Here is a 212,827-nt window from a genome sequence, read left to right as displayed (position 1 = left end):
AGATCATGGTAACATGCTCTGAATCGAGGAGTGTCCTCTCCTGAGCATGAAGCCTGGGTAAAGTAATATGGAGGATAGGCTGTTACCCAAGCAGCAGATCCCCCCTCTCCACATTGCTGAAATGGTCCAATGGAAAGGCAAGAGCCAATACAACTGGTTCCAGCAATGTCGCAGGAGTTGGCAGAACGACACGAACCGCCTTCGGGACTCCAGCTCCGGATTTTGCCTCTAGGTTAGCTCCTGAAGCCTTTTCCATGAGTGGATATAGCCACAAGGCAGTGGAGGCTTGAAATCGGAGTTTTCATTCTCCTAGATGGGCTGCCTTCCATGGCTGATGAGCCCCACCTACCCGGCCTGCTCTTTAATAGTGCGGAAGTATGATCCAACCCTTAGAACTTTCCTGCCTCCCAGGTGTATGCAAATCTAATTGGCTTTCCTATTTACAATATTAGGGCCAGAGATAGAATCAGAGAATTTGAGAACTGAGGTCATAAACCATTAAAGGTTTTATAGGTCATAAGCAGCACCTTGAACTGAGCATGGATACTGACAGGAAGTGAATGTAGATGTGCCAAGAATGGGGATATATGATCAAATTTACTAGTCTTGGTAATCAAACTGGACACATAATGCATTTTAGACCTGTTGAAGTTTCCATACTGTTTTCAAGGGCAATCCTAAGTAGAGAGAATTACAGTAGTCTGTTTTTGAGATCACTAGGCATTTCTTACCCAGGTAGAGGCACAATTGGACAATCAACCAACACTGGTCACGGCAGATATTTGAGCCTCCATAGAGAGTGCTGCTTCCAAGAGTACCTCCAAGCTGCAGACCTGATCCTTCAGGGGGAATGTAACCCCATCAAGGCCAGGTAAATTCCTGTCTATCTGATCTGATGATCCTCCTTACAGTAAACTCTCTTCACCTTACCTGGATTAAGTTTTAGTTTACTGCCTCTCATCCAGTCCATTGTCAAAGTCAGGCAGTGTTCAAGTACCTGTAGAGCCTCACCAGTAGATGAAGATAAGGAGAGAGTGAGCTACAGTCATGTGAAAAAGAACGTGAATTCGATGGTTTTACGTATCAGGACATAATAAAAACCATCTGGTCCTTAGCAGGTCTGAAAATTAGGTAACTACAACCTCAGATGAACAACAACACATGACATATTACATTGTCTCATGATTTATTTAACAAAAACAAAGTCAAAATGAAGAAGTCATGTGTGAAAAACTAAGTACACCTTATGATTCCATAGCTTGCAGAATCACCTTTAGCAGCAATAACCTGAAGTAATTATTTTCTGTACGGCTTCATCAGTCTCTCACATCATTGTGGAGGAATTTTGACCCACTCTTGTTTACAACATTGCTTCAGTTCATTGAGGTTTGCAGGCAATTTGTTCATGCACAGCTCTCATAAGGTCCAGCCACAGCATTTCAATCAGGTTGAGGTCTGGACTTTGATTAGGCCATTGCAACACCTTAATTTTTTTTTCTTTTTCAGCCATTCTGTTGTAGATTTGCTGGTGTGCTTCAGATCATTGTCTAGTTCCATGACCCAATTTCGGCCAAGCTTTAGCTCTTGGACAGATGCTCTCACATTTGAATCCAGAATACTCTGGTACTGTATACAGAGGAGTTCACTCATGGTCAACTCAATGACTGCAAGGTGCCCAGGTCCTGTGGCTCCAAAGAAGTCCACATTATCATCCCTCCACCACCATGTTTAATAGTTGGTATGAAGTGTTTGTGCTGATATGCTGTGTCTGGTTTTTGCCAAATGTGGTGCTGTGCATTCCTTAGACAGCACAACAGACAAACCAGGTAGGACCTCTCTGTTATAGTAGCAATTAGATTTAGGTGCAGTCCTGCTGTTCAAGAGATGAGTTCTGTGTTAGAATTATAATTGTTTTATTAAGAAAATAAGATAGTTCCATTAAAATACAGTTGTAGCCTTAAAAGCATAAAGCATATACATATCCAAACAGTTACTAAGATTCAAATAAACTTACTATTTTTAGGCTAAAATAATAACAACTAAAAATTATGCTATGTAATCATCTTGACAAACATTCTACATATCAGCACACTTGAGAAGCTGGGTGAATCTTTCTCCCTCCCTCTCTTTCAAAAGGCAACCCTCTCTCTTCTTCCATCTTCTCACATACATGAAACAACCATTTTTCTACTCGACTCCAGTGCAACATCCTCAGGCCTTACTGAAAATGAACCAATAATCCATCTGATCCGCTAATATAAGCAAGGTGTCAGCATCCCAATGGAAGCATTCAATATTGGCTCTGAAATGGGCTGCCAGTTGGTTACAACTCTCTACATTTAGCTGTAATGTTTGCATCTGTCTGGAATTTGTAGGGCTGCAAACAATCTGAAAGAGTTCTGCCTGTTAACTGGAGGCCTCTTTAATCAAATTAGTATTTCAGCTTCTTTTTGTATTCTTAAGTAGATTACAATATTTGCCGGACATCATCTTGCTCCCTGAGGAGCCTCATGACACAGTGGTTAAACTACAATGTGCAATGAAGACTCTGCTCACACATCGAGTTCCAGCCTGTGCTCAGGTAGCTGGCTCGGGGTTGACTCAACCTTCCATCCTTCAGTAAATTGAGTACCCAGCTAATGTGAGAATGGGGGCAATGTGTAGCCTGCATAATGAAATTGTAAACCACTCAGAGAGAGCTTTAAACACTATGGGGTGCTATATAATCAGTACTCTTTGCTTTTGCCGCAGCCAGGTTGCATTAATTGGGAGCTTTCCTCCCTCTGCTCTCTAGTGGACTTCATAACAGCTTAACCCTTAATTCTTCCATAAACCATAATGAAGATCAGGCTCTGCACTAATGAGGGTCTTTAGGAGTGATCATGTCTACTGCCTGGGTCACCGCTGAACACTAGTGAATGACCTGGGCTTTGACAGGAGCACTAACCAAATCAATGGAATAATTCTCAAGAACATTCTGGAAACCAGATGGACTCATCAGTCTTCAGTGGACCATTCTAATAGGTCCAGCCAGCCAGCGGAGGGGCATTGTTGTGCAAAGTCCAAATCTCAGCAGGTGACAATCTGAGGATGACAGGGCAGAAGACCCAAGGGTGCCCCCTTCAGACCTCTCTGCCCAAATGTAAATACCAGGTTCCAGGTGTGACCTGCTACCTGTGTAGGGCCTGAAACATGCTGGGACACATCCATGGATGCCATGGGAATCCATGAACTCCAAGGCCACCTGAGCAACCCTATGACTCTGTGTGGATGTTTAAGTCCCCCAGGATTTTTTCAAAGTGACTTTTCAAAAGACCCTTGCTATCCATAAAATATGCATAAAATATGCCTATGCAATATAGAAAGAAATCTCCTGAAGAATTGCATATTTTCCAACATTGCCCCCCCCCATTTTAAAATGTTTTTCTCCCTTTCACTTCATTAAAAGGTAGCCACTCTTAGTCCTTTTATTAAAGCAAAATCTTTTGTTTGCTATTAGAATAAATGTACATAAATAAATTCAAAATAATGACTCTTTGCCTTGGGTTATGGAGGCCAGGTCATGTGGAAGACAGATCTGTAGATAATGTTGAGATTCTTTTCATAAGAAGATTTTAATAAGGTGCCCTAGTTGCACCACAATAGCTAGGCAGTGGTGGTCTTTTGAGATTTTAAGGAGGTTAGACCCTGTGGTATTAAGTAAAAAGATGGGGTATAGATTATGGGCCAAAATGTATTGTTATGAAACTCACTGTGATAATATCAAAAAGTCACTTTACCCAACAATAACCAAACCATTTTATTAGCAGAAATGAAAGAAAAAAATACGATCATGAAGTTTGTCTGAACATTCATTCACACTGACAGTGACTGACTCCGACTTTCTCTTCCCATGGTTTCTGACTGCCTTCGCAGTAGCAAGAAATGTCACGTGCTGTCTCTCAGCCACTCAGCATCATTCACTTGCATGTTCTTGCCCTGTGCAGAAATATCAAACAGTTATTTCCTATCAGTTACTTTCATAACCGAAAATACCCATTTTACTTTGTTTTTAATGGAGGCCATAGATTAGAAAAACCACATTTTACACAAACAAGTCTATGAGACAATAAACAGGATGGTTTACATCTTGCTGCTTCTAAATCTGTTTTTAGTATTGTTTTCACCTCAAATTTTTAATACAATGTAATTAATACTTTTTTTATCAGAACGGATCTTGGAGGAGGAAAGGAGGAAACATGAGATGGCTGAGGATGTGTCTGTGCCAAGTCTACACAGACAGAGGCGATCCATGAAGGATGACAACAAGAGGGATCCAAGAGAAAGTCCTAGCTGTAAAGAAGAAGAAATGTTTCCATGTGGCAGTGAAAAACCTTTGGCTAAGAACTGTTTACATTGCAGTGAAGATAGTCACAAGGACAAGGAAAAATGTGCAAGACTACAACAAAATTCAAAGTATGTGTCAATAGTTAATGCTGTAATGCTAATGACCCAAACAAGCAAGATATCTGGCTAATCGACTCTGGGGCCACACAATATGTCTGTAGACAGAAAACATGGTTCAGAGTTAACTCATTCTGCTAAGAAGCAAGTAGATGGAAACAACATTGAAGTTTGTGGGACAGGCAATGTATACGTAAAAAGCCTGAAGGAAACTTTAAAAAATGTATTGTATGTTACAAAGATTAGCCATAATATAATCAGTGTAGCATGCTTAGACAGAGAAGGTTTTTCTGTTAAGTTTGGAGGAGGAGTTTGCAAAGTAGAAAAGGCAAATGTCCCAGTTGCTACAGGACATTTAAAGGACAATCTCTATGTTCTGAATGTATCAAAAGAGATAAAATGTTCTACAAATGTGTTAAGTGACGTTATGCCACGTTTTAAATGCATACATATGTTACACAGAAATTTAGGATATGTAAGTTTTGATGTGTTAAAGAAGATCCAACAATGTATAAGGAATTTAAATTTAAAGAGTTGTGATACGTATTTAGATTGCAATGTTTGCAAGGCTTCTAAGTCAAAAAGACATCCAGTAAGCAAGAAAATAAATAGAATAAGTGAAAAATGCTTTAGTCTTGTTCATATGGACATCATGGGTCCATTTCAGGAGTCACTTGGAGGAAATAGGTTCTGTTTAACAATTACAGATGATTTCTCCAGGTATACTTATGTTTTCATTTTGAAACATGAGAGTGAGGCATTCCAAAAGTTTAAGGAATGGGTGGCTATGATTGAACGTAGATTTCAAATGCACATAGCCACTATTCAGACAGATTGTGTGTGTCTGTTCATGTGAGTTCATGAGTAAGCAATTTAGAAAGTGGCTGAAGAAAAAAGGAATTCACCACAGGATTGCTAATGTTCAAGTTCCTCAAGAAAATGGTGTTGCAGAAAGAAAAGGAGGCATACTAGAGACAGTGATGAATTCTATATTAACTGATACAAAAATGCCTAAAGGTTTTTGGGGTTTGGTTATGCAATGAACAAACTACATAATGAACAGAGCTTGGAACTCAGTTATCCAGAATACCCCATACTTTCTGTTACATGGCAGACAGTCAATATTAAACCATGTAAAAACTTTTGGCTGTCATGCATGGGGAATATACCTAAAGGTTCAAGAAGGAAAAATTCTCTGAAGGCAAAAACTCTGATATTTATTGGTTACCAAACTGGATGTAAAAGTTATAGATTTGTGACCAGTTTGGAAACATTACAATCAGTAGATCAGCAAACTTCTGTGAAAATGAGAACTGGTCTCACATTCATGCAAACGGCATATACTAATGTCCAGGTCTATAGAGCCTGTGTCCTGAGCACACTCCTGTACTGCAGTGAGTCCTGGACCCTTTGTGCATGGCAGGAGAGGAAGCCGAAAACGTTCCATACGCATTGTCTCCAATGCATTTTTGGTATCAGCTGGCAGGACAAAGTTTCAAACAGAGTAGTCCTAGAATGAGCTGGGATTTTTAGCATGTATATATTACTGAAACAGTGACCTCTACGTTGGCTTGGGCATGTTGTGAGAATGGCTGATGGTCGGATTCCAAAAGATCTCCTGTATGGAGAATTAATGCAGGGAAAGCACCCCAGAGGGAGACCACAGCTGTGATACAAGGATATCTGCAAGTGGAATCTGAAGGCCTTAGGAATGGACCTCAACAGATGGGAAACCTTGACATCTGAGCGTTTAGCCTGGTGGCAGGTGGTGCAGCATGGCTTCTCCCAATTTGAAGAGACACTTGTTCAGCAGGCCGCGTCAAAGAGGCAGTCATGAAACCAGCAAAATCAGGGAGCTGGACAGGAGACAAATTGTATTTGCCTTCAGTGTGGAAGAGATTGTCACTCTCGAATTGGCCTTCTCAGCCACACTAGATGCTGTTCCACGTCCTCCATACAGAGCACATTATCATAGTCTCTCGAGACTGAAGGATGTCGAATCAACTGAATCGTTTAGAGAATTTTTTAAAAAAAATTATTTACCTTGTGTTTAGTGCTAGTCGAGAAACTGCCTGCAATCACTGTTTCAATTGGCACATCACATAAAAACATTCTTTTAAATTTAATTTAATTGATTCAGCACATCAGTGATGGTCCAGCAGAGGCAAAAGAAAAAAAATTCACTTTCTCTGCTACTTCACAGAGAAACAGAGGAAGTGCTGATATTCTGAAGTGGCTCATTAATTAAGCCCCTTCACGATTCCAGAAATAGGGTTTCTTGAGATCAGTGTACCATTAGGATATGAGGATCACACCAAAGGGCATATCACTCCTCCCCACAACCTCAAACAACCCTATTCAGACTGCACTACCCCACACCAAAAGGGCCATTGTGGTTGCACCCCAAAATGCATTCAAAGGGTAGCATCCCCAATGCAGTTCCTTTGTGTGATCACCATTCATTTCAGTGGGACCCATTCAAGGGCCCATTATAGGTTGTCTATAAGATTACAGGGCCCTGAAGACCTGATGTGCTCTGGTCCATGGGGTCATGAAGAGTTGGACACAACTAAACGATGAAGACTACTTGAAGGGGCTCAATCCTGAGCAAACGTCATAGAGAAGGGAAGTTCTGTAGTTCTAGGGATGTCTCCCAAGGCAGGAAGATGCTCCCTTGGTGGCTTCTCACAGTAGTGTTGATTCCTACTTCAAAACTGAGAAGCTCACGGGAATTTAACAGGGCACCAACTGAAACTAGGGGTCCGAGCACTTGGATGCAGCTGGGTGCCCTTTTCTCATCTGAGATCTTACAAGGGCCTGCATTTCTCTTGGTATCTAGTGAGGCTGCAGTTCAGGGGATTTGTGAACAAGGACCAAACACAGTCAAGCATTTCCCAGTAAACTGGGAAGTGCTTGACACATTGGTGGTGAGGGGGTTAGCCATTGAGGACCAAATCAGTTCTCTTAACTGCTCTGTCCTTCTGACACTTAAGGATGAAATCAGATGAATGCCACTCTTTCTTTAACCTTGTTTCACAACACTAACACAATGATTGGTGGTCAACTGTCAATTGATCTCACCGGTGTATTTAAAGAAGATCAGCCAAAGCTCTCCACTCCTCTTCAGCAGATTGTAGCAGCTGATTTGATGTGTCATAATAATAATGTGCTATCAGTCAAGTCAATTCTGACGTATAGCACTCCATTTCAGGTAGAGAATACCCACAACAGGTTTACCATTCCCTTCTTCCGGGGGCACTCAGGAACTGAGCATGAGGCAGTGGGGAATTAAACTCCCAACTTCTGGCTCTGCAGCCAGATACCTAAACCACTGACTTACCTGGCCAGCTTTGATACCGATGTGTCATGGACACTGTTAATTGCTTTCATTTTCAGAGAGTGCTTACAAACACAGAACAGACTAGTTTGAGAAGCAGACATGACACTTCTCTGAAAATACAGAAAATCTTAAGACTCTTCTAAATAATGAGCTCAGAAAATCATTGCCAGTGTCACCCACTGCAAAGAGAGGAAACACTGATATAATTTATATCTGTGAGTGTCAACTCCAATGTCTCTGCAGAATGCAGCTTCAAGGATGAGGTGTTAGCTTGAGACTTTTCTCAGCTGACTGCACTTTTAATAGCCTGTTAAGCTCCAGCCTAAGGACAATTGGCCCATTTAGCAAATGCAAATGGGTTGGAAAAGGAGGCTGTGCTTTGCTTTACAGCATATGATTCCTCAGACGTCTTGTGTCCGACTCTTTGTGACCCCATGGACCAGAGTACCCCAGGCCCTCCTATCTTCCACTGCCTCCCAGAGTTGATTCCACAGAGGTACATTATAATTTTAAAGCAACCTTCTGCCTGCCAGATATTTTGGACTGAAGCTTCCAGTTGTCTCTGACATTTGGCCATGCTGAATGAAGCCGATATGAACTGGAGCCCAAGGCAACTGGAGGTCATCAGCCTAGAGATTATTAAACGTATTTTAAGAATTGCCATTTTAAGATATACCCGTAGTATCTTCCCCCAAAGAGAATGAGTAGAATGTATAATATGGACAATATACTGTGTTGGAGATCTGAAGATGAAAGATCCTATTTCCTTCATATAAGATTGACTTAATAAAAGAGCAAGAATTCTGGACAAGAGATTTCCAAGCAGTTAGCACCCAGTTGACCATGTAATTTCTAGACCCAGCTGTTATTAAAGATCACATTTTAAAAACATCTGCATTCACTTAATGTTATTTAAAAGTCCTCTCAAATTCCATCCTTCCATTAAAGCAAGAGTTTTACTGATTTTGTTAGACCACAACTCCCATCAGCCTAAACCGGTATACTTTAGGTTGAAGAGCAACAGAAATGACAGTTCTACAACATCTAGTAGGCCACAGATTCTTTATCACCACATTAAATAAACAGTGAAGTACCAAAAAGTGCTTGCTTTAATCCATCTTCTTAATATTAGGCAAATTCCAGTCAGAAAGAGCAGGCGTTTTATTAAAATCAGCTTGGCTGTCTTATTTTTAGAACCTACTTGTTCTGAATTCTGCAGAGATGTGTCTATGACAAATGTTTCTACAACAAAACCCCAGTTAGTCCACCATCATTATCTATTGCCCTCCTCCAGCAAATTCTCACAACCAGTTTTCATTTCTTCTTTGAGGCCAGCAAGAAAGTTCTCTTAAGTTAGAGGAAAGCTAATAATATCATCTTGAAAACACTGATGACATACAATCTATAGATGGAATGCAGAGAGCAAAAGACACTATCCGTTGGGGGACGTCTGGCTCCCCAAAGGCTGAGAAGATTAATTTTATGTAGTATGATCAAACAGAAGCAAGTAGACAGTATGATATATATGGCCCCGTTTTTTGATAAATCCATGGAGAGAAAAATGAAAGGAAGGATTCACAAGGCTGCAGACTTTCTTTGCAAGAAGGAATTACTTGAGATCCACAAGGAACTCATTAAAGGAGTCAACTATGCATTTCTCTCTCAAAGAAGATACAAAGTATGCAGGTCCTAAATGTAACTTGAGTTAGCATTATTCCAATGTGTATATGCCTTCCCCCATCTGGTAGAGCATCTCAGAAAAGTGGGCCTGCAAATATGGGTCATCATTGCACCACAATTACAGTGGAGGGAGGGAGTGTGTTCTAGTGGTTAAAGATAGAACTGGGGACAAGAAAGCCATGTGTGCCAACTCAAGCTCTTTAGAGGAAAGGTGGGATAGAAATGAAATGAAATAGATGCCAGCCTTCAAAAGCAACTCAGCTCTGCCATAGAGAAGGGGCTGGGGGTAAGAGCTAGACGAGAGCCCACAGGAAAGTTACTGCACTACACTTTATCACTCCAGGAAGGTGACACAGCAAGAAGACTCCTGGGACTCCATATACAACAATGAGCTCCCAGATGGGATATGATTGCTGGGATGCGCCCGCTGATACCAAACCCTGATAAGGACTCTAATCCTATCTCTACATTCCATTCCATTCCATCTGTCTAGAGAAGGGAAAGTAGTCTGTTTCTCAGCTGAAGTGATGGTTGAAAACATTCCCAGGCCTAGGACCAGAATGTTGGCTTTACTTGGGGCCAGACCAGCCAGACCATGATAGAGACAGGTAACTCTCCCACCACTACTCTAATATACTTTCCAGAAACATTAATCAAATGACAACAGAGAATGATAGTGCTGGAAATGGGGTGTCCGACTCTTCCTGACCCCATGGACCAGAGCAGGCCAGGCCCTCCTGTCTTCCACTGCCTTCCGGAGTTTGGTCAAATTCATGTTGGTCGTTTTGATGAGACTGTCCAACCATCTCGTCCTCTGTCGTCCCCTTCTCCTCTTGCCCTCACACTTTCCCAACATCAGGGTTTCCTTGTAGAGGAGAGGGCAAATGCCCTTCAGAGCAACCAACACTTTAGGTTATCAGCAGCAAAGATAAACCGACGTATCTGCCTTGTCTTGCCTTAGAGATTACATATTTGGTCCTGGGTCTGTGATGTTTCTGAACATTTGCCCTTCTTCTCCCAGAGTGGGGATGAGAACCAATGGGAGAACATCAGAGCCTGGGAAAGTACTGTATGCATGCATGCATGCATGCATGCATGTATGCATACATGCATACATGCATGTACACATGTTACCATCTAGTAATATTTATATTCCTAAAATTCCTGGAATCCCCCAGTGAGCATGGCTATGATTATGGGCAATCCTGGCAGCTGTGAGCAATTTCTGCCTAATTACATCCCCCCACCTCACACCTGCAAGTTTGTGCCTGTCTGGAAAGAGAATATTGAAAAGCAGCAAATCCTGACTCAAAGTAAGCTCATATATTTAACCATAGCTTAATATTTTCAGCAACAATAGTAAAAGTGTGGTGTATTTGTCAAGCATCCCATATGCCATTGCATCCTTGACAAAGACATTGAAAGTAGGAACAAATTTACTGAGTAAAATTCTGACTGCATCAGATACTTTTAAAAAAAAAAATACAAAAACAAAGAAGGACAGGGCTTGGGTTCCCACAGGGTCCTTGATGTGTGAGCCCCACCCGGGGAGACAGCAGTGCATGTGCAACAGCAATCTTTCCAGAAAGTAAGAGACACTCCATTGCCCCCTTTTATATGCAGCATTAGAGATGAGTCACCATTTAATCCTGAGCAGCCCTTGGAGCTAAATCTTCTCTGTCAATGCAGAACCAGAATTTCAAGGAGAAAATAAAATTACAGCTTGTCACTTTTCATTCCATCAGGGAGCACTGACAGATAAAAGGGGCAAGCAGAGAGCGGGGAGAAAAGAAAATAGTGATTAACGATGTGGGGAGGGGAGGTTTTAAATTATACATTGTCACTTGGGGAAAGCTCATTGAAATGCAACATTGCCATCTTTCTGGCTCAGGACAAGAATGTTTTTTTCTAAAAATATTGATTTGTTAAGGGACTCATATTCAGTGTTTTATGATCACTGCTAAAAGCTGTGTTGTATAACTTCACATTATACAGTAATTCTATAAGGCAGTGATGGTGAACCTTTTTGAGCCTGAGTGCCCAAACTGCAACACAAAATCAACTTATTTATTTCAGAGTGCCAATACTGCAATTAAAACCTGAATGCTGGGGTTTTAGTTTAGAAAAAACAACTGTTCCCTGCACTGCAAGGGTTAAATGCTTGTCATCGTCCCCCAATGGGCGATATTAACAAATGAATACTTACTGATGGGCAAATCTGCTTTCCAGTGGGAGGGAGTTCCAAAGGCTGGGAGAGTCTTTGAAACACAGCTGCATCTTTGATAGTGCAGGGATGGTGTTAAAATACCCGTGTGTGTTTCAAAAACTTAGGTTGTTTTCTTAACGGGCTCCTTATAATATCTTTTTCATGGCAAGGGCAAGAAAAACTGTCCAAAAAGAGGCAAAAAAAGGGTCAAAGGCTGCCCATCCTTATTCATTTATTACTTTCATTTTTCCCCCTAGCTCAGGGCTTAGGAAAGTTCCTTTCGGTGCAAATGCTGGAAGATAACTTTTTGGAGCACCAGCCTAGAATCCTGTCAGAAGGCCAACATGGGGAGATTTAACAATCAGAGGGATTGGTGACAGGGGATACATTAATAGGCCACAATTTTTAAAAAAAAAAACATGCAAAATGCAAGCTTTTGTGGGTGAATCACATATCAGAGGGACTGTTGACATCATCTTCAGGACTCAGCCAATCTCGAGGGTGCTGCTGCTGCCTTGGGAACCCAACCCACTTCTCCTGGGTCTTGTGACCTCACAGAGACCCACCTCTCTGCTAGCAGATAAAAGGGGCTTGCTGGGCAGGGCAGGAGACCAGAAGGGAGGCCAGTGGCAGAGAGAGCTGCAGTGGCTGCAGGGGACCCAGCCCTTCTGCCCAAGGCATGTTCTCTCGCAAAAGCAGATGAATTTGCTAAGTGGGCTTGCGAGTTAACAGTTTGAGGCTGGCAGAGATCCGTGGCTTGAAGCTGGCTGATGTCGGTGATGGACCGGGGGGAAGTCGGTGGACGTTGGCAGACAGAAGCTGGTGGAATCTCCCTGCGGAAGCTGGCTGAGGCTGCAAGGCGGAGGCCAGCATAGGTTGGTGGATGAAGCCGGGGGACGTTAGCCTCCTGAAACCAGCTGGAGGAAGCTTGGTGGATATCAGTGGATGGAAGCCCTGGCATGTGTGTGAATGGCTGGTGGAGTAAAGGTGTGTGTGTGTGTCGGGGGCGGGGTGGTGTGTGTGTGAATGTGTGTGAATGGGCTGGCTGGTGTTCCATGGGGATGTGGCCGGGGCGTGTGTGTGACCCAAGCATTTGGGAGCTGGCGGAGGCTGGCTTAAGAAGCAGAGTAGAAGAGATGAATGGGTGAATATTCCTGGTGGAAGCCAGTGGATGTTGGCAGGCAGAACGTCATGATGAAGTTGTCAGAAGATTGGTCGGTGGATACGCCTGGGTTGAAGCCGGTTGATGGCAGTGGACGAGCTTGCCCCTTAGTTGTTTTTTTCTCTCTCTCTTTCTCTTGCAGGGCCCGATGCATCCTGTTCCTCAGGGGAATGTGAGGGACCAGAAGGCAGGCGTCTTGCTGGAGCTGAACCAGTCCCTTGGCTCCACTGAGGATACCCGTTTAGCTTCTTTTCCAAAACCAATAAAAGAATTTTCTGGAATGGTTTTGAAGTGTTGTTTGTCAGGGACTGTCACGGGATTATCTTTCCAATCCCTTCATTATATCTGGGGCCCAATGGCTGGGGTGGGTCTTTGTGAAGTCATGGTGTGGGGCCTTGTGATGTCACAGGAATTGGGAACATAATATTTCTTCATGCATGTATGAGGGAGTGAGCTAGGCATTGTGGGTTCCCTGTCTGAGTTCCTAAGCAAGTATATTATGTGTCGTGTTGGACAGACACAGGAAGCCCGTGAGCCCTGGTGCCATTCGGAGAGGGCTGGAGTTGGGTACCCAAACACTATGGCTACCCCATAACAATAAACGAGACTCGCTCCTTCCCTTCCACCACTGCTCCTCACATTTGTTTGCCTGGCCTGGAGATTCAGGGGAGCCCAGACTTTTCCTGGCACAGCAGCTCATTCTCTGAGACCTGGCAAGCCTCTTCTTCATCATCAACACCACGAGTACTCCATGGACAGCTCCTTGCAGAGTACAAGTGGGGAGAAAATATGCCACTTCGAAGAAGCTTCCAGTCCAACCTCTCACACCAGTTGCCACAACCGAGGAAATGGAGATGGGCAATGATTTGGAGATGAGCGTACATTAAAATTCATGTGGATCTATGCCATGGATAGATGGCAAAAATACACCGGTACTGCAAAATCTGCTGCTTGAGGGCAGTTTCTGCCTCTGAGTGCCAAGTGCAGTGATGGTGAACCTTTTTTGAGCCTGAGTGCCCAAAATGCAACCCAAAATCAACTTATTTATTTCAAAGTGACAATACTGCAATTAAAACCCAAATGCTGAAGTTTTAGTTTAGAAAAAACTGTTCCTGTACTGCAAGGGTTAAATGCTTGTTTCCCCCCCCCCCCTCTATGGGCAGTATTAACAAATACTTACTGGTCCTCCAATGCCCCGTTGGGCTAGACTGGTAATGGTTGCCATTGCAACCCCTCTGCTGGACCACTGCACCAGCAGAGGGGAGTGCAGAAATCCAGGATTGGAGGACGGGTAAGTATTTCTCTATGGTGAGTTATGGCTTCTGTGCCAACAGAGAGGGCTCTGTGTGCCAGCTGTGGCACGTGTGCCATAGGTTCGCCATCAGTGCTATAAGCACTAACCAAAATTGTATCTGTTTGGATACCAAGAGGACAACATTCTGATACTTGATATGTTTAGGCACCCCTTCCCCTGACTTCACAGAGAGCACAAGCATAGACAGAGGGCGAGGCTATGCTGGTTCAAACCTGCCTCATCCAGCACCCTCTTCATACAGTGGTCAACAGAGTTGGTCAAATAGCATCCCATAGTTTAAGAGGTCAGAGCCAAAAGCTGATGTCAGAGTATGGACTCTTGTGATGATGTCACAAGTGCAGGTCCTTGTGATAAGGCAGGCAAGGGTTGGAAGTCGAGGAGAGGTAGAACTTCTTCTGGACCAACTGGTTATATAAAGGAGCAAATGAGTCCAGAAGCTTGTTAAAATCTGGCTAACCAGAAAACAACTTGCAGTGAGAAGAGAAAAAACTGGGTAGGGGAGGAGGGAGAGAAACAAGACGTAAACATGGGCCTGATGTGACCAGTTGTTCCTGCCATTCACTTTCTGTCTTACCTACAGCACACACAACATATGGGAAGTTTTTCTGAAACCCTACGCTGCTCTCTCAACTTTTGAAAGAGTCATCACAACCCACTAGGAGCTTTTTCCAAGGGCAATACAATTAGAAGGCCCAATGGGTCATGCTGCTGCTGGTGCGCTCTGTGCCTTGCTCCAAATGACAGAACTGGCCTGAGTATTTCTATCCACTTGCTCCCTCCAGAGTCTTCTCCCTTGCTCCTGGCTTCTGGTGCATTAATTTAGCTGAAATGCAATAACCGGACACCTTTGCACTGAACCAACAAACTGTGGTGCCACTGTGGCCACTGTGGAGATGGGTACTTTAGGTAAGGTAAAGGTTCCCCTCGACATCTAGTCCAGTGGTGTCCGACTCTAGGGCGCGGTGCTTATCCCCTTTTCCAAGCCATAGAGCCCAGCATTTTGTCCATAGACAGTTTCTGTGGTCACGAGGCCAGCGCGACTAGACACAGAACACCCTTACCTTCCCACTGAGGTGGTACCTATTTATCTACTTGCATTTGCATGCTTTCGAACTGCTAGGTTGGCAGGAGCTGGGACAAGTGACGGGAGCTCACTCCATTGCGTGGATTCGATCTTACGACTGCTGATCTTTTGACCTTACAGCACAGAGGCTTCTGTAGTTTAACCCGCAGCACCAGCACGTCCCCAAATGAGGTACTTTAAAGCCCTCTAAATCAAACATTCATCATGTGGTCTGTGCCTCCATCTGGAGAAATGTATCAATTTCTTGAGACTTCAGCTAATACCCTGAGATCTGGCAACCCTCATGGGCAGCCACTGGCATACAGGAGGCCTCAGGGCAGGGCAGGGCCGCAGGGACACATATGACAGTTTTGCAGCCCACAGAGACTGCCCAAGGAAGGAATAATCTGGCTGTGGTAAAATGTGGAGCCAGCATGTAACTGCTGTAAGAAAGACAGATTCTATATTTGGAATAATTAGAAAATAAATTGAAGAGGAAATATGGAGGCTGTGGCATTGTAGATGTGGGGCATGGTGTAGTATTACTGTGTTTCTGCTCCTTCCTGCTAGAATGTATGCAAAAGACAGTGTTGAGGAAGCACTGTTCAACACTACAGTGCTTGGTGAGAACCCACAAACAATAAGAACAGCTTTGTCCCTGTGTTACTGCATAGCAGAATATGTTAGTGCCACATGGTATAAATCAGCACATTCCAAACAAGTGGAAATAGCTTTTAATGAAGCATGCAGAGTTATTACTGGCTGCCTGAAGCCCATCTCCATTGAAAAAGTATGTTATTTAGCTGGCATTGTGCCTCCAGAAGTATGTTGAGAAGTGTTAGGAAATAATGAATGTAATAAGTTAGTACAGCACCAAATCCATCTATTTCATGGACACCAACCCCCTAAAATTGGGGGAAAGTTTTCTTCACACATCTCAAGCTCTAAATATTAAACCTGAAGAAGTTAGGCTAAATCTATGGAAAACATAAACAACATACCTTGCCAAATGGATGAATGCTGAAGAATGTCTCCCACCAGGACAAGATTCTGGCTGGAAATTTTTTAATAGACTTGGAAACAAAGTGGGACAATGAAAGAACCATCAAGTAAAATAGAGATACTTGGATACGGGACAAATTATCTGGGAATGTAGAGACACTAAATTGATGTAGCATTTATGTGCATGCAATTTGTGCCTCATCAAGTGTACTAAAAAGATCAAACAAAAGGCCAAGATAACACTATTGAAGTAGCCAGTCTCTGGTCAAAAATAGTCTAATCATATTAACATTTTAAATTTGTTTGAACTTTAACTATAATTCATATTCCTCCATAACTTTAAATTGTGCAACACTCTGATACGAATTAAGAAAGACTGTTCAACACCATGGCCTTTGGCCTGTGGTGTTCCACAGCTATTCACCATATCCCCAATATTATTGAGCACCTATATGAAGCCACTGGAAGAGGTTGTCAGAGCTTTGGAGTTAGGTGCCGCCAATACGCTGATGACATCCAGCTCTATTTGCTCTTTGTCACCCAACACCGAGGAAGCAGTCAGGACCCTTACACATTACTTGATGGGCTGGACAAGCTGAAACTATAGCCTAAGAAGATGGAAGGAGGAGTTGCTGGCTAGTAGAAAGTCAGATTTGGTAAATGGGTTTCAACATGTTCTAAAAGGTGTTACGCTTCCTCTGATAGGTTAGGTTCATCATCTCAGAGAGCTTCCTGACTCTGCACGGTTGCTGGACTCCTAGGTGGCAGTGGCAACAAGGTGGGCCTTTGCATAACTCTACTTAGTATGCCAGCTATGCCCTTTCTTGTGTTGACCGGACTCAGCACCAATTAGCTATGCCTTAGTTACATCGTGTCTTGAGTACTGCGGTGTGCTCTGCATGGGGAACCCCTTGAAGACTGGTGCAGCATGTGTCATCTAGGCTGCTAACTAGTGCATGATGTCGTGTTCCTATGACCCTGAAAAATATCCACTGGGTTGCCCATTGTATAAAGGGCCCAATTCAAGGTGTTGGTTTTAACTGTTGACGCCCGAAACGATTTGAGCTGTGGGACTGTTTGCCACATTATGAGCCTATCTAAACGTTAAGATCCTCAGTGGAGTCCTTCTTAAAGATACAACGATTGTGGAGGCCCACCGAACAAGCGTGTGGGAAAGGGCCTTGTTCTGTGTGGCTCCCAGGCTGTGGAATGATTTTTACAGTTTTTTACAACAGGGCTAGTTTTGCCTGGTTTTGCTTTCTCTGCCACAGCTAGCACTCTGGTCCTGGAGCTCCTTCTCAAGGGAAGCCGGTTGGCCCGGCTCTACCTCTAACTCTATCATGCTGTTCCAAATGGCCTTGGGCCCATCAGGGCCACGTTTTTCTTTTTCTTTTTAATTAGGTTTTGGAGAATGATTTAAATTTCTTTGTGCATTTATAAAATCCTGCTTTTTATTTTATTTTATTTTTTAAAATTGTTAAAATTCTTTCAAAATGTGGTGTTGGATGAGACCTGAATGGACTCTGCAGAAAGACCAATAGGCAGGGGCTAAATCAAACTAAGCCTGCACTCACTCAAAGTTAGAATGACTAAATTCTTTTCTTATTCTTCCTATTCTTATTTTATTGAAGTTATTGTTCTTACTATTTATGTATTTGTTGTTTTATACTGTTTTATTTTATATTGTAAGCCGCCTAGAGTGGTCTATTCATCCAGATAGGTGGGATATAAATCAAATTAATAATAATAATAATAATAATAATAATAATAATAATAATAATAATAATAATAATAATAATAATAATAATAATAATAATAATAATTATTATTATTATTATTATTATTATTATTATTATTATTATTATTATTATTATTATTATTATTATTATTATTATTATTATTATTATTATTATTATTATTATTATTATTATTATTATTATTATTATTATATAATTATAATTATAATTATGGGAGCTGTTGCACTTTTCATATACCATAATTAATTAAGATTCCTTGGAAAAGATATGAAACCTAGGGAAAATGGAAGCAGGAAAAGAGGGAAACATGAGTTGGATTTACTCAGTAAAAGAAGCCACAGCCTTGAGTTTCTAGTGTCTGATCTAGGCTGTCAATGATTGGACCTTTTGGATGTAACTGATTCGTAGAGTTGCCAGAGATCAGAGATGATGGCATATAATGACAAAAGGGATGAGATGAGATGAGATGACAGAAGTTTATAAAATGATGCATTGTGTGGAGAGAATGGACATTTTTTTCTCCCTCTCTCATAAACCTAAACCCCTCTTTGAATGGTGGAGAAATTCAGGACTAATAAAAATAACGTTTCAGTCAGTTGTCTTTTTATTTGTCAGGTGGCTATTTGTTACCTTCAGTATCAGAGGAAATATACCTCTCAATACTAATTACTGGGAAATTTAAGATGGAGTTGCACTCATTTTCTGCCTGTGGGCTTCCCATGGGCAACTAGTTGGCCATCAAAAGAAGAGAAGGGAGGCAAAGGTGGCAGTGGGGGGAACAGGAGAATGCTTGACTAGATAAGCATTCATTTTGATCAAACATGATGATTTTTATGTTCTTAAAACCTTGACTTCTCGGGGAATCTCTGAAATCAGGGCATAATAGGAACTATTCCAGCCGTTGAGCATCTTCAAGAGTTTTCCAACTGTCCAAACAGCCAAGTTTCTTCCACCAAATGTTGCTTTTTCTACCCCTGACCTTAGAACATTTCCCTACCAGTTTGTGTTTAAAAAGTATTTATATTGCCTGCACATTTAATTCAAATGTGCAGATAACACCTGTTATCTTTTGACTTTAATTTTTACCTGTATGTTAGCTGTGAAGTTTATTTTTGTGTACTTGCTAACATACACTTGATGTGTGTTCACTTCACTCCATTAGAGGCCTCAGATAATAATTAACACACTCTTCATCAAAATATAAGAATGGCAATTAATCCATCTGTTTGCACTGTGAGTGGCATGCAAGATATCTATTTAAAATGTGATTCACTTTTCCAGTCCTCAGCATGTCTGCAAACTTTGGCACATAACTACAGTAAGGCACCCAATTACATTACTTCTGTACAATGCCAATTAAGTCAGTTAATTGTAGCTGGCATCTCTTGCTACTGCCTAAGTAGCAACAAAGAATACAGGAATAAAACCATTCACAAGAAAGAAAGGACATTGCAGCAATTTATTTATGGGCCTCTCCACACTGCTCCATAGGCCTGGGCTTCATATTTTGAGGAGGTGGGGAAAGAGATTAATCCCAATGGAACAGAGCTATTAGTTGTTTTCTGCTTTGTTATATCTTGTTAAACTAATACAAATTGCGGAAAACTAATGGGATGATTATACCCCTTCACGGATTGCTGCCTTGTTGTGGCAAAGGGGCTTGAGTAATTCAGAGAAGCTATAGGCTATGCTGTACAGGGACAGCCAAGACGGACAGGTCCTAGTGGAGAGTTCTGACTAAACACGATCCACCTGGAGCAGGAACTGGCAGGAACTGCAGTATCTTTGCCAAGAAAACTCCATGAACAGAAACAAAAGGCTAAAAGATATGACGCTGGAAGATGAGCCCCTCAGGTCGGAAGGCGTCCAACATGCTACTGAGGAAGAGCAGAGGACAAGTACAAGTACCTGCAGAGCTAATGAAGTGGTTGGGCCAAAGCCGAAAGGATGCTCAGTTGCAGATGTGCCTGGAAGTGAAAGGAAAGTCAGATGCTGCAAAGAAAACTACTGCATAGGAACCTGGAATGTAAGATCTATGAACCCTGGTAAGCTGGATGTAGTCAAACAGGAGATGGCAAGAATCAACATTGACATCCTGGGTGTCAGTGAACTAAAATGGGTGGGAATGCAGTTCAAACAGTTATCCTATCTACTATTGTGGGCAAGAATCCCATAGAAGAAATGGAGTAGCCCTCATAGTCAACAAAAGAGTGGGAAAAGCTGTACTGGGATATAATCTCAAAAATGAATGATTTCAATATGAATCCAAGGCAGACCTTTCAAAATCACAGTAATCCAAGTTTATGAACCAACCATGCTGAAGAGGCTGAAATTGACCAATTCTAAGAATACCTACAACATCTTCTAGAAGTTACACCAAAGATGTTCTTGTCATTATAGACTGGAATGCTAAAGTAGGGAGTCAAGATATAAAAGGTGCAACAGGTAAGTTTGGCCTTGGAGTTCAAAACAAAGCAGGGCAAAGGCTAATAGAGTTTTGTCAAGAGAACAAGCTGGTCATCACAAGACCTGGAGCTGATTGTGGCTCTTGAGAGTCCCCTGGACTGCAAAGAGAACAAACCTATCTATTCTAAAGGAAATCAACCCTGAGTGGTCACTGGAATGACAGATCCTGAAGTTGAGGCTCCAATACTTTGGCCATCTCATGAGAAGAGAAGACTCCCTGGAAAAGACCCTGATGTTGGGAAAGTGTGAAGGCAAGAGGAGAAGGGGACAACAGAGGATGAGATGCTTGGACAGTGTCATCGAAGCTACCAACATGAATTTGACCAAACTCCGGGAGGCAGTGGAAGACAGGAGGGCCTTGCGTGCTCTGGTCCATTGGGTCACGAAGAGTCGGGCATGACTAAACAATTAAAAAACAACAACAATGGGATGAAGAAAAGGAAGCCCTTTTAATACTTAGTATACTTTAGTATAAATTGTAATTTATGGTAACACAGATGCTGGCTGGATAGCTCTGTGACCTGTGGAGCCAGAGACTGGGAGTTGGATTCCGCACTGTGCCTCCAGGTAGAAAAGCCCAGTTGTGTGACTGTAGGCAACCTATACAATCCCAGAACACCTTTAGAAGAGAGGGAGTTCCCCAAACCACTGACATCGAGGCTCCCCATCCATAGGAACTCAACCTTAGTCCATTCGACTGCATTCATTGCAGAACAGTCTCCAAGCAGCACCCTAGTGACAGAAGGGCATCCACTGCAGATGGAAAAAAGGAGATGTAGAGCTGGGTGTCATCAGCATACTGATGACACGAAGCTCCACATCCCCAGATGGCGCCCCGCAACGGCCTCATATAGATGTTAAACAGCATTGGGGAGATGATCGAACCCTGTGGGACCCCACAACTGAGGGACCACGGGGCCAATACATTCTCCCCAAGCTGCACTCTCTGGGGACAGCCCTCCAAGAAGGACTGTAGCCAAGGGAGAGCAAGGCCACTGTAGCGTTCACCCTTATTATGTTAAGTAGTCATGCATATTCATGTTGCAGGCTAATGTTGCTAAGAGGCAGAGCTGAGAGATATGTAATAAAGAGGCGGAGTCAGAGAAAGTCAGTCAGAGTCAGTGAGTCAGAGTGGAGACTGAGTTAGAGTGTGGTATTTGGGAGATTTGAGGTTTGATTAGAGTGAAGAGTGAATAAGAACTGTATAACAAATAGAATGTTGAGACTGATGATCAATAAACCCGTAGAAGTTACCTATGACTAATAATAAAACATCTGTAATCAATAAACAAGTTTTATTTAAAAGACAGTGAAGTTTGGACCTGCATCTTCATCCTTCCATAAGTAATGTTGATTTAGTGATCAACTGGTGGCAGCGGATAAAATGTTCCTTTTCTCAGCAAGGTAGTTGAGAGGGTCGTGGCCGACCAGCTTCAGGCTCTCTTGGATGAAAGTGATGCCCTGGATCCATTTCAGTCAGGCTTCAGGCTGCACCATGGCACAGAAAAGGCATTGGTCACCCTGCTGGATGACCTACTTAGGGTGGCTGAGAGGTGCAAAATGTCCTTCCTCGTCCTCCTTGATATCTCAGCTGCCTTTGATACCTTTGACCACGGTATCCTCCTGGGGAGGCTCTCCAAGTTGGGGATTGGTGGCTGCGACGTTTGCCCCTCATGGCCTCTGCCTGACTCCCCAAACACAGAGCACACAAAGGCAAACCAATACTCCTTTGGCAAGGGGCCTATAATTGCCAATGATGTCTGTCTCCAAGCTCGGTTTCTTTCTAATAGGCCTAATGAGCGTTTCCTTAAGGGCAAGGTTGCCCTCAAGAAGAGACCCATTTATTATTTCAGTGGCCCATTCAGTTATCACCAGCCTGACAGCTTTGATTAGCCAGAGCGGGTAAGGGTCAAGGGAGGTGGTGGTGGCTCGGCAGTGATCAAGGATCACTTCTGCAGACTTCACAGGTTGCAAGTGAGTAATTCTCAATGGACAAGATGCTGCACTGGATGTCTCAGCTTGATCCATTGTTTTCAAATAGGGTGCAAGATCCTGGCAGATGGCCTCCACTTTTGATTTTTAAAATGCTGCAAATTGGTCACAAGAAATGCTAGATGGAGGCCAATTGTTGTGGCCAATTCCGGATAGGTTGCTGTGACATTGCACCCAGTGTTCCCTGTTTGTTTCCTCCAAACACAGGTTCACCCTCTGGATACGTTTACTCTTTCTTCCGCTACCACCAGTGGATCTCTCATGCACACTGCACCATATATGCATCAGACACGTGCTGCCAATATAAGTTGTTTACTTACCATTTGTTTGTTAAATCACAGATGTTCTTTTATTATTGTTTAGGATCACTGATTAAACTTTTTATATTTGATTACATAATTGCTTATTCAAGTGTTGTATTTACTTATTCACATTAACGAACTCATTAATATTCTCTGACTACTGTATCTATTTAGCTTTACTATTCCATTTATCTCATTCTCATTCTCTCTAACTCTCCAACTTTCCAATTCTCTTTTCTTAACTCTCTCCAATTCCCTCTCTAACTGCCCTTCAACTCCTCTCTAATTCCCCTCTCTAACTGCCTCCCTCGGTCTAACTGTCCCTTTGACTCTGCCCCTCCTGTCATCTCATAGGCTCCTGCATTTGAGCTTCAGCTATGATAGACAGGAGTGGGCATTCCGCCACATATTGACAGCACGTGTTTGATGCATATATGGTGCAGTGTGGATAAGAGATCCACTGGTGGTAGTGGAAGAAAGAGTAAAAGTATCTAGAGGATGAACCTGTGTTTGGAGGAAACAAACAGGGAACACTGGGTGGAACATCACAGTTGCGTACTATAAGGAAAAGTTCTGCCTGCTGATTGCATGCTTCGCTTATTTGGACAGCAAAGCAGGCTTTCCTATGAGCCTCTACCTTAGCAAGGTAGAGGTTAGATGTGACCTTGGCAGTTTTAAGTTATTATCCGCCTCCAAATGCTCTCTAGCCTTCTCCTTTATCTTTATTCAAGATAAAGTTCCAGAGGAACTTTTATTTTATTGCTGTTTCTTCCATCAACATTCACTCCTCCATCATCTGAATCTAATTCAGCATTCCATACAATATGTTCTGCATACAAGTCGAACAGGTAAGGAGGTAAAATAAACCCTTTTCTGATACCTTTGCCAATGGGAAACCATTCTGTTTCTCTGTATTGTGTCCTAACTGTTGTTGTTGTTTAGTTGTTAAGTCATGCCTGACTCTTTGTGACCTCATGGACCAGAGCATGCCAGGCTCTCCTGTCTTCCACAGCCTCCTGGAATTGGGTCAAATTCATGTTGGTAGCTTCGGTGACACTGTCCAACCATCTCATCCTCTGTCGTCCCCTTCTCCTCTTGCCTTCACTCTTTCCCAACATCAGGGTCTTTTCCAGGGTGTTTTCCAGTCTTAACTATAATTTTTGGTTATATATCAGGACAACCAAGTGTTGGGAGACTTCATTTTCTTTTAGAACAATCTATAGCTTTTCATAATCCATACAGTCAAATGCTTTGTTGTCATCTATAATGCATAGACTGATATTCTGAAATTATTTGGTATCCTACTCTGCCAACACATATTTGAGATATAATATCTAGTGCCTCTTTCTTTTCAAAATGTCAGCCACATCTTCTTTCATATATGGTAAAGGTCTTTGTTTCATAGGAAATGAATACAATGGTCCAGTAATTACTACACTCTTTGGCCTCTCCTTTCTTGTGGATTAGAATGTACTGTATATTGAATGTTTCCAGTCTGTGGATGATTGTTTTGTTTTCCATATTTGTTGGTGTATTTTTATGAGGATTTTGACAGATTCTGTCTCTGTTCCTAGAAATATATCTATCGGTATCCCTTCTACTGCTGATGTATTTCTTCCAAATGCTTTGAGAGCAGCTTTCATTTCAAAGGAATCTGTCGTCCTTGTGCCCCTCTTCTGAATAGTTCTTCAGTATATTTTTTCCACCTTCTCTTTATTTTATCCTAAGCATATAGTATGTATGTTCCCTGTTGATCTTTCAGTACAGTATCTCTTATCTAGGTTTAACTTTCCCTTTGATTTCTTTGATCACTTGTTTTTTCCCTTTTGTTGGTCTCTCCCCCCCCCCAATTATTGTAATGGTTCTTTTTGTCTATTTCAATTGTTGCTGAAAAGTCACATTCAGGATTTCTTTCACCTTTTACTTTTGGGTCTCATCTGTAATTACAACTTTTAAGTGACTCTTCTGTCATCCAACTAAGCTTTTCTTTTCCTTCAATTTACAATGTGAAAGTAAACCTGTTTTTAGTCATGAGGGCCTTCAGTTTTAATACAGCAGCTATTAAAAGTTTGGGAAATATTGCCCAGTAATCAAGTCAACGCCACCCACCTCCAATTGGCAAAATTTTCTCTAACACAGGGAGCTGGTGATCTTGAAAGTTTATGCATTTCCTTAATCTTAGCCTAGTAAAGGTATTGTCCTCACAAGGATTTTTTTTAAAATCCCCCCCCCCCGCATGTTCAACATTTACCTGCATTTACTTTTTATTGTAAACGTACCTTAGAATCTGTTGGAGGGAGAACAGACACTAAGGTAAGTCTACAATAGAAACTATTGTAAACTGTTGTTGTATAGTAAGACTGCAATTTGCCCAGCAAAGCTCATCTCTTCTATTAATTCATTAACCATACCCAATTGCCATTACATGGAATGAAGGGAACTAGGGAAATAATGAGGGCTTTAGTTGTAAGTAGTGAATAATTTTTTTCTGGAAACCATCTCTATCTGCTGTGATAGAATAGAAGAGTGAATCTGGGGTCAATTTCTCAGAGACGGAGTCTACCTATCTTAATAGATCCAGAAACATTCTGGTGAATGCCCACATGGAAAATATTTACTTCCTCTGAGGTCTGGACCAAGACATTTGGTGACCTGAAGCAAACTAGCAAATGGTGAGCCTAATCCACCCAGTTCAAAGGGCGTCATGCCAGCCAATGAAGTGTCTCTCTGCAGTTCTGTTGTTACTGGTGTTTGTTCACTGTCAACTTGTTTCTGACTTGATGACCTAGACATTAATGTCTTCCCAAAGATTCTGGGGCTAACAGCACTGCTCAGTTCTTGCAAACTTCCCCACCTCTAGCAGCACAGTAACAATATAATAATAAACATTCACATAACTAACCATTTGATGCTCTTTCATGCTATCCAAAATCTATTACAGAGGCAGGTTGCCATATTTTACCTAGATGATTACACTGGCCTTGTTTACTCCCCTCTTCCATGTGGCAAAGAGTTTACAGTAGGGCTAGTGAGAGGAACTTTAATAGGGTAGGCAGAGGTGGAGGTAAAGCTTTTGAAAGCACTCCTGTATCAGTGAGAAACTACCTCTCTCTGCTTTTCTCTTTTCTTCTTTCATGTAGTAACTGGCTCCCCAGAGCTTCTAAATCCTGACAGTGCCATTAGGGGAAACATATGTCCCAGGAAAGATTAAATGAAATAAACTATACTGTACATTTAAGCTGTCTAATTGATATGCACACCCTTCAAATCGTATGCAGAAAGATTGCAACTTCATGACAGCTTGCACTATGAGAACGAGGGAGATCACAGTTGCAACAGCCCCTAACTCCAAAACTGGCAACTACTACTCTACTCATTTGCTCTGGAACTGACATAATTAATTCACAAAGATAAAACAAGCATTGTTTCCACAATGTGAAACAATTTCACTCCCGTTTATGCTGTTTTCCTATCCCTTCTTTAAAAAAAGGGGGGGGGGAAGGAATGTGCCTAACAAAGTTTTTGTTACACAACTGTCTTACCTCATTCATGTTATTTTACGGGGAATCCAGACACCATCTTCTCCCTGTAACCCTCCCATATTTTACTGCTACTTCTGTCATCTTTTGATTAACTGGCAGGGGTGGTGGTAGAAATCTGTTAGGGAGGGGGAAACAGTGTAACTGCACTTATGCCTTTTACTTCCTAGCTCTAGGAACCCTCCATCTGAAAGCATCCCTGGTTTGTACTAATTTTTCCTGACTCCCAATGTAACTGTGGCCATGTCCAGAGAGGCATTTGTCCCCGTTTGGTGCACTGCTGGAGTGGATTGGACCACTCTCTTTTTTTTACCAGCATCCACAGAACAAGCAAACCATTTTGCCCCCATTTGCCTCCAGGGCACTCCAACTCACATCTTTTGAACCCCTGTCAAGGGTTTCTACTTTTTCGGGGCGGATTGGCATCCTCTAGTTTAATCTGTGTGGTTGCTGGGGATGGACTAAAATTGAGCCCTGCAGCTGCCGAAAGTGCCAGGGCTCCTTCGGATTTGAATTTCTAGTATCACAAAATAAATGACCTGTTTCAAGATATTGACATTTGGTACACTTAAGAAAACAAAGAAAGACACCACCACCACCCCTTTTTTCCCCTCCTCTTTTTTTATGGAGATTTGTGTGTTGTATGCAAAAGAGGTGTAGAAAAGGTGAGCACAGCTGGAAGCCAACAGAGAGGAGGGTGTATGGATCCTGCAGCAGAGCGTTAAGAGTCTTTTATTTTTACATGGACACAGAGATCCTGTTGGGGAGGTCGCTTGTTCAGATGTACAAACACCCTTTCCTTTTAATCTGATTTGCACACTCCAAACGATCCCTGTCTCTTCTCTTTTCTCTCTCTGTGTGTGTGCAATACAAGGTACAAAAGGGGGGTCCCTTTCTTTTGTCTCTTCCCTCCCCCCATTCTCCCAAAAACCAGCTTTGGATAAACTTGCCACTTTGAGATACTGGAAATAGGGTTGTTTGGAGGTGATGCGCCATTTGGATGTGAGGCTTGATCCAAACCACATATTTTAATCATTTGCACCCTCCTGCCTGCCCCTTCATCAGCCCACACCAAAAGGGCAAATCTGGACATGGCACTGTATTCAGTGTGGACTAGCAAAATGTGATTGATTCATCTTCCAAGAGAGATCATCCATGAAGCAATTAGTGATGCTTAGCTTTTCTGAATTTTCCCTGTGTGGCTGAAATCCCATTGTGCAGTTATGCAGACAAAGTAACTTTTAGAATTGAATTGCCATTACATTAAGAAATATCCATATTTATCTGTTGCTCACCTAGTCATGTCACCTAGTCAAAACTCACCGGAGTATCTGAGTCACAGCACCATGTGTTACCGGCCAAATCTGAATTCAGATTAGACCAGTACTGGGTTCGAGTTCTCCGGCAAGGACCACAGGCTAAGGCACAAGACAGCTGAACAAGCCAATTTTATTAAAGTACAAAAGTACAAACGTTCAGCTGGGCCTACCATCTTAAAAGCAGAGGGAGACCCTGAGGAGATGCATTACAGACATTTTTATAATGGTACAAACAAAGAGCCATAAAAGTACTTCATTGGTATTGGTCATCTGTCGCCCAACTTTTGGATCACAGCCGTGATTGGACTTCAGGTGTTTCTGCAGTTGACCTATTGGTCATCTGCACCCCAACCTTGGATCTTGCTCCTCATTGGATCTGAGATGCTAATTTAGCCAGTCAGAAGTCAGAAGAAAATATCAATTCTGTGCCCTGATGTTTCTTTGACCTGTGCCCAAGATGGGCCTGAAAGTCTGGGAACAATTCCCCTTATCGATATGTTTATGTTGCATTTCCTGGGCCCCGGTATATGGCCTTCAGGAACAGTAATTCTCCTAGTGGTGTCAAAATATAAATGGCTTGCTTCCTCCCCCAGATTCCGATGGGCCATCTGTGCCCCTTTGTCTTCTAAATTGCTGTGTTCCTTGAGGGAAGAAATGGTACCTTGTTTATGTAAACAAAACTAAACTGCTATCTCATTGTGGTGTTTCTTGGGTCGGAGAGGTCAATGTGTTCTGCAGTGCAGGAATGTTACTTGAAATCTTCAAAGTGGTAAAATACTGAGAGAGGCCCAATGCAGTGAGATACAGAATACAGTTGCATAGTCTATATAGTTACTTACACACATCAAGAATTGGTTACAGAAGTCACGTAAAATAAACAGAGAATGCCTTTCTAAGTGTGCATAGCTAATAATATTGTATGTTAAAATGGAGTTTCATCCTGTCCCCCTAACAATCCCATTCTCCTTCATCTCCAAGCATATCCAATTCAGGGCAGCCATATTGGCATATTATGCAAATTATTTGTTCATTATGCAAATCATGTGGGAGCCATGAAAGTGTTGGTCAGAATGCACTCTCTCACAAACCTCATTTCCAGCTTTGAATCTATTCTTTCAAAACCGCTTTACAAAGAGAAAATAGAATGTTGGGTTTTCTTATTTTCTTTGTATGTTTTGGGGGAGTCCATAACTTGCAGCCCAGGGCCCTCCCTGTTACTTCTTTCTTCCCACAGACTGTAACAACTGCAGAAGACACAAATGTTCAACAACCATAGCTGTTCCAAAAACAGGGATTCCACAAAGTATAGAGGCCTACTTGAAGCACTTAAAATTGTCCAACTGTGTGCATGCTCAACTTCACGCTCACATCTAATCTGCAAAATTAGAACAATCACATTGATCTGGTCACAGTTAGACATGCTGTAAGGATTTCTAGCTAACGTACAGAAAGGGTATGTATGCTTTTATTAGCAATAGTAGTAGTAATGACATAAGAAAAGGCTGGAGTTATTACAGCCTTGCAAGCTGCCTGGAAAAAGTGTGGCTAGAAGGAACTTTCCTGGGCAAGAGTGACAGTCAATCTATCCAGCACTAACCAATAGTTCTCTTGTGTCTCTGATTTCAAAGAGAGACCCACCTCTCTGCTGTGAACTTTTTCCTCTCCAGAGTCTGTTGCTGAGAGCAGTGATGTTTGTCACTTTGCTGTGTTTCTAGGGAATCTGAATCTTTTCCGCTCTGTAAATGCTTGCACTTCTGCTGTGCAACTAGAGGTATTTAAATAAATATTCAAAACTCTGCAGCAGTAACATGCAGCAGTAACAATAGTTCTTAAGCCTCTCCTGGCTGAGTCATCTTCAGAAGGGGAAGATTTCTTGCATTTGGAGGAAATTGGTGCACAAGGAAAGTTGCTGGTCCAGTTAGCAACACCCTCGCAAAAACGTAAGAGAGGAGAGCATAAATCAGTCCTGCCAGGAATACTCAGAGGATAAAGAGACCCTACAAGTTATGTGTGCTGTTTGTCCAAAAGAGCATCAGCAGCTTTAGCTATTGGAGCAGAGACAAAAATGGCATCTCAAGATGAAAGATATCAGGCAAAATCCAAAGGAAAAAAACAAAAACAAGCAAAAACAGAGAGAGAAAAACAAAAAGACAAAGGCATGTGGCACCTTTAAAGACTATCATATTTTAATGTGAGCTAAAAATATAAATTTGACCCAACTCCAGGAGGCAGTGGAAGACAGGAGGGCCTGGCGTGCTCTGGTCCATGGAGTCAGGACAACTTAACGACTAAACAACAACAACAACAACAAAAATAAAAGCTCACATTGAAATATGATAGTTAATATTTAAGGTGCCACATATTTTTGTATTTTTGTCTTGTTTTGTCTTGTTTTTATTTTTGTTTATCATTTGGATTTTGCCTGATCCGCTTGCACAGATGAATAAGGGTACCTCTTCCAAAACTACAAGATTAAAGAGGCTCCTGAGGAGGAATTGGAAGCAGCTGGACACTAAAGAAAGACATGCTGAGAGCTATAAATTTTGGTTTCTCGGGTATCTGAGTGTGGAAGTGCAATGTCATTTAGCCTGTCTGTGCAGTGTATGAGACAATGTACTGCTTTGAATGTCTAAGGCCTAAGTGGCAATTTCGCTCCTTGGCTAAACACACCAGCTGAACTCTTGTTGCTTTAATGTATGTCAAGGAAGGATGATAATGCCATCAGTTCCATTTTTAATTAAACATTTCTGATCCCACCACCACCCAAGAAACCCTCGAGGCTCCCCTGACATCCCTTGACAGTCCCATTGGGGGCTGCAGGGTGGGGGGAAAGTCCTTAATTTCTAAAAGTGATGCTGATGGGATAATTTTACTGGCAGCAAGCAATTTTTGGAAATCGACTTCCCAGGATGAGAGTGCCTTAGGACCTTCGAGGGGAAATGGAAATGCTCAATTTCTGGAAAAATTGCAGTGGCTGTTGATGATACCGCTGTACTGCAGCTAAAACTGTGCTCACGACCTGGGGTTCAACTCCAGGTAGCCGGCTCAAGGTTGACTCAGCCTTCTTTCCTTCTGAGGTCGCTAAAATAAGTACAGTACCCAGCTTGCTGCGGGGGCGCAATGTGTAGCTTGCATAATTAACTTGTAAACCGCCCAGAGTGTGCTTGAAGCACTACGGGGCGGGATATAAGCAGCAGGCTTTGCTTTGCTTTGAATGGCAATAGCTGGTTTGTTTCTCACAAAATTATTAGGAAGAATACAAATTGCTAGTTTTGCATGATACAAAGGGATCTACAAAGGCTAGAGACATCAATTTTATTTACACTTCATTTTTTTTGAAATCTTTAAAATCTAATATATGTTTACTATATTAGAAATAATTGAAAATACTTAAAGATTCATAAATAATAGTTTGGAAATCCAGCAGGGAACAACTAAGAAGACCATATGGACAACAGCAAGGGTAGATGGTAGAGTTAATGCTCCTCTGTCAATATAAATGGTAGAATGTTGATAAATCAGTTCTGAGTACTTTATACCCACAAAACCCTCAAAAGAATTGCCATGGCTTGGAATCGACTTAGTGGCACATCATCATTATTACCATCATCATTGCAGAGTCTCTGCTGTGAGAGGCATGAGAGTGGACAAGTCTCAAATGCAATGAGTATACAGTGCCACCCATCATCACACTGGCTGCCTCTCACACCACATGCTGCTGCCACTGGAAGTGTTATTTTTAATATTTGTTTTTTAATTATTGTTTCTTTCAAACTTGGATAGTGCTAGTTCAATCTTACAGACAGAAAAAAACCCCACCAACAACAGATTGGACTGCAAAGTTTCCCAGCAGCCTGAAATCCATGATTCTGACATCCATTACTTGGTCAACTCCACACATTCAAGCACACATACCAGTGCAATGGTGGGCGGGTGGACATAGGACAAAACCTCAAATGCAACCATTTTTAAAGCCCCCTTGACCAATATACAACATAACTTAAAAATGGATTAAAAGTTGTCCCAAGAGGACACACAGACTGACCCAGAACCCACAGGACTCTTTTGTAAGCTGTGTTTTCAAAAAGACTACCTCAGCTGATGCTGTTTCAAAAAATGATGTGCCTCAAAGCACCCATGTTAATCACAAACATTTTGCCGATATGAAGAGTACAGTTTCTGGAAATAGGCTGCCAAAGGGTATGCAAGTGAAAAGAAGCTGTGAACCACTGATGCAGTGAATAAAATTATGGACGGGGAGACCTCAATTCCAATCCCTGATTAACCACAAAAACTCACTGAGGGGTGGGGGAGAACTAATAAAACCACTCCTTAAATATCTCATTTACCTTGAAAGCCTGATTAGGGTCACTGTCCATCTCTTCTGACATCACATAACACACAAACATGTAAAACAACTCTGTCCGTACATCTATTTTAACTGAAGGAGCAATAATAGAATGCATTGTAATTCAATACCTTTAAGCAAGGCCTGCTGCAGTTTATTAAGTAGTCTTAATTTGTCCATAGTTCAAGAATTAGGTCAGACTTGAAGTGTGTATTTGTCTGTTGGAGAAAAGATTTCTTTAAAAGACAAGTGAAAATAGAATCATTGATGTGAGAGATTTAGTGCCAACAGGAACATTATGTGGGTGTTCTGTCACTGGAAGTTCTTATGTAATTTTTTTACTTTCCAAAACCAGTCTGGGTGGGATTTGCTTAGTGCTGCAGGGTGGGGGAGGGGACTACAACTTTTTACCTGGGCTGCCGATTCATCAACTTAAATCATATCACCAAAGCTGCTGGAAGACAGGAGATTTGGATCAATTGATCAAAAATTTGCAAAGGGTTAAATACCCCCAGCTGCCTCCCCCCTGCTTTTAGTGGGAGGGAAAACATTATCTTAGAACAGGCGTCTCAAACTCAATTTACTTGGGGGCCGCTGGAGGAAGAGTCTGGGCCACATCAGATTTTCTGCCAAGCAGAGCAAGAGCCCAAGGAAGCTGCCCAGGAGTTTCCTTAGCCCGGCTGGGGCTCCAAGGAGGAGGAGGAGGAGGGGCTCGCAAGCCCTCGTCGCCAGCCACGACCCCCTCTGGTTCTTCTTCACTACCGCCAGCAGCAGCAACAGGACAAAGAAGTGGAGAAGGGATGAAGCGCCAGCGACCGCCTAGCCGGGGTGGCGTGGGGTGGAGGGCATGTCAAGGAATTACAGGCCTGAGCAGAATGGAGTGTATTAATGAGAATCCATAATGATCAGGTGTGCTAAAACTGAGTCAAGATGACTCAGCAGTGCTGATGCAACCCATGGATGATGCAGCTCAGGGATGATGCAACATGGTTATGTATATATATGTGTGTGTGAATTGTACAGTCAGTTGTATCTTCCTGCTTGAAAATCACTTCTACACGTTATGCTGCCAGAACTGCTGTAAATACTGCTGTAAATACACGTTGCTGAAGGAAATGCTGCTGGACTGTGCATGTGTTATTTCTGGACTGCCTAAACCGCGATTTCCGCTGCTAAAACGCTGACAGGGCACGACATAAAATTTTAAAAAACCCTCACAGAATCGCCTTGCCAAAGGAGAAAAGCCCCCACTGGTACCCGCAAAATTAAACAGAACTGGGCGGGGGCCACACAGGTGTGCGCACATGCACAAAAACACAAACATACACATGGAGGTCCGGCAACCTTCCGCTGAAGTGGCCACTGGCTGGGCTGGTGGTGCCAAGAGAGAAAAAGGACCAGAGAGCCACTTCCCTGGAAGAGGTGTCGGCGGTGGCAGCTGCTATTAGTGGCTTGGAGGCGCTCTTTGAGGACTGGCTGGGAGTGAGCTCCGCTCTCAGGCATTGCTCAATGGTGGCTCGGGCACTCGGGGAAAAGGGCCAGCAGGCTCTCCCCCAAGACAGGACCTCTTGCACCCTCCATCCGGAACTGCAGCCTGTCAGCTGGCAGACAGGTGGGCGGGCTGGCAGACTGCAGTTCCGGAAGGACAGTGCAAGAAGCGCTGTCTTGGGAGACATCCAGCGAGCGAGGTGAGGCTTTTTTGACTCTAGACAGCAGAGGACGGGTGGGCGCTTTGGGGGGGCAGGCAAGGCGGGGGCCACAAGCTATCATCCGGCAGGCTGCAAATGGCCCCGGGGCCACATGTTTGAGATTCCTTGGCTAAAGTATTGCAAGAAAGTATAACATGCAGATTAGCTTTCAGAAAGTCCACGAGCAATCTCTGAGCGATCCACTGGCCAAAAATCTAGTAACAAATCTAGCCCAGGAAAATTAACTCTGTGTAAAAATCACAAGAGAAACCTGATGAGGGAGGTTTAGATTCTCCCCGAAAAAGTAAATTAACCCACCGTAAAAAGCAGAACTTCTCTCAGAGTTCTGGCAAAAAGGGTAAAGTAAAGCCTTAAGGCTCCAGAACAGTCAAAATCTGCAAAAAAGTAACATTAACAGGAGAAAAGTGAGCGGGGAAAATCCACATAGCCTCCAGCAAACAAGCGATTGTCGTGCTCCCAACTTTTCCTGCATTCCGATTGGCCGTTTAGGCCTCATCACTTAAACACAGCTGTGTTTGGATGGATGGGGACTTAAGAGGAAAAGTGCATGGCACCTCCTTTCTGGGCCTGCCAGGAATTCAAACATCCCTGTGTCTCGAGGCAAACAGCATGACTGTAGTATCTCGTCAGGATACGCTCTGGGCAAGGAGCCTCTGGAAGTATCCAGCTTTATAGATTATGCATGCAGTTCCATTTTCTTGACCTTTGCCACCAGGGTGACTATGTATCGGGTTTTTTTGCTGCTTCCATAGGGCAAATGTCCAGGCTAAGAGAAGGCCTCTGCTCTCTTTTCCAACTGGAGACGGTCAATCTTGCTGTTGGTGAAGCAAGCCAAGAATTTCCCACTTGATAGCTAGTCCATTCCATTGGGTAGGTTTGTAGCCCATGCTGGAGGCCATAGATGTCATCCAGTCCACTCCAGATGTCCAGAGGGTGCCACCCAGTGCATCTCAGCATCCTAAAAGTAGGGCCTGGTTTATGTAATCGGCCACTGCAAGTCTGTTTTGGAGGCCTCCTGAAAACAGTGTCAAAATTCAGGGGCAAATCCCAGCTCTGCAACCAGGGCGAGAAACACTGAAAACATGCATAATGCTTGCTTTGGAGAGCTTGTAGCAGTTTTGCCGCTGAAATTCTTATGCAATTCAGCAGCAAATCAAGTGAAGCCCATTTCAAGCGAGCAAATGCTCGCTTCGAATGATGTGTCGCCGTTTGCCACCGAATTTCAGTGGCCAGCCACTCAGAATGCCATTAAAAGTAAGGCACCCTGTTCTCAACGTTGAATAAATGAACAGCAACATTCACACACACCGAAACAAGAAGGACTGAAGCCATAGAGGGATACCATTGACTGGTGGAACAAGTCGATGTTATCCATGCATCGTGTGAGCAGAAATTTATAAAACCATTTAAATAATGACAGAATTGATGTAACTGGGGTTCTTTTAGCACATGTGACTGTACCCTGAGCAAGTTTAATGATGGATTTTTAGATGTCCATGTACCATTTGAGGGTAAGGTTTTTGAAACACCCTGTTGTGCCATTCTTAAATGTCTCATTTTGCCTTTTGCTTCAAAATGTGAAATGCCTAGGTTATCCGCGTGAGCCCAAACACTCTCCCCTTGGAGCTGAGGCCGATGGGAATGGCCACTCTTTCTTCCTGGTTTCTTCTGTTGCTGTACACACTCCCTCTCTTGGGGCCCATTTCCTTATCCAGGAGGCAACAGATTCCTCTTGACAAGCTCTTTCATGCCTTTCATTATCAGAATTCTGCAAAAAACCTGCATGAGAGAGAAGAACATGCCAGGAGGCTCATAATAAGATACTGGAGGGGCAGGGTGGTTGAGGACAGTCACTGTGCCATCAGGAACAAATTGTCTACACTTTTGTCAGGAAGGTACTCCACTGCCTTCCCAATAAAAATAGAGATGGTTCTGCGTGTTTCTAATTTCCCCATTCTCACACCATGACCTTAGCCCTTTGATTGGTTTTCTTTGCATGAAGACATCACTGGAGGCTAAAATTATTTTTGTAATAATTACCATTAAACCAAGTTTAGCAGGGCAGCCAAGAGCTCATCTCCTGGGAAGAGCAGATTCTGCTGCCCTGGATCTCCCAAGAAGCAGCCCGAGAAGGGATGTCTTTGAGTGACCTTGTCAGAGGTCTGGATGCTGGACACGCGAGCCATGCCTTTAGATCAGGGGTGTCCAACTTTTCACCTTCCCTGCGCCACATTAGAAGATGAAAATTTGGTTTGGGCCACACATAAATTTGGTTTGGGCCGCATGGGGAGGCAGCCCTAGCCATCCTCCGCAGCCCCGCTCCAAGCGCTCTTACCGGCAGCTGCAGTCTCAGACAACAGAGGCTGCCAGCTTCAACTCCGGTGGCTTTATGGGGCCAGGAGGGGGTCCACCTATTGACGGGGATGGCGCAATGCAGTCACGCAGCACCCCTCTCCCCTCCCCTCCTGCTCCTTCCTTCCTTCCCTCTCTCCCCCCCCCCACCGTTGTGACATTCCCCAGCTGAATTCCGGCCGCAAGTGCCGGCACTGTAACTTGAAACTTTGGAATTTCTTTTAAAATAAAAAATTGCACTGGGCCGCATTATGAGCCGACCTGGGCCGCGTACGGCCCTCAGGCCGCAGGTTGGACAAGCCTGCTTTAGATGGTAAAATACATTATTTCAACATTTGCTCTCCCACCCTCCTTGTTCTTCAAAGCCCTTCTGCTCTTTCCCCTGTGTTGAGGTGCAGAAGGACTCTTTTGCACAAATCCTGGCAGCTCAAAAGTTATTTTGAATGTCAGCGTGCTCTGCCACACGGAAAGGCCACCTGCGTTTCTGTGACAGTCTTTGTGAACCGGTGACAAAGAAGAGGAAAACTCAAAAGCCTTGTTATCACCCCATCCCTTTGTTAAAGCAAGGAGGGGCCACTCATTTAAGGTGATCTCCTTGTTCTGGCTCTGAAGAGGATCCCCCAAGGTGGCACTACCTCTAATTTGCTTTAACCTAGCATTTTAAAAGTATGCAACTGCACGTACAGTGGTGCCTCGCATAACGATGAATCCACAGAGCGGTGATGTTTTTGTGATTGTTTTTGCGATCGCATAACGATGTTTCCTATGGGGGGAATCGCTTTGCGACGATCGGTAAGCTGTTTCGCTTACCAATTTTCACATAGCAATGTTTTTCCCCAGCTGATCAGCGGTTCCAAAATGGCCACCGGGTAAAACAGGGACGGATTCCTCGCATACCGGGCAGCTAAAATGGCCACTGTATGGAGGATTTTCGCTTAAAGGGTAAGTTTTAAGCCCATAGGAACGCATTGAAGGAGTTTCAATACATTCCTATGTGCTTTTTAATTTCGCATAGCGACGAATCCGTATAGCGACAATTTTTGCAGCACGGATTATCGTCGCTATGCAGGGCACCACTGTAGATAAATAGTCACCACCTCGGTGGGAAGGTAACAGCATTCCGTGTCTATTTGCGCTGGCCACATGACCACGGAAACTGTCTTCGGATAAAACGCTGGCTCTACGGCTTGGAGACGGGGATGAGCACCACCCCCTACAGTCGGACACGACTGGACTAAATGCCAAGGGGAACCTTTAACTTTACTAATGCCACTGCCCCTCATGAATAGCTACATAATCCTATGCATGCTTAGGGTGCCTATCTGTTAAGCAGAGGTCCATCCGCTTGGTCCCTGCAGTTAGGACAGATCCAGCAGGTCCCAGCAGCAGCTGGCCAGATCACCTGAGATTAAAAGAACTCTTTTGCTCTTCCTTGTTTCAGCTGGGAGCCAGACTGGGAGATGAAGTAAAATTTCTGCTTTGTTTTTCTTCTTTGAAGGGTAGGGGACAAGTGAGTTAGTCAGAAAAATGAAGCCCGTGAAGCAGACAGGGAAGTAAGACCATTCTTCTCTTCCTGTTTCGGTTGAATCCAGGAGCCTCTTCATTTGTGGGTGATATGTTTTAAAGGACAAATACTTTCTCAAAAGGCTAGGGTTACTTCACTACCATCTCCAGAAAACAGCGGAGAATAGGAACTGCTTAGTATTTCCTCCCCTTCTATTTAAAAAGGAAATGGCTTTACTTGTAAAGAACATTCAGGGAACTTCACTTCCTCCTTCTGCTTGATTGTGTACTTTCTCTGTAGCTGACCTCTCATCTTCTCATTGCACTCAGAGTGTCTATACAAGAGCCTGGGAATGTTACTTTTTAAGACTCCAACAACCAGAACCCCCCATGAGCCATAGGGGTTGTTATCACCTAAAAAACTCTCCCCACAACACATAAGAATACTATGTGCATTGAATCATACAAGCCGTTTGTTTATTTTATTTATTTATTTATTTACAATATTTTTAGCCGCACCATTGCTAGTGGCTTCTGGGCGGCGCACAACATCAAAACACAAAAACATTAAAAACATTTTAAGAAACAGTATAAAATACCATATATTAAAATATTTCTTAAAACAATTAAAACATTAAAATTAATTAATTAAAATGCTGGGTGAACAGAAAGGTCTTTGCCTGGCGCCGAAAGGCCAAGAGTGTTGGAGCCAGGCGGATCTCTCTAGGGAGGGTGTTCCAAAGTTGGGGGGCAACAACCGAGAAGGCCCTATTCCGACATGCCATCCCCTTCACCTCTTTCAGTGATGGCACCTTCAGAAGGGCCTCCTGGCCTGATCTTAGAGGACGGGCAGGCACATATGGAAGAAGGCGGTCCTTTAGGTAACCAGGTCCTAAGCCGTTTAGGGCTTTATATGTCAAAGTAAGCACTTTGAATTGGGCCCGAGCAGCAACCGTCAGCCAGTGTAAATTTTTCAGAACTGGCGTGATATGAGTCTGTGCGGCGGCACCACTTACCAGCCGCGCAGCCCGGTTCTGTGCCAGTTGCAGTCGTCGGACCATCTTCAAAGGCTGCCCCACGTATAGCGCATTGCAGTAATCCAGTCTGGTTGTTACCAGTGCATGAGTGACTGCTGCCAGGCTCTGCTCATCCAGGTAAGGGCGAAGTTGATATATTCTCCACAGCTGTAAGAAGGCACCCCTGGACACCGAGTCCACCTGGGCTTCCAAGGTCAGACTGGGGTCAAGGAGCACCCCCAAGCTGCGGACCCTATCCTTTAGGGGGAGTGTGATCCCATCTAAGGTAGGGAGATGGCCCTGTAACCTATCTGGCGGGGCACCTACCAGCAGCACTTCAGACTTGTCTGGATTGAGCCTCAGTTTATTGACCCTCATCCAGACCATTATCGAGTCCAGGCACGAGTTCAGAACGGTGACTGCCACACCTGGATTGGTAGAAAAAGAGAGGTAGAGCTGGGTGTCGTCAGCATATTGCTGACTCCTCAGCCCAAACCTCCTAACGACCTCACCCAGCGGTTGGTCTCCTGTTTCTTACATAGAACTTATGACTGAATTTTATCTTTGTGTTTAAGATGCTTCTCTCTCTCTCTCTCTCTCTCTCTCTCTCTCTCTCTCTCTCTCTCTCTCTCTCGTACGAAGCTTTACACATCCATCTGGAAATAAACATCCATCTGTAGAATAAACTATACAAGTTGACTTGTATAGGAATGCATTGTTAACCAGGAGCATAGGAGTAAACATGGCAATATAGGTGCTTATCGTGACTGCCTCCAACTCTCCTCTCATATAAGGAGAATCCAAACGTACAGGTAGATAAAACAGTATATGTCAGCAAATAAGGAGCAGGTCTTAGGTAAAGCTAATGGCCCTTAATTGCCTGCTCCAAACTGAACTACTTTGCATTAACACAAAGATAGCTTGCAACATTATACTGTTTCTGGGAAGATCTGCTTCTTTCCCAGTTGTTGTGAGGATTACAGCTAAACTGAAGGGGAACGTGGAAGACTGGTGGTAAATAATGTCCTATACCATGCTACTCAGAAAGTCATCTGGCTTTAACCCCGTGAGCCCTGAATCCACTACACTGCAAATGAAATGTGTGTGATTTGTGTTACATGTTGTTATATTGGAGTTCGCTGGAGCTTCCAAGCCCCTGATTCAATCAAACCACAAACAGTTAGCTTTCAGTGATAAATCATCTTCTTCAGGCTGTGTACCAAGTTCTTGCAGGGATTTCAGAAAATTACATACGTTTATTAACATCTGTATCCATCTCAAGAAGCTAACTGGCCCCAACAATGGCCATGAGACTTTGGAACTTTAATGAAAGTACATGATTTTCTGAACTCCCTGCAAGAACATGATGCACAGCCTGAAGATGAATTATCATTGAAAGCTAGCAGTTTGTGGTTTGTTTGATTTTTTTTTAGTGGTCTAATAAAGGTATCACCTGTATTGTTTTGGACACCACACAATCCTTTTAATTTTTTTTCTAAACATTCCCCACCCCATGTTTCTGACTGGGCAACCGATGTACATGTGACTCCCCTTATCGTTATACAGACAGTCACGGGCATCCACCAAAAACAGAGACAGGCAAATACTTCCCCCTTCAGCAACACTGGGGGCTGAGCTTTGCCCATCTCTCAGTGACCTCAACATAAGTGGATGATGCGTGAGCTTCCTTCTATGATGCAACTATGGTTCTGTAGCCATAGGAGAGGAAGACAGGCCTGTCCATGAGTCATGAGGAGGCTAACTGCCCAAGGCCACAGATTTGACTCTCATGAGAGGGCAGCAAGTCAATATTTAATTATGGTTTTTTTCTGTTCACTGCCTGGAAGAGGAAAGGTATTTGGGGTGGAGGGGGAGGCTGTGAATGTCTTCTCTCCACTTCCAACACAACTTGGTTTTAGATTCCATCCATCCTGGGGGTGGCAGTTGTTGCTCTGCTTCAGGCTGAAAAATCGCTTGGACCACAATCGCTTGGACAGGCAGAAGAACAGAAGAAGCTGGGTGAGAGGAAGGACAACGTGAGGAAAGACGAGAAGAGTGGAATGGAGAAAGAGGACAGAGACGGCCAGGGAGAAAGTGGCAGAGAAGACACGTGAACTCAGAGGGCAGCTGCAAAAAGATTTAAGATAAGGATTCAAGAAAAGCATGTCTTGTAACTGGGGTCGTCCTTTCTGGTCAACTGGGAGGGCCTGGTTTGGCGCATCACAGATAGAAGAGTAGCCATGGCTTCTGAGCTCCGAAAGTTCCAGAGCTCAACTGTTTTAACAGTTGTCTTTGCTAGAGGCCAGAAGGGAAGAAAAAAAACCTGATATATATTCCCTTCCCCATAAGGGAAGAAAATATATATTTTTTTCTTCCCTTCTGGTCTCCACCACAACCGTTCCCACTCTGAGTTTCCTTTTCTTTCAGATTAGGGAAACAGAAAACAATTGGGAAAACATAGAGAAGACTAGAAGATTAGAAAGTCTCCCAGGCAAATATATTTGGTGCTCCTAGAAAGATCTCAAATGGATAGATACAACCTAGCGCTATGGAAAAAAATATTGACCTACAAAGATTTTACATCCTAAACCGTTAAGGGATTCAGAGCACATTTCTAGCTTTGTAACATCACAAGCTTTCTGCCTTTAAAGTCTAAAAACAAGATTCAAATCATCCAGTGCGGATGAAACCCAGCTTCTTTTAGTTCTGATGATTTTAGTGAAGTTTAATTTTCTGACAAAACCAAGATCAGACCAGCAACATTTGAGTGCCTTCCTTTGTTCCCTAGCTAGAAGTAATGCTCTTACTGGTCAAAAACTGGTTTTACTGTTGTGACAAGGCACTTACTGTAATAATTACCTGAGATGCCAGTTTTATTGTTGATAAAAAGTATCCACTGATGTCATAAGGAGGTGAGCAGCAGAAGGAAGGAGGAAGCTAAAGTGGAGGAAAAACAGCTTTCCATCTGGGAAGAGAAAACAGAAGAGGAAGGAGCCTACAAGAAGAAAAGAAAGTGAAGGATGAGAGGGGAGAGTGAAACTCCAAATGTGGAAAATGAGAGTGAGGGCAGAAATGTGAATATCAAGACGCCAACAGAAATGTTGGAGAAAGAAGTCGAGTCAATGGAAAGGAAGCAATTATACGGTATTGCTTTGCCCAACTGTTTCCTTCAAGCAGTTTGGCCAAGAATGGAGTCAGAAGGTGAAATCCAGCATGCCAGCGAACCAAGCAATTCGTTCAATATTCTAATGTAAACCAGTATATTTGGAGGCCTTTTGCAAGGCAAAACCCGCCCGCCCTTCCAGATCTTTGGGGTTGCATTATGCATTTGGCCAGTGTGTCTTCTGAAACTGGTATTAGGACTCCTGAGGTAAGTAAGAAATCAGCCGTGCTCCATTGGCTGGCTCTTGCAAAAAGAGGCCCGAAGAACTGGCCACCCCAGGGAAAGCCAGAAAGGGTAGGCAAACCTACTGTGAAGCTACCAGGTCAGGCTTGCTTGTCGATCTGCTTAATGGGGAGATGGGCTCTTGTGGGATGCCAGCCTTGTTGACTTGGTGCTGTCCTAAACTGCATGAAAGGTATGTCGGGTTGCAGGAGGTGGGGTGGATCTGCCCAGCACAGGTAAGTAGGTCCCCTCTGAGAACCGGTGGATATAAGCAAGCAGGGCGGCTTTATTCACGTATGGCAAGACTCTGTCGTCCAGGTTGGTCCAGACGTAAGTATTCCCCAGTCTCGTGCAGTACGACTCCGTCCTGTTTATTTGCTCATCATCAATTACGCAGGAGATGGTCATACCACCACATCGAGTCAAGGCAGATGAGGACAAGGGTGATCCAAGTTCAAAATCAGTACAAAGATTGATTTCCAGAATCTTGCAGATGACTCTCTAGCAGGTAAAAGAAAAAACACTTGGACTCCCTAAAATGCATTTGCAACCTCGCTTTTTCTAGCTCTCGTAAATATCAGATAATAATTATGTGTATGTGATGGATCTATTGTTACAGAATGTGTGAAGTTTTGAGGTTTTGAGATCAATCAAAGGCATCTGCAACCTTTTTTTCCCGGTACTAAAATGCTTGCATAATAAGTTGTAACCTTTCTCAGACTCTAACCAAGAAAGGTCCGTACGTTGTTCTATAAGCCTGTATCAGATTGGGAATGAAATGGGAAAAGTCTCACCAGATATGAGATCTGGAGGGGGAAAAAACCCCATGAACACAGAATATTGAGCTGGTACATCTCAGTCAATGGCTGCACCAGAAGCACCAAAACCACAAACACCGAATCATGGCTTTTATTCCAGTTCTAATGATGAAAATGCTGCAGGCAGACAATCTACCAAGAGGAGTGAACAGCCTCACATCACTCAGACTAAAAAAGTCTTAAAAGCCCCTGAAGATATTCTTAGGTGCCTCTTCCCTTTTGCAAATTTCTCGTTCTCCTTTCCTTTTGCAAGCCTGAACTGACCACCAGTATCCTTGTTTAATTTGTTAAACCTGTTTTGCTCAGAATATGAAGACTTCCTTCAACCCATGTTCTTCATAAAAAATGAAGATTTGAAGGACACAGCTGGCCAGAAAAAAAAAGTGGCTCTAGAATCCAGCCTTCCTAAGTCTCTTTCGTTCACTCCCTCGGCCACATTGACAGTGAACTAATTTTGCTATGGAACAAGAAAGCAATGACCCTTTGTTTGAGAGAGAATGATTTCTGGATCATTGTTTTCCTTTCTGGCTTTGCCTGGTGAAAGGCAACAATGGATCTATTCAATTCTACATCTGGAACGTGTTGGGTGTGCAATGAACGTGCGGCAAGTAGAACCTCTGGTATTCATTGAGATTCATGAATGTCACTACAATTGGATGTCTTTTGTCACTTTGGGGAGCACTGCTTCAAGATGCAGGATCAGCCTCTCCTTTAGTGGGGTCTGCATGTGGCCCAGTTGAATTGACTTTGTCCTGGAGAAAGATTTATACTGCTACACAAGTGAGTATTCTTTAACCCACAGGAATCTGTTATATAGGTGAGTATCTTTAGGAATGCACTGAAAACCATTTAATGCGTTCAGGCTGTTTTTCGTTCGTATCTCAAGGCGCTGTTCGTAGGTGGAGGCTTTAGTTCCTGTAAAAACTAATGCAAAGCCGGTTAATCCATACCCTACCACTAGGGGGAGAATATTTTTTTCTTCTTTTGACCTATGATGAACTTAGGTCAAAAAAAGGGCAGGAAAGGTTTTTTCTGGGTTTCTTTCGTTCGTAAGTTGAGGCTCCGTTCGCAAGTTGAAGCAACTTCTTGCGACCGGGGACATTCGTAACTCAAGATGTTCACAAGTGGAGACTTCGTAAGTTGAGGTACCACTGTACCCAAAAGCTTCTTGGTATGGTATTAGAGCAAGCTGAAACTGTCCGGAAAGTATCAGGAATACCGATCATTTAGCACGAATGCCCTGAACTGCACAATCATGAAATGAACCTCATGTCACTGGCCCTTCGCAACAAGTTCCTAAAGGTGTGTCAATCATGTTCCAGATATTATCTTGAAAGAGACCAACACTGGGTAAGTAATTTCCATGAATTCCAAAGATGTGGCAATGAGGGTGCCTTTGGAATCTCCCTTTGGAAGAGGTAAAAGCACGGCATAACTAAATTCGCCCTCCTGCTCCAGATGTGGTCCTCCGGAGTCGCCTGTAAAGCAACATTGCAAAAGACAGTCTCAGGGGCTTTCGTTGTGCACCCAAAGGAGCCCCATCCCCAGGATATCTGAAGAGGAGTTTGTTTTCCTGAGTGGAATCTTTGTTTCGGTGTCATTCTCCTTTAGGCTGAGTAACCTGAGAGATGTAGCGTGGAAAATCTTGCATTTCTCCCTAGTTTCATTGTAGGGTTTACAGAGGGAGATGAGAGGCAGAAGACTGGATTGCTGCAGGAGAGGAAGAGGAAACGTAATCATTTACAGGAAGGATGTTCACAGATTTCCCTCAGACATCTAATTAGTCCTCTTATTTCTGGATCATTGTTTTCCTTTCTGGCTTTGCCTGGTGAAAGGCAACAATGGATCTATTCAGTTCTACATCTGGAACGTGTTGGGTGTGCAATGAACGTGCGGCAAGGAGAACCTCTGGTATTCTTTAAGATTTATGAATGTCACTACAAATGGATGTCTTTTGTCGCTTTGGGGAGCACTGCTTCAAGATGCAGGATCAGCCTCTCCTTTAGTGGCACCTGCAGGTGGCCCAGTTGAACTGACTTTGTCCTGGAGTAAGATTTATACTGCTACACAGGTGAGTATTCTTTAATCCACAGGAATCTGATATATAGGTGAGTATCTTTAGGTGTCAGATCCTGATCAGGAAGCCTGACTGCTTCAGGAGTCCTACAGATATTTATAGAGCGCCCAGGCAAAGAACAGACTTTCTAAAAGTTTCATTTCTGAAAAGTCTCCAGGTTCCATAATTCTAAAACAGCAAGTCTCAAGTATATTGAAGACGGTCCTACAGTTGTATACTTGCACATTCTATTGACCCATTTTTCCTGAATATTGACTGTGTTATTGAGGTGAGTGTTTCTCCATTTAGGGATGTGGTGGCGCTGCAGGTTAAACCGCAGAAGCCTCTGTGCTGCAAGGTCAGAAGAACCACCATCATAAGATTGAATCCACGCTAAACAGGGCACTCCCATCGCTTGTCCCAGCTCCTGCCCACCTAGCCATTCGAAAGTGTGCAAAAATGTGAGTCGATAAATAGGGACCACATTGGTGGGAAGGTCACAGCGTTCCATGCCTAGACGCGCTGGCCACGTGACCATGGAAACGGTCTATGGACAAACGCTGGCTCTACGGCTTGGAGATGGGGATGAACACCGCCCCCTAGAGTCAGACACGACTGGACTAAAGGTCAAGAGGAACTTTTTTACCTTTTATTTCTTCATTCAAAGGGCTAGCTGTATCCCTTCTTCCAGCTGCTGTGCTTTCCAGCAACTGTGTGTGATGCTTCATGACATCAAATGAACGTAGGAAGATGATACAGTGGTACCTCGACTTATGAACTTAATCTGTTTTGGAACGATGTTCATACATCGAAAAGTTCATAGGTCGAGGCAAACTTTTCCATAGGAATGCACTGGAAATTATTTAATCCATTCAGGTTGTTTTTCGTTCATATGTCGAGGCGCTGTTCATAGGTAGAGGCATTAGTTCCCGTAGGAACTAATGCAAAGCCGGTTAATCCGTACTCTACCCCTAGGGGGAGAATATTTTTAATTTTTTTCTTCTTTAGACCTAAGATGAACTTAGGTCAAAAAAGGGCAGGAAAGAGTTTTTTTCAAAAAAAAAATGTTCATAAGTCAAGGCTCTGATTGCAGGTCGCAGCAACTTTTTGCGACGGGGACATTTGTAACTTGAATCGTTCGCAAGTGGAGACGTTCATAGTTCTAATCGTTCACAAATGGAGACATTCGTAACTCCAATCATTCGCAAAAGGGGACGGTTGTAACTGGAACCGTTTGCAAGTGAAGACATTCGTAACTAATTGATCGCAAGTGGAGACATTCGCAACTGCAATCATTGGCAAGTGGAGACGTTTGTAACTCCAATCATTCGCAAGTGAAGACATTCATAATCCGAATTGTTCGCAAGTGGAGACATTCGTAACTCGAATTGTTAGCAAGTAGAGACGTTTGTAACTTGAATTGTTTGCAACTGGAGACAGTCGTAAAACGAATCGTTCACAAAAGGGGACGGTTGTAACTCGAACCATTCGCAAGTGAAGACATTCGTAACTCTAATCGATCGCAAGTGGAGATGTTTGTTACTCCAATCGTTTGCAAGTGGAGACGTTCATAACTCGAATCATTTGCACGTGGAGACATTCATAACTCCAATCGTTTGCAAGCGGAGACGTTCGCAAGTGGAATCGTTCGCAAGTGGAGACATTTGTAACTTGAATAGTTTGCAAGTGGAGACGTTTGCAACTGCAGTCGTTTGCAAGTGGAGACGTTCTCAACTGCAATCGTTCGCAAGTGGAGATGTTCGTAACTCGAATCGTTCACGAGTTGAGATGTTCGTAACTCAAATTGTTCACAAGTGGAGACATTCATAACTAATTGATCGCAAGTGGAGATGTTCGCAACTGCAACCGTTCGCAAATGGAGGTGTTCGTAACTCAAATCGTTCGCGAGTGGAGACATTCATAACTTGAATTGTTCGCAAGTGTAGACATTTGTAACTCGAATCGTTCGCAAGTGGAGATGTTCGCCACTGCAATCGTTCACAAGTGGAGACGTTCGCAACTGCAATCGTTCGCAAGTGGAGATGTTTCTAACTCAAATCGTTCGAGAGTTGAGACGTTCGTAACTGCAATCGTTCGCAGGTGGAGACATTCGTAACGCGAATCGTTCGCAAATGCAGACGTTCACAACTGGAATCGTTCGCAAGTAGAGACATTTGTAACTCAAATTGTTTGTAAGTGGAGACGTTTGTAACTCGAGACGTTCACAAGTGGAGACTTCGTAAGTTGAGGTACCACTATACCCGAAAGCTTCTTGGTATGGTATTAGAGCAAGCTGAAACTGTCCGGAAAGTATCAGGAATACCGATCATTTAGCACGAATGCCCTGAACTGCACAATCGTGAAATGAACCTCATGTCACTGGCCCTTCGCAAGGTGATCATTTACAGGAAGGATGTTCACCAATAATATCACATTCACCCAGAAGATGGCCTGGATGCGAGCTGTTGCTAATTGCATGGAGAGCGTCTCTGAAAATCCACAGTAGCTGTTGTAAGGTTTCAGTTCAGAAACAATCACAAGGGAAAGAAGATTCAGTTCACCTTCAGTCAGAGCTGGGCCTTTTGCAAATCAGTCGCAGACCGAAGGAGAACCAATCAGCAAGAAATGCTAAAAAAGAAGGAAGAACTCAAACCTGGAGGGAGAAGCTGCTGAAACACAAGGAGATGTCAACCCAGATGTGGAAGAGGTCGACCCAAATGTGGAAATGTTGAAAGGCTTAGGAAAAATTCAAGGGTGATGCGTCTCTTTTGCCCAGATTCTGTAATGTGATGCCTAAGGGAAAGATCTGGGCTCTTTGGAAGCCAGTAAACCAAGACTTCAGAGCCTTAGTGGCAAGGCAGATTCTCCAGTACAGTACTAGAGATAAAATTGTTTAACTCAAGTAAGTACCATCTGGCTGGGAGGCTCTGGCGCTTGCTGGCATGCCCAGGGTAACACTGATTGCCACTTTTGGGGTCGAGAAGGAATTTTCCTCCAGGGCCAATTGGCCCGAGGTCCTGGAGGTTTTTCGCCTTCCCCTGGGCATCCAGCAGGCGTCACACAAATTTGACTGTGGGATCATTTCAACTAATGTTGTAATTGAAACATACTTGGGAACTAGCCAGGAAAATAAGGACTATACTCAAAATGGTCACTAATTATAAACATGAAACATCTACCCTTTTTAAATTAAAAAACATGCCGTACTCCAGAAATCAGGAAGTAATACACTTCATAAAATAACATACTTCAGAAATCAAGAAGCCTGACTGCTTGGACAAAAGATATTAGAATATATCAAATGCGGCTTGTAGCCAAAGAGGAAATAATAGGAGTCGGGTATTTGCTTACATGGTTTTTACGCTGCACACATAATTACGAGGGTCAGCTAAAAGGTCTTCTCTGTTGACTCAAGACTTAATAACATACGGCAGCATTTCTTTTTAAAAAGCAAAAAGGTAAAACAGCTGCAGAGTTTCCTTCTCATTTTGCATCACCACTGGTTTCCAAGTTATGCTTCGTCAGTGGGAAGAAGTGGAAACCAGAAGGTGTGAAATCAAGGTTGTCAGGAGCAAGGTTCTGGTTTGGGCTGGGTTTAAAGTGGGATTGGGGTTTAAATTTGGGGTTTGGGGCTCAGTGAAGGTTGCAATTATCTTTGGGGTTAGTGTGAGGTTTAGAATTGGGCAGACATGTGCTTGGGTTATGTGGTGATCAATGTGAAGCATGCCGTTCGTCAATGCTTCGTCATCAAGACACCTATAACCACAAGCGGCTTTCGTTGACCAAGCAGAAATAATCGTGTTTTACTCTGAAAAACTCATTAACCACACATTCGTTTGTACAGGTGGACACCTTTCACACTTTCGCATTGGCTACCAATCGAATTTTCATTGCAACATTGAGCCACAGTCATGCACATGCACAGGGCAGGAAGGGGATGATGTGCAATAATACTACATCGATATTGCAGAATATCAAACATTTGGACAGTCAAACAGGGAAAGCTTTTCAGCTGATTCTCGTGATTGTTGGACCTATATGCCTGCTCACCTCTGTAGTTACAGCACCAATGAAATTGTTGAGTAGAAGGTGGGAGAAAGGCGTCTGCTTCCCCGTGGCCCTTGCTGGCATGCCCAGGGTAGCGCTGATCGCCACTTTGGGGTCGGGAAGGAATTTTCCTCCAGGGCTGACTGGCTGGGAGACCCTGGAGGTTTTTTGCCTTCCTCTGGGCATCCAGCACGCGTCACACCTTAAGCCTCTTGGGATACCTTAAATAAATGTTATATTAAAATGAGCTGAAACTTGAAATTAAGGAAAGAAAATATGGTCTTATTGGAAAACCAATAAAAGCCACAAATTTAGAAACAGAGATTGTGTCTTTCTCGCTTTTTAAAATTGTTTCAATAAGTGTTTGGTTGGTTGAAAAAAACAAAACCCTGGGGAAGGTCAGCAGATCAACGAAAACATCGTTTCTACCCTTTCCCACCTGCCGAATTTGGAGGACCCGCAAGGTGTGGAGTTTGTGCCCATTAAGTCATCCGTCTATAGAGGAAAGAGCAGGGCTTGGAAAAGTTACTTCCCCAGAGAACAGCTCCCAAAATCCATGGTGGCCATACTGGCTGACGTGATGTGAAAGTTTTAGCCCAGAACGCTTCCAGGTTTTGCATTTTTCACCGTTATAAGTGAAACAGCCCGTTCTTGGCCTATTCTGCTAAGGGCTTACAAGACATTCTGGGGCAGCATTTTCCCAGCTCAGGCATCAGAAGGCAGGATGATGGAATCAAACACTACCAACCATCTATGTCCAGACACAAAAGATACAGGCAGTCCCAGGGCTCTCCCCAGAAGAAGGGGATGGGAAACCACACCTGAGTCTCCTCTACCTGGAAAACCCTGAAAAAGGTCACCCTAGGTCAGAACTGATTTGATGGCACATAACTATTAATTATATATTACCCAAACCTCAGGCTTGCCTCTGGAACAGAAGTAAGAGACCTTTAGTAGAACCTCCTCCCTCTCATCCGTTAGCTTCCTAGTGACTAGAGATTAGGATTAATATTTATTTCTGGAATCTGGTGCCTTTTCCCCAGACCTGGGACCTCAGGTAGCTTAGAAGAGAGTTAAGAACAACAGCCAATTACAAAGGCATGCAATCATAAACATTAAAAACAATGTTCGCCGTTTCTATTAAAATGCAATTAAGACTCTAGGGTTTGTTTGTCCTTAAAAGAAGAGAAATCCAGTCCTTGGCTGCAGTTTTATGGTTTGAGGCTGGCCAATGGCCAGCAGAAATATAAGGTCATTGCTTGCCACTGGATGGAGTGTCATGTTAGCTTTTTCATCCAGATGCTTCAGAATTTCTCCTTTGGACACCAGTCCATCACCCACATCTTCTCAGACATCCCCAATTGGTGTCTAAGGTGGTTTCACTTCCTCTGTCCATGGCTTTGAACCACGCAAGTCAATCTGTTTCAAGCAAAAGGCAGCCTCCACATGGTTTTCTTTTGTTTTTGCTCCGCTTGGCTTTTTGCCTCCTGTTCCCAGGATCCTTTTCAATATTTAAGCACACTGAATTTCCTTTGCAGGAGCTGGTTCTGCAACCCAACAGGGTGTCCGCTGGGCGCCTTGCTTACAGCTTTTTAACTTCTCTAATGAAAGTGCCGCGATCCCCTTCCTCTTCACTCAGCAATTTCTCAATTTCAGAAGGGGCAGCCGTGTGGGTCTGTGCGGGCCTTTCAGGCAAAATCCAAAGGCACTAAAACAAGACAAGACAAAACCGTGGTGGCACCTTAAAGACTAACGGTTATATTTTAATGTGAGCTTTCACGGACATGCCCACTTCGTCAGACATGCGAAAAAAGGACTGAAATGTTGAATGAAATGTGTGTCGCCCATTTCCATATGTCTGACATTGTGGATGTGCCTGGTGATGATTATTGTCTTTCCTCCTCCATGGGACTTATCTATTGGACACTCCAGAAACATTAGAATCAAGGCTCTCGATTGTGTTCTCCAGAAGTACTTCTTTCTGTTTCAGGGAGAGATGGTTGCATTGAAGTGGTTTTGCAGGGACAGGATCCCACCCAATGCTCCTCCTCAACCTCTGTGGGTTGGCTTGGAGAAGACTGCTCTTGGAAATTCTGGAGCACTGATGCGACTTGACCTGTCTGTGGAGATCAGCCGGGGGGGGGGCAAGCTAAGGGCACTCTCGGGATAGCCTGCAATCCCTTTGCTTCAACGACGGTTTGCAAGGCCATCAAGAACGAATAAAGAACTTGGCCACTTCTTCTCATGTAGGGCAGGGAGGAGTTTGGTTCTTCGTGGCCATGGATTCCATTCAAACGTCATGGAAAGCTCCAGAAAGATTATCTGCCAAAGAAAAGGGCCAAAGCAAAATGGGTATTTGATTCAAAAGGCTAAATCCAACAGAAGAGACCCATTAAAACAAATGGGATTTCTTAGTCACATTGATTTCAGGAGGCTGGCTCTAGTTGAGACTCACATTGGATTGAGGAACCTGGGGTAGCTCAGTGGGTTGGAGCGCTGAGGGCCAGGAGTTCAAATCCCGACTGTGCCTCCTGGGGGAGAGGACAGGTGAGATCACCTGGAGTGTGTGAGGATGATGGGGTTACATGCTTTTTCACCCATGTAGCAGGTTGCACTGTCCCAGAGCACTACCAGAAGAGTTGGTAACCCCCCCCATGATTTTATACTTTCCACAAACCAGTTATCATCAACTTGGTAGCACATTGGTATTATTATGAGATTTGGCCAGGATGAATTCTCAACATTTCTGTTTTCAGCTGCCCATTTTTCTGTGAAGTTTCTGGAGGATTAAAAAAAACCTCAATTTCTTAGTCTTTGGGGGGAGGGGGATCTTAGTGGCCCAATAAAAGAAAAAGGAGTTAGTTAAAGCATTACCAACTGTGCTTTTAAAATATTTCTCATGGCTCACGTGGCTAAATTGCTTTCTTAATCTTAGAATTATGGATTCTAGGAGGCCTCTTAAGGCCATCTAGTCCAACTCCCTGCTCAATGTAGGAATTCAGACTAAAGCAGATCTGACTGAGGGTGGGCCGATTTTCTCTTGATGGCCTCCAGAGTTGGAGAACACATCACCTCCCGAGGTCATGGGTTCCATTGGTTAAACCTGCCCTCCAACACACTGATCAACCTTGTTGTGGGATGGGTGATTAACGTCAGAAGTGATTACACCCTTCCTAAGAACCACTGTGCTAAAAAGAAACCCTGGTGTCTCTTTATGTATGTACATGTGGGCATGTGTAGATTATTTATGCAGGTGGGTTTCCCAGCGAGGTGGCCAATTGCACAAGGAAACGGGGCTCCTCTCCTGCATTCCGAACTGTTCAAAAGAGCAAGCGCAGCCTCATATAAAGGAAGAGGATGCTGTGACAAACCCAGACCTACTGGGATATGTCACACAGTTACACTAAGCTGCCACCAACCATTCCCTTTAAGAAGTCACACAGACCAGGGATGGATTTTTAAACAATAAAACGAATAAGGTTTATTTAAATACACACAGGGAAAAATAAACAATCAGGTGAATAGGATAAAGTAACGTGGCTTATTCTCACTCATACAAGCATACAGTTTGGTTCACCCAGAACCCTTAACTTGAAGCACAGACCCTGAACCTATCAGTTCTGGCTAACCAACAGACACCTGAACCTATCAGGTTGGTACTCTGACACACAGTAGTACCCTGTCTGACACACAGACTCCCACAACAGCTTCTTCTTCCCAGCTGCTGCTTCGTCACATCCCAGTGTCTCACAGTGTCTCTCCTCTTACCACACAGGTTTCACATTTATATACAGTACAGCCCCTCCTCCTGATGTCCCGCCTTCCACTCCCCATAGGATGGAACTTTCCCTCCAAACCCATGACAGACAGGTAACATCAGTGCTGTTATGTAACACCTCCCCTCTTTATAAGTTGTTTTGTAGGGGGAAAGCTAAAAGTGCTTTTCACCAAAAAACAACCTGTATAAAATACACAACAACAGTTATACATACCATATTATACTTACTCATACTTACATTCTAAGTTAAACCATAGCAAATAGGCATTTAAACATTTACCATATACATTACATCAATTTACCTTTATTCATACAAACCAAATTCAAAACCAGGTACATTTAACTTTTTGTCATCATTATATACACATAGTCCATGTTCTTTCGCCGTCTTCATTCTTCAGGTCTTCTTGATAAGGCGTCAGCAACACAGTTCACTGACCCTCTGACCACCTTCACTTCAAAGTCATAGTCCTGTAGGTTTAAAGCCCACCTCATAAGTTTGCTATTGTGGGTTTTCATTGTCTTTAACCATTGCAATGGTGAATGGTCAGTACACAGAATAAAATGTCTTCCCCAGATGTAAGGCTTGGCCTTCTGGATCGCGTAGACTATGGCCAAACACTCCTTCTCCACGGTTGCCAAATATCTCTCACCTTTTTGAAGTTTCCTACTCAGGTAGGACACTGGATGCTGGTCACCATTCTCATCCTCCTGGCACAGAACTGCTCCTACCCCGCTGTTAGACGCATCGGTGTAGATGATGAACTCCCGGTCAAAGTCTGGAGCACGCAGGACAGGATAGTTGATTAACGCCTCCTTCAACCTCTGGAACGCCTCCTCACAGTCGCTGGCCCACGGGATGCGGTCATCAGCCTTCTTCCTCGTCAGATCGGTCAGCGGAGCCGCAATCTCGCTAAACCTCGGGATGAACTTTCTGTAGTAGCCCACCAACCCAAGACATGATTTGACCTTTTTCTTGGTGTTGGGTCTAGGCCAATCACGAACAGCTTCTATTTTGGCCTCCAGGGGTTTTATCATTCCTCCCCCTACCATGTGACCCAAGTATTTTATTTCTGGGCTACCCAGCTGACACTTGCTGGCCTTTACTGTTAGCCCTGCTGCACTTAACCTCTGCAGCACTAACTCCAGGTGTATCAGGTGATCTTCCCAGGTATTACTGAAGATCCCTATGTCGTCAATGTAGGCCACTGTAAAGTCACTGAGCCCTGCCAAGGTCTGGTCCATCAGCCTCTGGAATGTGGCTGGTGCATTTCTGAGACCAAAGCTCAGGACTCGAAACTCATAGAGACCAAAAGGGCTGCAAAAGGCAGTCTTTTCTTGATCCCTGGGATCAATTCTTAATTGCCAATATCCCTTTACCAGGTCCAATGATGAGATGAACCGACAACCCCCTATGGTTTCAATCAGGTTGTCTAGCCTGGGCATTGGGTAGGCATCAGGAGTGGTTACACGGTTTAATTTCCTGTAATCGACACAAAACCTAATGCTCCCATCAGGCTTGTCCACAAGGACTATCGGAGAGGACCAAGGACTAGAAGAGGGGACGATTATGTTCTCCCTCAGCATCTCGTCCAGCTCCTTCCGCACCTTGTCCCTATAGGGTCCCGTTACTCGGTATGGGGATACTGCCTGCGGGGGTGCATCCCCTGTGTGGATCCGATGCATCACTCCCTTCACTATCCCCGGCTTGTTGGAAAACACCTGTTGATATTTACCAAGCAGCATTTTTAGTTCTTGCTGCTGGTCTTGGGTGAGTGCAGGACTGATCTTTACCTCCTCTGGGTTGTATTTTACTTCCCCTCTACCCTCCCAGAAGGGTAATTCAGCTTCCTCACTCTCAGCTGCTTTTATCGCGAATAAAACCCTCTGTTCCCCTCTGTAGTAGGGTTTTAGGGCATTCACATGAACCACCCTCCTTGCTTGGTTCTCCTCCTGCTCTATTAGGTAGTTCAGGTCTGACATCTTGGAAATGACCCTATATGGTCCTGCCCATTTGAGCTGCAGTTTATTCTCTCTGCAGGGCCTAAGCCAAAGCACTTCCTCCCCTGGGTCAAAGTGCCTCTCTCTAGCTTTGTGGTCATACCATGTTTTCTGTCTGACCTTCTGAGCTTGCAGGTTTTCTGCTGCCAGCTCTAGATTTCTCCTTAGGTCATTCATCAAGGTGTCTATGTAAGTCACAACGTCTTGTGGGTCATCCTGGGTGATCTGCTCCCAATTTTGTTTGATCAAATCAAGGGGCCCTTTCACCCTTAAGTGTGCAGCAAACATGTCAGAGTGACCCCTTTGTAAGATCATGGGGCGATACTTTTCAGGTATCACCAGCTGACTTCTGATCCCATCTCCCCCTTTTGAGATATTCCTCAGGGTTTCTCTATATAAAATCCCCTTTTTCTCCAGAAACCTCACTGGGGTTTCAGGTGTTAGCTGGGCGTCAGTCACCTGTTCAAAACACTTTTGGAGAGTGGCGTCTGCCTTTTGCTGCTGTCCAAATCTGCTGTCTGTGGTTAAGGTTTCCACCACAGCTTCTGAACTCCCCTCTGCTTCCGTCTCTGGCTCATCATTACCCCCCTGAACTGTCCCTGTGGTGGCTTGTGAGCGTGTAATCACTAGCACCCGTTTCACATGTTCAGCCAGGTCATTTCCCACGAGCACGGCTGCTGGCAGAGTCGATGAAATCGCTAGCCGCCAAGCTCCCCTCCAGCCTTGAAAGTTGACAGGTACCTCTGCTACTGGCAGAGAGATTACCTGCCCCTCAATCCCTGCCACCTTTATGCTCTCATTTGGGATTATAAACTCCCTAGGGATGATATCTGGATGGCACAGGGTTACCTGGGAACAAGTGTCCCGCAGCCCCCTATACTGACGGTCAAGTATTCCTACGTCCACTCCTGCTGTCTCAAACAACTGAGAATCTGTTTTTATCAGCAAGCATCGCTTTACCTCCACAAGAGGACCATTTTCCTCAGCCTGATCAGCAGAGGTAGCTGTTCCAGACTGAGTAGCCATTGCAACAGGCTCCCTCAGTGACAAAGAGTCTTGCTCTTTCTGGACACAGAACACAGCTTTTGGCTTGGTTCCACTAGAATTCTGAGGCACCATTCCTTTTAGCTGCTTTAATTTCTCACAATCTGAGATTAGATGGCCCTTTCCCTGACAGAAATAACATTTCCTGGTGTATTTTGATTCTCTCTCATCTTGTTTTGGTTTTCCCTCCAAAATCTGAGGTCTTTGTTTCATGTCTGAGGGCTTCCCTTCACCATGGGCCCCTCCCCCTTGCTGGCTTTTCCCTGGTCCCTGAGAGTACTTGCTGTAGGTTTCTTTGGGTTTACCTACAGATTTCCCCTCACCCAAGGGCTTCCTTATTTGGGAAATAAAATCTGCGATCTCAGCGGCTGCTGCCACAGATTTCGGTTTCCTTTCCCTCACCTGGAATTTCAGTTCCCCATGCAGGACTGAATAGAACTGTTCCAGTGCTATCAAATCTTTAAGCTGTTCATAGGTCTCTGTCCCCTCCTGCGATAGCCATTTCTCAAGCAGCCTCACCAATTGGGCCCCCACTTGGGTAAAAGTCTGCTCTGGTTTTTTGGTTAGGGACCTGAATCTTTGTCTCAGCTGCTCTGCATTTATCCCATGTCTGGCAAACACCAGTTTTTTAAACTCTGCAAAATCTTTCATCAGTTCCTCAGGCATCTCGGCATAAACCTCAGCCAGGCTACCACTGATTAAAGATCGCATGATGGTCATCTTCTCAGTTTCCCTCACTGAGAAGTCCACAAACGCTCTTTCCACTAGGGAAAAGAACACCTCAGGACAATCTCCCTTGTGGTACACAGGGAATTTCTTCAGATCAGCCTTAGACAGTTGGCCTCCCTCAGAATCCCTATTATTATTATTGTTCTGGTTCATCATTTCCAGTTTTCTTAATTCAAACGCCATTCTTTCTTTTTCCAGAGCAATTTTCTCTCTCTCCCTCTCCATTTCCATTCTCTCTCTCTCCAATCTTTCTTCTCTTTCCAATCTCTCTGTTTCAAATTGCCTCTGCCTTTCCCTTTCCCTTTCCTCCACTTCAAATTGCCTCATCCTCAGTTCATGCTGTTGGGCTATGAGCATTTTTCTAAGTTCTGGGTTCTGCTCTCCTGTGCTGTCACCCTGCACTGAGCCAAATTCATCCTCAGAACCTTGGTCAATCTGGGGGTCTTTCACTTCACTCATTTCGGCCATCTGGCTTCGAGTCAAGGGCATAATCCCCCCTCAGAACAGGCTGCTTTAAAAAGTCAAGCCTCAAAATAAAACGACCACTTTTTTCCTTCTTGCCTCAGAACCAGCTCTCCCTAGAGATTGCTGCTGTTCTTCAGCACTAAACTTGCAACAGTATCGAGTCAGAGCCTACCCCCCTCTGCTGGGCCTCTCAGCTGGCAAGCTAGCTCACTGTTGCTACGCAGTTTTGCCTCAGCTTTTTCCCGCCAAAACTAGGCTGCCTCAGAGCACCTTAATCTAAGTCTCCCCAGTTGGCACGTTCTTCTACTAGCGCACCTCCCCGTGAGGTACACCTAGAAGATTACCTACGCGCCTCAGACTGTCCCTGACTAGACCCCCCCTTGCTCTGGGCACACGTGCCAAGGCTTTGCTGGACCACTGGACAACTGGACCAGTCGTATCCCACACGCTGGACACCAATCAATGTGACAAACCCAGACCTACTGGGATATGTCACACAGTTACACTAAGCTGCCACCAACCATTCCCTTTAAGAAGTCACACAGACCAGGGATGGATTTTTAAACAATAAAACGAATAAGGTTTATTTAAATACACACAGGGAAAAATAAACAATCAGGTGAATAGGATAAAGTAACGTGGCTTATTCTCACTCATACAAGCATACAGTTTGGTTCACCCAGAACCCTTAACTTGAAGCACAGACCCTGAACCTATCAGTTCTGGCTAACCAACAGACACCTGAACCTATCAGGTTGGTACTCTGACACACAGTAGTACCCTGTCTGACACACAGACTCCCACAACAGCTTCTTCTTCCCAGCTGCTGCTTCGTCACATCCCAGTGTCTCACAGTGTCTCTCCTCTTACCACACAGGTTTCACATTTATATACAGTACAGCCCCTCCTCCTGATGTCCCGCCTTCCACTCCCCATAGGATGGAACTTTCCCTCCAAACCCATGACAGACAGGTAACATCAGTGCTGTTATGTAACACCTCCCCTCTTTATAAGTTGTTTTGTAGGGGGAAAGCTAAAAGTGCTTTTCACCAAAAAACAACCTGTATAAAATACACAACAACAGTTATACATACCATATTATACTTACTCATACTTACATTCTAAGTTAAACCATAGCAAATAGGCATTTAAACATTTACCATATACATTACATCAATTTACCTTTATTCATACAAACCAAATTCAAAACCAGGTACATTTAACTTTTTGTCATCATTATATACACATAGTCCATGTTCTTTCGCCGTCTTCATTCTTCAGGTCTTCTTGATAAGGCGTCAGCAACACAGTTCACTGACCCTCTGACCACCTTCACTTCAAAGTCATAGTCCTGTAGGTTTAAAGCCCACCTCATAAGTTTGCTATTGTGGGTTTTCATTGTCTTTAACCATTGCAATGGTGAATGGTCAGTACACAGAATAAAATGTCTTCCCCAGATGTAAGGCTTGGCCTTCTGGATCGCGTAGACTATGGCCAAACACTCCTTCTCCACGGTTGCCAAATATCTCTCACCTTTTTGAAGTTTCCTACTCAGGTAGGACACTGGATGCTGGTCACCATTCTCATCCTCCTGGCACAGAACTGCTCCTACCCCGCTGTTAGACGCATCGGTGTAGATGATGAACTCCCGGTCAAAGTCTGGAGCACGCAGGACAGGATAGTTGATTAACGCCTCCTTCAACCTCTGGAACGCCTCCTCACAGTCGCTGGCCCACGGGATGCGGTCATCAGCCTTCTTCCTCGTCAGATCGGTCAGCGGAGCCGCAATCTCGCTAAACCTCGGGATGAACTTTCTGTAGTAGCCCACCAACCCAAGACATGATTTGACCTTTTTCTTGGTGTTGGGTCTAGGCCAATCACGAACAGCTTCTATTTTGGCCTCCAGGGGTTTTATCATTCCTCCCCCTACCATGTGACCCAAGTATTTTATTTCTGGGCTACCCAGCTGACACTTGCTGGCCTTTACTGTTAGCCCTGCTGCACTTAACCTCTGCAGCACTAACTCCAGGTGTATCAGGTGATCTTCCCAGGTATTACTGAAGATCCCTATGTCGTCAATGTAGGCCACTGTAAAGTCACTGAGCCCTGCCAAGGTCTGGTCCATCAGCCTCTGGAATGTGGCTGGTGCATTTCTGAGACCAAAGCTCAGGACTCGAAACTCATAGAGACCAAAAGGGCTGCAAAAGGCAGTCTTTTCTTGATCCCTGGGATCAATTCTTAATTGCCAATATCCCTTTACCAGGTCCAATGATGAGATGAACCGACAACCCCCTATGGTTTCAATCAGGTTGTCTAGCCTGGGCATTGGGTAGGCATCAGGAGTGGTTACACGGTTTAATTTCCTGTAATCGACACAAAACCTAATGCTCCCATCAGGCTTGTCCACAAGGACTATCGGAGAGGACCAAGGACTAGAAGAGGGGACGATTATGTTCTCCCTCAGCATCTCGTCCAGCTCCTTCCGCACCTTGTCCCTATAGGGTCCCGTTACTCGGTATGGGGATACTGCCTGCGGGGGTGCATCCCCTGTGTGGATCCGATGCATCACTCCCTTCACTATCCCCGGCTTGTTGGAAAACACCTGTTGATATTTACCAAGCAGCATTTTTAGTTCTTGCTGCTGGTCTTGGGTGAGTGCAGGACTGATCTTTACCTCCTCTGGGTTGTATTTTACTTCCCCTCTACCCTCCCAGAAGGGTAATTCAGCTTCCTCACTCTCAGCTGCTTTTATCGCGAATAAAACCCTCTGTTCCCCTCTGTAGTAGGGTTTTAGGGCATTCACATGAACCACCCTCCTTGCTTGGTTCTCCTCCTGCTCTATTAGGTAGTTCAGGTCTGACATCTTGGAAATGACCCTATATGGTCCTGCCCATTTGAGCTGCAGTTTATTCTCTCTGCAGGGCCTAAGCCAAAGCACTTCCTCCCCTGGGTCAAAGTGCCTCTCTCTAGCTTTGTGGTCATACCATGTTTTCTGTCTGACCTTCTGAGCTTGCAGGTTTTCTGCTGCCAGCTCTAGATTTCTCCTTAGGTCATTCATCAAGGTGTCTATGTAAGTCACAACGTCTTGTGGGTCATCCTGGGTGATCTGCTCCCAATTTTGTTTGATCAAATCAAGGGGCCCTTTCACCCTTAAGTGTGCAGCAAACATGTCAGAGTGACCCCTTTGTAAGATCATGGGGCGATACTTTTCAGGTATCACCAGCTGACTTCTGATCCCATCTCCCCCTTTTGAGATATTCCTCAGGGTTTCTCTATATAAAATCCCCTTTTTCTCCAGAAACCTCACTGGGGTTTCAGGTGTTAGCTGGGCGTCAGTCACCTGTTCAAAACACTTTTGGAGAGTGGCGTCTGCCTTTTGCTGCTGTCCAAATCTGCTGTCTGTGGTTAAGGTTTCCACCACAGCTTCTGAACTCCCCTCTGCTTCCGTCTCTGGCTCATCATTACCCCCCTGAACTGTCCCTGTGGTGGCTTGTGAGCGTGTAATCACTAGCACCCATTTCACATGTTCAGCCAGGTCATTTCCCACGAGCACGGCTGCTGGCAGAGTCGATGAAATCGCTAGCCGCCAAGCTCCCCTCCAGCCTTGAAAGTTGACAGGTACCTCTGCTACTGGCAGAGAGATTACCTGCCCCTCAATCCCTGCCACCTTTATGCTCTCATTTGGGATTATAAACTCCCTAGGGATGATATCTGGATGGCACAGGGTTACCTGGGAACAAGTGTCCCGCAGCCCCCTATACTGACGGTCAAGTATTCCTACGTCCACTCCTGCTGTCTCAAACAACTGAGAATCTGTTTTTATCAGCAAGCATCGCTTTACCTCCACAAGAGGACCATTTTCCTCAGCCTGATCAGCAGAGGTAGCTGTTCCAGACTGAGTAGCCATTGCAACAGGCTCCCTCAGTGACAAAGAGTCTTGCTCTTTCTGGACACAGAACACAGCTTTTGGCTTGGTTCCACTAGAATTCTGAGGCACCATTCCTTTTAGCTGCTTTAATTTCTCACAATCTGAGATTAGATGGCCCTTTCCCTGACAGAAATAACATTTCCTGGTGTATTTTGATTCTCTCTCATCTTGTTTTGGTTTTCCCTCCAAAATCTGAGGTCTTTGTTTCATGTCTGAGGGCTTCCCTTCACCATGGGCCCCTCCCCCTTGCTGGCTTTTCCCTGGTCCCTGAGAGTACTTGCTGTAGGTTTCTTTGGGTTTACCTACAGATTTCCCCTCACCCAAGGGCTTCCTTATTTGGGAAATAAAATCTGCGATCTCAGCGGCTGCTGCCACAGATTTCGGTTTCCTTTCCCTCACCTGGAATTTCAGTTCCCCATGCAGGACTGAATAGAACTGTTCCAGTGCTATCAAATCTTTAAGCTGTTCATAGGTCTCTGTCCCCTCCTGCGATAGCCATTTCTCAAGCAGCCTCACCAATTGGGCCCCCACTTGGGTAAAAGTCTGCTCTGGTTTTTTGGTTAGGGACCTGAATCTTTGTCTCAGCTGCTCTGCATTTATCCCATGTCTGGCAAACACCAGTTTTTTAAACTCTGCAAAATCTTTCATCAGTTCCTCAGGCATCTCGGCATAAACCTCAGCCAGGCTACCACTGATTAAAGATCGCATGATGGTCATCTTCTCAGTTTCCCTCACTGAGAAGTCCACAAACGCTCTTTCCACTAGGGAAAAGAACACCTCAGGACAATCTCCCTTGTGGTACACAGGGAATTTCTTCAGATCAGCCTTAGACAGTTGGCCTCCCTCAGAATCCCTATTATTATTATTGTTCTGGTTCATCATTTCCAGTTTTCTTAATTCAAACGCCATTCTTTCTTTTTCCAGAGCAATTTTCTCTCTCTCCCTCTCCATTTCCATTCTCTCTCTCTCCAATCTTTCTTCTCTTTCCAATCTCTCTGTTTCAAATTGCCTCTGCCTTTCCCTTTCCCTTTCCTCCACTTCAAATTGCCTCATCCTCAGTTCATGCTGTTGGGCTATGAGCATTTTTCTAAGTTCTGGGTTCTGCTCTCCTGTGCTGTCACCCTGCACTGAGCCAAATTCATCCTCAGAACCTTGGTCAATCTGGGGGTCTTTCACTTCACTCATTTCGGCCATCTGGCTTCGAGTCAAGGGCATAATCCCCCCTCAGAACAGGCTGCTTTAAAAAGTCAAGCCTCAAAATAAAACGACCACTTTTTTCCTTCTTGCCTCAGAACCAGCTCTCCCTAGAGATTGCTGCTGTTCTTCAGCACTAAACTTGCAACAGTATCGAGTCAGAGCCTACCCCCCTCTGCTGGGCCTCTCAGCTGGCAAGCTAGCTCACTGTTGCTACGCAGTTTTGCCTCAGCTTTTTCCCGCCAAAACTAGGCTGCCTCAGAGCACCTTAATCTAAGTCTCCCCAGTTGGCACGTTCTTCTACTAGCGCACCTCCCCGTGAGGTACACCTAGAAGATTACCTACGCGCCTCAGACTGTCCCTGACTAGACCCCCCCTTGCTCTGGGCACACGTGCCAAGGCTTTGCTGGACCACTGGACAACTGGACCAGTCGTATCCCACACGCTGGACACCAATCAATGTGACAAACTCAGACCTACTGGGATATGTCACACAGTTACACTAAGCTGCCACCAACCATTCCCTTTAAGAAGTCACACAGACCAGGGATGGATTTTTAAACAATAAAACGAATAAGGTTTATTTAAATACACACAGGGAAAAATAAACAATCAGGTGAATAGGATAAAGTAACGTGGCTTATTCTCACTCATACAAGCATACAGTTTGGTTCACCCAGAACCCTTAACTTGAAGCACAGACCCTGAACCTATCAGTTCTGGCTAACCAACAGACACCTGAACCTATCAGGTTGGTACTCTGACACACAGTAGTACCCTGTCTGACACACAGACTCCCACAACAGCTTCTTCTTCCCAGCTGCTGCTTCGTCACATCCCAGTGTCTCACAGTGTCTCTCCTCTTACCACACAGGTTTCACATTTATATACAGTACAGCCCCTCCTCCTGATGTCCCGCCTTCCACTCCCCATAGGATGGAACTTTCCCTCCAAACCCATGACAGACAGGTAACATCAGTGCTGTTATGTAACACCTCCCCTCTTTATAAGTTGTTTTGTAGGGGGAAAGCTAAAAGTGCTTTTCACCAAAAAACAACCTGTATAAAATACACAACAACAGTTATACATACCATATTATACTTACTCATACTTACATTCTAAGTTAAACCATAGCAAATAGGCATTTAAACATTTACCATATACATTACATCAATTTACCTTTATTCATACAAACCAAATTCAAAACCAGGTACATTTAACTTTTTGTCATCATTATATACACATAGTCCATGTTCTTTCGCCGTCTTCATTCTTCAGGTCTTCTTGATAAGGCGTCAGCAACACAGTTCACTGACCCTCTGACCACCTTCACTTCAAAGTCATAGTCCTGTAGGTTTAAAGCCCACCTCATAAGTTTGCTATTGTGGGTTTTCATTGTCTTTAACCATTGCAATGGTGAATGGTCAGTACACAGAATAAAATGTCTTCCCCAGATGTAAGGCTTGGCCTTCTGGATCGCGTAGACTATGGCCAAACACTCCTTCTCCACAGTTGCCAAATATCTCTCACCTTTTTGAAGTTTCCTACTCAGGTAGGACACTGGATGCTGGTCACCATTCTCATCCTCCTGGCACAGAACTGCTCCTACCCCGCTGTTAGACGCATCGGTGTAGATGATGAACTCCCGGTCAAAGTCTGGAGCACGCAGGACAGGATAGTTGATTAACGCCTCCTTCAACCTCTGGAACGCCTCCTCACAGTCGCTGGCCCACGGGATGCGGTCATCAGCCTTCTTCCTCGTCAGATCGGTCAGCGGAGCCGCAATCTCGCTAAACCTCGGGATGAACTTTCTGTAGTAGCCCACCAACCCAAGACATGATTTGACCTTTTTCTTGGTGTTGGGTCTAGGCCAATCACGAACAGCTTCTATTTTGGCCTCCAGGGGTTTTATCATTCCTCCCCCTACCATGTGACCCAAGTATTTTATTTCTGGGCTACCCAGCTGACACTTGCTGGCCTTTACTGTTAGCCCTGCTGCACTTAACCTCTGCAGCACTAACTCCAGGTGTATCAGGTGATCTTCCCAGGTATTACTGAAGATCCCTATGTCGTCAATGTAGGCCACTGTAAAGTCACTGAGCCCTGCCAAGGTCTGGTCCATCAGCCTCTGGAATGTGGCTGGTGCATTTCTGAGACCAAAGCTCAGGACTCGAAACTCATAGAGACCAAAAGGGCTGCAAAAGGCAGTCTTTTCTTGATCCCTGGGATCAATTCTTAATTGCCAATATCCCTTTACCAGGTCCAATGATGAGATGAACCGACAACCCCCTATGGTTTCAATCAGGTTGTCTAGCCTGGGCATTGGGTAGGCATCAGGAGTGGTTACACGGTTTAATTTCCTGTAATCGACACAAAACCTAATGCTCCCATCAGGCTTGTCCACAAGGACTATCGGAGAGGACCAAGGACTAGAAGAGGGGACGATTATGTTCTCCCTCAGCATCTCGTCCAGCTCCTTCCGCACCTTGTCCCTATAGGGTCCCGTTACTCGGTATGGGGATACTGCCTGCGGGGGTGCATCCCCTGTGTGGATCCGATGCATCACTCCCTTCACTATCCCCGGCTTGTTGGAAAACACCTGTTGATATTTACCAAGCAGCATTTTTAGTTCTTGCTGCTGGTCTTGGGTGAGTGCAGGACTGATCTTTACCTCCTCTGGGTTGTATTTTACTTCCCCTCTACCCTCCCAGAAGGGTAATTCAGCTTCCTCACTCTCAGCTGCTTTTATCGCGAATAAAACCCTCTGTTCCCCTCTGTAGTAGGGTTTTAGGGCATTCACATGAACCACCCTCCTTGCTTGGTTCTCCTCCTGCTCTATTAGGTAGTTCAGGTCTGACATCTTGGAAATGACCCTATATGGTCCTGCCCATTTGAGCTGCAGTTTATTCTCTCTGCAGGGCCTAAGCCAAAGCACTTCCTCCCCTGGGTCAAAGTGCCTCTCTCTAGCTTTGTGGTCATACCATGTTTTCTGTCTGACCTTCTGAGCTTGCAGGTTTTCTGCTGCCAGCTCTAGATTTCTCCTTAGGTCATTCATCAAGGTGTCTATGTAAGTCACAACGTCTTGTGGGTCATCCTGGGTGATCTGCTCCCAATTTTGTTTGATCAAATCAAGGGGCCCTTTCACCCTTAAGTGTGCAGCAAACATGTCAGAGTGACCCCTTTGTAAGATCATGGGGCGATACTTTTCAGGTATCACCAGCTGACTTCTGATCCCATCTCCCCCTTTTGAGATATTCCTCAGGGTTTCTCTATATAAAATCCCCTTTTTCTCCAGAAACCTCACTGGGGTTTCAGGTGTTAGCTGGGCGTCAGTCACCTGTTCAAAACACTTTTGGAGAGTGGCGTCTGCCTTTTGCTGCTGTCCAAATCTGCTGTCTGTGGTTAAGGTTTCCACCACAGCTTCTGAACTCCCCTCTGCTTCCGTCTCTGGCTCATCATTACCCCCCTGAACTGTCCCTGTGGTGGCTTGTGAGCGTGTAATCACTAGCACCCGTTTCACATGTTCAGCCAGGTCATTTCCCACGAGCACGGCTGCTGGCAGAGTCGATGAAATCGCTAGCCGCCAAGCTCCCCTCCAGCCTTGAAAGTTGACAGGTACCTCTGCTACTGGCAGAGAGATTACCTGCCCCTCAATCCCTGCCACCTTTATGCTCTCATTTGGGATTATAAACTCCCTAGGGATGATATCTGGATGGCACAGGGTTACCTGGGAACAAGTGTCCCGCAGCCCCCTATACTGACGGTCAAGTATTCCTACGTCCACTCCTGCTGTCTCAAACAACTGAGAATCTGTTTTTATCAGCAAGCATCGCTTTACCTCCACAAGAGGACCATTTTCCTCAGCCTGATCAGCAGAGGTAGCTGTTCCAGACTGAGTAGCCATTGCAACAGGCTCCCTCAGTGACAAAGAGTCTTGCTCTTTCTGGACACAGAACACAGCTTTTGGCTTGGTTCCACTAGAATTCTGAGGCACCATTCCTTTTAGCTGCTTTAATTTCTCACAATCTGAGATTAGATGGCCCTTTCCCTGACAGAAATAACATTTCCTGGTGTATTTTGATTCTCTCTCATCTTGTTTTGGTTTTCCCTCCAAAATCTGAGGTCTTTGTTTCATGTCTGAGGGCTTCCCTTCACCATGGGCCCCTCCCCCTTGCTGGCTTTTCCCTGGTCCCTGAGAGTACTTGCTGTAGGTTTCTTTGGGTTTACCTACAGATTTCCCCTCACCCAAGGGCTTCCTTATTTGGGAAATAAAATCTGCGATCTCAGCGGCTGCTGCCACAGATTTCGGTTTCCTTTCCCTCACCTGGAATTTCAGTTCCCCATGCAGGACTGAATAGAACTGTTCCAGTGCTATCAAATCTTTAAGCTGTTCATAGGTCTCTGTCCCCTCCTGCGATAGCCATTTCTCAAGCAGCCTCACCAATTGGGCCCCCACTTGGGTAAAAGTCTGCTCTGGTTTTTTGGTTAGGGACCTGAATCTTTGTCTCAGCTGCTCTGCATTTATCCCATGTCTGGCAAACACCAGTTTTTTAAACTCTGCAAAATCTTTCATCAGTTCCTCAGGCATCTCGGCATAAACCTCAGCCAGGCTACCACTGATTAAAGATCGCATGATGGTCATCTTCTCAGTTTCCCTCACTGAGAAGTCCACAAACGCTCTTTCCACTAGGGAAAAGAACACCTCAGGACAATCTCCCTTGTGGTACACAGGGAATTTCTTCAGATCAGCCTTAGACAGTTGGCCTCCCTCAGAATCCCTATTATTATTATTGTTCTGGTTCATCATTTCCAGTTTTCTTAATTCAAACGCCATTCTTTCTTTTTCCAGAGCAATTTTCTCTCTCTCCCTCTCCATTTCCATTCTCTCTCTCTCCAATCTTTCTTCTCTTTCCAATCTCTCTGTTTCAAATTGCCTCTGCCTTTCCCTTTCCCTTTCCTCCACTTCAAATTGCCTCATCCTCAGTTCATGCTGTTGGGCTATGAGCATTTTTCTAAGTTCTGGGTTCTGCTCTCCTGTGCTGTCACCCTGCACTGAGCCAAATTCATCCTCAGAACCTTGGTCAATCTGGGGGTCTTTCACTTCACTCATTTCGGCCATCTGGCTTCGAGTCAAGGGCATAATCCCCCCTCAGAACAGGCTGCTTTAAAAAGTCAAGCCTCAAAATAAAACGACCACTTTTTTCCTTCTTGCCTCAGAACCAGCTCTCCCTAGAGATTGCTGCTGTTCTTCAGCACTAAACTTGCAACAGTATCGAGTCAGAGCCTACCCCCCTCTGCTGGGCCTCTCAGCTGGCAAGCTAGCTCACTGTTGCTACGCAGTTTTGCCTCAGCTTTTTCCCGCCAAAACTAGGCTGCCTCAGAGCACCTTAATCTAAGTCTCCCCAGTTGGCACGTTCTTCTACTAGCGCACCTCCCCGTGAGGTACACCTAGAAGATTACCTACGCGCCTCAGACTGTCCCTGACTAGACCCCCCCTTGCTCTGGGCACACGTGCCAAGGCTTTGCTGGACCACTGGACAACTGGACCAGTCGTATCCCACACGCTGGACACCAATCAATGTGACAAACCCAGACCTACTGGGATATGTCACACAGTTACACTAAGCTGCCACCAACCATTCCCTTTAAGAAGTCACACAGACCAGGGATGGATTTTTAAACAATAAAACGAATAAGGTTTATTTAAATACACACAGGGAAAAATAAACAATCAGGTGAATAGGATAAAGTAACGTGGCTTATTCTCACTCATACAAGCATACAGTTTGGTTCACCCAGAACCCTTAACTTGAAGCACAGACCCTGAACCTATCAGTTCTGGCTAACCAACAGACACCTGAACCTATCAGGTTGGTACTCTGACACACAGTAGTACCCTGTCTGACACACAGACTCCCACAACAGCTTCTTCTTCCCAGCTGCTGCTTCGTCACATCCCAGTGTCTCACAGTGTCTCTCCTCTTACCACACAGGTTTCACATTTATATACAGTACAGCCCCTCCTCCTGATGTCCCGCCTTCCACTCCCCATAGGATGGAACTTTCCCTCCAAACCCATGACAGACAGGTAACATCAGTGCTGTTATGTAACAGATGCTCCTGCACCTCGTCACAGAAACCTCATCCGTCGGAATTCCCCTTTCCACCCAGTGGGTTTGTGGCGCAGGAGCCCTGCACCCGGATTCATGTGGCCCCAGGCACAAAACACAGGAGCACAGCTGAGGGTAGCGATTGGAGGGGCGGCAACCCCTCGTGTTAATTATGTGGTGTAAGACAGATCCTTCCCCCCCACCCCCTCTTACCTCAAAAAACCTCATGCTTCCTGCTAGGTAACTTATCTATAGGGTTGTTCTGTACCAACCCTAATAGGGATTTCAAGGTAAATATATTTAAGGAGTGGTTTTACCAGTTCCACACTCCCAGTGAGCTTCCATGGCTGAGCAGAGATTCAAACCCAGACCTCCTCCATCATTGTTTCCCCTAGTACACCACACTGGGTATCCTTTATATAGTGTAGTACTGTACAATACTAGTGATGAGTTCAAGGGGTAGACTATCTCTTGGGGCAGATTCGATTCAGTCCTGATGTTGTACTAAAAGCACTAACAAAACCGACTGAGCTTATCACACATCGCAGGAAGGCAAGATTCACCGGAAAAGTTAATAAGGCTGGGAAAATTTAAGACAGTAGGAAAAGAGGAAGGCAGAATGCATAATGGCTTGACTCAATGAAAGAAGCCATGGATTTGTGTTTGCAAGAGCTGAGCAAGGCTATTAACCGACAGGACGTTTGGGAGGGAATTAATTCATAGGATCTTCATAAGTCAGAAATGACCTGGTGGCACATAACAACAGATAACAAGGATGTAGAGGGCATCCTCCCATCCATTTTTCATTAACATGTGTTCCTGAAAAAAGTATGACACCAATACTTAGGCTAATACATTCGTTCCTCAGCAAACAGAAGGTCTGCCTCTTCTCTTTTTTAAGCATTAAATAGCTAAAAAGAAAACCTAAAAGGATTAACTACTGGACAGGAATGGTCTTATTTCCAAGTTATTGCAACACTAAAAATTTGCTAGTCCTCAGCCAGTGTGCTTTTACAGTTTTGGTGCATTTTGTGTCATCATAACTCAAAAAAAGAAAAGCACTGTTTCTTCAGGTCAGATTAGATTACTTTTCAGTTAGTTTTCCGAAAGCAGCTGCCGATTCTGAATATGCTATTTAAAGCCAAGCAGGGCAAATATTTCTTACACCCCTGTGTACTGGTGTTCGTTTTTATACTTTCTCCAATATTTGTGTTGATAATTCCTGCCGGCAACCCTCTAAATGCACATCCCACCATGATTAATAGAGCGATAAAGTTGTACAACCCAAGACTTTTCTGATAACTTTCCATGCCCCTTTTCCTTCTTTGGCCATTCCTGCCTGGCTCATGATCATTATTCACTCCACATTCTTGTGGAGACATTTTCCAGACCATTTTGCCAATTATTTCTTGGCATCCATTACCTGGGATTTACAATGGGCCAGCCTGTTGAGGCTTTGCGTGTCATTCTTTAAGCATCAACATGTCCACATTTTTCCTGTTCTTTTGCTGAGCATTTTTAAGGGCTCTTAGCTTGACGTTTCCTGTACACATGTTCATGCTGCTTTGATAAAGGTGAGCTAACAATTTCTCAGTGTCCTTATCTGCAGCTCCAGTGACCAAAACACAATTCATTCTCTGTTTCGACCGAGGAAAAGGTTTCTGATTTTTCCCCCTTTATAATTTCTATAGATCCTTTAATATAATAAATCTATTTCTAGAAAGTTTATACACGCGCAACATTATATAACGAATAGCTAAAATACGCATCAAACTAAAATTTGCAAGCAAAAGAGATGTTTGTAAACACAAAACTTCTGGAAGATGTTTAAAACTTCTTGCATTTTCTTTATTTCAAGCCACCTATGGAGATTGTTCCAGAGGGAGGGAGCCACTGGATAGGGTCCATTCTCATGATATCCATGTGTTATGTGCTGCCAAGTCAGAGCTGTGATGCTTAAAGGGCTTTCGAGGTACAGCCCCGTTGCTGGGTATTTTTAAGACCCAATTAAAAACCTGGATGTTTAAGCAGGCCTTTCCCCCAGATAATACTTAACACTTCTTTCTTTTCTTATTGTTTCCTATTGTTCCATTTTGAAGAATTTGTTTATTTTTATTATATATTTTTAAAATTTCGCTATATGTATATGTCATTCTTTTTATTTGTCTAGAAGCCGCCTAGAGTGGTCATAATGACTAGATAGGCGGGGTATAAATGAAATCAATCAGTCAATAAATGAGATGCTTAAAGAGTGGTTTTACCACTTCCACACTGTCAGTGACCTTCCCTGGCAGAGTAGGGATTTGAACTCAAGCCTCCTACGTCCTAGTCCATCACTCTGGTCCACTGCATCACGCTGGGTATCCAGCGATATTACCTGGGGAGATTTCATTATCCTTGACATGGCCAATAACGTTCTTGTTGAGCATCTCAAGAGTTTGGTGGGTGCCTATAGGGGCGGTACTCTGCCAGACATCCTGGTCCAACTTTTTAAAAACTCAGTATATCAGGAACAAAACTTTGGATATATCAAGAACAGAACCTACATCTAGAGGGAATTGTGTGAGTTATAGTATAAAAAATAAAATCTTGCAGCTCTGTTGAGGATTGCATTTGTCTTTAGATGCCATCAAACAGAAGGTGCAGGGTATGGGATTTTTCTTTTCAAGAAGCTACCCACACTGCTGAACGTATCCCGAGGATTGAGTTCCACCCCTTGGGTATCTCTTGCCAAGTTCGGACTAAAATCCACCGTGGATTAGCTGTCCCCGTATCATCAAAGTCACCATGGTGCGCCGGATGACCCTTCTGCCAATGTTTCTGGGTGCCTAACCACCCTGGCTCAAGGGAACACTGGTGTCATGCTTGCAGATATAGCAAATCGTATTTTGTCCAGTCTGGGAATGATGTTCACCTTTTTGTAGTAGCAATGAAGTTAGTTTACTGCTGCGGACCGTTAGCCTGCTTCCTAGTTCTTTCTGTCCTGTCAAGGTACCGGGGTGTGTGTGTGTGTGAGGGTTTGGGTTTATTAAGAAAGGGCCTGACTGTGAAAAAAGTGTCTCTTTTTCTTTTTGGACTACAGCATTCAAAATTCCCCAGCCGGCGTGGGTACTGGCTGTGCTTGGTCCCGCGTTCTGACAGTTGTGTCCAGAAAAAAAAGGATTTTCCAGCAGGGATACAATGGATGCAGCAGATATAACCCTGGCGGACCCATGCCCCAGCCTAAAGAAAAAGGCCCAGTGAATTTAAAAGGGGACTTTGTGGCTTTGAGCTCACTGCTAGAGAATTCAGGCCGACTGCACACGGCAAGGGGTTTTCCCCACTGCTAGGTTTGCCTTTCAAAATTCCCAGGACTTCCTCATGGAGGGAAGGAAGAATGGCCACAGGAGGGCAATATGTACTGCACGAACTGAACTCAGCAGAAGCCGGATCCTTCTTACCATCGTCTTACTTTACAGAATAGATGGATGCCAGTGGTACCTTTTGCTATACATTAATCTGGGGACTGAGTGGGATTTAAAGCCCAAAGAGAATGGGACGGGGACCAGTGAGCCATGCAGAAGAGAAAGGAGTGCCAAAAGAACTGTGATTAAAGCATTAGAAGGCAGGGAGCAACGAAAAATAGTGCTCTGTTTTCCTTATTTTGGTCTCCTGGCAGTGGGAATTCCTGGGGGTTAAAAGCAGAATGGGCTACCGGCAGGACCCGAGCTGCTGGCATGTTTTTGTTATTGTTTTAACTCCCTTTGGTCTCCTGGCTGAGTTAGAGTAAACCTTGTCCCCTTTCCCCCAGGGATTTTCCCACCAGAGTCCCTTTTTTACAGTTTGTTGGAAATCAGGAACTTGTGACTTTGGCAGAAACTCTCTGCTAGATTCGAAGAAAAAATTTCTTGTGTCTCTGTAAAAGGGGACTGTGTTTTAGAACCACCGGGAAGGTCACAGAAAACCTCAGTTCCTGATTCTCTAGGGCATGGGGAAAGCTGTCACAGAAAGCCCTATCTGTGCGGGGCTCGCTCCTGCTAAAAGCACAGGAGAAAAGCTCATTCTACTCTTAGCAAACTCTAGCCTGCTCCTCACCACAAGCTAAGATCTTCAGTGACAAGCTTCACTGACTTAAAAGCAGATAATTTGTTGAGATTATGACCAGCAATGGCTAGGGTACAGTGTTGGCCCCAATGGGTGGTGCACAGTGCAATTGGCTTGAACATTTATCCAAACGACAACAAATAAAGAGGGAATCAGGTCCAAAAAATGAAAGTACAGTATAGAAGGAATCAGAGGGAAAGGAATGGATTTCAGGCAAAATGTAATGCAATGGTTAAAGAGAAAGTGTAACATGGAATGCCTTGGGCTAAAGCAGGGGTCTCAAACTCAATTTACTTGGGGGCCACTGGAGGAAAAGTCTGGGCCACATCAGATTTTCCGCCAAGCGGAGCAAGAGCCCAAGGAAGCCGCCCAGGAGTTTCCTTAGCCCAGCTGGGGCTCCGAGGAGGAGGAGGAGGAGGAGGAGGAGGAGGGGTGTGTGAGCCCTTGTCGCCAGCCACGACCCCCTGTGGCTCTTCTTCACTACCACCACCACCAGCAGTACGAAGAAACGGAGAAGGGACGGAGCGCCGGCAACCGCCTAGCCGGGGGGGGGGAGGAGGGCACGACATAAATTTTTTTAAAAAAACTCACAGAATCACCTTGTCAAAGGAGAAAAGCACCCACTGGTTCCCGTGAAATTAAACAGAACAGGGCAGGGGCCACACAGGTGTGCGCACATGCACAAAAACACAAACACACACATGGAGGTCCGGCAACCTTCCTCTGAGGGTCCCCCTCAAAAAAAGGCGCACACAGCAGCAGCTGCTACCCCCACCATGACAGGGGAGCAAACTTTGCGAGACGAGCCCAGGCAGCCTCCAGAGCTGAGGTGGCTGAAGCAGGATGAAGCGGAGGAGGAGGAAGCACCGCCGGGTGCTGAGGCGGCCACTGGCCAGGCTGCTGCTGGGGGTGCTGAGAGAGAGCCAGAGAGACGCTTCCCTGGAAGAGGTGGTGGTGGCAGCAGCTGCTATTGGCGGCTTGGTGACGCTCTTTGAGGACGGGCTGGGAATGACTTCCGCTCTCAGGCATCGCTCAGCGGCGGCTTGGGCACTCGGGGAAAAGGGCCGGCAGCACGCCGTGCTCGCCAGCTTTCCCCCAAGACAGCGCCTCTTGCACCCTCCATCCGGAACTGCAGCCTGCCAGCCACCAGACTGGCGAGCTCACTGGCGGGCTGCAGTTCCGGATGGAGGGTGCAAGAGGCGCTGTCTTGGGGGAGAGCCAGTGAGCGAGGCGAGGCTTTTTTTTTTTTTTTTTTTTTACTTTTAACAGCAAAGGACGGGGGGGCACTTCAGGGGGGCAGGCAAGGCAGGGGCCACAAACTATCATCTGGAGGGCTGTAAATGGCCCCCGGGCCGCATGTTTGAGACCCCCTGTCTTAGGGCTTGATCAGATGTACCGAAAGAACTCCAGTTATACTTCTTTGGCCTTTTTAAAAGATTGTTTTATAAATTTCTGGTCATACAACATACGACCATGATCAACATGTTTTCCTGGCCAGCAGTTTGTTTCCGATTTATTTCTCCCTTATCGGGAGGATTGTTTTATTTTGTACCAATGATGAATCACTTCATTCCTTATTGTTTCAGCCTGTGTGAACATTGCTGTTGATTTATTTCCTTTGCAAAGGGGTTGGGTTTCTGGGCTCTGTGGCCACTTCACGGCCACTGAGCTTTTATCCTTTTGCTTTTTTGTTTGTTTGTTTGTTTTAAAAGGTATGCCGACAAATTGGTATTAAGATCCACTGGTGCCAGCACCACTGCTATTGCCACCACAAAACTGAACATGAACACATTGCTTAGAAAGAGACATGCTCCCCCCCCCTTGCGAGTGAAAGAGGGCTTCAGATGTCCTGCTTTGAATTGTAAAGAAAGGAGTGTTGCCTTGCAGAGAACTGAAAAGGACAGATATGCAGGGAGGAGGGACAGGGAAAGGGAAGAAGAAAGAAGCCACATAGCACTGTATTTCTTTAGCAATATACCAGCTTTGTTTTTGTTTTTTAAAGGACGGGGGGGGTGATCGGCCAACAAACAGTAGAGAAAATGAGTTGATACAACATGAGAGAGCAGCGTAGTGCTGCAAATAGAAAGAAATGAATCAATGGAGTTCAAAACAATGTGAACACTCCCACCTGTTTATATATACAGTGGGGTCTTGACTTGAGAACTTAATCCGTATTGGAAGGCGGTTCTCAAGTCAAAAAGTTCTCAGGTCAAATCTGCATTTCCCATAGGAATGCATTGAGAACCATTTGATCTTTTCCGTCCATAGAAACTAATGGGAAGCTGCTATTCTGCCTTCGACCACTAGAGGGGGATATTTTGTTTCTTTTTCCTTAGGTCAAGAAAAGGTTCAGGGAAGGCAGGGAAAATACAGTCCAGGCAGTCCGAAGACTGTCTCCCAATCCACTCTCTAAACGCTGGGAGGAGTGAGGAAGCAGACAGGCACCCTTTTCACTGGCCAACAGTTAACTGAAAGTTCAAATTTTGCACTTTCCCTGCCTCCCACGTGGTTTTTTTTAGTTCTTAACTCAAATCTAAGTATGTAAGTCAAGTCAATATTTTCCTATGAGAGTGGTTCTTAAGTCAAAATGTTCTTAACTCGAGCCGTTCTTAAGTCAAGACCCCACTGTATGTACGTGACAGCAAAAATAAATCTATTGATACAGCAGAGGTATGGTGTGCTTAGGCCTTCAGAGTCAGATAGCACATTGTACCAGGAATGTAGCCCTCCATGGCTAGAAACCTGTTGATGTTCACCTAACATTTGTGTAACTTGCCATCATTACTCACTGCAGCTAACTTATGAGGGGCAGAGTATGTAACAGTTGCACTATCAGGCACTTGAACAGGACCTTCCTAGATAGCTGCAATTAATTATGGCCCATAATTTTTTTTGGTCGTACAACTGCCAGGAGGCTTAGCCAGCATATCCAAAGGAGAGTAATTATGGGAGATGAAGTTGACGTTTGCACTTGCCCACTCCTGTATAGTTCAAATGTACTGTACTTAGGATTGGGTACTTGTATTTCTTAAGAAAATAGCTGCTGCAGGACACACAGACACTGGATCCAGATGAGGACTATGATGCTAGGAGAAATAGCATCATGGCTTGATTATTTCGGTGTACATTGTCTCTCTACCAAAAAACATCACTTGGAGCTCCTGTTTTGCTGCTTAGTCCTAAGCATGACATGTCATTACAACAGCTTATTTATTAGCAATGTGCCTTTGAGCCTTGACCTGTTTTATTTTTCTGTAGAATATTTGCCCTCTAGTGTCAGAATCCTGTCTTTGCAAACAATGTCATCCTTTTTTCATTATGAACTAGTACTGTAATTGTCACATACATGTTGCAGGGAATCTAATGTAGAGGATCTGACACATAATGTGAAAGAAAGGTACTGTACTGATTTTTAGATCTCATTGTTCAGGGTAAAACAAAGGAGGAGGAAGTGCAGGAGGGTGAACAACTTACAGGCGGAAAAGCCTTGGAGACTGGTTTGGATGCAAAATGGAATCATTGTTTACAGTTACCAGATCCAGAGAAGGGAGGGGCATGGGGATGTCTAACCTCTGCTATGAGGGGAATGAGGAGGAGATAATTGCCCCACTATTCAAAAAATGCAAAGTTTTATGGCAACCACCTTAATTGGTGGACAAAAACACAAATAGATTCAAGATATACAAGAGATAAAGCAGTAGGCTTTTGTAAGGAACAGACACCACTAGATAAGATACTTCTGAATGTAAAGGAAAAACTGATTAAAATGTTATATAATTATCTACTAGAATTTAAAACTCAAGATGAAATAGTTAAAGAATATATGATAAAATGGGTCCAAATTGTGGGCCACAATATTAACTTAAAGCCATGGTCACAAATATGGGAAGGTAATATTAAGCTAACAAAAACAATTAATTACAAAGAAAAAATGTATTAAATGTTCTATAGATGGTATATGACACCTGAAAAATTATTGAAAATACAGTGGTGTCTCGACTTATGAACTTAATTGGTTCTGGAACTCCGGTCATACCAACATGGATTTGACCCAACATGGGTCATACCAACATGGATTTGACCCAACTCCGGGAGGCAGTGGAAGACAGGAGGGCCTGTCATGCTCTGGTCCATGGGGTCACAAAGAGTCGGACACAACTTAACAACTAAACAACAACAACAAAGTTTTTATCAAATGTGGTGAACTTGTAGGGAAGCTAAGAACTTTTGGAAACTAATCCATGAGTTTTTACAAAAAATGTTATCCTCTATAATTCCATATGAACCTAAATTGTTTTTGCTGATACAAAAGAAAGAAAAAGATATTTGATCATACATGTAACTATAGCAGCAAGAATTCTATATACTGGGGGGAAAGAGGAGACTCCTAACAATCCAGGAGTTAATCGAAAGGTTTTTTGAAGCCACAGAGATAGATATTTTAACTGAAATATTAAAAGACAAATAAATTGCTAAGGCTAGAAAAAAGTGGGATGTATAATTGGATGAGAGATGAGAACATGAATAGGTTAAAATTAGAAGAAAGAAAATATAAGATATAATTTTAGATTTTAAAGACATAGAAAAAGTGGTAAGATAAGTGTGAAGTAAGCTTAGTAAGAAACATATAGACAAATGTAATAATGATATACTGTATTCTGTTCTCTATCACATTCTCTATTTTCTGTTTGCCCCAATATCCTGATCCAAATCCCCTTCCCTATAATCTTCCCTTACATAATAGAAAATGAATAAGAAAAGGGAAAACGGAAGAAGAAGAAAGAAAGGATCCTATGGAACATCAAGTCCAGCCCCTGTCAAAGAGGCACCGCGGGGGCTGTTGCAGAGAATGGAGTGGGGAGAATCATATTCTCTTTTCCAGACACTTACGTACCTCTCTTTCCCTCCAGCAATGTCTTATGTGTAGACAGACACACACACACACCCCTTGAGGCTTGGGTTTTTTGTTGTTGTTTTTAACTGACTGGAATGTAGAAGTTGATTGATTTTCCTACCCTCTGGGTGAGCGTAGAGCCAAAAAGGGCATTTCTCTGCAGCATGGCCATTGTCACCCCTTATGTGGGGACAGGATATGCCACTGCCACTGGATTGGGCCCCGCCAGTTTACTGGTTGATTGCTGTAGTATTCGTTCTTGTTGTTGTCTTTTTAAGCATTTAATGTCCCTGAACTATTAATCTGTTCCCTTGTCAGTTCAGGCTCTTGGTTGTCAGACTTTTGATGCCTAAGCCTAAAACCCTGAATTTGCAGCCACACAGATTTAGAGCATTGCGTAATAAATTCTCTGCAGGAGTTTTCAGTGAAGATGTGAGGAGGGGGAATGTATGTTAGACAGGTATTAGTTTTCGAGGCCCAAAAGTACCCTGGGAATAAGCCTGTGGATTCAATTCCTTTATTATGATCAGCCTTGTGGACACATAGACTAGATTAGACTACACAACTATGGAAAGAAACTGGGAAATCTTCCATTTTGTGTATAAACAGCATGACTATTTTTCTGTTGGAAAACAGAGCGGAATGTTTCTGTCAGCTTGGAGTTCTGGATTATGAAATGAGTGAAAAGATAGATACATGGTTGCTATGGTAACATGGCCTTGTCTAAACTGAATAGCAATTGAATAAATATTATGAAGTTACGGTTATACTACGAAAAAAAGAAAGGAGATGGATCAGAGTATTTGAAGTCGGTTTAAAGTCATGTATTAGTCACATCCTTTTTGGGTCACTGTGCACATCCTCCTGGGAGGACTTTAAATATGTTCCCCCACCCCACTCCTCCAAAAGCATCCTCCAATATCACTCCCCCCCCTTTTGGGGGGAGCTTACCATTCAATCTCCAGACAAGGTGTTTTTGTCCAGCTCGCCTTCATGCTTCTCTCCCTTTCCCTTTCCCCTCGGAAACAAGCTGATCCACAAAGAGTCAGCCAGGGAATTAACAAGTTCCTCAAGTCCCCACTCCCCTACCCATTTTCATTTCCTTGTGCGTGCACATGTGCGTGTACACACATATACACAAGTTTCGTGCTTCTCGGCACACAGAGAGCCACTCAGCAAAAGAAGTTACAGAAACAGACTTAAAATGGTTGTATTTACAGCTCTGGTGTTTGGCTCCAACGGCAGGGAGTGAGGCAGAGAGCAACCGCCGCCTTCAGCCAGCCTCTCAGCTCCAGAAATATGCTTACAGTACTGGCTTCTTTGGCTCACTCTCCATCCTTCGCCTGCTGTAAGCAACATTTCCGGCAGCCAATACTAGACAAGCCATGCAATTTCATTAATTTTATCTTCTTCTTTTTTAGGTTTCAAGTGGCATTTCAGTAAAATGATGCAGCACTGGGGAAAAGAGAGAGAAGCAGCAGCAGATTTTTAAAGTGAATTATTTCCTAACCTGTCAAGAAACCTGTCATCCTGGCAGCCAATATTAGACAAGCCCTACAGACACAGCGACAATTTATGCTGACACAAGCATTCACAAATGTCAAAACATTTTTTAAAAAAGTGGGACAAAAATCAATGCAAAACAAACAACCCACTTGCCCCTCTTGAAAATAACACTTTCCAACCAAAAGTCCTGGACACCCCACCATCACCCCAAAATGCACACTTAACTATAGCTGGTGTAGGCTGATAGGTGCAAATTGATTTCAAGTGTGTTAAAACCAATGCAAATACAGTGGTGCCTCGCTTAGCGATCACTCCGTTGAGCGATGAATTCGCATAGCGAGGGGGTCCGGGCCATCGCTGGAACGTTCACTCAGCGATGGCCCCTATGGCGTTTTTTTCGCTGTGCGACGATCGCTAAGCGATTCGCTTAGCGATTTTTGCACAACGAAGCGGGGGAAACAGCTGATCGGCAGTTCCAAAATGGCCGCCGCAACTTTTCCCGCTGCGCCCTCACTTTGCGAGGGCCCGAAAATGGCCGCCCCTATGGAGAACCTTCGCTCAACAGTAAGTTTAGGGCCCATTGGAACGCATTAAACCAAGTTTAATGCGTTTTAATGGGTTTTTTGGTTCCGTTGAGCGATGGTTTCGCATAGCGAAGGTTAATCCGGAACGGATTAACCTCGCTATGCGAGGCACCACTGTATAAGATTAAAAGGATGTGTAACCACACTTAGAATGATAAGCTACAAAGATGGACACTGTTAGTGGCTCTGTACTGAGTATGTGCCCTGGTAAGACCAAAGTAGGTGTATCATAATATTTGTGACCACAGAAAAAGTGGCCGTTTCTGTGCAGTGAAGCGAGATAAAGGTGGGTTAAGAAGGGATAAAAGAATGAAAGACTTCTTTAAAGAAGAATACTATGATGAAGAACATGCAGCTCTCGAAAGCAAAGTGAAACTGCTCTGAAAGCTTTAGGAAGAAATAAATCACTCTGGTAGATGGAAATACTGATAGAACTGTTTCAAGGCAAAGGGATTCTGTTACAATACTTACAAGAACGTGCCAATAAATCTTGGAAAACAAAATAAAGGACCACAGACTAAAAGTGATCAATATACATTCCAATCTCTAAGAAAAGAGATGTCAAGACGTAACTGCGGGACCATTGTTTTAATTTCCCATGCAAGCAAAGTGATGCTCAAAAGCCACCCACTCAGACAAAGAGGTGGGGCAGGAAAGCTCACAGCACTGCCTTTGAGAGGCCCACTGGTCAAAGGAGACAGAGGAGGGAAGCACTTATTGTTATTGTGACTGGGCAGTCATGCTGAGGAGGTGGGGAGGGAAGTGTACAGTGCCAGCAGAACACCTGTGCAGATAAGGCATCCTTCAGTCTCGAGAGACTATGGTAATGTGCTCTGAATAGAGGACTTGGAACAGCGTCTAGTGTGGCTGAGAAGGCCAATTTGAGAGTGACAATCCCTTCCATGATCAAGACAAATACAAACTGTCCCCAGTCCAGCTCCCTGGTTTTGCTGGTTTCGGGACTGCCTCTTTGCCTCGGCCTGCTGGACAAGAGTCTCTTCAAAATGGGAGAGGCCATGATGCACCGCCTGCCTCCAGGCTGAATGCTCAGATGTCAAGGTTTTCATCTGTTGAGGTCCATCCGTAAGGACTTCAGATCCCACTTGCAGATATCCTTGTATTGCAGCTGTGGTCTCTCTCTGGGGCGCTTTCCCTGAAATAATTCTCCATACAGGAGATCTTTCAGAATCGGACCATCGGCCATTCTCACGACATTCCCTAGCCAACGTAGACGTCGCTGTTTTAGTAATGTTAAAAATACTAAAAATTCCAGCTCATTCTAGGACTACTCTATTTGAAACTTTGTCTGCCAGCTGATACCAAAAATGCATTGGAGACAATGCGTATGGAACGTTTTCGGTTTCCTCTCCTGCCATGCACAAAGGGTCTAGGACTCACTGCAGTACAGGAGTGTGCTCAGGACACAGGCTCTATAGACCTGGATCTTGGTATATGCCGTCAGCTTCTTATTAAGCCATACTCTCTTTGTGAGTTTAGAGAACATGGTAGCTGCTTTGCCAATGCGTTTATCCAGCTCAAAATCTAGAGAGAGAGTGTCAGAGATCGTTGAGCCAAAGTACACAAAGTCATGAACAACCTCCAATTCTTGTGTGGAGATGGTAATAAAGGGAGGTAAGTCCACGCCCTGGCCCATGACTTGTGTTTTCTTCATGCTGATTGTTAGTCCAAAGTCTTGGCAGGCCTTGCTAAAATGATTCATGAGTTGTTGGAGGTCTTCAGCAGAATGGGCAACAACAGCTGCATCACGGGCAAAGAGGAAGTCCTGCATATATTTCATCTGGATTTTGGTCTTCGCTCCCAATCTAGAGAGATTAAAGAGTTTTCCATCTGATCTAGTCTGGAGATAGATGTCTTCTATTGCAGTTCCAAAAGTGTGCTTCAGCATGATAGCAAAAAAGATCCCCAACAGGGTTGGCGTGAGGACACAGCCCTGTTTCACTCCACTTCAGATGTCAAAGGGATTTGATGCTGAGTCATCAAAAACAACACTGCCCTTCATTTCCTCATGAAACGACCTGACGATATTAAGGAGTCGAGGTGGACATCCAATCTTGGGAAGTATTTTAAAAAGGCTGTCCGTGCTAACCAAATCAAAGGCTTTTGTGAGATCCATGAAGGCCACAAAGACTGGCTGTCGTTGTTCCCTAGATTTCTCCTGCAACTGTCTGAGGGAAAATACCATGTCAGTGGTGGATCTATTAGCTCGAAATCCACACTGTGATTCTGGATAGACTCTGTCTGCAAGCACCTGGAGTCTCGTCAGCACAACATGGGCAAGCAGCTTCCCTACAACGCTGAGAAGAGAGATGCCACGGTAGTTAATGCAGTTGTCCCATCTCCTTTGTTCTTATACAATGTGACGATGTTTGCATCCTTCATGTCCTGTGGTAGTCCACCTTCCCTCCAGCAAAGAAAATATTTCATACAGCTTGGTGGTGATGATCTCTTTATAGCACTCCAGCAGTGATTATATCCTTCCTGGGTGACTTGCTAGAAGTGAGGGAATCCACGGCTGCTTTTATTGCTGGTAAATTTGGTTCATTGTCCAACTCTTCCAAGACAGGCAGGCACTCAATGTTCTTTAATGCCTCTTTGGTTAATAGATTCTCTCTGGAATATAGCTCAGAGTAGTGCTGCACTGTGGGAATGTGCGCCATAACTTACATGTTTCTTATCACGTATTCATGTATTGTACCATGTTAATGTTCTTGTGAGGCTTGTTGCTGGGCAGAATAGACACGACACCCTATTGGTCCAGACCATTTTAGTTATGTAACTGACAGTTATGTTATGTAACTTACACCTCAATAAAAGGAGGTGCCGGGCATGGCTGAGGACAGTGACAGCATGAGTGAACAGTGAAGAGTGATCCTGTACCTCAGCCAATGACCCTGAACACACTTTGAACCTGATTCCTAGACTGCAGTCTCATCCTTTTCAGAGATCTCTCCCTTCGGGCCCTTTCAGGGATCTCTCCCTTCATTACAGATTGCCGGAGAAGGATTCCGACACTGCACCCAGCATTCCATCTGCTGTACTCGATCCTGGATGATCACACCTGTAGCAGACTTCAAGGGAGCAGATTTCTTCTGTAGTGGACCTAAAGCCTGCTTGATACCGCCATACATTCCCTTGATGTTACCTGTGTCCGCTACTATCTGTACTAACAGAGCTGAAGCCAATAATCATTGGAACATCTCCTGGCAGCCTGTTGGACTTGGCTACGAGCAGCTCGAAGAGGCTGCAAGTTGTACTCACTGGGACAGGCTTTGCATGCTACTAGAGCTCTCTTCTTTTCCAAGATGGCTGGAATCAACTCCTCTGAATGGGCTTTGAACCAGTCGTCCGTCTTTTTGGTCTTCTTGCCAAATGTGGACAAGGCGGTGTTATAAACCATGTTCTTGAAATGTTTCCATTGTTTAGATGCATTTGCATCAGTTGGGCCTGGAAGGGTTTCCTCAAGCGCTTGGGCAAATTCCTCCACTTTTTTTTGATTGTGAGTCTTGCTGATGTCAATAGGTGGTCTTCCTTCCTTTTTCATGTGATACAATCTCTTTGTTTGCAGTTTTACTCTACTACACACCAGGAAATGATCAGTATTACAATCAGCACTCTGATAACTGTGTGTGATCATAATACTAGGAAGACTAGAATGCCTAGTGAGGATCTAATCGAACTGATGTCAATGCTTCAATTTTGGATGTCTCCAGGAAACTCGGTGAAGAAGCTTCATATTAAAGAACATGTTGCTGACACAAAGACCATAATAACAACAAAACTCCAGCAAGTGTTGGCCATTTTTGTTCATCTTCCCAATGCCAAAACAGTCTAGACAAGTGAGCAAATAATTGTGATCGCACCAATACTAGCGTTAAAGTTTCTGAGAATGAACAGCAGCTCTCTGGTGGGGATCTTTTTGATAATAGCTGCCAGATTGTCATAGAATTTGTCTTTGACTTCTGTTGTAGATGACAGTGTTGGTGCATATGCACTAATGAGGGTGACCGGTCCTGCCAATGAGTGGAGCTGCAGAGACAGGATTCTTTCATTCCCCACAGTAGGTGGAACAATGGATCTCAGCAGAGTATTTCTGACCGCAAAGCCAACACCAGAAAAATGAGAATTTTTTTTCTTTGACAGATCCCATGTCTTGCAATCTTGTCTCTTACAGGGCAACTATGTCCATTTGCAGTCTACTCAGTTCCATGTCAACGACAGCTGTCTTGCGCACATCATCTATTTCCTGCAGGTCATCAGAAAAGCCAGGGGTTATTGTCCGAACATTCCAGGTGCCCAACTTTAGGGCAGAAGTTTTCTTATGATTGTTGCATGGTGCAGGGTTATTGATCTGCTTGTTGGCTTTCACCCTAAACCCCACGCACCCCGTGAGGTTAACAGACTGTAGCAAGGCAGCACCTTACTGGCTGGGGGCTGCCCAGTTTAACTGGGGTGGTAGCTACCTAGTGAGGAGCAATGATCTCTCCCACCATCAGAAGTAATCCCTGGTGTCATGCTCTATACCAATCGAGCAAAGACTTATAACCAGTAACTGCTACTTCCCGTGTTATTTTGATGCTGTATGCGAAGCTTGAGTGTCCTCTCCAGAGCATGAAGCCTGGGTAAAATAATATGGAGAATAGGCTGTTACCCAAGCAGCAAATCCCCCCATCTCCACGTCACTGAAATAGTCCAATGGAAAGGCAAGAGCCAATACAACTGGTTCCAGTGATGTTGCAGGAGTTGCCAGAATGGCACAAACTGCCTCTGGGACTCCGGCTCTGGATTTTGCCTCAAGGTTAACTCCTGAAGCCACAAGGCAGTGGAGGTTTGAAATCGGAGTTTTTCTTCTCCTACATGGGCTGCCTTCAAAAGCTGACAAGCCCCACCTACCTGGGACTACTGTGGAGGTGCCACGCCAAACTGTGGTTTGTGTCCACCTCTACCCTTGATTGCCATAAAGATGAACAAGTGAGTCCTAGATCAAATCAGGCCTGAACTATCTCTGCAGGCAAAAATGCTGAAGTTGAGGCTGTTCTGTTTGGGACACATAAAGAGAAGGCAGGATTCTCTGGAAAAGACAATAATAATGGGAAAGGTTGTAGGCAGCAGGAAAAAAGAAAGACCAAATATGAGATGAACTGACCTCCTGAAAGGAATCCACAGGCTTGAGTCTAAGAGCTGAGCAGGGGGCAGTTGAGGACAGCACATTTTGGATAGCACTCATTCATAGGGTTGCCATAAATCAGAAGTGACTTGACAGCACATAACAACAACAACAACAACAACAACAACAACAACAACAACAACAACAACAACAACAACAACAACAACAACAGGAGAGGTGGCATAACAATTTCCAACACACAATTCAAGTGATGAGCCAAAAGATGCCAATCAGAGGACAGGAAAATAAAGGTTGTGGGTGGATCAAAAAGCAGCTGCATCCCAAAGCAGCTCACTTCTTTTCTTTTTCTTTTCTCATTTCATTTTACTTTTTACAAAATCTGACTGTTCTGAAGCCTTTGGGTCTTAGCTTATCTCTTCGCCTTAACCTTTGAGACCCTTTACACTGATCATGTTTTTCAGCTTTCCTTGCATTCATCATATGGTACTTCATGGACTAAAATTAATCTCAATGAAGCAGGATAAAAAACCTTGTCTTCTGGATTTTCTTTCACCACTGTTGGGTGGTGGTGTATTTTTGTTCTGTTCTGCTCTGATTTACTCCAGTGCAGATTTGCTTGTGTGGACCCTAGTACATCATTGTTCTGTGCTGACAAATGGATCCAAGTCACGAGTCCGGTCCCAAGTCACCCCCAAACCCTCTTAGTCAAGTCTGAGTCAAGTTGCTGGTGAGACTGGAGTCAGATCCAAGAGCAAGCTGCAATACAAATACCGATCCCTGATTTCTCCTTTTATTTTTATTCTGTTCTACCCATTACCCATCCCTGCAGGTGAGGCTTAGATTTGACTTCCTTTTTTTTAACATTTAAATTCATATTGTACGTATCTAAACTTTCCTGAACCAAAGCCTTCTCTGCATTCACTGAATCTTCAGCAAGCTGTTCGCTGACATATATAGCTATAAGTCTTTCTCAAGGCCAAGATCAACTAGCTATACAAGTGGAAAAGGCACATAAAATTGGGACATGGAATGAGGGAAGCATGAAGGAAAGCTTGAAACATACAACATTTTAAGTTTACAAGTTTAAACACTGTAATACTTGGTGTGAGCAAACAGACATGTGACATTTTCAGTCAGATAATTACAAAGAGCTTTTCTCTGGAGATTACAAATGTAGAAGAAACGGTGTAGTTGTTACGATGAGGCAAGATATAGAGAAGCAGGGTCTAAAACGCAAAACCTGAAGTCTTATCAATGTAACTAACATGTATGCTCCAGCTATAGAAATGGGACCCAATCTGGCTGGCCCATTCACCATTCTTCACACATTGCCATGGTCTCAGCCTACCCCAGCAGCCAAGTACTTCAACAAGGAGACAGGATGGGGATTTTCCCAGTGCAGCTGACGTGTGGTCGAATGCCGGGGCAGATGAGGATGGGCAGCCCAGACTCTTGCCCGGATTGGCATACTGCCAGAGTAGAACAACCCCAGCGACCTACGAAGAACGGTGATTGGGCCTGCTGTTCATCTGAAGGTTTGGGCCCCACCTCTAGTGCTGAATAAGAAGGAACTGCAAGGTTTTATGTAAGCATCCAAAAGGAAGGTGGCTGCACACTAAAACAGGATGTGCTGATAATAATGGGTGATTGAAATGCAAAGCAAACCCAAATGTTGTCAGAGCTTTTGCCTAAAATAAAGCAAGGGAATGACTCATAAAATTCTGTGAAGTTAACAGTTTGTTTATTGCAAATATTGACTTCAGGCAATCAATAGATAATTGTACACATAATTGTACACATGGACACTGCTGGATAGCCAATACAGAAATTAAATAGAATGTAGAATCAGAAGTGAAAAGTGGAGAAGCTGTGTTCTCTCTCTCAAACAAGACCAGGAGTAGACTCTGGTACATACCATGAACTGTAGGTATCCAAGTTAGAGTAAAGTGATGAACACTCAAACAAACATAGTGCCAACATTTAAATAACATTTCTAATGAATGTAAAAAACAGATGTGCATTACTGAATGCAACTGACTGCAAACCAGAAGAACTATGCAATGAAACCAGAGATATTGGCCAGAATCCTCTTGGTGATTGCTTAATGTTTATGTAAGTTGAAGGGTTAACTGCGACTGACAATGTGCTGGGACACATCTTGGTCACATACGTAGTCATGGAATCATTTATGCAACTGAGGTGTATCCCAGCACCTCGTCAGTAAGCTGTAATTAGCTACTGCTACTGTGTTTCCCCGAAAATAAGACAGGGTTTTATATTAATTTTTGCTTGAAAAAATGCATTAGGGCTTATTTTCAGGGGCTGTTTTATTTTTTTCATGTACAACAATCTACATTTATTCAAATGCAGTCATGTCATCTTCTGGTTGCTGCACAGTGATGGAGTACAGGATTTCACTTGGCTGGGGCTTATTTTTGGGGTAGGGCTTATATTAAGAGCACCCTGAAAAATCATACCAGGGCTTATTTTTAGGTTAGGTCTTATTTTAGGGGAAACAGGGTAGTTATGTAGATCTTGTGTGTGTGTTACATGCCATCAGGTTCGAACCGCCTGATAGGACTTTCAAGGTGAGATACCGTATTTAAGGAGCGGTTTTAACCAGTTCCACTCCCCCAGTGAGTTTCCATGGCTGACTGGGGATTCAAACCCTGTTCTCCAGTCTGTCAAATCTATCCAGTAGTACACCACATTGAGAATCAGGAAGCAGATCTCACTTGAACAATAAGTGGATTCTAGCCATGATCGGGGAGAAATGTAAATAGAAGTATTCCTTAGTCAAAAGAAAAGTCTTGATGGATCACTGTGGAAACTCTTAAAATAATTTAATAAAACAGGAGGAACAAAAGTAAAAGGTGATGGAAATGGGGTCAAAATCATACTGCAACTTTTCAGAGGCTTACACATAGGGACTCAAAAACAAGAATTGTATTCCAGAAGATCCAAGCTGTCAAAGCAAAGGATGCTTAAAGATCAAGAGGGAAATATCTGCTTAGGATTAAACAAAAAGAAAATGGAAACATTTCCAAATCGGGAAAGTGTCTCCCAGTCCCTCCTTGGGCACGTAAAGGCCAAAGGTGTGCAGATTTATGTTTCTGGACTACAACTCCCACAGTTCCCCGGGCATCCCGGCCACAAGTTTGCCCATTTCTACGAAACAGCTTGATTACTTCCCTTAGGCGTAAAACCCTCCTTGCATCCAACCTCTGAAGGACAAACTTCCGGCTCTCTGTTGACCCGCCCAGTTTAGGGCAGCGGGAGTCGCATGCTCCTTCTGAGCATGCTCAGAAATACAGGGCATGCGCCTTGATTTAAAAGCCGAGAAAAGGAGAAGGGAGCAAACTAGGACGCTGGTAGAAGCTTGTGATAGGAGGGACTGTCTACTCTCGGGTAAGTGTGATGCGTTTTGGTGTGCCTTATGGGGAGGGGGATAGATCGTAAAACTCCAGAGAGAAATCGATAGAAGAGGGAACTTCTCCCTTCTTTAAGGAGAAAAATCGCTTTGGAAGAACACTGGAAGGATTTCTGTTGCGCGGTTAGGACTGACTTTGGTATGCAAAATCTGAGCAGCGATATTTGTGATGGGACCCCACATTTGAGGGCGCATCCACAACAGTGCCATCGGCCCGGGCAAAAGCTAGTGGCTGGGGCGGGCATGTCTCATTGATAGGTAGTGCTGTCGGGGTCGGATCCGGTGTTCCATCTGAAGCAAGGGATGCAGGTGCTGGTTGTGTGCTAAAACGGGGCTCCCCGCCTTGTGAGGACAAACTGCCCTGAAATATCGATGTTCGTTGTGGTAGAGGGAGCCAAAAAGCCGAGTTTGTTCACAGAAATCTCAAAGGGCATCTGTCGATGGGCAAGGGCAAGGGGAGGAAGGAAAAGATCCAGACCATAACGCAGTAATTCAGTAGTAGCCTAAATTGAAGCTAGCTCAGTGGAAGGCACTAAAGCAGTGGCTTTGAATTTCGCACAACTTTGCAGCAGGCTGGTGCTGTTTTGTTGCGGGGGAGTGCTTTCAGAGCCTGAAAAAGTTTTTCTGGAGGTCAGCTCCAAGAATCTCTGCCTGTCATGTCCACTGGTTTCGGGTGGGGAGGGAGTTGTAGCCCAAAACTAACTTTCTCCAATGTTAAATCTTGTGTTTTTTCAAGGGTGGGGGTAGAAGAAGTGAAAGATGTTACTGGTAAAGGGTGTGGCAGAATGTGCCTCAGTAACATTTGTAACCTTGAGGGTGATTTAGGAAGCCTTGCAGATTAAGTCAGTTGGTGTGCCCTAGAGAGCAATGGTCCCCAATCTTTTCTGAGTCATGGGCCAATTGGGGGCGTGCGGTCCGTGGGATTGTATCAGATTTGACTTTTCTTCTCCGTTTTTTTGTGTTGTTCCAACGGAAACCAAAGAAATGAACATGTGAGTACCGAAACATTTACAACTGCAACAATCTTCTGAGGGAAGGGTTGCATTTTCTGACAGAATTGCAGGGGTGCCAATATTTTTGGCCATGGCTGTAGTTGTCTTTTTAAATAACCATCAAAGCGACTGCCCATCTCCATGTTTCTGGACCTAACCCTGGAAAGGTGTGGAGTTAAACAATGAAGGTATTTAAGGCTGAGGGACCTTACTGTTTATGGCTGCACTGCTTATTTTTGTCATTTACAAGGGGGTACTGATAAGTATTGAGCCTCTCCCAGAAAAAAATTGAGCTAGGAAGCTGTAACTGCCACACTATTCTACAGATGCCCCCCCCCCCAGGAAGTCAACATACTTGCGACATCTGTCCTGCAACTTCTTAAGTCCCTGCAAATAAAATTCTTCCGACTGCTGGTGTAACCATTCATTTGTGGCATTAGTTGCTTCCAGAACACTCCCAAATTGTTGTCCCTTCAGGTAGTTTTTTGAGTTTGGGGAACAGATAATAGTCAGAAGGAGCCAAGTCGGGAGAATAGGGTGGATGGGACATCACTTGAAAACCTAAAGATGTCAGTTTTGCCATTGTTTCACCTGCAGTGTGTGATGAGGCGTTGTCGTGCAACAGGATGACACCTTTGGAGAGCTTTCCTCGATGTTTTTCCTTGATGTTTTGCCTCAACTTCATCAATAAAGCAGAGTAATATTTTGCATTGATGGCTGAACCCTGTTGAAGGTAGTCCACCAGCAGAACTCCCTTCTTATCCCCCCCCCCCAAAAAAACTGTTGCCATTTGCTTCTGCACCGACCTTTGCACTCAGAAGTTCTTTGGCTTGGGGAAACCACTGTGCCTCCATTCCTTAGACTGTTCCTTTGTCTCAGGATCATAACAGTAGATCCATGTCTCATCACCACCACTTTGCCCAGGAAATGTGACTCATTTCTTGCAAAATGTTCCAAAACGGCCACTGATGACTCCACACGTTTCCTCTTTGGTTTGGTTGTCAAAAGTTTGGGGATCCACTTTGCTGCCAGCTTTCTCATTTCCAAGTCGTTGTGGATAATGGCACCAACTCTCTCATGTGATATTCTCAGATATATAACAATACTTTTGGCTGATATTCGGCAGTTCTTCATGACCATGTCATGGATGGCTTTCACATTTGCAGGCACAGAGACAGAAACAGGCCTTCCACTGGGTTTCTCACTTTCAACACTGAAATGGCCAGTTTTAAAATTGTCAACCCAACGTTTAACTGTTGCATATGAAGGGCCACTGTCACCCATAGTTTGTGACATTTCATCATGGATCTGCTTTGCACCTTTCCCTTGCAGAAACAGGAACTTGATAATGGTCCTATGCTCTTCCACATTGAACTTTTCTGGAGCTGCTGCCATGTTCACTTTGGACCTAAACATGAAAGATAAGTTAAAATCATAGGTAGTTGATTTTTGCACCATTGAATACAGACAAATTGGCCAATACACCCTGCAATTTATAGCTTTTTAGCTCAATTTTTCTGGGAAAAGCTCAGTACTTATCAGCACCCCCTTGTCCACCTTGTATAGGTTCTACATTAATGACTGTAAAAACTAAATGTGTTTTTGAGAGGCATTTCCAAATTTTGGACAAACTGTGGACTTTGCATGTAAGGTTTGGGTATTAACAGAGGTTAACATGTGTTTTCCTATTCAGGCCAGGTTTCTTCCTGTTCTTTGGCTTTGCCTGGTTGCTCTATGACATCCCAAAAGAAACTACAGGGCCTTGTGGCAGCCACTGTCACTCCAATGACTCAGGATAGGTAAATATTTCCTTAACCCCAACAATGGTATTACAATTGTTTGAGCTCCTTGATTACGCATTGATATCTAGAATCATGATATGATAGTGTATCATTTTCTTCATTACCTATATTGCAAATCTTTAAAAGAAGGTGAAACTGGCCTTCAATAAAGCAATGACTAACTAACATATGAGATGTTAGCATCACAATCTTTAACTTATTGGAGCAGAAACCAGGACAAGAGACATGTACATATGTGTAAGTGAGAGGAAGAGTGAGGCAGAAGGAGGTTTTTACTCCTGGCATAACTTACATTGGCTGAAAACCTGTTGTCTACTGTAGTCAGTCACACTACAGTAAGCCCATTGAATCAGTGGGGTTTGGTGAGTCAATTTCTTGTTAAGTTCCATTGATTCAAATGAGTCTACTCTACTTGTGACTTACTATGCTAAAGTAAGTTGCAACCACAGTAGGACCATTGAGCCTGCTCTAATGTGACTTGGCATGCTAAGCAACAGGATTTTTACCCAGCCATCATCCCCAAACCTTGGTTAATTTATTTTTATGGTTTTGGTTAATTTATTTTAATTTTTCACTTTTGTGCTATGATACAAAAGTGGCAACAGTAAAATGAATTTAAAAGGAGTATGCAGAAACAGCTGATACCCCAAGCAAACTACACAAATGTAGCAGTAAGACATGTAGGGGTGGAGACAGACCGGCAGACAAATACCCATAAGGAAAAGTCATCCAATGGCACCCACCCACAAAGACCACCAATCAACACCCCTCAGTACAGCACTGATGTCCACATGGGCAAGTTGTGCACTGGAGCAAACTGGTTTCAACCTTTTGTCCTGTGGGGTGTGGTGTCATGGGTGTGAGGAAAGTGGGACAAATGCTCCGTTCGGACAGCCCCAACATGAACCTTGTTCTGGGCCTATGAGGCCCTTCTGTTCTAGAGCAAGCATAAAGACTTGGAGTTGTTAAAATAAATTAGTTAATTCTTAACTCTGAAGAATGTGTATGGGGGATATCCTGCCTGTTAGAGTTATAGTTTCTAATAATAATAAACCCTGAGGTATTTGCCACTGTAGCAACTCACAAAGGCAGGCCTCCCTGCTGGATGGGGAGAAAAAAACCCCAGACAATTGCAGATTCCAGGGCTTATCCTCCTGGAGCTCCTGCACAATGAGAAGAACTAAAAGGGCTAAAAGCAGCATGGATCCTGTTTTAGAGGGAAGTAACAAAGTCACCGATCAGCCATGTTATTCTCAAGGATGTGTTTAAATATCTTCTTGCTCTCCTCCAATAGAGAGTGCCTCACTCTTCCTCCTTAAGCCAAGATTGTGTGTCTCCGCGGATTAATAAGTTTGCTTCAGTCAGGCAGCGGTGAAACACTGAAAATTGCATATTTTTGAAATGAATTGAAGTAAACAAATCTAGGAAAACTTACTTTTTCTTTTCAAATCCCAAGACTTCTCTAGCCAGCATGGCACATGAGTATGCTAGCTGGGAGATTCTTGAGAAGTAATTTTTCCAATTTCTGCAGGTAACTGTGGAGCAGGGGGGAAAACATGCTGAGCTAAAGATTTGATTAAGGGATTCTTCATGTGTCTATGGGATCATGTACAAAACATACATAGAACACCAAACGTCTCCCAGCCGGAACTGGATGCAAAGTGGAAAAACAAAATACCTTTTTTTAAAATTCCCATAAAATTTATCCAATTATTATTTATCCTTTCTGCACAGGAGGGTTCCTGAGGCTTTTCTTGGTGTCTTTCTTCCCTAACATGAAGTGCTGCTGAAACACAAAGCTGTTGTTATGTGCCATCAAATCACCTCCAAATTATGGTGACTCTGTGAATCTCCAAAATGTCCTGCCCTGCTCAGCTGTTGTAAACTCAACCCTATGGCTTCCTTGAGGGAGTCAGTCCATCTTATATTTGGCCTTCCTCTTTTCCTGCTGCCTTCCACCTTTCCCAGCATTCCAGAGAATCTTGCCTTCTCATGATATGCCCCAAGTAGGACAGCTTCAAACTGAACATTTTTGCCTGCAGAGAGAGTTCAGGCTTGAAGTGGACTTCTCAACAAAAGCTCACATTATAATATGGCAGTTGGTCTTTAAGGTGCCACAACATTCCTTTTGAGTGGGAGAATATGAGATAGTAACCAGGACTTGAATGCTTTCTATTTGATAAAACAAAGCAAAGAAAGTTCTGGTTGTTTGAAGCCTGTTTTTCTTTAGAAATTCAATTTATAGCATGTTAATTGTAAAGGGATTTTAAAATAGTAATGCCATGTCTTTTTTTTTTCCTTTCCTTTAGAGAAATCAATCTCGCCGTGATTGGCCAGTATGTGGACTACCTGGTAAATGAGCAAGGTGTGAGGAGTGTTTTTGGTAAGCTTTGACTTTTAATATCTTTCCCAGGGGGACTGATCCAGGGTTTTTTTTTTAATGGCATCACCTTTGGATCATCAAAAGGATTCTGGAACCCAGAGGTTTTTGGGGGGAGGGGGTGCAAGACTAACAAGCAGGTCCTGATAAACAGCTGTGTTTTTATTCTTTCTTATGAAGTAGACTAAAAAATGAATATATCTGTCATACTTCGTTCCATGTTGTTAAAATGGGTATCAATCAGAGGCCAGAATTATTTTTTGGTTAGTTATACTGTTGGGTTTGTTTGTTTATTTTTTGATCCAGCCTGTTCACGAGGATCATCATTATGATCATCAAAGTTATGGGACTAAAAAACCCAGAAACAGATTATAGTAATTAACGTTATCAACTTCTAAGCACAGAAAAGGCTCTCAGAATAAAGTCATCTTACTCTGTTCCTTAAAAACAAAGGAAGCAGTCCAAGGGGGTCTCTCCATGGATTGTTCTGTTACCAGGGAAGCTCTGTGGTTTGCTGCTATCTGGTCTATTGTGGTAGACTGTGGAATGAGAAGTGGGGCTTCCTCTGCTCAGTGAGTAGCTCCCCCCAAAAAAGATTCATTCCATCCTTCCTGTATGTGCTGTCAATTTTATTTTTTCAACCACAGTGAATGGAACAACAGGAGAAGGCCTGTCCCTGAGCATTCAGGAGAGGAAGCAGCTGGCAGAGGAATGGGTAGCAAAGGGGAAGGAAAAGTGAGTCACTGTGGGGGAAGGAGTGCTTGTTTTGTGAAAATGTATTCCCTATCTATGCAAAGACATTTGATTATGAAATCTGTGTTTTCTGTATCCTTTCCCCCCGCACTTTGTCACTTTAAATGCCAGAATGCTGCTGAAGGAACAAGTTAGAGTAACTGAGGTTATCTCCAGAGCTCCTCTCACTAGCATTTAGAAAGCCCTGTGCAGGCATTCTGCTTTTTCTCCCTGACAGATGCTCTGTAGTAAGAAGAAGAAGAACGATGGGGAATGTGGTAGAGAAGCAAGGAAAGGTCAGAACTGCAGGTTATTACCCAAAGTCCCCATCAAATTCAGTGAATAAGGCAGGGCAATGGTGTGTTAGAAGCCTGTTCTGGAACACTGGCACAATGTCTGACTAAATTATAAGGGGAATCCTAATTTCTCTCCATTGCTCTATGAGGAGACGGATAGAAAGTGATTATTTACAGAAGCACAGTTTTCTAACATGTTTCTCACTGGCTGAAAGTTAGGAAAGAAAGAGAAGGGGGAATGTTCCTCTCATAATACCGATTGTTATACTATTGTCACTCTGGCCCAGAGACAGAAGACTCTGATAAGAACTGCTGAAATCTAACTACTAGATTCTTAACAGTCAAGGGTCTGCAGCAGCATTTTGGTCACAGGCATCCCACTCTGCCATTTCTCAGCACTTGAGACTTGTGGAAAAGATGCTGCTTTTGATTTCTTTACTGTATGGTGTGCAGCTTTAGAAAAAAAGGCTCAGCACACTTTGCAGATGTCAGAAATAAGGAATGCTCTTTTCCAGCATTCTCATTTTGTTCTTCTTTACATTCTCTTCTTAACTCTTTTTCTTTTTTAAATGTACTTTCTGAATGACTTGATATGTATCAGAAGCCTCTTTACTGAATCTCTGGATTTCTTTCCTAAACTTCCCATAAAATAGATAAGGCATCCTCCAGTCTCGAAAGACTATGGTAACGTGCTCTGTATGGAGGACTTGGAACAGCGTCTAGTGTGGCTGAGAAGGCCAATCCGAGAGTGGCAGTCCCTTCCACACTGGAGACAAATACAATCTGTCCCCTGTCCAGCTCCCTGATTTTGCTGGTTTCGGGACTGCCTCTTTGCCTCAGCCTGCTGGACAAGGGTCTCTTCAAATTGGCAGAGGCCGTGATGCACTGCCTGCCTCCAGACTGAACACCCAGATGTCAAGGTTTCCCATCTGTTGAGGTCCATTCCTAAGGCCTTCAGATCCCGCTTGCAGATCTCCTTGTATCACAGCTGTGGTCTCCCTCTGGGGCGATTTCCATAATACATATTGTGAAATACACAGTGTGTTACTGCAAACTCATTATTGTGACATCATCCCCTATATTTTTCACTGCCTGCCCATCAAAAGCAGAAGGCAAAAAAATAACTTTTTTTCTGCAGGCTGGACCATGTGATTGTCCATGTTGGAGCACTGAGTTTACCAGAATCAAAGGGATTGGTGAGTAGGCCTGTTAATGTATTTCCTGCTTACATTTTGCATATAAATGAGCTACTGCACAAGGAGACAGCTCTTCTGGCTATTACAAGAGACAGTTTGGGGCAAAGAAGCGGTGCAGTCCAAAGTATCTGAGGATGCTGGCTCTTAGGTTAGCTCAGATGATTGACTTCAGTACCTTAGAACTGGCTCCCATGGCACATAGACAGCAGTTCTCTTGTGCTTAGCAAGAGTGGCCACATCATACTAGTTTTGATCATGTTAATTCAACTCATACAAGGCCCATGGAGGGGATGCCTCCCTAAAGCTTTAAAATTATATGCAGCTCTATGGAATTAGGCCATATAGGACTTGGATCCAAGAAAGAAGGGATACTATCGAATCTATAATTGGACCTCCCTTGGTGTTTTCTCTGGCTACAGAAGCCCCTGATCCCATTGGAAGGTCCTTCAGTCATCTCCCTGATCTAAAATCAGCCCCCCACATTAAGTCTCTCATCTGCATGATGTTGCATGTCAACTTTTAGTTTAATAAATAAATAAACTCTAGAGATTAGATGGCTCACTTAATTTGACTTTTAGGGCGTATAACCTTAGCAATCATAGGATCAGGCTCTGTGTAGCTAATGAACAGAAAGTGCTATTGTTTGGCGGGCTTATTGAAGCATTTGGCCCAGTAGGGCTTATTCCTGATGGCCTTTATTTATTTGTGGCTTGGTTGCCATTATTCTTAAGGTGGATATTTCTGTGAAATACCTCCTTGAGAAACGGCATTTTTATTAGCTAGGGCCAATGTTCCCTCTAAGTTTCTGTCCCACTGTCCAGGAGCCTCGCTCCGTGTTTGTGGGGCTTCTTTCAAAACAGGAAGTAAACAAACCATCTGCTGGCTGCCCCTGTGCAACTCTGACAGAGTTCTGGGCAAGCGTGCGTGCGCATGCAGCTTAGAGAGAACCCTGGCTAGGACGGATGCACAGCCATTGCTAGGAAGGAAGGATAAGATAAAAGACTGTTGTTTTTCTCCAGATGGGTCAGGAACCCTAAGTATGCTTTATGTGCTTGCTTCCTTTTGGCCGCTTTAAAGAGGTGGAAATGGCAACTAAAAGTACCCAGGTAGGGAGGCTGTTGCTCTTCCTCTGTAAGTTTGTTATCTGTGTGGGAAGTAACAAAACAACTGGGGCCTTTTTTGCAGCTTGGAGGTGCTGAAAATCTTGAATAGAACAGCATCCACTATAACTAGTTTCTGAGGTATTTATATATAAGTTTTCTGGAAGTACCATATGGAGTATCTACGTGAGAAAAGCTACAGAATTGATTCAGCTTTCTGGCTGTTTTCCTGCCTATGCTGTAATCTTGTCCCGATTAAGAGTGATGTGAAAAAAGAGTCTGTAAGTTTGGAAACACTACAGAAGTAGCCCCAGCCCAATGCCCAGCAAGTCTGTTTGACTGCTAGCCCTCTGTCTCAAATCAGCCCACGTGATCCAGGCTGTAGGCAGGGAGCCAAGGGGAAAGGTCCTCTGGCCCAGTGAGAGGCTCAGAGAGGTTACTGTTTTGTACCACAGTTCCCAGAATGACCCAGCAACCATGTCTAAAAATGTAACTTTTCCAAACTGGCTCACCAACTTACATGATCTGGATGGTACCATCTTCCCCAGTGATCATCTTTCCATTTCCTTGCTTTCCTAAACTGTAGGTAGTCCCACAAAAAATTCTGTGGGGACAGTTTCCCTCTGAGGACTATGTATAGGGAACTTTGGTTGTGGTGTTTTACAGATATACAGGCTGGGTAAAAGCATAGCTGAGCAATGCTATGGTGCATGTGTGAGGGGATACTGGTGATGGTGGCTGTTCATTCTGTAATCTATAAACATAAAGGTAAAGGTTCCCCTTGACAATTTTTGTCCAGTCGTGTTCGACTCTAGGGGGCGGTGCTCATCCCTGTTTCCAAGCCATAGAGCCAGCGTTGGTCTGAAGACAATCTTTCGTGGTCACATGGCCAGTGTGACTTAGACACGAAACGCTGTTACCTTCCCACCAAGGTGGTCCCTATTTATCTACTCGCATTTGCGTGCTTTCGAACCGCTAGGTTGGTGGGAGCTGGGACAAGCGACGGGCACCCACTCCGTCGCGTGGATTCGATCTTACGACTGCTTGGTCTTCTGACCCTGCAGCACAGAGGCTTCTGCAATTTAGCCCGCAGCGCCACCACGTCCCTTAATCTACAAACATAGGACACAATAAATATGTAATGTGCTGGATTTTAAAAAAATCTGTTTGTTTAGATTTCTCTAAGCTTTTGAGATGTTCTGTGTAATTCAAAAGCTTTCATACTGCTACCCCAATATAAGCTGTTGTCATATAGTTTCCCATTTCCCGTTCTCTAAACAGTAATGGTCTTGCTTAGTATAAATGGGTGCCTTCAGTTCTTCCTTTTTCCTCCTGTTTCAGGCTAAGCATGCAGCAGAAATAGGAGTGGATGGCATAGCCGTCATTGCTCCATCCTTCTTCAAGCAAGTGAATAAAGGTGAGTACATCACTTGAGCCCACGTAATTGTTTTCCCTCTTGTCATTCATTGGCCACAGAGGATTTTTGGCACTGAATGTACAGCATCATAAGCATGTATAACAACCTGTTTGGTCAAGGTATGTGCAGTTTTTGCTAATTAATTGCTCCAAGACCAGCACTTTTAGTGGCAACCATTTTCCAGTTTATATCCCTCCCTTTCCATCCCTAGTGGCAGGGCTCTATTATTTTCCCCAGTGATAGTGTAGGCAGGCCATAGAGTGTGATATTGGGTACAAATCCTTTTTCCTGAGCATCTCTGCTTCCATTTGAAAAAGGAAAGTAATATTGTAGCCCTCATTACTGAAGTGTCTTGCTTGAGAGTGAACAGGCCATGCCTTGTGAAAACTTAGAAGCCAGGCAGATGATGAAATTGTTGGAGTTTTTACAACCTTGCATGCAGCTTGTAATGTGAGTGACTGGGAGGGACTTTCCTGGAATGGGTGATTGTTAATCTGTCCAGCACTAACCAATAGTTCCCTCCCATCTCTGAATTCGAAGATGGTCCCACCTCTCTGCTAAGTATCCCTTTCCCTCTTTTTAGTCTATTGAAAGCAGAGTTTGTTAGTTTCCTGTTGATCTGTACGCAACTGTAATGAAACTTCTTTCTGTAATGAAAATTCTTTCTTCTACAAATGTCTCAGAGTGAGTAATTAAAACCTTAACTGCTAGTTAATGAGAAAGCAGTGGACTATTGGGGAAACTTTTGACTATTCTTTTCTGTCAGTCTCTGTACCAGAAATTCAAAACTCTGCAACAGAAATAAGATTTTCATGGCTCTATAGATAAGGCTTGAGTGCCCTCCACAGTTCCTTGATGCTTTTCTTGACTTCCAGAAGCAGAATAAACTATGCAAGATTATCATGATTAGTTAGGCAAATATGCATCAGGTATACAGGTTACATATATGCATACCTTTTCTTTGAACAGAATTCAGGCCAGATTAACGCAGTGGGTTATGTATGTGAGAAAGAGAGTGAGGTCTTTAAGTAAAAAGTATGTCCTGTCTTGAATATAGAACAGCAAAAAGTAGCCAAGGGTATGTCTCTCAGTCTCCTGCAAAAGGTTTTGTAAATGTCATGAAGTTTTCTGGCACATCTCCTGGAGTTATATCTGTTGTTATGCCTCCTACATTCACACTTGGTCATTCATAACCTCTTCTTTTCTCACTTCCAGCCATTTACAGTGGGTGACTCAGCTGGGAAGATATGGGGTAGATCATTTCAAAGCTAGAAGGAAGGGCCTTGTTTGTTTCTTTGTCTATTACATTTATACCCCACCTTCCCACTAAAAGATAGCACTCAAAGTGGCTTGTAAAGGTTTTGAGCATTTCAGAAGAGAAGACATGATGGTGCAGGCTGTGTTGGAGCTGTCTCCTGCCTGTTACATAGGCCTGCGTTGTATTGGATAACATCAGTTTTCGAACACTACCCAGGCTTCTAATAAGGTTGCTTGCCTTCTCTTTTTTAGATGCGCTTCTTGCCTTCTTGCGGGATGTTGCATCTGAAGCTCCTGGCATCCCATTCTATTATTACCACATCCCTCCCCTGACTGGTATTCAAAGTAAGTGTTGATCATCCACAGCTTTCTAGATAATCCAAGAGAAAAGCCAAAAACCTTGTTACATCCATAATTGATTGATTTTTTTTTGTCATGTGGAAAGTCTCCCTTTCTGCCAGTGAGCTCAGGGCGGTGCCTGCAGTTGTCCTCTTCCTCACTTCATCCTCAAGACAACCCTGTGATGCAGGTCAGGTCAAGAGAGAATGACTGGCCTGAGCTCATTCAGGGAGTTTCAGGAATTCAAGTCTCGTAGCCCAGAATTCTAAACACAACACTATCCTGGCTCTTGTATTCAAATCAGCTGAAAGCCTTTCTGTATTATTAAGTGATTGTTAAGTAACAATTCTTATTTAAAGTATTTATAACCTGTCATTTAGCCAACAAGGCTTCCAGGACAGATTGTAAAGTACAGTGGCGCCTCAACTAATGAAATAAATCCACATTGGAACGGTGGCCGGAACTCGAAATTTTTGTAAGATGAAGCACCATTTCCCATTGAAATGCATGGGAACGGGATGAATCCGTTCCAGCATTTCAAAAATAAATAAATAAATAAATAAATAGTAAAGCACACAGAAAGCCCCATCGGAAGGCGCTGGGGCTTTAAAAAAACAACTGCAGACCTGCAAAAAAAAAACACCAAAAACAACACAGCACAGAAGCATAACCCCCCTCAGCCAAGCCCCCCCTGCAAAACCCACCCAGAAGTTTCTAAAAAGCAAAAAGTAGCATCTTACCAGGCAGACTGAAGCCTCCTCCGATAGCACTCACTCCCCGGTGGATGGCGGCCAGTGACAGGCCCTGGCCAGCGCGTAGGGGGCCCTTACTCATGAGTAGACCCACGCCAGGGAGCGCACCCGCCAGTGAACTGGAGCTGCCCTGGTTCTCCTTCCTCCTCTTGCGCCGCCGCTGCACGCCTCGTCCATGGAGGAGGCCCTCCCACCTCTGCGCCTCAGCCCAGCGCCTTTGGCTGCCCTTACTCATGAGTAGACCCATGCCTTCATTGGACCTTACTCATGAGCAGACGCATGACAGGGATGGGCAGGGAGCGTGCTGGCTTCCCGCGCCTGGCAGCGAACTGGAGCCGCCCCCACCTCTCCTTCCTCCTCCTGCCCCACAGCAGTAAAAAGTTCCCTGACCCCCTGCTCTAACCATTGGGGCGAAAGAGCTACAAAGAAGCAGTCTCTTCGTCATCAACGGTCTGAATTTCCCGCCCTTTTCCCCTGCCTTGTTCTGTTCTTACGTTGAAACTCTGCTCGCAAGTTGAAGCTCCTGGGGTATTGTTTTTTCCAGTTTTCCCCTTCATAGAAAGACCCAACTTGTATTACAATGCTGAAGAGAATCTCGGCCTTCGTTGTTGTCTGTATCGGTGTGTCTTCCATAATAAGACTTGAAAATGTTTTTTGCTGTGACTTTTTCTGCACAGTTAATGCTGAAGAACTGCTTGATGGGATGACTGAGCAGATCCCCAGCTTTCAAGGGGTGAAGTTCAGTGACAGAAATCTGCTCGATTTTGGGCGGTGTGCAGCAAAAAACAGTAGTGGCCAATTTGCACTTCTTTACGGCGTGGATGAAGTAAGGATGTTGTATATTAATAACTTGGCTGTAATTCCTTTTCTACTCTGCTTGTTCCCAACTAGAACGGCTAATGTGGTGCACAGAATTTATTATCTCTGATCACTGATTGGAAATATTGAGGAGAGTCCTTCCTCCATGTAGTGAAACCTCAATACTTTTCTTTAAATGGAGAAAAGCAAGAATGAGGATCAGGGCAGATGATTTCATGGGGAAGAACTAGGGTGGAGTTGCCCTGGTGTCATTCAGCTTACTGGCTTCATTTGGAGCAGGGAACAATGCAGACCCCGAGACTGAAACTGTCCCCTCTTGCGCTGCAGTAGAATCCATTGCAGGGGACACCAGGTAGCCTCCTAAGCTGATGCAACCAAGGACTCGCTTTTTTGTGCTAGAGCCCACCAAAGGCATCCCCGGCCACCTGGGTCTCACCAGTTCTTGTCCTGACCAAATGAAAAACAAATGTGCTTCTTGTCATGTGTTGGTTGAAAAGGAAGATGAAAGTGAAAATCTAGTGAGCAGCACAATACAAGAAAGGAAAGGATGGCCACGCTAGCCTTGGAAAGCGCTGGCCAGCGCTAGACTGGGAAGGAGATGATACAGACTGAATGCAAGGGAAAAAGGTAGATGGGTGCAGTGGCGATTGGTGGCTGGAAGAAAAGTGACAGAGCTACTTGCATCTCTGCACTAGGCCCTGTAATTGTGAAGGGCTTCCACATGCCAAAGCCGGGCCTGCTGTTATTACTTTGCATGGCTTCCACCCAGTGAGAGTGAAAATAGCTCTGCAACAAGTCCTTCTATGTGAATGTCTTCATTTTGTTGAAATTCTGTGGAAATGAAACCCATCTCTTTGTTTTTCCCTAAGTAGCAACTCCTGAGTGCACTGGTGATGGGAGCAACGGGGGCTGTTGGGAGGTCAGTCCGTCTTCTCGTTGTCCCGTCTGCATGGATGAGAGAGGGGCCTCTGTGGATTTCTGTGCCATGCCTCCTGGAGGAGAGAGGATTCTCATGCAGGGCATGCCTCCTCCTCCTCCTGTCTTTGGTCCTATACTCATCTGTTTTCTTCTACAGCTTAGTGCCAATTACTCAAACTTAAATGTGAGGGGTGAGGCAGTTATTCTCCTCATTCTTACGGAATCTCCTTGTCATATTTATGGCATCAAATTCTTCTTACTCTTTCAGTTTCTTTCTGTTCTCCAACTGCCCACAGTGGAATGAAAATTGTTGTGATCATAAACTAGTTTTTCACATGGACAATTAACTCATTGCATCAGAAACTGCTAACTAATTATTACTCAACTGTCACTTTTTCTCCCCCTCTTGAGGTTAATGTAAATATCCAGTCTTCAACCCACACCATGCCCCTCTTCCCTCTTCTTTCTCCTCTCTCATCTTTGCCCAGGCTTTGTGTCTGTTTGCTGTCTCTTGGAAGAATTTTTACAACAGAGCCCCCAAAACAACATAAGCCATAATTTACTACATGTAAATGTACCACATAGCCAAGACCCAGTGAATATTTAGTATATTCACTTATGAAACTGATATTTTATTCAAAATTTCATTCTGTTTCCACATGTCTGATGAAGTGGATGTGTCCATGAAAGCTCACATTAAAATATAATAGTCTTTAAGGTGCCATTTGATTTTGTCTTGTTTTGTTTCTTTGGATTTTGCCTGACATAGATGGATATGGTAATTGATCAGCCATATCAGATCCACAAATGTGAGCCATTTGCTCATTACAGAGTTGTGACAGTCTGTGTGTACCAGCCAAATGTTAGATGCACCTTGAATGACCTAGAAGGAGCATCTTTTAAAATTCATGGCTAGCCTTCCAACACTTTAAAAAAAACTTGCACAGTTGCAGGGTGGCTACGAATATGATCCAAATAGCACTGCTTGGTTGGTTCTTTCCCTTCAGGCTACAGTTTTTCTGATCAAATGTCTTCTTATGCAGACTTTAAAATAGATGGGATCATTGTGGGGTTTTTCACTGATGGTATTTCAGCCCTCTTGCCATTCCATTTGAGGTACATAGACAGGCGGACGGACACAGACACACAAAGTAGTGTTCCTCCACACAGTCTGGCCCCAAATTTGTCTTGTGATTGAAATGTGAATGCCCTGGGTGTAGGATTGCTGTTCGACTTATGTGGAACATAGTTGCACAAATGCCAAAGGGCTTCAGTTCCTTATTACTCAAAATCATGAGCAATGAATGGTCATCTGTTAACCTGTATTAGTGGGAGAGCTCCCGTCTTCTGAACTCCAGTTCTTTACATACAGCATTTCCCAATATAGGCGAAGCCTGTTTGGCGAGAGCATACAATATTTTTAAAGTAAAGAGCAATAATGCTTATTCTCTACCCCCCCCTTGTGCCATACAGTACACATGCAGCTCCACACATATTTCTGTGAACATCTTTGCTTTCATATATAATTTGATTTCTTGCAGTCTGTCTGTTCTGGAGTTCTTCTTATGTGCTGAAATATGTACTGATCCACTTTTTTAAAATTCAGGGCCAGTTTTTTTCTTCTCCTGGTTCCCAGAATATTGGTGTGGTATAAACTGCAGCTGGGATGCATAATTTTGGTCACAAGGACCGGCCTCAAGGAGATACCATTCCTGAGTGCAAAATATCTCCAGGATTTTATGTGTTTCTTGTGAACCAGATAGAATGCCTGAGACACCTAGGTAATCTAATCCTAACAGTGTCAGGGACAGTATTGGGGCCCTGATAACTATAAAGGAGCTGGGAGTCAAGACTGGACTGTTGATACCTTGCCATAAGTTCTTCTGCTAAAAGGCAAGTGTAGAAAATACCTGGGGTGTTCACCATATAGGGGCCCTCTATGCAGTAGGACAGCCCACTTCTGCGTTGGAAAGATTGGGCCAAAAATGCTACCTCTGTTCTAATGTCATTAGCAATGCTGATGGTTACTTAATGTTAAACCTAGCTGTTTGTTGGTGTTTTTTTCTACAGCACATATAACTATTTTGGGAAGGCAAATAACGTAATGATGGAAGCGTTTGCCAAGGGTGATTTCTGCACAGCACAAAAATACCAGGTACGACATGTCTAACTGAAGCTGTTTACAACATTATTATATGATAAGATATTCATAAACCTTACCGCTCCATTTGTGCCAAGAGAATGCTCTCTACATAGAAGCGATGTATATTTCTATCTAGTTCTTTTAAAAAAATGCCCTTGAGTTTATGAATGTGGGACATCTTGTTTCTCATCCATATTCGAAAAGCCAGGAAATGGCTCAGTAATAATGCACAATATCGGGCCCACGTTGTGAGCAGGAAAAAGAATACCAAGCTTTGCATAGCAAAGAGCAGCTTGAATATTGACAATACTAAAAGCAGCAGTCGAGATGATTTGTAGGGTACCCTCTTGTGATCACTGCCATTTCAAAAAGTGACACCATGCAAGGGAAAGTCCCAGAAGCTGACTCCTTTTTTTCATCAGTTTACCACTTCCCACCCAAACACAAAGCAGGGATGTTTTTCAACAAGTGGGAATGGCAGGATCAAAAGTTCAGCTCCCCTTCCACTCTCAAGCTTATAACAATGTTTATGTTTATATTCAGAATGTTCACCTTTATAAGAAAACCAAAAATTCAAATTCCTCCCATCCCCTTAAAATAGCTGTTTTCAAAGTCAGTATTAGAGCCATGGATGCCTGGATTCCTTCCAGATTAAACAACAAAAACATCTGAGACTAGCCATTCTCTTTCAAAAATAAGTTTTCAGTGTATTTGATCTGTTTTAAATCTGCAGACAATGAAAGTCACTTGTGTCTGCAATTGGCGGGGGGTGGGGTGGGGTTACTTTTTAAAAAATCAAAGACTCCAAATTTGACACAGATCAAGAACTGGCTATCTGCTATATCTGTGCCAAATTTGGTGTTGATCCGATGTCTAGTTTTAAAGTTAGAATTGCCTTGTGGAAGGCTAAATTGTGCTACTGCACAAAATCACTGCACTGCTCTGCAGCAATAATACCATAGCTTTAAGGGTATAAGTAACAGAACTGCTGGATATCTCAGTGACTTAGGTATCTGGTTATAGAGCTTTTGGTTGGGACTTTGATTTCCCCCCACGCCTCCTCGACAGGGTCCCTTCCGGCTCTGCAGTTCTAAGATTATTGTTGTTGTTGCCTTTAATTCATTTTTTTTAACAAGATCATAACAACACCTCATAGCAACAACTGAGCAGTCGGAGTATCCATCAGTAATATCACTGTTTTTACCAGGACTGTGATTCAGCTTGTTTGCACTCGCCTAACCCGTTACTGACCTAAATACTGATTTAGTGCCTCCACAGCTTCAACTGAATTGAAGTTAAAACATAAAGTGAGAGAATTTGGTGTTAGCTGTTCAGTGATGATATCTCACTTCAGACCCTTCAATGACTTTCGAGTGGATGTCTAAAAATCCTAGTGGTAAGACAGAGCCAAAGCTGTGCATAGACTATGGAGATGACTGCTGTTGCATACAGTATCTGTGTAGAATTTGCTCCCCAGTAACTCCAGCACTTTGGCTGGATAACCCAGTGGTTTAGGTGTCTGACTGCAGAGACTTGGGAGGTCACTGTGCATCTCGGGAGAAGAGCCACTCTGTATAGCCTTGGGCAAGCTGCCGAGTCTCAGAAATGCCTCAGAAGAAGGAAACTGTAAATGTCTTCAAAATATCCTATACCTAGAAAACCTTGAAAAGAGTTGCCATAAGTCAGAAATATCTTGCTGGTACATAATTATTAGTAACTCCCAGCAGTGGTGTCATTATGTGACAGATGAACTCATATAAAAATGATAATTTTTATTTTGTTTCTCCTAGTTCTGTATTCAGGAATTCCTCGGCTTTGTCATTGCACAGGGTAAGTAATAACGGGAGACTTAACCTGTCTTGTTCCCTTCTATACAGTTTATCTAACAATAATTAAAGCCCTCTGAATTCCACAAAAGTTTGAGATTCTGATTCCTCAGAAGTTCCAATATGCACTGAAACACTCAATTCCAACATGTCTTGCTTCCTTTTGCCTTTGTCAGTTACACGTGTTATGCATTTATTGTTTCGTTGTTTTGAAATCTGAGCCCATTGTTTTGAGATTACATTAGAGCTGCTGGATACCTCAGTGGTTTAGGAGCCAAAGGCTGAGAATTTAATTCCCCACTGTGCGTGGGCTTGACAGTCCATAGGGTCCCTTCCAACTCTGCAGTTCTAAATGTATTATTATTTATAGTTTGCATATTTAATTTTTTTATTCTAACATGTCAAGCCTATTACTGTGAAGACTGATCTTGTTGTTAACTGAAACATGGATTTTACTTTTTATTTTTTTAAAAAATACGTTTTTAAAATTAAAAACTCTTTCCTTCTAGTAAAAAATTTAAAAATAAATAAATTCAGGGATGTGGGGAGGCACATGACAGAATTGCTCCCCATGCCCCAAGAGGGCACAAGGAGATTCTTTGAGTAATTTTTAAAAAACAAAATTTTAAAATGGGGGAGGCGGCATGCAGCCCACAGGCCACATTTTGCCCACCGCTGGTTTAGCTGAATTGCAATTTTAATTTTAAAAACTAAGGAATTTTTAAGTGATGGGGATTGAAGTTTTAGCAATCATGATTGTCATGTCACTTAAAAAATACATCTAGAATATTGAATTTCATGACCTACCAATGCTCTGCCAGCATGAAATAACTGAGTAGGCTGAAGCAATGGAAGAAGGTGATTAATGCTGAGGAAGATGAATGTGCTCTGTGCTTTAGTCCAAATCTTACAGGAGATATCTTAGGTGTTGAGCCTTTTGTAAGGACTGGCACTTTAGATAGCTACTGTAAAATCAGGACTAAAACCTAGCATGGATTCAAAATATCCTATACCATCTCCACAACATTAGAATTACCAGCCTCCGCTGGGCTGAAGCACCCTACTTTCCTTCTCATCTGGAAAAGGGTAAACCATTGCTCTGCATTTTATAAGGCTAAAGTAAGGAGTAGAACAATATAATGTACACTTCTCCTTTCAAAACGCTGGGGTCAAGAGCACCGGACTCCTGCGTAGTTCAAAATCCATGTATAACTCTTATGCCCCCCAAAATGTAAATACAAACAGTTGATTAACAGTTTGTTTTATGGTGTTATGTGAACTGCCCAGAGTAGCCTGGGTTGCTAGATGGGCAGTATAGAAATTAAATAAATAAATACACACACACATATGTCCCTCTCCTCATCCGTGTCAATCTCTTGGCTTGCCCCTCCCTGGTTGCTGCATGACAGAAGAGGGGGCTGGCTAGGCTGCCACCACTGGACTGGGGGCTGCCATGCTGCCCACAACAGTGCCCTAGGGAAGCCTGAGACCCACCTTTTTCAAGCCACTTCTTCCAGTCAAATAGCAGCACAGGACTGGTTGGTTGGTTAGTAAGTGTATAATCCAAACTGTGCTGCTTAGGATCAGTGAAATTCAAGGGAGAAGTGTATATTGAAAAGCTTGAAATATAGTATAAAACAAATGGAGATTGGAAAGGGAGTGAGAAAAGTGCTTTTGCATTTGTACCCATGTGACTGTTAGAAATTTTACATTTTGATAAATAAAACCATTGCATTTGGATTTGCACAAGTGTGTAATTTTGTTATAGTCTACCTGCCTTCTCCAGTTTTTGTACTATAAGATGTGTATTTCTCGTATATGGGTTGTTGTTTCTTCTTTGAAAAGCCTGAAAACAATATAAACAATGGGGAATGTGTCGACTTCCAAATTCTACCCTCCTTCACCATTGGCTGTGCTGGTGAGGGCTGATGAGAGGTATGCCTCCCCCAAAGGTTTCAGGGAAACAGGTTTTCTACCTCAATAATATAAATGTTATCTATTAAATAGTCTTTCAAAACTATATTATATGTGTCCTATAATGAAAGACTATGAACTAAAAAGTTAGTTATAAGCTGAGTGCCTCATTTCTTTAGAACCAGTAAATCATCAGGTACTTTCTTTTTCAAGAAAGAAAATGACTTCACATCATAGACTGTGTGATGGCAATGATGTGGGATAATGTTAAATGATGTCTTTTAAGAATGTTTTCCCCCATGAATTGATTTCTGCTCTGTTTCTAATTTTTCTGACAGGCTTTGGTGTTCCACAGATCAAAGCAGTGATGAGCTTGGTTTCAGGGATTCCCATGGGTCCACCACGGCTTCCACTCTCAAGTGCCTCTGAAGAGTTTGTGGCCAAAGTAAGAGCCAAACTGGAGGGCTTAAAGAACTGCTCTTACCATTTACTCTAAACATCCACCTGGCCAATATGGTCCCATACTATTTGGACACCTGGTATTGCTTGGAATGTAATACTCAAGGTGAATGCTGACTGCAAAACTTACATGAAAGAACTGGATAAAGAGTCCAGATTGAGTAGCTTCTTGCCAGGGAGCATTCTTTGACTTTGTCTAGGTAGAAATCGGGAGCAAGCTTCCTGCTTGGTAAGGCTGTGGAAGAGCAGAAACTCATTTTGAAAACCCCAGAAGCTGAGTCTTTTTTTAATTGATTAACCACTTCGTACCCAAACACAAAGCAGCTGTCAGGGCTCCTTTTCAACAAATGTGAATGGTAGTGAACAAAAGAGGGTATCCTGTAGACCATCTTGACTGCTGCCATGGGTGTTGTCCACATTCAGGCTGCCCTTTGCTATGCAAAGCTTGGCATCATTTTTCCTGCTGGTAACATGGGCATGATATTGTGCAGTAATAACGGGCTGTTTCCTGGCTTTTTGAATCATGGGTATAGAAGCACAGTGTCCCACATTCATAAACTGGATGGTTTTTATAAAGAAATGAATTTCCTGGCTTTTTAAATCAAGAATTTAAATATACATACGCTACACACAAAATGAGAAATTTCCCTCATATTGAATAAAATTAAATAATACAGGATTCCAGAAAATGAGCATACGGTCTGTACTATGATTACTGGGAGAAGACAGAAGTGAGAGCAGCTAGCATGTGACCGTAGTCCCTCTGTGCCAAAATATTTTGATGGGCTGTTTTGGACTTAATGGAATGGTGAAGCAAAGGTGGGTGTAGGAACAACACATACAATGGAGAAACGTACAAAACCTTTAACCTCTCAGGTAAACTAATGCTGCCATGCCCACTTGACCAAATGCAGACTGGAAAGCTATGTTCCAGTTTTCAATCCCTTTGAGTTAGGCAAGCTGAGGAAGACAAGCTGTGTTGGACTAAACGCTCTAGGGACATGTGTGTATGTATTCCAAAATATGTCCCTTTGCTCTTTAAAATAAAAAAATGAAAAGTTCGGAGTTAGTAAAGAATGTCACTGGAAACCGAGGTCAAAATCATTCATACTATGTAAAAGACAGTCAAGAAAGACTGTTACTTTAAAAAAATCATAACTCAAAAAACTCTTTGCCCAAGTGTCCCAAAATGTGGCACAGAGCAAGAGCAGAGTTTCAGCTATATCCCTATTGAGAGTATTCATCCCTGTTTTAGAGATCAGAAATTTGGCTGAAATTAATCTTAATTACATTACTCCAAATTTATTTTACATTTTCCAATCTTTATTGCATTTCCCAAAAGAAAATGCCAGTGCTTGTAGTGACCATAGCTTTATGAGCCACTGGCTTAAAGTTTTCTTTAAATAATACATGGCATTATTTTCAAGAAGTGCAAATAACAGGGCCGGGGGGAGGAGACATGCAGATGAAGTGCAAGGGCTGCTGGAACATGTATGTGGATATGTACCCTTGCTTTATTGACTATAGTAAAGCCATTAACCAAAATGAACATGGCAGGGTGATGAACATCTTAGTAAACAAAATATATTGATTCCAGAGTTATTTATATAATTAGGAACCTCTATTGCCAGCCAAAGTCGCAACGGAAGTTGAAGATCAGAGGGCAGAGGACCTAGATTGATGAAGGGGTGTATGAGGCAATGTGTATTCTTGCAACTTTTTTTTCAATTTGTGCTCCAAATTAATTTTTAGAGCAGTGGTCCTCAACCTTGGACCTCCAGATGTTCTTGAACTACAACTCCCAGAAGCTTTCACCACCACCTCTGGTGGCCAGGATTTCTGGGAGTTGAAGTCCAAGAACATCTGGAGGCCCAAGGTTAGGGACCACTGCTTTAAAGACTCCACTTGTCAATTCAAATGGCAATACCTTTGATTTACTATCAAACCTGGTTTGCACAGATTACTCAGCAAAATCAATAAAGTAAATGATGGACGCAACCTAAAATTGAATATAAAATCATATTTATGGTCATAAGAAGCAAGCACTCCAAGTAAGGTAGTTAATAGTCCCTCATGAACATGTGCAATATGTTGGCAAATACAAGTACCTCAGAACTTGACTGAATTAACAGTGGGACCATAGCCATATAATAAAAGTCAGATGGCCTTGAATAGCTTCTTTAAAATGAAGAAGATAGCAAGTGATAAAACCTGAGCCTTGGCTCTTGAGAATGTACAGTTCTAAATTGTCTCAGTCCAACTGTATGGCATGAATTTGTGTACACAGGCAACTATAAAAAAGAAAGAAGCATTTGAAATTTGACTTTATTGCAGGATGTTAAGAAATTGGCTTCTTAGAGTGACAAATTAAGTAGTATTAAAGAGAATTAGATAAAGACAAATCATAAAAAAGAGAAAACATGGAATACTTGGATTATGTAATAAGAAACAAAAGAAACTGATGGTTATGGCTGACCATTCAAGACAACTAAGTCACAGAAGAATTGCAGGAAAAAAGAGCTTCCTGACTGAAAAAACACTAGGCATGGGGTTTTGTTGTTTTGTTTTTTCAGTACAGCTCCCAGCATTCATCAGGAATTCCCACAGCCAGTAGTCTCTCTTGGTCACTTGGCCCTGATTGGATGCCTCTCAGAAAACTACAAATCCCTCAATTCCTTGCAGCTAGCATGGAACTGGGATGGTCCCACCCGGTTGCTGTCTCCTCAGTCTGATGATCAGAGCTGCAGAGGGAAATGTTGGGCCACAGATGTGTATGCCAAAACCCTTCTAAAGATTTGGATTTTAATTTTTTTTATTTTGTTTTATTTTATTTTGCTATCGCTACCAGAATTCTGGCTGGGGGAATTCTGGGAGTTGTAGTGGAAGAAATCTGAAAAATCCAGTGCCTACAAAACACAACATTGTTGTTCAGAGCTGCTACCTCTCAAGTTGGGCAAGCCATGGTACCATTTAATTCCCAGCAGAAGAGGAACAAGAATCAATGCTTGTTTCCTGGATAACCTCCTAGCATTGCTGTCCAGCATGAATAAAAAGCTTATTGCCGCCTTTTGGCTAAAGCAAATCAATGGAAAAGAAGATAACTTTTTCTTCCTCCTGCTAGGGAAAGGTCCCAGACTGACTGGGAGAAGTCTCTCACCCACATTTCCTGTGGCTGGAAGTGGCACCCGCACCAGTAGAAGGATGTATCCTGCCAGGCTTCCCCTGTTAGCCACACTCACCCATGGCTAAGATTGCTTGCTGAGGTTGCTTCCTATGCTAATTACATCTATGCAGAGATGCCACTCAAACTCGGGGGGGGGGGGTGAGCACTGCAGGATTTTCAGTTGTGCAAATGCTGCCCCTCTGTGGTAGAAAGGCGGTATAGTTGCAGGCATGAGCGTCAAGAGAGACATCAAAACCTTGTTGATTTCTCTATAAACGGTAGCAGCACGAACCTGCCCTACACAAAATAGGACAGGAGCTGAGCGGTACTGCACCCATCCCAAGAATTAAGGCTCTGGAGAGGAGCAGGGCTAGGACTCCTCGCCTGGAGTCCTGATCAGAGAAAGAGCTAGAGGTGGGAGAGCCCTCCTTAGGGGAGCTCTCATACAACCCCATGCTTGCAGGGAACCTTGCATGCCTTCACCAACGCCTCTCCCTCCTCAGCCTGCAAGCCAGACAGGAGGATCAATGCTCAAGAGAAGGGGAATGCCATGCACCGGAATGCAACAGGCTCTTTCCTGCAGGAAAAACAGTTTATATATATATAAATAAAGAATAATTGATAAGCAGATTTTTGACAGAGAAGGGAACATCTTCACGCAGCCAGGTTGAGGGCTGTGTAATGTAATTGCTATTCATGTGTGGCTCAGGGGTAAAATGGCCCCTAAAAGGGACAAGGGAAAAGTAAAGGAAAACAGCTGGCCAAACGCAAGGCACGCAGACCTTCCCCCTCAGCTTTGTCATCATCTTCTGATGAGGAGGCCTGGCCAGTCTGGGAAGAGCTGTGTCTTAAAATAGCTGTGCTAGAGAAGCAAAGGGCAGAAGGTTCAGACAAGGAGACTAGGGGTGACCAACCTAGGTGATCGGTGAAAGAATTTAAGGTGCACAAGAGAGCAAAACCCAAGGGTCTAGCTGATGATCTCTTGGCATCCCTAGAGGCTAATAATCAAAATTCATCTGGATCAGATAAAACTACAGCAAATCGGATGACAGAAGAACCAGAAGGTCCATCCATGGGGAGAAGGGTCAATCAATTGCGCACATCCACAGCAAGGAAAGAAGACTGGAGAAGTGACGCAGGTCCAGAGGCCAGATCAGAATGGGAGTTGCCCTTCACAAGCAGGGATAAGGCTGGAAATCCCGTACTGGGTGAGCTTGCCATTGCACTGGACACCAGTGGAGCTCTGCCAGTATGGCCTTGCAGTATAGGCACACAGTGGTTTGATCAATTGGCTGCACAAGTAGGCTCAGGCATACAAAGAGGGCCAATGGGTCAGGGGGCACACCTAGTTGGACTAGATTTCAGTTGATCTGCAGTGATCGTCTCCATCCAATTTGCTTTCAGGCCTGAATATGATTCAATTTGGAAATTTGGATTGCCAGTCCACAATTGACCTGCATATGAAAAACAAAAGGGTTTTCTCCCTGTGTGTATTTTTGTTCCCTTGCTATGAAATATAAAACAAAATGTAAACCTGCCAAATTTCAGAAAGCTACCTTCAGACAAAAGGCACTTATTAAAACGTCTATGTTTGGATGCTCAACTGTGAGCAAGGTCCTAAATGGTACAGCATGACTCAGGATACAAGGCAGATCATAATGGAAGTTAAAGTTGCCTTCCTTTCCTTTTTTTTTGAGGGGGGGGGAGGTTCTTGTAGCCAGTTAGGTGCTTCAAGGATCCTTACAATATTCAGGCCTTCCTTCTGCACACATTCTATTTCCCATAACAATAAATATTATCAAAGTTCTTTTGGAGGTCTGGAATGCAGATCCTAGTGAATGTAGTGGGAGAGGCAGCCCAGTCACACAGGGCTTTCAAATATCATTTCCTCTATTTCCAATTTTCTTCTTTTAAAAAGAAAATAATACTTGTAGAAATAGTGACATTTTCATAGATATGTGAAGTGTGGGCCACTTTATAGTAGAGATGGAAGACATTTGAATTATGATTTTTTTTAAAAAAATGAATTTAACAGATTCCTGGCCTACAAGGTTTCTAATGGAAATACATGTAAATATTTTTCAGTTTACTGTCATGAGAAGGGAAACATCAAATTCCCCATTTTCCATTTCCAATAATGTGTGAATAAATCAGCCCACTGCTCTGAAAATTTCCCTTCCTCTGCTGGGCCTGGTAGGAAGATTCCTCAAACTGAGGGCCAGTCTCTCTCGTCCTCTGTCTCCATTGCCTGCTCGGCCCACTGACTGCAGAAGTAAAAAGTGTCCATCTAAATAATGCACTAAAGCAGGTGTACATGCTAAGAAAAATGCATCCAACTGCATACAGTATGCAAAAGTGCATCCCAACATATGCTCATGCATGGAAAAAAGTTGAACAGAGTGATATAGAACTTAGATGGGATGTGAATACTGATGGAATGCTGAGAAATGCAATGGAATCTAACACAAATGATTTTCACAGCCCTGCCTCTCTGGTGGTGGTGGTGTTTTTGCTGCGCCAGTGCACCACGTCCCTGCAGTAAAAGAGGCCGGTAACCACTATGTGTCCCCACCCACCCACCATACTTATGTCCCCAGTGCTGGAAAGAGACCACGTCCCCAAGTGTCCCCCCAAGAGCCACCCGAGGGTCTGCCCCAGTCCCTCCCCTTTGCTCTCAAGGTCGTCCAGAAGGCCCTGCTTCAGCTGGGTGCCACCGCCCTTCTAAGTGAGCAGGCTGTCGATCCGTTCCACCTCAGGGCAGTGCCTAGATGGCTAGAGGAAGCCAGAGTTAGGCTGAATGTCAGGAAAAACATCCTAACTGTTGGAACAGTGTGACAATGGGGCCCATTGCCTTGGGAGGTGACGAAGTGCTCCAACGCTGGGGCCATTCAAGAGAAAACTGGACAACCCTCTGTCAAAATGGTTTGGTCTGGATTCCTGCATGGAGCGGGGGGTGGTGGACCCAATGGCTTTAGAGGCCCCTTCCAACGCCATCATTTTGTGATTCTGTGGCTGCCTCCAGCAACCGGCTTTGCACAGGTTCCACCCAAGCCAGGAACTCTGCTGAGGCAATCTAGAAAAGAACAGCATCAAGGGCCCCGACTTGCCTTCCAATGGGGATGGACGGCACCTCCACCTACCTCACCTTGCTTTGTCGTCACACAGATAATTTTCTGCACAGGAAGGACAGGATCTTACGATTGTTGTTCTGTGCATGGTAAACAAAAAAGGATAGTGGCCGCTGCTTCTTTTTTGAAGAAGGCCTTACACTCAGTTAGACCAGTGGTTCTTAACCTTTGTTACTCGGATGTTTTTGAACTGCAACTCCCAGAAACCCCAGCCAGCACAGTTGGTGGTGAAGGCTTCTGGGAGTTGACGTCCAAAACTCCTGAGTAACCCAAGGTTAAGAACCAGTGAGTTAGACCACTGATCCATCGAGCTTAGGATGGTCAAGGCTAACTGGCAGCAGCTCTCCAGCCTTTCAGGCAGGGGCCCTTCCTTTGCTGCAAGCAAAGGAAAAGCCTTGCAACAGAACATCCTTTGCTGCCCCAACAATACAAACAGCAACCTGGAAATAAGTCCCCTCTGATAATTTACACATCTTTTTTTTTTTTACATTAAGAATATAGTCTTGGAATTGTATCTATTGAAAACATTGAGTTCTAAACTATAGTATAAAAGAAACTAGTTGAATAAATCAAACCATTTTCCTCTTTGGATTAAAAATACTGCTTACATAGATAAACTGAGATTTTGTGAAAGATTGTAGATTTTGGAATACATATGCATTCATCTTATACAGTATTTTATATCAATATATGCCTGCATCGTTGAGCTTTTATATACATGCTTGCTAAATACATAAATTTTGGGAAAGAAGATTCATTTTTTGGTCTTTTAAGAGGAAAGAGTTGGATTACTATAAGAAAGGATGCAAAAATCTTGAGGCTACAAATACAATCCTTGCCAGTTGTATGGAAACAAACAAGTCTGTAAGTCTCACAGGAAATCTGTGCAAGGCTTAGCAGCTGTCTAAAGACACGTTGATGTCCCCCCATAGTATCTGACAATAATATGTGCTCAAAGGTAAACTGTGAAATCTTGACTGAACTAATTCCTAGAACTGCTGCCTCTGAATTGAATTCTACAATGTACCTTTAAAAACAATGCAGGTAAGACTGCAAATATGGGATTTAAAAACTGATTATTTATTTATTATACTTTATTTTATTTAAATTATATGCTGCCTTTCTCCACAAGGCAGACCACAACAGGTAAAATAAGAATTTTTTAAACATTATATAAATATCACAATTTAAAAAAAACCAATTATAAGCATACAGTAAAATCAAAACAATTAGGTATAAAAACAATTTAAAAACATTTAAAACCTCTAAGTTAAAAAAAAAAACCAGTGTTCCTAAGATAACTTGTTGCTTAAAGGCCTGCTTGAAGGTTGCCTCTGCTTGGTGATGGAAGGGGCCAACCTGGCTCTGTCTGTATGTCTGTGTGTGTGTGTGTGTGCACACGTGTGTGTGCAGGCGGGCGCATTCCAAAGCCTGGGAGCAGCTACTGAGAAGGCAGGCCTTCTCTTGTGGCCTCTCCAAGCACACTTGGGAAGGTGGTGGAAACAAGAGAAGGGTCTCCCCAGAAGACCCCAAGAGCCGAGAAGACATAAGACATAAGAAATTTATTTGTCATTGCGCTCACAAGTGGGTGCAACGAAATGTGGTGCTCTTCCCCAAGGTAAAACTGGACAACACTACAAAAAAAGTTAAAATATACACAACTTTCACCATCCAAATATAGATACCCCGTTTTCTCTCAGCAATTAAAATTCCACCAAAAACCTATGGCCCCGCATTTAAACTCAATACTGCACTTGGGTAAAAACTGTTCTTGAATCTGCTTGTCCTTGCTTTCAATACCCTGAATCTCCTTCCTGATGGTAATAGTTTAAAGAGCTGATATCCCGGATGAGAGGAGTCTTTCAGTATGTTAGATATCTTCCTCTTACATCTGTTCTTATACAATTCTTCCAAAGAGAGGAGTGAACAGCCAATGATGTTTTGGGCCGTCTTAATCACCCTTTGAATTGCCTTTTTCTCTGCCACTGTGCAGCTCGTGAACCATACACAGAGACAGTAGGATAATATGCTCTCAATCGAACTCCGATAGAAGGTGATTAACAAACTCTCAGTCAATTGTTGCTTTCTAAGAATCCTTAGAAAATACAACCGTTGTTGTGCCTTCCTGATTAACGCAGCGGTGTTTGCACTCCAAGTCAGGTCATTTGTTATGATAATCCCAAGAAACTTACATTCAACCACCTGTTCCACACAAACTCCATCTATATACAGTGGCTGAATGTCTGCTCTTTTTTTCCTATAGTCCACTATGAATTCCTTGGTTTTTTGGATGTTAAATAAAAGATTGTTTTTTTTGCACCAGCGGGATAGCTGTAATACCTCATCCCGATACGCAGACTCATCATCCCGAGATAAGTCCTACTAGTGTAGTATCGTCTGCAAATTTGATAATCCTATTACTGGGATGGTTATTGGTGCAATCCGATGAATAAATGGAAAACAGTAGTGGACTAAGGACACAGCCTTGTGGAGTGCCAGTGCTGAGTATCTTGTCAGCAGAGATGTAGTCATTCAGTTTAACCCTTTGTGGACGATTTGTTAAAAAATCCAAAATCCACAGACAGATAGAATCTGGAAAATCAAGATCTTTAAGTTTGTTTATTAATCTGTGGGGTATAATGGTGTTAAAAGCAGAGCTAAAGTCCGCGAACAGCATTCTTACATAATTCCCTTGTGTTTCCAAGTGGGATAAAGCCATATAAAGCACAGTATTGATCGCATCCTCGGTTGATCTATTTTCTTTATAAGCAAACTGAAGCCCATCAAAGGGATCAGGAAGGCAGGAGATAATATATTTCCGAACTAACTGCTCAAAGCACTTCATTAAGATTGAAGTTAGTGCCACCGGCCTGTAGTCATTCAGACTGTTTGTAGGCAACTTTTTAGGCAGTGGAACAATGACGGAAGCCTTGAGACAGACGGGAACTGCGCATAGTGTCAGGGATCGATTAAAAATTACAGTCCATATCCCGGCTAGCTGATCAGCACAGTCTTTTACCACCCGACCAGGAATTAAGTCGGGTCCAGCTGCTTTTCTGGAGTTAACCACTTTCATAGTCTGTCTCACATCCTGCTCATTCACAATGAAGGGGGGACTCTGCTGAGTAAATGATGGCAAACGAACAGTTTCAGTTTGATCGATCTCGAATCGAGCAAAAAAGTTGTTCAACTCCTCAGATGAGGCCATACAAACCTTCACTTGGCTCCTATGTTATACAAGAACTGCACCAGCCTCAACTATAGGATCTGTCCAACTACTTTCCTTGTACCCATTCTACGGGTGCTGCATCCCACTGCTCACAGGTACAAGGATGAAGCTGGTTTCAGTAGGCAAACCGGGGCCAAAGCAAATGCTGCTCCGCGCAGTTTGTGGGATCGTGCCATTCATTGATCACCCTTCCTTATGGGCATGCTTCTGCAGGTCTGTCTCCTGCCTGCTCCCCCCCCCTCAATTCTTTACTGACGGTGCTGTGTAGTTTTCTTGAGATAACCAGCTTTCGAGCATTCTGTGCTTTTTTAAAATTAATGTTATCATTTTTACATCATACCACAAACATGAAAACTAAACATGTAAAAAAGAAAATTAAAGTGCTGTGTCAACAGGCTGCATGGGGTAAAAATCTGAAGTTCTAAGAACAGGTAAATAAGGGAAGAGAAAGTAAAATTGCTGCAGAGAGGACGGAGGAGGTACCACTTATTCCTGCTTCTTTTTTTTTCCGATTTTTCCCCCCTCCAAAAATAGTTTCATAGCACAGAAGTGAAAACTAAAAACCATTTTAAAAATTAAAATTAGAAATTCGGGGCAAAACCCTGAAGATCTAGGAATGGTGAAGGGAAGAGAGTTGGGGAGGAAGCAGAGAAGGAAGGTACTGTATCTGCTGGTGTGGCCTTCTGCTTTTCAATTTTTTTTTTCTTCCATACTACCGCTTTTGCACTACAGCACACAAACGAAAGAAAGCACTGCAAGAAAAAAAAAGTGAAGGGTTTAAAAATAGCAGGTGGCGGACACAAGGAGGGGAAGGAGAAAAGAATGAGCAGGCAAGGAGACGGCGAAGAAGAGAGAACGCTGGGCAGGCAAACCAAAGAGGGGAGAAAAATTAGACGAGAGAAGATCCCGGAGAGACAACCTAAAAGCCGAAACGCGCTCATGGACGGGCGCGCTCGCCAGCCTCTGGGGCGCAGCCGCAGTGGACGCCGCTCCCCCGGTGTCTCCACCTCTTTCCTATCTGTGGTGCTTGTGCGAACGCCACCGGAAGTCCTGGCCACGCCTCCTCCCACCAGAGGGGCGGGGCGCCCTTGTTTCTCTTCCGCCGCTGTTGGCGCCGCTCTTTCTCGGGGTGGATTTTACGACGTGAGGGAATCGAGCCTTCGGGGGCTGAGCTGCGCGTGAGTGCCGGGGGGGGGGGGCGGGGGGAGGGAGGGAGGGGTACCGGATAGATGGGCTTCTGGAAGCTCCTTTTTTTCTCTCTCTCTCTTTTTGCCCTAAGCTGTTAAAATAGGGACGTTAAAATAGGGTGAGCAGCGGCCTTCTCTTTTTTTGCGATATGGAGGAGGCTAATTTTTACAACCTGTCCATCGTTTTTGTTGCATTCAGTGGCATTTTATGCTTGTATGTGGAGCGGCCTGTGGCCTGAAAAAACGTGAACGCGTCAGAGGCCATTGTTCCAACCTGGTATCCACCAGATGTGTTTCACTACAGCTTCCATCATGCCCAATGAGTGTCGACCACAACCCCCATCCTGCGCAGCCAGTTTGCCTGTAGTCAAACACATCTGGAAAGCAGCCGTTAGTCAAGGTTGCTTAGAAGGCCATTTTAGGGCGTTTTCTCTGCCCCCTTCTCTCCCCCCCCCCAAGCCTTGACTTAGATTTTAGAGACCATAATGGGTTTGCTTGATCCTTCGTGAATTTCCTCACAAGTCAGTTACAGTTTTGAAAAAACGGGAGATCCTGATAGAGGAACATAGTATTGTAGCTTTTGCAGCACGAAATAACTGCTGTTCAATTTGGGAGAGGACTTTGAAGTCTTGAATGTTTGAGGAATAAGAAAAGGAGTATTCTACGTAATTAAAACTATCGAAAATGGAGAGTGATAATTATCAAAACTGTCACAGTGTTGCTTTGATTATTAGATCAAAGTATTCCTTGTAGTAATCTAGCTTTGATAGGTTATTTGTTTTTGTTATTTATTGTTCAGTTGTTTGATGGCATCTGATGAAGTAGGGTCTACAGATGAAAAAATTAGGGTTTAATAAAATACGTTGGATTCCCAGGCACCAAAAGATTACTGTTATCAACTTCTAGTAAATTCTGTCTCCAAAGCTTCCGCATTACTAAAGAAATATAAATTGGTTCAGTAAGCCATGTTGTTTAATTTATTTAAGCTTTCTAAGTCTGCCATAATCAATTGTTACTAGAAGTGGGTCTGGGTAAAAGCAGATCCATGAAATCAAGAATGGGTTTCCATGATTTCATAGGATTTTTACATGGGATCCTTGCCAAATCACCACCATCATCTATGCCCACAAAGTACACCACAGAAATTATTGATCTTTTGGCACATGGTTTTGCAGTGGTGCAAAAACATGGATTCAGGACACAGATCCACATGAATTCATTTTTAGATGGAATCCCCTCTAACTCACTGTCATTTCATAGTTACATAGCTCCTATCTGTGCCCACAGACTACAACACAGAAATTACCTGAGGCAAGTATTAAAACTAGAAGACATTAATTCCTCTTGGTCCATTGTATATCATGCACTGATGGACCCATGAGTTCTAGATGTTAGTCTGTCAGCACAGATGGGGTGTGTGATTGTAGAGAGTGGTTTGGGGATGATCTTACATAAAAATCATGTAGATTGTTCTTTTTGTGCCACTGCAAAGCCATGCACTGAAAGACCCATGATTTCTGGTTTTTAGTCTGTGGACAGAGATGGTGCCTATGGTTGGAGACTGGTTTGGGGAGAATCCTACATAACAGTCATGTGGATCCATGAAGCTCCATGCCTCAGATCTATTTTTTGCACCACCACAAAACCATGTAGTGAAGAACCCATAAATTCTGTGTTGCAGTCTATGGGCACTAATGGCCCCAATGATTGGAGAATGGTTTGGGGAAAATCCTATGTAAATATCAGATGGATCCATGAGGATCTGTGCCTTGGATTGGTGTTTTTGTGACACTAAAACCATGTGCTGATGGACCCATAATTTCTGTCATATAGTCTCTCAGCACTGAGGGCATTTGTAACTGGAAAGTGGTTTGGGGATGATCCTACATTAAAAAAATCATGAGAATCCACACCTCAGATCCAAGTATTTGTGTCACTGCAAAGCCATACACCGATGCACACGTGATTTCTGTGGTGTTGTCTGTGGGTATAGAGGGGCTCTATGATCTGACGGTGATTTAGGCAGGATTTAATGTAAAAATAATATGAAATCATGTGAATAATATGAAATCATGTGGAGCCTCAGATCCATGTTTTTGTGCCACTGGAAAAGCTATGCACCAAAGGATCCAGTCTGTGGACATAGATGGAATCTTTGATTTGATGGTGATTTCACAAGGTTCCCCCGTAAAAATCATATGAAATCATGAGGATAGGTTCTTGATTCCATGGATCTACCTTTTACTGTACTTTCTTCCCTCTTTTGTCATGTGTCCTTCATATAAGCCATTCTTCCGCATGACAATCTATATAGACTTCATAACGTTTGCAGGACTAAAAACGGTTTAAGTATTTAAGAAAGTCAAATTTCTGAAGTAGAGGGAGACCTGATCTTGCAATATTGTGATTTCCTGCCTTCTCTATCTTGGTTGCATGTACGAAAAAGATGGACAGCTAACAGCCTGCTACTGGATTACATCTACAACAAGAAAAAAAACTGACATAAGCAATTAGAAAGGCTTTCTCTCTGATAGACCAAGAAATTCTTATATTAGTACTGTATATCTGTGATTTTATTTTTCCCATAAGACTGCTGCAGCCATGGGGGATGTCAAGAATTTCCTGTATGCCTGGTGTGGCAAACGGAAAGTCACACCAGCTTATGAAATTCGTGCTGTGGGCAACAAGAACCGACAGAAGTTCATGTGTGAGGTGAGGACCCCAAGCTTGTGAACAGCTTGAAGCATTTATTCATTAAGTATCTTACTATAGACATGTATAAATTTGCCTAGGAAAAAGAAATCTGCCAGAAGAGTGAAAAGTAGTATTTACTTGGTCACTAATGAAGTTTGGCTGTATAAGTATTTATTGTTTATTCAGGGCATGACCTAGTCACATTTAGCTTCATAGATTTGTGCAAGAGTGTGTGGAACATTTAATAGTTTGTTTAATATATTTTTAATCCTCCATTCTCCTTAAAAAGGACTGGAGGTGACTTACAGCAATTAAAAGACAATGTTAGTAACAATGAGTGTACAGTATTAAAAGGATCAGTGCAATACAGTACCAAAAAACGTTAGCAACACGGAAACCCATTTGATGCAGTAAGGTAGAACAACCTTTAAAAAAAAAAAAAAACCAAACCCTGACAGCCATTCACTCAGGGAGAGCTTGACTGAAGATTTGCTTGCTTGGTTAAATTAATATGTTTGGAGAAGTGAATTTCCTTTTGAAAACAAGATTCTCTTTGTCCCAAGAGATAACCAAAGGCTTCTGTCTGTGACGGAAGTCACCATTGAATGTTTTACTGTGGCAGTGTAAAATGTCATTATTTTTCTTTCAAACAGGTGTTGCAGGGGGCTTTTTTTTAAAAGCTGAATCATCATCCTAGCTATGCATTTTTGTTTGAAAACAAAGAGTATGCTGCCTACAGGTCTTGTTTTAAGAGCAAATGGGAGTAGGGGCTGTTACTACCATTGCTGAAGCAAATTCAGCATTACAAAAGCTGGGTAGTTTGGGCGGCATATAAATTGAATAAATAAATTGAATAAATAAATAGTATTGGTACCCTCTGGCAGTTACCATTCTATTTGACATTACAGCATGACAACAGTATCTGTGGGGGATCTGTCCTGCAATCTACTGCAGATACCTGAAAACTGCAGATAATTGTGAATCATACATACCAGTGGTCCCCAGCCTTTTTACCTCCACGGAACGGTTTAATGGGGCTGTGTGGGAGGGGTTGTGTGTGTGTTTGTGGGAGGGGCCCTGCGTGCGTGGGAGAGGCTGTGCATGCGTGGGAGGGGCATGCATGCATCTGTATGTGCGGGGGAGGGGTGGGCAGGAGATTTGTCTCCGCGGCCTGGTCCTGGTAAGGCCTGGGGCCTGTGGACCGGGGTTGGGGAACTCTGGTATATGCAACATTAGAGATGGACATGAACTAAGAAATAAACAAAAAAGTTTGTTAAAAATTACTTGTTTGAGTTGATCAAAACTGATGAACCTGAATTCACCTGAACCACAAACTTTTTAAATGATTTAATGAACTTCCTGGTTCGTCCCCCACCCCGTTTCCACCACCCCATCGCCGCCCTACCTGGTTCTGTTGCCTTCTCCTCTTCGTCCTCCACCGCCATCTTCAGATGCATCAGGCCTGGCTCCCCTTTCAGGAGCTGAGCCTGCAGTCTGTGTGCATGCCCCACTTATCAACTGATGGGCTGATGCATGTGCAGAGAAGCAGACCCAGCTTCTGGAAGGAGAGCTCTGCTGCCACCTCAAGATGGCAGCCACGAATGAGGAAGAGGAGGAAGCGACAGGGCCTGGTAGGCAGTTCGTAGAGACAGGGAGCGAGGGCAGGCTGTAGAGCTGCAAGTGGGTGATCCGGCACCGTGTGGCACCAGGTTGAGGCTCCATGGCACCAGACTGGGGTTGTGCAACACCAGTTCTCACATGTGCAGCGATGGAGGAGGAGGCAGCAGAACCAAGAACGGAGGTGATGAGGCAGTGGGAAGGGGGCAAGGGTAGGATGTAGGGGGTTAGTTTTCCCTCCCCCTCACATGAACCTTTTAAAAAAGCAAAACTGGTTTGTGGTTTATTTTTTTAAACAGTTTAGATGGTTTGTGGGTAGCCATGACCCATAAACCATCACAAAGCACTGTTTTTGTGATCTTTGCCCATCTCTATACAACGTATAGGGAGGTCGGACAAGGGCCAGGAGGCCTGCCCCCTTATATGCTGTATATTAGAGGTGCAGTAAACCATGGATAACAAACTGCCAATACTGATCCTGTAGATACAGGGGTCCTGTTGTAGTTTAGTTATAAAACTGTATGCAGGGCAAGGCAGTGATTTGGCTCTACTGTTGGTTTTATTATTTTCTGAAAAGCCCTTCCACTTTTTTCATTTGACTTAAGTACTTGATTTTAGTTGAACCCCATTTTTTGTGAGATGTTTGTTATACTTATGAGAGAGGAATGAGTTGAAAGTAATAGTAGCACCTCTCTGAAGCAGTCTTGATTAACATTTTCAGACAGAAGAACCAAAAATTAAGCCCAGAGAAGATAGCACTAGCACCAGGCCCTGAGCACAGGGCTTGTTGGCTTTCTATATAATATGCTCACTTTCAAGAAGACTGATTATCCCATATTAGACTGTTTTGTGCTTCTGTATTCCTCAACGTGAAGGCAGTTGGAAATGATTTGCACAGTGTGGTGTTATGCTGCGGAGAATTGTGTGGTTACTTGCAGTGTTCATGTGACAGGTTCGTGTGACAGGCTTCAACTACATTGGCATGGGCAACTCTACCAACAAAAAGGATGCCCAGACGAATGCTGCAAGAGACTTCCTCAATTATCTTGTTCGAGTGAATGAAATGAAGAGCGAAGAAATTCCAGCCTTTGGAGTAAGTAGATGTGCCACAAGTAGGATATGTGGTTTATGTGGCCCAAGTTTGTGTTCACGGTGGTTTTATATTCAAGGCTACATTTATTTTGCACTTAGCACACCCACTCTGGTCTGCTATAGACTTGTAGTCATAATATACAGTGGGGCCTCAACTTACGAACATCCCTACTTACGAAAATTTCGAGTTACAGAAAGCTCTGACTGCAACATTTTGGTTCGACTTGCGGCTGGAGCTTCGACCTACAAAAGGAAAAAGGCAGGGGGAAAGGGCGGGAAATTCAAAGGTGTCCCCGCTGCCCTCTGCCTCCTGTCCTCGCTGCCCTCTGCCTCCCATCCCCGCTGCCTCCGCTGCTGCAGGAGGCAGAGGGGACAGGAGGCAGAGGGCAGTGGGGATGGCTTTGGAAACCCGGCTTCCTGGGCTTCCAAAGCTTCCCTGACCACCGCATCGAGTGCTGGTGCTTTGGAAGCCCTGAAAGCCTCCGCAGCAAATTTTGGGTTTTTTTTTTTTTTTTTTTTTTTTTTTTTTTGCAGCCCCAAGGGCTTGCATTGTTTTATTTTTACAGCATTTTTTGGTGTTTTTTTTTTCCTGTGGCTGGAACGGATTAAATGGTTTTCAAGGCATTCCTATGGGAAATGGTGCTTTGACTTACGGAATTTTTGAGTTGTGGCCACCATTACAATACAGATTAATTTTGTAAGTCAAGGCACCACTGTAGTTGTGTGCTGTTGTGGTTTGTTTTGACATGGTTTGTTTTTACACATCTGTGAATGTTGTATAGTGCCTTGCAATGGAGATGTTTGACAGATTGCATGGCATAGAATTGGTTTTGAAAAGGATTGACGTGGGGAACAACAAGGAGACATCATGAGAACCAATAGGTTATATATATATATAGGAAAATATTTTGTCAGTGTTTTCTTTCACATTAATTTATGTCCAGTTCTGTGAAAATACATTAAAGGTAGTAATTTAAGCACTCCTAAATTATTCAAATTTGACAGCACACAGCCAACAATATTACAGTATTGCAGCATTTATACATCTATGGTTGGAGTGTCCCCCTATAGTACAATACTGTATAAAGAACTGACAGTAATAATATTAGTAGCTGCAGGAATGGAAATTTCTCAGAAGTGGAAAAATGTGAATGGTTTGTCAATAGATTCTTGAATTGATTGGGTATGGTCAGTTGCATTCAGTGAAAGATTGATGTTAGAGATGGGAGTATTCGTATATGAATATTCCCACGCAACTGGACTTAATGAGGGTCCAGCTCCTTGGGCCAGACTGTCCACTCACGTGTCTGGCCTCACTTATCTTTCCAATCATTCCTGGAGTGACACTCTCTTCCTGCTCGGCTAGCCACTCCAGGCAGGGGGACAGAGCACGAGTCTCCTGCACGGCTGCCACGTGGCCAGCCAAGCGGGAAGAGAGCAGTGTTCTGAGGGTGATTGGAAGGATAAGCAAGGCTGCTGCTGGCGGACACGCGAGTGGATGGTCCAGCCTCATTAAGTTCAGCTGCGTGGGAATATTTGTATTCGTACATGAATATCCCCATCTCCAATTGATATGCAAAATATGAGAAGTAAAAGGAATAGAAGAAGACTGATTTATGGACATCAGGTCACCTTTTTTTCTTACATGTATCAGCAACAAGTTTACATTTATGGGACTGTCACAAGACCAGTTTAGATTCTGGAAAGATGTTTTGTGAATTATTGTGAAAATAACTTCGTTTCATGGAACAACAATTATTGGTTATTCAAGAACTGACTTTCGGTTGCAAACATTTTGTTCTTGCCCCCTTCCTAGCTAAGAGAATGTTACTGATGGTTATTGTTTATTTTTCCTATCTATATATTAAAAAACACGTATGAAGTGTATTTAGGAGTCTTTATGAAGCACACCACCAGGGACGTGGTGGCGCTGCAGGGATGTGGTGGCGCTGCAGGTTAAACCGCAGAAGCCTCTGTGCTGTAAGATCTGTACATCTGCAGCTGTAAGTTCGAATCTACGCAACGGAGTGAGCTCCCATCGCTTGTCCCAGCTCCCGCCAACCTAGCGGTTCGAAAGCATGCAAATGCAAGTAGATAAATAGGGACCACCTCGGTGGGAAGGTAACAGCGTTCCGTGTCTAAGTCGCACTGGCCATGTGACTACGGAAGATTGTCTTCGGACAAAACGCTGGCTCTATGGCTTGGAAACGGGGATGAGCACCGCCCCCTAGAGTCAAACACGACTGGACAAAGATTGTCAAGGGGAACCTTTACCTTTACCTTTATGAAGCATACATCTTTAAAACATTCAGCCACATTCTTAAGGGCTGGGACATTTTATAAAAAGACAGTAAAAAGAAAGAGCCGTAGGGATGCACAATCTGGAATACAGAATATCTGTAAATATGTTCATGTGGTTTTACTTATCTAGTTTTGGAGCAGTATTTTGGTGGGTATGTTATGTGTTGCCACATCACATCCAACGTAAAATGACACAAAGTTTTCAAGATGACAGAGATATTTAAGGAATGATTTTACCAGTGTCATCCCCTCTGAGTTTCCACAGCTGAACAAAGATTCAAATGCAGGTTTCCTTTGTTGCTCTGTCCACTGTACCACACTTGGGTACCTTAGTGTATTGGATACAGAGGGGGAAAAGACTGAACTAAGCTTGGATCACTTTTTTATTATCCATCGTATTGAGCTACATGAGGGTTTCTAATGGTTGGAGAAAAAGTTCACTCCTTCTAAGATGTTATGGTTTGTGTAATCACTTGTTTTTGTTTAGGTGACTCCTGGTGGAGGCATCACTGGAGTAGAAGGCACAGCAGATGAGTGTGATGCTCCCACCGGTGGGCCGGTTCCTCCCCATCTGGCAATCAAAACACAGATGGGTAAGGTGATGGTCTTATAGGCCCCTTCTAACTCAATTATTCTATGTTTCTATAAGACCTCAAGCAGCTGCTGCCTGTTTGTGTTTCATTGTTACAAGAGATTTGTAATAGCTGATTTTGTAATCAAGTGCTAGTTATTAGCTGTGAAGGCCACTTCCACTGCGATAACACAATATATTACTATAGGTACACACAATCAGTGTTATTATTATATTTTTTTACTTTAAATCTGATATTTATTCCATTTCTTTCAACCTTTTCTTTCACTTCCAGTGTTTAAACACTTAGATCCAGAAATAATTGGACACTGACATGAATTTTGTTATTTCGGCTTTTTACCAAAATAAATTCTTTGTGTATTATTCATGACATATGTTTTATCTCTACTAGAAAATATTTGGGTTTCTCTTTTCCTTGTGTTAGATGGTGCTTCACCTTCTGAAATAGGAAGCTCTGGTTACAGTGGTGCTCAGTGGGACCGTGGAGCTAATCTCAAGGATTATTATTCAAGGAAAGAAGAGCAAGAGGCCCAGGCGGTAAGGTTTCCTCCTCCTTCCCTCTTGTTTACCTCTATTCATTTAAATTTTAGATTTGATCTTTAGTTAAGCACCTTCCCTCTTCCTTCAAGTAGGATAATAGTTATGCGTTTTGAAAGGAGTGTGTGTGAAGTGTTTCAGGGTAAGCAGTTGGATAATTCTGCAAGTAAGGCCCCCAAATTTGATTTTATATTCCTCTAAATAAACATCAGAAATAAAATATTGGTTACCCTTGTGAGCTTTCTAGTCACAATCGTATTGCAGGACATTGTAGAACAATCTTATTGTCCCAGCCCTCACAATCTTATTGCAGAACATTGCAGAACAATCTTATTGCAGAACTCTATGTAGTTTTCACCATATGCTGGGTGCTGTCCCTTGCCTAGTTACACAATTGTTTACATACCCCCGGGGCATTCATAGCAGAAGTTAACCAGCAAAATTTCTACTGATGTTTGGTTATTGCTTCTTCTTTACAATGGCATAATGCAATAGGATTCTGGCTAGCATGTTTGAAGATGGTAGAATAATCATTATTAATTTAATGAGCTAACCATGTCCCACTGGAAGTTTAAATTTTTAATACTATATGCATGCTATTAGAGTTTCACTGGAAACTCTTAACACAAGAGTAGAGACAATCCTTAAAATCTATTTCGTAAAATACTTGGCATTAGTCTACCATCTTCCAAACATGCTGGCCAAAATCCTGTTTTACTTATTAACTAGATAGGGAACTGTACATATTACTGTGTCGTACAACAGGATGCACCCATATTAAGAGAGGCATTTCTAATTTCTAATTACAAAGTGGTTATTTCTTACACCTAGACCTTGGAGTCAGAAGAAGTAGACTTAAATGCTGGCCTTCATGGGAACTGGACCTTGGAGAATGCCAAGGCACGCCTGAATCAGTTTTTCCAAAAGGAGAAGATCCAAGGAGAATATAAATACACCCAAGTGGGGCCTGATCACAACAGGTTTGCACGTTTTTCCTCTAGTGTGGCAGATAATACTGAAAGGGGATGGGACATTTGCAATTTTTGAATTGCCGCTCTCAGAATTGTCCCAGACAGAAGTTTGGAGATGCAACCAGAAGTATGCAGAGCAGTGTTTCTTGCTTCCATTGCCCTTATTAGCCTTTCAAGAAGATGGAAACTGTTCAGGTGAGGGCTGGGAATGACAAAGCTCCATGGAGTTGCAAGATTTCATGGAACAAGTAGTTCTTTGAGAGGTTCCCTGTGAAGAGCCTAATGAGTAATGAGGCTCCTGGAAATGGATGGCAGAAATTCAATGGAGTGGCTCCTCAGGTACTTTTAGGCTTTACTGGGGTCACAGCATGTCTATTTGACCCTTACTTGAAGGTGCTAAGTCGAGAAATATTTCTTAGTGCTCCTCCTTTCACTCCAATATGTTCTTCTGTGCCCTGATTGTTTGGATTAGAGGAGGAAGTCTTCAACAGGAATTTGTATTTTCTTTATTGAAGACTCCTGTTTCCTATTAACCCAATTTAGAATTATTTAGGATTCAGAGAACCAGTGAGCTTTGATTCTCAGATAGTTGTTAACCGTTGTGACAAGTAGTAGTAGGTGTCAGACGTTCTCCAGATAAGAGAAGGTAAATATTCCAGATGAAAATGTCTTTGTCTAATTTAAATAAGGTGCAGAAGTGTATTTTTGGAGGAAAAGAAAAGCTGTTGATTGACTTAGCAAGTTCAAATGAGGTAAAGTAAACAAGTTGTGACATCAGCAGAGCTTGGAAAGCTTTTACTAATTATTATTTTGGGGGATCTTGTGGGCTTTTTGCTCAAGGGTTTGTTTGGAAAGGAGCAGTTCTACCAAGAGGAGAATACATAGTAATTAGCGTTCAAAAGAAATTTGCAAATCGTGGTCGTCTGTGCTTCCCTGTTCTCAAACCTTTCCTTTGGCTGCCCCTGCTTCAGCAGCATAAGCACAAGGGAAGTATAGCCCTGAAGGTGGCAATCAGATAGAGATGTTGATTTTCATGCTGCTGTACTTTCTTTGCCTGGAAAGAAAATGCTCTATTTTGAGAGCTGCCATCCCCACCCCTCTCCTCTGTGCCTTTGATGCCAAGGTTTAAAAAGGGATGCATGCTTCAGATGGGGCTAATGCCTGTACTTGTGGATTGCTGCTTTTGTTCTTAAAGTTTCAAAAAGCCAGGTAATGGAGGCAGAACACCAGTGGCATTAAACTATTGCTAGGCAGAAATGCAGTTTTAGTTCCCTTGTTTCTGAGGTTTCTGACTTATTTCAGTCAACAGCTATGTTGCTTGATTTGCGTGTTGTTAGGTGTTCTGTGAACTGGTTGGTCCAATTCAGAAAAAATATTTGCAGTCCAACAAACCACAGCTTTCCAGTTTTCACATCACAAACAGTCTGTTGCCTAATTATCTAGAGAGTCTTCCCTGTAGCCAGATATGCAGTTAGGATAGAATGGCGGGGGAATAGGAAGGAGGACTTCATTAGTCCATTGTTGATAGAGTGAGCATGTTATAGCTAAACTATGCAATTCACAGTTGTATTTAGTAACTGGGTTCAAATTATCTCGCTTTTTTTTCTTTCAGCATCCATTGGAGATATTTATTTGTGCATTATTTTGATTATGAAATGTTATGTTTTTTTAAAACTAGGAGAGCACCTCTGTATTTTATCAGCAAATTGATGTGCAGCAGTCAAGCAGTTCAAGATTCTCCCATCATTCAGTTGTTTTGCCAGGAAAAACTTCACCTGCTTAACTTCTGCAAAGTGAATTTCTTAAGTAACAAGACAAGACAGTTGAAATAAAGCTGGCAGCTACAATTGTGCATGCTTTGGAATGTTGGGAATAATTTTTTTCTCTACAGCTCTGGAAGTTGTAGTTGTTTAGAATGAAGCATTTCATCAAGTACAGGCTGTAAAATCTATCTGCTTAATGAAGAGAGGTGACAGTATGTTTCTCAGCCTGCTTGTCGTTTTCCAGAGAGCATTCCAGGGTGTAGGACTTGTTACTCCCAGGAAGGCTCAGATGGATCATTTGTGTTCCGGGAGAAAATATGGTATTGGAAGCATGTTGTAATATGTGTCTTGGTTTAGATTTCTCCAGAACTTACATTTGCTTAACAGAAGGAAGGAAAAATGAATACTCTGTGCACAATTTGAACATGCAGCTAAACCCTGCAGGGTCACCTCAGATCTAACTGTTGAAAAAGAGTAAGTTCTGCTGTAGTGATAAATGTTCACATTTTACTTGGTTTTATTAGTCTTACAACTCATAGCAAGTGAGTTTGTATTTTTCTACTGTAGTGTTTTTATTCTTATTCAGTTCAACAATAGATTTTCATTTTGCAGCAATACGGATTTTCTAGAAATTTTGTGACCAGAAAATTTTCCAGAGCCTCATATATCTGAAAGATTTCCAGAGGAATTTTCCCCTCAGAAATATATCTATTAGATTGAACGAACTGATAAATTTAACTAGGTTCATAAAGTCATGAAAGTGTGATTCTGTGGTACATTTAAATAAGCCATATATTTGGTTCAAAATAGTAGTGTTTGCATATTTGGAAATATGGTAATATACTCTCCCTTTACTTGGTGCCCTCTCAGATGTAACATTAAGATATAATTTTATATGGACTTGTGTGGAAGCAAGTCCCATAGACACAGTGGGATTTTGTTCTGCAAAAGTTTCCTCTCCAGGTAAGCAGGATTTGGATACCCCAATAAGCAAGCAATGGTTGCAATGTTCAGAGTGATTAATCCTTCTTATTTGCTTTAGGAGTGATTGGTTAGCATGCCCCAGTGCACTGCCTCATCCATGAAAACCCAGAATTCTTGCTTTATTGTTATGCTGAACATACCCACAGATTAACAGACAAAATCTCAGATGTAGTGGAGAGCTTTATTTAAGGTAAACATGAAAGTGAATGCTTCTGATGTCCTCTGGTGGTCATCAGAAGAGAAAGGAAGTTTATACCAGCTGATAGGCTTTTTAAAAGAAGTTAAAACACTGTCGCCATAGAGAATTTAGTGCAACAGGAGATCAATGCATATCTTTCCATATATCTCAAGTAAAAATAAATATTTTTCCTGGAAGTAGTCATCTGAAAAAAATCAATTATAACTTTGTAACTAGCCACTCTGGCCAGTATTTTCTCCATTGTCCATGTTACAATTAATTTTTGTGAAACAGTACTATGATTTTCTTCTTTCTGTAGAAGAATTCAGTAGTGGACATTGTTCTGCTCCATCATCACTGCTTTAGGGAGGACACTGAATTTGTAACAAGAGATTGTTTGGCAGAAACCATACTGCAAGTATGTAATTCTGAAGATGATCTTTTCCTGGTGCGCAAGCTGGGTGCTCTTGTCCAGTGGTGGGATGGGAGAGTGGCTCCATTGCAACAATGCTGTTTAAATTCCACACCAAAAGGGGTGGCCAACTGCGACACCAGAGATTTTTGCTCATTCACACATGTGCTGCTGCTTAGGCTGTACTAAGCAATCACATGGGAATCTATTGTAAACTGATTTCTGGTGTCGCTGTTCCCCCCCCAGGTGGAGGAGAATGAATTGAGTGCTGAATATAAGCCTGGCTGAGAAACATACTGGCATCGGTGTCATTAATGAAAGGGTGGCTGTTGTGTCCCTGAGAGCCAGTGGCCTTTTGACTCATGAAGCCGCTGTGCCTGAAGGTCAGTTCACGGGCAGTTTAGGAAGGGGCCTGAGGTTACCTTCTTATCATCACCTGACATTTCTTTGTTTGCAGCCTTTGTTAACAGGTTCTTGTAACAGGTTCTTTCTGCAGTGTTGTAGGAATATAAGAAACCTAGCTTAGAGGAGAACCTTTTGCTCTTAAATCTAAAGAGGCACTTTGGATGGTGTTAGAATGCCATTCATAACGCTTCCCAAGGTGTTTAGGAACATTGCATTAGAAATAATTAACATTCGGTCCCTATGCATGACTTCTGTCTCCATGTCCACAGACCTCCAAAAGTCTCCATGCCCATAGACCTCCATACCGGGTTTGGTCTTAATCTCTTTGTTGTTAGCAGCCTACATTGTGAAATAGATATGCTACACCCTTCTTCCTTAGAGTCACTTTAGTAATTTCCACAGTATGTGGGATAACTAATTGCCTTGTTAATTAACTCTGCTCAAATCCCCGAACAATTTGAAACAAGAGCCACTTAGACCTGTCTTTGAATATCATTGTATTGGAACCTTGTCCCAAATTTAGGAATATTTTTCTGGGATATGTTGTTCACAGACCTGCTGCGTTTTATTGAAAGAGAGGTGTGTATATTACCCATCTTGCCCAGTGTAGTCATACTTAGTCTCTGGTTGGGGCAGAAAACTGCTTGAGCAGATGTTGTAAGACTGAGGTATGCAATATGCTACATAAGGTATTTGTAATATGGTTCCCTTTGGGATTTGGGTTCCTTAAAGTGTGCTGCTACTTTGCAAAGTAATCCTGTAAAGTTCTGAATCTCGATTTAATTTTTATTGCCAGATTATTCTTTTTACCCTATATACTGTATTCGTTCAAGAAATTTGTTCCTCAGCCCTACTTCATATCCATTCTTTGTAAAATGATGGAGCCCAGATTAGTGAGAGAATATTTTGCCTTTAAGGCATTGTAAAATCATATACGCTTAAGAAAAGGTGGCTCTTTTTCCAACAGCTTCAGAGTAGAACCAGTTTTAAAGCTTGGGTTTTTAGGTCTTCATGGGAAGTGTGAATGTTTGAATTTTGATGGAAGGCCCAGTTGTGTGGAAGATACATAGTTTGTTTCTTTACAAAAATGAAAGTGATACTTTTTTTCTAAATGTGTTGCAGGAGCTTTATTGCAGAAATGACCATTTATGTCAAGCAGCTTGCCAGAAGTAAGTTGTTTTATTTTGCGGGAAATGAACATTATGCAGAATATCCCAGCTGGAATGTTTTTAAAACATCTGGAACATGCAAGGTGCTTTGTCCTGGTTCTCTAGACTAGAAGCCTAACTATTACTTATACATACGTCTATCTCCATATCTAGAGGCCTCGAAAACTTACTTCAGTTGGCCATTTCCTTCCTGCCAATACACAGTCTAAGAATCTAAGCTTGAGGACCAAATGAAAATGAAGAAAACATGCTAAGTCTCTAGTTTTGCTAGAGTTGTATTATCAGGTCTGTCCAGTCTTTGACCGTCTAGTTATTTATCCAAGTTGTAAACTTGTACTTTTCGTGTGGTGGGTATTCACTGTACAATAAAAATTTGGAAATGTCACATTGAAGAAAGGAGGGGGAGACTATTCAGTAGAAAACTATGCAGCCATACATAACGATAGTGTAGCAAAACATCTTACGTGAAAGTTGTTATTGCCTATTTGAAGCAGAGCTGGAAGGGGTCCTGTCTTCTGTCAATTGAAAAAAAGATGTTCTACCAGTAGAGTGGTACTAGTAATGAGGCTGTCGTGCAAAGCCATTCTCTCTGAATGTGATGATGCCAGTAAGTTACAGGCAGATTTGTACAGATTGAATAAACAAGTCTGCTAACTGACTAAATGAAAATCTAGAGATGGTACCCCACAAATAAAGTTGTTTGTTGTATAAGCATGTCTTGCTTGAAGTACCCTTGACAGTTGTTTCTTGGCATATGTTCCTTGACAGTAATTAAAGACAAAAACAGATGGGATTTCTGCCCTGCTAATCTTCAAAGCTTGCACTGGAGATTTTCAGGGAGTTGATCAATCTGCTTCTGTTCTTCAGCTTTTCCTTTCTATGAAATGAGAACCAGAGATGACTTCTTTGACAGCTGTCACACACATTTATTACTTTTGTGTTTCAGGAATCTTTGCTCGTGAGCATGGCTCAAATAAAAAGCTGGCAGCACAATCTTGTGCCTTGTCTCTAGTCAGGCAGCTTTATCATTTGGGCGTCATTGAGGCTTATTCTGGGCAAACCAAGAAGAAAGAAGGTGAATCGGTGGGTTCAATGAAAAATGTCCTATAATTGCTTCTTGTTTATATGTTTCAGCAACTGGCAAGCGTGGGTTCCTGATGCAAAGTCTTCTCCTTCCAAGATCATACAGCCCTAATAACCAAAGTATTGCTGTGCTGTTCTGGAAAAATGATTGATATTTGTATAGTTGGATTAGAGCAGAGATAAACAACATAGAGCCTCAGTGGACCCCTGTCCCAAAATATTAGTTAAATCAGAGGAGTAGTCCTCTACCTAAAACCTGTGGTGTAGGTCCTCAACCCTTTCCTGACTGCACAGTGGCAATTCAGCACTAAATTGATCTTTTTTTTTTTTTTTGCTTAATCATTGCCTTAATTGTATAAGGAAGTTTTCATGTTGTTACATCTTAGAATATGGTTTTCTTCCCTGTTTGTTGGAGTGTTAGTTCCTTTTATATGTTTCTGTGGCTATATATTGTTCAGGCACCAGAGAACTACGGGGTGGCAATTCTATGATGGTGAAACAGTCCTGGGGACACTGAGAAATGCAAAACAAAAAAACAACTAAACAAACAAACACAGTCTCTAGTGAACATGGAAGGAAGCCATAATTCAGGAAGAAAATAAACCAGTTGGAGGCTGCATTGTAGTGGTAAGAGAGTTGAGGTGCAGTATCAAAACAGTAAGCATGCTCACGTTTTAGTGAGAGTACTTCATTTTGGCAGTATTCTAAATGTATCATTCGTTAAATCTTGTTTTCTTAGTATCTAGAAGTATTTATACTTCCCAATTTAATTCTTCTGTGGCAGAGGTCCCCAACCTTTTTAACTCCACGGACCAGTTGGGGAAGGCAAGGCACCCCCCTGCACTTGTGCCCATAAGTGGGCTCGCACGTGCATGCGCACATGTGCAGAGGAGTGGGGGTGCTTGCATGCACATGCGCAAAGGGTGGGAGATGCTATGGGGCACTCTTGCGCATTCACAAAGGGGGTGCTCGCTCATATGTGCGGAGGGGCTGTGAGTGGGGCAGAAGTGTGTGATGGAGGGCGGGAGATCTGTCTCTACAGCTCGGTCCAGCCCAGGCCACGGACCGGGGGTTGGGAACCCTTGCTTTGTGGGATAAAGGAATGGTTTAGGATGCTGCTGCAAGCAACTTAAGAACGTTTTTTAACCACTATTGTGGATTTTCTTGTCACCTTGACAGCTGTTTCAGAGTCCTGTTTGACCTCTGAAATACAGAAAAGATTCAGGAGTTAACCTAAATGTTCCTGAGTGTTCTCTCCTGCTTACTAAAACCTAACAAGATCGCCTGTTTTTCCATGGAACTGGGTTGATGTACTAGAAGGAGAGTGACTAGAGCAGTGTTTCCAGAGAAGTTGGAGCCCATTTGACTGAATAGAGGCATGTCCCTGTGGTAGCGATGGCAGAGTGATACCATGTTGTTTCTTGTCTGTGGTCAAGAGACCTGTTATTTATCGGTCTGTGAGAAGAAAATGGAGACCGTCTTGTATTGTGGCCAGCACAGCCTCCAGTGTTGGAGCTGGCACTTGCTGGATAAGAACGCTCTGATCCATTCTGACTTGGTGCTGTAGTTAATGCAGGTGCCATGGGTGTAGCTTTGGTCCTGTTTATCCATTTATAATGGATCCTTTAAAGTTTGCGCAGCCTGAGGATGTGGAAAGGAATTTTGATAAAGAGAGATGAGATCTACCGCTTGTGCCCTGGGCTCTTGCCCTTCCTGCTTCATAAAAATAGCCAGGTGGAATAGCAGACTTGGTAACTGTAGATGTGAACATCTCTTTGCATCAAATCATTATTTCTGTTATGTGGGGAAAAGATGGTGTTCAGAACTCTCCTATAACCACCTTGGATCCCATTGTAGTGGATGATTTCTGACTAATTTCCAAATGATGTTTGTGGAAAAGAGAGATGGTTTAGATGCATTTCAGTCTGGCTGAATTGTGGGCCGGGGGTGGGGAATCCCAGGCCTTCTAGCTGAGTTTCTGGGCCCCAAAGGGCAACCTCTTCCTCCTCATGGTGTGATGTTTTAGTGGATTCCCAGCTTTCCTGTGAGGTTTTCCTCATCTAAAAGATTGAAATACTTCTCCCAAGCCTTAAATAGTACCAGGAAGTGCATTAATCTTGGCATCCCACCACCACCACCACTGTGGCTGCTGAGAATTTTTATGAAATTCCTTTTAGCTCCTAGATGGAAAGAGCTTCTCAGCTGTTGATCTGAATCCAAAGGTTTGTCTTCTAAACAAGTGTCTGATATCAGTAATGGCCTGGATGAGGATAGACAAAACCAGAATTTCATCGAGAGCGGTGGTCCCCAGGTGTTCTTGGACTAAAACTCCCAGAAGTCTTCACTGCTAATTGTGCTGGCCAAGATTTCTGGGAGTTGTAGTTTAAGAACCTCTGGGGACTCAAGGTTTGAAACCATAATTCTAGACAAAGATGCTTTTGATCAGTCAAACAGTAGATCAGAGACTAGAGATTAAACTTGAGGGTAAGATCATACAGCACTTACATAGTTCACAGGTTGGATTTATCTTAAATTCAGTCCTGAACAAGGTGACCAGATTTTGTTGGCATCCAGGGGTGCCTTTGCACAGCTGAAATTAGTGTACCAATTGCTTTCATTCCTTGTGATCTGGTTTACTGTGATATACTCTTTGTGACAGTACCTTTTAGTAGCGTTTGGAAACTTCAGCTGGTCCAACAGGCTTTGGCAGTTTTTAAAATATTTCTGTGTTTTTTGTATTTTTTTTTTATTACTTGAGAAATCATTTTTGGGTGTGGGTGCATATAAACTAGGCTTTGTGGTATATGAGATTGTTAAATATGTTATGTGGGTTTTTTAAAAAAATAGAAACTACAGTATTAGAATATTTTAATGTACCTTCTTTCCTCTGTATGCTTTAAGTGAAGGGTTATTTCTCAAGAAATTGATTACTTCCCATATAAATTTATAAAGGTAGTTTCTTTGGCTGAGCCCCTTATGTAATCATTTTGAATTTTCCCATCCTAATGCCACAGGTGGAGCCTTATGAGGTCAACATCAGTTCTCATTTGGAAGGTCAACTACAAAGCATTGTAGAGGAGATGCAGCTTGAAATCACTCCGCCGGTGGGTGTAGTCAGGAGATGTTTTCTTTCCTAGCTCATTGGGTTTCTACCAGTTTTCATACAGCAGCTTCTTATTTTCCTGATGCAGCCTGAAGACCCCAGTGTCCCTGTGACGCTCAACATAGGAAAGTTGGCCCATTTTGAGCCCTCTCAAAGGCAAAATCAAATGGGTGTTGTGCCATGGTCACCCCCACAGTCAAACTGGAATCCGTGGACTAGTTGCAATATCGACGAGGGCCCTTTGGCCTATGTAAGTCTACTAATTACTCATTCTCTTAAATTGTCTTAAGATTCCTGCTGTAGCCTTTCTCATTATACCAAAGCTTTTTGAGCAGCATTAACTGTCCATTTAGTTGGTGTCAGCTAGAGCAATTTAAACACAAAATTGTTTTTTTTTTTCATTTCCTGTGTTCTTTTTCAAGGCCACGCCAGAGCAGATTAGCATGGACCTAAAAAGCAATCTTCTTTATCAACTGGAAAATGATCAGGAGCTGCAGAAGGTAGATCTGCTGACATTTCACTTTATGAACAGTCCTAAATGGTTAGAAATATTTGCTATGACAAGGATTGAAAACATTGACTGTATGTTATAGTGGTTATTAGTATACCAAATAAGGAATTGCAGAACGTCTGTAGATCTGGTTAAGTCTGGACTGGAGAGCCACACCACCCAGAAGTGGGTTGCAAACAAGTTGAACTGACAAGATGATTGACCTTCATGTATTTATTTCTTTTTGTCAATTTGTCACTCCAGTGATCATACTGGATATTGTTTGTTTCAGTCATTGTGAGGCATAGTCTGTAGAGATACACTTGGCTGGGATTGGCCGTAGGCGCTTTTTTCTCTAGACAGAGTCCTCTACTCGTATTGGAAGATGTCGATGTTAGCATGTACCTGAAGCTTACTCATCAGTATATATGTGTGCTTGTGCACATTCACACATACACAAAAGTGTGTGGAATGTAGGTGTGTTACATGACAGTGAAAAAGGAGCCCAAAGGGTAGCTGTAGATTTCCTTGCCTTCTGCCAAACCTCCAACAGCTGCAGAAGTTGGAGACAATGGGAGCTGCACAGTGAGATATGTGCTGTTTAAATGGATTCAGCTAGGAACTGCCAGGTGCCAGATAAATATTGACATTTTTAAGGTAAGCACTTTCTGTCCTAGATTCTTCAAGAGAGGGACACTCTGCCTGTGAAGAAGTTTGAACAAGAAATTATGCAAGCCATCCACCAAAATTCAGTCGTCATCATCCGTGGAGCCACAGGTTGTGGGAAAACCACACAAGTTCCACAATACATCCTGGATGAATACATCCACAGTGGAAGAGCTGCTGAATGTAGCATTGTTGTGACTCAGGTAAAGAGCCAATACAGTGTTGTATTTGTGGCTGATTCATATTTGGCAGGAGTATTTTATCAGAATTGTCACTAGATCTAGCAGTTAATTGAACCTTAACATACTTTTTGTTTTATTGCAGATATCATATACGATGTTCCAGGGTGTCTGTGATATTAATTATTTGGTTATCCATGAACATGGGCAGAAGTAATCCGAGTAACTTAGATAATACAGTGGCTAACATTTTTGGGTGGAGGATAGCTTTCCATACAGTAGTAGCTCTTGGTTTATCAACTGACTCTGCACTAGCTGAATCCTCCAGTCCTCCCTTTTCATGTTTATGTCTTTCAGTAAGGCAATATTTATTTATTTATTTATTTAAAATATTTCTACCCCATCTTTCTCCTTGAAAAGGACCCAAGGTGACTTGCAACAATGAAATACAGTATTTAAAGTTGAAAGGAAATATACAACAGTGGTTATCATTAAAAGACAATATTTAAAACTATGAATAAGGAGGCATCTTATATCATTAACAGGCAATATTAAGGCAAAGAAGAATAAGTATACATTTTTTTAAAATGCCACTCTGAGAAATGGAAAACACAAAAATGGAAAACACAAGTGGTACTAAAAATCCAGCCAAAGCAGTACTGCATAGCAGCCTATCTGAAAATTACACACAGGTAGCTGGTTACTGAGGGAAGTCTTGCCTAAAGAGAAATGTCTTTGCCTGCTTGCCGAAGGAGAGCAGAGATAGGGTCAGTCTGGCCTCCTGTGGGAGGGAGTTCCAAAGTCTGGGAGCAGCAACAGAGAAGGCCTTCTCCTTTGTTCCTATCAGACGCACCTGTGAAGGTGGTGGGACTGAGAGAAATGCCTCGCCTCATGATCTTAACACCTGAGCCGGCTCATAATGGGAGACACGGTCTTTGAGATAGCTTGGACCCATGCCATTTAGGGCTTTATAGCTTAGAACCAGCATTTTGATAGAACGCAGATGTAAAGAGTTGACATGTTGGTCTAAATTCAATATTGCACTGGTGCCGCTATGCCAGTGTAATGGAACTTTCTATTCTCCTTTTCAGTCTCATTGCTGCTGAAAAGAATAAATCGGTGGGGTACAAGGGGAGCTGCAGTGAAGAGAGGTGATATCCCTCCCCTCTGTTGATTCTGTTGACGGACCCAGTTCCATCAGTAGATGTACTTCATTGAGTCTTATCCTTTATTTTCAGTTAAGGGAGGATGGGACAGAGTAGAATGCAGATGATTTGGGGGTGGGTGGAGGAGGTGTGACTAAAAGGGAGTTGACAGGAAGGTTTTCGGTCTCATAGTAGTTGTTTCGACATTTGTATAATTCTTTTGTAGTTCTGTAACTAATTTATTGGGGTTTTTTAGCTTTTAATATTGTTTTTAAAAATATTGTCAGTTGCCTTGGTTCCTCTTGAGGAGAAAGTTGGGGTATGCACATTTTGAATAAATAAAATAATAATTGTAAATACAGTAGTAGTAAACTTTAGGGTTTGGGGGGTTCTGTGTTGTGACAAGCCAGCATGACTTTTTAGACACTGTCCCTGCACAGGGGTGGGAAAAATAATATAAATCATTTTTGTTTTTGTTGCAATTCTGTAATTTTCTTCCATGGAGTTGTTGTGACTTTCCACATGTGGATTATAACCAGTTTTCCTTTCTACACATAGCCCAGGAGGATCAGTGCTGTTTCTGTGGCAGAACGCGTTGCCTATGAGAGAGGTGAAGAACCTGGGAACAGCTGCGGTTACAGTGTCCGCTTTGAATCGGTGCTTCCTCGGCCGCATGCCAGTGTGATGTTCTGCACTGTAGGTGTGTGCTGGTTTCTGGTTACTAATCCATAGGCGAGGATGGGGAGGCAGTGTAGAAAACCTGGAGTGGCAAGAGAAACTCTTCTTCCAATGACGTTATCATAGGGAACATGGGGGAAAATGAATACTGGAAACTTGCTCTGCATGGCCCCTACCTGCAAGTGTTACCATGGATTGAAAATGAGAAGTGGTTGTTGTGGTTGTTGTTTGGGTAGGCTTACAAGAGGGGTGAGATCAATAGTGGCTGTTAAAAGGCACTGTAGGATTTCTCTGTTTTTCTCTCGTATTGAAAGGATGAAAGCCAGCGTAATAGACTGCACTACATTATTCTCTCTCTCTCTCTCTCTCTCTCTCACACACACACACACACACACACACACACACACACACAGAGAGAGAGAGAGAGGGAGAGGAAGAGAGAGAGGGAGAGAGAGAGAGTATTATAGGGCAGTGCAAAATAGTTAGTGTATGTAGTATTTCTAAACTGGCAACCAGGAATTTCTCAAGCTGTGTGCAGCAACAAAAATAGTAGTGCACAAAATACAGAAAAAAATGGGATTTAAAAAAATTAAAATAACAGATGTCTCCCATGCCCAAATCTCACTAAAAACTATGCATTAAAATCGGTGGATGATAATAGACCAGTTATGTTTTAATGCCAAAAAATTCATAAGGATTTGTGCCCTGGCGTATGGGGTGGGAATTCCCAGTCCTCTTCCTTGACATGGACTTTTCTTTAAGGTGTCCTTCTGAGAAAGCTGGAAGCTGGGATCCGTGGCATCAGTCATGTTATTGTGGATGAAATTCACGAGAGAGACATTAATGTAAGTTACTTCTGCCCACTATCCAAGCAGAGTTTGTTTCCTGCTTGATGCTCTTCTGGATATTTTGTAGGGTTTCCTCCTGTTGTGTTGTGTTAAAGGCAAGAAATGATTCTCCTGCAGTTTTGATATGTTCTCCCCATATGGGATTTAGGCATACTTGCATTTGTCTTGCATAAGAAGCAGGTTGTCTCATTAGTTTGGGAAGTTTTCTTGTTCATTTCTACTGGCACTAGAAAATATGTTTCCAAAACCTAGAAGTAAACATAGTATCTCTTTGTATAAACCATGACCAGAAAATTGCTGAACAAAGTAATCAATGTTTTCTTTAATATCGAGCAAACCTAAAAGATGCACTTGGAAATACCTGGGAAAGTATCTCAGCTACTTTTCTTTTGGGAGAGTAACTGAAGACTAATACATAGAGGTGCATAGTTTTGTGTTTTTTGAATAGAGCTGGGAATTCTGGGAGTTGTGGTCTGAAAGATAAATCTGCTTACCTCTAATCTATGCAATATATTTTGAGGTTCATAGCCTCCACAAACTTGTTGTATAATAAAAACAAACAGAATTAAGACCAAAAGTGTTATAGAACCTTAAAGAGTAATACATTTATTTCAACTTGAGCCTTTTCCTTCCTCAGACATACGGTGTACAGTAGTTAGATCACAGGTTTATATGCTCAGAGACTATGTAAACCTGTAACCTAATCATTGTGCTGCATGCCTCTGAGGAGTGAGTTAGGTACCTGGTTGCAGAGCCAGCGGTTAAGAGCTTGAGTCCCCACTGTGCCTCCTGGAAGGAGAGCCAGCCTGTGTGGCCTTGGGCCAGCTGCGCAGTCCCAGAAATGCCCCCAGAAGACGGGAAGACACTTCCGAGCATTCTGTACCTGTAGAACCCTGACAAGGGTCGCTGTATGTCAGAATTGTCTGGATGTCACACACACAAAATGCCTCTGAGGAGGTGGATTGTAATCCATGAAAGACCACACTGAAATAATCCTTTTGTCTTCAAGGTGCTACAAGGATTTTGCTTTTATTTTACTTTTTTCTTTTGCTATATTTGCTTCAGTAGATTAAAATGGCTACCTCTCTTGAAACTGTAAATATGTTTTTTACTCTTGTGAATTTCCAGGTTCAGATAGTTACTATTTTCTTTCTACAGACGGACTTCCTGTTGGTGGTTCTGCGCGATGTAGTTCAGGCGTACCCTGAAATCCGAGTCATCCTCATGTCTGCTACCATTGATACCAGCATGTTCTGTGAATACTTCTTTAATTGTCCCATCATTGAGGTTTTTGGCAGGACATACCAAGTGCAAGGTGATTGATTGCCCATAGGACTATTAGAAAAGCTGTACCTCTTTGTTTTGGGCAGAGTAGAGGAGACTATAGACATTAAGTCTTACAGTATTAAACTCTAACATAAAATGTAGAGCTGATATAATTGTACTTCTAAATGCAAACAACAAGACTAGAAAGTTTATACATGTACTAGAAACAGAACAGTACACGAGACTAAACGTAGAAAATCTCTGTTTGATTTTTCCTGTTATGTGGAGAAAAAAGCTCCAGCAATTTGGGCATAATGGGTTACTGGTTGTACGATTTTTGTAAATTGTTGTGTTACTCATGAGAGGAAAGAGTCCATATCTGCAGGATCCAGCAGGTACCCCTGGTGGAGATTCGTTTTAAGCAGTTAGAAGCTATCTTAATACACATTGTAACCTAAATGTTCTTTTGTTTTAGAGTATTTTCTAGAAGATTGCATTCAGATGACTAAATTTGTTCCTCCACCAAAGGACAAAAAGAAGAAAGATAAGGATGAAGAAGGTGGTGAAGATGATGATGTATGTGGACAAGGGTTTTTTCTCCCTCCATGTATAAAATTTTAGCACTTGTATGAATCAGGCAATTACTGGTAAGGTAAAGGTTCCCCTTGACATTTAGTCCAGTCGTGTTCGACTCTAGGGGGCGGTGCTCATCCCTGTTTCCAAGCTGTAGAGCCAGCATTTGTCCGAAGACAATTTCCGTGGTCACGTGGCCAGTGCGACTAGACACGGAACGCTGTTACCTTCCCTACTCGCATTTTTACATGCTTTCGAACTGCTAGGCTGGCAGGAGCTGGGACAAGCGACGGGAGCTGACTCTGTCGCATGGATTCGATCTTACGACTGCTGGTCTTCCGACTTCGCAGCACAAAGGCTTTTGCGGTTTAATCCACAGCACCACCACGTCCCTACTGGTAGTGTAGAATAGATACACTTTCTTTGTAATAGTATGTGGTTTTGTTTTATGGTTTTTGCAGCGTTTTCAAATTTCTACATGTATGCTCTTCTAAGTCTTGACTGATTTTTTTCTTTATGATGGGCACAAATAAATCCTTCTTCCATGTTAAAATTTTACAACAAAGTCCATTAGAAGCTGTAGTTTTTTAGATTTTACAACCCAGTACTTAGTAGTAAAAATGTTACATTGTGTTGACTTTCGTTTATAGTGAAGCTCAGGTATTTGAAAGACACCTGCCAGCTGCGGTTGCCTCTTCGTTAAGTTTCTTACATATTTGGCAGGAGTGCTCTTTTTTTTTTTATTTGTTCATGCGTTTATTGTACTAGTGTTTTATGATTTTGTGTAATCTGCCTTGGGTATTGAAGGAGGATGTAAATGTTCAAAATGAATGAGATTTAGATGAAAACCTAATTTTCAGTCCTCCTATTTGGACTTGTTTCTAGTGTCTCTGAAGAGGAAGTTATAATTCTGCCAGGAGATTGTACAAAAATACTGTTTCAAAAAGAGGAGGAGATTCTCATGGGCCATTTTTTTCTTGTGTAGGCCAATTGCAACCTTACCTGTAGCAGTGAATATAGCCCAGAAACAAGACACCGTATGGCCCAGCTGAATGAGAAGGAAACCCCCTTTGAGCTCATTGAGGCTCTGTTGAAGTATATTGAGACCTTGAATGTTCCAGGAGCAGTTCTTGTCTTCTTACCTGGCTGGAATCTGATATACACCATGCAGAAATACCTGGAAATGAATCCACACTTTGGTACAGACAAGTTTATCTTTTCTTCCTGTAATTTCTCCCCTTTTTTTAAGTGTTTGTAAAGATCAAAGAGCTTCCCTTGTATGGAAGGAGTGCATAACTGCAACTAGTTTTGGGTTGGGGTGTGCAGTTGTTTGGGCTTTTACAATGTACCCTTCTGTGTGCTCTTACTGTAGGAAGCCAGCGGTACCGAATTCTTCCTCTGCATTCCCAGATTCCTCGGGAGGAGCAGCGCAAAGTATTTGACCCAGTGTCTCCTGGAATGACCAAGGTGAGCTTTCCTCATGTGTTCCAAAGAGGGATGAGGAGTAGTCTGGGATAATCTGGGGATTCATGTGTGGACAAGGTCTCTTCCACAGCCTTGTATTCAAAACAGTTTTGTATTTGAACTTCTAGGTAATTTTATCTACCAACATTGCAGAGACCAGCATTACCATCAATGATGTTGTCTATGTCATTGATTCTTGCAAGTGAGTTCTTGATTTTTCTGTTTCCTGCATCTGCATAGTTGGTATTGTATTATCATGCAGTGTTCCCTGTTTGCCAGAAGATTATGTATTAAGTTGAGAGAGCCATTTTCAGCTTCAAAGTTTTGAGCCAGCTGGCTAATATACAGAGTCTACTGTCTTGATAAACATTTCCTGGGTTATCATGTAGTGATACCAGGTGAAGGCATCTCTCTGCTCATCCTCTGTATGACACTTAACTTGTATTTATTTAAGACAAGCGGAACTGGCAAAGCCATTTTCTACATGAAATTAGGAATGTAATACAAAATGCAACAACATGAAAACAATAAAAGAGTGGCACAAGGCAGGTAAATCAGTTTGAATACCAGAGTAGTGCTTTGTAAGCAATGATACTGAGCAGAATAGTGTCCTTGTCAGCTGGAGTTATTTGATTTGGGTTGAGGTCAAAATCTATGTGGGAAATTACACCCAGAGTGGCTGAGCTGAGCCAATCTTTTCTAAAGGTCACATGTAATTTGAGCCTGAATTAAAGGAAAATTCAGAGCCTTCTGGATTCGTTCTCATGGTACCCCAGGATAGGCTGCAGTGGAGGGAAAGAGTAAGCACCAGAACTTCTATTGGATTCCACTGTTATTCACTGAGTACTGCTGTTGTGGCCACTGTGTCCCATGGGTTGACCTCGAACTGTTTCTTTTCGTTAATGCATCACAAGCCATACTGTTCTCCCAAACATTGTGTGTTTGTGTGGTAAAAGTCAGCAGATCCATAAAACATGGGCTCAGAAATAGTGAGATCCAGCCTTCTACTAATTGCCTAAAGATTTGAAGAACCTCATCTTATTCTGCAAAACAGTTTTCTTCTAGTATTTCAGAACTTGTTGAAAATGCCATTTCCCCAACTTTGCAGACAGAAAGTGAAGCTGTTCACTGCTCACAACAACATGACCAACTATGCCACCGTGTGGGCCTCAAAAACCAATCTGGAGCAGCGGAAGGGACGAGCCGGCCGTGTCCGGCCAGGGTTCTGCTTCCATCTCTGCAGCAGAGCTCGCTATGAGAGGTAGGCAGCTGACTGCGCTCTAGAGCAGCCATTCTCAGTGGGAGCCATATACCCCCTCCCCGGCAGATGGGCACAGACTAGAAACAGTTCTTCACATGCCACCTTATAGGTTCATTATATGACTTACCGAATCCTGATTCAGCCTGTACTTTGTTCATATTGTCTTTATGGCCATGGCCAAAAAGAGGTTGAGAATGGCTGCTCTAGAGCTATTTGAATGAACAGGTAAACTCAACTGGATTAACCAAATAACCTGAACACACAGGAATTAGGTATTAGGAATAGGGTAGACACAGAGAAATGAGCCCATGGCTGTAAGTCTGCATTGATTTCCATTGTGCAGTTCTATCATGTAGCTATATTATTCAGCATTTGGTTTTATCCCACTTCCCAGCCCAAAAAGGTTCTTGAAGTGGCTTGAGTAAGATAAATTTGAGAAGACAGTCCTTTGCTGCAGTCTCACGGTGTAAAAAAGATGGGAAGCAGGGCTGGTCCTTCAGTTGCACTGCTGGAATGGCCCTGCTTCATATTACATCATTCTCTGCTGTAGCCTCTTAGAATTTGTAAAAGTTGGAATGAAACAAACTTGTGCTCTTTGCTTTTACTATTGGGCAAGTGTCCACAAGTGCTTGGATCATTTCTACTCTCATGAAAGGCCAGAATAGCTTTCTGTACATACAAGGTAAGTTTGCTGAGGTTTTGCTTTAAAAGAAGGTAATTGGATTAACTGTTAATTCTAAAGACGTCTTCTGCCTGCCACCTTGTTCCTCAGTACTCCCCTGCTTTAGGACATCTCCTGCCCGCCACTTGCAGCCTGGCTCTGATTCGGAAAATGAGCTGGGAAAGAGAGACTGTCCTGAAGCAGCAAAAAAATGCAGCATGAAAAGGGGAGAGCAGGGAGTGGGCTGAGGAGATTTTCCAAACGACTAGCACTTCTGTGTGTAGGAGGGACATGGAGAGCATTGTTGGCAGGAAAGGACAAGAGCTAGCTATGGGGATGAAGAGCCTGACACTTGTTCATCTTCCCTTCTGCCTCCAGGCTTGAGACTCATATGACCCCTGAGATGTTCCGAACGCCCCTGCATGAAATCGCTCTGAGCATCAAACTGCTGCGACTGGGTGGAATTGGCCAGTTCTTGGCCAAAGCTATAGAGCCGCCGCCTCTGGACGCAGTTATCGAAGCTGAGCACACTCTCCGAGGTCCTTACCTGACTCTTTCCATCGGCTGGAGTAGACAAGGACAGTGGTCCTTGTTTTTAATCTCTTGTGTTTTGTACTTCCTGTCATTCACATGTAATGTGTGCACATGAAGACAATGTCTGATTTTTCCACAGTTGTTCACAAGTTGGTTTCCACCATGCATGTACCCATGGGACTGCCTCTGAAAACATTGGCAAGTCTGAACAGAATAGCCAGATGGGAGTTCAGGAAATGGGTATTCTTCCCATTTCCCATGTAAAAGAAAAAAGAAAAAACCCAAACTTCCGTTCTTCACTATTGTTCGTGGGAACAAGGCCTAGTTTTCAGGCCTTTGGTTTAAAAGTGGGGTGAAAGGTGCCATGTGGGAGGATTAAATGAAATAAGAGTTTGGAATAAATGTAGATGATATTTTAAAAGGACAAAATTTGTAATATTGCTATAATAGGTATAGATTTCACATTTTTTGCCTAATCAGAGCCCACGGAGGCTGCAGTGGATTGGAAAAGAACCATATTTTGAAATAATTTGGAGGAAGGGATCACTGAACAAAGTATGGAACTGTGCATAATCTCTAAATCATGTGTAGGGAAAAATGCATTTTTATATGTTAGTACTGAAAATCTTATTCAGTTAATTTGTCTTCTGAAAATTATGCACCAGAATTTTCCTCACTTTTAGCTTGCTATCAGATACTGATGAGTAATCACTCTTAATTGATGTTAATTGAATTTTCCTGTTGCAAACCAATACCTCCATATACACTACTTCATAAGCAGTCACCTTTCCCCCCTCAAATATGTGGGTCTTTAAAGAGGTTATTGGTTCTCTTGGTTATTTCATTTTTTGAGCCTGCAGCCCTTCCACAATTATTCACCATAATAGCAAATGGTTTTTGGTGATGTCTGGGTTAGTTTTTCCATTAAAAAAGGTGCTATACAGTATTACTTTTTTTTAAACCAAGAAACATGTAATGGTTAAATGCAGACAGTAGTTAACAAAAGAACTTGAGAAATCCAGTTTATTCTAGATGAAATGAAAGAGAGTTGGATTCTATGGCAGTATTTTCTATTATACCTGCAATCCTCAAGCCACGACAGCCAGGCAAGTCTTCCCCTTTGGACTTCAGCCCACTCAGCTGCTGCTTTAGTGAGAATTTCCAAGCAGGACAGGGCAGCAACTGTGTTTCATTTTCTTTCCATTTTTATGGTTTTATGCTTCACCACTTGCAAGGTTAAATTACATTGGTTACTAATGAGTTTTACTGACACATTCCCTTCCACTTTTTTTTAAAAGAGCTTGATGCCTTGGACTCTAATGATGAACTCACACCCCTTGGACGAATTTTAGCTAGGCTCCCAATTGAACCTCGCCTTGGGAAGATGATGATAATGGGTTGTATTTTCTAGTAAGTGGCATTTAGTACCTTTACAAAGATATGTGAATATAGATGTGGGGAAGCACTAATTCCAGTTGGGTTCTAATTTGGAAGATATGGGCTGTTACTGATGTTAATGAATTTTGAAAGACATGAGTCTAATTATTGTGTGTAAAGATTTCAAATGCAGAAGTGTGTCATGTTTGTGTCCAGGATTTATGGAAATAATTCCCACTGCCATCTGTGCCCTCCCTGCCGCCTAATACAAGTGAATTCTGCACAGTTTTGCTAATAACAGATATATCAAGTTTTATTGAAGCACCTGCTGGTAGCAAAGACCGTGAGACGAGAATGTTCTGTGTTTTCTGTTTCAGTGTGGGAGATGCGGTATGTACCATCTCTGCAGCCACCTGCTTCCCTGAGCCATTCATCAGTGAGGGGAAAAGGCTGGGCTATGTCCATAGGAATTTTGCTGGAAACCGGTTTTCTGATCATGTGGCCCTGCTTTCTGTGTTCCAAGCTTGGGACCATGCAAGGTAAATTGGCTTAGAGTAACATAGGTGAGGAAAAGCTGTGTTACCTACAAAGCATTAAATTGACACTTGCCCTGCGAAGTGTCTCTACAGTTAGCTTACACATTCACCTTGTTTCTTTTGGCAGGATCGGTGGAGAAAACGCAGAAATACGTTTCTGTGAGAACAAGAGACTGAACATGGCAACACTTAGAATGACTTGGGAAGCCAAAGTCCAGCTGAAAGATATTCTTATTAACTCTGGATTCCCAGAAGGTGAAAACGCAGTAAAATAAAAATATAGCTTTTGGCAGTGAGCAGGCTGGAGGTGGCTTTTTCATGTTTTGGGGGCTGGATAGTGGGAAAGAGCTTTGTTAAATGTATACATAGCACTTGCAGGCTTACAACAAATTTCATTTGATAGGATTGGTTTTCGTCAATTGTAAAATTTCAGACAAAAAAAACCCTGTTAATTGTACACTTTATATGGCAGTTGTTGGCAGGACAATGCAAAGTCTGTGGAAACTGTGCAAAAAGAATTAGTGCTAGAACTTAGCCCAAGGAAGGTCTCTTATTTTCTGTCCAGAAAGTATTTCCATCATTTATTGCTGTCAATTAGTATCTCATTTTTGGACTGAATTCCACAAATACATAATGGATTTGCAAGTATGTGGCAAGAATTTTGGCTCTGCAGTTACTAGATTGGTTGTTCCAGTCTCCGGGAGGTCTCCTCTCCCCAGCTGCCCTGGCTTCTGTCTCCTTGCAGGGGGACAGGAAATTGGCATTTTAAAAGGATAGTTGAATAGTGTTTAAATGCCTTAGTCTTTTCAGTTCATCTGTTTTTTTGTGAGCTTTGAACTCTAAGCACACACTAATTCTGCAAATATAAAAGAGATTTATTTGCAGTAAATACTGATTCTACTGTTTTGTGAGATGCAAACAAAAATCAAGCTTTCTGTTCTCTTCCCAGAATGTCTGATGACGCAAGTATTTAATAACACTGGACCAGATAATAATCTGGATATTGTCATCTCTCTCCTGGCTTTTGGCTTGTATCCCAATGTGTGTTTCCATAAAGAGAAGAGGAAGATTCTAACTACTGAGGGGCGGAATGCACTCATTCATAAATCTTCTGTTAATTGCCCATTCAGCAGTCAGGACATGAAGTACCCTTCCCCATTCTTTGTTTTTGGAGAAAAGGTAAGCAAGTGTGGAATAAATCCTGGGTTACAATTTGCCTCGTCTTTCGTTACTTTTGGAGTCTACTATGTGTGGTGGTGAGTGTTTAACTGAGAAATGTTTCCGCTAAGGTTTGAGAACTGCACGCTTTGCTACCTTGTTCTAACATTTAGATTATTTCTTTCCTTACAAATACAGGGAAACTGGATGTGTGTGTTCTGGTCCAATTTAATCAACATAGCATTTTTCATTAGCATTATATACAGCTTTGTGCCTTCTAGGTGTTTTGAACAACAATTTCCATCATCGTTCCCACTTACTGTGCTCATGGGAGCTGATGGAAATGATTTAGAATAAATTTTCTACACTTTTTAAAATTGAAGTTTGAATAGTTTTTGTTGCTCTATTTGAGGTTTTGTCCCATATAATTTGAAAACATGTTTTATGTTTTAGGATGGCTGAGGCAGGGTGGAGGGAGGGAGCAGGCAGAAATCAGTTGAAGTTAGACATAAAGAACTCTGCTTTTAGTAGACCTAGGTTTTTCCTCCATTCCTCTGATTTCTGAACCCTTTAAGAAGTTGGGATAGCTTCAGTATCTTCTCTGATATTTGAAAACTTTTAAAAATGAGGACACTACTGTCATTTCATACTATGCACCAGATTCTATGTTGGCATCAAGGACACAGGCCTCTGTATGTTTCTCTGCCTGCAGATCCGGACTCGAGCCATTTCTGCCAAAGCAATGACCTTAGTGAGCCCCTTGCAGCTGCTTCTCTTTGGCTCTAAGAAAGTTGTATCTGATGGTGAGATTATAATATTGGATGACTGGTATGTAACTTTTGGCTAACTGTAATTGTTAAATGTGGGGGAAAGGCTGTGGGGGAAAACAGCTGGATTCATAGCTTACAGTGCTAGATAAAGAAGGAATGAATGTTGTTGGAGCATTATCCTTGTACTTGTGTTAAAAGAATTAGTTTAAAAACACTTTCAATCATTGTTTGAAATACTGAGATAGTTGATGGACTTCTCAGAAACTTGGGTTTCATGCTTTCACCGTACCAACCTTTTATTTCTAATTGTTACTGTTTTGTTGTTACTTTGATGAGCTTTATGTTATTTTTCATTCTAGTATGGGACTGCTTTAGTCACTTATGCTTGGGACTGGATAAGGAGAATGCAACCTTATTAGTTCTCCTGCACCTTTCAGCAGTGTTTTATACCATTGATTATGGTATCCTGTTGGATCACTTTGCTAGAGTTAGCTGTTGAGAGTACTGGATTACAGTACAGTGGGGTCTCGACTTATGAACGACCCTACTTGCGAACAATTCAACTTACGAACCTGCCCGATAGGGAAATAAGGACTCGACATACGAACTTCCCTCGAGTTACGAACAGGAAAAAAGTGCCCCCTCCCTCCCCTTAGAGGCTTCTGGAGGGGGAAAAAGGGTCAGAAACTTAAAAATAAATAAAAGAAAGTCACTTACCAGGCCTTGGTAGCCCCCGAACTGCAGGAAAAAGAGCAGCAAACAAATAAAAGCTGACACCCAGAAGGGAGCCTGGCAGCCATTTTGTGCTTTTCTCTGCTCCTGCCCCCTCCTCTCCCCGCCTAACAGTGGCACAGGTACAAATGTAATAAATATTTTCTGTTTGCAGGAAAATGATTTTACATAAAAGTACATATTTATTTGTTTGTTTGATTTATATACTGCCCATCTAGAACATGTGTACTCGGTGGTTTATACAAAAAACAAAAATACAAATATAATGAAAACATAAATATATTAAAAGATACATTAAGATGTATTTTCTTAATGATCTTTGTAAAAAAGAAACTTAAAAGACATTATGCGCTGATGTTGGAGGTAACCTTGCAGTTCTGTACCCTTATTTGTGAACCTCTGTACCAGTAGCATCTCTCTGATTATTAGTACTCTGATTCCAACATAATCAAAGTTGAGGTTAATTGCAGCGTTGATGCATTAAAGTTAACAAGGGAGGGAGAAGAAATCCTAGCAATTATTTATTGGGTCTGAGGGAATGTAATCCAAGAACACTGGGAAGCAAAGTAAATTTTACAATTTGGCTCCTTTGCCTGTCAAACCAATTTAAAGTATTCAGCATAATACAAAGCTACAGTTACCACACTTTCTTGGGGGATGTAATGATATGTCTTAATAAACCCTTAACATTGTTGGTCAGCACTCAGTTCCCTAATACAATGGGAGGACATGTTAGGGTTGCAGTGAGTTCTACTCAGAAGAGAACATTCTAACTGTTCAGAAGAACCACCTCCTTCAAAGTAATCGCCTCAGCCAAGTAATATGTTGTGTGCATCCAGCTTCTAATCTGCTTTCTGTGTTTCAGGATCAAACTGCAGATGCCCCACAATGCAGCTGCTTGTATCACTGCATTGCGTGCAACAATGGAAGCCCTTGTGGTGGAAGTAACTAAAAATCCAGAAATAATCAGTGACTTAGACCCACTGAACAAAAATATGCTAAATGTAATTGGGGAGATCTCCAAGCCATTAGCTGCTGGCATCAACCTCACAGCAGGCAATATGAGGTTAGTTTTTGCTGTCATCTTATAATCATGAGGAAGTGCTTAGCCTTTTTTCAGATTTTCTGAGATGGGTGAGCAATTACTTTTAATAAGAACTGCTCGAGATATGGTAGGGTCCTGCTTAAAATAAGGCAGGAAGATAGAATAAAAGGGTAATTTCAACAGTGCATGAAACTACAGGGTGTTACAGGGATGCATATAAGGAAACTGGTAATGTAACATGGTACCCAGTATGGTGTCATGGACAGTGATGGATTAGGATTCAGGAGAGCTGAGTTTAAATCCCTGTTTAGTCACAGAGACTCATTGGGTGGGATGGCACTGAGAAAACCAGTCCTTAAGTGTCTTACTTTGAAAACTTTATTAGGGTTGCTATAAGTTGAATCCAATTTGATTGTACAGAAAGAAAATAACTTCATGCATGAGTAATTTGAAGATGAGATGATCAAACTTACAAATACACGTATTTTCAGAAAAGGATTCCTGCTTTGGGGCAGAGTATAATAAGAAGGTAAACCATAGATTTCAGGATATTTACCCAACTGGATGATTAGATGAGGAGTGGCAGATATTTAATTATGATATAGTAAAAGAAACCTTACAATTACATATTCATCAAATTTTTGAAATCATTTGAAAGTACATTCAGTAAATAGCAGTCATTGACAAGAATTCTAGTAAATATAGCACAGTAAGTCACAGATAAGAGTAGGCCTATCTGAATCAATGGAATGTAAGGGGTTAAGTGACCCATAATAATTCAGGGGGTGTACTCTAGTGCAGTTTTCAGCACTAAGCAACAGGACTGTGGCTACTGTGTTCTGAATGAGGCTCCATTTCCCCTTAAGAACCAGGTTTGCATCGTTAGGGGAGCTGCTTGATCTGGGGCTGATCTTGCATGAACAGGCTACACATCAGTAGTTTGTGTTGCCTTTCACTTATTTCAGCTGATGCATCAGCCATGTTATCGTGAGTGGTGACCTTACCTCAATTATATGTGCCTTTGCCATGTTTAGGTTGGTTTTCTGTTATGTAGTCTGCATGGGGCTTAATTTTTAAATGCATTTGAAAACTTTAACTGCAGCAGCAACAGCACTGTTGACTAGTTGTTGCGGAAGCATTAAAACATTTCTTTTCCTACCAGTTTGTTTCCAGGCCAAATTTAAAGTTTGGTTTTGAGTTTCAAAGCTCTAAAAACAAGCTGGAACTTGGAGTGTTTTTCTCCACATGAGCCTGCCTTGAGGAGGTTATTTTTTTGTCAGAAGGCCTTCTCTGACTACTTTTCTGACTAAACCTAAGCACATAGCCACCAGACAAGGTCTTTCCAGAAATTCCCTCAGCCTATACATATTGGGCTTTTAATGGGATTTGATCTGTATTTGAAATTACATGCTCCCTGCTTTTGTTTAAGTTGCTCATTTTTATTAGTTTTTATTGTGCTGCCTGTTCTTTTACATGATTTATCAACACAGTGAAGTATTTGTTAAAGGACAGCATATGCATTTGAGTTACAACAGAAAGCAATAATAATTAGGGATATAAAATATAAACACAATGTTCAGTAGAAGGTATTATGACAAAGACCATGCCAGAGAAGCAGGCTCCTTTTATCCCCGCTCAAGAAGGAGCTGAAAAATATGCCAAAAAAGGACTGTTGTGGGATGTTATTTATAAATGAAAGGCTTGAAACAATTTGGGCTTTCGATAATATACAGTGGTGCCTCGCATTACCATGTTAATTCATTCCAGCAAAATCGCTGTAGAACGATTTTAAAGCGATTTTAATAAGCCCATAGAAACACATTAAAACCCGGTTAATGCGTTCCTATGGGCTGGAAACTCACTGTCCAGCGAAGATGCTCCATAGCGTGGTCATTTTCACTGCCTGTGCAACGAGGAATCCGTCCCAGAAAACAGCGGGTGGCCATTTTGTTTACCCGGTGGCCATTTTGAAACCGCCGATCATCTGTTAAAAAATCATTACTTTGCGAGAATCAGTTCCCGAAGCAGGGAACCGATCATCGCAAAGCGAAATTCCCCCATAGGGAACATCATGCAAAAACATCGACGTCAAGCGGTTTCGTCGTTAAACGGAGTGCCCGTCTTGCGGGGCACCACTGTACCAAGAAAGGGAATAAGGTATTTCTATAAAGTTGCAAGTACTATAGATACATTTAAACTCTTAGAATGCTTGATATTTGAGTATGAAAATGAATAAGGGCACAGTTTTTCACAGTTCAGTTTATCAGTGTAAAATAAAGTTGTTTGACTTTAAAGTGCAATGTTCCAACTAGCTCTACACCTCATACACGTGGTTCTCCCCCCACCCATGGGTTTCCATCACGACCTGAACCAAAGGGGCTGAAAACAATCACTGTTGCTGCAGAGGAGGAAGGCTGCGCAGAGGGCGGTAGAGTTGTGCAGCAACACATCTTAGAGGGAACCTTAGTTAAAAGCCATAACTGTATTAACAGATTGAACACATCACCAAAAATCTTTAATTTTTGTTCTTAGGTATGGTGACGGCCCTCGTCCACCCAAAATGGCTCGATATGACAATGGAGGCGGCTACAGAGGAAGAGGAGGTGGTGGTTACAGGGGTGGATATGGAAGTGGATATAATTCTTACCGTGGTAGCCCTTGGGGAAGAGGATACTCAGGTGGTGGTGGTTTTCGAGGTGGTGGAAACTTTCGTGGCTCTGGTGGAGGCTATCAAAGTGGTGGAAATAGAGGTGCTGGCTTTAGAGGAGGCTGGGGAGGTAGGGGTGGCTACTGAAGAAATGATGATATCCGAGCCCAAAATGATGCATGATACCACCCAAACCATTTCTTTGCTTTTAATGTGGAAATGTTCAGTCATGGAGTTCACAACAATTTTCAACATTGATTTGAATTTTCGTATTCATATAGAATATTCAGATGGTTGTAATGGTATTCCATATGGTCATATGAATCCTAATAAACCATGTCATTTTTTTAAATGGACTGATAATGCACTGGGATATTTATCTTGATATGGATTTAAATGTCTGGTATTTTTAATGCTTATAAGAAATATAAATGGAACAACTCAAAATTTTGAGTAAATTTAATCTGTCCTGCCAAAAGGTATCAGTACTGTACTAGGTTCAGGATGCAAGACGTAAATAATGTATTTTTTTAATGCTGCTTTTCTGTAACTGGGTGTATCTTCTATAATGAAAATGTAGTTATTTCCAGTCCCAAAAATTAATGTATTTTATAGCAAAAAGTGTGTTTAAAATCAGCTGTAATCTGTCCTGTCAGTTCCAAACGTTAGTAACTTCCAACCCTTTCTGAAAGCAATCTGGAAGGCAGGACTTGGAGTTTCAGGAGGACTTTATTCCCTAGGTTTGGGGTGATAGCTGTATCTTACTGTGAGACTTGTCAAATTAACACTGAGTTGGTGTCATTAGGGAAGTACCCTCTGTGAGAGGGTTTGCCACCAAGAAGCAGACTTCAGTGGAAAAGAACAAGATGACAGGCCGATTTGTAGGGTCAAGACTTTTAGAATGTTAAATGACTTGATTGCAGTGGTTCTGGAAGGGTAGATGTGAATGTCAACACATGAAGGTTGGACAGCCACTAATGCAGGTTGCAATTTATCCTTAGTTCACACCTTTATCTAGTCTTTTACTAAAACTGCATTCATTTTTCATTATGATTGTGGCCAGTTGCCTTATGCTGAAAAGGTAATTTGACCCTCTGTCCCTTCTCCTCCACTTCAGCTGCTCTTTCCAAATGCACTAAACCTGTTATATCAACTGCTGAGTAACAAATCAACACTTAGTAAATACCATTAATTCAGTGGGTCTACACCAGCTCCAACTGCCAGAGTAGTTTCAGTGCCCTTCATTCATTCAAAAGTCAAGTTTTTGGGTTTGCTGCAAATGCATCTGCTAAAATAAAAAGATGCTTATTGTTTGCAATTCAAAATGAGAACAGTGTTTCTACAAGTAATAGACACTGGTATTAAAATGCTGTCAAAGTTGTTTAATATGGAATGTAACCAAGGAAAAATTCCTATACAGTCAACCCTCGACTTATGAACTGCCCTACTTGCAAACAATTCAACTTAAGAACCGCTCCAATAGGGAAACAGGGAACCCAACATGCGAACTTACCTCCAGTTACAAACAGAAAAAAAAGTGCCCCCTCCCTCCCCGCCTCTCAGCTGAGGGGAAAAAAAAGTCAGAAACTTAAAAATAAATAAAAGAAAGTCACTTACCAGGCCTTGGTAGCCCCCAAACTGCAGGAAAAACAGCACCAAACAGCTAAAAGCCGGGAACCTGGCAGCCATTTTGTGCTCTTCTCCGCTCCTGCCCCCCCTCTCCCTGCCTAACAGTTGATCGGCTGGCTCTTAAGAGGCTTCCAGAGGCTTGCTCAGCACCTAAAAAGTCAGGGGAATAAAGCTGCAAATAAAAAATTGCTGCTTTTCCCTTGCCCCCGGGAGGCTTCTGAAAGCGGGGGGAGCTTTATTCCCCTCCTTTTTAGGTGCTGAGCAAGCTTCCGGAAGCCTCTTAAGAGCCATCTGATCAGCTGTTAGGCGGGGAGAAAGGGGGGCAGGAGCAGAGAAGAGCACAAAATGGCTGCCAGGCTTTTAGCTGTTGGTGCTATTTTTCCTGCAGTTCAGGGGCTACCAAGGCCTGGTAAGTGGCTTTCTTTTATTTATTTTTAAGTTTCTGACCTTCCCCCCCCATACGAACGCATTAATTAATTTGCATTCCTATGGGGAAATTTGGTTTCGACTTACAAACGTTTCAGCTTACGAATGGACTTCCGGAATGGATTAAGTTCGTAAGTCGAGGGCCCACTGTAGAACGTTTGTGATTCATATTTATAACAATTCTGCAATGACTATTGCAGAAAAAGTGCAACAAATGTAGGGTACTTAGCCTTCTGAGCGAAGTTTTAAGTATCTTTGTTCAATTTATATATGAAAGAATTAAAGTACAATGTCAGGATAATATAAACAACACACAGCTTGGAATTAGGCCAGGAAGGCACACAAGATCTTCGCATTGCGATGATTGCGGAACAGCTGATCGGCGGTTCCAAAATGGCTGCCGGGTGCAGAAAATGGCCGCCTGCTCAATTTTTGTGCCCTGCCCTCGCTTACTGAGGCGGCGAAAATGGCGGCCGGATGGAGGATTCCCCGCATAGTGATGAGTTTTTCCCCAATAGGAACACATTAAATGGAGTTTAATTCGTTCCTATGGGTCCCCCCCCCCCGCATAGCGACGAATCTGGATAGCGACATTAATCCTGGAATGGATTAACGTCGCTATGCAGGGCACCACTGTACTGTATATCAAAGTCTCTATGCTTCATTGGCTAAGAAAACGCATTTGATACAGTTCAGCATCAGATTAGATTAGGCATCCTTCAGTCTCAATAGACTGGTAATGTGCTCTGAATAGAGGACTTAAAACAGCGTCTAGTGTGGCTGAGAAGGCCAATTCGAGAGTGACAATCCCTTCCATACTGAAGACAAATACAATCTGTCCCCTGTCCAGCTCCCTCAGCATCATAAATCAAAAGGGATATTATGCCAGTTATAGTAATGGTGAGGAAATGGATGTAGCAAAGAACTTACTTTTGGAACAAACAGTTAAGTTTTAAAAAGTTGGCAAATTTCTCAGAGGAATTATACCAGAAAGATATGGATGTCCCGGACAACCTGGAGAGTGAAGTGAAATGTGCCTTAGAAAGCATGGCTAGCAACACGGCTGGTGGGGGTGATTGCATTCCAGTCAAACTATTTAAAATCTTAAAAGATAACGCTGTTAAGCTTCTACACTCAATATGCCAGGAAGTTTGGAAAACTCAGCAGTGGCCAGAGGAACGGAAAAGATCAGTCTGCATCCCAATCCCAAAGAAGGGCAGTGCCAAAGAATGCTCCAACTACCATACAACTACATTCATTTCACATGCTAGCAAGGTTAAGCTCAAAATCCTACAAGGTAGGCTTCAGCAGTAAGTGGACCGACGACTCCCAGAAGTACAAGCTGGATTTCAAAGGGACAGAGGAACTAGAGACCAAATTGCTAACATGCGCAGGATTATGGTGAAAGCCAGAGAGTTCCAGAAAAACATCTGTTTCTGCTTCACTGACTACGCAAAAGCCTTTGACTGTGTGCACAAAAACAAACTATGGCGAGTTCTTAAAGAAATGGGAATGCCTGACCACCTTATCCATCTCCTGAGAAACCTATATGTGGTAGAGGAAGCAACAGTTAGAACTGGATATGGAACAACTGATTGGTTCAAAATTGGTAAAGGAGTACAATAAGGCTGTAAATTGTCCCCTGGCTTATTTAACTTATATGCAGAATACATCATGCAGAAGGCTGGACTGGAGGAATCCCAAACTGGAATTAAGATTGCCAAAAGAAATATCAACAACCTCCGATATGAAGATGATACCACTCTGATGTCAGAAAGTGAGGAGAAATTAAAGAACCTCTTAATGTGGATGAAAGAGGTGAGCACAAAAATTATCGGAAGCTCAACATCAAAAAAGCTAAGATCATGGCCACTGGTCCCATCACCTCCTGGCAAATCAAAGGGGAAGATACGGAGGCAGAGACAGATTTCACTTTCTTGGGCTCCATGATCATTGCAGATGGTGACAGCAGCCACGGAATTAAAAGAGGCCTGTTTCTTGGGAGGAAAGCGAAGACAAACCTATACAGCATCTTAAAAAGATAATTTGACTAACTTTGAAAATATCAAGGCATCACTTTGCTGACAAAGGTCAACATTGTCAAAGCTATGGTTTTTCCAGTAGCAATGTATGGAAGTGAGAGCTGGACAATAAAGAATGTTGACTGCTAGAGAATTGATGCTTTTGAATTGTGGTGCTGGAGGAGACTCTTGGGACTCCCCTGGACTGCAAAGAAAACAAACCTATCCATTTTGCAGGAAATCAACCCTGAGTGCTCACTGGAAGGAGAGATCTTGAAGCTGAGGCTCCAATACTTTGGCCATCTCATGAGAAGAGAAGGCTCCCTGGAAAAAGAGCCTGATGTTGGGAAAGTGAAGGCAAGAGGAGAAGGGGACGACAGAGAATATGATAGTTGGACAGTGTTATTGAAGCTACCAACATGAATTTGACCCAACTCCGGGAGGCAGTGGAAGACAGGAGGGCCTGGCATGCTCTGGTCCATGGGGTCACAAAGAATAGGACACGACTAAACAAGAACAAAATAGATGGTAAAACTAATGAAGTAGAAATTAGGAGTCTGTCAAGGATCTATCTTAGAGGGACGTGGTGGTGCTGTGGGCTAAACCGCAGAAGCCTGTGCTGTAAGGGATGTAGCTCTTCAGCTGTAAGATCAAATCCACATGACGGAGTGAACGCCCGTCACTTGTCCCAGCTCCCGCCAACCTAGCGGTTCGAAAGCATGCAAATGCGAGTAGATTAATGGGGACCACCTCGGTGGGAAGGTAACAGCATTCTATGTCTAAGTCGCACTGGCCATGTGACCATGGAAGATTGTCTTCGGACAAAACACTGGCTCTATGGCTTGGAAACGGGCATGAGCACTGCCCCCTAGAGTCGGACACGACTGGACAAAAAAATGTCAAGGGGAACCTTTACCTTTACCAAGGATATGTCTTATCTCCAGTTTTGTTTAATAATTATTCGAAAAAGTTTACGCAAAATACTGTTGCTGAGAGTTCTGATGGCATTAAATTAAACAGTGTACTTTTAAATAATATTAGGATAGGCCAGTGAGATAGTTCTGATTGCTGGAAGTTCAGGTGATCATCAAATACTGTTAGTTTGGTCCAGAGAAGAAAGTAACAACATGTGATTTGATCAGTGCTAAAAATGTTGGTAAGTAGAGGAAACATTAATATAAATATTATATGTAATATTAATATAGAGACTAAGTAGACAAATGTGTATCTGGGACATTTAACCAGATAGCCTGTAGTATAGAAATAAAGTAAAGATCTGACATAGCTAGAACAATCTTTATGACTGCAAGAAAATTGTGTGTAATAAATAAATCTTTAAGACTGAGGATATTAAAGTGGTACATACAATCAGTGCTCTTCTATGGATTTGAGGTTTGGACTATTAAGGATATGATCAATAGGAATAATATGAACATACAGAAAAATCCTTTGCATCCCAAGGACTGATTGGAGAAAAAATGAAGAGGTACTTTATTGGCAAGGAAAACAAAGAGAGATAGAATTGATTATTGAGAACATTTAAATATTCTATTAATGCCAATCTGTGAAGAGCTGGATTTTAACTTTAAAATAGTATTCAATTGCGTATTTCATGTTTTAAAAATACTCAAAGTAATGCTCAGTAATATATTTTAATGAAGCAAAATTTCCTTTGTACTACAGCAAATAGTTGAAACTAGGTGAAACCTAGTTCCAGTTAACTATGCTGATGCCTTTTGTGCTGTCTTCTAATGTGTTAGTGCTTATCTCAAGGCTCAGTTCCTGCATTAGCTTGGAAACAGAATCTTCTCCATCTCCTGCCGCAGCACATTCCACTCTTTCTTCATCTGCAGGATACAGCTGTTCAGAAGGCTTAATAATTGTCACTCCATAGCCATTGTTACTATAAATATGATTGTTTTTCATCCTTAATTTAGGGGCAGGAAGAACCTGTTAAGGAATTAAAAATGTATGTATAAACTTGATATTTTCAAAGTTAGTCAAATTATCTATCAGGCAGAACAAAAGAAAAAGAACACAACAATGTTGTGGCTCCTTAAAGATTATCTACTTAATAGAACACTGAATTTATCTAGTTAAACTTTGAAATACTGCATATCCAAGCCTTTCAATCTGTGTATCTTCTACGAGTACTTGCCGTAGACTGATACAGTGAACATTTGTTATCAGTAATGATTTACCTTGATGTTGATTCCACCAAGACTACCTTGTGAGGTGTCACTGGTTCTGAAGTTACTACAGTGATGGATTTTGTTACCCTCCAAAGTCGCTGTGCTTCCTGGGTACAACTCAACTCCAGCACCCTGGCAGGAAGGAATAATACCTAAGTTTAATTTTCTTGTGACTTATGTCAGTATCGTGTGAATGCAAAGCATTTAGAACCCTACCCAGCTACAGTGGTGCCTCGTTTAACGGGTGCCCTGTTTAACGACGAATCCGTATAGCGATGTGGATTTTGCGATCACAAAAGCGATCGCATTGCGATGTTCCCTATAGGGGAAAATCGCTTTGCGATGATGGCTTCCCCCCCCCATCATCGCAAACGCCCCATTTTTGCACAGCTGATCGGCGGGGCCAGCGATCTTAGCAAAGGCCCCCCATCAGCTGTGCAAAAACGGGGCGTTTGCGATGAGGGGGGAAAGCGAACCATTCCAGAAAAGAGCCGGGAGCCATCTTCTCCACTCCAGCCCCTCCCCGCCTTACAGCTGATCCGCGCCGCTCTTAGAAGCTTGCCCAGCAGATAAACAGGCAGTGGAAATGCACTGGGGAAGACTCTGAAAGCAGCGCTTTGCCAGGGTGGGTGGGGGTAGGTGGGGGTGGCAGAGGCATGCCCGCCACCCCACCACCCCACGGCAAAGCGGGGCTTTCAGAGGTGTATTTTCACTGCTGAAAAAGTCCCAGGAGGCTTCTGAAAGCGTCGCGAGGGGGGGCCCTGGGGGTGGCGGGCCTGCCCCTGCCACACCCCCACCCACCCCGGCAAAGCGCCGCTTTCAGAAGCCTCCTGGGGCTTTTTCAGCAGTGAAAATGCACCTCTGAAAGCCCCACTTTGCCGCAGGGGGGCACTGGGGGGGCGGGGGTGACAGGCCTGTCCCTGCCACCCACCCACCCCCACCCCGGCAAAGCACCGCTTTCAGAGGCTTCCCCAGTGCATTTCCACTGCCTGTTTACCTGCTGGGCAAGCTTCTAAAAGCGGCACGGATTAGCTGTAAGGTGGGGAGGGGGAGGGGCTGGAGTGGAGAAGATGGCAAAATGGCTGCCTGCTGTGTTTCTGCCCCGATTCCTCACTTATCGGGCAGAGAAAATGGTGGCCGTATGGAGGATTTTCGCATAAAGGTGAGTTTTGTCCCCGTAAGAACGCATTAAACTCCGTTTAATGCGTTCCTATGGGATTCCCCCCCCCGCATAGCAATGTTTCCGGATAGCGACAATCCTGGAACGGATTAACGTCGCTATGCGGAGCACCACTGTACTTGCAAAATAGCCCTTTGTGAAGGCATACAGAAGACATGGTGGCTGAATCCTCTCACACTGGGTATAAGGGAGAAATCAAGCCTTGTTACTGTACTCTTCCCTCCACACACAGTTCTTGCCTACAGATGAGCAGTTGGGGTTTGAATGGGGTACAGATGTTACTCAACAGAAGTCAGCATTTGTCTTAACTTGTTAAGCTTTCATTTAGAGCGGCTATGAGACTATTCACATGTTATATACTTTTTACCAATCTTATCTAGTTCTTTGGCAACATGGTTAATTTGAAAGAAAATGGGTACACAACCCTTCTTGCTGAAGCTAAGTATTGTTCATTACCATCAGTAGAATGGTAAACCTTTTTATGAACTTTAGACTGTAGAGGGAGTTGTTTCCTTTACCATTTCATTATAGAGAAAAAAAATTGTCCTAATTTAAGAAAAGTAATATGGCCAAGTTACGTCTAATCTGCTGTCATTCTGTCTATGATACCAGCTTTGTACTTACAGGTTCTTTTTCCACAGAAGAGCACTGAAGTATAGACTTCTTTCATGTATACAGTGGTGCCTCGCACAACGATTGCTTCATACAACGATGAATTCACACAGCGATGGGTTTTTTTTGAGGAATTTCCCCCATCGTTTAACGATGTTCTCTATGGGGGAATTTCACTTAACGATGTCCGTTTTTGCTCATTTAAAAGTGTCTTAAAATGTTTGAAACCTGTTTTAAATGCTTGGATTCCATAGTGCACCTTGTGAAACATGTGCAAACTTAATTTGGTTTTGTTCTTAGTCTTCAGTAATTTTTGGTTTTTTTTTTATTTTCCCCATTTGGACAGTTCAATGCACTTAAATAGGGAAAACAAAAAATCACCAAAAATTAAGGACGACTCAGAACAACACCAAATTGAGTTTGCATAGGGTTCAGGAGGTGGGCTAACGATTGCAAGCATTTAAAGCCTGTTCCAAACATTGTAAGGCACTTTTAAATGAGCGAAAACAGACTTCGCAAAGCCACTGAAATGTATTGAGTCGGCTTCAATACATTCCAATGGAGGAAACATTGTTTCACTCAACGATGTTTCCTATGGGTTTTTTCACTTAAAGACGGCAATCTGTTCCAATTGGAACGGATTAACCGGTTTTCAATGCATTCCTATGGGAAATGGTGTTTCACAGAACGATGTTTCACACAACGTTGATTTTTTTGGAACCAATTAACATCGTTGTGTGAGGCACCACTGTACATTTAACACGGACAACTGAACCTTTAGCATGGTTCAGCTAAAGGAACATATGAAACCTGAATAAATTGCAGCAGCTGTCTTGAAACCGCATTAGGATTGATGGGCACAAACTAAAAAACTAACCGGGACATTAAAAATAATTGGTTAGGTTTGTCAAAACTGATGAACCTGAACCCACCCAAACTATAGACTTTTTTTAACAATTTAACTTCCTGGTTCATTTCCGCCCGCCCTCTTCCCACTGCCCCCGTTGCCTCCTTACCACGTCCTGTTGCTGCCTCCTCTTCATCCTCAATCTTGAGAGGCTGCAGGCTTGGCTTCCCTTCCATGAGCTAGGCTTGCTGCCTCTGTGCCTGCCCCTGCCTATCAGCTGATAGGTGGGCACATCCACAGAGACAGCAGAGGCAGCTTCTGGAAGGGAAGCTAGGCCACTGTCCCTCATGAGGGCAAGCGAGGAGATCACAGGTAGGGAGGTGATGAGGGCAGCAGGCAGGCTATGGGGCTGCAAATGAGCAGTGCATCGCTCTGGATCACCCATTTGCAGTGAAGGAGGCAGTGGTAGGGCCAAGTAGGGAGGTGATGGGCAGTGAGAAGGGGGCCGGGCAGGCTGGGGGGTTGCAAACTCAGCAGTGATGGCAGAGGGAGATGGAGGAGGTGGCAGGACCAGGTAGGGAGGCGACAGAGGCAGGGGGGTGGAGGGATAGTTTCGCCTCCCCCCAGGCACAAACCTTTTAAACAAACTGGTTCATGGTTTGTTTAAGTTTGGATGGTTTGTGGGTAGCCAAGAACCATCTCAAACCATGATTCTTTTGGTTCATGCCCATCCCTAATTAGAAACCCAGTCCTGAGGAAGGAAAAGCACATGACCCCACAATCGGAAATCCTGACTGTATTCTCAGCAGAAAGCAGAAGTACACATTCATGTTTTCATTATAAACATAAATTGAAAAGTGGTTTCAGGAAAGAAAACAGCAGTTGTGATCACTTTCTCCTATTTTGATCATACATCTCATAGAAGGGGAAGGGAAATAAAACAATTGAGATTTAACCTGGATGTTTTAAAAAAAATACTCTTCCAGGAAAGAGTGGGAGGGGAAGGTTGGAATAGAGGCCCAAATCATATGATTTACATGCATGTAAAAGGAAGTTACCAGGTTAACTGACAAGGTGCTATCTTCATGCTATCCATACACTCAGTCATGTGCCTGACACATCATCAGATATCTGTCATAACTTGCAATTCCTCTTGGGCACACGTCATATCCCAACTGGGTTTTGACCAGTGCAGACTAAAATTAACAAAGTGAGGATAGCTGTTCCATAAGGTAGAAAGAACTGGAGATACTGTACTGCTGTCCAATAGTGAATGGGATATGTATCCATTAATGTTACTAAATAACTTACTGAAAGTGAAAGAAGAAAGTGCTGAAGCAGGACTGCAGTTAAACATGAAGATGACAAATCATGACTAGAGAACTACAAAATGTTACCATTGACAATGAAAAAATAGAAAATAGTTAAGAGAGTTTGTATACAGTACTTTGGTTCAATTATCAATCCAAACGGAGATGGCTGCCAAATCAGAAGACAACTGAGAATGGAAGGGCAATAATGAAGGAACTGGAAAAGATAATCAAGTTTAAGAGCATGTCACTGGAAACCAAGACCAAATACATCCACATGCTTGTATTTCTGATCTCTGATCACAGGTTTGAAAGTTGGATAGTAAAGCAAGCTCACAGGAAACAAACTGATTCATTTGAAATGTGCTGGACGAGAGTTTTAGAAATACCTGGACTACTAGAAAGACAAGTGGATCCTAGATCAAATCAAGCCTGAACGATTTCTAGAAGCAAGAATGCTGAAGCTGAAGCTGTCCTACTCTGGGCACATAATGAGAAAACAGGATTCTCTGGAAAAGACAATGTGGGAAAGGTGGAAGGCAATAGGTAAAGGGGAAGACCAAATACAAGATGGACTGACTCCCTAACGGAAGCTATAGGTTTGAATTTAGAAGAGCTGAGCAGGGCAGTTGAGGACAGGATATTTTGGAACTCGCTCGTTCATGGAGTCACTATGAACCAGAGATGAGCTGATGTGTAGGCATCCTTCAGTCTCGAAAGACTATGGTATCGTGCTCTGTATGGAGGACTTGGAACAGCGTCTAGTGTGGCTGAGGAGGCCAATTCGAGAGTGAATGTGATAGTGGGTGGATGTGAAACGGAAGATGATCAGGTACAAACAAGAGGCCTGTAACAGAAACATCATACAGTATTTAACTTGTGAGGCTTCCCTGGGCTCTTAGAACTTAGTGATGGAATCATTTAATGTTTCCTAACATTTCTTAATTTTCATATTTTTTTTTAAATCATGACATATAACAAATCTAACCCTATCCTGATTATTTGCGGTTACAAACAATGATCTGTCTGGTGCTAAACATGCTTACAACTGCATCAGGACCTATGTGCCTCTATATAAAAATATATTATGCATTTATGTAAATTGCATGTGCAATAAAAATATGAAAATTAAATGTGAAAAGACTTTCAGTGATTCCATTTCTAAGATCAATGAACCTGGGGAAACTTCACAATTTAAACGCCTTCCATTTCTCAATGGTCTTTTTGAATTTTTCTGGGGAGATCTGTCTCCTGTTTCCAGAATCTTGATTCTATAGGTACTACATAAACAAGTATGCACGTGCAAACCAAACCCCCAACATTATATCACTAAGATAGGTTTAAATGTACACACGGCTTTTTAAAAAGTGATTGGGCTGATACTAAAATTTGTGCAATATCTCACTAGTTTTCCCTATAGTAAAGCTAGGGCTGTGATGCTATATCAACAAGACCTCCTCCTCAGTAGAACTGTACAGAACTGCACAGTAATTTTTTTTGGGGGGGGGGAGTGTCCTCAGTACTCGGTATAAGTCCTTTGCATTCATACGCACATATATATTATCTTAATATGAACAGAGAGTACCTGTGCTCCAGTAATCTCACTGTTTATAATGGTCAGAAAAGCTCCAACCAGTACGCAGACACCAGTTCCTTCACAATTCAGTATGCAGTTCTCCAAAACTGTATGTCCAGATTCAACAACTATAATACCATCAACAGTTCCTTGCTGGAGCAAAGTAATATTCATTAATTTCACAATTTGGGCTCTGGATACTACAAAGCTATCATGGCCAGGCTCTGAAACAATTACAATTTCTTCTGGTCTTCCAACTCCTAAAGAAAATAGGGAAGAAGACTTGTTAAAACATCTCACCCTATCCTGATTATCTGCAATATAAAATGACCTGGACGGTGTTGCATGTGCCTATAACTGCATAAGAACTGATGTGCATTTACATGAGAAATATACATTTATTTATTTATTTATTTATTTAATTTATTTATTTAATTTATACCCCGCCTATCTGGCATACCGGACCACTCTAGGCGGCTTCCAAATATAAAATCAAATAATAAAACATAGACAAATACATAATAATCAAACAAGAACAGCAGTAAAAATAAAAAGGAAAAGTAAGAAAAAATCAAGAGTTGGCTGGAGGGAAGGCCTGAATAAACAGCCATGTTTTTAATTCGGTTTTAAAGGTGCCCAGTGTGGGGGCCGCGCGAATCGCCGGAGGGAGATTGTTCCAGAGGCGAGGAGCCACCGCCGAGAAGGCCCGGTTTCGTGTCTTCTCCTTCCGGGCCTCTCTCGGCGTCAGGCTCCTTAGCCTCACCTCCTGACTCGCGCGGGTGATCCGGGTAGACCTTGGTGGGAGGAGACGTTCCGCCAAATTATGTAAGCTACATGTTTCATAATTTACAAAACAACACAAGAAATATGAAGAAACTGATTCAATCTCTTGAGTTCTAAGAACCTGGGGAAATTTAGGGTTTTAAAATCTTCTAATTTGTCCTGTATTTCAGATTCCTTAATCCATTTAATAAAAACACAGAAACTGTTAATAGTGTGTTTTTGTAGCTCATACAAATGATAAATACTTCATCAAAACTAGAGTTTCAAGCTTGTTGGGGTTTGAGATCTATGAGAGAGCTCCTCTTAGATGGAATATAATTAATCAAACGAATCATATGACATCTTCACCCCACAAGTACAGTGCTGTTTACCACAAACAAGATTTTTCACAAATTGAAATTACTGTACAGACTTTGTTTAAAATGCCCAATTTATGCACTAGGGTTAACATTTGTGTTTTCCCCCAATATTGTGAAATCAAGTTTATTTTAGCTATACCACTTAAAAGGTTCGTTCGTTTAGTCGTGTCCGACTCTTCGTGACCCCAGGGACCAGAGCACGCCAGGCCCTCCTATCCTCCACCGCCTCCTGGAGTTGTGTCAATTTCATGTTGGTTGCTTCATAGACACTGTCCAGCCATCTCATCCTCTGTCGTCCCCTTCTCTTGCCATCACACTTTCCTAACATCAAGGTCTTTTCCAAGGAGTCTTCTCTTCTCATGAGATGGCCAAAGTATTGGAGCCTCAGCTTCAGGATCTGTCCTTCCAGTGAGCACTCAGGGTTGATTTCCTTTAGAATTGATAGGTTTGTTCTCCTTGCAGTCCAGGGGACTCTCAAGAGTCTCCTCCAGCACCCCAATTCAAAGGCATCAATTCTTTGGCGGTCCGCTTTCTTTATGGTCCAGCTCTCACTTCCATACATTACGACATGAAAAACCATAGCTTTGACTATTCGGACTTTTGTTGGCAAGGTGATGTCTTTTTAAGATGCTGTCAAGGTTTGTCATCGCTTTCCTCCCAAGAAGCAGGCGTCTTTTAATTTCATGGCTGCTGTCTCCATCTGCAGTGATCATGGAGCCCAAGAAAGTAAAATCTCTCACTGCCTCCATATCTTCCCCTTCTATTTCCCAGGAGGTGATGGGACCAGTGGCCATGATCTTAGTTTTTTTGATGTTGAGTTTCAGGCCGTTTTTTGCACTCTCCCCTTTCACCCTCATTACAAGGTTCTTTAATTCCTCCTCACTTTCTGCCACCAGAGCGGTATCATCTGCATATCGGAGGTTGTTGATATTTCTTCCGGCAATCTTAATTCCGGCTTGGGATTCCTCCAGTCCAGCCTTCCGCATGATGTATTCTGCATATAAGTTAAATAAGCCGGGGGACAATATATAGCCTTGTCGTACTCCTTTCCCAATTTTGAACCAATCAGTTGTTCCATATCCAGTTCTAACTGTTGCTTCTTGTCCCACGTAAGGGTTTCTCAGGAGATACATAAGGTGTTGAGGCACTCCCATTCCTTGAAGGACTTGCCATAGTTTGCTGTGGTCCACACAGTCAAAGGCTTTTGCATAGTCAATGAAGCAGATGTTTTTCTGGAACTCTCTGGCTTTCTCTATAATCCAGCGCATGTTTGCAATTTGGTCTCTAGTTCCTCTGCCCCTTCGGAATCCAGCCTGTACTTCTGGGAGTTCTCAGTCCACATACTTCTGAAGCCTACCTTGTAGGATTTTGAGCATAACCTTGCTAGCGTGTGAAATGAGTGCAATTGTACAGTAGTTGGAGCATTCTTTGGCACTGCCCTTCTTTGGAATTGAGATGTAGACTGATCTTTTCCTGTCCTCTGGCCACTGTTGAGTTTTCCAAACTTGCTGGCATATTGAATGTAGCACCTTAACAGCATCATCTTTTAAGATTTTAAATAGTTCAGCTGGAATGCCATCACCTCCACTGGCCTTGTTGTTAGCCAGGCTTTCTAAGGCCCACTTGACTTCACTCTCCAGGATGTCTGGCTCAAGGTCAGCAACTACATTGTCTGGGTTGTCCGGGATATCCAAATATTTCTGATATAATTCCTCTGTGTATTCTTGCCACCTCTTCTTGATGTCTTCTGCTTCTGTTAGGTCCCTCCCATTCTTGTCCTTTATCATGTTCATCTTCGTACAAAATGTTCCTCTAATATCTCCAATTTTCCTGAACAGACCTCTGGTTTTTCCTTTTCTGTTATTTTCCTCTATTTCTTTGCATTGTTCATTTAAGAAGGCCCTCTTGTCTCTCCTTGCTATTCTTTGGAAGTCTGCATTCAATTTTCTGTAGCTTTCCCTATCTCCCTTGCATTTTGTTTCCCTTCTCCTCTCTGCTATTTGTAAGGCCTCGTTGGACAGCCACTTTGCTTTCTTGCATTTCCTTTTCTTTGGGATGGTTTTTGCTGCTGCCTCCTGTACAATGTTACGAGCCTCTATCCAAAGTTCTTCAGGCACTCTGTCCACCAAATCAAGTTCCTTAAATCTGTTCTTTACTTCCACTGTGTATTCATAAGGGATTTGGTTTAGATTATACCTGAGTACCCCAGTGGTTTTTCCTACTTTTTTCAGTTTAAGCTTAAATTTTGCTATGAGAAGCCCATGATCAGAGCCGCAGTCAGCTCCAGGTCTTGTTTTTGCTGACTGTATAGAGCAGCTCCATCTTTGGCTGCAGAGAATATAATCAATCTGATTTCGATATTGCCCATCTGGTGATGTCCATGTGTAGAGTCGCCTCTTGTGTTGTTGGAAAAGAGTGTTTGTGATGACCAGCTTGTTCTCTTGACAAAACTCTATTAGCCTTTGCCCTGCTTCGTTCTGAACTCCAAGGCCAAACTTCCCTGTTGTTCCTTTTATCTCTTGGCTCCCTACTTTAGCATTCCAGTCCCCTAGAATGAGAAGAACATCTTTCTTTGGTGTTAGTTCCAGAAGGTGTTGTAAATCTTCATAAAATTGTTCAATTTCAGTCTCTTCAGCAATGGTGGTTGGTGCATAAACTTGGATTATTGTGATGTTGAAAGGTCTGCCTTGGATTCGTATTGACATCATTCTATCATTTTTGAGATTGTATCCCATTACAGCTTTTCGCACTCTTTTGTTGACTATGAAGGCTACTCCATTCCTTCTACGGGATTCTTGCCCACAATAGTAGATATGATAATCATCTGAGCTGAATTCGCCCATTCCTGTCCATTTTAGTTCACTGATGCCAGGATGCCGATGTTTATTCTTGCCATCTCCTGTTTGACCACCTCCAGCTTCCCGAGGTTCATAGATCTTACATTCCAGGTTCCTATGCAGCATTTTTCTTTGCAGCATTGGTCTTTCCTTTCACTTAAAAGGTACCATCACCCAAAGAAACTATTAAAAACATTTCTGAAGATGCTAACAGGTCCTCCAAGAATTTCCAACTTTATATCATGTTAGTGCAGGGAAATCACCCCAGAGGGGAAACCACAGCTGCAATACAAGGATATCTGCAAGCGGGATCTGAAGGCCTTAGGAATGGACCTCAACAGATGGAAAACCTTGACATCTGAGCGTTCAGCCTGGAGGCAGGCAGTGCAGCATGGCCTCTCCCAATTTGAAAAGACCCTTGTCCAGCAGGCCGAGGCAAAGAGGCAGTCCCGAAAGCAGCAAAATCAGGGAGCTGGACGCGGGACAGACTGTTATTTGTCTTCAGTGTGGAAGGGAAAAAAACTGGGAAACGGAAGCTGATAGGACTAATTATTTTTCTAGATTTCAGCTATAGTATAATACTGAAATTTTAGAACTATTTCTTGATATCTTTGACTTAAAAACATTTACCTTTTAATCGTCACCACATAGGGCTTTTTAACAAAAAACTGAAACCATTTAACAATACAGATTTAAAAATCTGATGTAATTTTTTTAATCCTTTAAATTTTTTGGAAAAAAAATGATTTTTATCCACTGTAATTCTAGTTACCTTTAATAATGATATCTTCAGTTAACATGGAAAGTTTTGCTGCTCTGTATTCTCCTGGAAAAATAAGTACAGTATCTCCACTGTAACAACTATCCAAAGCTGAGTTTAGGTTATCATGATGCTGAAGAAGTGTGTCAGAGGATAAATCTTTAACCTGGATGTAGGACACAAAAATAACAATAGGATCAGGAATTAAATCAGCTTTTCAAAGTCAATTCTCTGCAACTGTTGCCTTCCCTCTGTTTATCTTCATGAGTAGCAAATATTTGATAAAGTTCATATTTTATACAGGTTGTATGAGTCTGAATCATCTTGGGTTAAAATGTAGAGATTTAGTAATACAGGATAACTTCAGGAACAGCTGGACATGTTAGAAATTCATAAAATTCCTCAGTGTACATCCTCTCTGTTGCTGCTGTAAATCTAAAAGTGACTTGTAACTAGTTTCCTGGGAGTTAAAAGCCTACTCAGTTCTGTGGTGTGTGACAAACCCAGACCTACTGGGACCTGTCACACAGTTACACTAAGCTGCCACCAACCATTCCCTATAATAAGTCACACAGACCAGGGATGGATTTTCAAACAATAAAAAGAATAAGGTTTATTTAAATACACACAGGGAACATAAAACAATCAGGTGTATAAAATAAAGTAACGTGGCTTATTCTCACTCATCCAAGCATACAGTTTGGTTCACCCAGAACCCTTAACTTGAAGCACAGACCCTGAACCTATCAGTTCTGGCTAACCAACAGACACCTGAACCTATCAGGTTGGTACTCTGACACACAGTAGTACCCTGTCTGACACACAGACTTCCACAACAGCTTCTTCTTCCCAGCTGCTGCTTCGTCACAACCCAGTGTCTCTCAGCATCTCTCAGTATCCCTCTCTCACCACACAGGCATCACATATTTATACAGTACAGCCCCTCCTCCTGATGTCCCGCCTTCCACTCCCCATAGGATGGAACTTTCCCTCCAAACCCATGACAGACAGGTAACATCAGTGCTGTATGTAACACCTCCCCTCTTTAAAAGTTGTTTTGTAGGGGGAAAGCTAAGGTGCTTTTCACCAAAAAACAACCTGTATAAAATACACAAAAACAGTTATACATACCATATTATACTTACTCATACTTACACTCCAAGTTAACCATAGCAAATATGCATTTAAACATTTTACCATATACAGTACATCAATTTACCTTTATTAATACAAACCAAATTCAAAACCAGGTACATTTTACTTTTTATCAGCATTATATACACATAGTCCATGTTCTTTCGCCGTCTTCATTCTTCAGGTCTTCTTGATAAGGCGTCAGCAACACAGTTCACTGACCCTCTGACCACCTTCACTTCAAAGTCATAGTCCTGTAGGTTTAAAGCCCACCTCATAAGTTTGCTATTGTGGCTTTTCATTGTCTTTAACCATTGCAATGGTGAATGGTCAGTACACAGAATAAAATGTCTTCCCCAGATGTAAGGCTTGGCCTTCTGGATCGCGTAGACTATGGCCAAACACTCCTTCTCCACGGTTGCCAAATGTCTCTCACCTTTTTGAAGTTTCCTACTCAGGTAGGACACTGGATGCTGGTCACCATTCTCATCCTCCTGGCACAGAACTGCTCCTACCCCGCTGTTAGACGCATCGGTGTAGATGATGAACTCCCGGTCGAAGTCTGGAGCGCGCAGGACAGGATAGTTGATTAACGCCTCCTTCAACCTCTGGAACGCCGCCTCGCAGTCGCTGGCCCACGGGATGCGGTCATCAGCCTTCTTCCTCGTCAGATCGGTCAGCGGAGCCGCAATCTCGCTAAACCTCGGGATGAATTTTCTGTAGTAGCCCACCAACCCAAGAAATGATTTGACTTTTTTCTTGGTGTTGGGTCTAGGCCAATCACGAACAGCTTCTATTTTGGCCTCCAGGGGTTTTATCATTCCTCCCCCTACCATGTGACCCAAGTATTTTATTTCTGGGCTACCCAGCTGACACTTGCTGGCCTTTACTGTTAGCCCTGCTGCACTTAACCTCTGCAGCACTAACTCCAGGTGTATCAGGTGATCTTCCCAGGTATTACTGAAGATCCCTATGTCGTCAATGTAGGCCACTGTAAAGTCACTGAGCCCTGCCAAGGTCTGGTCCATCAGCCTTTGGAAGGTGGCTGGTGCATTTCTGAGACCAAAGCTCAGGACTCGAAACTCATAGAGACCAAAAGGGCTGCAAAAGGCAGTCTTTTCTTGATCCCTGGGATCAATTCTTAATTGCCAATATCCCTTTACCAGGTCCAATGATGAGATGAACCGACAACCCCCTATGGTTTCAATCAGGTTGTCTAGCCTGGGCATTGGGTAGGCATCAGGAGTGGTTACACGGTTTAATTTCCTGTAATCAACACAAAACCTAATGCTCCCATCAGGCTTGTCCACAAGGACTATCGGAGAGGACCAAGGACTAGAAGAGGGGACGATTATGTTCTCCCTCAGCATTTCGTCCAGCTCCTTCCGCACCTTGTCCCTATAGGGTCCCGTTACTCGGTATGGGGATACTGCCTGCGGGGGTGCATCCCCTGTGTGGATCCGATGCATCACTCCCTTCACTATCCCCGGCTTGTTGGAAAACACCTGTTGATATTTACTAAGCAGCATTTTTAGTTCTTGCTGCTGGTCTTGGGTGAGTGCAGGACTGATCTTTACCTCCTCTGGGTTGTATTTTACTTCCCCTCTACCCTCCCAGAAGGGTAATTCAGCTTCCTCACTCTCAGCTGCTTTTATCGCGAATAAGACCCTCTGTTCCCCTCTGTAGTAGGGTTTTAGGGCATTCACATGAACCACCCTCCTTGCTTGGTTCTCCTCCTGCTCTATTAGGTAGTTCAGGTCTGACATCTTGGAAATGACCCTATATGGTCCTGCCCATTTGAGCTGCAGTTTATTCTCTCTGCAGGGCCTAAGCCACAGCACTTCCTCCCCTGGGTCAAAGTGCCTCTCTCTAGCTTTGTGGTCATACCATGTTTTCTGTCTGACCTTCTGAGCTTGCAGGTTTTCTGCTGCCAGCTCTAGATTTCTCCTTAGGTCATTCATCAAGGTGTCTATGTAAGTCACAACGTCTTGTGGGTCATCCTGGGTGATTCTCTGCTGTGTTTTGTTCACCCCTAAGTGTGCAGCAAACATGTCAGAGTGACCCCTTTGTAAGATCATGGGGCGATACTTTTCAGGTACCACCAGCTGACTTCTGATCCCATCTCCCCCTTTTGAGATATTCCTCAGGGTTTCTCTATATAAAATCCCCTTTTTCTCCAGAAATCTCACTGGGGTTTCAGGTGTTAGCTGGGCGTCAGTCACCTGTTCAAAACACTTTTGGAGAGTGGCGTCTGCCTTTTGCTCCTGTCCAAATCTGCTGTCTGTGGTTAAGGTTTCCACCACAGCTTCTGAACTCCCCTCTGCTTCCGTCTCTGGCTCATCATTACCCCCCTGAACTGTCCCCGTGGTGGCTTGTGAACGTGTAATCACTAGCACCCTTTTCACATGTTCAGCCAGGTCATTTCCCACGAGCACGGCTGCTGGCAGAGTCGATGAAATCGCTATCCGCCAATCTCCCCTCCAGCCTTGAAAGTTGACAGGTACCTCTGCTACTGGCAGAGAGATTATCTGCCCCTCAATCCCTGCCACCTTCATGCTCTCATTTGGGATTATAAACTCCCTCGGGATGATATCTGGATGGCACAGGGTTACCTGGGAACAAGTGTCCCGCAGCCCCCTATACTGACGGTCAAGTATTCCTACGTCCACCCCGGCTGTCTCAAACAACTGAGAATCTGTTTTTACCAGCAAGCAGCGCTTTACCTCCACAAGAGGACCATTTTCCTCAGCCTGATCAGCAGAGGTAGCTGTTCCAGACTGAGTAGCCATGGCAACAGGCTCCCTCTGTGACAATGAGCTTTGCTCCTTCTGGACACAGAACACAGCTTTTGGCTTGGTCCCACTAGAATTCTGAGGCACCATTCCTTTTAGCTGCTTTAATTTCTCACACTCTGAGATTAGATGACCCTTTCCCTGACAGAAATAGCATTTTCTGGTGTATTTTGATTCTCTCTCCTCTTGTTTGGGTTTTCCCTCCAAAATCTGAGGTCTTTGTTTCATGTCTGAGGGCTTCCCTTCACCATGGGCCCCTCCCCCTTGCTGGCTTTTCCCTGGTCCCTGAGAGTACTTGCTGTAGGCTTCTTTGGGTTTACCTACAGATTTCCCCTCACCCAAGGGCTTTCTTATTTGGGAAATAAAATCTGCGATCTCTGCGGCTGCTGCCACAGATTTCGGTTTCCTTTCCCTCACCTGGAATTTCAATTCCCCATGCAGGACTGAATAGAACTGTTCCAGTGCTATCAAGTCTTTCAGCTGCTCATAGGTCTCTGTCCCTTCCTGCGATAGCCATTTCTCAAGCAGCCTCACCAATTGGGCCCCCACTTGGGTAAAAGTCTGTTCTGGTTTTTTTGTGAGGGACCTGAATCTTTGTCTCAGCTGCTCTGCATTTATCCCATGTCTGGCAAACACCAGTTTTTTAAACTCTGCAAAATCTTTCACCAGTTCCTCAGGCATCTCGGCATAAACCTCAGCCAGGCTACCACTGATTAAAGACCGCATGATGGTCATCTTCTCAGTTTCCCTCACTGAGAAGTCCACAAACGCTCTTTCCACTAAGGAAAAGAACACCTCAGGACAATCTCCCTTGTGGTACACAGGGAATTTCTTCAGGTCAGCTTTAGACAATTGGCCTCCCTCAGAATCCCTATTGTTATTATTGTTCTGGTTCATCATTTCCAGTTTTCTTAATTCAAACGCCATTCTCTCTTTTTCCAGAGCAATTTTCTCTCTCTCTCTCTCTAATTCAAATTGCCGCTGTTTCTCTCTTTCCCTTTCCTCCATTTCCCTCACCCTCAGTTCATGCTGTTGGGCTAGGAGTATTTTTCTGAGTTCTGGGTCCTGCTCTCCTGTGCTGTCACCTTGCACTGAGCCAAATTCATCCTCAGAACCTTGGTCAATCTGGGGGTCTTTCACTTCACTCATGTCTGCTACTTGGCTTCGAGTCAAGGGCATAATCCCCCCTCAGAACAGGCTGCTTTAAAAGTCAAGCCTCAAAATAAAACGACCACTTTTTTCCTTTTTGCCTCAGAACCAGCTCTCCCTAGAGATTGCTGCTGTTCTTCAGCACTAAACTTGCAACAGTATCGAGTCAGAGCCTACCCCCCTCTGCTGGGCCTCTCAGCTGGCAAGCTAGATCACTGTTACTATGCAGTTTTGCCTCAGCGTTTTCCCGCCAAAATCAGGCTGCCTCAGAGCACCTTAATCTAAGTCTCCCCAGTTGGCACGTTCTTCTACTAGCGCACCTCCCCGTGAGGTACACCTAGAAGATTACCTACGCGCCTCAGACTGTCCCTGACTAGACCCCCCTTGCTCTGGGCACACCTGCCAAGGCTTTGCTGGACCACTGGACAACTGGACCAGTCGTATCCCACACGCTGGACACCAATCAATGTGACAAACCCAGACCTACTCGGACCTGTCACACAGTTACACTAAGCTGCCACCAACCATTCCCTATAATAAGTCACACAGACCAGGGATGGATTTTCAAACAATAAAAAGAATAAGGTTTATTTAAATACACACAGGGAACATAAAACAATCAGGTGTATAAAATAAAGTAACGTGGCTTATTCTCACTCATCCAAGCATACAGTTTGGTTCACCCAGAACCCTTAACTTGAAGCACAGACCCTGAACCTATCAGTTCTGGCTAACCAACAGACACCTGAACCTATCAGGTTGGTACTCTGACACACAGTAGTACCCTGTCTGACACACAGACTTCCACAACAGCTTCTTCTTCCCAGCTGCTGCTTCGTCACAACCCAGTGTCTCTCAGCATCTCTCAGTATCCCTCTCTCACCACACAGGCATCACATATTTATACAGTACAGCCCCTCCTCCTGATGTCCCGCCTTCCACTCCCCATAGGATGGAACTTTCCCTCCAAACCCATGACAGACAGGTAACATCAGTGCTGTATGTAACATGGTGTTTATTTTTGAATAGCCATGTACAGCACCATGCTACAAATTAACAGAATAAAAAACACAATTAGTAGTCAATTAACATTTCTGAAAATGATGCTATGCTGTGTTTAGAAATTTTTATAATACCTCCAAGCTACTTTTGTCACATGTGGAAAAACTGGCTGGGTTTTTGTAGCTCATACAAATGATAAATACTTCATCAAAACTAGAGTTTCAAGCCTTGTTGGGGTTTGAGATCTATGAGACAGCTCCTTCTCTTAGGCCTCCCCTGCTAAGAGACATTTGGTAAAGGCATGGTAAAGAAGAAGGCCTAGCTGGTGTCTGTGCTGACCATGAAACTTCCTTTCAAGGAAGGCTTGTTTAATAGCCTTGTTTGGTTCCCTTCTTGTCACTTTTCCTTACAGGCAAAGACCCTTCTACTCAGGTAGGGCTTCAGCAACTACTTACATGCTAAATACATGGGTCTTGAACAGATGTGCTTCACTTTTAAATTATAATTATTGCTTTCATTATAGTATTTAGAAACATGTCTAAGTTAACTGTGTTTTAACCTGTTAAACCTGTGTTAGTATTTATAACTGTGTATTCATTGGTACTTGTCTTGTGCTGGAAGGAATTGAGATATAATAAAAATAAAAATCTGTGATCACGGCTGGAAAGAGAAGGCTTAAACATCCTCTTCCCCCACACTGAGGTCACAAAATCACATGCTCTGCACAGCTATTGAACTTTTAAAGAATTCCTGACATATTTCCAAGTAACCCTTCTGCCATCTCATCTAGCTTAACCCTAAGGCTTGCATAATTGCTTGAAGTATGATGCACAGAAGCAGCAATGAATGTTAAGTATGGGGTACTGAAAAACAACCACACTAAGCTTTCAAACTTCATACTGTTTCAAGTGCTGAAGAGATCATCAATGCCATTTGGACAGAAAACAGCTTAGAATGATTTTTTTTTTTAAAAAAATCACCCTTCTGGTGAAATCAGAGTGGCATAAATAATCTACTGCTGTCCAGTTTATCTTTGTTACAGGAATTCCCCTCATTGTATTGAATGAAGCTCTAAAATCAGCTCCTACTGACTCTAGTAGTGTAGTGGGCAGTTACAACAGTAACAATTCATAACGGATTAGATCTAGTCATATTTAGAGTAGGACAATTGTTACATTATTACACTAAGCAGTCAATTAAGCCCTTGATAGTCTGGTTGATATTATTAGGTCCTGTAATAGTTTTGCACAAGTCAGTATTGGGGTAATAGCTGGCATCTGAGCTTTCTGCAGATTCCAGTGCTGCACTTCAGCTGAAAGAATGACAGTATCCAGTATGACTATCAGATGCCATTCTGTCTCTTCTCAAATCAGTCTGGAAGGTTGGGACACCTTCTGGAACTGTATTTTAAAGCATAGTAATAATTAATTATATGCTATCATGACCATTCTGATTGAGGGGACCCTTTCTAATGTTTTCTAAGTTTAAAGAGTACTCAGATGTGGTTTACCATTCCTTTCTTCTGGGGGCACTTTGTGTAGCTTGCTGAATGAAGGCTACACGGGCTGATCTTCTGGGAGGCATATTAGGGAAAACAGACCTCCAAGACAAAGTAAATCACTGTTCTTTGATTACTTCAAGCTTGACTACAGCAATGAGAGTTCTCAAGAGAAAAATCTGATTTGGTGTTAACTCCCATTTGAAAGCTTCTGTGAGAACTCTTTTTGTAATACTGAGATACTTGCTCAATAAAAGTGTGTGGTCTGGTACTGTGCTGTAAAGATGGTAACCATATGCTGGTGCAGTGGTCAACAGTGTCATAGTAGAACTGTTCCTTAATTTGTGGATGATGGAAGAATTTAATTCTATAATATAGCCTGTTTAAAACACACCTTAGTTATTTGTATTAACTGGACTGTTCTTTGGATTAATACAGAAAATATACAGTTTCCCTGAAAATAAGACCTAACCTGAAAATAAGCCCTAGTATGATTTTTCAGGATGTTCTTAATATAAGCCCTACCCCAAAAATAAGTCCCAGTTAAGTGAAACTCCACCACTGTGCAGCAACCAGATGACATGACTGTATTTGAATAAATATTGTACATTTTAAAAAATCTCCTGAAAATAAGCCCTGGTGCTTTTTTTGGAGCAGAAAATTAATATAAGACCCTGTTTTATTTTTGGGGAAACATGGTAGATACAATCTCTTTATTAGCTAGGTATGCAGAAGTATCAAATCAAATTTCCTTTAAAATTAAAGGTTTTGTGATCAGAAACTACAGTCAGGCAGAAAAGCATTCTGAAATGACATATTACAATATTAGAAGAAATTTTCAGTACAGTCTTCCAGTCTTTCACTTAGTCCTTAGTGAAGCAGCAGTCTACTACTGCAGTTTCACAAAACAAATCAGAATTAAATTTTAAAATCCTGTGGTACAAATAAACTAGGAGTAGAAAAAAGAATGAATATCGGATCATCAAAAGAGCAGATTGACAACCCATTCCACACTGTTGTAAGGAAGAGGTAAAAGGTAAAGGTCCCGCTTGACAGTTTGTCCAGTCATGTCCAACTCTCGGTGGCAGTGCTCATCTCCATTTCGAACCCATAGAACTAGTGTTTGTCCGCAGACAATCCCCCGTGGTCACATGGTCAGCGTGACTAGACACGGATCGCCATTTACCTTCCCACCGAGGTGGTACCTATTTATCTACAGTGGGGTCTTGCCTTGAGAACTTAATTCGTATTGGAAGGCGGTTCTCAAGTCAAAAAGTTCTCAGGTCAAATCTGCATTTCCCATAGGAATGCATTGAGAACCATTTGATCCGTATCTGCTCTTTTCCGTCCATAGAAACTAATGGGAAGCTGTTATTCCGCCTTCAACCACTAGAGGGGGATATTTTGTTTCTTTTTTTCTTAGGTCAAGAAAGGTTCAGGGAAGGCAGGGAAAATACAGTCCAGGCAGTACAGTACCAGGCAGTCCGAAGACTGTCTCCCAATCCACTCTCTAAACGCTGGGAGGAATGAGGAAGCAGACAGGCACCCTTTTCACTGGCCAACAGTTAACTGAAAGTTCAAATTTTGCACTTTCCCTGCCTCCCACGTGGGTTTTTTTCAGTTTGTAACTCAAATCTAAGTATGTAAGTCAAGTCAATATTTTCCTATGAAAGTGGTTTGTAAGTCAAAATGTTCTTAACTCGGGCCGTTCTTAAGTCAAGACCCCACTGTACTTGCATTTTGCATGCTTTCAAACCGCTAGGTTGGCAGGAGCTGGGACAAGCGACGAGGGCTCACTCAGTCGCGTGGATTCAATCTTACGACTGCAGGTCTTCTGACCTTGCAGCACAGAGGCTTCAGTGGTTTAACCCACAACGCCACCATGTCCCTTACTTGTAAGGAAGAAGAATCCTGCAAATTACAGTTGAAGAAAGACAGAATCTATTTAAGTGTGGCTGAAAAGATGGAGGATAGCAACAGTGGGGCAATCCTATTGGCTGCTTGCATATTTATGCAAATAAATTAATGGAAATAATGGATTTAAATTAAAGGAAATTTTGACTCACCATTAAGGAAAATCTCCTAACATTGAGAGCTGCCTCGCAGTGTGAGGGATTCTCCAACATTGGAAGAGCTTAAGCAAAGTCTGGACACCCACCTGTCAGGGGTGCTTTGGTAGCTCTTTCCTGCTTTGGCAGTGGCTGGATTTGATGATCCCTTCAGTCCTTTCCAGTCCTACTATACTACAATCCTATGAACTCTTCCTTACCATTTCTGCTGTCACTGTACTTCCAACTATGTAAGTTACAGTTTTCCCATCTTCTCTGAGGCCTTTCCTCCGTTTTAATATTCTTGGTGTCAGAGGTCCATGAGCTCTGAAATTAAAATGAACTCTACACTATAATTAGTTTTAGACAAAGTAATATTGTGTTGCTTGTAAAGCAAATTGGATGAATATACACATAGCAGACTATTTGTATCAGATTTAAACAGATACAGACATTTAAGCCTCAACAATTTCTCTATACAAAATGAATATTCCAAAAATGCCTGGCACTACAAACCTTTAAAAAGGCAAAGTGAAAAAAATATGAAGTATTCAGTACAGTATATCTGTTTTTTCGCCAGACAATTTCATTTACAAATGAACAGTGTATGTAGACCATAAAAATGCATATGATGCATCTTAGCTGCTACTTCTGGAGAAACAAATGTTGAATTTAAACTCTTTAATGATTAAACAATATTTGATTGCCAAAATCTGTCTAAAATATTTTTATAAGACATCCTGAAAGGGGGTTTATATTTTGAAAGAACTAAAAGTAAAACATCCCCAGATCAATATAATTAAGAAGTTAAAATTTCAAAGTCATGCTACAAATTTTTAAAGAAAAAGTTCTTATCCTCCTTATTTAGGCTGTGTTATTTTATATAAATATCATGGAGATCTGAATGATTTTGCTTTTCTATAATAAATTGCTATTTACAGTCCTTATTATGGGCAATAAAGATAGAAATTACTGATAATCATTTCAATGTATTTTCTATTTATATTTAGGTTTTATTTATCAGTATGGTGTTACATGTTGTCTGTGAAAATATTTACAACAGCAGAAAAGTCATATAGTGAAGGCAGGCTTTCAATGGACTACATAATACTTAGTACAGCAAACTATGGGGGCAAGGAGATCTATCAACTGGAGATGCCACAGATTAAACCTGGAAATACAATTATCTATAGAAACCAAGTATTCTACACCTAGGTTACAGAGACTACCTTTCAAAAATAAAAAATAAAAATAAATCAACAATCCAATAACAAAACTACAAGAATGGTTGACAGCAATGAACCTTTACTAGTGTTATGAAAACAAATTAATGTATATCATTATCCAGAATGTAGGGCTGTCTTAACTCTGATTTCTTAATCAGAAATCTAATTCAATTGGGTTCTTTTTAAGGAGAAAGGTGAGAGAAAAATATTTTAAACAAATAAATAAATTCAATAGATCTACTACTTGGGACTGACAATGTCCCAAATCCTCTTGTGTAAATTATACTTATGGAAAAATGATGATGTTATTGGTGATGGAAATTTTCAGCAATTAAGACTTCACCCATCTCTCCTGGGGCTTTTCTGACTCACAAGTAATCTGTTTCAACATGTGATGGAAGGAGAAAGTATTTAATTAATGAAAATCTCCCTCTGGTAACAACATCTGCCACCAGTGGTAGTTTTCAGCAATCAAAGATTTTTCTCCTTCTGTCCCACAGCTCCCATGGTTTCCATGAAATAAAATGGATTACTTCAAGTTCAACAAGCCTGTTAGTTATGTCATCACCCTTACATAGGTGTAACTTACATAAGAGGACATCAGCCAACTGGATTTAACCAATTCATCAATAAATCTTACCAATTTCAAAAGGACTTTTTCGCTGGTAAGTATATATAGAATGGTTATCTTTTCTGAAGACAAAAATGGGTTGAAATTAAATACCACCTCAGGTATTTAAAGAACTGAAGACAAAATGATGCCTACTGCTGATACGGGCAAAAGAAAAATCCAATCTTGCATGACACGTGAAACTCAAACATGAAATGGGAGAAGGATGTATCAAGGGAAACTAAAATAATAAAGCAAGAATTATAATGGTTAACATTGCAATAATTGGTATGAGAGAACTAAAGTGAACTGGAAGAGGACATTTGTAATCTGAAAGTATTTTACTCTGGAAATGACAAATATGGAGAAATAGTGTGAATCTTAATAGTGAGAGGAGACAGAACATGAGCAATTAGAAGATATAATGCAAAGTCTGACCAAGTAATACCATGTTTCCCTGAAAATACAAGACAAGGTCTTATATTAAATTTTGCTCCAAAAAAACACATTAGGGCTTATTTTCTGGGGATGTTTTTTTTTTTCATGTACAACAATCTACATTTATTCAAATACAGTCATGTCATCTTCTGGTTGCTGCATAATGCTGCACAATGGTGGAGGGCAGGGATTCACTTAACTAGGGCTTATTTTTAGGATAGGGCTTGTATTACGAGCATCCTGAAAAATCATACTAGGGCTTATTTTCAGGTTAGGCCTTATTTTCGGGGAAACAGAGTATTAACCAAATTTTATGGAAAGCCTACCTATATAACCATCTTTCACATCTACACTGGAATGGTGGATGCTGAAGAAAAAGAAAGTTCTTATGAAAGCATCCAGAAAGAAACTGATCTCACAAGAGAACAGTACTGTATGTGCTGATAATCACAGGTGACTGGTATGCAGAAGTCAGAAATAAAGCAGAACCAGGCATTGCTGGGGAATCTTATCTACAAGTCAGAAATGAAGCAAGACAGTGATTCATTGAATTCTGTAAAGCCAGCCATTTGTTTATTGGAAATATGTGCATCAGGTAATAAAAATTGTGACTGTACTCATGGATGTCACCAGATAGCCAATACAGAAATTCAATAGACAACTTCATCCAAAACTACATGGAGAAGCCATATTCCCTTTGCAGAAACATGACCAAGAGTGCTACTGACCATGAACTGGTATATCAAAAAATTAAAGCTGAGGAATACTAGAACATTTATACTGTCAAAATATAATTTAATAGTATTTCTAATGAATTTAAAGTCCCTATAAAGAACAGACTTGCATTAATAAACTCAATTAAACATAAATACGAAGAACTGTAGATTGGAACCAGAAATACTTGCAAGGATGAATGCATAAATTCTATTCCTGCACCCCAAAATAAATAAATTTATTTATTTATTTATTTATTTGATTTATATACCACCCATCTGGCAGCCAAGGCCACTCTAAATATTTGCAACAATTGTACTGAAAAAAAAGTGTGTGTGGGGGCGCCGCGTTGAAATTTTTAGAACTGTTAATGACAGGTAAGAAGTAAAATTAAAGGTAACAGAAACAGGGCCAGAATCATAAATGTGTTTTTCCACTAACTGCCATGTGCCAATAAAGAGAATTACAATACAATAATTCTCTACAACAATCAGTGCAAAAATAGAAGAAAAACAACAGGAACACTCTTTGATGAAATCAAACGATTTTTTTTTAACCAAGATAAGGATGCTGAAAGAGCAGCAGGGAGTGTACTATCTAATCAAGATAAAAACAGAAAATTTACTGAAGAATTATACAGGACACACAAACAAGGCTGACAGGTTCCTTTGAGAATCTTGTGACAAAGAACAAGTCTTCAACTCAGGGCCTAATCTTGAATTGTTTAAATTTCCTACTTCATTTTTTGGGGGTGCTGATGGTAAAAAAAACCTAAATAAAATATTGCTAAAGCACCATCTAAATTCATGTGAAAAACTTTATTTCCAATAAACAAATGGCTGGCTTTACAGAATTCAATGAATCACTGTCTTGCTTCATTTCTGACTTGTAGATAAGATTCCCCAGCAATGCCTGGTTCTGCTTTATTTCTGACTTCTGCATACCAGTCATTTGAATTGTTTAAATTTCCTACTTCATTTATACCAATATATATTTATGTACTGTACAGTCACATGGTTTATAAATTGCCAGGAGCGTTCATACAGCTGCTATCTTTTCTTTCAATACATTTGAATTTTGAACAGATGTCATCCCAACAAAATTGATTCATTTTCCATTCCATTTCAGGAGCAAGCTGCTCTAAAACTGATTTTTGGGGGGACTGATGTTAAAAATATCTAAATAATATATTGCTAAAGCACCATCTAAATTTGTGTGAAAAACTTTAGAAAGCATTATTGGAAGATGTTTCATAACACAAGGATCTGCTTGGCAGTTTTAGAGTGCGTCTTTTCTCAAAGGACAGTGTGGGATGTTTCTCCATATTGACATGGGAAGGGACAAGTGGAGATGAATCTTACAAGGAAGTGATGCAACAGAAAACTCTTGAAGAAAAGAATACTGATACATCGCTTAACATTTTAAAATATATATATATATTTAAAGGGAAAAAGTGCAGTGGCCATATAGTGTCCATGGCACTGAAAACACAAGTGAGTGCGAAGTAAATCGACAACAATGTTCATACATGCCAAACTAATGTGGATAGAAGGGATCAGGGATAGAATCATTTTAAAAGCACATATTTGTAAGGTTGAAAGAAATTCATGAGCTGGCCAAATGAATCAATATTACCCGTGCTTCATGTGAACGGAAATTTATAAAATGATTTAAATAATGATGGAATTGATATAATTGCAGTTCTTATGGTGCATGTGATTATACCCTCAGTGGCAATGTACAGTGGACCCACTACTTACGGAGTTAATCCGTATTGGAACGGTGGCTGCAGGTCGAAAAGTCTGTAGGTCGAGTCTCCATTGACCTACAATGCATTGAAAACCGATTAATCCGTAACCGACCGTTTTTGTTCTGTTTTTGTTCCATTTTGGTTTTTTTCTGGTCTGTAGGTCGATTCTCTGGCTGCAAGTCGAACCTAAATTTTGCAGCCAGAGAAGTCTGTAACTCGAAATGTCTATAAGTCGAAAAGTCTGTAAGTCGGTCCACTGTAATGCCTTACTAACAGAAATGTACAGGTCAGTGATGCAATTATCACTTGTAGTTTCTGTAATTAGGTATGATGTAAAAAAAACTGTTGGAGGAAAAAAAAACTGAGGAGGAATAAAAGGACATTACCTTAGGCGTAAATCTTCCCATATTTTTAACAGTCCACAGAGCATTATTAGTTCATAGTATTTTTTCCAACATTCAACAGCTTCTTCTGCTGTGGGCTGTTCCTTAATAGTACTCTGGTAATGAATCAGTTCCAAATGCATGCTTTTGTATTTATCCAGATTTCGTTTAAAACGATGAGCAACTGGAGCAGGAATAATCCCATTCTGAATATCGCACCAACTATAAAGAATGAGAAAAGTTAGAATGACTCCTTTTGAGCCTTTACACAAGAAAAATGAGGCCTACTTTTCATGATGAAGATGAAGCAGTAAGTAGGCTATTCTAAGTAAGAATTCTGGCACCCATAGCAAAAACCTATAGCAAAAATCCCCTTCATGGACTGCTGCCTTGTGGTGAAGGGGCTTGAGTAATTCAGAGAAGCTATGGGCTATGCCGTACAGGGACACCCAAGACGGACAGGTCATGGTGGAGAGTTCTGACTAAGTGCAATCCACCTGGAGCAGGAACAGGCAAGCCACTCTAGTATCTTTACCAAGTCTCCACCAGCACCACAATTCAAAGCATCAATTCTTTGGCACTCAGCCTTCTTTATGATCCAGCTCTCACTTCCATATATCACTACTGGAAAAACCATAGCTTTGACTACGCTGACCTCTGTTAGTGAGGTGATGTCTCTGCTTTTTAAGATGCTGTTGAGGTTTGTCATTGCTTTCCTCCCAAGAAGCAGGAGTCTTTTAATTTCGTGGCTGCTGTCACCATCTGCAGTGATCATGGAGCCCAAGAAAGTGAAATCTGTCACTGCCTCCATATCTTCCCCTTCTATTTGCCAGGAGGTGATGGGACCGGTGGCCATGATCTCAGTTTTTTTGATGTTGAGCTTCAGACCATTTTTGGCACTCTCCTCTTCCACCCTCATAAAGAGGTTCTTTAATTCCTCCTCACTTTCTGCCATCAGAGTGGTATCATCTGCATATTGGAGGTTGTTGATATTTCTTCCGGCAATCTTAATTCCGTCTTGAGATTCCTCCAGTCCTGCCTTTCGCATGATGTCTTCTGCATATAAGTTAAATAAGCCGGGGGACAATATACAGCTTTGTCATACTCCTTTCCCAAATTTGAACCAATCAGTTGTTCCATATTCAGTTCTAACTCGTGCTTCCTGTTCCACATATAGATTTCTCAGGAGATAGATAATGTGGTCAGGTACTCCCATTTCTTTAAGAACTTGACATAGTTTGTTGTGGTCCACACAGTCAAAGGCTTTTGTGTAGTCAATGAAGCAGAAGTAGATGTTTTTCTGGAACTCTCTAGCTTTCTCCATAATCCAGCGCATGTTAACAATTTTGGCTCCAGTTCCTCTGCCCCTTCAAACTCCAGCTTGTACTTCTGGGAATTCTCGGTACAAATACTGCTGAAGCCTACCTTGTAGGATTTTGAGCATAACCTTGCTAGCGTGTGAAATAAGTGCAATTGTACGGTAGTTGGAGCATTCTTTGACACTGTCCTTCTTCGGAATTGGGATATAGACTGATTTTTTTTCCAATCCTCTGGCCACTGCTGAGTTTTCCAAACTTGCTGGCATATTGAGTGCAACACCTTAACAGCATCATCTTTTAAGATTTTAAATAGTTCCACTAGAATGCCATCACCTCCACTGGCCTTGTTGTTAGCCATGCTCTCTAAGGCCGACTTGCCTTTGCTCTTCAGTATGTCTTGCTCAAGGTCAGCAGTATCTGGGTTTTCTGGGACATCCAGATCTTTCTGGTATAGTTCCTCTGTGTATTCTTGCCACCTCTTCTTGATGTCTTCTGCTTTCATGAGGTCCCTACCATTTTTGTCCTTTATCATGCCCATCTTTGCACAAAAGGATGGGCTGCCTTACATTACGAATTAATGTCGTAATGCAAGGCACCACTGTATTGCTCATCTGGTGATGTCCATTTGAGTCGCCTCTTGTGTTGCTGGAAAAGAGTGTTTGTGATGACCAGCTTGTTCTATTGACAAAGCTCTATTAGCCTTTGCCCTGCTTCGTTTTGAACTCCCAAGGCCAAACTTACCTGTTGTTCCTTTTATCTCTTGACTCTCTATTTTAACATTCCAAATCCCATCTTTCTTTGGTGTCAGTTCTAGAAGGTGTTGTAAGTCTTCATAGAATTGGTCAATTTCAGCCTCTTCAACATTGATAGTTGGTGCATAAACATGGATTACTGTGATGTTGAAAGGTCTGCCTTGGATTGATATTGAAATCAGTCTATCATTTTAAGATTGTATCCCAGTACAGCTTTTTCCACTCTTTTGTTGACTATCAGTTCTATTCTATTTCTTCTACGGGATTCTTGCCCACGATAGTAGATATGGTAATCGTCTGAACCAAATTCGTCCATTCCCACCCTTTTTAGTTCACTGACGCCCAGGATGTCAATGTTTATTCTTGCCATCTCCTGTTTGACCATATCCAGCTTCCCACGGTTCATAGATCTTACATTCCAGATTCCTATGCAGTATTTTTCTTTGCAGCATCGGACTTTCCTTTCATTTCCAGGCATGTCCGCAGTTGAGTGTCCTTTCGGCTTTGGCCGAACCACTTCATTAGCTCTCTCTGAAGCTACTTGTACTTGTCCTCCGCTCTTCCTCAGCAGCATTGGGTGCCTTCCGATCTGAGGGGCTCACCTTCCATCTTCATATCTTTTAGCCTTTTGTTTCTGTTCATGGGGTTTTCTTGGCAAAGATACTTGAGTGGCTTGCCAATTCTTGCTCCAGGTGGATTGCGTTGTCAGAACTTTGACCTGTCCGTCCTGGGTGTCCCTGCATGGCATAGCCCATCGCTTCTCTGAATTACTCAAGCCCCTTTGCCATGACAAGGCAGCCATCCATGAAAAGAACTATATAGGATACATGCCTCTTAAGAAAGAAGCTCCCAACGAAGCTAACCTTCAATATACTACAGTATTTTTTGTGAAGAAATATTCCAACATGTGAATCTCTATCACAAGCGCAGGCAACTTTTATACAACCTATACCTTGAAGGGGGCGCTTACTTCTGCTTTTAAAAAGACCTCTCAAAAGTCTAAAACAGTGGAGTACTGTTTCTAATTTTGTCTTGTGGGCACAATTGCTATATATGAGACACAAAAATTCTCTGGGGATCAGGGAGTCTTGGGGAGCTGCATGTTGCCCGCAGGCCAAACCACCCACAACTGGTTTACAAGCAACCACAACTCAAACTTAGTTTTTCCACCTCATATGTTATTTGTGACAGCTTAACCTAAGAATACTTACATTTTAATTCTCTCTTCTATCAGTGCAGCATATGTCTCACTATCTTCATCATCATCCCAGTCTCTCCAAAGAAAGTCATAAAAAAACCTTTAAAATATGTATACATATTTATTGGTATATGACTTGAAGGATGCGAGGGTGAAAGAGACAATGGTAAAATGGGCGTAGAATTCTGGGTACAATATTCATATTGATGAATGGACAAAGATGTGGAAAGAGAATCATAAAATGACTAAGCTAGTGAACCTTAGAGAAAATATACTTAAAATGTTTCATAGATGGTATTTCACCCCTGTGAGATTGGCAAAAATATCAGAACTGTAAAAAAACAAACAAACAGGGACTTACTATCATATGTGGTGGTTATGTGAAAAAGCCAAAAAAATTTGGATACAGGTTTGGAATAGGCAAGAGAAATTGTTCAACAAAAATTAAATTTTAAACCTGAAATGTTATTATTGAATACAATGCCAGAAATTATTCATAAGAAAATAAAATATAGTCTACTGTATATATTTACAGCAGCTAGATTATTCTGGGCCCAAAAATGGAAGAATGAAGAAACACCAACAATGGAAGAATTTTTAAAGAAGCTACTGGACATTATAGAATTAGACGCGCTTTCAGAGGCACTACGAGAACAACCAAGAGATTTTGTAAAGCAAAGTTGAAAGCTGATATATATTTGGGCCCAGAAAAAGACAGGAGCTTAGGGGGAAACTGAGTATATAGCGAAGTCAGTGCCCACCGGAATCCTCTTGAGGACATTTGAGGTCCAGACGATGATGAAATCTTCTGATCCATAGGAGTAGGTTAGTAGTTTTTTTCCCCTGGTTGTTAGTTTTTATATTTTATTTTTTGTTCTGTTGATTATATGTTAGATAGTTAAAAATTATTTAAAAATTAAAATAAAAACAAAAAACCCTAGATTAGACCCAAAGTAAAAATTATTGATATTGTTTTTAAATACCTGACTGTATATTTTAATGAAGTTTAGAAGCATTTATTGCCAAAAGACTTAAAACATAGCAAAATTATATTATCAAGACGAAAGAGAAAGAAAATGCAATGTAAACATTTAGAAACTGATTTTTACCAGCATACCTGTAGTACCGTCTCATTTGAAGTACAACAGAACTGTATTGCATTGCCTGCCTCCACTTTTGAAGTCTATTACTACTGCCGCCATATTAGATACAGGTACTTTTCACTGTTTATCAGCTAAATCATCCTTCTGAGACCTGTCTCTGGGATGTCTGTAAATACTACTACACATTTTATTCTCATATGTCAGTGGTTTAAATTCTGTGGCACCGTATAGTAAGCTGTAGTAAATTAGTGCAGTAAGCCAATTTGAATCAATGGAATTTCTGAAGAAGCTGACACACCAAATCCCCACTGGTTCTTCGGCCTTCTCTAGTGTAACTTACTATGCTAAGCAACAGGATTTCAGCTTTCTTTTTAATTTTTTTTTTTATTTCAACAGCCTTGCATTTTTGCTCAACCTGATTTTTTGAAAATAATGATCAGGACATGCACTTTTATGATAAATAAGTACAGTGGTGCCTCGCTTAACGAGCGCCCCGTTTAACGAAAAAATCGCATAGCGATGGCTTTTTTGCCATCGCTTTTGTGATCGCACAACGATCTTGCCTATGGGGAAAAATCGCTTTGCGATTTTTCCCCATAGGCACCATTTTCCCCCAGCTGAGCGGCGGGAGCTCTGAAGCCCCACTGCTCAGCTGGGGGAAAATGTCGGCAGTGGGCTGCGGCCTCGGAAGGACCCCGAAGCCACCGTCCCCTGCCGACAATTCCCTTCCGAGCTCTCAAAGGGCCCCCTCCGATATTGGAGAAAGCCCTTTGAGAGCTCGGAAGGCTCTCAGCGGCGGCGGGGGAAGGGTACCGGGGTGTCGAAGGCTTCCAGGGCTTTGCCTGGAAGCCTTGCAGACACCTCCCCCACCCTGTCCCCGACGCCGGCAGCCTCCCCACGCCGCCTACCCCGGCCGTTCTCGGACGCCTGGAAGTCCGAGAACAGCTGGGGAAAGTGGCGCGAGGAGGCTTCAAGCATCGGGAACAAGGTGGGGGTGGATCAGGAAGCTTGAAGCCTACCCGCGCCGCTTACCCAGGCCGTTCTCGGACTTCTGGAAGTCCGAGAATGGCCGGAGTAGGCGGCACGGAGAGGCTTCAAGCTCCGTGGTCCACCCCCCCCAGCCTGTCTCTGATGCCGGTAGCCTCCCCGCGCCGCCTACCCAGGCCGTTCTCGGACACCTAGGTGTCCGAGAACGGCCGGGCTAGGCAGCGCAAGGAGGCTTTAAGCGGCGGGGACAGGCTGGAGGGTGGATCGGGAAGCTTGAAGCCTCCCCGCGCTGCTTACCCAGGCTGTTCTCGGACTTCTGGAAGTCCGAGAATGGCCGGGGTAGGCAGCGCGGAGAGGCTTCAAGCTCCCCGGTCCACCCCCCAGCCTGTCTCCGATGCTGGTAGCCTCCCCGCGCCGCCTACCCAGGCCGTTCTCGGACACCTAGGTGTCCGAGAACGGCCAGGCTAGGCAGCGCAAGGAGGCTTTAAGTGGCGGGGACAGGCTGGAGGGTGGATCGGGAAGCTTGAAGCCTCCCCGCGCTGCTTACCCAGGCCGTTCTCGGACTTCTGGAAGTCCGAGAACGGCCAGGGTAGGCGGCGCGGAGAGGGTTCAAGCTCCCCAGTCCACCCCCCAGCCTGTCTCCGCCGCTTAAAGGGTAACCGGCGGTTGGTGGGATCCAAGCCCGGGATGCCTGAAAGGCATCCCAATCCCACCACCCTCCCCCCGCAGCTTGGATCCGAGCCACAACGGCTACCCCAGCCATGGCCGGACTCTAGGGAGTCCAGCCATGGCTGAGGTAGCCGCCATGGGTCAGATCCAAGCCGCGGGGGGAGGGAAAAAACCGGATAATCCGTTCCAATTGGTTTTCAATGCATTCCTATGGGAAATGGTGCTTCACATAATGATGTTTTCACATAACGTTTTTTTTTCTGGAACCAATTAACATCGTTATGCGAGGCACCACTGTATAATTATAATGTACAGTAGTACAGAATCATTAGAATATCAACCATTTCCACATCCCGAATTATTTGGTTTTAATTTGTTCTGTTATTTAGCTAAAAGAAATGTAATTTATCCAAATTCAATGGTTAGATAAGCCTTGACATATTAGGCCAGGCCATTTTAGTCCCCTAGAGCAGGGGTCTCCAAACGTTGGAGCCTGAGAGCCACATTGTATATTTTCAACATTTTTGAGGGCTGAAGGAACGTGCACACACTTCTTTAGCCTTAATAATAAGATAACTTTGCAGGTGTCTGAATTGCAATGAAACATTTTCAAATTTTAATCAAAATAATTAACATGCAGTGATACTGCAAGTTTTCCATTTGTTTCTGTCATAACACATACAGTTTACATTTAATACTCTGTTGAATAACAATTTAAAGAAAAACATACCTCACAATTTCCAGTGCTTTGGCTATATCAAACACTGTATTATCTTGCCCCTCCACAGGGTAGACTTCCAAAAGAGGTACACAATAATCCATCTTTTCCAGAATGTCATCCACTAACTGTCTTGGAATATTTGCAATATTAGAAGAGAAGGGTTCAGCTACAGATACAGAAAAACTGAAGTTTGCAGATGGACTTGGTGGGTGCTTACAAGTAACCTAAAATAATAATAATAAAAAAAACTATTCCAATATTTAGAAAAAGATGATGTACTGGATTGTTAGTGTTTTGCCTATTTCTTTCTACTTACAAAATATAAAAACCCAATTTACAGGCACAAATCTCTATTCAAGTTACACTGGCTAAAGGCTGTAAGTTATGACACAAGCTACAATGATGCTGAAGCAATTTCCCTTCCTGTCCATTCTACCAAAATGCTAACTTTTCAATATTCTATATAATTTAATGGATAAAGATGGGGAAATGTTGCAGATAGCTGCTTTGCAGAGAGAGAAAAAAGAGCACAGATATGCAAGTTTCCATTTTATAATAAGAAGTTTTAGTAATAAGACAAGCAGAACAAGAATTTCTGACAGTATCAATGCCTGTCTCTTTCTCCATGCTTATTATCACCTGTTCCAACTTAGTACAAGGCAAGGCAAACAGTACTTCATTGTCAGGGTGTGTAACTCAGGATTAGGTACACAGTAAACTAAAAGCCTGAAGTCTGAATGGCCAACATTTATTCCATCTTTTTTTCTCTTTCCATGACTCACTGGGAAAAGCATAACTCAAACAATCTGCAACATGAGGAACAGATCAAGCCTTGATGATGTAAATAAGAAATCAATTCAACCCTATAATCTAAGTAACTTTCCTAAGTAAAAATATGGACAGAGTGGGGGATAAATGAACAATGGGTATTTGCACAATAAAATAAAGCAGAACAAGTCCTAGAAAAGCAGCAGTGGTTCGCTTCAAGTCTATGCTTAATGTGCTAGAACAGTGGTCCCCAATCTTGGGCCTCCAGATGTTCTTGGACTTCAACTCCCAGAAATCCTGGCCAGCAGAGGTGGTGGTGAAGGCTTCTGGGAGTTGTGGTCCAAGAACATCTGGAGGCCCAAGGTTGGGGACCACTGTGCTAGAAGACCTAGACTCTTCATGGAGATTAGCAAAGCATCTTGTCAAAGTATGAACAATTCAAAGTTCTGCCAAGCATTATGCTGTTTGACTGGGGTGACCTTTCATTAACATCAGCCACATCCCTGTTCAAAAGGCAGACCTTCAATTCATAAGTTGCAGGATAATAAGGATAATAAGGATAATAAGGATCCATACTGAGATGATATATTTATTATACCAATGGTATGCAAGTTTCCAGCGCTATCTTTATTAGATAGTCCAAGAATACCTGGGTCACCCCAGGTTGGGAGCCACTGCTGCAGACAATGGCCAAAATCCTCTTCACATAGTTCCATGGTGCAAACTCAGTGATGTCATCATTGAACCACCAGTAATATTTAATTTATATTGATTGAAGGCTTTCCTTGCCCTGGGGAAGCCACTGGGAGCCTTAGGATGGGCTGAAGCCTTCAACAATTTTTTAAAAAGCACTGTGGGATTGCCACCGATGGTCCCAATCCTGCTGGGGGTAATTCAGCAGCAGTTTTTAAAATACTATTAAAGGGTCAGACCAGATAGGGGAATTTGGAGTGGTCTACTTCGTACTTAAAAGACTCTTATCTTCAGTGTGATCTATTTTATCTCTTGCTTGAGCACTCCTGTTCACACTGGAAATGCTTATTCTCCAGTGAGACGGATCCATACAAAGTCTTCAGACTGACATTTTACTCAGATGTTTATAAGGAGGCAATGGGACTGGCATGGGGTGAAAACGTTGGATCGAGAGATCCAAATACTGATCTTTCTCCTCAGCCAGAGTTGTGCTGCCTTTTGGGGACAGAGTCCATGGAATTGACATAGCCCCCTTCCCCACCTTTTCTCATAGCTGTCATTCTGCAGGCTTCAGTGACTTTCCTTCGTTGTTGTTGTTGTTAAATAAAGTAAGTACCATATTAAAGCAATGCATCAGCTTAGCATGGTATCAGAATTATGCTGTGTCAGTTAGGGAAACATTAAAAAAGGAGGGGGTTTCTCCATTAGAAAGTGTGACTAATTGTGCCAAAAGAAGAAGAAGCCCCTAGCCCTGTACCAGAAAGGAGTGGGACAGGTCTTACAGGGGCAGATGGGTCGATCCAAGTAGAAGCACATGTGGACAACACAATTTGGTTTGAACCCCACTCACAATCCAGAGATCCAACTACCAATCTATATATCTGCTTGGATAAGCCCTAAGGCCCCTGCCCCCCATTCGAAGGCTCCCAAATTCTTTGCCAGGTCAAAAGGGAACCCTAGGGAGCCTCAGAACCTGAAAAAGTGAAACCCTTTAATTAGTTTAAATTATTGATGAGTTTGTGCTATGGATCTATGCGAACAGGATTTTACCTAATTATGCTGGTCTCATCAGGGTATGCAATGGTACAGTGGGGTCTCTACTTAAGAACGTCCCTACTTAAGAACAATTCTACTTAAGAACAGCTCCGTTTGCTAAATTTTGCTTCTACTTGAGAACAGAAATCCTAGATAAGAACAGAAAAAAAAAACCTTTCCTGCTCTTTTTTTAACCTTAGGTCATCTTAGGTTAAAAAAAATTCTCCCCCTAGTGGTAGAGTACGTATTAACCAGCTTTGCATTAGTTCCTATGGGAACTAATGCTTCAATGTACGAACACACCTCTACATAACAAAAAAACAGCCAGAACGGATTAATTGGTTTTCAGTCCATTGCTTCAAAATTAGCTTCGTCAGAAGTGCTTTTAACACTGTTCCCTGACCTAAGAAAAAAAGAAAAAATATCCCCCTCTAGTGGCAGAAGGCGGAATAGCAGCTTCCCATTAGTTTCTATGGACGGAAAAGAGCAGTACGGATTAAATGGTTTTCAATGCATTCCTATGGGAAATGCAGATTGTACATAAGAACTTTTCCACTTGAGAACCACCTTCCAATACGGATTAAGTTCTTAAGTAGAGACCCCACTGTATTGGATTTCAGCTGGTTAGCCAATCAACTTGCTGAGAACCAGAATGTTAGAAAGTTTTAGTCCTCTGTTTTAGATAATCAACAAGAGTTTACATTAGGAAAGGAAGAAATAGGGAAAGAGACTTTCTTGACAGACTGTTTCATATATGTACAGTGGTGCCCCGCATAGCGACGTTAATCCGTTCCAGGATTAACGTTGCTATCCGGAAACATCGCTAAACGGAAAGAAAAACCCCATAGGAATGCATTAAACTCCGTTTAATGCGTTCCTATGGGGGGTAAACTCACCGCTAAGCGGGAATCCTCCATAGCGATGCCATTTTCGCCGCCTCGGTAAGCAAGGAATCGGCGTGAAAACGCTGCGGGCAGCCATTTTGGAACTGCCGATCAGCTGTGCGAACATGGGGCCTTGGGGAGGACCGCAGGGGAGGACTCCCTCGCAGTCCTCCCAAAGCCCCCGTCGGCATTTTTGCCCAGCTGGCCGGCAGGCGCTTCGGAAGCACCTGCCGGTCAGCTGGGGGAAAATGGGGCCTATGGGGAACATCGCAATGCGATCGCTTTTGCGATCGCAAAATCCGCATCGCTATGCGGATTCGTCCTTAAACAGGGCGCTCATTATGCGAGGCACCACTGTACTTGGAAGGTCCTTGAAACACAGATACCTGGACTGAGTGCATCAGGGATGCTGTAATACTCACTATCTACAACAAAAGGTCATGTTTTGCTATATTTGAGCATGCTAAATGTGGCCTTAAGCTGGGCATGTTTCATTAGTGCTATCCCCATGTATACTAATTACCTCATGGTTTAGGAATTTAATATAATTATTCCCAAGAAGGGATCAAATTCAGAAAGCAAGATTATTGGTTATACAGCGGAGCCTTTTCTGTATCTGTCATGCTGTTGTGAAAATGCTTAAGAGAGAGTGGCAAAGCCCTGCCCAGCAGAGATGAAAGTTAGAGGGTACTGTTACATACAGCACTGATGTTACCTGTCTGTCATGGGTTTGGAGGGAAAGTTCCATCCTATGGGGAGTGGAAGGCGGGACATCAGGAGGAGGGGCTGTACTGTATATATATGTGGAGCCTGTGTGGAGAAGTTAGGAGAAGCTGGAAGAAGAAGCTGGAGTGGGAGTCTGTGTGTCAGACAGGGTACAACTGTGTGTCAGTCAGTACCTACCTGATAGGTTCAGGTTTCTTTATAGGTAGCCAGAACTGATAGGTTCAGGGTCTGTGCTTTATTGTAGAGTGTTCTGTGTGAACCAAACTGTTGTATGTATGATTGAGACTAAGCCACGTTACTGTATCTTATTTACTTGATCTTTTTATTTTCCCTGTTTGTTATTTAAATAAACCTTGTTCTTTTGTTTGTTAAAAATCCATCCCTGGTCTGTGTGACTTCTTATAGGGAATGGTTGGTGGCAGCTTAGTTAAAGTGTGGCATATCCCAGTAGGTCTGGGGTTGTCACATTGATTGGTGTCCAGCGTGTGGGATACGACTGGTCCAGTTGTCCAGTGGTCCAGCAAAGCCTTGGCAAGTGTGCCCAGAGCAAGGGGGGTCTAGTCAGGGACAATCTGAGAGCGCGTAGGTAATCTTCTAGGCTTACCTCACGGGGAGGTAGGCTAGTGGAAGAACGTGTAACCTCAGATTGGTGGGACTAGATTAGGGAGCTCTGAGGCAACCTGTTTTGGCGGGAAAAGGCTGAGGCAAAGCTGTGTGAAGTAACAGTGATCTAGCCTGTCTGCTGAGAGGCCTAGCAGAGGGGGGTGGACTCTGGCTGGCAACAGTTGCAAGTTAGTGCTGAAGGAACAGCAGCAATCTATAGAAGGCTGTTTCTGAGGCAAAAGGAAAAAAAAAAGTGGTCGCTTTATTTTGAGGCTTGACTTTTGAAAGCAGCCTGTTCTGGGGGGGGATTATGCCCTTGACTCGAAGCCAAATGGCAGAAATGGGTGAAGTGAAAGACCCACAGGTGGACCAAGGTTCTGAGGAGGAATTTGGCTCAGTGCAGGATGAGAGCACGGGAGAACAGAACCCAGAACTCAGAAAAATGCTCCTAGCCCAACAGCATGAACTGAGGGTGAGGGAGATGGAGCAAAGGGAAAGGGAGATGGAGCAAAGGGAAAGAGAGAAACACAGATAATTTGAATTAGAGAGAGAGAAAATTGCTCTGGAAAAGGAAAGGATGGCGTTTGAGTTAAGAAAATTGGAAATGATGAACCAGAACAATAATAACAATAGGGATTCTGAGGTGGGCCAATTGTCTAAAACTGACCTGAAGAAATTCCCTGTATACCACAAGGGAGATTGCCCTGAGGTGTTCTTTTCCCTAGTGGAAAGAGCGTTTGTGGACTTCTCAGTAAGGGAAACTGAGAAGATGACCATTATGCGATCTTTAATCAGTGGCAGCCTGGCAGAAGTCTATGCAGAGATGCCAGAGGAACTGCTAAAAGATTTCGCAGAGTTTAAAAAACTGGTGTTTGCCAGACATGGGATAAATGCGGAACAGCTGAGGCAAAGATTCAGGTCACTCACCAAGAAACCAGAGCAGACTTTTACCCAAGTGGGGGCCCAACTGGTGAGGTTGCTAGAGAAATGGCTATCTCAGGAGGGAACAGAGACCTACCAGCAGCTCAAAGACCTGATAGCGCTGGAACAGTTTTATTCAGTCCTGCATGGGGAACTGAAGTTCCAGGTGAGGGAAAGGAAACCGAAATCTGTGGCAGAAGCGGCAGAGATCGCAGATTTTATTTCCCAAATAAGAAAGCCCTTAGGTGAGGGGAAATCTATGAGCAAACCTAAAGAAACCTACAGCAAGTACTCTCAGGGACCAGGAAGAAACCAGCAAGGGGGAGGGACCCATGGTGAAGGGAAGCCCTCAGACATGAAACCAAGACCTCAGATTTTGGAGGGAAAGCCAAAACCAGATGAGAAAGACTCCAAATACAGCAGAAAATGTTATTTCTGTCAAGGAAAGGGCCATCTAATCTCAGAGTGTGAGAAATTAAAGCAGCTAAAAGGAAATGTGCCTCATGATTTGAGTGGAACCAAGCCAAAAGCTGTGTTCTGTGTCCAGAAAGAGCAAAGCTCCTTGCCACTGAGGGAGCCTGTTGCCATGGCTACTCAATCTGGAACAGATACATCTGCTGATCAGGCTGGGGAAAATGGTCCTCTTGTGGAGGTCAAGCGCTGCTTACTAGTGAGAACAGATTCGCAGTTGTTTGAAACCGCAGGGGTGGACGTAGGAATACTTGACCATCAGTATAGGGGGCTAAGGGATACTTGTTCCCAGGTGACCCTGTGCCATCCAGATATTATTCCTAGGGAGTATATAATCCCGAATGAGAGCCTAAAGGTGGCAGGGATTGAGGGACAGGTGATCTCGCTGCCAGTAGCTGAGGTACCTGTGAACTTTCAAGGCTGGAGGGGAGTTTGGCGGCTAGCGATTTCATCGACTCTGCCAGCAGCCGTGCTCGTGGGAAATGACCTGGCTGAACATGTGAAACGGGTGCTAGTGATTACACGCTCACAAGCTACCACGGGGACAGTTCAAGGGGGTACTGATGAGCCCGAGACGGAAGCAGGTGGGGGAAGTTCCGAAGCTGTGGTGGAAACCTTAACCACAGACAGCCGATTTGGCCAAGAGCAAAAGGCAGACGCCACTCTCCAAAAGTGTTTTGAACAGGTGACAGACGCCCAGCTAACACCTGAAACCCCAGTGAGATTTCGAGAGAAAAAGGGAATTTTATATAGAGAGACCCTGAGGAATATCTCAAAAGGGGGAGATGGGATCAGAAGTCAGCTAGTGGTACCTGAAAAGTATCGCCCCATGATCTTACAAAGGGGGCACTCTGACATGTTTGCTGCGCACTTAGGGGTGAACAAAACACAGCAGAGAATCACACAGAATTTTTACTGGCCTGAAATAGGGAAGCAGATCAAGGAGTTCTGTAAACAATGTGATGTGTGTCAGAGGCAGGGGAATAACCGTGACAGGACCAAAGCAAAGTTGTGCCCTTTGCCTGTGATTGACACTCCGTTCAAATGCATAGGGGTGGATATTGTGGGACCTTTGCCCAAGGCCACAAAGAGGGGGAACAGGTTCATTCTCACCATTGTGGACCATGCCACGAGGTACCCTGAAGCCATTCCCTTGACTAACATTGAAACTAACACAGTGGCAGATGCCTTGGTGGGGTATATGTCCAGGATGGGATTTGCCTCAGAAATAATCACAGATTTGGGCGCATCGTTTACATCGAAGCTCATGAAACGGTTATGGCAAATCTGTGGAATTAAACACAAGGAAACCACTGCCTATCACCCTGAAAGTAATGGGTTAACGGAGAAGTTCAATGGGACTCTGATGCGCATGATTAGGGCTTACTTGGCAGAGAATCCAAACAATTGGGACCAGAAGCTGCAATCCCTTTTGTTTGCTTATCGATCAGTGCCACAAGCCAGTACCGGGTTCAGTCCGTTTGAACTTTTGTTTGGGAGAAGGGTGAAAGGGCCACTCGATTTAATCAAACAAAATTGGGAGCAGATCACCCAGGATGACCCACAAGACGTTGTGACATATATAGACTCTTTAAGGAATGACCTAAAGAGAAACCTAGAGCTAGCAGCAGAGACCCTGCAAGCTCAAAAGGTCAGAAAGAAAGCTTGGGATGACCAGAAAGCCAGGGAGAGGCACTTTAACCCAGGGGAGGAAGTGCTTTGGCCTAGGCTCTGCAAAGAGAACAAACTGCAGCTGGGTAGCCCAGAAATAAAAGACTTGGGTCACATGGTAGGGGGAGGAGTGATCAAACCCCTAGAGGCCAAAATAGAAGCCGTTCGTGATTGGCCTAGACCCAACACCAAGAAAAAAGTCAAATCATTTCTTGGGTTGGTGGGCTACTACAGAAAGTTCATCCCGAGGTTTAGCGAGATAGCGACTCCGCTGACCGATCTGACGCGGAAGAAGACTGATGACCGCATCCCGTGGACCAGCGACTGTGAGGAGGCGTTCCAGAGGTTGAAGGAGGCCCTCATCAACTATCCAGTGCTGCGTGCTCCAGACTTCGACCGGGAGTTCATCATCTACACCGATGCGTCTAACAGCGGGGTAGGAGCAGTTCTTTGCCAGGAGGATGAAAATGGTGACCAGCATCCAGTGTCCTACCTGAGTAGGAAACTCCAGAAAGGTGAGAGACATTTGGCAACCGTGGAAAAGGAGTGCCTGGCCATAGTCTACGCGATCCAGAAGGCCAAACCTTACATCTGGGGAAGACATTTTGTTCTGTGCACTGACCACTCACCACTGCAGTGGTTAAAGACAATGAAAACCCACAATAGTAAACTTATGAGGTGGGCTTTAAACCTGCAAGACTATGACTTTGAAGTGAAGGTGGTCAGAGGGTCAGTGAACTGTGTTGCTGACGCCTTGTCAAGAAGACCCGAAGAATGAAGACGGCGAAGGAACATGGACTATGTATATATTTTGGTGACCAAAAAGGTTAAATGTGCTTGTTTATTAAACATGCTTGGTTTGTATGAATAAAGGTAACTTGATGTATTGTAAATGGTAAATGTTTAAATGCCTAATTGATATGTTTATCCTAGAGTAAGTATGGTATTGTATGTTATTGTATAACTGTTTTTGTATGTTTTGGATCCAGGTTGTTTTTTGGAGAAAAGCACTTTAGCTTTCCCCCTACAAAACAACTTATAAAGAGGGGAGGTGTTACATACAGCACTGATGTTACCTGTCTGTCATGGGTTTGGAGGGAAAGTTCCATCCTATGGGGAGTGGAAGGCGGGACATCAGGAGGAGGGGCTGTACTGTATATATATGTGGAGCCTGTGTGGAGAAGTTAGGAGAAGCTGGAAGAAGAAGCTGGAGTGGGAGTCTGTGTGTCAGACAGGGTACAACTGTGTGTCAGTCAGTACCTACCTGATAGGTTCAGGTTTCTTTATAGGTAGCCAGAACTGATAGGTTCAGGGTCTGTGCTTTATTGTAGAGTGTTCTGTGTGAACCAAACTGTTGTATGTATGATTGAGACTAAGCCACGTTACAATATCTTATTTACTTGATCTTTTTATTTTCCCTGTTTGTTATTTAAATAAACCTTGTTCTTTTGTTTGTTAAAAATCCATCCCTGGTCTGTGTGACTTCTTATAGGGAATGGTTGGTGGCAGCTTAGTTAAAGTGTGGCATATCCCAGTAGGTCTGGGGTTGTCACAGGTACGTTGCTTGTCAGCATTCTTTCTTGGTATTGTTTTGTTAAAAACAGGAAAACAAATTATTGTTGTCTTTTATGGAGTCATATACTAAAAGGCTTGTCAAAAACACAAGCCCCCAAATATATTAATAAAAAGACCATGACCAAAATACTTGAGAATATACACAGCGTAAATCTTTAATGGTTTTCTTGGGATGCCCTACTATGTTCAGTGGATTAGTAGGAAGTCTCTTACTCCCTTCTAGTGGGAGCTGGTGTGGTGTAGTAGGAGACAGAGTGACAGACTGGGAATTGTAAGATCTGGGTTCAAATCCCTAGTCAGCTGTGGAAATTCAGTAGGGGATGGCAATAGTAAAATAGTATCTATCTCACAAACTTTGAAAACCCTATTAAGTTTCTGTAAGTTGGGTGCAACTTGACATAACATGCATAACTGAACTAGTGGGAACTTCAGTTCCCAAATCACTGTCTCACATTCAGTAACAAAACACATGTACTTCTTAAAACAAGAAACATTTCTGATAAAAGAGTGAAATGAAATTCTCAGGACTACTAATTTTTTTCAGTGCACTTGAAAATAATTTCCATAGTTCTGAAAAGCAATGTTATTTTAAGTATAAAAAACTGGCTGGGTAGATCAGTTGTTTAGGCATCTGGCTGCAGAGCCAGATGTTGGGAGTCCAATTCTGCACTGTGCCCAGGAGAACAGCCAGCATGTATAGCCTTGGGCAAGCTGCACAATCTTAGGGTGGTAAACGACATCTGAGTATTTTCTACTTAGAAAACCCTGGAAAGGGTCACCATAAGTCAGAATTAACTGGACAGAACATGGTTATAAAACGTTAAGACATGTCATCAAATCCATTTCAATAAATCAAATATTGAGGATAAATTTTATTACCTCAACAAGCACACCGACATATGATATGGAAATTTCTTCAGAACAGACAAAAAAGAGTTCTGGATTGGTCTGCCAAACTCCAAGCCATTTTTCCTTCTTCTTCAACTTCTCCAAAAGATATTTACTAACAGCTTCATTGGCATCTTCTGCCTTTTTACATAATAGAAGGGAAACATTTACATTATCCAAGTTGCTTCTTTTGCTCAATTTCAAAAATGCCTTTGGAAATTTTCAAACCATGGTGATGACATCAGCAGCTGCAACTTGCTGTTGATTAAAGGCTTCCTTTGGCAGTTTTGAGATATGTGCAGCTTTTTCGTATTGTGTAGTAATCAGAAGCAAACTGAAATTGCCTTTAATCAGCTGTGATTTGCCACTGATGGTGGAGTCATCACCACTGAGAACATAGAGCTGTGCAATAGGATTTCAGTCAGGCTATCACCTTGCATTATTGATATGTGATACAGTATTGGTCCTTTTCACTCCATCATGAACTCTACAGTAGCAACTACTGCTGCAAGAAAGCTAAACCCTTCATTTAGCAATGATGAATTATCAGGTGCAGGCAGCTCATAACAGTACCATGGGGACACTTCTACTTTCTCACCAGGCTACTGCAAACCACCAGAAAATTTATGTTTATAATCTTGACTGCCCAAGTCATTTGAGACCATGTACTTCTAACCTGAGGCCAGGTCTACCTAGAAGTAAATAAATTCAACTTAACTGGATTTACTCTCAATTGTCAGGGTACAGAACCTCATGGCAGTGGTTAATCTGCAGTACTGCAGCCAAAACTGCTCATGACTCAGGTTCAATCCAAGGTAGCCGGGTCAAGGTGCATTCAGCCTTCTAGTCTTCTGAGATCTATAAACTGAGTACCTAGCTTGCTTGTAGGGCAATGTGTAGCCTGCATAATTAAATTACAAACTACCTAGAGAGTGCTTTAAATGCTATGGGGCAGTATATAAGGAGCACACTTTACTTTTGCTTTTACAGAGGAGTGGAGTTTCACCTCATATTTTATACACAAATTGCTCTCATTTTTGTATCATTGGGTTGACTCTAGACTTTGGCATGTTTACATTAGACCTACTGATGCAAATGCCACATACAGTATATTAGTTATGATCAACTTAATTCCCATTAGCTGAAATACTGTTGCTTACCATAGTCACACTAGTGTAAACCCATTTAATCAATGGAGATTTGGTGAGTCAACTCTTGTTTAGTGTAGTAAATTGCAACTAGAGTAGGCCCACTCGAATCAATGGGACTCATTGAGCCGACTCACCAAATTCCCACTGATTCAACAAGTCTCTTCTACTACACTAAGCAACAGGATTGCATCCACTGATTTCAATACATGACAAACTCTGCCTTCAGATTTTATGCCCTGAAGTTGCCAAAACCCTCTATCACATTCCTTACTCAGTTCTAAATTGAACGGAACCAACCTTCAGTTATTCTGTATCAACAAGAAAGTACAACCTTTGTATTTAAATATATTCTTTTTTCTAGCTTTTGTTTAAAAAGTAGCATAGTAAAAAAAAAAGCAGAGGATAGTGCCAAATGTAACATGCTTAAAAGCAGTAGGTTGGAGCTCAAAGACCCTCAACTCCTACAAACCAACCAACCAACATATAAGAAAAACAAAACATAATGAAATGGTGTGGTGCTTTAAGGCTAGCAACTTCATTTCAGTATTAGATTGTGTGAATTATGATCTACTTCTTCAGACTGTAATCTAAAATTTCACACTGAAATAAATCTGTTAATCTTACAGATGCCATAAAACTTTTAAAAATACACACAAAAATGGAGGGTGCAAATGAGACAGTTTCACTGAGTCCAGATAACACAGAGATCCTACTGTTGGGTGGATCATTGGACTGGTTAGAGAGGGCTATTTACCCATTCTGGATGGGGTTACATTCCCCCTGAAAAGCTGAATTTGCAGCTTGGGGGTGCTCTTGGGCCCAATGATTACAGGTACCAGTAGATATGTAAACACATCCCACCCTGGCATGTCTTCACTGGCTCCATTAGTTACATACATACATAGTTTCTTTGCCTGATTCAAGGTGCTGGTTATGATCTATAAAGCTCCTAACAGTTTAGGATCCCAATACTGTACTTGTCAGAAAGTCTTTACCACAAAATAGCTACCCACCCAACCCGCACCTTGCAATCCTTGATGCTAAAAATTGTGGTGCCTAAGAATGCTATCAAGAGGCTCCTTTCAGGGGCCAGGCAGCAAAGGGGCTGCCCCTCCAAGGCGGGCGCCCCCTCACGCCCAAGCTCTGCCTCGAGGCCCACCTTGCAGCCCTTCAGGAGCCTGTCGCAGTACAAGGCCACCTTCTCGCGGCCGCTCAGGGCGCCGAGGTGAGAAGGGAACGGCCGAGGCAGCGGCCTCGCCTCCGTTTCCCCTCGACTCCCTCCGGGGCTGACAGGGAGGAGGCGAGGGCTCCTCCCGTTGCTAGGGCAGAGCTCCGCTGTGTCGGGGCACCGACAGGCAGCCGGAGACTTGCAGGGCGCTGTCCCTCCGCCCTCCTCCTTTGGCGGCGGCTGTTCCGCGGGGCCGCTCGACGCCATCCCAAGGGACGGTTGACGCCCCTCTCAGCCGCGCCGCGGCCACAGAACTCCCGCGAGGCGTGGCAGGGAAACGACACCCGCCCACCAGGCGCCCTGCCCCCGCCCCGCCCTTCTACCGACAATGGCGCGCCGACAGATGCAGCCAATCGGAGAAGCCGCGTAGGAACGTTCCTGCCCGTCACAAAGTCCCGTTATTCCTTTAAGGGCGTTGTGTTCTTCCGCGACAGATACAAGCTCAAGAAATCGGGCGCCCAAAATAGTACACCATGCCTCCCCCCCCCACACGGCCATTTATTTGCCCTCCCACAGACTCCTTGAAATTGTTTACTCCTGTACTCTATGCATCGTTGCAGCTACCAGCCACTAGTTTTTTTTAGTATGGTATTTTTTGATCTTTTTAAATATTTGTACACTCACTGTTCTTAACTTTTGATATTATTTTTATCATGTAAGCCACCTTGGGGTCTTTTTAAGAAGAAAGGCAGGGTAAAAATATTATAAATAAACGTAGTGTTTTTGTTGGGCACTGCAGCAAAATTATGCACGTTATTCTGAGATAATTAATTTATACTAATTGTATGTCTATGGCAAAATCTTGAGAAATCTCCCATGGAGGGGTTACTCATCTCTAGAAAAGAGTGCCCTTGGTTTTGTGTTTTAAGTTCTCCTTTTTTCCAGATTTGCTTTTCTTTGCATTGCTAGATATTTCTTTTGCTTTGTATCTCTTCTTATGGGAGTATAAATAGGAATTCTGATACTGATTCCAGTCAGACCCAAAAAAAGGCAGTTTATGGTCTGAATGGGATGGAAGCTCACCCTAAAATTTGAGGATCAGTTGAACAACCCTCCCCAGCTATAAGCACATGCCACCTATGAGGTCATAATGGGGAAAAAGCATAAGGAGTTCATATCATGGTTCCATTCTGACTCAGTGTTTTATCTTCCACCTCAGCTAATCATTCTACTGTATTTAAAAATAGGTACCCAAGGTCAAACTGATTAATTTGGTCCAAAATGTAAATCTGGATGGGGATACCGTAATATTTTTGCATGTTTTTCTATTACCTGATAAATATTTCCAGCCCTATGAGGCTGGCAAATCTATCATACTGTCACAGTTTGGTTCCAGGATATTAATTGTGGTAGTATTTGTTGGCTTTTGGTTATAGTAAATAATATATAACCTATAACATTGCAGAATATGCATGCAGCAGCTTGAAGCATATAGATTAAAAAAAAACACTATTGGAGTAAAATTATACATTCTCTCATATGTGTTTGTGCCAGCCATTAATATTAAAATAATCACTTGTGCTTTTGGTTCAAATTGCTTATAAACATATGTTAATTGTCATACATGTTGTTCACTTATTGACAGACATACTGTATTTTTCCATCTATAAGATGCTACTTTTTCCTAAAATCATTGCCCTAAAAATTAAGGGGTGTCTTTTACACAGAAGTAAACTGAGATAGCTGAAGAAAGAACAAAATGGCACATACTTTGCCTCTGTAAACAGACTCCCTTCAGCTACCAGGCTGAGTTTCCTCCAATCATGAGCCTTATGGAACTGATGTCAGCTGATCCTGAATAAACCAATTGGAACACACCTCCTTAGAGGTGGAGCCTGTAGGCTCAAGATTCAACAGAGACAATGTCCCAGGTTCTGAGCTCAGAGGCTGAATCCTCAAAGATAAGTTTTCTTAATTTTGGGGTTAGAAAATTGGGGGGGGGGTGTCTTATAAATGGGGACTTGTTATAAATGGAAAAATATGGTATTTTTTCTGGTAAATAACTACAGTCAACCCTTGACTTACAAACTTAATCTGTTCCGGAAGGAAGTTTGTAAGTCGAAAAGTTTGTAAGTCAAATCAGCATTTCCCATAGGAATGCATTGAAAACCAATTAATCCGTTCTGGCTGTTTTTGGTTCTTAGGTCAGACCCCCCCCCCATAGTATGGCACAGAATCCAGCACCCATTCCTTCAGCACAAAAATGCCTTTCTTCCTGAACAAACAGCACATGCACTCAAAGAATATTTTAACCATAGGCACAGACATTTTAAAACACTGCAAGACCCCCACACACCTAGCCCTACCCCCCACCAAGCTGCAAAAAACCCTGTACAGTACATACAGTAAAGTAAAAACATACAGTGTACTCACCCAGAACAGGCAGTCGCTCTGCTTAAAAAAGAATGTCAAAAAGCAAAAACCCAAAAATAGCCAAAAATAAAAATACTGTACAGTCCAGGCAGTACCAGGCAGTCTGAAGACTGTCTCCCAATCCATTTTGTAAATGCTGGGAAGAGTGAGGAAGCAGACAGGCACCCTCTTTACTGGCCAACAGTTAACTGAAAGTTCAAATTTTGCACTTTCGCCGCCTCCCACGCTTTTTTTTCCAGTTTGTAACTCAAGTCTAATTTCGTAAGTCAAGTCAATATTTTCCTATGAGAGTGGTTCGTAAGTCAAAATGTTCGTAACTCGGGCCGTTTGTAAGTCAAGGGTTGACCCAAACTGGCTCTATAAAATCTGTTACATTATTGTTAGTACAGTGGTGCCTCGACTTACGAATGTCCTGACTTACGACCATTTCGAGTTGTGACCAGCTCTGACCACAAAATTTTGCTTTGACTTGTGGCCAAACAAAGGCAGGGGGAAAAGGTGGGGAATTCAAATTTGCTAACTGTTGGTAGGCGAAGAGGCTGCTTCTTTGTAGCTCTTTCACCCCAACGATTAGAGGTAGTGCGATCGGACTGCCTGGTAAGGTAAGGTGCTGCTTTCTGCTTTGTAAAAACTGTTCTGGATGGGTTTTGCAGTGTGGTTTTGGGCTGGGGGTTATGTTTCTGTGCTGTGATGGGTCTTGGGGGGGTTGTGTATTTTTGGGGATTCACCCCCATTTCTGATGGATCTGCCCCCCATTTCCGATGGGTCTTGGGGAGGTTTGTTTGCTTTTTGGGTTCCCCCCATTTCCAATGGGTCTTGGGGGGGTTGTTTGCCTTTTGGGTTCCCCCCCCATTTCCGATGGGTCTTGCGGGGTTTGGTTGCTTTCTGCTTTCCTTTTTTTTTTTCATTTCCGATGGGTCTTGCACGCTTTGCTTGCTTGCTTTCTACTTTGCTTTTTCAGCATTTCCAATGGGCCTTGCACGCTTTGCTTGCTTTCTGCTTTGCTTTTTTTGCATTTCCGATAGGTCTTGCACGCTTTCTTGCTTTCTGCTTTGCTGTTTTTGCATTTCTGATGGGTCTTGCACACTTTGCTTGCTTTCTGCTTTGCTTTTTTGCATTTCCAAAGTGTCTTGCACGGTTTGCTTGCTTCCCCCCCCCCCCCGTCGGAACGGATTAATCGTGTTTCTGATGGGTCTTGCAGTGGTGGTTTCTTTGGTGATTTTTTTTCCTTCGGTCGGAACAAATTAATTGCATTTCAGTGCATTCCCATGGGAAATGGTGCCTTGACTTACGACCATTTCGAGTTACGACCATCTTCGGTTACAGATCAAGTTCATAAGTTGAGGCACCACTGTAGTAGTTTTATTTATACGCCACATTTATCCCAACAAGGGATTCAATTCCTGTCTGAGTTCAATTACATGTTTGTACACATAGCTATCTATTGCATGTTTATCCCTGTCAGAGGGATAAACATGCAATAGATAGGTATCATCTAAAACCCTGCCTGGGGCTATTACATACAGTGGTACCTCGGTTTAGGAATGCCTCGGTTAATGTAATTATCGATTTACGAATGAAAATCCATTGAAAATAATGCCTCAGTTTATGAATTTTTTTTGCAATACAAAGCAAGTTTCCTCAGGATGTATTGTGCCTGGGAGGTTTATAGCACCGCCCCGTGCATATGTTCCTATGGGAAACCGCATTTGGGTTTGTGAATTTTTGCAATACTAAACATCTCAGAGAACGTATTAAATTCATAAATTATGGTACCACTGTATTTGATCCTGACCCTGTGTGAGACACGAGGCAGAAGCTCTCGCTGGAGTGTCGTCCTCCCTCAGAAAGGAACAAGAGGCGCAGACAGACCTGCCTACACCACCCGTCGAGACTATACAACAGGGAGTTGATACCCATGAGTTAGAGCGGAAACTGTCAAAGATGACAGTGGCCACTCAGACTGTGGGAGAATTCGCGGAAAGAGAAGAAAGAGGGAGGTCCATCGTAGAGGCGGGAATGGGGGATATAAAAGGTGAGGTGGATGTGATACCAGGGGGTTGGGAAATGATTTGGGTAGAAGACCCTTGGACTGGCAAATGGGAAAAGGTACGAGTCCCTAGGGAGGAAGTGGGCTATCGGAGGAGAAGGGGTTTATCTCTGCGCCCTTCCTATTGGGGAGAGTCGGAAGCCCGGGAGTGGTGTAGGAGACTCCAGGAGGAAATGGAGGCGGTGGAAAGGGAAGAAAGAGAACGTCAATTATGGTGTCTGGAGGAAGCCCAGAGGAGGGGATTTCTGCCAGACCATGGGCTCCTTTTTGAGGAGAAGAGTACCCCGTTGAGACAGAGGGGGGGATGAAGAGATCACCTGTTATTAGACCCTGAGACTGAGGCAGTCATACGGACCTGTTGTCCCATGTTCCAATAAAACCTAGTTTTGATTTTCCAAGAAAGACGTCTCTGTTGAAACCAGAGGAGGTAATGTTTGAGCCCTCACATACTAGTGCCCAACGAGGGGGGGGCACTAAATGTGGACAAAGAAACAGACCTGGCTTAGACACATAACAGAAGGACAAGAAACGCTTATTAGACAGCTAGCAGAACAACAAAAATTAATAATAGAACAACTGCAACATACCCAACTCAATATGAATCCAAATGTAGACCAAGGTGGATCCAAGGGTCCGATGGTGAATCGCCCTCCCATAAAACTACAGAAGATGGAGCCACAAGACGACCTGTCAGCCTTCTTGAATACATTCGATAGGGTAGCAACATTGGCACAATGGCCAACAGAGCAATGGGCACTGATAACCACTGCATACTTGACAGCTTTACCACAAGAAATAGTGGACAGTTTGGATCCGGAAGAGGCGTCCAATTACCAGGTGGTCAAGACCGCCATCCTGAACACACTGAACCTGAATGAAGAAGCATACAGGGGACGTTTTAGAGATATCCAAATGAAACCGGGGTTACACCCCAGGACGTTAGCACAAAAAATGAAGGTCAATGCAACACGATGGATGAAGCCGAAGGGTAAAACAGTGGAACAGATAATGGATACAATCATAATGGAGCAGTTAATCTCCACGTTGAATTGGATGATGAAACACAAGTCCTCCAATCTAGAAGGTGCTGTGGTGTTGCTAGAAGGCTATATAGAGGCAGACAAGACGTGGCAAGGCAAACCCGTGACGCAGACAGAACGTTTGAGAAGTAGGGAGAAGATGGCAGAGACTCCAGCACACGTAGCAGCTTGAGGCCCCACGATGCAAGGATACAAGAAGACCAGACTGGGTAGACTTCGTGAATCCATCAGGGACCCGAATACCTAGACTGTTGATAACATCGGACCCTGCTCCAAATAAACAACCGACGACATGGCATACAAATAAAGAAAAGATAACTGCATGCTCCAGTTGCGGTCAGTACGCCCACATCAAAAAATACTGCCCAGCAGAAGAATGCGCCTGGACAGACATCTATGCCTTTACAGCCAAGGTGGGTGACGAAGATCACCCCGGGTGGGTGGTGAAGGCCAGTGAATGGACAGTGGAAAAGGGCCTTCATAGGCACAGGGTGTAGCAAAACCCTAGTGAAAGAACTACAAGGAGCATGCCTGCCAGAACTCATGATTATCAAATGTCTGCATGGCGATTTCAAAGAATACGAAACAGCCCAGGCGGAAGTAGAAACAGGAGACCGAAAGAGAACTATAGAAGTAGGAATAGTGCCGGCTTTAGGAAGAGAAATGCTCCTGGGAAGAGACTGGCCGGGAGTAGAGGAGCTAACGCTTACAATGTGTAGCCTGTATAATTAAAAATTGTAAACCGCCCGGAGAGTGCTTGTAGCGCTATGGGGCGGTATATAAGTCCAATAAATAAATAAATAAATAAATAGCAGAAGTGTGTAGCGGAGAGATTGAGGGCTGTACGCTGGAATCACAAATGATAAACTTATCTAAAGATCAATTGAGGAATGGGCAACAGGATGACATGGGCAACAGGATGCCAGATTTTTAAAAGCAAGGCTTTTGGGTCATTCCCAGTGATCAGCTGCGCTGGAAATGGACCAAAAGAGAGTGATCCTCCCCGCACATAAAAAGTAGACACCCCTGACAT

The 212,827-nt window shown here is 42.9% G+C and overlaps 3 protein-coding genes across 8 annotated transcripts; 2 read left to right on the top strand and 1 right to left on the bottom strand.

Moving 5' to 3' along the window:
- The first annotated feature begins 87,378 nt into the window (after nucleotides 1-87,378).
- Nucleotides 87,379-109,115, top strand: NPL (N-acetylneuraminate pyruvate lyase). 4 transcript variants are annotated; one of them, XM_072998135.2, is made up of 12 exons: nucleotides 87,379-87,690; nucleotides 90,398-90,503; nucleotides 92,816-92,889; nucleotides 93,534-93,621; nucleotides 95,053-95,110; nucleotides 97,552-97,627; nucleotides 99,137-99,229; nucleotides 100,653-100,801; nucleotides 101,667-101,713; nucleotides 103,783-103,867; nucleotides 105,646-105,685; nucleotides 107,934-109,115. In XM_072998135.2, the coding sequence occupies exons 1-12, from the start codon at nucleotides 87,600-87,602 to the stop codon at nucleotides 108,089-108,091; spliced, it is 1,065 nt and encodes a 354-aa protein (XP_072854236.2). In that variant the 5' UTR covers nucleotides 87,379-87,599; the 3' UTR covers nucleotides 108,092-109,115. The 4 variants fall into 4 exon arrangements, with proteins under 4 accessions (XP_072854236.2, XP_072854238.2, XP_072854237.2 ...); XM_072998137.2 differs by having other exon boundaries at nucleotides 87,587-88,892; XM_072998136.2 differs by having other exon boundaries at nucleotides 87,609-88,704.
- Nucleotides 109,116-118,604: 9,489 nt separating this feature from the next.
- Nucleotides 118,605-156,048, top strand: DHX9 (DExH-box helicase 9). Of its 2 annotated transcripts, XM_020789732.3 has the most exons (28): nucleotides 118,605-118,752; nucleotides 121,351-121,473; nucleotides 124,025-124,165; nucleotides 126,953-127,058; nucleotides 127,482-127,594; nucleotides 128,426-128,574; nucleotides 133,430-133,476; nucleotides 134,423-134,559; nucleotides 137,574-137,663; nucleotides 137,751-137,912; nucleotides 138,085-138,162; nucleotides 138,830-139,021; nucleotides 140,701-140,842; nucleotides 141,583-141,665; nucleotides 142,827-142,983; nucleotides 143,410-143,510; nucleotides 144,493-144,706; nucleotides 144,880-144,974; nucleotides 145,100-145,173; nucleotides 146,080-146,232; nucleotides 147,272-147,432; nucleotides 148,726-148,837; nucleotides 149,182-149,343; nucleotides 149,468-149,595; nucleotides 150,290-150,519; nucleotides 151,211-151,326; nucleotides 152,866-153,066; nucleotides 155,578-156,048. In XM_020789732.3, the coding sequence occupies exons 2-28, from the start codon at nucleotides 121,363-121,365 to the stop codon at nucleotides 155,837-155,839; spliced, it is 3,717 nt and encodes a 1,238-aa protein (XP_020645391.2). In that variant the 5' UTR covers nucleotides 118,605-118,752; nucleotides 121,351-121,362; the 3' UTR covers nucleotides 155,840-156,048. The 2 variants fall into 2 exon arrangements, with proteins under 2 accessions (XP_020645391.2, XP_020645392.1); XM_020789733.3 differs by lacking the exons at nucleotides 118,605-118,752; nucleotides 121,351-121,473; nucleotides 124,025-124,165; ... (1 more) ...; nucleotides 127,482-127,594; nucleotides 128,426-128,574 and adding an exon at nucleotides 132,149-132,285.
- Nucleotides 156,049-161,235: 5,187 nt separating this feature from the next.
- SHCBP1L (SHC binding and spindle associated 1 like) lies at nucleotides 161,236-208,614 on the bottom strand. Of its 2 annotated transcripts, none has more exons than XM_078392349.1 (10): nucleotides 206,659-208,614; nucleotides 203,944-204,093; nucleotides 193,727-193,941; nucleotides 190,251-190,337; nucleotides 186,972-187,190; nucleotides 182,069-182,174; nucleotides 172,237-172,390; nucleotides 167,495-167,745; nucleotides 161,970-162,092; nucleotides 161,236-161,718 (listed from the first exon to the last, which is right to left on the bottom strand). In XM_078392349.1, exons 1-10 carry the CDS (start codon nucleotides 206,827-206,829, stop codon nucleotides 161,476-161,478), a joined length of 1,719 nt encoding a protein of 572 aa, XP_078248475.1. In that variant the 5' UTR covers nucleotides 206,830-208,614; the 3' UTR covers nucleotides 161,236-161,475. The 2 variants fall into 2 exon arrangements, with proteins under 2 accessions (XP_078248475.1, XP_020645418.3); XM_020789759.3 differs by lacking the exon at nucleotides 206,659-208,614 and adding an exon at nucleotides 206,263-206,619.
- Nucleotides 208,615-212,827: the final 4,213 nt, after the last annotated feature.

Source organism: Pogona vitticeps, chromosome 4 (assembly GCF_051106095.1).
Source record: "Pogona vitticeps strain Pit_001003342236 chromosome 4, PviZW2.1, whole genome shotgun sequence".
NCBI lineage: Eukaryota > Metazoa > Chordata > Lepidosauria > Squamata > Agamidae > Pogona > Pogona vitticeps.
This window is presented reverse-complemented; position numbering and strand designations above follow the sequence as displayed.

Excerpts from the sequence above, each read along its gene's own strand:
- DHX9 (XM_020789732.3), top strand. The coding sequence starts at position 121,363 with ATGGGGGATGTCAAGAATTTCCTGTATGCCTGGTGTGGCAAACGGAAA. Across the intron at positions 127,059-127,481 it reads GGCAATCAAAACACAGATGG|ATGGTGCTTCACCTTCTGAA; the intron begins GTAAGGTGATGG and ends TCCTTGTGTTAG. Across the intron at positions 151,327-152,865 it reads ATTATAATATTGGATGACTG|GATCAAACTGCAGATGCCCC; the intron begins GTATGTAACTTT and ends TCTGTGTTTCAG.
- SHCBP1L (XM_020789759.3), bottom strand. The coding sequence starts at position 206,538 with ATGGCGTCGAGCGGCCCCGCGGAACAGCCGCCGCCAAAGGAGGAGGGC. Across the intron at positions 193,942-203,943 it reads ATGTCGGTGTGCTTGTTGAG|GTTACTTGTAAGCACCCACC; the intron begins GTAATAAAATTT and ends TTATTATTTTAG. Across the intron at positions 167,746-172,236 it reads TGAAGATATCATTATTAAAG|GAGTTGGAAGACCAGAAGAA; the intron begins GTAACTAGAATT and ends TATTTTCTTTAG.
- NPL (XM_072998135.2), top strand. The coding sequence starts at position 87,600 with ATGCGCCTTGATTTAAAAGCCGAGAAAAGGAGAAGGGAGCAAACTAGG. Across the intron at positions 92,890-93,533 it reads AGGTGTGAGGAGTGTTTTTG|TGAATGGAACAACAGGAGAA; the intron begins GTAAGCTTTGAC and ends TTTCAACCACAG. Across the intron at positions 103,868-105,645 it reads GCACAGCACAAAAATACCAG|TTCTGTATTCAGGAATTCCT; the intron begins GTACGACATGTC and ends TGTTTCTCCTAG.